The sequence below is a fragment of the Rana temporaria genome, chromosome 3, assembly GCF_905171775.1.
Source record: "Rana temporaria chromosome 3, aRanTem1.1, whole genome shotgun sequence".
Taxonomy (NCBI): Eukaryota; Metazoa; Chordata; class Amphibia; order Anura; family Ranidae; genus Rana; species Rana temporaria.
Genome location: NC_053491.1, coordinates 370,714,590 through 371,002,947, shown reverse-complemented (window position 1 = coordinate 371,002,947; position 288,358 = coordinate 370,714,590). Strand labels below are relative to the sequence as shown.

The window sequence follows — 288,358 nt, the reverse complement described above, 5'->3', positions numbered from 1 at the left end:
TATTTATGGCAAGTAAATTTGTGAGGAGCTCCCTGACTAAAGCCCAGGGTACTACATAAACATTCGTACAAACTTCATATGAAGATTTTCAGTTCATTCAATGAGTTGACAACATTTTTTCTAAAGCACTTAAAAATGTAATTTGCTTTTGATTTTGGAATTAATGTAATTTCATAAATGAGAACCATATACACTATTAAAAATGTGTTTGTTCAAGAAAAAATTTGGCTCCTTCAATTTTCTCATCATTATGGTCAAAAAGAAATGCTGATTTGACCCCAGCGAAGATCAGAAAATTGAATGTTCTTAAAATGAAAGTACTAGTGTATGGCCAGCTTTAGAGTATCATCGTCTAAGGCCGCACCAAGACTGTGGACTTCTTTCTGATTTGCTTGTGTGGTGGCTTCAAACACTTAAACTACATTCACAATTGTGCGTCTTGTCATACAACTTTGGACATCAAAGTTGCATGACAAGTCGTTTGCCATGTTTTCCAGTGATATCCCTTCCTATATGCGTGACTTAAAGTTGCAGCAACTTCAAAATAGTTCATGCACTACTTTGGCTCGTCCGTCATGCAACTTGAGGGCCATAGACTTCTTTACCCTCAGAAGATGCATGAAAGTTGTACCTGAATGTTGTACAATGCAACTTGTGTGCAACAGTTGTCCATTATCACTGGTCCAAGTTACACCCATCCAAAGTTGCATAAAAGCTGAAGGAAATAAGCTGCAGGTCAGATGGAGGTCAGCTGCAGGTCAGAAGCAGGTAAGAATATTAGCTGCAGGTCAGAAAGAAATAAGCTGCAGGTCAGGAATGGATCAGCTGCAGGTCAGAAAGAAATAAGCTGCAGGTCAGGAATGAATCAGCTGCAGGTCAGAAGGAGGCCAGCTTCAGATCAGAAGGAAATAAGCTGCAGGTCAGAAAGAAATAAGCTGCAGGTCAGGAATGGATCAGCTGCAGGTCAGAAAGAAATAAGCTGCAGGTCAGGAATGGATCAGCTGCAGGTCAGAGGGAAGTCAGCTGCAAATCAGAAGGAGGTTATCTGCAGGTCCGAGGAAGGTCAGCAGCAGGTCAGAATCAGGTCAGGTGCAGGTCAAAGAGAGGAAAATGAATTATGGATGATTTCACAAGTGTCTCAGAGATATGTTGAAATTAATCTGCATTTAACCATTGATGCCCCTCCACGCCAGCACCTAGACTGACCAACAATATGTAATTTGAGAACTTAAACTATCCAATCAATACATATCCAATCAGGCAGACCCTAGCATTACATAGTGGTTGGTAATTCTAAAAAAGGTTGTATGATCACATTGTAGTGTGTGTGGTCAGCTATGGTAATAGGATATATGCCTTTGGGTCGTTATAGATGTCGTTGTGTGTATGCCTGTAGATGTTTTTAGAGGTTGGGTACAATTTTCTCTGCCCTTGTGTGGGTCTTATAATCTACGGGTTGGTTTAAGGTGCCCATATACAGCCTTATTTCATGTGATCTGACTGCATGCATGTCATATAAGCGAGTGTTTTTACCCATAGCAGAAGGGGTAGAGGTTTCAGGGGGAAAAAAAAAAAACATCGGTCAGATTAAAAAGTTTCCCCTGATAAAAGATGGACCCACAACTGGCTCTACCTTCTTTCTCTATACCCAGAGGCGGCTCTTTAATTAGACAAATTAGGAGGTCGCCTAAGGCCTCGCATTTACAGGGGCCTCGTGGCCGCCTAACTTATCCAATGCATTACCTAAGTTTTGAGGGACATGGGACCTTAACTCTGCTGTGCTCAGGCAGCATTAACACAGGAGCTGAGCTGCCAGCATCCCTAACAACCAGTGCATATTGGTGACCCCACCCCTTGTGACGTCAATGACCCAACATGCCCTCAGTCAATGACATCACCGGGTGGTCCCCGCCCCTTAGTTATTAAAGAGCAGGATCTGGAGGCCGCCTTGTTAAAGGGGGCTTTTAGATTCCGATAAGCCCCCTGCCCGCAGACCCCAACAACCACCAGCCAGGGTTGAGGGGAAAGGGGCTCTTGTCCTTGAATTATTTTTCCCATCATGGGCGTGAGTGGGGCCCCATGTCAAGTTTTGCCTAAGGTCTCACAAAGCCTAGAGCCCCCTCTGTCTATACCCTGTGGTGGGCATTCATAAGACCTGGCAATACTGTATAGTGCAGAAATCATTGTGTACACACTTCCAATCAATCACTTATGTTTGTGGCAAGCCTTCAACAATCTGATTGGATAAACACTGGCACAATATTTTGATTGGGTCTAACTGCCCTGTAATATCCATGGCTGACCTATGAACTGTATATGTGTCAGCCCAGGCCTGTGAGTGGCCTGATTGTCTAAAAGGAGAGAATATTTTACAATGACAAGTTTGGGTGGAGTAAATAACCCATCACTTTTCTCATAGACCTGCAGATCTTTCCTTCATCAAAATCTGCAATTATCACATGTATGCGACCACATATATCTCCACTAGGTATTTCACACCCAGTCATTGGTCTCCTGGTATGATAAGGATCCCTCTGTAGGATTCCTGCATTTCCCCTTCAACACATGCAATTAACCTATGCTATGCTGGATGAGAGCAATTCAACAGAGTATAATCCTCTTTATGACAGAATTAAAAAAAAAAAACAGCTGGATTCTAGTAGCTCGCTCACTCTTTTATTATATATAGCTGAACTCCATACAGATATCAAAGATGCACATTAATACACCTCTGTATGCATGAATACATCATTACATTTATTATTTAGATACAAGGGGCCAGATTCACAAAAGAGATACGACGGTGTATCTCAGATACACCATCGTATCTCGGATTTTTTCTAGTCCTATCTATGCACCTGATTCATAGAATCAGATACGCATAGATAGGGCTGAGATCCGACAGTGTCACACTGTGTTACACTGTCGGATCTTTTTTTTGATTTAAAAATGGCGCCGGGGGCGTTCCCGCTGATTTACACTGAATAATATGTAAATCAGCGAGATACGCGAAATTCACGAACGTACGCGGACCCGACGCAGTGTTCTTACGTCGTTTCCGTAGCGCGGTACCCGTCGTATACTTACCCCTGCTAAAAGCAGGGGTAAGTATTGTTAAGTATGGCCGTCGTTCCCGCGTCGATTTTGAAATTTCCTACGTCGTTTGCGTACGCCGATTCACGAACACGCGCGTCGCAAGTCCCGCTCTCGTCGCAACCACTGACGTCCTATTGACGTCAGTGGGAGCAATGCACGCCGGGAAATTCCCCGGACGACGCATGCGTATTTAAATCGGCGCGGGAGCGCGCCTGATTTAAATATGACACTCCCCTAGCCGCGGAATTTGAATTCCGCCGGGGGAGTTAGGATCCGCCGTCGCAAGTTTGGAGGTAAGTGTGTTGTGAATTTGACACTTTCCTCACAAACTTGCGAGGGCGGATCTTAAAAAACATAGGTTACACGGATCTAAAGATCCGCTAACCTTTGTGAATCTGGCCCACGCAGTGTAAGTGCCTACATGTGACTTCTTGCAGTCCATGTACAAAAGGACTACAGTGTGAGGGAAAGAAGCAGCATTCAGCGTTAATCAGTTCATGTGCTAACAAGAAGTTTGCTAGTAGTAGAGAGCAGAGTGACAGAGAGATGAGCTCATCACCGCGCTCTTTCTCTTTTCACTGTACAATCAAAGTCTGGCGCAGGTCCAGGATGACCTGGGCTCATGGGATGTGGGTTGTAAGATCCTGGCTATCAGACAGAGGACATCTAGTGGCAAAAATCAAAGTACTGCAGGGTAAACCTCTGGATTGACAGTGAATATTGCAGCACAAGTTGTTTTCTTTATTTAATCTTATTGTTTTTTGGATGTGGTTTTGTTGTAAAGTGATATTAAAGGACATTTTGTTCATAGATCAGATAGTAATAATATAACTTAGATGTATTTGCTTTTTTTGCTTTTATTAATTGCCTCCTCTGAGATTCCATTTGAAACTGGCTTCCGGCTATGCTGCCACATTCTTGTTTTACTGTATTTGTGCCTCCTGTGCTGCCTGGACCTATGGAGTCCTGTAGGAGTCTCCCCTACGTGCACGCTCCTGCTTGGAAATACAACTGTATGTGCAGCCATTCAGAGAACCCTACAAACGGACAGTGTGAGAGGGACACAAAACCGCTCACTAGTGCAAGCCGGGAATGCGCGTTTAATTGCGCACGTTCTCGACCTGCACAGAAATGCGCTGCTCTTTAGCAGATGTGCTGAGGTGCCATTAAGTGCCACCTGAAAGCGGCACTTAGGTGCTGGATTTTTTTTTCTTTTAAGTCTCCTTTCCCTGCATTTATGCTGGTTGGGCAGACACGCAAGTATACATGGGAACCAAATAAGCATGCATACATGTGAAGCAAGCCTATGTGCGCTCTGAAGGGCTGCACACACAGTTGTAGTTCCAAGCAGGAGCGCACACATGGGAATATCAGGTTCCACTGGCAGAAGGAGTTACAAATGTAACGAAATGTAACCGCACGGCTGAGGACAGTTTCAAGAGGAAGTTCAGAGAAGGAAATTTTATAAAAAAAAAAAAAAAAAAGAGCAAATGCATGTAAGTTATGTTATCAGTATCTGATTTATGAAAACAATGCTTATAAAGCAGAACCTCACCCAAAAAGGGAAGTTCCCCTTTTCTGCCTTCTCCCTTCCCTCTCACTTCTGGGCATATTTTTTTTTTGGGGGGGGGGGGGTTAGCGGGCACCTATAGGTAGATTCAGAAAGAGTTAGGCCGGCTTAGATAAGTAGATAAGCCGACCTAACTCAGAATCTACGCCGACCTATGTTTAAGCATATGCGCAAACAGAGATACGCTTAAACATATCTAAGATAGGACGGCTTGCGCCGTCCTATCTTAGATTGCAATATTTCGGATGGCCGCTAGGTGGCGCCTCCATTGCCGTCGGCGTAGAATATGTAAATGAGTTGAAACGCCGATTCACGAACGTACGCCCGGCCGCCGCAGTAAATTTACGCCGTTTCCGTAAGGCATTATCAGGCCTAAAGTTATTCCATCTATTAGGTGGAATAGCAATGTTAAAGTATGGCCGCCGTTCCCGCCACGAGATTCAAAATTTTTATGTCGTTTACACTGGTAGAACAAGATAGTCATACTACTTTGGATCCGACTTTGCCCTGCGTCTTGAAGTCCGACATGCGTCCGACTTCAATGAACAGGGATCCGACTTCAATCCCCGACAATTCCAGACAATGTGTCTGGTATGAATTTTGAGGGCGAACTTCACGCCAAATAAAAAAAAAAACAGCATGGGTTCCCTCTCTAAGGGCATAACAGACCCTTCGGTCTGGTATGGATTTTAAGGGGAAACCCCTACACCGAAAAAACAGCGTGGGGGTTCCGCCAAAATCCATACCAGACCCTTATCCGAGCACGCAACCAGGCCAGTCAGGAAAGGGGATGGGGACGAGCAAGCAACCCCCCTCCTGAACCGTACCAGTCCGCATGCCCTCAACATGGGGGTTGGGTGCTTTGGGGCAGGGAGAACCTGTGCCCCCCCCACCCCAAAGCACCTTGACCCCATGTTGATGAGGACAAGGGCCTCTTCCCAACAACTCTGGCCCCCTTATGACGTCACTGTTCGGGGCATGTTGGGGCGGTGACGTCATACGCCCCATGCCTATATAAGTCGTTGCGCACCGCGCACATGGCACTAAAGTGGGAGAGAGTGTCCTGTCAACATTGGAAAAAGAGAAGATGGAAGAAGACAACGGAGAACTCTGGGCAAGAGCTAGCAAAAGAGCAGGCAAAAGAGCAGAAGAACCCAGCAGAAGACACCGGAAAGCGTGAGAAGAACCGGAGAGCGCGGAGAAGAGGCCGTAGAGGGGAGAAGGCGGAAGAGACCCCCGGAGCTGCCTAATAAATTACTTTAAAAACCTGTGTAGTGTGTTTTTTTATTGACTTTTTTCTCCCAGGTGAATGGGTAGGGGTACAATGTACCCCATACTCATTCACATAGGGTGGGGGCCGGGATCTATTAAAGGGGCTACCAGATTCTGATAAGCCCCCTGCCCGCAGACCCAGACAAGCAACGGCCAGGGTTGTCGGGAAGAAGCCCTTGTCCTTGTCAACATGGGGACAGGGTGCCCTGCTCCAAAGCACCCACCCCCCCATGTTGAGGGCATGCAGTCTGGTACGTTTCAGGAGGCGGGGTGCTCGCTCATCCCCACCCTCTTTCCTGACCGGCCGGCCTGCGTGCTCGGATAAGGGTCTAGTATGGACTGTTATGCCTAGAACATGCTTTCTTTGTGAGTGCATTATCATTTTTATCCATTTAACAAATGCTTTCTGCTTAATATACTACACTATAGGGTTTTGCGCTTTTGTTTTTCCTTTTGTTTTTCAGTGATTCAAGAGATTACCCACACTTGTCGAAGAGCAACACCCTCATAGTTACATCATTGCAGACTAGTCTTTGGGCTATCCATGTTATTTTCTTTTATGCTAGTGCTAGGCAAAGTCACAGACTGGAGTTTATAGATGGCCTTTTAATGGTACTGGTGGGCACCGGCCCAAGTAGGGCTAGGTGCCACGGACTGCCTGAGGTAATGGGACAGTCCAGGAAAGGGTTAAATGTGTCTCTCCCCTTTAGTTCCCCCCCTTCCTCCCTCCCTCCCTCTGGGAGGGTGGGTTTTACAAGGCAGACAGGACCAATTAAACAAGAACGAGGGGGTGGGTTTTGGGGAGCATGTGACCAAGGCTTTAAGGGGGGATTTCCCTCCCACCTTCTTCCTCTTACCTGCAGCAGCCCCCAGCAAGTGAGATTACCTACCTTCCTCGGCTGTGTCATGGCTGAAGATCTGCTGGGTTTGATCCGGGAGCGGGTGCGGTACGATGGAGGCTTCCTGGCTCGCATCACCGCCGACCTGGGGATGCCTGGACCGTCCCCCTCGCCGTGCCCGACTGCGGATGATCAGGTAAGGGGTCGGCGGGCTCCTCGCAGGGCCACCCGACCGCCTGTGAGGCTGAGTCCCAGTCCCCCCAAGGCTTTACAGCGGCGCAGAGGCACCGCTGTACCTGATTTTGGAAAACCGGGTGGAGGGGGCGTGGCCTCCGCCTGAGGGGGCGTGGCCTCCACCCGAGCGCACGCCTCCACCCGAGCCCCGCCCCCTTCCTCTTCTGATCCTCGGTGCCTGCACAAAGTGTGTGCCTGTCCCCCTCCCTGTTTTCCATCATGGGCAATGCTGTGGTGAGTGGTTCCAGCTCCTCGAGTAGTGAGGAGGCTGGCTTAGTTGCTGACCCCCCCTCCACCCCTGCTGCTGCAGTTGTCCCCTCCACTGCAGCTCTTCCTTCCACTGATTTAGCAGTGGATGTGCTGTCCCATCCTGGCCATGTGCTCACAACCCCCCCCCCAGGCACCTTCAGCTGCAGGCCCAGATCCGGACATAGTGCCTCCCTCTCCTCGGCTGAACACCCCCGCTGTCCCCCCCTATCCCCCCCCGTTCCGCGAGTCACAGGAGCGATCGGTCCCGTAGACGGGAGATGCGGTCACACTCCAGATCCTCGTCGCGCAGCTCTGGGCGGCACGGCCGGTACAGCAGAAGCCGTCGCCACAGATCCCCCAGGCGTCACAGCAGGTACTGGCGGAGATCCAGATCCTCCCGGTGGGGGTCACCATCCTCATCTGGTGGTTCCTCCAGGAGCCGATCCAGGGACCGCGAGGGCAGGCTTAGGTCTAGACAGGGTTCATCGAGGCGCTCCAGGCGGCCTTCTCACGCGGACCAGCCGTCCGGCGTGCCAGCATCCTCTGTGGCTCCCGTGGCCACGACGGTTTTGGTAGCTCCCTCTTCAGTTCCGGCTTTCCTTCCGCCCGTTCCCGCATCCGATTCTTCGGTGGTGTCAGCTGCCATACCTCCAGTGGTCCCTCCTCCTCCTCCATCTTCGGCAGTTAACGGTGAGTTTGACTTCGCAGGGGCCTGGGGGGCCGGGGTGGGGCGCATGCTTTGGTACCGGCTTTAAGGGCTTTATTGACGCAGCTGGAGCCCGGCTCCCAGGGGGTGGTTTCGCCTCCTTCGGGTAAACGGCCCCCGTCTCCGCCAAGGGCCGGTGTGCACAAGGAGGCCTTTTTCTGTGGGATTAGCCCGCTAGGGGCGCACGTTAGTGAAGACATCAAACAAAAGATATGGGAGAATAAGTACATAGATATATGGTCTTTGGTTTCAGCTGATCAGCACACCATTGATAGGGAGCGCAAGCCATATACTGACAAGTCATTCGAGCGTAGACCCCGGGTGGCCAGGACGATAGGTAACTGGCTGCAGGCTTTCGCTGTGCTGGGGGGTATTATGGGGGAAAAACACCCCGGACGCTGTTCGGAGCTCTTCGTTTATTTGGACTCAGTATACAATGCCTACAAGTCACATGGCGGCAGCGCCTGGTGGAAATATGACGAAGAGTTCAGAAGGCGCTTGGCGTTACAACCCGAGGTGGGATGGGGCTGCAAAGCGACGGATGTCTGGCTGCGGCTTATGATGGCGCAGAGACAGACTCCCTTTCTTGGCGGGGCCGCTGCCTCCTCAGCAAACCAGCAGGGCGCAGCGGCCACAAAGAGACCCGGAACGTGCTGGCTCTTTAACGAGGGTCATTGCAAGTTCTACGGCTTGTGCAAGTTTAAGCACGAGTGTTCCTCTTGCGGTGGTGCCCACGGAGCAGTTCGCTGCCCCCGCGGAGCAAAACCGGCGCAAAGGGTTGCAGGGCCTGTTGAAGGGAAAGACGCCGGTGAGCGTGGAAGAGATGCTCCCCTGGCTAGACCGTTACCCGTATAGATCCGAGGCAGAATTGTTGCGCATCGGCTTTTTGTATGGTTTTCTTATCCCCTTCATTCCCTCAGATTCACACCAACTGTCTGGCAATTTGATATCGGCTACTCTTTACCCGGATGCTCTGCGGGACAAGGTTAGTAAGGAGGTCAATTTGGGTCGCATTGAGGGTCCATTTTTATCCCCGCGGTTTCCTAATCTGAGGGTTTCTCCCTTGGGAGTGGTACCCAAGAAGGAGAGCGGTAAGTTTTGGTTAATCCACCATTTATCTTATCCCAGGGGTTCATCGGTTAACGACGGCATCTCTAAAGAAGAGGCGTCTGTTTCCTATGTCTCCTTTGATAAGGCTGTATTGTTGGTCCGACGGGCTGGCATAGGTGCCCTGATGGCTAAAACTGACATTGAATCTGCTTTCAGGTTGCTGCCGGTGCACCCGGATTGTTACCACCTTCTGGGTTGCTGTGTGGATGGCCTCTTCTATTATGACACTTGTTTGCCTATGGGCTGTTCCATATTGTGCCACTACTTCGAAATGTTCAGTTCATTTTTGGAATGGGTGGTGCGATGTGCAACGGGTTGTAGATCCATCATTCACTATCTGGATGACTTCCTGATAGTTGCCCCGGCCGAATCCTCTCAGTGTCGTTTTCTACTTGACTCTTTCTGTGCTTTGTTGAGCCGGTTTGGGGTTCCGCTTTCCGCTGAAAAAATGGAGGGCATTGAAATCGATTCCCTCGAGATGGTCTTTAGGTTACCGGCGGACAAGCTCGAGAAGCTATTGGGTTTGATTAACGGGTTTTGCACGGTTGAAAAAAGTTACCAATTGCAGTCGCTGTTGGGCCTCCTCGCCTTTGCATGCCGTATCATGCCAATGGGTCGGGTTTTTTCGCGTCGGCTGTCTCTGGCCACCAGGGGTGCCAAGAGGCCGGAGCATCGCATACGACTGACTTCTTCACTAAGAGCGGACCTGTCAGTGTGGCGGCGTTTTTTGGGCACATACAACGGGCGCACGTGCTTTCTGTCGGACGAAGTAGGCAATCAGGAATTGTCTCTTTTCACCGATGCGGCTGGTTCGGTTGGGTACGGCGCTATTCTCGGGTCAAGTTGGAGCGCAGAGTCGTGGCCTTTAGAGTGGCAGGAGCAGGGTTTATGTCGCAACCTGACTCTCCTTGAGCTTTTTCCCATCGTGGTGGCGGTTGAACTTTGGGGGGAGCAGCTCAGGGACAAGAAGGTCTGCTTCTGGACCGACAATAGCAGTGTAGTGCATTGCATCAATGGTCTGTCTTCCTCTTCGCTGCCGGTTTTGGCCCTGCTCCGTCACCTGGTACTCAGGTGTCTGGAATATAATATCTGGTTCAGGTCTCGTCATGTTCCCGGTGTAGATAACGTTATCGCTGACTTACTGTCTCGTTTTCGTTTCCAGGAGTTTCGGAATCTTTGCCCGGGGGCGGATCAGGACGGTCTGCCTTGCCCGAGATCCCTGTGGACCCTGGTGTCGGGAATTTGATGCCCCTCATTGCTGCTTCGGTGACTCCGGCTACCTGGTCCAATCATGGTAAGGCATGGAATGCCTGGTCGGGGGTGGCGGGTGACAGGGACGTGGCTTCCTGTGGGAGGGTCCGTTTTCAGGTACGGTGGATTGTCTCTTGTGTTTGGAGCTTTCTGGATGTTCCGCTGTGGTGGCTCAACGCCGCATGGGGGGAGTTGGTTTTCACCTAAAGCTTCGCGGTTGACAGGATTGCACAAAACATTTCAGTGTCTTGCAAGCTTTAAAGGGTTGGCGGAAGGTGCACGGGAAAAGGGACGGTAGGCGTCCAATTTCCTTTGCCTTGCTGAATTCTCTTGTCGGGGCAACGTTTACGGTATGTTCCTCTCCTTACGAGGGGCTCCTTTTTCTACGGCGTTTTGCTTGGCTTTTTCGGAGCGTTACGGGTAAGCGAACTGGTGGCGTCCTCGGCTACTGGTCCCGGGGCCTTTTTAGGGATGACGTCCTACTGTCTAACGGGGTGGTACAAGTCCGGGTGAGAAAGTCCAAAACAGACCGGCTTGGGAAAGGTTCTTGGCTACGCCTTGGGGCGGTGGGGGGGACGCTCTGTCCAGTTGCCATGGTAACGGAAGGTGAGTCCTGTTGGGAAAAAGTTTTTGGTGCATGCTTCTGGGGCCCCCCCTTACGCGGACCAGTTCAGTGCGGTTTTCAAACGCTGCCTTGTGGCTGCGGGGTTTTCAGCGAGCGATTTTGGCACACATTCGTTCAGAATTGGCGCGGCTACGGAAGCGGCAAGGGCCGGATTAGCGATGGGTGACATTCAAAGAATTGGTAGGTGGAAGTCGGGGTGCTATGCGGGCTATGTTCGCCCGGAATTGTTGTTATAATGTTTTTTCCCCTTTTTCAGGTCCTAGTGCGCCGGTGGTGCACATTCTGGGCCATTCTTATATCCATCGGGCCGCGCAGAGGGCCATTTGTCGGCCGGGCGGCAGGTCCCTGGGATTTCCGGTGCAGGTTCATTGGAGAGGTATTGGGGGTCTCCCCTGGTCGCGGATACTGATGGAAGCAATTCAAATTGGCGGCGTGTCTCGGACGCCGGTGGTGTTGGTTATCCATGCAGGGGGGAATGACATTCGCTCCCTGCGGGTTCCGGAAATCATTACCCTGATGAGAATGGATTTGGAACGGATGGTTTTTCTTTTTTCAGAAATGATGTTGGTCTGGTCTGAAATTATCCCTCGGGTCACCTGGCAGGAGGATAGGGATGCGGCAGCAATTGAGAGGGCTCGTAGGACAATTAACGCACGCATGTCCCGGTACGTCAGGGCCAGATCAGGGGTAGTGGTGAGGCACAGGCAGCTGGAAGGGGACAACAGGCGGCTCATGGGTCAGGATGGAATCCATCTTAACGATATCGGGCTCAATATCTTTTTGTCTGGTCTTCAGGACGGCATAGAACAGGCCCTTTATATTTTGGGTGGGGGTCGGAGCCCAGTTTGAGGGGCTGTTCTCCTCCTGTGGCGATAATAATAATAAAGGAAAAGGGGGAAGGCTTTTATGCCCGTCGGTTTAGGCCGGCGGCTGGCTGGTTGCTTCCCCCCCCCTTGGTAATTTACCATAAGATGGTATTAAGGTTAAACAGATGTTGTTTATGTTTTAACAAATAAAGCTGTGGCCGACCCCTACGTCCATTCAAGGATAATATGTGTGGAGTTTTTATTTATGGAAAGGGGGGAGACTAGGACATAGATATGGGTAAGTGGTTGGTTCAGGTAGTCTGGTGGGCACCGGCCCAAGTAGGGCTAGGTGCCACGGACTGCCTGAGGTAATGGGACAGTCCAGGAAAGGGTTAAATGTGTCTCTCCCCTTTAGTTCCCCCCCTTCCTCCCTCCCTCCCTCTGGGAGGGTGGGTTTTACAAGGCAGACAGGACCAATTAAACAAGAACGAGGGGGTGGGTTTTGGGGAGCATGTGACCAAGGCTTTAAGGGGGGATTTCCCTCCCACCTTCTTCCTCTTACCTGCAGCAGCCCCCAGCAAGTGAGATTCCCGCCCTCCCTCCCCTGATTTTCCCGTTTTATCCAACAGCTTAGGTGGTTTAAAAACAAAACAAAACAAAGGAAATAAAAGGATATATATTGTTAAAAAAAAAAAAAAAAAATATGGAAATGTGCGAGTAACAAATGTTACGGTGGTGTTATGACGGTGGTTATCCCGTACGGTTTACGTTTTATGGCTTTGGTTTTACAGGCCTTGTTATCGTGTTTAAGTGAGATATTTATTGTTAAGTCACAGCTGGCGGTAATAATAATAAAGGAAAAGGGGGAAGGCTTTTATGCCCGTCGGTTTAGGCCGGCGGCTGGCTGGTTGCTTCCCCCCCCCTTGGTAATTTACCATAAGATGGTATTAAAGGAGTTCTCTGACCTAAAACTTTTAACCCCCGCTGTGCCCGGGCTGTAAAACTATACAAAATAAACTTTCACTTACCTGCCTACGATCCCCCGTTGTTCCGATATCGCCGTCCCGTTCTCCGGTCCCGGTCTCTTCCGCTTCCTGTGTGTCGGTGACTCATAGTGCGCTCAGCCTATCAGCGGCCGCGACGGGACATTGCTGCGGCCGCTGATAGGCTGAGCGCACTATGAGTCACCGACACACAGGAAGCGGAAGAGACCGGGACCGGAGAACGGGACGGCGATATCGGAACAACGGGGGATCGTAGGCAGGTAAGTGAAAGTTTATTTTGTATAGTTTTACAGCCCGGGCACAGCGGGGGTTAAAAGTTTTAGGTCAGATAACTCCTTTAAGGTTAAACAGATGTTGTTTATGTTTTAACAAATAAAGCTGTGGCCGACCCCTACGTCCATTCAAGGATAATATGTGTGGAGTTTTTATTTATGGAAAGGGGGGAGACTAGGACATAGATATGGGTAAGTGGTTGGTTCAGGTAGTCTAGGCGGAGCTTTGTGAAAAAAATTACACCATTGCAGTATACTGTGATGTTCGAAATCTATTCATGCTCACTGGTAAAATTGCTGACAGGTCTATTTTATTATTTGCAATAACTGGAAACATTGTGACATGGCTATACATTTTCAGAAAATATGGGCATTTATTAAAGTCCAACTTCAGGCAAATAAAAAAAAAAGTCTCTTATAGTGAGGCTAGGGGTTAAAGTGGATGTTCATTCTCCAGGCAATCTTCAGTCCTATCCAATCCTCCTCCCCTCCTCTGTAAAAATAGTGCTGTCATGTCTTTTTTTTTTTTTTTTTTTAAAGTGCTTTTTTCCGCCCCTAGGTATTGTGTTCCCTTTGCCTCCTGGGGTATGCATATCACATATCCCAGGAGACACATTGTCATTTATTCAGTAAAGGAGGAGGAGGGCAGGCCTAGCACCATGTCATCGGTAGCCCCCCTGGCTGAATCCAGAAAAGCGGGCGCGTGCGAATGACATCACAGAAAAAAATGGCAGCACAGGACCGAACAGTGGCAAAACAGAAGAGGATCTTGGGGGGACAACGCTGGATCTGCTGGGTGGGTGAGTATCTGAATTGTGCAGAAGATAACCCCCGGTTAGAGTGGTTAAAAAAAAATGGGCGGGGGGAGATATTCACTTTAATTGCTTGTTTATGTCTAGGGAACAATAAATGGAAATATACTTGCTCCTCGCCAGACCAGTCCCCGCAGCTTCTGAACCTCTGCACCTTAGTGGCCTAATGTCCTGACATCATCAAGACCAGAGCAGGGTCCACATCCCTGCTATGGACGTGAGGACACCACAACCGGATTGTACCATAGTGCCATCGGTGGAGGAGGCAGAGAATCAGGTAATTAAAACAGTTTATGCTCTCCCTTGGAAAAAAGGAGCTATTGCACAGCGCCACTACAAGAGAAAACGTTTTTCTGCCAGTTCTGGGTTGGGCTTTGAACTTGAACATGAAATTACCACAGAATGACACAATTCTGTCTTTTGATGCCTGTCCCCTTAGGTCCCCAGTTATCCCTCAACCGAGTTCTGTTCAACTGTGAGCTGTGTAATTCCAGTAGCAACCAGCAGGGGTCTCCCTATAGCTCTCACCTCTACGCTATATCTGCACCAATACTCAACCACCTGAATACACAGTACATCCTCTCCTCTATTCTACATTGTCCTGGCAAATCCTGCCATCCCATGTCCCCTCCTGCTTTGATCTTTCTCTGCTATATATTGTAAATAATTTGGCTCATAGTTGCTTATTTAATTTAGACTTGTGGGGGACGGTTGAGCTGCATTATCAGTGCCCCCACTATTACTCCTGAAGGCCTGTCAAATGCCCCTGGAAAGTGATCCAAACATGGTTCACTTTTCGAAGGTGCACCAGCTTTATACACAAGTCTAAACCTAGCCTAAGTTGTTTCTGGCTGCAGTTTGTTGTTATGCCATTCGGTGTGCTTGTAAACCTGCCCCGTTCAGGAGTTATTTACTTTAGCAGTGATGGTGATGTGATGATTGGGGTATCAAAAAACTGCGCCCGAATGATAACCCACTACTGCGCCAGATGGAAAGAAGTTGAAGCGCCTAGCTGCTGCTTAAATAAATAGTATGTGAAATAAAGGAATATATTTGTACATAAAGTGTCAATATAAAACCACAGCGCTATGAGAATAAATTAATATTCAAATCTAAATATGCAAACACAAGTGTACAATGAGATATCACAATATTAAGTAAATAACTTATAAACTTGTAAACATGCAAAGTAAGTGAAAAAAAGTGTGAGAAAAAGTTCGTGACGCTACAGAATACGTAACGTATTCAAACAAGAAAATTCATGTGACTTCAAGAGTAGTTGATCCACTTTCCAGGACTTCCACCACACCTCAGTGTTCAGTGCTCCAATCCCCCTCACAGTGGACACTCACCACAATCATATGCCTCCCACTCTCGTGTTTGGCTAACGAGCTTGTAATAAGAGTATCTCCAGGGTATCACCAATATATATCCAAATGTTAATTCCGAGAAGTTTCCAAAGTGATAATGCAAAACAAGAGAAAAAATGCACAATAGTGTAAAAACGTAAGACCAGTTTATTAAAACACTCAAATGAACCTTCAAAAGTTGCACTCACAAATCAGAATCACAAAAACAGCTTTGTGTGATAGCAGATCACTGCACACTTCAAACTCCTTAACTGTAGATAATAGTGGTCACGGCGGACCCTCGATTAACCGAATGATCTCACCGCAATCCTTGGCACAGCACACCACCTCAAATGATAACTCCTTCACTCGATAACACAAAAACAGCTGAAAGATGGCTGCAAACACTCCTAGTTGTAACTTGGAACTTCTTTTCTCTCTTTCCTTTTCAAACATGGATTAGGCCACGCCCCGACATGTTTCGACTTCCTGTCTTATTCATGGGTATGGCCAAATCCCCACTTCCCTCTTTTATATATACCTGGGGTTATATAGCAGCGAATCAGAGCAGGGAGTGACGAGACGCCATCCTCTGCTTGTGTGTATCGCTCTATCTGGCAGCGAATACGTCACCGGGTCACGTGCAATGGCGCGTCCAATAGGGTGAAAGCATCGCCGTATCTATGGGCGGGAGCTGTGTATGACGTCTCACTTGTCAGTCCAGCAGCACTGAGCGCAGCCAATCATGCTGCGTATCTCTTGTGACACGTTACCTTGCCGGAAATGATGAGTGAGTGTTGTCTATCGTCAAGGTGCCGCGTTGTCCTAGCAACGGGGGACGCGACCAGCTGGTCACATGCACGTCGCAGCCAATAAACAATTGATCGCAGCAAAAGCCCAAACGGAAGTGCAATGTACATATGGCACATTGGCATATCACACAGCGGTTTACTAATTGTTAAAGAAGGACCTTACTAGCAGATCAGTATTATAATTATTACTTTTTTTGTGTGAGTGTAACAGTAATTTTTCAAAAACTAGGGGGATTTAATCATAAATCAGGGGACGGTCTCTCGAGAGTCCCCATGACCACCAATCCCCAGTTATTACACACTAAAAAAATATATATAAAATACAATCAATATTTAAAATCAAATATAAAAATTAGCACTATAACTTCGATCTGATATACAAATACCACTACTAGCATTATCTTTAATAAACTAATCTAGACTAAATCAATTCATCAAACACAATGTATACATATACTCACTATTATAAGAGTATTGGGTATCATGCATGTGTATAAGTACACAAACTAACTGCATATAGATTAAAAATACTACTTAATTTAATCAAGGAATGAATGGTTAATGGTGACTATTGATCACAAATGATCCAATAATTCATGGGTGGAACATTTCTGACATCACAATAGTGAAACCATTTAAATAAAAAAACATTTGAATAAACATACAAGATGTATGAAAATATAAACTAGATACCTGACCACATACTGACAATTGCAGAGACAAGGGTTTAACTGGTATCATCCATGCTATTTAGCTAATAGTCCTGCATATCAGTAATATGGTACAGTCCAGATACGAACTATACGACACATTGTATATTGAGGTCAGTGTTCACCTATAACATATATCAATAACACAATTATACAATAAGATCGAAAAAGGAAAAGAAAAAATTGGAGAAATTGAATCTGTCAAGAGTTGTTAATAAAACAATTGAGGTCAACCTCTATGTTTAAACCCCTAGGCTGAAGACATCTAAGCAGGTATATCCACTGGGTTTCGCGTTGTGAGAGGTCCCTAATTCTATTTGAACCCCTCCACCCGAAATATACCACATCAATACCACAGAATTGAATCAAAGATGGATCCTGCTTGTGTCTTTTCTTAAAATGCATTGAGACGCTATGATATTCAAAGCCCTTTTTAATGTTCGCCAAATGTTCAGCGATTCGCACCCTAAGCAATCTCTTTGTCCTCCCCACATAAAGTAGACCACATGGACACCATAATAGATACACCACGTAAGAGGAGTTACATGTGCTAAATTCTTTGATCTCAAACGGACTACCATCGCTTCCTCTTACTTGACATATTCCCCTGTTGTGTATCTTGACTGTTCGACAACATATACACCTTCCACAGGGAAAAAAACCTTTCAAGTCAATTTTAATGGAGGGAGTTGGGGGGTCCAGAATTTTCCGGACAACTTTATCTCCGAAATTTGGTGCCTTTCGGTAGATAAACCGAGGATGATCCGGTATTATAGTACCCAAATGTGTGTCTCTGGCTAGGATGTGCCAGTGTTTACGAAAAATCGTTTCAACATCCTTGTATTGGGAATGAAAGCCTGTTAAAAAACCCCATTGATGCTGGTTGTTAGACTCAACAGATGCCCTCTTCTTTAAACATTGTTCCCTCGGTACTTCTGCTACCTCTCTTATGATGTTATTCAATTTAGCTTCATTGTATCCCTTCTGTACAAATCTCTGTTTCAACAAAGTTGCTTGTTCTAAATAGTCTGATTCCTCAGTACAGTTTCTCCTTACTCTTAGGAACTGTCCTTTCGGGATATTGCTTATCCACGCCGGATGATGTCCACTCCGGATCGACAAGTAGCTGTTACGATCGGTTGTTTTGAAATGTACTTTCGTCTTCAATTTCCCATTTAGATGTTCAATGTTGACATCAAGAAAATCTACTGAATTCATACTAATATTGTATTCAAGCTTGATGTTATTCTTATTGTTGTTGAGATCTGTCAGGAACAATCTGAGATCCACCTCCGATCCCTCCCAAATTAGTAAGAGATCGTCGATGAATCTGCGATAGAAGATGAGCTGTTGTCTCTGATTGCAGAAGATATGTCTATCCTCCCACTCCGCCATAAACAGGTTGGCGAGGCTGGGGGCAAACTTAGCCCCCATAGCCACGCCAACCTGTTGCGAGAAGAAAAAGCCATTGAACCAAAAATAGTTGTGCGCCATGCAGAACTCCAGAGCTTGGCCCAAAAATTTCTTTTGGACATGAGGGATGTCATCCCTCCTACTCAATGCCCAGTTTAATGCCAGCGCAGCGTCCTCATGCTGGATTATAGTATAAAGGGACGCTACGTCCGCTGTTACCAATATGATGTTGGACCCAGGGTTGATATTTAATAACTCTAAAGATGTTAATAAATCCGTTGTATCTTTCAGGAACGCCCTAGTATTACGAACACTCGGCTGGAGAAACTTATCTAAGTACTCTCCCAACCTAGCAGTCACAGAGCCAATCCCATTTACAATGGGTCGGGCTGGTGGGACTGTTGGGTGTTTATGAATCTTAGGTAACGTGTATATCACTGGAGTCCTGCATACAGAGGGGGCTAAATAAGCCTTTTCTTTGGCATTAAGAGCCTGCGTGCGGTATCCCCAACAAACTAGAGCATCCAATTGCGATTTGTAGTCCTCAGTAGGGTCTGAACCCAATCTTCTGTAGGTCACAGGGTCGCTTAACAGTGTAGTCAATTGATTCAGATAAAACTCTTTATCCATAACGACCACTCCGCCTCCCTTATCTGCAGGGCGGATGATGATCTCCTTGTTGTTTTCAAGGCTTTTTATTCCTTCTTTTATAAATTCAGGGTTCACTTTCTTCTTTTGCGGTAGTTCATCAATATCCTTCAACACCAAATGCTTGAAGACCTCGATGTAATGATTATTCGGGTTTTGGGGATTAAATAGGGATCTATTTTTTAGGCCGCTATCTATATGTGCTGAGGCGGCAGTACTCTTATAAGATGATTCTGCCGGATGACTCAAGAAGTATTTTTTCATGTTAAGAGTCCTTATAAATTTATGAGTGTCAATGTACAAATTGAACTTGTTCATGACTCTCCTTGGTGCACATTTTAGACCAGTATTAAGTATGTTCAATTCTTTCAAATTCAACTCTACTTTGCTTAAATTAAAGATCCCTGTACTTAGGTTTTCCTCGGTCTTTTCTTTGGATTGCTTTCTCCGTCCGGCCCTACAGCCCCTTCTTCTCTTTGGGGGTAGTCTCCATTCTTGGGGTGAGGATATGGATAACCATTCCTGTCCCCCCCCTTGTTGTGACCATTGTGAGGGGGTCTCTTCGGGGTTACTCCTCTCCCCCTCCCCCTCTGCCCTAAAAAAGGCTGCGGTGGATGATGATAATAATTGGGTGCTGGGTGTGCATACCATTGTTGATATTCTTGTTGAGGATAATACTGACAATGGTTCTGTTCACCCTGTGTGTAATAAGGGCGAGGTGATTGATGACCATGACCATATTGATAATCATCTCTCTCTCGTCTAGGTGCTGCAGGTGATTCGAATTGTGGGCCATACTGTCCACTCCCAGAAGCCTGTGAGTCAGAATTCCGTCTCTGATTAGGCAGTAGATGTTCATTTTTCCTCAGTATGGCTTTACTGGTAGTATGTTTAATCGAATCCTTTTTCTGGCTAACGGTATTTAATTTTTGTGTAGGCTTCACTTCCTCATTACCGTTTTCAGCTCTGGCAGCAATTTGCCAAGCATAAATCTTGTCATTTTTAAAATCCTCGGAGTCTCGGTTATATTTCTTAACCTTTCTCTTCTGTGTCTCCCTATCAGTCTTCTCCAATTTTTTCTTCATGTTCGTATTGAATTCTTTAATCATAGCAGAGTCATTAATTGGTGCTAATTTATCTTGTATGATTTTAATTTTTTCATTGATCAAACTTAATTTTATCTGTTTCCTTTTCAGGACCAGCACCTGTAATTCCATCCCCACTTTGTTAAAGAATTTCTTCCATTCATCCATATATTTAGTCTCATAGAGACCATCCTGGGGAGTCACCTCCCACCTTAAACTCCTAAAAATCAGTCCCTCCTTATTATAGTGCTCGAATGTAAACACATCCCACCAGGCTTTAATTTGTTTTTCTAATAAAATTTCCAGGGTTTTTAAAATCCCTGGATAATCCTCCTCACAGTCTGTCATTTCCTGACTGGTGGAGAAGATCGTGTCAGCACTCAATTGCCTATTCATCAAAAAATTGATAGATTCCATGGCTGCTAGTAGTTAAAAAGTATAGAAAATGTGATGATTGGGGTATCAAAAAACTGCGCCCGAATGATAACCCACTACTGCGCCAGATGGAAAGAAGTTGAAGCGCCTAGCTGCTGCTTAAATAAATAGTATGTGAAATAAAGGAATATATTTGTACATAAAGTGTCAATATAAAACCACAGCGCTATGAGAATAAATTAATATTCAAATCTAAATATGCAAACACAAGTGTACAATGAGATATCACAATATTAAGTAAATAACTTATAAACTTGTAAACATGCAAAGTAAGTGAAAAAAAGTGTGAGAAAAAGTTCGTGACGCTACAGAATACGTAACGTATTCAAACAAGAAAATTCATGTGACTTCAAGAGTAGTTGATCCACTTTCCAGGACTTCCACCACACCTCAGTGTTCAGTGCTCCAATCCCCCTCACAGTGGACACTCACCACAATCATATGCCTCCCACTCTCGTGTTTGGCTAACGAGCTTGTAATAAGAGTATCTCCAGGGTATCACCAATATATATCCAAATGTTAATTCCGAGAAGTTTCCAAAGTGATAATGCAAAACAAGAGAAAAAATGCACAATAGTGTAAAAACGTAAGACCAGTTTATTAAAACACTCAAATGAACCTTCAAAAGTTGCACTCACAAATCAGAATCACAAAAACAGCTTTGTGTGATAGCAGATCACTGCACACTTCAAACTCCTTAACTGTAGATAATAGTGGTCACGGCGGACCCTCGATTAACCGAATGATCTCACCGCAATCCTTGGCACAGCACAAGGATGCGCCAAGGAATCCTTGGCACAGCTCAACCGTCCCGTGGGGGACGGTTGAGCTGCATTATCAGTGCCCCCACTATTACTCCTGAAGGCCTGTCAAATGCCCCTGGAAAGTGATCCAAACATGGTTCACTTTTCGAAGGTGCACCAGCTTTATACACAAGTCTAAACCTAGCCTAAGTTGTTTCTGGCTGCAGTTTGTTGTTATGCCATTCGGTGTGCTTGTAAACCTGCCCCGTTCAGGAGTTATTTACTTTAGCAGTGATGGTGATGTCACCGCAGCATGTGCACTGCACTCTCATTGGATAGCTTGTGTCCATTGCGAGAGCCGTGCCACATCTGAGACTCCCGCATGCATGCTTGGAATATACCGTATTTATCGCGGTATAACGCGCTCCCGCGTATACTGCGCACCCCTAAAGTGGCCCCCAATCCTGTGGAAAAAATGTTTTTTTTGTACTTACAGTTTTGGTGTCTTGCGCGGCGTCCATCGGCGGCCTCGTCGGGTCCGGCGTCCTTCTGCGGCTTCGGGTGTCCTCTTCGGCGGGTCCGGCGTCCGTCTTCGGCAGGTCGGGTGTCCTCTTCGGCGGGTCGGGTGTCCTCTTCGGCGGGTCCGGCGTCCTTCTGCGGCGTCCTCGCGTCCTCCCCGCTCGTTTCCCGCCACGAGTTTGACTACTGCGCCGGCATATACCGAGCGCAGTACACTCGTGTATCTTCGGGCAGGCTCGGCAACTGTCGCGCTGACGTCCTGTACACTCAGGACGTCAGTGCGAGAGGCGCCGAGACTGCCCGAAGATACACGAGTGTACTGCGCTCGGTATATGCTGGCGCAGTATTCAAACACGTGGCGGGAAAGCGGGTATCGGCGTATATCGCGCACCCACGATTTTGCCCTGATTTTCAGGGCAAAATAGTGCGCGGTATACGCCGATAAATACGGTATGTCATTGCAGCTCAACCATCTAAGTGGCTGCAGCCCACAAACCCAACAGGGAGACTGGGTAAAGATGGAAGCCATGTCAGCAATGACAGCGCACTGCTGGGGGGGCTTCTTTTTCAGGTAAGTCTTTCATAATGTGCTAGTATGCAACGCATATTACCACAATATGCTCTTAAAGCGGGGGTTCACCCAAAAAAAAATGTTTTAACATTAGATTTAGGCAAGTTGTTAGAAGCACAATCGGGTGTTTTTTTTTAAATCGTTGCTGTTTTATAGATATATGTTCTCCGCGGCTTCTGGGTATAATCTGCGGGACTGGGCATTCCTAATTGATTGACAAGCTTCCGACCGTCGCATAAAGCGCGTCACGATTTGCCGAAAGAAGCCGAACGTTGGTGTGCAGGCGCCTTTTAGAGCCGACTCGCAGTCCGGCTTCTTTCGGCAACTCGTGATGCGCTGTATGCGACGGTCGGAAGCCTGTCAATCAATTAGGAACGCCCAGTCCCGCAGATTATACCCGGAAGCCGCAGAGAACATATATCTATAAAACGGTGCGTACGGCAACGATTTAAAAAAAAACACCCGATTGTGCTTCTACAACTCGCCTGAATCTAATGTTAAAACATTTTTTTTGGGTGAACCCCCGCTTTAAATTGCAGGGAGAAGTTTTTGTTTTTAATTTTTACGGTTTACTTCTGCTTTAACTGCTTGGGATCCGCGCTATAGTCAAATGACGGCTACAGCACGGATCCGAAAATCCAAGCGGACATCAATTGACGTCCGCCCCTTTGCGCGCTCCAGAGCGCGCAGCGGGGAAACTCCTGTGTTGGCCGTGTCCCTTGGACACAGCCAATTACAGATCGCCGCGAACTGCCAATCAGAGTGGCCGTTTGCGATGCGATCTGTGCGGCTAATGAGAGATGATCTCATATGTAAACATATGAGATCATCTCTCATTGCCGTTTTACACAGAGACAGCGTCCTGTCTCTGGAGAGGAGACCAATCTGTGTCCCTTGTACATAGGAACATAGATCGGTCACCCCCCCCCCCCCAGTCACCCCCCTCCACCTACAGTTAGAACACAATGCAGGGAATACATTTAACCCCTTCCTCACCCCTAGTGTTAACCCCTTCAATGCCAGTCACATGTATACTGTAATTAGTGCATATTTATAGCACTGATCGCAGTATAAATGTGAATGGCGCCAAAAATGTGTCAAATGTGTCCGCCATAACGTCGCAGTCCCAATAAAAATCGCCGCCATTTCTAGTAATAAAATAATAAAAAATAATAATTCTGTCCCCTATTTTGTAGGCGCTATATTTTTTGCGCAAACCAGTCGCTTATTGCGATTTTTTTTTTTTACCAAAAATATGTAGAAGAATACGTATCGGCCTAAACTGAGAAAAAAAATGTGTTTTTGTTTTTTTAAATTGGGATATTTATTATAGCAACAAGTAAAAATATTGTATTTTTTTCAAAATTGTCGCTCTTTTTTGTTTATAGCGCAAAAAATAAAAACCGCACAGGCGATCAAATACCACCAAAAGAAAGCTCTATTTGTGGGGTAAAAAGGACGTTAATTTTGTTTAGGAGCCACGTCGCACGACCGCGCAATTGTTAGTTAAAGCGACGCAGTGTCGAAAGCTGAAATTTCACCTGGGCAGGAGGGGGGTATATGTGCCCAGTAAGCAAGTGGTTAAGGTGGGCCTCCACTCTTATGCCCCATAAACACGATCGGAAATTCCGACAGCAAAAGTCCGATGTGAACTTTTGAACGGAAATTCCGACTGTGTTTGCTCCATCTGATTTTTGCTGTCGGAATTTCCGGCAACAAAAGATTGAGAGCTGGTTCTCAAATTTTCAGATGGAAAAAATTCCTATCGGAAAATCCGATCGTCTGTAGCAATTCCGACGCGCAAAATTCAGACGCATGCTCGGAAACACATCGACGTATGCTCAGAAGCATTGAACTTCATTTTCTCGGCTCGTTGTAGTGTTGTAGATCACCGCGTTCTTGACGGACGAAAGATCAGAGAACTTTTTGTGTGACCGTGTGTATGCAAGCCAAGCTTGATCTGAATTATGTTGGAAAAAACATCCAAGGTTTTTCCGACGGAAAATCTGATTGTGTGTACGTGGCATAAGAGATGAACGTACACCACGTACTTTTGCACTGCAACTTTTTTCTTTTTAACTCTCAGTTCCCTGTGACAATGCACACATTCACAGCAACTTGCATTTTGGAGGGACATGCTGAGCCAATGTCCACAGCCACATGTACAGCGTTTTCCACTACTACTCCCAAGTAGCAGAAGTGGACCCCGCCGTGCACTCTGCTAGGACTCCACATATGCACTCAAACTTAACTCTTGAACCTTCCGTATCTCTGTACAGGATGGGGAACCGCTGTGGTACAATCTGCTGACATTGCTATGGGAGACAGACCGCTGGAGGAAGGAGTGCCAACATCTCCCTCGCTGCTAGAGGCCATGCCACCTATAACAGGTACAGGCTAACAACAGGCTGCATGTTAAACTTCTGTTACTCTTGGCAACTACTTATGTCTTCACACCACTTCACTCCTTGCTGATGTCTTCATACCCTAATATATTTAGACCCACTCTGTAAACTATGTGTGTGCTGGTTATTTATTTGGCAAAAGTGCAGAAATAGACAATTCACAGTCCAGCAGTCAAACCACTATACATTCCTAGTTTACTAACACTACAGGTGAGGTCCTGCCCTGGCATACATGACAAAGGTGCATTTCACAGTCCTTTCGAGGCTCTCTCACATAAGTGTAAATCCTTATGAGGCACATCCCAGCAGTGGTATCTTTGGGGTGAACCCCAGGTTCTGGTAGCTTCAGATTCTGAAAGTGAGAAGTGGCACCTCCATACACACTGACCAAGGCTGTTCTCCTCAGATCTGGACTACTGTCCCTTTTATATATCACAGGACCAGTGGTTTGGACCCAACAAAAAGACCTGCCAAAAAAAGCAAAAGAACAGGGGGAAAGGTCTTAAAGGGGTTGTAAACATTTGTTTTTTATTGTCTGAATAGGTTCCTTTAAGCTAATGCATTGTTGGTTCACTTACCTTTTCCTTCGATTTCCCTTCTAAATGTCTGAATTTCTCACTTCCTGTCCCTCCTCAGTAAGCTTGCCCCCATCATCCAAATCGTTCTGGCTGGGGGTTAGTCAGCGTGGGATGTAGTCCCAAGGGAGGGGGCGAGCACGGTGACTAACCCCCAGCCAGAACTGCTCGGTTGATGGTGGAAAGCTTACTGAGGAGCAGGGCTGGACTGGGACAGAAATTTGGCCCTGGACTTCATCTTGACTGGCCCACTTTGACAGGTCTCTCCCATGGTGGCCACCCAAGACCCCTATCCACCTTCACTAGCCACTAGATGTTCTACTTTATTAGAGTAGAACGGCTGGTAATGGTACTCTTATAGGCAGTACCAGTGGGGAAGCTAGACATTATTTCACCCGGGCCAAAGAATCAGTTTGGTGCCCCCCCTTATGGGACAAGATTAGGCAGAAGTGAGAAACTCCCAGGCCATAGCTGTTGAGTCAGCTGTCTGTTCCCTCCCCCCATGCTACTCTGTCGTCCCCCATGCTCCTCTGTAGTCCCCCCTGCTCCTCTGGTCCTCCCCCTGCTTCTTTGTACCCCCCAGGTGAGCACTGCAGGGAGGGAGAGACAGAGGAGCAGAGGGGCGCGGCAGTCCGCTGTCACTGAAGCCGGCCCACCGGGAAACTCCCTGTAGTCCCAATGGCCAGTCCATCCCTGCTGAGGAGGAACAGGAAGTGAGAAATTCAGACTAAGAAAAAAAACATTTAGAAGGGAAATCGAAGGAAAAGGTAAGTGAACCAACAATGAACTAGCTTAAAGGAACCTATTTAGAAAATAAAAAACAAACCTTTACAACCCCTTTAACTTCTACCCTCCCAGCCTAGACAACAACAAACTAACTGGCTTAAATCACAACCTGCTTACATGCTTATCAGTGTTTTTTATATTTCCCCTGTTCTATAAATACCATTTCTGATATCTGTGCTCCCCAATGTGGTACCTGTGCTGCTCACACAGCATGCCAGTGCAATCACGGATACCCAGTATGGAGGCTGCCAGTAGTGCTCCAGGGCCAAGGCTTTGGCAGAAGTGCTGATATCCTGCAATGCTAGTGTGTCCAGATATGTGGAAATTAAACAGAAAAAAACAGACTCAACCTTAGTGAAAAAAATTTAATTATAAACCCAAGGGACATAAAACAGAAATACAGCAACCTATACACAGCCCAGTGAGCACATATTAAAATTCGAGAACTAACTACCAAACTAGCTATGTACAGAAATGAAGGAGAATCAGATTGAGCAGAGTTTTCGAGTACAAAGTAAAGCTTGTCTACATTTGTGATGGGGGGGGGGTGTTAAAAACACAGTTCAGCAGCATGTTTTCAGTAGGGTGACCACGTGTCCCGGATTGCCCGGGACAGTCCCGCATTTTGCCGGTCTGTCCCGGGCACCTTCATTCCAGCACAATACAGTGTCACGGAATGAAACTGACACTGCCACCCCCCGGGCCAATCTGATGCCCCCAAAAAAGGCCGCCACATCACCGCTTTACTCACTGACAGTACTCGTCCTGGCCCGGGAATGCCTGGAGGAGCACAATCCCGCCCTCTGCTTGTGATTGGAGAAATCATAAATCCCGCCTCTTGTGTCCAATCACTTTGCTGTGATTCGTTATAGCACAAGCTGATTTTTGGGACGGGGGGGTGTCCCTGAATGGTAGTTTGGAAATGTGGTCACCCTAGTTTTCAGCACCCCGTCAACCACTCCTCCTTTAGCTGCAGAGGCAGTGGTGGGGATGTACAGATGCTATAGATGTAGAAAGAATTATACCCTGTCACATTCAACAGGCAGAACCATCTGCCAAACACGATCCAGTCAAGTTAATAGGGCTGTGCTGCCACCGCACTGCATTTAGGGGATTAAAAGAGATGTATTTTTTTTAAATCATACTTACCTAAGTGGATGCGGCATTTAGTCCCCCGCTGACTCTGCATTCACACCTTGGCGTACTTAATCGCGGCGTTTTGTCCCGCGAATTGCGGCGACAAATTGTGGCGTTTTGTACCGTGATTTGCGGCGACAAAAGGCCGCGATTGTGAATGCAGCTTACCCCCAGGTCCACATCTCCTATGCCGAAAGCCGCCTGAAAAAAAGGTCCGGGACTTGTTTTGAGCTTCAGGCGTTTCGGCGTTCAGCAATCGGCGTGGAGATGTGAACCATCTCCATAGAGGGCAATGTAAAATCATCCCTTCAGCGTCTTAGGGGCTGCTGCGGCGTCGCGCTTCAGGCGTATATACGCCTAGGTGTGAACAGAGCCTTAGACTGAGAACTAAATGATCTCTCAGTTCTCCTTGAGCAGAGAGCCGGTAACTGTCAGTTACTCTCTGCTCTGCCCCCCCATCATGCTCATCGAAGTGCTGGGCTGTGGAAGAGGTCAGAGCTGCTGGTTCAGGTTCTTAGAGGCTCGCTAAGGCCCCGTACACACGACCGAACATGTCTGCTGAAACTGGTCCGCGTACCAGTTTCAGCAGACATGTTCGGTCGTCTGTACAGCCGAGCGGACAGGTTTCCAGCGGACATTTGTCCACCCGACCGTTTTCGAGCGTACAAATGTTTCTTAGCATGCTAAGAAACATGTCCGCTGGAATCCTGTCCGTCGGACATGTTCGATCGTCTGTACAGACTTGCCGTACATGTCCGAGCGGCCGCCATCCCTCGCATGCGTCGAATCACTTCGACGCATGCGTGGAAGCATTGAACTTCCAGGGCCGCGCACGTCGCCGCGTCATCGTCGCGGCGATCTCCGGGCGGACATGTTTGCCTTGTGTACGAGGCCTAAGAGGCTGAGCCGGGTGGTGGTCCAGGTATCTGGGTGGTTCCGGCCTATATGGTTGCGATCTTTGCCCAGCCTGGACTGGCAATTTAACGTCAGCCGCCAGTGTGCTTCAGCCCGCTGTCAAACTGCATTCCTGTGATCCGCAGGAGAAGTACAGCCAAATGAGCTTCGGCTTTTACTTCTTTTAAAACAGGCAGTGAGGAGGTGACATGTCCCTCCATACCAAATAGGCCTATAATAGCCAACGTTTACCTACAGTGTACAATGAACTCTGACCCCTGATTGGTTGCTTTTCATTGGCTGCGAGTATCTGTCTTGGTACATTGAGGAGTTTGTTGGATGTCCCAGGTGGGAGCAACAGGTCTCAGACAGTCTCACGTTTCACCTGTTACATTGCTGTGTTTGTTTCCCACTGAGAGTGAAATCTAATCTTCTATTCAGAATAAAGTTTACTATGTGAGATATTGAGAGTGAAAGTTTCCCAATCACTGCATTCTTCAGTTCCAGCAAGCAGAGGTGCAGCGGGGGATGCATTCTGTACACTTTGGCAGATCCCTTCTCTCTGGAACAATGAAAATATTTTGCTAGTGGTTGGAGGTAATTTTATTCACACAACAGACCAAATTGTTCTCCAGAAAACTTTCTTTGGCCTCAGGAACAACCAGCGCGCAGGTCGTTCTGCGGTGCTATGCAGTCCCAAAGGTGAGGAAAACACAAAGATGCTGTCACACCTCTCCTGATCTACCAGAGGAAAAGTCACACATAGTCTTTGTATGCGGCCGTACAGGGAGCCATGGACAACAGGGGCGCCGTGCGGCCATCGCAGCTTGCAGAATGTGAGTCGCAGTCAGTTACTCACATGATCATCACAGGAGTCCGACTCCTATGAGTCACAGCAGCAGGCGCTGCCAGGCCCTCCTGCCCTGGGACTGGGTGAAGAGCAACGCATCGTTTGCGTCACCTGAAAAAAATGGCTGCTGCCGGCCCCGACAGGCACACTGCGCATGCGCCGCCGCTGCACAGGAAAGCCAGAAAACGCTTGGCTATTCTCGGGCAGGCGGCGCATGCGCAGTGGCATCTATGCGCCGGGCGGCGCCATTTTTAAATGCAAAGTCGCACCGTCCACCGGAAGGTAAGTCAGTTTAGGTGACCAGGGGGCAAGGGGTGAAGATGGGGGGCGCCACAGGATTAGCTTGCACAGGGCGCCTGAACACCTAAGGCCGGCCCTGCCTGCACCTACACGCCTATCAAATTAGGACCCGCTGCTGTGTTTGTATAGTTACTGTGTCCCCATAGTGTAACATAAGCTGCCTGCACACAGCTCCATAAGCTGCCTGCACACAGCTCCAGGGGGCTTCAGACATAAAGGAATCACTGATTCACACTGTACAGGCCACAGCACTCATGTTCATAGCTCCCAACTGTCCCTGATTTCGAGGGACTGTCCCTTATTTTGGAGCAATGTCCCTCTTTCCCCCTCATTTTGGTCTGATCTATTTAGTTGTATATAAAATGCACTTTTTATCTTTCAAAAGGTGTTTCCCAGTGCTAAACTTTTCATCAAAATTCTAAATTGCTGCATTTGTTCATTTTAAAAGCTAATATAAATGAATAGTGGTGGTAAAAAAAAGTCCATGTGGATTTAATTATCCTTTTTCTTGGGGGGGTTAATTCTTTTAAGTGGGTGTGGCAGGGGGCGTGTCCTATGCCTACATACGTTTGTTAGTAGGTGTCCCTCATTCCCATCTCAAAATGTTGGGAGGTATGCCCATGTGAATGAGCCCCAAGACCTCATTCACACACACAGACAGGGCCGCCATCAGGGGGGTACAGGCAGTACACCTGTAAGGGGCCCGGAGGTCCCCAGGGCCCCAGATGGCAACCCCACTTTTTTTATTTATTTTTTAATAAAAGCCATTTTTTTTTTTAGGTCCGGAGATCCCCAGGGCCCCGGATGAAAACCCCCTTTTTTATTATATATAAAAAAAAATGTACATATTTTTTTATATATATATATATTATTATTATTATTATTATTATTATTAAAGGGCCCAGAGGTCCCTAGGGCCCCGGATGGCTACACCCCTTTTTTTTAATATTTTTCTTTTTTTTGTAAAGGGCCCCCCCCCCCCCGCTTCTCAATTCGCGGCACCCCCCCCCCCCACTTCTCAATTTTAGGCGGCTGCACCCCGCCCCTCCAGGGGGCCCATGCCTGAAGCTGTGTAAGGGGCACTATAATTCCTGATGGCGGCCCTGCACACAGAGCTTTATTTATTAACTCAATACAGTTTTATCTTTTAGCTTTAGCAGGAATTTTGTAAGTTATGTTGTGTATTTTTAGCAAAAATTCAGATAGGCTGTATGGGGCTCCGTGATTTCTAACAGCAACCCTGGTCATGTGGCTAGCAGTGAAATTCTAGTATGCCCAAAGTGATTGCCCATCGTTTATGCCATTGGAGAGTATCTTCATCCCTGGACATCAGCAGACATTTCTAATCAAGCTGACAGTAGAGAAGCTCGCACTCGCTGCTGAAATGATAAAGGAGAAGTGACTGACACCAAATCAAACTTGAAGTATCTTGTATGTAACGTGTACATAGATTTTAGGGGAGAGTCAACCATAATTCCTTATGGCTGGAGTTGGCGAGCACACTAATGCTGTGTACACATGGTCGTTTTATGTCTTGTAAAAAAATGTTGTTTTTTCTCATGAAAAAAAAACGAAGTTTTTCAAACTTCATTTTAAACAACAACGTTGCCTACACACCATCGTTTTTTCAAAATGCTCTAGCAAAGCGCGGTTACGTTCAGCACGTACGGCGGCACTCTGTTTCATTCAAGCTCGTATCATAACTTGCTTCTGAGCATGCGCGGGTTTAAAAACGTCGTTTTAGCCCACACACGGTCATTTTTTATGACACCAAAAACGATGGGCCAGATTCACAAAAGAGATATGACGGCGTATCTCCTGATATGCCGTCGTATCTCTGAGATACGATTGTTGTATCTATGCGCCTGATTCATAGAATCAGGTTACGCATAGATAGCCCTAAGATCCGACAGGTGTAAGTGACTTACACCGTTGGATCTTAGGCTGCAATTCTAGGCCGGCCGCTAGGTGGCGATTCCATTGCGGTCAGTGTAGAATATGCAAATGACTAGTTTCACGAACGTCCGCTTTGCCCGTTGATGTAAATTTACGTCGTTTCCGTAGAGATGCGTCGCGTAAAACTAAGCATGCCCTCTAGGTGGTCTAAGCAATGTTAAGTATGGCCGTCGTTCCCGCGTCGAATTTTGAAATTATACGTTGTTTGCGTAAGTCGTCCGTGAATGGAGCTGGACGCCATTTACGTTAACGTCGAAATCAATAACGTCCTTGCGACGTCATTTAGCGCAATGCACGTCGGGAAATTTTAGGGACGGAGCATGCGCAGTACGTTCGGCGCGGGAACGCGCCTAATTTAGGCGGGCTTGCGCTGGGCAGATTTACGCTACGCCGCCGCAAGTTTACAGGTAAGTGCTTTGTGAATCAAGCACTTACGCTGTAAACTTGCGGTGGTGTAACGTAAATGGGATACGTTACGCCGCCGCAGCGTAACACAATTGTATGTGAATCTAGCCCGACGTTTTGAAAAACGACATTAAAAATTGTAGCATGTTCGATTTTTTTTTTTCGTTTTTCAGAAGACATAAAACAACGTTTTCCCCACACACGGTCATTTTAAATGACGTTTTGAAAAATTACATTTTTTTTCATCACAAAAAACGACCGTGTGTACGCGGCATAAGGGGCCATCACAAGGAACAACTTGTACCCATCTTAAGTGGCAGAGTGAAGATAATCCCCAGACTCTGATTATCCCCCTCGCTGTGCTCATTTTTTATTGCGTGGTTCTCCAAGATAAGTCAGTTCTGTACACACAGTAATGTCGGTTCTTGTTTTCCAGGACTAGCGGAATCTGCATTTCAAAGAGTCCAGCAAATGAGAGAATCAGCGAGAGATGTGAGGAGTTGGCGAGGTCAGATGGAGCCAGAAATAATCAGAAATGACAAATCAAGGGAGGAAAACAGATGGACGGAGAGGACACAGACGGGAGAGTGAGGGGCTGCAAGACGGATAAAGAGCCAAATCGGATAAAGTGCTGGGAGAGCTGTGCCTGCCCTCAGAAGACCCTCATTCTCACTACACATAGGAATCCCTTCCAGGCTTCCTTCCTATGCAGGCTCATGAAGTTACCTCTGTGCACAAAAGAAAGTAGACACCAAGGAGAAGGGATAAAAAAATACACACAGGAAAAGGTTAACATTTCTTGTTGGGGTGCTCTGGATACTTCCAGAGACTGTATAAGCATGGGGAAGCAAGTTAGGTATTTAAGGATTAAGCCTCCTAAAAATTATGTTTCAGTATTTGGTGAATGCTGGAGAGTAAAACCCCTAGGACTACTTTTACATGGGACAGACTCTGCCAGCAAATCCACCCGCCCAGAACATGATCTCTCTGTTGATCCCTGCTCAGCAGGTGGATAACAGGTTTGTGTCCGCTCTGCTTATGCAGAGCAGACACGGACACAGCCCACTGTTCTCTATGGTGTTGTCGAATGGAAATATGGAAACGGACCGCCTGTCCGTTTCCATCCGACTGTCATCCGATCTGATCCGCCGGACAGATCCCCATCTGTCTGTTTTTGACAGACAGGATTGGATGTTGGCGGGTGTCAGGGAACACAAGTCCGCTGACATCTGTCGCTCCATAGAGATCAATGAATGGTCCGATCAGGTTCACCTGAAAAAATGGCCCATCAATGTGAAAGGGTTCTCACAGTTTCTTCTATCCCTCTATTGGGTCCTGGGTCTGCACACCTGCTGTGCCTTTTATAAGGGACTCCCATCATCCCTGTGGCCAGGGCCGGATTCCAGACAAGGCCAACAAGGCCAGGCCTCGGGGCGGCAGTGGTGCAGGGGCGGCACTGCGGCTGAGAGAAGAGGACACTTTCACTTTCATATCAGGAGTTCCCCCTGTCATGTGGATGGTGAGAGGAGAAAAAACAGAGGGAAGAGGAGGTGAGATAGTTCTTGGCAGCAGCAACCCCCCTCCCAGTTCTTAATGTCATTTTGTCATTTTCGGCAGCAGCAGCCCCCCCCCCCCCCGCTTTTCAGTGTCCTGCCGAAAAAGTCCATTGATGGACCCGGCCTTGGGGCGGCAAAGGGAGTAAATCCGGGCCTGCCTGTGGCTGTGCTGAGTTTCTGGGTCTGCACATCTGCTGTGCCCATTTTGAGAGCAATCCATCATGTCTGCTCTGAGTTCCTCAGTCTGCACATCTGTTGTATCAATGAGGGGCTTCCACCATCTCTGCCCAGTTTCCAGGTCTACTGTGCCCATTATTAGGGGTTCATATGATCCCTGCACTGAGTTTCTGAGTCTGCACACCTGCTGTGTCTATTATAAGGAGCTCCCACCATCCCTGTGCTGAGTTCCTGGGTCTGCACACCTGCTGTGTCTATTATAAGAGGCTCCCACCATTCCTGTGCTGAGTTCCTGGGTCTGCACACCTGCTGTGTCTATTATAAGGAGCTCCCACCATCCCTGTGCTGAGTTCCTGGGTCTGCACACCTGCTGTGTCTATTATAAGAGGCTCCCACCATTCCTGTGCTGAGTTCCTGGGTCTGCACACCTGCTGTGTCTATTATAAGAGGCTCCCACCATTCCTGTGCTGAGTTCCTGGGTCTGCACACCTGCTGTGTCTATTATAAGGAGCTCCCACCATCCCTGTGCTGAGTTCCTGGGTCTGCACACCTGCTGTGTCTATTATAAGAGGCTCCCACCATTCCCACACTGAGTTCCTGGGTCTGCACACTTGATCAGAATTTATTTATTTAGGTAAAACCTTTATTCTATTTAACCATTGGCTTACTGGGCACATAAACCCCCTTCATGCCCAGGCGAAATTTCAGCTTCCGGCACTGCGTCGCTTTAACTGACATTTGCGCGGTCGTGCGACGTGGCTCCCAAACAAAATTTACGTCCGTTTTTATTATTTGCGCTATAAACAAAAAAAGAGCGACAATTTAAATATTTTTTACTTGTTGCTATAATAAATATCACATTTTTTTTTAAAACAAAAACTATTTTTTTTCTCAGTTAAGGCCGATACGTATTTTTCGACGTATTTTTGTACAAAAAAAAAAAAAATCGCAATAAGCGACTGGTTTGAGCAAAAGTTATAGCGCCTACAAAATGGGGAACAGAATTATGATTTTTTTTTTACTAGTAATGGCGGCGATCTGCGATTTTTATTGGGACTGCGATATTGCGACGGACGTATCGGACACTTTTGACACAAATTTGGGACCATTCACATTTATACAGCGATCAGTGCTATAAAAATGCACTAATTACTGTATAAATGTGACTGGCAGGGAAGGGGTTAACACTAGGGGGTGAGGAAGGGGTTAAATGTGTATCCTGGGTGTGTTCTAACAGTGTGGGGGGAGGGGGGTGACTGGGGGAGGTGACTGATGCTGTGTCCCTACGTACAAGGGACACAGATCGGTCTCCTCTCCTCTGACAGCACGTGGAGCTCTGTGTTTACACACAGAGCTCCACGTCCCTGCTGTGTTACCGACGATCGCATGTACCCAGCGGACATCGCGGCCGCCAGGTACACGCATTGGCTCTTCGGCGATGCGCCGGGACAGTGTTTACCCGCTGCGCGCCCCCCCAGTGGCGCGCGCGGGTAATGCACTTTAAATGACGTCCAAAGACGTCCACTTGGCACTTGAGAGCCGCGCTGTTGACGTCTTTTGTCTATAGCGCGGGTCTCAAGTGGTTAAATGACTATTTTTCTGCCAGTGGAGCGCTGACTGGCCTGCTAATTTAGTGAGTGATTTGTGTTGTTGGGACAATAATAGATCTACAATCAGACAAAAGAAGAAGAAAAAAATCATATATAAATCAAGAAATGGGGCAGACTTGATGGGGCACTCGTCTTTTTTTCTGCCATCAGTCACCATTCTATCTTATGAGGGGTTCATATCACCCGGCCATGGATTGTGGAACCTGACCGTGGTAAAGACGGGTCTGTACTACGGACTCTCCAGTCCTCCGGTATGATAAAAGATTGACTTTGCTTTCGCTGTGACTTTGGCTGCATTTGGGAGGTCGTATTTCTTGTGAGATTGGCAGCTTATTTAATAGTCGAGGTACAAAGACGCTTTTCTTCCTAATCAGGCGAGCATGCCTCCTTTTCATCTCCTCCACAACATATTAGCTCCATTTTAAACGAAACCTAATTCTTGCCTCTACTGAGAATTCCACACTGCTGATGACTGACTCACAGTGTTCAAGGTGGTGAGACGTGTGGCTCCGGAGACTTACTGGAAACCTGCATACATGAAGAAATGTTACCTTCTCCCGTACTCAGGTGTACACCGCAGTCATCTGTCAGCAGTGTGTCAGAATGACATCATCAGATGCATGATGTCATTACTGATGCAGCATACTGCCTGTTGTGAAGGGAGATAATCTTATAATTGTCTGTTCATGTTTTCATGTATTATCAATGTATAATATTTCTCTGTGTACAGTGATAATTCTTCTCTCATTGAAAGTCTACAAGTTAGCTTTGACTGACAGAAGACAATGGACTCTCTATTAGGCTGAAGCGTTTTATCTCAGTAGCCATTAAAAGAGACCAACACAACAAAGTCATGTGGTTGTTGTGTAGCCATGCTAACTGCATAACCTCATGGTGAGGGAGCCCCTGTACTCTTTGACCCATTCCTGGCTGGCATTCTTAGCCCTGACCCCCTGGGCTTACTGAGGTACTATGGTATGGTGACCAGACATCCCCAGTTTCCCCTGATTGAGGACACTGTCCCTGGACCAAGTCTGTCCCTGGTTTTGTCCCCAGATTGGATTTAATAGGGGGCAGGGGCAATTTCAAAGAAAGTCAGTGCAGAATTAAAATAAAAAAAATTGAATTACACCCCCCCGCTCCGCCGTGCCTACTAGCATAGGGGGGTTGTATTTTTCCCCATTATCTGTGCCCCTTTCTGATGATCATGTGCTGGTCGGAGCGGAGGGAATATTTCTTCAGTTTTGGGCGCATGCCCATTCAGCTTCGCTCGCATGTTATTCTGCCTTGGCTCAAATCCTGGCCAGCCACCCGTCTATCTCCTTGCCTTCCCTGGCGGAGTGATCCTCCACTCCCCATCCAGTAGTAGCCGGGGCCCGATGAGTAAGACTTGAGAGGCTGTGAGGTGGGCAGCGAAGGGCAGAGAGTCGCTGATAGTTGCCATTACTAGTAAAGAAAAAATATGTCCCCGGATTTAATTTTAAAAATCTGGTCACCTTATACTATGGGCATATACAGGACCGGCCTTAGCTGTTCAGGCGCCCTGTGAAAGCTAATCCTGTGGCGCCCCCCCCCACCCCCTTATCTTCACCCCTTGCCCCCTGGTCACCTAAACATATACAAAGAGGAAACAAATATTTGTAACAAATAATTTTTTTTTAATAACTGTTAATTTAAGTGCATGTGCAAACCCTTTACATTACACAGCACCCTGCACCTCTGGACACCTTTACATTACACATCCCCCTGCATCACTGGACCCCTTTACATTACACAACCCCCACAGCTCTGGACCCCCTGCATGTTAAACAGACCCCCTTCAGTGCAGACCTCCCTCAGTGCAAACCTCCCCCCAGTGCAAACCCCCCTCAGTGCAAACCCTCCTCAGAGCAAACTCCCCTCAGTGCAAACCCCCCCCGTGTAAACCCCCCTCAGTGCAGATCCCCGTGCAAACCCCCCACTCAGTGCAGACCCCCCTCAGTGCAAACCCTCCTCAGTGCAACCCCCCCCAGTGCAGACTCTCCCAGTGCAAACCCCCCTCCTATTCAGTACCTCAGATCAGCGTGTGGCAGCACATGCACAGAAGGTCCCTTCCCCCTCTGTATACATAAACAGAGAGGAGGGGGAGGCGGCTTTACTCGGCTGTGCCTGTGTGACATCAGGCATTCTGTGAGAAGTGCCGAACACCGCTAATAGGGACAGCTCAGCCACGGCCGTGAGAGGAGGGGATGGATGGTGCAGCGATGTCACCCCGCACCCCCCCCCCCCTTTGTATCGCGGTATCTGCCTGTGCCTGGAATCTCCCTGCAGCTCTTATTTGCCCCGGCACTGCCTAAAGTCAGAGAGCGTCGGCGGCACTGTCACTGCTTAAGTCACGGAGGGGGGCCCAGTGTGTAGCACCCAGTTCTGCCCACCCCCCACTTAGTACGCCTCTGACCGCATGGCGCCCCTGTTGCTCATGAAGCCCTGTGCGGCCGCACAGCTCGCACACCCCAAAGGCCAGCCCTGGGCATATATTCCCTGGGTGCTATGACAGAGGCATCCCTCAGGAGGCACCTGGCTTGGCCTGACCAGCATCATTCATTAATGTCTTCCTCAAGTCTTACAACAGAACAAAAATCTCCTGTGCTCTGGTGTTTCGCTAAACATGGAGAGTGTAGTCCACTTGACCGCCAGAAAATTAATCAGAACAAACATTTTTTTTTAGCAGACACCCTAGGGAATAAAATGGCGGCCATTGCAACTTTTTTTCTCGCACGGTATTTGCACAATACATTTTTCAAACGCCTTTTTTGGGGGGAAAAAAAATGGTTTCATGAATTAACAAATAACAAAACAGTAAAGTTAGCCCAATTTTTTGATATAATGTGAAAGATGATGTTACGCCGAGTAAATAGATACCTAACATGTCACGCTTTAAAATTACGAACACTCATGAAATGGTGCCAAACTTTGGTACTTAAAAATCTCCATAGGCGACGCTTTAATGTTTTTTACAGGTTACTATTTTCGAGTTACTAAGGAGGTCTAGTGCTAGAATTGTTGCACACGCTCTAACGCACGCGACGATACCTCAAATGTGGGGTTTGAACGGCGTTTACATATGTGGGCGGGACTTGCATGCGTGTTCGCTTCTGAGCATGAGCTACCGGGGACAAGGGCGTTTTTAAAAAACAAACTTTTTTAATTTTATTTTTATTTTACTTCATTTTTTTTTTTTTTATCACTTTTTTCCTATTACAAGGAATGTAAACATCCCTTGTAATAGGGATCACTGTGACAGGTCCTCTTTATGGAGAGATGTGGGGTCAATCGTTCTCCGGGCCCCCGATGGCATGTGAGAGCCCAGAAGGCGGCGGAAGGGGGGGGGGAGTCCGATCCCGCTGCCTATAAGAACGATCAATCGGTGGAACTGCCGCTTTGATCATTCTTATCGTGCAGAGAATCGGCGGCTGAAGATGGTGATATCTGAATGATGCCTGTAGATGCAGGCATCATTCAGATATCACCGCACAAAGTCGAGAATGTCATATGACGTCCTCGGTTGTTAAGTGGTTAAGACAAAGTTTATAGTCTTACAGCCTTCCAATGGGTGTTCATATGGCTAAAGAGAAAAAGACCTAGTGCATTACCGTATATGAAAATGTTTATTAATTAAAATTGAAAAAACCAATGGTCCTAATCACAAAACAAGCATAGGTATACGCTTTTCTGACAAACAAACTGGCTCTCCTAGCCCCTACAGGTTGGACTTGATGACGAGAGGATCGGACGTCCCTCAAATGGCTGACGCGTTTCTGGGGAGCACCCCTTTCTCCAGAGCCTAGGTGGTCCGTGGTAAGCAACGACCCCCTGCAGTAGTCTTTCCAGCATAGGTTTTTTTTTTTTTCAGAAGATGCTCCCATTGGAGGCTAGGAGAAGAACGAGTCCATACAATGACAGTAATCTCAAATGGTGATAGGACAAGCCTTCAATTACAAACAGATTACAGCAGATCAGAGAGCCAAGTGGAGGAGCAGCCCATACCATTAAGGGTTTTGTCCTCCATCTTATACTCCAGGTATGTAAGTAGCCCATAGTCCAAAAGCTCTCCTTTCTTGATTTGGGAAAAGCTCCCAAAATCTAAATCCTTTGCGCTTATGATTCTTACATGGATTTCCACCAGTCTATTTAAACAGAGCCCTCTACCCAAGGTGCCCCAATCTGGCAGTGGCAGGGCTGGCATTTCCTTGCTATCTATAGTACACCCCACTCTCTACTTTAGGCACCTCTAGCGCTACCTGGGCACCCATCCTGCCTGCTCTAACTACAGGGTTCCCTACCCTAACTAAGGCGGCATCTAGTGGACAATTTTGGGAACTACACCTCTGTGCCCCTACCTCACCCCCCCCCTAAAGTGATACTAAACTAGATTAAGGCTTACCACGGTTTAGGAGATATTTGCAATGTCCCCAAACGAAGGCCTCTTCTGCGCATGCGCCATGAAAGGGCGCGCTGTGTCGTTTCAAGCTGGGGTCATGCCGTGACAGGCAGCTCCCACGGGCATGGGAGTGGGAGTGACGTCACATGACTCTAGCCAGTCACAGAGCCGGAGTTTGTGGCCCTGGAAGGAAGAGGGGTGAAGAATGGATGCGAGGAAGACGGGGACATCTCCGGCTTCTTCTGCAGGTAAGTGTCACATAATGGGCTACTATGCGATGCATAGTAGCCCATTATACATTACGTACAGGTACGTCACCTTTAAGAGCTTAGCCATGGGTTCGCTCACGCGCGCCGCAGTCGCTCCGTGACTGTGGCCGCGGGACCCGCAGACCCGATCGCCGCCGGTGTCCCGCAATCGGTCACAGGAGCTGAAGAACGGCAATGTCAGTGATCGTCTGTTCCCTGATATAGGGAACGACGATCACTGATGTCACAAGTCCAGCCCCGCCCCTCTACAGTTAGAAACACATATGAGGTCACACTTAACCCCTACAGTGCCCCCTATTGGTTAACTATATGACTGGGGCTGCAGGAATTCTCCTCTATGCCCGAAATATACTGTCCATAGGGGTCACTTTATACACACGATTTGGCAAATTCCAAAGATTAGAAGGTATTTTACAGAGGTTACACAGACTATCTCTGACTTAGCTGAAACACCCTCTTACCACGTTGGTGTGCCTGCTGGGGGCGATCGATGCTGAAATGTATCCAGAAGGTATATACTGTATATATCATGGTAACCAGATTACTATATCTTGCTAGGAAGCTGATTGCATGCTTCTGGCTGGCATCCACTGAGCCTACTAGGGTTCAGTGAATCTCCTATGTTAACTCTCTACCCAGGAAGCAGTTGGCTTATCGTCATCGCAATGCAGTTAAAAAATGTAATTTCATTTGGCAGAACTGGTTGGATAATTCTAATCTTGCCCCTCCGCAGTTAGTAATAGATAGGTTACTACTGGAATCTAAACCCACCTAATGTTTCACTGGTTTTCACCCTGTCTTGGGACTTTTCTTATGTCTTATATAAGCGTAGATGAAACAATATTCTGTGCACACATCCACAAACAAGCTCTGGGGTTTGTTTGTTTTTTGGTTGCTTCTTTTATTTTTGTTTTCTGTTCTTACAGAAAAGTGCTTATATGCTTAAAGAGGAAGTAAACCCTATATAAAAAAACAAAAAAAAACCTGAAAGACAAAGGTATAATGAGCTAGTATGCATAGCATAGCATAGCAAGTGCTCATTATGAATTACTTACCTGAGAACGAAGCCCCCGCAGCGGTCCTCGGACACGTCTTCTGTCGCCGCCATGATACCCAGAGTGACTTCCGGGTATTGCTGCTCTGGCGCTGTGACTGGCTGGAGCAGCGATGATGTCACTCTCGTGCCAGCGCGCGGGAGCCGTCACTAATGGCATGATGCTGCTAGTAGCGGCACACTCAGTGCGCCTGCGCGCCATTGTTTACGGCACATGCCTTGTAGACATCAGCGCTGTCTTTCTTGGAAATATCTCCTTAACCGTGTAAAATAAAAAACAAACCTTTACAACCCCTTAAAGCGCCTCTTCTCCGGGGAGAATAAATTTAGTTTGTAAAGGTTGTATCTGGACTATAATCCAGCAGCTCCTGATGGACAGTTCAATAAATGGATCTATATATGTACTATAAACCACTGGCTCTGAATGTACTGTTGAATAAATGGCTGTATATTCTAGCTGTGCCTGGGCTAATGCCGCATACACACCATCACTTTATGTGATGAAAAAAAACGAAATTTTCTGTGAAGTAAAAAACGACATTTTTGAAACTTCAATTTTCAAAGACGAAGTTGCCTACACACCATCGTTTTTTCACAATGCTCTAGCAAAGCGAGGTTACGTTCACCACGTTTTTCCATTGAAGCTTGCTTCATAACTAGCTTCTGGGCATGCGCGGGTGTAAAAACGTTGTTTTTTGCTACACACGGTCAATTTCTGTGAAGTAAAAAACGACGTTTTGAAAAACGACACATAAAATTGAAGCATGCTTCAATTTTTTTTTGTCGTTTTTTACAAGACATAAAACGACGTTTTCCCCCACACACGGTCATTTAAAGTGACGTTTTTAAAAACGTTGTTTTTTCTCATCACATAAAGTGATGGTGTGTACACGGCATAAGAACCAGTGTCCCTAGATGTACAGTTGGCTAAATAGCTCTCCATGTGTACTAAAAACCAGAGGCTCTGGGTGCAGTGACGGTCTGTCCATTAGAGCCGGTTCACACTAGGGCGACACGACTTCCAGCACGACTTTCAGAGGCGACTCCGACACGACTTGAACATGAACCACAGGGCGATCTGGGGCAATTTACAACACAACTTGAAGTCGTCTCCAGGACAGGAGACTTTCCAGTGGCCAATAAAACAACAATCAGCTCTGGGAGAGGGAGGGGGGCAGGAGAGATTTGACTGAGAAATGTATGTTATCTTCCTGGAAAGTCGCTTCAGATAAGACAGTGATCCGACTTCTGAGGCGACTTCCATTGAAATCAATGGGTACAAATCGCCTACAAGTCGGATTGAAGTAGTACAGGAACCTTTTCTGAAGTCGGATTGCCTTGAGTCGTGTGTATTAACACAGCTCCCATTCACTTCCATTGTTTTTCTCTACAGCGCGACTTAGGACGACTTGAGGCGACATGAAGTCGGATTGCAAGTCGCCCAAGTGTGAACCGGCCTAGGGGTGCCGCCCCCTAATTGATGCGCCCGGCCCCTAATCTACATGGGTGCCGCCCCCTAATTGATGCGCCCGGCCCCTAATCTACATGCAGGGTACCGGGCGCATGGATTCTAGTTTTTTTTTTTTTCAGAAGCATGTGATTAGAGCCAGAGGCCAATCAGGAAGAGTGTCCTGAGACCCGATTGCCCGAGAGGAGAAGCGATCGTATTGGCCGTCGGAGAAGGAGGAGGCACAGGAGAAGCCGTCATTGAAGCTGAGCCTGAGGGGGAGACGCAGGAGAAGCTGCCGTGAAGCTGAGGAGGAGGAGATGCAGATGAAGCAGCCGTGAAGCTGAGGAGGAGATGCAGGGTGAAGCCGACAAGGAGGAAATGCTGCCTGTGACCCAAATGGGGTAAGTGCAGGGCTGGTTGGCTGACGATCAAGCGATGGGGGAGGGGGGTGGTGCAACCGACCAGCTACCACTGTCTGGGTGTACATATAAATAGGTGGCTCTATATTTAGGTGTACATCTATTATAAAGCAGCAGCCCTGCACATATAGTTGGTCACTGGTGAGTAGGGAATCATGTTAAAGTGAAAGTAAAGTTCGATCAGTAACTTTTACCTATAGGTAGGCCTATAATAAGGCCTACCTATAGGTAGTGTAAATATCTCCTAAACGGTCATCCTTTAGGAGATATTTACATTACATGCAGCCAGTGACATCACTGGTGCATACGCTCTGAAGGAACGTGTGCCGTTTCTTCAGAGCCCTGTGCCATAATCGGACAGGAGTGATGTCTTTACAGCTGGAGTCCTGGAACCCGGAAGCAAAACGGGTGAAGATGGGAGCCCCTGCGGCGCTGACATCCCTGTGCTGGAAGAGCTTGGTTTTAACCACTTGCTTACTGGGCACATATACCCCCCTCCTGCCCAGGTGAAATTTCAGCTTCCAGCACTGTGTGGCTTTAACTGACAATTGCGCGGTCGTGCGACGTGGCTCCCAAACAAAATTTACGTCCTTTTTTTCCCACAAATAGAGCTTTCTTTTGGTGGTATTTGATGACCTCTGTGGTTTTTATTTTTTGCGCTATAAACAAAAAAAGAGCGACAATTTTGAAAAAAAATATACTATTTTTTACTTGTTGCTATAATAAATAGCCCAATTTAAAAAAAATAAATAAAATGTTCTCAGTCTAGGCCGATATATATTCTACATATTTTTAGTAAAAAATATATATTAAAAAAATCGCAATAATTGAATGGTTTGCGCAAAAGTTATAGCCCCTATATAATAGGGGACAGAATTATTTTTTTTTTTTTTTTTTACTAGTAATGGCGGCGATCTGCAATTTTTATTGGGACTGCGACATTATGGCAGACACATCGGACACTTTTGACACATTTTTGGCACCATTCACATTTATACTGCGATCAGTGCTATAAATATGCACTAATTACTGTATAAATGTGACTGGCATTGAAGGGGTTAACACTAGGGGGTGAGGGAGGGGTTAAATGTGTACCCTGCATAGTGTTCTAACTGTGTGTGGAGGGGGACTGACTGGGGGAGGTGACCGATCTGTGTCCCTATGTACAAGGGACACAGATCGGTCTCCTCTCTCCATGACAGGACATGGATCTGTGTGTTTACACACACAGATGCACGTCCTTCTCTCTGTAACCGACGATCGCGGGCGCCTAGCAGACATCGCGGCCGCCAGGCACGCGCATCGGCATCTCAGTGATGCGGCGGGCGCGCTCCCACGCCCCCCAGTGGCCAGGAGAAGCGGAGGCCGTAAAAAGACGGAGATTTAGTCCCGGAGATTTAGAGCCACCCTGCGGCCGTACAAAGTCGTATGGCCGTCGGGAAGTGGTTAAAGTAAGTTTCACATAATGTGCTAGTATGCAATGCATACTAGCACATTATGACATTACCTTGCAGGGTAAGAAGAAGTAAAAAAAAAGTCCAGCGGTTTACAACCACTTTAAATGCTTCTGATAGTAGAGGAATGAAGAACAACGTTTTTGGGATTTGTGATGAAAGTGACATGTGAACACCTTCTGTTATCATGTGCTCAGTATGAAATAGAACTATTGACTGCAGCTCACATTTCCCAGCAAGAAAAACAATTCCCTGAGAGGTTTGTATTTGCTGTGGAATGATTCATGTGACCCGCTGTATTGCCCTGAGGCACCAGGAGCCCCCACATGGGACGTTGTGATCCAGAGAACAGAATGAGAAAACTAATCACAGGATTTCTCAGAAACAAAAGTCGCTGTGACAGTGAGCGTACGGACGCTGAACGATTGAACCCTCGGTAAATGAATGCCGCTTCATTTTTCCATGAAGCAGAAATGGAAATGTGACATCTAGTGTGAGCTGATATCCAGCATTTCACAAGGCAGACGACAGTCTTTGCCTCCGCATGTCAGTCATCGATCGTGAATCCTGCACAGGCACACAGCAGACAAACTGTACAAGCTGTAGCCTCCTCCGCCATGACCTGAAGCATCTGTAGAGCCCCAATCTGTACATTATTCTCACTTTGGGGGTAAATAGCTCAATAAAGGATGTTGGAGGGAATTCACTAAGGCTGCTGCACCACTTTTTTGGCATTACTGCCTCTGGTAAAGCCCGGTACACACGATTGGAAATTCCAAAAGCAAAAGTCCGATGTGAGCTTTTGAACGGAAATTCCGACCATGTGTCTGCTCCATCGGACTTTTGCTGTCGGAATTTCCGCCAACAAAAGATTGAGATCTGGGGCCAGATTCACAAAAAACTCCGGCGGCGTAACGTATCGTCTTTACGTTACACCGCCGCAAGTTTTCAGCGTAAGTGCCTGATTCTCAAAGCACTTACCTGTAAACTTGTGGCGGTGTATCGTAAAGACGTCCGGTGCAAGCCCGCCTAAATCAAATGGGGCGTGTACCATTTAAATTAGGCGCGCTCCTGCGCCGGACGTACTGCGCATGCTCCGTTTTGAAATTCCCGCCGTGCTTTGCACGAAGTGACGTCATTTTTTAGAACGGCGACGTGCGTAACATACATTCGTATTCCCGGACGTCTTATGCCAAAAAAAAAAAATTTTTAAATTTGACCCGGGAACGACGGCCATACTTTAACATGGCTCGTCTAAAGTTAAGCCATGTTAAAGCAGGCTTAACTTTGCGACGGGAAAAAATTACTAGCGACGACTTAACGAACGCGAAAACCTTCGTGGATCGTCGTAAAACCTCATTTGCATACCCGACGCAGGAAAACGACGCGAACTCCACCCAGCGGCGGCCGAAGTATTGCATCCTAAGATCCGACGGTGTAAGTCATTTACACCTGTCGGCTATCTATGCGGAACTGATTCTATGAATCAGCCGCATAGATACGACAAGAGATACGACGGTGTATCAGGAGATACGCCGTTGTATCTCTTCTGTGAATCTGGCCCCTGGTTCTCAAATTTTCAGACGGAAAAAATTCCTATCTGAAAATCTGATCGTCTGTAGCAATTCCGATGTGCAAAATCCTGACGCATTCTCGGAAACATTGAACTTGTTGTAGTGTTGTACATCGCCGCGTTCTTGATGGTCGAAAGTTCAGAGAGCTTTTGTGTGACTGTGTGTAAAAAAGCCAAGCTTGAGCGGGATTCCGTCAGAAAAACCATCCAAGGTCTTTCCGACGGAAAATCCGATCGTGTGTACGCGGCATTAGTCTGTTTATCCAAATAAATGAGACATCTGCAACACTTCTGTTGGTGGGAGCATCTCATGAACAAAATTCGGGTAGATCTAAAATAGGCCACTGCACCAAATGAAAAATAAAACATCGACAATTTGTATCTTACGAAAGTGGATCTAATTAAGACCAACACAGATTTAGCAAGAGTGTCTCCTGTGCATTCTAAAAGTGATGGCCAAATTCAAGTTCACGTTCTAGACAGGTACTCCATAGAAAAAAATGTATTTCCCACCTTTCCATTATCAACCCCAGAGGCTAGCGCTGCTGTCATTCTACATATCTGTCTTGGGGATGTGGAATAATCGCAAATCGAGTGCGCAGAGCTGGGAACTTTCTGGGAATGTATTTGCTGAATCCAGATCATTTTACTAGGTTTCGGGACCACTAGGTGCTCCCTCTGGCTCAACAATTGAATGGCTGACTGGAGTAGTGACCGTAGCGTCATTAGGCCGATCACCAATGGTTGTTGCGGCAAACTGGCACTGGAGGGGACAGAGCTGGCAGCTTTTTCTTCCTGGTCACTAAAAATGGATGCGTTCAGAAGGGATGGAAATGACAGTTAGACATGTACAGAACAAAATAATTTGTTTTGTTTTGTTTCCTTATTTACATAAGTTTGTTTAGTTAAATTAATATCATTTGTTTTCGGAATTCGTTTATTCAAATTCAGTTTGAATTTTCCGAATTTGGTCGAATATAACCAAATTCTGACACGCAAATGGAATTCGAATCAAATTACATTTGAATTTATTCTATTCAAAATTCAAGTTTTGGAAGATGGTTATATTCTTTCTATATCTATTCTACTGTATTGGTTTTTTTTCTATTTCATTCTATTCTTTTCTAATCTTTTTTTGTTTAATCTCTCTTTATAATTTTTTTTCTTTACATATGACATTTAACATGCCTTGACACTTCCTTTACTATATTGTGGTTTCTCAGATTCCTCACAAAAAAATAAAAAATTCTATTTGAATTTGGGAAGATGGTTATATTCTTTTCTATTCTATTTTTTCTATTCTTTTATTTTCTATTCTATGCTATAATTGTCTATTCTATTTGAATGTATTCTATTTGAATTTCAGAAGATGGGTATATTCTTTCTAATTTATTAATTTCTATTCTATTTGAAATGCAAATTTCAGAAGATGGTTATTATCTTTCTAGTTTATTCTATTTTTGTTATTTTCTTCTATTCTTTAATATTCCAATCTAGTATTTTATTTTATTCTTTATTCTATTCTTTTCTATTCAAATTCTAATTTATTTTAATATAATTTTTATTCTATTTTTTTTTTATTCTTTTATTTTCTATTCTAATTTATTATTTTGTTTTATTTTAGAATTTTGGGAAATAGTTATATTCTTTCTATTCTATTGTTTTTTTTCTATTTTATTATTTTCTATTCTATTCAAAATTAGAATTTCAGAAGATGGTTATATTCTTTCTATTTTGTTATATTCTTTCTATTTTGTTATATTCTATTGTTTTTTCTATTCTATTCTATTCTCATTTATTAAAATTCTAATTTATTATTTTTGAAAATGTTATTCTATTGTTTTTTTCTATTCTATTCCTTTATTTTCTACTCTATTTCTTTTATTTTTCTATTCTATTTTGTTTTTCTTTACTCTATTCTTTTCTATTATATTCATTCTAATTTCTATTATTTTCAATTCTATTCTGTTCTTTTTTTTTTTTTTTTTCCCAACTCAGAGAACACTAACCGGAGACATAATCAATTTGCGTTCATACGCTGTCTCCATCCTGGTTCACATCATGGTAGGAAGTTACTTTTTTTTTTTTTTGCTTTGTTTGTTATGTCAATAAATATTTATAGACATATTTATCTTATTTGGCCTCAGGATGGCAAAGTACAAAAAGTGCAAACATTTTTTACATGGTAATAAAACCAAAGTGCCCGTGCCCAAGTCCGCTAACCCCCCCACCCACCCCCATACCCAAACCCACCCCTTTCTCTCCGAACCTCAGTCTCTTTACATATCCGCTTTTACTAAAATGCGCTTCCTGCCCTATATCATCTGCGCTAGATAACTTATAATTATACATCAGACAGGAGGCTCATATCTTATGCATTATCTTTCTTTAATAATGCCCATAGCAGAAATACAGTAAACATTTATTGTAAAAATTCAAAGGACTAACCTTCCCAGCAGTCCCTGGGCCAGTGTAGCCCCTCCCAGACCGTAGCCTATATAAGGGACTGTCTGAGGTAACCTATTCCTCTTTCTTTCTGCTCATAGCCAGAACTCAGATAAGTACATTACTCTATGTTTATAATTTTTATGTAGGCTTGCTTGTTATTTGGTTATCAGCAGCCTTTTTTTTTTTTATTTGTGTAGATCCTAATGTCACATCGACTTTCCACAGGGTGCTGGGGATCCCCCCCCCCCCTCCCACCCTGGCTTTTATTACAGCTACGGAGGTTTTTCCCTCCTCCGCTATTCCCTTCAACTTCCACCTGTATCTGTATATACCCTCTGATCCCCTCAGACCTTCATCTGTGTGTTGTTCTATCAACCTTCTGTCTTATGAAGCATAACTGATATTTCTAAAAATGATAAACGTTTAGTTTTTGCTGTATGCTTTTCCCACTTTGCTATCTGTACCACCCGTTTTGTAGAGAACGCGGTTTCCTCTGATGTGTACATCTAAGGCCCCATACTCACGACCAAACATGTCTGCTGAAACTGGCCCGCAGGCCAGTTTCAGCAGACATGTTTGGTCGTGTGTGGGCGCGAGCGGGCCGAATTCCAGCAAACATTTGCCCGCCGGGCCTTTTCCCAGCAGACAAATATTCCTGGACTTGTTTTAAAACAGCCCGCTGGAATTCAGCCCGCTCGGACATGTACGGTCGTCAGTACAGACCTACCGTACATGTCCAGGCGCCCGCCGTCCCTCGCATGCGTCGAATGACTTCGACGCATGCGTGGAAGCATTTTAAAGGCGGGCCGCCCACGTCGCCGCGTCATTGTCGCGGCGACACCGCGTCATCGACGCGGCGACACCGCGGACACGCCCCGCGTATTGTTTACGCGCGGACTTCTGTACGATGGTGTGTACAACCATCGTACAGAAGCCCTCTGGCAGACATGTATGGTGAAAACGGTCCGACGGACCGCTTTCACCATACATGTTTGTCCGTGTGTACCCGGCCTTACAGTCATTGGGCTTCTTTATTTGTTTATTTTACAATATACCGCTGCTTTGCTTCTTTTGTTTCCCCCCGGTGCGCTCTGCACACTGCTCGTTTTCTGACTGGAGGTAGGACGGCGCCATTTTAACATCTCGGCGCCTTTTTTCCTACCTCCCTTCTTCTCCTCAGAGCGTCTCATCTCTGAGGGGGGCGTGGCGGTGTGGATCTCCCTGCACCAATCGCGCTATTGTCGCGAATCAACGGCGCCATTGCTGGGGACCCCATCCTCCGTGTGCTAGGCCGTCTCTCCCCATCGCCGCCACGCCAGGGTGCGTGCGGCTGTATGGTTGGAACTCTGTGTAGATCTCACTGATCTATGCGAATCACGTTAGGCCGTAGTCTCGCGAGACTACGGCCCCGAGCCTCACGTCTAGCTCCCCTTGTGGTGGGGAATATCTCCCCTCATCTAACTTCTGTCACTCACACCTAACTGGTGGGGAATTCCTCCCCTCCCCTGCTTCTGTCACTCCTTCACCTTCAGTCACATTAAACATCAGTTCTTGTTCTGGGAATTTATTCCCCTGTAGTCTATTCTACATATAATGAATATATTAATACATGTAAATAAATAATAAATTTAAATAATTATACGAATGAATAAATTATTGACTTATTAAATAAATATAAATAAATCAATGAACATAAATGTCTATAAATAAATAATTTATACAATCTATATGATTGAATAAATAAATAAATAAATATATATAATAAACAAATTTTAAAATATAAACTATTAAACTATACTTTATATATAATTGAATAAATAAATACATATATATATATATATATATATATATATATATATAAATAAACAAATTATAACAATAATTGAATGAATTATAGAAATTACTATACAAGTTATAGTACATAACTTCCGTATCTTCCTGTGCTGCACGGCCGTGCTGTCCGCAGACAGCTGACTCCTCTCCTGTGGCTGGCGACAGATCCTTTACTCCCTACTGGCGCCACTGAAGTGGTGGACGCAGCCCTGGAAGGCCCTACCTACCTCAGTGCTGCACTGGTTCCTGAGCTGGTCGGTAGGTCCGTCCAGACTACCAGGGCATCGGTTGTTCCAACCCACATGCACCCCTATGTCCGGATCTCCCGGCAAGGATATAACGCCCCTGAGTAGGGCATGGCGTCCCGTATGCGCCGTCACATTAATGTGGCCTCCGTCTCCCCGGCAGGGGAAGTAATTAACATGCCCCAGGCAGTACCCTCCCAGGACTGCCGACCCATTGACTCCCCGACAGGGGAAGTACATAACATGCCCCAGGCAGTACCTTCCCAGGACTGCCGACCCACGGACTCCCCGGCAGGGGAAGTAAATAACATGCCCCAGGCAGTACCCTCCCGGGCCTGCCGACCCACTGCCTTCCCAGACTCCAATCGACCCCCGAGCCTCGGGGAGATGCACATGCAGAGGCAGCGATCCGCTAGACGGACTGAGCCAGACTCCTCGTGGACTCTTTCAGAGTCGTCCGGCTAACACCTTTGAGTCTGAGTCATGAAAATGATGATGATAATGATGATGATTATGTGAGCAGTGGGCACATGGCGCTCCATGACGACGCCAACCCTAGGTCCCAGGGTAAAACCTTATTGGACTCTTGTGGAGTACCATTTTTCGATCAGGAGGTGATTGGCCACCCACACTCCGGTGACTGGGCACCTCTACCTGAGGTGATCCAATAGATCGAATGCTGGACCGGAGATCGATCGGTACGCTAACCGGACAAGTTGAGGGTGGAATACTCACCCTTCCATTACCAAATACGGTGGTGCTCACTCCAGAGGTGGATCCCATAATCATTCAGTATTCCAGGAAGGGAATAGAGAGGGCCTTTTGGACCTCACAGTACTGGGTCTTAGATCTCTGGACCTATCACCTAACCCTACGCCTTAGTGAGCAGGCTACCGCCTCTGTAAGCCGGTTGACCTAGCACAATGGGATCACGCTAATTGATGATATCTTTAAGACGGTAGGACAAATGGAGTTATATTACCAGGCGTATACCTGGTTCACCATCCCATTCGGTTTTTCAAACCTAAACACCATCCTAATGGACAACAGGTTGCTAGACCTTGGACCAAACAGCCGATAGTAGAGATGGACCCGCTCTCTTTGAACTTCCTCAACAACATCTTCCCAATCAGGAAGAAGAAAGGCGGTTTTTCGTCCAGTGGGAGCTTGAGAAATCTCACCAACTTACTGCCCTGTGGAACAAGGGTGAGGTTGAACATCTACTTGAACGACCTACTTCTAATGGCTGGTTCCCCTCGCCTAGCATGCGAACACGCCTCCTGGATGGTCGGATCGCTTCGCGATCTGGTACTCCTCATAGATCACGAACACCTATTATCTCCCCATTTCAGGAGATAGAGTTTTTGGGGTTCTTGGTGGACACCAACCGAGCGATCCTTCGGCTACCCATACCCAATTAGCCGCCATCCGCAAAGACATCAGTATCATGCTGGGCAGCAGCGGGTGTCCTTACGCGGACTGACTCGCTTAGTCGGCCTGTTCCCGGTGTCAATCCAGGCCACTCTCCAGCCCCTCTTCACTGTCGAACCCTCCAGAGACTCGAGACTCTACATCTTCGCTAGGGGCTTCGCTATACAAACTAAGTGAAGCCATGGTGGACCTACGGTAGTGGTTACGTCATGCCGTCAAACGGAACGGCGAGACATTTTCAACTCCTCACCGGATTTCGTCATAGGGTCGGATACCAGCCGCCTCGGCTGGGGTGCTCGGTGCAGTCCCTCGTCCTCCGGTAGGACGTGGTCCGCAGAGAACCCTCGGCTGCACATCAACACGTACACCGCTGACGGCCTTTTTTGCCATCGGAAGTCTGTTGCCACGCACGTCCATCTGCTGTGTGCTATTGCGTTCGGACAACGTACCCGCAGTCCGGTACGTCGATCGCTTGGTGGGCCCCTGATCCAGAATCCTAGCGGATCTAGTAAGACTTCGGGCACTTCTGCCTGGAATGCAACATCGTCCCGATTGCGGGATATGCCACAGACTATCCCTATAGGGTGGCAGATTGGATTCTCGTTACCTGACCGATTCCAACGATTGGCGACCGCACCGGTCAGGGTCCCTGATCCTCGCTCACTTCGCGGATCCTTCTCTATGGACCTGTTCGTTCCCCGTATCAACCACCAGTTTCCGCGCTCTTACAACCGGAGGCCGGATCCGGAGGCGCACCATGTGGACGCCCTCCACCAAACGTGGTCACAGGGGACACATTACGCGTTCCCCTGTTCCCGGTGACCCTCAGGGTCCTCCTTCACTTAGCGAGCCGGAGGGCACCAGTCGTGCGGTTCACTCCGTGGTGGCCGACGCAGCCATGGTTTCCCCTCCTTCTGAGGATGACGGTGGAACTCCCCAGGTTGTTTCCTCATTCCCCCCACCTCCTCGCTGGTCCGAACGGGGATCTGCACCCTCTACTCACGAAGCACATCCTACCTCTCCTCACATGGTTAGTATCGGGGTTCCGGTCGCAGACTACGACCTTTCGGGAACAGCTACGGATTCCCTGCCTTGGACTGGGCCCCGGGACTAGATCGGCATCTCGATCTACCTGGGGACTCTGGGTTACTTGGTGTGATCAACAACGGATCGACCCCGTTCAAGCGCCAGGGTCTGTAATAGCCAATTATCTGGCGGACTCTTTGGATCCGTTGGTGTGTCAATTTTTGAAGGCGTTAAGTTTAAATCGCCCAATGTACCAGCACACTTGGGATTTTTCCAAGGTCATGATCATGTTCTCGGGCTGGGGGACGTTGACACTCTGTTTTGAGGTTACTGTCTTTCGAGCTTACTGTCTTCTTGTGTCTGATTTCCATCATCGTGGGTCAGACGTCAAGGCTTTGGACATATCCAGGCGTCATTCCTCGCCTCAGAGACTCAAGTCTTTTTCCGTCGTGCGTTGGACCAGACGGTACTTCGATCGGTTTTCTACCTGTTCTTCCCCGCACATCCACAACTGTATGTGGTCCGCTGTCTACAGACTTATATTTTCTTTGACAGCCTCGCTGCGATCTTCGCAAGTCTTTCAACTCCTCGTTTCCTACGTTAATCCTCTCTTCCCGGTTTCCTCTGTGACTTACTATAGCGGCGGACTGTTGTCAGCGACCGCTTTTCCGCCAATCCCGCTTTGAACAGGAGGTACACATATCTATGTCAGTGTTGTGGATTATTTTGATTGTTATTGGTCATATGCATCGTTATAGCTTTGAACTTGCATAAGATATGAGCCTCCTGTCTGATGTATAATTCGAGATTTTCCTAGCTTGTGACGGAAAAGACAGGAGGCGAGTATCTTCCCTCCCAACCCAACCCTGTCACGAGGTTGTCTCTCTCTCGTTCTAGACTGATGAACCACGCACCCTGCAAGTCGGAGGCTGGTACGCCCCGGGAGTTCGTTTTCACTATCCCCGTTGGGATTGCTGTCCGCTTCGATCCATGGGTTTAGTTCACCGCAGATGGAGGTTCCTACTGCGTTCCAGATCCAGGGTCGGGATGCCGTTGACTGAATCCGTTGGTCCATGTTCCTGAGGACAACTGACCGGTCGGCTCCGAATGGTTTGGGTTTCCTATAGTCCCCGTTGGGATGAAGTTGGTCCGGATGAAGTTGGTCCGTGTTGGCCTTGTCCTTTCGTTTCCTCCAGATTCGGATGTTGTGTTCCGGTCGGAAGGTTCCCGGCAGCCGCGGAGATGTCTAATTGGACTTTCGGTTCCTGTTTACACTAATTCGCATGAAGAAAGAGGAATAGGTTACCTCAGACAGTCCCTTATATAGGCTACGGTCTGGGAGGGGCTACACTGGCCCAGGGACTGCTGGGAAGGTTAGTTCTTTGAATTTTTTAAGTTACAATAAATGTTTACTGTATTTCTGCTATGGGCATTATTAAAGAAAGATAATGCATAAGATACTCGCCTCCTGTCTTCATATAATTATTATTTTCCGTCACAAGCTAGGAAAATCTCGAATTGACCCAGCCCTGCCATTTCCGTTTAACCAGTTGGTAACCGCCCTATAGCCAAAATACGGCTACAGAGCGGTTCCTGTACTCTAGGAGGGCGTCAATGTACGTCCTCCCAGAGACTGCGTTGTGCGCGCCCGAGCGGGCGCGCACACGCGATCGCCGGTGCTCGCCGGGTCTACGGGACCCGCAGCAACAGCACTCGCGGTAAGGAGCCAATGGAAGCGGCTCCTTACCACGTGATCGCGCCGTCCAATGACGGCGCGATCACTTGTAAACAAACCGGCGTCATGTAATGACGCCGGTTCCTCCCTCTCCTCTCTGTACCGTTCGGTACAGTGTGAGAGGAGAGGGAGGGGGGGGGGGGATCGGGCGGCAGCAGCAGCCGCCGCACTGTGGGCTGGATCTGTGACAATTGCAGTCACAGATCCAGCCATCCCTGCGCAATACTCTGCAGTAAAAAAAAAATAATGATGAGTGCAATACTCTGCAATACCCCACCCCATACTCTGCAATACCCCACCCCATACTCTGCAATACCCCACCCCATACTCTGCAATACCCACCCTGGGGGGGTGGGTATTGCAGAGTATGGGGTGGGGTATTGCAGAGTATGGGGTGGGGTATTGCAGAGTATGGGGTGGGGTATTGCAGAGTATTGCACTCATCATTTTTTTTATTTTACTCTGCAATACCCACCCCCCCATACTCTGCAATACCCACCCACCCATACTCTGCAATACCCACCCCCCCATACTCTGCAATACCCACCCATACTCTGCAATACCCCCCCCCATACTCTGCAATACCCCCCCCCATACTCTGCAATACCCCCCCCATACTCTGCAATACCCCCCCCCATACTCTGCAATACCCCCCCCCATACTCTGCAATACCCCCCCCCATACTCTGCAATACCCCCCCATACTCTGCAATACCCCCCCAATACTCCGCAATACCCTCAATACTCCAATACCTTGCAATACGTCGCCTATGGGGATTTTTAAGTAGCAACGTTTGGCGCAATTTCACGAGCGTGTGCAATTTTGAAGGGTGACATGTTGGGTATCTATTTACTCGGCGTAACTTCATCTTTCATATTATGCAAAAACATTGGGCTAACTTTACTGTTTTTTTTTTTTTTTAAGCACAAAACTGTTTTTTTTTTAAAAACACGCGTTCAAAAAATTGCTGCGAAAATACCGTGCAAGATAAAAAGTTGCAACAACCGCCATTGTATTCTCTGGGGTCTTTGAAAAAAAAGCATATATAATGTTTTGGGTTTCTATGTAATTTTTTTAGCAAATAAATGATGATTTTTACATGTAGGAGAGGAATGTCAGAATTGGCCTGGGTGCTCCAGAACGCCTGATGGTGCTCCCTGCATGTTGGGCCTCTCTATGTGGCCACGCTGTGTAAAAGTCGCACACATGTGGTATCGCTATACTCGGGAGGAATAGCAGAATGTGTTTTGGGGTGTAATTTGTAGTATGCATATGCTGTGTGTGAGAAATAACCTGCTAATATGACAGAAACTAGATTTTTTTTTTTTTTTTTACAGAATTTTCAGTCTTTTTTCTTTTATAGCGCAAAAAATAAAAACCGCAGAGGTGATCAAATACCACCAAAAGAAAGCTCTATTTGTGGGAAAAAAAGGACAAAAATTTCAGATGGGTACAATGTTGTATGACTGAGTAATTGTCATTCAAATTGTGAGAGCACCGAAAGCTGAAAATTGGTCTGGTGATTAAGGGGGTTTTCGTGCCCAGTGGTCAAGTGGTTAAATGTCTCTTCACCTTCCTCCACCATAAACTTAAACTGTTCAATATAATAGATGTCATTTATTTTAGCGAGATAATTCTTCATTGTTGGGCTCTCGGGATCTTTCCACCGTTTAGGGATCAGACTCTTTGCTGCATTCAGGATATGGGGGAGCAAGGATCTCATATATTGTTTACTAGACATGTTTGTCCCATGGAACAGACACGCCCACGGGTCAACTGCTATTTTAATTCCTGTAATGTCCTTAATCACTGATACAACTTTATGCCAATATCTATTGATTTTGGGGCACGTCCACCAGAGGTGTGACATGGTTCCAAGTTCCATGCAACCCCTCCAGCAGAATCTGGAAGTCTCCCCTTGAAATCGATGTGCAATATCCGGGGTGATATACCATCGTGATATACATTTAAAATGCATTTCTCTCATCCCACAGTTAGTTGATGTAATGTGCACCATCTTCAAAATTTTCCCCAAATCTTTCTCCGTATCCCCTGTTCCCAACTCCTCATGCCATTTTTTAATGTACGAAGGTAGCCCCTTATTTTTAAATCCCAGCAGTATTTTATGAATCTGTGAGATCCCGCCTCCTCCGTTCGGAGCTAAGCACAGACGCTCTAGTGGGAGCAAATTTCCCTCTAGCCTGATCGGATGAGGAAGGGAGTCCACAAAATGTTTCAATTGTAGATATCTCAGCCAGTTCAACTCAAACATTTCTTTGTGTTCCCCAAGTTCCTGATAAGTACAAATGTTTCCGTTTTTCAGTATATCCCTTCGTTTTATGTCGGTTTTTTTAATCCAACTCCCAGACAAGCTTACTTTCCCCGGTGCAAAATAATTTGTGTCGTATAGTGGTATTAGTAGGGAATTGTATCCCCATTTTTCGTTTTTGTGTACCCTATCCCATATTAACATAGATATCCGTGTAATTGTGTATAAGTGCTCTTTTAACTGTCTAAATTGTGTCGGAATCCAAATCTCCTTCCCTAACCTTGCTTTGTTTAACCACTAGCCGACCGCGCACCGTCATTCTACGGCGGCAGGTCGGCTCTCCTGGGCGAGAGCACGTAGTATAACGTCTGCTCTTTGAGCCGCCACTAGGGGCGCGTGCGCGCGCCCCCCCGCTCGCCCCCGACTCCCGTGTGTGTGCCCGGCGGGCTCGATCGCCGCTGGGCACCCGCGATTGCTCGTTACAGAGCGGGGACCGGGAGCTGTGTGTGTCAGCAGGGGAAATGCTGATCTTCTGTTCATACAATGTATGAACAGAGGATCAGTGTTTCCCCTAGTGAGGCCACCCCCCCCCCCCCCACAGTAAGATAACACACAGGGACATACTTAACACCTTCCCCGCCGCTTCACTGCCAGTGGCATTTTCATAGTAATCCAATGCATTGTTATAGCACTGATCGCTATAAAAATGCCAATGGTCCCAAAAATGTGTCAAAATTGTCCGAAGTGTCCGCCATAATGTCGCAGTACCGAAAAAAAAATCGCTGATCGCTGCCATTACTAGTAAAAAAAATATATTAATAAAAATGCCATAAAAATACCCCCTATTTTGTAAACGCTATAACTTTTGCGCAAACCAATCAATAAACGCTTATTGCGATTTTTTTACGAAAAATATGTAGAAGAAAACGTATCGTCCTAAACTGAGGAAAAAAAAAATTTTTTTATATATTTTTGGGGGATATTTATTACAGCAAAAAGTAAAAAATATAATTTTTTTTCAAAATTGTCGCTCTATTTTTGTTTATAGCGCAAAAAATAAAAACCGCAGAGGTGATCAAATACCACCAAAAGAAAGCTCTATTTGTGGGAAAAAAAGGACACCAATTTTGTTTGGGAGCCACGTCGCACGACCGCGCAATTGTCAGTTAAAGCGGCGCAGTCACGAATCGCAAAAAGTCCTCTGGTCTTTGGGCAGCAATATGGTCCGGGGGTTAAGTGGTTAACCTCTTGACCACCGCCCCATGTCAAAAAGACGTCCTCTTTTTAAAGTTGAATATCTCGATAACGGCAGCAGCTGCTGCCACAACCGAGATATTCATCTTTTCAGGGGGCGGTGGTGTACACGATAACGGCGGTCTCCCCGGTCTCCGCGAGATCGCCGTTATCGGTGGCGGGAGAGGGCCCCTCCCGCCGCTCTCCCGCGCCCTCCGCCGCTTACCGGAGCCGTCGGTAGCGGCGGAGGGGATCGGATGTGTCCGGCAGCTGAGCGGGGACGGGACTGAAGGAGAAATCTCCTTCACCCGTCCTCATAGCTCTGCTGGGCGGAAGTGACGTCAAAACGTCAGTCCCGCCCAGCCTCTTAAAGAAACATTTTTTTTTTTTTGTCATTTGAAAAAATGACATTTTTTTTTTTTTTTTTGCATGTAAGTCTAATTATGAGATCTGAGGTCTTTTTGACCCCAGATCTCATATTTAAGAGGACCTGTCATGCTTTTTTCTATTACAAGGGATGTTTACATTCCTTGTAATAGGAATAAAAGTGATCAATTTTTTTATTTTTTTTATTTCAGTGTAAAAAATTATAAAACTAAATAAAAATAAATAAGAAAACCAAAAAAATTTTTTTTAAAGCGCCCCGTCCCGACGAGCTCGCGCGCAGAAGCAAACGCATACGCAAGTAGCGCCCGCATATGAAAACGGTATTAAAACCACACAAGTGAGGTATCGCCGCGATCGTTAGAGTGAGAGCAATAATTCTAGCCCTAGACCTACTCTGCAACTCAAAAAATGCAACCTGTAGAATTTTTTAAACGTCGCCTATCGAGATTTTTAAGGGTAAAAGTTTGACGCCATGCCACGAGCGGGCGCAATTTTTAAGCGTGACATGTTGGGTATCATTTTACTCGGCGTAACATTATCTTTCACAATATATAAAAAAATTGGGCAAAATGTATTGTTGTCTTATTTTTTAATTAAAAAAAGTGATTTTTATCCAAAAAAAGTGAGCTTGTAAGACCGCTGCGCAAATACGGTGTGACAAAAAGTATTGCAATGACTGCCATTTTATTCCCTAGGATGTCTGCTAAAAAAAATATATATAATGTTTGGGGGTTCTGATTAATTTTCTAGCAAAAAAATTGTGATTTTCACATGAAGGAGAGAAGTGCCAGAATTAACCCGGTGGGCAAGTGGTTAAACTACTTTCCAATTTAACCCACAGTTTTTCTTTATTTTCTCTAACCTATTCAACCACCTGTGTCATGTGAATGGCCATATAGTATGCTTTGATGTCTGGTAACCCCAAACCACCGTGCGCCTTATCTCTGGTTAATATAGACATACTTATACGCGCTTTCTTTTTCTGCCATATAAATCTAATTAATAACTTTTTTATTATTTTAAAATATGATTCTGGTATTGCAATCGGCAGCGTTTGTAACTTATACAGGATCTTGGGCAGCGTTAGCATTTTAAAACTATTTATTCTACCTAATATAGACCTCTGTCTGGAAGCAATTTTTTTTAAATCCATTTTAATATCGTTCAATAGTGGAATAAAATTATGCTGATAAATTGACTCAAGCGATGTTGTTATATTGACCCCTAGATATTTCAATACCGTGTCTCTCCAAATAAATGGGAAGTCTTTTTTATATCTACTTACATCATGTGCTTTCACACTAATATTCAAGATTTCGGATTTTAAGGGATTGATTTTGAAATTAGAGACTTCTCCATAGTCTTTAAGAGTTTTTAAAAGACTAGGGAGAGATGTAGTTGGATTCACTATATATAGTAAAATATCATCAGCATATGCCGCGATTTTGTGTTCCCCATCATCTGTCTGTATCCCTTCAATGTCAGGATTATTTCTAATCCTAGACAGTAAAGGTTCTAGAGACAAGATAAACAATAAGGGTGACAAGGGACAACGTTGTCGGGTCCCGTTAAACATCTCAAACAAGCTGGATACCGTCCCATTTACCTTAACCCTGGCAGTTGGGTGCTTATATAATGCTTTTATCCACCCCAGCATCTTAGGGCCTACCCCATAAATTCTATTCTGTTCTATCCTATTGTATGCCTTTATTTTCTATTCTATTTTGTTCAGGTCAGAAAATCGAATCAAATCAGAAAACTATTTAAATCAAATTTGAAACCGTTTTGAATTTGATTTGAATTCAATTAGAATTCCGTCCGAAACGTAGTTTCGCTATTTAGGATTCATTTAAATTCTTTACTATTTTAATTCGGAAATTCGGATACATCCAAATTTCTGAATATCGAGAAATTAGTCAAAATTTCAATTCGGAACAAAACAAACCGCACATGTCTAATGACAAGCTGGGCTGGACAAGAGGCCTGAAGTCAGGAAAGAAAGGGGAGCTTTGGAATCATGTGATGTCACTGAATTCCATTACCTTTGTATGGTAGCGATTGTCGTATTTTTACTTGCATATGGTAATGACAATTTAGTGCTATGGTATCACTGTTTACTTAGGAGACTACTATACTATAATTTGAACCCCTTCTGGTCTTTGGGTCTGCCCCAAGTTCATGTAGTGCCATGTGCACTACTCTTACGCCCCACAATTTGCCACAGTGTACTACATGCACCGCTGTACCCGTTATTATTCAGATCCTCCCAGACAATATCAGGCTCATGGAGTTCTAAAAGTCTGCATATGTGACATCACTAGGGAGGTGATAATATCATTGTGGATGTGGCCTTCATTGAAAAAGATTAATGTGTCTCAGAGAAACACCCTTGGCTCCTAAATTTACAATATTATGCTAAACTCATTTGAGGCAAGCAAACGGTTTTGTGAACCAGCCATAGCCTAGCCATCTGCTTAGCTGCATTTCACGTCTTCATAAATATTTCTGCAGATTAAATGTCGAGAAAATTATTCTTGAAGTACATCTCCCTCCTGCTCCATCATTGTCTCCATTTGGCCTTGGTAAAGGCAGGCCCCCGAGAGAGCGAAGAGATGACTCTGAGCTCTGTAGATGAAACAGTGCAAAGTTCACCTCCCATATGATATCTTATATATTGTCCCCAGGGGGGCTGTTATTGTCCACAGAGAATAAATTACACAGGCAGTAGCGAGAACCTAGAAGAGTCACTGCGGAATGGAGTTAAGTGATCACACGCTAGAGAATTTACTAAACCTATAAAAAGTTACTTACAAATTTCTATTTTTTAAATTGAACTGGTGCTGCTGTTCCTGATCTCCATATGTTTATACCTACCATCAACTGCCTTTCTACAGCAGCTGGAGCACACAAAGAGCCACCAATGTAATAGGGGTTTACACTGACCACTAATGTAATAGGGGTTTACACTGACCACTAATGTAATAGGGGTTTACACTGACCACTAATGTAATAGGGGTTTACACTGACCACTAATGTAATAGGGGTTTACACTGACCACTAATGTAATAGGGGTTTACACTGACCACTAATGTAATAGGGGTTTACACTGACCACTAATGTAATAGGGGTTTACACTGACCACTAATGTAATAGGGGTTTACACTGACCACTAATGTAATAGGGGTTTACACTAACCACTAATGTAATAGGGGTTTACACTGACCACTAATGTAATAGGGGTTTACACTAACCACTAATATAATAGGGGTTTACACTGACCACTAATGTAATAGGGGTTTACACTAACCACTAATGTAATAGGGGTTTACACTGACCACTAATGTAATAGGGGTTTACGCTGACCACTAATGTAATAAGGGTTTACACTGACCACTAATGTAATAGAAGCGATTTGCTTACCTTTGCAGAACATGCTGATGGTAATAATAATAATAATAATAATAATGGTAGGCTTAATGACCTCAGTTGTAGGCAGGACTTTTAAGCATGCCCCTTTATCTCCCCAGTGGGCAGCATTTAGAATAGGTGATGGTGAATATGACCTCAGGGAGGCATGATATACATATGAATACCACTCCTATTTACATTCCAATGCCAGTATTTACATGTAAACACATGGGGGCAGATCCACAAAGATCTGCCCCGGTGCATCGTATCCGAGATACGCTACGCCGCCGTACCTTACCTGGCTTTGGTTCGAATCCATAAGGATTTTGCGCAGTAAGTTACGGCGGCGTAGTGTATCTCAAGCGACGTAACGGCGCAAAATTCAAGTTGGGCGGGTAGGGGGCGTGTTTCATTTAAGTGAAGCTGCGCATGCGCCGTCCCTAAATTTCCCACCGTGTATTGCGCGAAATGACGTCGCAAGGACGTCATTGTTTTGACTTGGACGTAACTTACGTCCATCCCGCGGGAACGACGGCTATACTTAACATAGCAGATCTAACTATACGCCACGAAATAGCAGCTTTAACTATACGCCGGAAAAAGCCGACTAGAGACGACGTAAAGGAATGCGCCGGCCCCTCGTACGTTCATGGATCGTTGGAAATAGCTAATTTGCATACTCAACGCGGAAAACGAAGGGAACGCCACCCAGCGGACGCCGAAGAATTGCATCTTAGATCCGAAGGCGTACGAAGACGTACGCCTGTCAGATCTAACCCAGATGCCGTCGTATCTTGTTTTGAGGATTCAAAACAACAATACGACGCGGGAAATTTGAAAGTACGCTGTCGTATCAGTAGATACGCCGGCGTACTCTCTCTGTGGATCTGCCCCATGGTCTGCAGGTGAGTCATCTGTACACAACAGTAGTAACAGAACTTCACACTGAAATATCAGAACACAGCACGGGACTAAAACATCAAGGGACAAGAGAATTTAAACTGGGATAGATGGCAGGTATGAGGCAGCTGCTTTGGGCCCCACAACAATGACAGGGCCCAGGGCAGCTTCTCCTTTTGCCCTACCTTAAAAACACCCCTGATTCCACTACCAAGGACACCTTTCTAGTAGTGTGTCATCTCAGAGGGAACACCATTTATTCTCCCTGTCTGATCAGAGCAGTTCTTTAACCATTCACGGTGCTAAGGAAAGCTAAGCCCAAGTAAAACCCATTTCAGAGAGGCAACCAAATGAGGAATTTCTGTCAAACATAGGTAATAGCAGTACAGTGGTGGTGGTGGTGGTGGTGGTGTTTAAGTAACTGACTGGTTCAGTTTAAAGAAGACCTCCAGGTGCTCTGTGTGTCCCTCCCAGTGCCGATCCTGACCTCCCTGGGGCCCTAAGCAGAATGACATGGCACATTAAAAATGAGAAGCGGGGGACGCTGACGACAGTGACATGTCACATTAAAGAAAGTTGAGAAGCGGGGGGAGGGGGTGTTCTGCTGTCGAAAATTACATCTTACATTCAATTGAGAAGCAGGGGGTGCTGACTTCTTACCTCTTCTCCCATGCAGCCAGCGAGTTGAGAAGCGGGGTGAGGGGGCGAAAATTACTTCTCACCAGGCGGAGCCTCTAGTAATTTGGGGGGCCCTAAGCGGCTTGCATAGTGAGCCTATAGAGCGGATCGGCCCTGGTCCCTCTAACAGGTGAGATGGACTTCCCAGGGGTGAGAAGACCAGAAACCAGTGCAAAGAGGTTGAGAAGTCACTTCCTGACACTTCCCAATCATGGCCCTCATTATCCCCCACCATAGACGCCTGAGTAGCTGGCAAATAGTTTACATGAGGCACAAAGTCAAAGACAGAGAAGATGGTGGTCTTACACCAGCTGTGATGAGGTTGGACAGAAAAACTGCAGGATTCAGAAGACAGGCTGGAGTCACAACCACTTCAAGAATTGAAAATTGGGAACAGCACAAAGCTCCAGGAATGACATCATCATCCTTCGACTTCATGTTCCCGAAAAACTAGGGCAAACCATATCCACGCTCCAAACTTCAAATTTTACACCCGCAGCACAGGCAAGGCAGCACTGATTATCAAAACTCTTCTGTCCGCAAAAAAAGTTTAAAACATAGTGAGCAATTATTCACCGACGGTGACAGTGAGAATGTGAACATTTCATGATGAAAAGAACTCCGTCCTTTGTCCAGAAGGAAAAGATTTATAAAAAAGCTTCGCTCAGGATTAATAATTATGGCGGTCATGTAAGAAGGAAGAGGGCACTGTGAAAAGCCTCTTCAATCATTATGGCGCAAGCGATAATCAGATTGAGCCTCTCCTGCCGAACCTCGCTGTAATCTGGAACATTCTGGAGTGCGGAAGAGATTTACATAATGATTATAAGGAGTCTGGGCAAAAACTATCACTTCTGATTTACTGGGCAAGATACTGAACGACAGCAGCAGAAACCATTTCTGTGCACTGTAAATGGCCATCACTGCTGCTGGGTGGAGACCTGCAAAAGAGAACAAATGTTCCTTTGAGTGGAGTACAAGTCATCAATATGTATAAACCTGATGTAATACCTGATCCTGTACACACAAAACTTCCTGTTGCTGCCCATATATACTTAGGCTGCATTCACACCTGAGCGTCGGTCGTTCGGTCGTTTTATTGGGCGTTTTTTTCTGGCGTTTTGTCGCGCGTATTTGCGCATTTGCATACAGCGTCGTGCGACGTTTTTGTACTTCGGCGTTTTTTATTTTAGCCAATAGGAAAAATGATCATCTTTTCATCACGTGTTGCTATGTTGGTAGATTTTTTTAATCTTCTGCATGGGCGACAAGTTCTATTTATTAAAGCGACGAAACGCCCGTAGCAAACGCCCGTTGTCGCGCGATACGCTTAATTCGCACGTTTCCCATTACTTTCTATGGGAAAAAAAAACGCTCAAATACGCCCAAACCGCACGACAAAAAAAGGTCCGGGACTTGTTTGAGCTTCGCGCGACAGGCGTTTGGGCGTTCAGTCACCATAGGGAATAATGTTAATTCTCCCCTCTGGCGTTTGTGAGCAGTGCGCTTCAGGCGTAAAAACGCCTAGGTGTGAATGGGGCCTAACTCTATACATACATGTGTAGCATGGTGGGTAAATACTTAAAGGAACACTAAAGGTTTGTTTTTTATTAGATCAATTGATTGCTGTAAGCTAGAGCATTTAAATATCACTTACCTCGTTTTTCCTTTTGCCCTCCAAAATACAGTAATCCAGGTTTGAAAATGCCATTTCCTGTCTCTCCTCTTCTTGCTTTCCACCAGCATCTGAGCCGTTTTGCATGGTGGAAAGCAGAATGTGCTCACCCCCTCCCTATGACTACAGCCCTGTGTGAAGATGTTCTCTTATCCCTCACAGGCATGGAGGCTAAGCCTAATGTGAACTGTAGTTCCCATTAGGCCGTGATGTAGCAAGAATGAATGCGCACCGCAAACCAGGAAGTCAGTGAGAATAATGATTCAGGAGTGACGGAGGTGAATAAAACAGCTCGATTTCAACAGGTATCAAACTAGTTATAATGCAAAACATTACTTTTTACTTTATCAGCTACTGTCAGACTTTAATTTAAGAGAAAAATATTTTTGTCTTTACCAACCCCTTTAACACTATGGCCTTGCAGCAAAGATGTCTAGACCTCAGTTGGTTCCTGATCTGTAAAAGGTACTGCAGTGTGTAAGTCCTCCTTATGGTTATGCCTGGCACTCTGCTTTCCTCCCACAATCCAATAAACTGTCAGTTTTCAAAAGGGTAGCCAAAGCCACAGATAAGCATGTAGCATCACGGATAAGCATGGACTGTTACTGATGTGCATGGACCATCACAGATGAGCATAGTCCAGGGCCGGGACAAGGTGTGGGCAGGAGGGGCAGCTGCCCCCGGCACTGTGGTGTCACGTGAGGTGGTAGGGGGAGAACTGCAAGGAGATTGGGGAATGGGATTTGTGGGGCAGCAGGGGGTAAGAATTGTACTAGGAGGGAAATTTGGGGGGGATGTGTTAGGAGTGGTGATTTAGGGGGATATGTGGTGGGAGGGTGGATGGTGGAAGAGGATTTGTGCTAGAAGAAGTGGGCAATTGGAGGGTTTGTGCTAGAAGAGGTGATATGGTAGGAGGAGTTGTGCTAGTAGGTATGATTGGGGGTATTTGTGATAGGAGGGGAAATTTGGGGGAGGGGGATTTGTGCTGGAAGGGGGGATTGGGCATAATTTGTGCTAGGAGGGGGGATTTGAGGGGTATAGGATTTTTGCTAGGAGGGGTAATTTTTTGGGGGGAGGGGCATTTGTGCTGGAGGGATTCGGGGAATGGGGTAGGGGGGCAAACATTTGTTCTGGGAGGGGAATTTCAGCAGGGGGCAGTTTGTACTGGAAGGAGGGTGATTTATGCTTAGGGGTAAGCATGCGGATTAGTGCTCAATTTTATTTTGTAGGAGGGATCTTTGCTGACACATAATGCTAATACATCTTGGGGGGGGCACAGTGTGGTATATTCCTCTGGGCTCTGGATGACCTCCTTGTCCCGACACTGGCATTGACTGTTGCAAATTAGTATGAACCACTGCTGATGAACATGGACTGTTGCAGATCAGCATGGACTGCCATGGATGAGAATAGACTGTCACTGGTCAGCATCGGCTATCATGGAAGAGCAGGGACTGTCGTGGGTGAGCATGGACTGTTATGGATGAGAATAGACTGTCACAGGTCAGCATCGGCTATCATGGAAGAGCAGGGACTGTCGTGGGTGAGCATGAACTGTTATGGATGAGCATCGACCATTGCAGATGATCACGGACTGTTATGGATGAGCATCGACCATTGCAGATGATCATGGACTGTTATGAATTAGCATCGACCATTGCAGATGATCATGGACTGTTATGGATGAGCATCGACCATTGCAGATGATCATGGACTGTTATGAATTAGCATCGACCATTGCAGATGATCATGGACTGTTATGGATGAGCATCGACCATTGCAGATGATCATGGACTGTTATGGATGAGCATCGACCATTGCAGATGATCATGGACTGTTATGGATGAGCATCGACCATTGCAGATGATCATGGACTGTTATAGATGAGCATCTACCATTGCAGATGATCATGGACTGTTATGGATGAGCATCGACCATTGCAGATGATCATGGACTGTTATGGATGAGCATCGACCATTGCAGATGATCATGGACTGTTATGGATGAGCATCGACCATTGCAGATGATCATGGACTGTTATGGATGAGCATCGACCATTGCAGATGATCATGGACTGTTATGGATGAGCATCGACCATTGCAGATGATCATGGACTGTTATGGATTAGCATCGACCATTGCAGATGATCATGGACTGTTATGGATGAGCATCGACCATTGCAGATGATCATGGACTGTTATGGATGAGCATCGACCATTGCAGATGATCATGGAATGTTATGGATGAGAATCGACCATTGCAGATGATCATGGACAGTCACAGAAAAGCATGTCAGCTGTAGGCACAATGCGCTACCCACTGAACAGCAAGCACTTACACATGTAAAAAGTTATTTAAAAAATAAATGTAAAAGTTACAAAGCAGAAACTGCTATAAATGTTACTATAACGAATCAAAACGTGTCTTGATTGAAAACATAATGCTGTTTCCCTTCAGGAAGGGATTTAACGTCTCTTTAAGCCACCACAAGTACATCCATATGTTATATACAAACAGCAGATAAAGCCAGTCTAGGCCTGCCGACCCAGTTTCTTCAGTCCAAAGTATTCATATTATAAACCCTGCGGACCCGGTTCCCCCAGTCCTATGTATTCTCATTACATACATCGAGCACTATGACCATATACTGTATGATTCATATTCTCAGCTCTACACAAAGCACTCATTGACTTCAGAGTATAGAATATGAACACAGGAGGAGCTCACCATCCCAGGATGTGATTCATTACCAGCCTTTATGTATAATGAGCCACTCCACTCCACTGATAGGACACCCGCACACCCATTAACCCCCCACTCCTATAACTACTGCCTTCTTTAGTGGGAAAGATCTGTCAGGCTCAGTCACTTCACAGATTTATTACAGAGGAGTGGCCTCACCCTTGTCTACATATACCTTATATTACACAGGAGTGACATCACCACTCTACAGATATAGGTTATATTATACAGGAGTGACATCACTTCTCTCCACATATACATTTTTTTTAAAAATATAATTCTTTATTCAATATTTTTCAGTTATAACAAAACATATAAACAATATAATACAGTAGCAAGAAAGGGAATCAACCTATATTAAAGCGGGAGTTCACCCAATTTTTTTTTCCCCTTAGCTTCATGCTCGTTTTTTCTAGGGGAATCGGCTATTTGTTTTAAAATATGAGCCGTACTTACCGTTTTCGAGATGCATCTTCTCCGTCGGCTTCCGGGTATGGGTCTTCGGGAGCGGGCGTTCCTTCTTGATTGACAGTCTACCGAGAGGCTTCCGACGGTCGCATCCATCGCGTCACTCGTAGCCGAAAGAAGCCGAACGTCGGTGCGGCTCTATACTGCGCCTGCGCACCGACGTTCGGCTTCTTTCGGAAAATCGTGACGCGATGGATGCGACCGTCGGAAGCCTCTCGGAAGACTGTCAATCAAGAAGGAACGCCCAGTCCCGCAGCCCATACCCGGAAGCGGCGGAGAAGATGCATCTCGTAAACGGTAAGTACAGGTCATATTTTAAAACAAATAGCCGATTCCCCTAGACAAAATGAGCATACATCTAAGGGGAAAATGTGTTCTCCATGGGTGAACCCCCGCTTTAAAGTAGAGAACAAATACACATATAATATTTTACAGGAGTGATATTGCCATTCTCAAGATATAAGTATTATGTTACAGGAGTGACATCACCACTCTTTAGATATGATATTAGAGGAGTGACATCACTGATCTCCAGATATAAGATATTTTTATAAAGATGTGACATCGCCGCTCTCCAGATATGTAATATCATACAGGAGTGACATCACCATTCTCCAGATATATTTAGAATTATACAAAAGGGACAGATATATGTTATATTTTACAGGAGTGATGTCACCTCTCCAGATTTAAGTTTTATCATACAAGAGTGACATCACTGCTCTCCAGATATATTATATCATCAGGAGTGATATCATCGCTCTCAAATAATAAGTTGAATTATGTAAAAGTGACATCACCACTCTCCAGATATGTTATATCATACAGACAGAACATCACTGCTCTCCAAATATAAGTTATATTATACAGGCGTGACATCACCACTCTCCAGATATAAGTTATATTATACAAAAATTATATCACCACTCTCCAGATATGTTATAACATAGAAATTACTTCATCATTCTAAATATATGTTATATTTTACAACAGTGACATTGACGCTTTTCAGATTTAGGTTATGGTATACAGGAGTGACATCACCACTCTCCAGATTTGTTATATCACAAAGAAGTGAGATCATCATTCTCCAGATATAAGTTATAATATACAGGAGTGACATCACCTCTCTCCAGATATAAGTTATATTATATAGAAGTGACATCACCTCTCTCCAGATATAAGTTATATTATACAGGAGTGACATCACCTCTCTCCAGATATAAGTTATATTATACAGGAGTGACATCACCACTCTCTCCAGATTTAAGTTATATTATACAGGAGTGACACCCCCTCTCTCCAGATATAAGTTATATTATACAGGAGTGACATCACCTCTTTCCAGATATAAGTTATAATATACAGGAGTGACATCACCTCTCTCTCCAGATATAAGTTGTAACGGTCACCACCGTTTACGACCTTCCATCACATCCAAGACAGCTTATCGACACTCCAACCAACAGGACCCGATCCATCCCATTTCCCGAATAAGAGACACAGCTCTGTGCTTTCTGGTTTCAAAATGAAGACAACTTTAATGGTTCACTCTCAGCTTTTATACAGTTTTCAAGGTACATGAACAATCAAACTCTCCACCCACACCCTGGGGGGCTTCAATACACCTTCAGATGGCTAATTGCTAAACATTCTAGACATCTCAGCGCCGGGCTATAATTATCATGACCTAATCACTGCACATTCCTTCATTAACAGAACTCAAACAAAACACCATCACACAATGATCTCTTCTCAATCCACATTCCTAGACAGACGTTCTGTCTCCGCATACAGCTCGGCAAGTTCCATTACACACCTTATATCAATAGAATTCACACAAAGCAGCATCACACAATGAGAGGTCTTTCAGAAGCAGACTCAACTAGCATGTCACTAACCAGGGCTAATCATAGAAATGAGTCACTATTGACTGGTTGGGTCACAATTAACCAACAACTTGCAATATCTCAAGATCCTGCAATATGAACTATCAGTGATGTCCCCTGTCCTGTAATTTAGGATACAATTTCTCAGTCACCCTATAACCCTATCGGGCATAAGGTGACCCTAGACATAAGACTCCTTGGTGACGCCGGTACAGGAGTACCCCTCATCCTTACAAAGTCTATGTTTGTCCCGGGTCATTCCGTTACATAAGTTATATTACACAGGAGTGACATCACCTCTCTCCAGATATAAGTTACATTATACAGGAGTGATATCACCTCTCTCCAGATATAAGTTACATTATACAGGAGTGATATCACCGCTCTCCAGATATAAGTTATATTATACAGACGTGACATCACCGCTCTCCAGATATATGTTATATTATGCAGAAGTGACATCATTCCTCTCTAGATATATTCTATTATACAGGAGTGACATCACCGCTCTCCCAGATAGTATAATGTATGTGTTGTTTATTGGATTGATAAGTGAATTGTATGGCACACTTGCTGATTTCTTGGTCGCTCTTAATATTTTAGTCATGCCGCTTGAAATGTTTTGCATTTCTCAGAGAGGACGGAGATAACACCGGACGTCGTGGAATGATCTAGATGAGCAGAAGATGGAAAAAAATCATTTTAGCTGCACACAGAGCTGTAAACAAAGAGTGAGGAAGCGATAAAGATGCAGAGAGTTAGATAATCCACAAACATGGGATTCCTCTATAACAAGTCCAGACTCGGATTCTGCGGACCTCGCGGCATGCATTTATAATGGGGATGAATACAAAGTATCTAATCCTGCAATGGATATTTGTTATCTCAGAATGAGATCACAGACATGATTGCAGCCTGATTCTATATTGCGTATACTTATATAGTGTTTGTAGATCATATATTGAGTGATGACTGGTATTTCTGGAAAATGATTGTTATGTCTGGGGATCGTAGTTTGATGCCGCGTACACACGATCGTTTTTCGCCATGAAAAAAAACAACGTTTTTAAAAACGTCATTTAAAATGATCATGTGTGGGCTTCACATCGTTTTTCGGCTTCTGAATGTCGTTTTTCGTGTTGTTAAAAATGATCGTGTGTGGGCTAAAATGACGTTTTAAACCCGCGCATGCCCAGAAGCAAGTTATGAGACGGGAGCGCTCGTTCTGGTAAAACTACCGTTCGTAATGGAGTAAGCACATTCATCACGCTGTAACAGACAGAAAAGCGCAAATCGTGTTTTACTAACACGGAATCACCTAAAGCAGCCTAAAGGCGAATAGAACTTCCCCTTTATAGTGCCGTCGTACGTGTTGTATGTCACCGCGCTTTGTTCATCATTTTTCAAAGACGATGGAGTGTGGGCAACATCGTTTTTAATGATGAAGTAGGAAAAACTTTGTTTTTTGGACATGTTTTTTACACACGGCTCTCCCCGTTCTTCAGTTCCGGGGACCGATCGCGGGACCCCAGCGGCGATCGGGTCCGTGGGTCCCATGGTCCCGGTCGGGTCCGCGACCCACGGCTGGATAGATGTACAGGCCGTGCAGGTACGTCCACCTGCCCAGCCGTGCCATTCTGTGGACGTATATATAAAGTGGGCGGTCCTTAAGTGGTTAAGGGTGTGTGGCAGGGGGTGTGTCCTATGCCTTTATACGTTTGTTAGTAGGTGTCTCTCATTCCCATCTCTAAATGTTGGGAGGTATGCTTTAGGGAGCTTCTGCTAATGTGTTATGGTGGGCATTGCTTCTAAGCATGCATGTTTGTACTTTGGAGTTTTGTCCGACGAACTTGTGTACACACGACCGGATAATCCGACAACACACATTTGTTGGCAGACAATTTTAAAGCATGCTATCCCACATTTGTCAGTGGAAAATCCGACAACAATTGTCCGATGGAGCATACAAACGGTCAGATTTTCCGACAACAGCCTGTCATCACACAATTCCTGTTGGATAATCCAATCGTGTGTACGAGGCTTAAAGGAGTTGTAAAGGAAATTTTTTTTTTTCCTGAAATGACTGTTTACAGGGTATAGAGACATAATAGTTAACTGATTCCTTTTAAAAACGATTAAAAATAGAAAAAAATCAATCATATAATGTACCTGCAGTTTCTCGTTTTTGCATGTTGTTTCCTGCCTCTGCTGTACAGAGCCACAGAGCCAATTCAGGGCAGTGATGGTTTGGAAAACGAAACTGATTGGTGCCGAGGGGTTTTAGACACACATGGGGAGATTCAGATAGAGATACGACGGCGTATCTCTGAGATCCGACGGTCGGATCTATGCGGCAGGTTCCGCATAGATCTCCCTAAGATGTCGGATCTTAGGCTGCAATTCCCCGCCGGCCGCTTGGTGGCGCCTTGTTTTTTTACGCGACGAATATGCAAATGCCGATTTCCGCCGATTCAGAAACGAACGCCCGCCCGTCGCTTTTTTTTACGTCACTTTCGTTCGGCTTTTTCTGGCGTATAGTTACCCCTGCTATGTGAGGCGTATCCTATGTTAAGTATGGCCGTCGTTCCTGCGCCGAGTTTTGAATTTTTACGTCGTTTGCGTACGTCGATTCAGAAAAGCGCTGGACGCAAGTTACGCTCACGCCGAAACCAATGACGTCCTAGCGACGTCATTGGGAGCAATGCACGCCGGGAAAATTCACGGACGGCGCATGTGCAGTTAAATCGGCGCGGGGACGCGCCTGATTTAAATACTACACTCCCCCTAGCCGCGGAATTTGAATTCCGCCGTGGGATTTACGATACGCCGCCGCAAGTTTTGAGGTAACTGCTTTCTGAATACAGCACTAGCCTCTCAAACTTGCGCCGGCGGATCGTAAATCAGATAGATTACGCGGATCTAAAGATCCGCTAATCTATCTGAATCTACCCCACAGTAATCACACCTCCTTGATTAGTGACCACAGAGAGAAAGCTCCCAGCACTGTGGTTATCAGGAAACAGACAACCAGGAAGTGTGGAGATCAGAGAAGAATTACAGCAACTTGAGAGAAAAAATGAACAATGAGGACATGAAAACAGCACTGCATTAAGGTAAAGGAAGCTATTAAGATAAAAAAATAATTCCTTTACAAACCTTATAATATAGTTACTGTGTCCAGGTTTACTGCGCAGATCTCTGTAATTGATTAAATATTGATCATTCCTGCACTCTGAGAACACCCAATTCTGCCTATTCAGCCTTATTAATTCTGTAGCTTTCTTTAAAAGAATCCTTGGTGATCTTGCCATGAAGGTCCTTGTTCAGCCGCTGCCTGTTATAGGGTGATAACACGCCAGATGAGCTCCTGCATTGTCACCCTGTGGCATGAACTTCTGATGGAGACTACAACTGGCTGTTGGCACACATTACACAGGCAGGGTCCACTGTTGTCACCATTAGGAAACCCTCCTTGAGAAATGCTTTGCAGCCATTGCGGGAGTACATGTAGTCAGGAAGTGGCTGCAAAATGAGTTTAGGAGATCGGCAGCACTAAGATCGAATAAAGGAGGGAAAAAGGTGAAAACAGGGATGTATTAACTCCTTGATGTATATGGTAGTATGTAGTGCTGCGTTTAGAAATCACAGGGCCCTGTACTAAGGTGACCAGATTTTAAAAATTAAATCAGCGACTCTCTACCCCCCCCCCCGCCTCACAGCCTGTCAAGTCTTATGCCGCGTACACACGATCATTTTTCGGCATGAAAAAAAAATCAATGTTTTTCGGCATGTAGAAAAAACTATGTTTTTCCAACTTCATCATTAAAACGACATTGCCCACACACCGTAGTTTTTTAAAAAATGCTCTAGCAAAGCGCGGTGACGTACAACACGTACAACGGCACTATAAAGGGGAAGTTCCATGCGGATGACGCCACCCTTGGGGCTGCTTTAGCTGATTTTGTGTTAGTAAAAGTCGATTTTTTTGTTTGTAAAAGACGATTTGCGCTTTTCTGTCTGTTACAGCGTGATGAATGTGCTTACTCCATTATGAACGGTAGTTTTACCAGAAGGTGCGCTATCGTCTCATAACTTGCTTCTGAGCATGCGCAGGTTTTTAACGTCGTTTTAGCCCACACATGATCATTTTTTACAACCCAAAAAACGACATAATTTAAAATGTTGTTAAAAAATGCAGCATGTTCGAAAAAACTTTTTGTCGTTTTTCAGAACCCGAAAAATGTTGGGAAGCCCACACACGATCATTTTAAATTAAATTTAAAGAAGTGACTGAGATCATAGATTTATCAGTCCCTTTCTCTGCAGCCTCAGCTGCACAGATGGATGAATAGGAAGTGCTCTGAGGCTTCCTTCTCATTCACAAACTGAAGTATAGTAAACACAGTTTACTATGCTTCAGATATAAATGGACACATGAATGATTGGTACCGATCGCTCACTGTGTTCATTCAGAAAAGGAAGGGGCCAGTAAATGACATATTTACCAGCGCCTTGCTCTGCTCTTCATCCTGAAACATCCCTCTGTGTGCCCGCAGCAGCTGCCGGCATGAGAGGAGGGAAGCCAGCAGCGCTGCAGGGGAAAGGGGCACACAGGGGGGCCCGGACAGCAGATAGAAGGGGCGCATTTGCTAGAACCACTCTCCATGCAGTGCAGCCGGAGAGAGGGAAAGGAGGAGAAGCTAGCAGTGCTGCAAGGGGAGACATAAGAGGATCAGTGTCTGTAATAAGAAATTAAAGCTGGCCCTCCTACTCAGCAGTTATCTGGGTCCCCCTTTTGAACTGATGGGGCAGCTGGCTGTATTGCCTTATCATTGGCCCTGGCAGTATGACAGTGGGGTTAATGCCATGCTGTCACATATATAGCCGTGTATAGCTAGTGCAGCATAACTGTTTTGTGCTGGGAGCTTGCTCACTTTGTGACAGTGCGGTCAATGACAGCTCCCATTCAGTGTTTATCATCAGAAGCTGGTAGGATGGGCTCCTGATCATGTGATCACTGTGACACCCAGTTAAAATGATCACATAATTAGGAAGCCTATGTAATGCCCCTGACATGAATTATTAAAGGAACAAGCTGCTGCGCTCTGTAAGCGGTTAAACCTGAATCCCAGGTATGGTTTTGTTGCATAGTCACATGATGGAAAAATGAAACAGTCACAGATCCAGATGACAAAATGAAAAAAAAAATATATATATATATATATATATATATAGATATAGATATAGATATATATATATATGTCACACCTGCCTGATCCTCATAGAAGCTGGAACTTCCAGGTCCTATTCCAAGAGGCTGCCTTGTGAACACAGGAGGTGGCACACTTGGCAAAGGTGCCATCCAGAGAACATTTTGTAGCATTGTCATAATGAATGCAAAGTATTTTGATTGGACATGGTGGAGATTGTGACTTCACCACCTCTCCACCTTATCCAAGCTGTACACATTATGGCAGCTGTAGGGCAGAACAGGGGGGCTGCTCAGTGACCACCAGCAGCCAATCACAAATCACCTTATACACAGCACACTGCAGAGGCCTCCTCTGTGTCTCTATATTAGACTCTGACAGGAAATCTCTTACATGGAATATACAGTATACAGCATGCCACACATGCTGAACTCCTGTCAAAGGATTTGTATCCCTCCAGTACTTACATTTGCACAGACAGTGATAGGTCAGGAATGGAACAGCCACACACTGATAAATACATCTCTCTGCTCTCTCCTACTGTCAGCACATCTGCTCAGTTCATAGAACCGTCCCCTCTTCCAGTCAAGCTGTACAGGGCATAACAGGAGGCTAATACAGGGAGAAAGTCAGCTGCTTACACACGCTGCACCTAGAATACATTTCAGGACATTCTTTACATCAGTATGAAGTTTGGCTTTGGATTGGTATTAATCCCAAAACATAACACATCGGGCAGCACAGTGGCTAAGTGGTTAGCACTTCTCCCAAGCAGCACTACGGTTGTTGGTTTGAATCTCAACCACGGCACTACCATGTTCTCCCTGTGACTGCATGAGTTTCTTCCCACACTCCAAAGACATGCTGGTGGGTTAATTGGATCCTGTCTAAATTGGCCCAGTATATATGTGTATATATGAATGTGAGTTAAAGTGATTGTAAAGGTTCATTTAAAAAAAAAAAAAAAAAAACAAGGGTTTTGCACAGAGCAGCCTCCATCCTCTTCTTCTGGGGTTCTACCAGCGGCGCTCCTGGCTCCTTCTCTTCATTGAGTGCCACCATGGAAAGCCACTTTCCCTGGGGGCACCCGTGCGGGCACGCTCACGAGTCTCGCTGCTGCGTAGTCCATTGACACAGACAGCAGGACTTGGCCCCTGCCACCCCGCTCCCGTGTCACTGGATCTGATTGACAGCAGCGGGAGCCAATTGCTCTTGCTGCTATGAATATATCCAATGTGGACGGAGACAGCGGCTGGAGTCCATGGGTCATGCACATCACTGGAACAGACGGGCTCAGGTAAGAAAAGGGGGGGCTCTGGGGGCAGCTACAGCACAGACAGTTGCACAGAAAAAAAACTGACATCTCCGGTCGGGAGCTGCTGTACTAACCATGCAACACTCCGATCAGCGCTCTCTTCCATTGGCTGATTTTCCAGCACGAAAGTCCGACAGAAAGCTGGCTTCTGTTGGACAGACCAAGTTACACATGGGCAGAATGTCGGCCAGTATTTTTTGTACCAGCAAATTTCTCCCGACATTCTGCCCTTGTGTCCGGGGCTTTAGGGACCTTACACTGTAAGCTCCTTGAAGGCAGGGACTGACGTGAATGTACAATATATACCGGTACGTACAACTCTGCATAAATTGACAGTGCTATATAAGTATCTGAAATAAATATACAGGGCCAGATTCACATAGCCCGGGCGCAGCGTAACGTAACTGGTTTAAGTTACACCGCCGCAATTTTTCCAAGTTAGTGCCCGATCCACAAAGCACTTACCTGGAAATTTGCGGCGGTGTATCCTAAACCCGTCCGGCGCAAGGCGTGCCCAATCGAATGGGGCGAGTCCCATTTAAATTAGGCGCGCTCCTGCGCCGGACCTACTGCGCATGCTCCGTTTCCTAACTCCCGCCGTGCTTTGCGCGCCGTGATGTCATTATTTTGAACGGCGACGCGCGTAGCGTACTTCCGTATTCCCGGACGGCTTACGCAAACGACGTTGATTTTTATATTTCGACGCGGGAACGACGGCCATACTTTAGACAGCAATACACTTGCTGACTAAAGTTAAGGCACCAAAAAAAGAGTGTAACTTTGCGACAGGAAACTATACTAGCGGCGACGTAGCGAACGCGAAAAACCGTTGTGGATCGGCCGTAACTCCTAATTTGCATACCCGACGCTGGTTTACGACGCAAACCCCCCCCAGCGGCGGCCACGGTATTGCATCCTAAGATCCGACAGTGTAAAACTATTACACCTGTCGGATCTTATGGAAATCTATGCATAACTGATTCTATGAATCAGTCGCATAGATAGAAACAGAGATACGACGGCGTATCAGCAGATACGCCGTCGTATCCCTTTTGTGAATCTGGCCCACAGTGCCCTGAAAAAGTATTCATACTCCTTGACATTTTCCACATTTTGTCATGTTACAATCAAAAATGGAAATGTATTTTATTGGAATTCTATGTAATAGACCAACATAAAGTGGCACATAATTGTGAAGTGGAAGGAAAATGATAAATTGTTTCCAAATAAATATGTGATTTGTATTGAGCTTCCTTTTCTCTGATACCCCTAACTAAAATCTAGTGGAAGCAATTGCCTTCAGAACAATATGTAAATAGAGTCCACCTGTGTGTAATTTAATCTCAGTATAAATTCAGCTGTTTTGTGAAGCCCTCAGAGGTTTGTTAGATAACCTTAGTGAATAAACCGCCTCATGAAGGCCAAGGAACACACCAGACAGGTCAGGGATAAGGTTGTGGAGAAGTTTAAAGCAGGGTTAGGTTATAAGAAAATATCCCAAGCTTTTGAACATCTCCCGGAACACTGTTCAATCCATCATCTGAAAATGGAAAGAGTATGGCACAGCTGCAAACCTACAGGACATGGCCGTCCACCTAAACTGACAGGCCGGGCAAGGAGAGCATTATTCAGAGAAGCAGCCAAGAGGCCCATGGTAACTCTGGAGGAGCTGCAAAGATCCACATCTCAGGTGGGAGAATCTGTCCACAGGACAACTATTAGTTGTGTACTCCACAAATCTGACCTTTATGGAAGAGTGGCAAGAAGAAAGCCATTGTTGAAAGAAAGCCATAAGAAGTCCTATTTGCAGTTTGTGAGAAGCCATGTGGGGGACACAGCAAACATGTGGTAGGAGGTGCTCTGGTCAGATGAGACCAAAATTGTACTTTTTGGCCTAAAATCAAAAAGCTATGTGTGGCGGGAAACTAACACTGCACATCACCCTGAACACACCATCCCCACCGTGAAACATGGTGGTGGCAGCATGTTGTGGGGATGTTTTCTTCAGCAGGGACAAGAAAGCTGGTCAGAGTTGATGGGAAGATGGATGGAGCCAAATACAGGGCATAGAAAACCTGTTATGCCGCGTACACATGACCTTTTTTAATGGTCTAGAACAAACAAAGTTTTTTTCAACCCGATTATTGTTAAGCCGAATGACGGCTACAGCGCGGACCTGAATTGCTAGGAGGCCGTCAATAGACGTCCTCCGGTGCTCGAGCGGCTTGTGTGCCCCCTGCAGGACGCGCGCGGCTCGCTCTGTGATCAGCGAGTCTATGAGACTCGCAGGATCACAGATCGCGACCCCTTACTACGCGATCAGCTGTCAGCCAATAACATCTGATCATAAGGAAAAAAAAAGAAGATCACCGGCAGGTGACAGAGGGACATCGGTCCCGATCAGGGAGAGCTGCCCAGCTCATCTGTGCCCATGTGTGCCACCTGTCAGTGCCACCTACCAGTGCACAACAGTGCCCACCAGCGCCACCTACCAGTACCCACAGTGCCACCTATCAGTGCCCACAGTGCCACCTAGCAAAGTCACTAAGCAGTGCCTTATCAACAGTGCTGCCCATCATTGTCACCTACCAGTGCACATCATTGTCACCTATCAGTGCCACCTATTAGCGCCATCTATCTGTGCCCATCAGTGCCATCTATCTGTGCCCATCAGTAACACCTATCAGTGCCACCTATCGCTGCCGCCTTATCTGTGCCCATCAGTACCGCCTTATCTGTCCCCATCAGTGCTGCCTTATCAGTGCCCAGCAGTGCAGCCTATCCGTTCCGCCTTAGCAGCGCATATCAAGGAAGGAGAAAAATTACCTGTTTGCTAAATTTTATAACAAAATATAAAACATGATTGTTTTTTTTTTACATTTTCCATCTTTTTTGTTTGTTTAGCAAAAAGATAAAACCGCAGAGGTGATCAAATTCCACCAAAAGAAAGCTCTATTTGTGTGAAAAAAATGTCATTCGGGTACAGCGTTGTATGACTGCGCAATTGTCATTCATTTTTTTTCAAGTTTTTTATTTAATTGAAGTGCATCAGCGCTGAAAATTGGTCTGGGCAGGAGGGGGGTTTAAGTGCTCGGTAAGCAAGTGGTTAAATTCCTATAACACAAGCCAAATCACCTTCTTATTTCTTCCGTCATGATTTGATAGGTAGGGGGATCCACCTTTTGTCCTGTGACAACAGAACAGAACAAAAAAAGAAAAATGACTGCTGCACACCCTTAAGAGTTATTACTACGTTTTATTAAATATCAGAAAATAGAGCATAAAAGGCATTAAAAACACACAGGTAACCAATAATGGTATAGTACCCTAGAAGTGACCTGAGAATACACTCACAAAAGCGAGACGGCAAAAATCAGTGACAAATTGACGAAGTTCCTAGTTCTAAAGGAACGAAACATGTAAACTCTTGGGGTACAGGGACCCCCCGATGCACATTTTGAACCTCAGTGCTTTTCTTTCTTTTGGAGCTCGGTAACATGGTTACCTTGAGCCATTAAGCAGCTTAAGAAAAAGTATCACATGGAGACATGAACAGTGCAATCTGAACATAACTTGCACGCTCAAATTGGAGAGACTGACCCCATGGAGACCTAATACATTCTTTATTCTCAACTTTGGAGATTGGTATTTGCCTAACATCATTGAAGACACTGTATAATCGCAGTTTTATACTGGACATTACTATATCATTCACCTATCATTACTGCACTGATGAGGAGTGCTTCAGGCTCTGTGTGCTACACATGGATGGATGGCTCGGCTGCAAATCTCTCTGGCAGCACGTGAGTACAGATTTGATGTGGTAGCTACGACTCTGAGCTACACATAACAGCCCAACAGTGAGTACAACTTCAACCGTTTATTTTCTGTGGAATGCTGATCAATTATCTGCTCACCAACAGTGTATATATCAACACATCCAATATTCATGTAAGCCTAATTGCCACTAGCAGTTCAACAAGATTTCAATATCTGATGGACATATCTACTTGATATATTAGAATGGACACTACCCATAAGTAATGGGAACCCGTCAATTAATTGTGGCTACATTGTTGCAAAGTCCTCTCAAGTGCAGCATAGGTGAACTCTGATACTTAATGATCACTACTACAGTGTCTCAAATATATATTTTTGTTGAATGCCTCCTTATCAGTTACTATCTGATGGAAATTGAATAACTGTTTACGCCAGACGCGGCGACCCATCTGAAGAGCAGAGACATATATATATATATACCACTTTTTTTCTCCAGCCTAGTAGAATTGTCTGCGGTCCCTGGGACTATATCTCTCTCATCTGATTTATCACTTGCCATTTATCTCCAATTGAGCAGTATTACTATACCACTATATAGTGGATCCCTCTCATGTCCCCATTTTTGAGCTTTTCTTTTTTGCAACTTTTCCCACTTAGACGGTGGTACTTTCACCTGTAGTTACAGGGAACCACCGCATGGTGTGGAAATCTTTAGGATTATTGATAGCAGTGGGGGTTTTATATGTGCTTGGGGTGGGGGGTCTCTTTGTGTTGTGTGGAGGGTGAATGGGTGAGTTATGGACTTAGATCTCCTTATTGGATGATCAAGCTCCAGTTTTCAATTTGTCACTGATTTTTGCCGTCTCGTTTTTGTGAGTGTATTCTCAGGTCACTTCTAGGGTACTATACCATTATTGGTTACCTGTGTGTTTTTAATGCCTTTTATGCTCTATTTTCTGATATTTAATAAAACGTAGTAATAACTCTTAAGGGTGTGCAGCAGTCATTTTTCTCTTTTTTTGTTTGTTTTTTTTTCTCTCTTGGTACATTATATTTTTGATTGCACCCCCCGACAATATCGGCGAGTACTACATATTTGATAAATAGGTGGGATTCCCATATCCTTCTCTCCTTTGTTTATGACAACAGAACAGGAGGGGGCAGAGGACACAGACAGTAATAATATAATAATAAGGGATCTCACCCTCCTCTGTCCACTGAGAAATGTCCCCAATGAACATCACTTCTGGTCCTGACAGGAAGTAAGGGAAATCTCCATGATAGGGGCAGAGGACACACACAGTAATAATATAATAATAAGGGATTTCACCCTCCTCTGTCCACTGAGAAATGTCCCCAATGAACATCACTTCTGGTCCTGACAGGAAGTAAGGGAAATCTCCATGATGGGGGCAGAGGTGTCAATAAACAGACTTCCTTCCCCACTCTGTCTCTCCAAACTACAAATAAAGTTGTAACCTGAGTTCTTCCTTACCACCCAATGTTCCCTACTGTCTGCTGGACACAGCTTAGCAGAGAAAGGTAGAGTTCCCCTTCAGCCTCTGGGCGGGGCTGACGCTCCTGTCACGCCCTCCATGGGATGATCCATCCACCTATTGCCAAGGTGGAGACTGCGGAGCGTAGAGGGAAGTGCGGATCACGTGACCCATGTCCAGCCTGTCTGTTCACTCAGGTGTTGATGGGCGGGGTTCCTTTTTTCTGACTCTGGCAGTGGGCGGGTATTGCACCTCCAGGGGTGGGCGGGATCTGGGTCCTGCGCGCTTCCGCTTGTCGGCGGCGGCGGTGATTGGAGAGCGGAGACGCGCAGTGCCGGGGTCGCGCGCTCCCGGGTGACAGACATGGCGGCGGATGGCAGCCCGGACTGGGTCAGCGCTCTGCCCTGGGCGTGGGGCTACGGCATCACCGAAGAAGGACGGGTCTTCTTCATCAAGTAATTCTCCGTTATTAACGTCCGTTCTTCTCACCGCTGTCCCCGTCTGTCCCTCTCAGAGCGAGACACTGCACTGCGGGGCTTCCCGGCTGGGTCCCTCAGAGATCCCCCCCACCGCACACTGCATACGGCCTGTCACTGCATGTCCCCCCCCCCCCCCCCATACACTGCACACCTCTACCCAACACACAGCCTACTGTCACCTGTGTCCATCTCCCATCAGCCTGCACGATGTCACCTGTGTGTCCCCCCCCCCCCCCCATACATTGCATATGGTCACCTGTGTGTCCCCCCCATACATTGCATATGGCCACCTGTGTCCCGCCCCCATACACTGCACACTGTCACCTCTGCCTGCCCAACACAGCCTACGGTCACCTGGGTCCATCATAGCAGCACACTGTCACCTGGCGCCCCCCAAGCACTGCCACTCAACCAACCCCCCCCACACACACACACTGTTGTCACTACCCCCCCACACTGTCACCCCTGCCCCCCTACATGGGACACTGTCACCTATGTCCTCTCATCAGTCTGCACACTGTCACCTGTGTGTTCCCCCCCAATTTACTGTCACCTGTGTTTCCCCCCCCAGTTTACTGTCACCTGTGTGTCCCCCCCCCCAAAAAATATACTGTCACCTGTGTGTTCCCCCCCCCCCAAAATATACTGTCACCTGTGTGTTCCCCCCCAAAATATACTGTCACCTGTGTGTCCCCCCCCAAATATACTGTCACCTGTGTGTTCCCCCAAAATATACTGTCACCTGTGTGTTCCCCCAAAATATACTGTCACCTGTGTGTCCCCCCCCAAATATACTGTCACCTGTGTGTTCCCCCAAAATATACTGTCACCTGTGTGTTCCCCCCCCCCCAATTTACTGTCACCTGTGTGTTCCCCAAAATATACTGTCACCTGTGTGTTCCCCCCCCAATTTACTGTCACATGTGTGTCCCCCCCCAATTTACTGTCACCTGTGCGCTCCCCCAAAATATACTGTCACCTGTGCGCTCCCCCAAAATATACTGTCACCTGTGCGTTCCCCAAAATATACTGTCACCTGTGCGCTCCCCCCCCCAAAAAAAATACTGTCACCTGTGCGCTCTCCCCCCCCCCCCCACAAAATACACTGTCACCTGTGCTCCTCCCCCCAATACACTGTCACCTGTGCTCCTCCCCCCCAATACACTGTCACCTGTGCTCCTCCCCCCCATACACTGTCACCTGGGCTCCCCCCCCCCGAATACACTGTCACCCGTGTCCATCTCCCATAAGCTGCCCACTGTCACCTGCCCCCCCCAATGCACTGTCACTCAACCAACCCCCCCAATACACTGCACACTGTCGCCTCTGCTCCCCCCAATACACTGCACGCTGTCACCTGTGCTCCTGCCCCCCCCCCCATACGCTGTCACCTGTGCTCCTGCCCCCCCCCCATACGCTGTCACCTGTGCTCCTGCCCCCCCCATACGCTGTCACCTGTGCTCCTGCCCCCCCCCATACGCTGTCGCCTGTGCTCCTGCCCCCCCCCATACGCTGTCACCTGTGCTCCTGCCCCCCCCCCCCATACGCTGTCACCTGTGCTCCTGCCCCCCCCATACGCTGTCACCTGTGCTCCTGCCCCCCCCCCATACGCTGTCACCTGTGCTCCTGCCCCCCCCATACGCTGTCACCTGTGCTCCTGCCCCCCCCCCATACGCTGTCACCTGTGCTCCTGCCCCCCCCCCCCAAACGCTGTCACCTGTGCTCCTGCCCCCCCCCCCATACGCAGTCACCTGTGCTCCTGCCCCCCCCCCCATACGCAGTCACCTGTGCTCCTGCCCCCCCCCCATACGCTGTCACCTGTGCTCCTGCCCCCCCCCCCATACGCTGTCACCTGTGCTCCTGCCCCCCCCATACGCTGTCACCTGTGCTCCTGCCCCCCCCATACGCTGTCACCTGTGCTCCTGCCCCCCCCATACGCTGTCACCTGTGCTCCTGCCCCCCCCCCATACGCTGTCACCTGTGCTCCTGCCCCCCCCCCCATACGCTGTCACCTGTGCTCCTGCCCCCCCCCCCCATACGCTGTCACCTGTGCTCCTGCCCCCCCCCCCATACGCTGTCACCTGTGCTCCTGCCCCCCCCCCCCCCATACGCTGTCACCTGTGCTCCTGCCCCCCCCCCCCCCATACGCTGTCACCTGTGCTCCTGCCCCCCCCCCCATACGCTGTCACCTGTGCTCCTGCCCCCCCCCCCCCATACGCTGTCACCTGTTCTCCTGCCCCCCCCCCATACGCTGTCACCTGTTCTCCTGCCCCCCCCCCATACGCTGTCACCTGTGCTCCTGCCCCCGCCATACGCTGTCACCTGTGCTCCTGCCCCCCCATACGCTGTCACCTGTGCTCCTGCCCCCGCCATACGCTGTCACCTGTGCTCCTGCCCCCCCCTTCATACGCTGTCACCTGTGCTCCTGCCCCCCCTTCATACGCTGTCACCTGTGCTCCTGCCCCCCCATACGCTGTCACCTGTGCTCCTGCCCCCCCCCCCATACGCTGTCACCTGTGCTCCTGCCCATTCATAAGCTGAAGCAGGAGGAGCTGGAGAGCATGCAGGGGAACAGAACGGATTGGGACCCGGAGGAGGACACTGAGAGCCAGGGAGGATGCAGGGGAACCCAGAGGAGGACAAGGGGGTGATGGGTGCAGTGGTGGGGGCAGTTACAAGCACTGATCTCTCTGACAGCCGTGGCAGGGAGAGGAGGAGAAGCGGCTGTCGGAAAAGCTATACAGGGAGATCAGTGCTTGTAACTCCGCCCCCCCCCCCCGCACTGATCATCCCTGAGGCTGCCCAAGTATCGAGCCAAGCATTGGCGCGTTTGCACGAGAGCAAATACTCGTTACTGATACTAGTATCGGTGCATCCCTATTGTCACCTGTGCCCCCCCCCCTCAATCACCCTGTGCATTGCAAATTCTCCCCCAAACTCCTGCAAACTCCACCCCCACCCCAATATACTGCCACCTGTATATCTGTCCACCCCATACAGTCCACACTGTCTCCTTTGTCCACCCCATACGCCACACACGGTCACCTCTGTCCCATTCATTCATTATACTATCTCCTGTACCCCCCTTCCCCAATACACTGCACATTGTCATCTACACTGTGCACTGTCACCTGCCCCCTTTCCCGTACTGAACACAAACACTTGTGTCCCTCTCCCATCACCCTGTACAGTGCCACCTGTCCCCCTAATACTCCACACACGGTCACCTGTGTCACCCCCAGACCCCCCCCCCCCCCCGTTTCTTCTTTCTTATTGACACTTCACGCTGTCATTTGTGTGTCTTTCTACCACCACTCACACTTTGTCACATATGTCACCCAGTTCCCTGTCTTTCACATGTCATCCGTATGTGTCTTTTCTCACATCTTCTTTCTCTCATCTGCAGTGAGGAGGCCCAGAGCACTACCTGGCTGCACCCTGTCACTGGAGAGACCACCCTGACTGGACACCGCCGCACCCCAGGTGAGTCTCTATACTGTGTGTAGTGTCATACATACTGTCTGTATATATCCTGCGCTGTGTATAGGGCCCTCATCCATTGGTCACAGGTCGTGTATCCTCAAGAGATGAGGATCTTATTTTGTTCATGTGGACTGTTAAGAACTGAATAGTTGGCTTTTCCATTGCATGAGAATCATTCTGCTGGAGTTCTTGGGGGTGCACTGTGCACTCTGGACTGTCAGGATTGCACATTAAAATTTCCTGGAAATGTGCCGTCAGTTGTTCACAATGGAACCAGAAAGTGGCAGCTTATCATGGGACTCCAGGGACTGGAACATAATTACCTCTAGACTGATGAAATAAATATAACTGCACTCCGGGGACTGGAGAAATACAGCACACCTACCTACCTCTGGATTGGCAGAATTATTTTACCGGACTGGAGGAGCTTGGAAAGACAACATGCCTACCTCTGGATTGGCAGAATTATTTTACCGGACTGGAGGAGCTTGGAAAGACAACATGCCTACCTCTGGATTGGCAGAATTATTTTACCGGACTGGAGGAGCTTGGAAAGACAACATGCCTACCTCTGGACTCCAGGGACTGCAGAAATACTGCACACCTACCTCTTGGATTTATAGCATAATTCCACTGGACTGACACAATTCTTTTACCTAGATTCCAGTTATTGGGGATATACAGCACACCTATTTCTGGACTGACAAAATAAATGTAACGACTTCAGGGACTGAGGAAGTACAACGTGCCTACCTCCTGGATTGGCAGAATGATTTAACTGGACTCCAGGGGCTTGGATCTACCTCTGAACTGGCAAAATACATTTTAACTGGGATCCAAGGACTTGGGAGTCACAGTGTACTGAACTGGCAATGTTGTTTTTGGACTCCAGGACATGACCCTGCACTGCAGTTAGGAGTACCTGGCATGAAACCAGACAGGATTCTACCACAATGCATAAACCACCAGATATGAGGAATCAGGCAATGCATTTTCAACAAGTGCTAGTTGGGAACTTGACAGCTTAATTTATACTAAATACAAGCGACAGAGCACTCTACACCATCCCCCACTGGGCACCAGGGGCTGCGCATTGTTGCCAGCCCACTGGGAGCCAGCAACTAGGCAGTGTACCCTCCAGGGGGCATCAGGGGCTGTGTAGCATGCCTTCCACTGGGAATCGGGGACAAGGCAGTGTACCCATTTCTGGGCACCAGAAAGCAGGCGGCATATTATCCATGGGGGGTTACCACAGACCAGTCGGTATACCCTCCACTGGGCACAGAGGGCTGAACAGTGTACCCTCTATAGGGCACTGGGGACCGGGCTGCGTACTCTCCACAAAACACCAGGGACCAGACAGCATAGCCTCCTTGGGGCACTAGTGATAGACAGCAACAAGGACCAGGTAGTATACCCTCCACTAGTCACCAGGGATTGTTCAGCATAGCCCCTAACTGGGCTCCGTGGACTGGGAAGCATATCCTTTACTGGGCACAGGCAGAGTATACTCCACGAAGCAGTGTAGCCTCCATGGAGCGGGCAGCATAGCCTCCCCTAGGACTGGGCATTTATTTTTATTACCCATTGAGAGTTTGGGCAAGTGGGAGCTCAGTGGTTCTTTAACCATAGATGATGGAACATGTAACACCAGACTGTATATGTACTTTGTACTATCTTATGCATGTTTAACACATAAGTCAAGTGTTTTTTTTTCATGTTCATATTTGATATAGGAGTATTAATAAATCAGAATCTTGGGGCCTGAGTACACAGGGATAGGTCATGGTGTGTTTTCTGGATGAGAGGGTACCAGGGTCAGAGTACCTGGGGTAGGTTATGAAGCCTGCTCAGTATGGGTTCTGGGGTTGGAGTACACAGTGTAGGGGTTTCAGCATCGGCGTATAAAGGGTTGTTGTGCGGGGAAGCTGGGGTTGGAGTACTAGGGGTAGGTCATGGTGTGTGATCATTGTTGGGAGTGCTGGGGTTGGAGTACTAGGGGTAGGTCATGGTGTGTGATCATTGTTGGGAGTGCTGGGGTTGGAGTACTCGGGGTAGGTCATGGTGTGTGATCATTGTTGGGAGTGCTGGGGTTGGAGTACTCGGGGTAGGTCATGGTGTGTGATCATTGTTGGGAGTGCTGGGGTTGGAGTACTCGGGGTAGGTCATGGTGTGTGATCATTGTTGGGAGTGCTGGGGTTGGAGTACTAGGGGTAGGTCATGGTGTGTGATCATTGTTGGGAGTGCTGGGGTTGGAGTACTCGGGGTAGGTCATGGTGTGTGTGATCATTGTTGGGAGTGCTGGGGTTGGAGTACTCGGGGTAGGTCATGGTGTGTGATCATTGTTGGGAGTGCTGGGGTTGGAGTACTCGGGGTAGGTCATGGTGTGTGATCATTGTTGGGAGTGCTGGGGTTGGAGTACTAGGGGTAGGTCATGGTGTGTGATCATTGTTGGGAGTGCTGGGGTTGGAGTACTCGGGGTAGGTCATGGTGTGTGATCATTGTTTGGAGTGCTGGGGTTGGAGTACTAGGGGTAGGTCATGGTGTGTGATCATTGTTGGGAGTGCTGGGGTTGGAGTACTAGGGGTAGGTCATGGTGTGTGATCATTGTTTGGAGTGCTGGGGTTGGAGTACTCGGGGTAGGTCATGGTGTGTGATCATTGTTGGGAGTGCTGGGGTTGGAGTACTAGGGGTAGGTCATGGTGTGTGATCATTGTTGGGAGTGCTGGGGTTGGAGTACTTAGGGCAGGTCATGGTGTGTGATCATTGTTGGGAGTGCTGGGGTTGGAGTACTCGGGGTAGGTCATGGTGTGTGATCATTGTTTGGAGTGCTGGGGTTGGAGTACTAGGGGTAGGTCATGGTGTGTGATCATTGTTGGGAGTGCTGGGGTTGGAGTACTCGGGGTAGGTCATGGTGTGTGATCATTGTTGGGAGTGCTGGGGTTGGAGTACTAGGGGTAGGTCATGGTGTGTGATCATTGTTGGGAGTGCTGGGGTTGGAGTACTTAGGGCAGGTCATGGTGTGTGATCATTGTTGGGAGTGCTGGGGTTGGAGTACTCGGGGTAGGTCATGGTGTGTGATCATTGTTGGGAGTGCTGGGGTTGGAGTACTAGGGGTAGGTCATGGTGTGTGATCATTGTTGGGAGTGCTGGGGTTGGAGTACTTAGGGCAGGTCATGGTGTGTGATCATTGTTGGGAGTGCTGGGGTTGGAGTACTCGGGGTAGGTCATGGTGTGTGATCATTGTTTGGAGTGCTGGGGTTGGAGTACTAGGGGTAGGTCATGGTGTGTGATCATTGTTGGGAGTGCTGGGGTTGGAGTACTTAGGGCAGGTCATGGGATGTGCTTAGTGTAGGGGTGCTAGGGTTTGAATACACAGTGAAGATCATATTGTGTGATTAATGTAGGGGTGCCAGGGTCGCAGTATGCAGGGTAGGTCCTGATTTGTGCTCAGTGAGGGGGGTCAGATTACAGTGTAGGTCATGGTGGGTGGTCAGTACACAGGGTAGATCTTGGTATTTTATTTTTGGTGTTGGATACACTTTTTAAAAGATACGCTTGTTGTCTGGCATATTTATTTCGAGTTTCAGAATATTGATATATTGACTGTAGGATGTAGGGACTTGCAGAGATCCACACAGATGTCGTATGAATACTCTGCGTGTGTCAGCAGGTAGAGGAATGCTAGAGAAATAGAAAGGAGGTTTTCCTCCCCGAACTGGAGATTATAAAGAATACTCTGAGATAATTCGGGAGAATTTGTGTCATTTGAAGTACTGCAGTGACCGAGCTTCGCCCCAGCAAACACAGATAATAGTGTAAATATTTACAGTGCGTTCAGGGAGCTGTGCCTTTAATGTGGACCATGTATGGAAGCGCAGGCGGTGTGAGGTGCTTGGCGCTGGCGGGTGGCCAACCACTGATTGATGATGAGTTAGGAGGTGACACCCTGCCCTCACATTATACTGTCACTGCCTGATCATATGTCCTGCCAGTCTCAGAATCTCAGTGTATCCAAACTGTCTGCAGCGAGTCGTATTTGGCCCCCATTCCGCTCCCTAATAACTCTTTGGACAGCGCTCAGTGTAGACGCAGATGGCTCGTCTGATGTGTGCCGCCTGTGTTTACTGCTTATCTTCTCTGTAAATATGGCGGCATAGGGGAGTCTGCGTGATGTGCGCACTCTGGCGCCCAGCTGGGTGAATTGCCATATATATTGGCTGCATTACCTTTTTTATATACATAATGTTTCGGTAAGGTTTGTAATTCAACAGTTTTACACTTTGCTGTGTTTTTGCTTCGCTGCCTTTTTCAGATTTCCAGTTGCTATGGGTGTGCAGCCCAATCTTATATGTGCACATCAGAATTTCCTTTCACACACCCCAAAACTGATTGGAGTAGCCAGACATGTACATTAGGAGCACAGTGCAGCTCATAGGGACCTCAGAAGGGGGCAGTATATACAGGGAAGCCCGGCCCCCTGTCTTCCTGTCGGATGAATCAAGAAAAGTTGTTCTGTAAAATGTGAAAAAATGAGATATGAAAGAGGACATGTCCTGTGTGTCTATGACACAGGGGATGCAGCCAGGCCTGTGTAGTGGTGATCATATATTTACACTGTAGGAGATTTTAAACTATAATTAGTGCTTGATATGATGAAAGGCTGCTGTGTTGATTGCAGTAATTTCCCAACATGCTGGGCAGTGTCTGCAGTCATTTACTGATTGAAGTCTTAAATAGGGAGTGGGAGCAATTCTCCTATCCACTGTATGACCACCCTACAATGTGCCTTTCCTAGACTGGAGGGTTCCTGCTCTTTGTTATGCCTGTGTGCCCCTTCTTTATATAAACTTGTCATTTGTTTTCTCTTGCAGATTTGCCCACAGGATGGGAGGAGGCTTACACCTTCGAAGGGGCCCGATACTACATCAAGTAAGTGATGATGGCTGCTGAAATATTTCTGTAAAGGGTCCCTGTCCTCAGTCTTCTGTACTGGCGGAACAAGTTATTGTCGCATATATGAAGAAAGTTCACTGCTGCCAGACAGGTTTTTTGTGTTTGTGGTACAAATAGTAAATTGTGCTGGGCTGGAAGGTCCCGTCTTCATCAGGGCAGGGCTTGTGTTTGCAGATTTAGGATGGCTTTGCTCATTCAGATGCTTTGATGTCCCCAATCTGTGATGTCCCTATGGAGGTTATTTACGAAAGGCAAATCCACTTTGTTCTACAAGTGCAAAGTGCACTTGGAAGTGCAGTCGCTGTAGATCCAAGGGGGACATGCAAGGAAAATAAAAAACAGCATTTTAGCTTGCACATGATTGGATGATACAATCAGCAGAGCTTTTCCTCATTTCAGGTCTACCCCTCAGTTTTACAGCGTCTGCACTTCCAAGTGCACTTGTAGTGCAAAGTGTATTTGCCTTTCGTAAATAACCCCCTATGTGTAGAGATATAAATCACAGAAAGGTCCCTCTGCTCCACATATGAGCCAGTCGGATCCTTTTTGTTTCCACCCTTACTGGGAAATAATGTGGGATCCGGAAGTCGTGGGCATCAGACCAATCCCTTTTCAGGATATCATATCAGTGAGGCGTTGCAGAGAATTGTGATGCTATTGCAGTTGTGGCAACCAAAAGGAGCAGATCAGTCTAAAGTAAAACGTAATTGGTTGCTGTGTGCTACTATACTTGTGTATCTCTTTTATTTACATATGTATTGTGTTGTCTGTCACTAGTTGACCTAGTGTCCGTTTTATTTGGTGTTAATCGTTGGCATAATGGTGTTGAGGTTAAAGGGGTTGTAAAGGTTTTTTTTTTTTCCTAAATAGGTACTTTTTAAGCTAGTGCATTGTTGGTTCACTTACTTTTTCCTTCGAATTCTCTTCTAAATGTTTTTTTTCTTTGTCTGAATTTCTCACTTCCTGTTCCTCCTCAGTAAGCTTGACCCCATCATCCGAGTTGTTCTGGCTGGGGGTTAGTCAGCGTGCTTGCCCCCTCCCTTGGGACTACATCCCTGCGGCGAGACGCTGCAAACACAATGGGCCAGATTCACAAAGAGATACAACGGTGTATCTCCTGATACACTGTCGTATCTGAGTTGTGCCGGCCGTATCTATGCGACTGATTCATAGAATCAGTTACGCATAGATATGCCTAAGATCCGACAGGTGTAACTGTGTTACACCGTCGGATCTTAGGCTGCAATTCCAGGCCGGCCGCTAGGTGGCGTTTCGGTTTATTTACGCGACGAATATGCAAATGAGGAGATACGCCGATTCAGAAACGAACGACCGCCCAGCGTTTTTTTCTTTTTTACGTCGTTTGCCTTCGGCTTTTTCCGGCGTATAGTTACCCCTGGGTCTAATGAGGCGCAGCCAATGTTAAGTATGGCCGTCGTTCCCGCGCCGAGTATTGAATTTTTACGTCGTTTGCGTCGATTCACAAAAGAGCTGGACGCAAGTTACGCTCACGCCGAAACCAATGACGTCCTAGCGACGTCATTTGGACCAATGCACGCTGGGAAATTTAGCCGGCGGCGCATGCGCAGTTCATTTGACGCGGGGACGCGCCTGATTTAAATACTACACTCCCCCTAGCCGCGAAATTTGAATTCCGCCGGGGGATTTACGATACGCCGCCGCAAGTTTTGAGGTAAGTGCTTTATGAATTACCCACTTGCCTCAAAAACTTGCGGCGGCGGATCTTAAATCAGATAGGTTAGGCAGATCTAAAGATCTGCTAACCTATGTGAATCTGGCCCAATGTCTCCCCGCAGGAATGTAGTCCCAAGGGAGGGGGTGAGCACGCTGACTAACCCCCAGCCAGAACGGCTCAGATGACGGGGGCAAGCTTACTGAGGAGAAACAGGAAGTGAGAAATTCAGACAAAGAAAATCATTTAGAAGGGAAATTGAAGGAAAAGGTAAGTAAACCAACAATGCATTAGCTTAAAGGCACCTATTTAGAAAAAAAAAACAAAACTTTACAACCCCTTTTAAAGTGCCAGTCCACCGAAAGTGGTATCTGTTACTGGTAGAATTTTTGTGGTCAAGATATATAAGAAACTGATGGGTAGAGCATCCACCATCCTCTCAAATATCCGTTTTGGGCAGAGGGACCCTTAACAAGTTTGTCAGTGCTTACCTTTCCAGTGGTATTGCTCCTTATATACAGGGCTCCCTAGTATTGATGAGATTGTGTGATTGATTGGCATGGTCTGCGGCTTTCGCTGCACTTAAAGTGGTATGCATGTTGAGAGGAGCAGTTTTTTTTTTTTTGCAAATCTTGAATATTCAGAACAGGAAGTAGCAGGATTTTATCCTCAGCCTGCCGTACCATCTACAATAAGTAATTTTCTTTGTCAATGCATAATTGGTATTAGACCGGATGGTGGATTGTATAGGGTCCAGAACTGCAGTGATTTGTCACCAATCTTCAGTCATGTACAAGTGGATTGGGACTGCTGTTCATATGATACATGCATTGAAATGCTGCGCATTCAATGATGGAACTGCCACCCTGTGTTTTGTTATTTGAACATCGGTTGATGACCTGAATTCCAGGTACATTATGTATATTTTTGCATAGTAACATTGGTCTGTCTTAGACCTATGTAAGTATGCATATTCCATATCTGGCTGATCACTGTGAAATCTACCACTACTACAGTAATCTATCCTATTTGTTCTGTGCTGTTCTGCAGCTTCCCTGCTGTAAACACAGGGGGTGCTCATACAGGCACCATTCTGAGAACTCCTTGTATTTTCTGAATGAATCAGAGAGCACTTTGCATTGATTGAGGAATGGGACCCAGAAGATGAGGAGGATCCACTGTATGGGTATCCATGGGAATAATGCAAAAATATCCTTACCTGGAATTTGGCTTTAAAAGTTGGTGGTATTGCATCCACTTAATGATTGCGAGTGTAAGGTATGCTCGCCATTTGGTGGTATGCGATGTACCCAATGGTTAGGGGTTATATAACATGCTTGCTGATTGATGGTACTTGATGCAATCCTTGATTCCATTGGATCTGTAGATATATAAATGTTTTCCTCCATTTCGATAAGGTTAAATGTGATGTCTATGAAGTGGCCTCTTATTTTGACATTGTATTCTGTATTGCCTGTCACACTCCTTGTGGGAATCTGCTCTTTGCATTGTACCAACATCCCTGGTTTCCATTTCATGATATAAACACAGAAACTGTCAGAAATTGCCTGACTTTTCCGCTCAAACTAGTTCCCCAGTATATCTGTGAATAATTTCTGATGAGTTGTCTGTATGATTATCATTGTTTGGGTGCTCCAATATTTGCATTTTGGCTTTGTATTTGGAGAGAAAGAGGTGTTGGGGTACTGTGATTAATTACTTAATTGAAGGAATCATATCTGTATATACAGGCACCTTAAACGAGGGAAAACGCCATTCTTTGCAGACAAATCTGTACATGGCGACACAACGCGCTTATTGTGACCATAGCAGACACTAAAGGACTTTTTCCTGGGCTAGATACACATCGGGGATTACCTTTATTAAAGATCCCGGTTTTGCTAGACTCTTACCTGCTGAGCTTTCATTGGCTCACACCGCACCTTTGGGCCTGGACGCCGCTGTTCACTATCTCAACCATAGTATTCGGTTTTTGATCCTTTATAATCAGGGTTGGACTGATGCTCAGATGCAACTCCACTTTCATACTTTATACTCATGAGATTTTGCATATGAGACCATTCGAATTGAGCTAAAAAGAACTGTGACCACACTGCTCCCTATCTGTGACCCCTGATGACGGCTAAACGCCAGAAATGCGTCAGGTACTAGGGAAACACCTTTTTAGGAGAGTCTTGATTGTCATTGTCTTATATGTGCTGTTTTGTATTGTATATTTGTCATACACATGCACACTTTTTTTTGTTTTTGATGCATGTTTTTTACGTTAGTACACATTACAATTTTTCATTAAAACATCTTTTACATACATCATTTTTTGGCCTATTAAAATCGCACTCCAGGGAGTAACTTTTCTTGTTCATTATTTTAGGAATGCGGTCAATACATTGATTTCATTGAGATGGTGACCACCTCCTCTTTTTCCTGTATATGGAGAAATGTCAGGGATACTGGAATGAATGAGGGTTATGTATCTGAAGAGGGAGAGGTGTTCCAGGTACTGGAATGATTGAGGGATTTGTAGTTGAAAAAGGAGAGGTCCTTCAGGTCAGGGAATCGAGAAGGAATTTGTATTCTTGAAAAGGAAGAGGTGTCATGGGTCTTGGAATGAATGAGGGATTTGTTTCTAGAGAGGAAGAGGTCTCACAGGTACTGGAATGAATGATGGATCTGTATCTGGAAAGTAAGAGGTGCCGCAAGTACTGGAATGAATGAATGAATGTATTTGTATCTGAAGAGGGAGAGGTCTCATGGGTACTGGAATGAATGATGGATTTGTATCGGACGTGGGAGAGGTCTCATGGGTACTGGAATGAATGATGGATTTGTATCTGATGTGGGAGAGGTCTCATGGGTACTGGAATGAATGATGGATTTGTATCTGACGTTGGAGAGGTCTCATGGGTACTGGAATGAATGATGGATTTGTATCTGATGTGGGAGAGGTCTCATGGGTACTGGAATGAAGGAATGGATTTGTATCTGACGTGGGAGAGGTCTCATGGGTACTAGAATGAAGGAATGGATTTGTATCTGACGTGTGAGAGGTCTCATGGGTACTGGAATGAATGATGGATTTGTATCTGATGTGGGCGAGGTCTTATGGGTACTGGAATGAATGATGGATTTGTATCTGATGTGGGAGAGGTCTCATGGGTACTGGAATGAATGATGGATTTGTATCTGACGTGGGAGAGGTCTCATGGGTACTGGAATGAATGATGGATTTGTATCTGACGTGGGAGAGGTCTCATGGGTACTGGAATGAAGGAATGGATTTGTATCTGACGTGTGAGAGGTCTCGTGGGTACTGGAATGAAGGAATGGATTTGTATCTTATGTGGGAGAGGTCTCATGGGTACTGGAATGAATGATGGATTTGTATCTGACGTGGGAGAGGTCTCATGGGTACTGGAATGAATGATGGATTTGTATCTGATGTGGGAGAGGTCTCATGGGTACTGGAATGAATGATGGATTTGTATCTGACGTGGGAGAGGTGTCATGGGTACTGGAATGAATGATGGATTTGTATCTGACGTGGGAGAGGTCTCATGGGTACTGGAATGAATGATGGATTTGTATCTGACGTGGGAGAGGTCTCATGGGTACTGGAATGAAGGAATGGATTTGTATCTGACGTGGGAGAGGTCTCATGGGTACTGGAATGAATGATGGATTTGTATCTGACGTGGGAGAGGTCTCATGGGTACTGGAATGAATGATGGATTTGTATCTGATGTGGGAGAGGTCTCATGGGTACTGGAATGAATGATGGATTTGTATCTGATGTGGGAGAGGTCTCATGGGTACTGGAATGAATGATGGATTTGTATCGGACGTGGGAGAGGTCTCATAGGTACTGGAATGAATGATGGATTTGTATCGGACGTGGGAGAGGTCTCATGGGTACTGGAATGAATGATGGATTTGTATCTGATGTGGGCGAGGTCTCATGGGTACTGGAATGAAGGAATGGATTTGTATCTGACGTGTGAGAGGTCTCGTGGGTACTGGAATGAAGGAATGGATTTGTATCTTATGTGGGAGAGGTCTCATGGGTACTGGAATGAATGATGGATTTGTATCTGACGTGGGAGAGGTCTCATGGGTACTGGAATGAATGATGGATTTGTATCTGATGTGGGAGAGGTCTCATGGGTACTGGAATGAATGATGGATTTGTATCTGACGTGGGAGAGGTCTCATGGGTACTGGAATGAATGATGGATTTGTATCTGACGTGGGAGAGGTCTCATGGGTACTGGAATGAATGATGGATTTGTATCTGATGTGGGAGAGGTCTCATGGGTAATGGAATGAATGATGGATTTGTATCTGATGTGGGAGAGGTCTCATGGGTACTGGAATGAATGATGGATTTGTATCGAACGTGGGAGAGGTCTCATGGGTACTGGAATGAATGATGGATTTGTATCGGACGTGGGAGAGGTCTCATGGGTACTGGAATGAATGATGGATTTGTATCTGATGTGGGCGAGGTCTCATGGGTACTGGAATGAATGATGGATTTGTATCTGATGTGGGAGAGGTGTCATGGGTACTGGAATGAATGATGGATTTGTATCTGATGTGGGAGGTCTCATGGGTACTGGAATGAATGATGGATTTGTATCTGACGTGGGAGAGGTCTCATGGGTACTGGAATGAAGGAATGGATTTGTATCTGACGTGGGAGAGGTCTCATGGGTACTGGAATGAATGATGGGTTTGTATCTGACGTGGGAGAGGTCTCATGGGTACTGGAATGAAGGAATGGATTTGTATCTGACGTGGGAGAGGTCTCATGGGTACTAGAATGAAGGAATGGATTTGTATCTGACGTGGGAGAGGTCTCATGGGTACTGGAATGAAGGAATGGATTTGTATCTGACGTGGGAGAGGTCTCATGGGTACTGGGATGAATGATGGATTTGTATCTGACGTGTGAGAGGTCTCATGGGTACTGGAATGAAGGAATGGATTTGTATCTGACGTGGGAGAGGTCTCATGGGTACTGGGATGAATGATGGATTTGTATCTGACGTGGGAGAGGTCTCATGGGTACTGGAATGAAGGAATGGATTTGTATCTGACGTGGGAGAGGTCTCATGGGTACTGGAATGAAGGAATGGATTTGTATCTGACGTGGGAGAGGTCTCATGGGTACTGGAATGAATGATGGATTTGTATCTGATGTGGGAGAGGTCTCATGGGTACTGGAATGAAGGAATGGATTTGTATCTGACGTGTGAGAGGTCTCGTGGGTACTGGAATGAAGGAATGGATTTGTATCTTATGTGGGAGAGGTCTCATGGGTACTGGAATGAATGATGGATTTGTATCTGACGTGGGAGAGGTCTCATGGGTACTGGAATGAATGATGGATTTGTATCTGACGTGGGAGAGGTCTCATGGGTACTGGAATGAATGATGGATTTGTATCTGATGTGGGAGAGGTCTCATGGGTACTGGAATGAATGATGGATTTGTATCTGATGTGGGAGAGGTCTCATGGGTACTGGAATGAATGATGGATTTGTATCGGACGTGGGAGAGGTCTCATAGGTACTGGAATGAATGATGGATTTGTATCTGATGTGGGAGAGGTCTCATGGGTACTGGAATGAATGATGGATTTGTATCTGACGTGGGAGAGGTCTCATGGGTACTGGAATGAATGATGGATTTGTATCTGATGTGGGAGAGGTCTCATGGGTACTGGAATGAATGATGGATTTGTATCTGATGTGGGAGAGGTCTCATGGGTACTGGAATGAATGATGGATTTGTATCGGACGTGGGAGAGGTCTCATAGGTACTGGAATGAATGATGGATTTGTATCGGACGTGGGAGAGGTCTCATGGGTACTGGAATGAATGATGGATTTGTATCTGATGTGGGCGAGGTCTCATGGGTACTGGAATGAAGGAATGGATTTGTATCTGACGTGTGAGAGGTCTCGTGGGTACTGGAATGAAGGAATGGATTTGTATCTTATGTGGGAGAGGTCTCATGGGTACTGGAATGAATGATGGATTTGTATCTGACGTGGGAGAGGTCTCATGGGTACTGGAATGAATGATGGATTTGTATCTGATGTGGGAGAGGTCTCATGGGTACTGGAATGAATGATGGATTTGTATCTGACGTGGGAGAGGTCTCATGGGTACTGGAATGAATGATGGATTTGTATCTGACGTGGGAGAGGTCTCATGGGTACTGGAATGAATGATGGATTTGTATCTGATGTGGGAGAGGTCTCATGGGTACTGGAATGAATGATGGATTTGTATCTGATGTGGGAGAGGTCTCATGGGTACTGGAATGAATGATGGATTTGTATCGGACGTGGGAGAGGTCTCATGGGTACTGGAATGAATGATGGATTTGTATCGGACGTGGGAGAGGTCTCATGGGTACTGGAATGAATGATGGATTTGTATCTGATGTGGGCGAGGTCTCATGGGTACTGGAATGAATGATGGATTTGTATCTGATGTGGGAGAGGTGTCATGGGTACTGGAATGAATGATGGATTTGTATCTGATGTGGGAGGTCTCATGGGTACTGGAATGAATGATGGATTTGTATCTGACGTGGGAGAGGTCTCATGGGTACTGGAATGAAGGAATGGATTTGTATCTGACGTGGGAGAGGTCTCATGGGTACTGGAATGAATGATGGGTTTGTATCTGACGTGGGAGAGGTCTCATGGGTACTGGAATGAAGGAATGGATTTGTATCTGACGTGGGAGAGGTCTCATGGGTACTAGAATGAAGGAATGGATTTGTATCTGACGTGGGAGAGGTCTCATGGGTACTGGAATGAAGGAATGGATTTGTATCTGACGTGGGAGAGGTCTCATGGGTACTGGGATGAATGATGGATTTGTATCTGACGTGTGAGAGGTCTCATGGGTACTGGAATGAAGGAATGGATTTGTATCTGACGTGGGAGAGGTCTCATGGGTACTGGAATGAATGATGGATTTGTATCCTGAAAGGATCAGTTGCTGTGGTATTGGAATTAGTAAGGGATTGTACCTGGAGAGTGAGGGATGCTGGGGGTGGAGTTCTCATTTTAAGGGGGAGAGGTGTTGGGGTACTGGAGTTATTTAGGAATATGTAGCTGGGGAGGTGTCAGGGATGCTGGCAGGGTGGATGAGGGATGATTATTGAACGTGTATCACTAATGATCCCCCCCCTCAGGTGTGTTGATAGAGCTCCATTCAGCTGGTTTGTCTGGTTTCTCCTGCCTTGCAGCACACGGCGGCATCCCCGAGGTCAGTGGGTGAATTCATAGATCCTGGGAAGGAAATGCCTGACTCATGACATGTATTTTTATTGAGAAATCTCCTCAGGTCTCCACATGTTTTGAGAAAGTATGACACTGGGAGACTTGCAGGGAGAATGTGCCATGGAGGGGAGCTGTGATCCGGGCCTGAATAAGGCTGATCCAGGTGAGAGCCCTGCCATCCTTGGCTGTGCCCTCACTGTAACATAATAGACTATGGTGCTTTGTCTCAGTCTTATGTCTGTCACGTTTTATCATGTGCCCCCAGGGAGATGGGCATTGTATATCTCTATCCCACGTCCACTCATGTCCTGTCATCACCCCTGGGAGATGCTCACATGGCTCTGATCAGTTTATACATCTTTTATAGCTGAACATCCGGCCCCCACTCAGTTCCCACCGTCCAGCACATTGCATGCCAAGAGCTGACATCCCCCAGAAAATGTAATGCTGGCTGTAATGTGCAGTGTATGAAGTGCGTATTTTGTGTAGTGTGTATTTTTGCGTGCGTTGTACAGCACTGTGCAAAATTTTTAGGCAGCGGTGAACAAAATGCTGTAAATTCATAATGCTTAAAAAAAAAATAGAAGTGAAATTAAAATAGGAGTGTTGGTCAAACTGGAAATGAAACAAACAGAAGAGAAACTTGATGTGACCACCCTTTGCATTCAAAACGGCATCAATTCTTCTAGGTACACTTGCACACAGTTTTTGACGTAACTCAGCAAGTAGGTTGTTCCAAATGTCTTGGAGAACTAAGCACACATCTTCTCTAGATGTAAGGGGGCAGATTCAGAAAGAGATATGACGGTGTATCTCCTGATACGCCGTCGTATCGCTGAGTTCTGCCGGTCGTATCTATGCGCCTGATTCATAGAATCAGGTTTCGCATAGATCTCCCTAAGATCCGACAGGTGTAAGCGAGGAATATGCAATTGAGGAGTTGCGCCGAATCAGAAACGAGCGCGACCGCCCGGCTCTTTTTTTTTTTTACGTCGTTTGCGTAAGTCGTTCGCGAATACGGATAGACGTAATTTACGTTCACGTCGAAACCAATGACATCCTAGCGACGTCATTTAGAGCAATGCACGCTGTGAAATTTTACGGACGGCGCATGTGCATTACGTTCGTCGCGGGGACGCGCCTGATTTAAATTCTACACGCCCCCTACCCGCGGAATTTGAATTCCGCCGGGGGATTTACGATACGCAATGAATAAAGCACTTGCCTCAAAAACTTGCGGCAGCGTAACGTAAATCAGATAGGTTACGCGGATCTAAAGATCCGCTCACCTATCTGAATCTAGCCCAAGCTGTCTCAATTCCTTCTGCCTTATCACGTAGTCAGACACAGACCAGAGCTCTGTGGGGCCAAACGATCACTTCCAGGACTTGTTTTTCTTTAGTTCCTAATGACAATGGATATATGTTTGGGGTTGTTGTCATGCTGCAGAAATGATTTGGGGCCAATCACCCACCCGCCTCCTTGATAGTATGGCACGATGGATAAGTATCTGCCTGTATTTCTCAACACCGAGGGACACCATTGAACCTGACCAAATTTCCAATTCTGTTTGCAGAAAATCAGCTCCACACTTGCAAGGAACCTCCACCATGCTTCACTGGAGCCTGCAGACACGTATTATTGTCGCCTTAGTTTGACGCCTTAGTCCAGTGCACCTGATGCCATTTTTCTGCACCCCAGTTCCTACGTTTTCATGCCTAGTTGAGTCGCTTAGCCTTGTTTCCATGTTGGAGGTATGGCTTATTGGCTGCAACTCTTCCATGAAGACCACTTCAGGCCTGACTCCTCTGGAGAGTAGACGGGTGTACCTGGGTTCCACTGGTTTCCACCAGTTCTGTGCTGGGTTCAGACACTTCCACCACATGTGCACAGAAGTCTTGGCTGCAGCACACGGCTCTGAAGGAATGGCATGGGTATGGCGTTTCTTCAGAGTACATGTGCCAGTGATGCCACCGGCTGCTGTTCACTAGTATATCTCCTAACGGTGCATGTTTTAGGTGATCTTCATTTTACCTGTAGGTAAAAATAAAAGTTTACTACCACTTTAAGTACAATATGATTGGTTTGTCTGTGTTTTACCCTTTCCTGGTTATAGAATAAAGCCAGTTAAATGGGGGCAGGGGTCTTCCTTAAAGTTTTTTTCTGGTATTCAGGGATTTGGAGGGGGTGAACATCATGCTAACAAAGTGAAGAAGTGTATGTAGAATTCAGGAGATGGTCAGTCCCATTCACTTATTTTGACCTGGAGAAGTTTGGTTGGCAGACATGTCCTGGCTTGGATAAGTTGGGTGATGTCAGTTGGCTCTCCCTGTACCTATATTGTGCTCCCCTATGTATGATAATTACTGGATGTTATGTGTGATGTTTATGGGAACACTAACCTTGCCGATCCTGCACAGAAAGTCACAGGCTCTTCTTACAGCTTATATGCCTCTTCTCTAATCATCATCTTGCAGCATCACCGGTTGCTATGGAGACCAGCATTGCTCATACTTCTTACAAATGATCCTCCTATCGGTGGGGAGCAACACTGTGACGAGGGACCCAGCAACATATACTTGTGTGCTATGAGCACTGCGATATGTGTTTTTCTTAACACAGGAGAGCGCAACTCGCTGCATTGGGGTCGTCTGATCACTATAATATTAGCCATACAGTATATCTATATATAATTTTCATCTGTATAATCTGTCTTTCCTGCTGTGGCCAGTATTGGGCCTTCTCTGTATTTTTTGTTGTGTAACATCATTGTTCTGAAACTTGTTTGACAATGGGACGGTATAGACTGATGTGAGCTGTGCTTCATGTGATTGTTGGTGGAGATTTCACTGTGCACATACTGCTAATGCCTGTTTGGGGATTAAAGATTTCAGAGAACAGGCAGCTGTTCGGGTCTGGTATTAATTTTAAGGGGGACCCAACGCCCAAAAGACAAAAAGTATGCGCCCTTCTGTCTTAACCATTCCAAGCCACATGCTCTCAACATAGAAGGGGTACCTTGCCAGGGCTCCCTGCCCCAGCAAAGCACCTTGTCCACATGTTGATCAAGGCAAGGGCCTTTTCCTCTCAACCCTGGCCGAATGATTGTGAGGGCTTGTGGTCGGGGGGGTTAATTGCAAGTCCCCTTAAACAATAGGATGTACCCTAGATACCTGCTTCCCTTATGTGAATAACAAAACAAAGGGTTCTAGGGAAGAGGCCCTAGTGGGCGCGTGTGTGTGATATAGATATAGAGATATATATACCGGTATATAAAAATATATTTTGACAGCTGGGAATTCCTGGCTGACAACTGAAAGCGCCACTGGTTGTTAGGATGTCAGCAGTTGCCAGCTCCCTAAGGCTGCATTCACACCTGAGCGTAGGTCGTTTGGTCGTTTTTTCCGGCGTTTTGTCGTGCGTATTCATGCTTATTTGCGCGTTTGCATACAGCGTCGTCCGACGTTTTTGTACTTCAACGTTTTTTTATTTTAGCCAATAGGAAAAATTATCATCTTTTCATCACTTGTTGCTATGTTGGTAGATTTTTTTTATCTTCTGCCTGGGTGAAATGTTCTATTGATTAAAGTGACAAAACGCCCATAGAAAACGCTCGTTGTCGCGCTAGTCTCTTGAATCGAGCGTTTCCATTACTTTCTATGGGAAATAGAAACGCTCAAAAACGTCCGATTAGCGCGACAAAAAAGGGTCCGGAACTTGTTTGAGCTTCAGGCATTCGGCGTCATAGGGAATAATGTATTTTTTCCCCTCTAGCGTTTTTGAGCATCGCGCTTCAGGCGACAAAACGCTCAGGTGTGAATGCAGCCTTACAACCTGCATCTACAATGCCTTGAAAACGTATTCATACCCCTTGAAATGTTTCACATTTTGTCCTGTTGCATCCAAAGACATAAATGTGTTATATTGGGATTTTGTGTGATAGACCAACACAAAGTAGCACATAATTGTAAAGTGGAAGGCAAATTATAAATGGTTTTAATTTTTATTTTACAAATAAATATGTGAAAAGTGTGGCGTGCATTTGTATTCACCCCCCTTTACTCTGATACCCCCAACTAAAATCTAGTGGAAACAATTGCCTTCAGGGGTCCTCTAATTAGTAAATAGAGTCCACCTGTGTGTACTCTGGATTTAGCTTCTAATCAATTTGTCAAGAAGAAGATAGTCAGGCTGGAGTAGATGTTGCTGGAGGGGGGGTACTTGTGTATGAAATGCAAGGGAGGATGCTGGGTGTGTGATGTGTATATTCCGGCTGCACCTCTGTGTGTGGAGGGAGGGGGGCTGATAATTTTAATAATCTGGAGACGTTTGATGTCCCTTTTTTCAAAAAGGTTTATGAGCTTCCAGCCACCGACGAGTGCTAAAAGTGACATCCCCACACCTCATTCATAATTATACGATGGATGTGATGGGCGCAGCTTGCAGACTGATCACCAGCAATGGTGGGGCTGCAATATAGCAGGGGTTCAACTACAGCTGAGTGTGTATGAATCTGACTATGAACGAAAAGATCATAATAATGCTAGCTGAACACTAGAAGGAATATTTCACATCACTTCCAACCAATACACACATATAGTGCAGCACAATTAAATCATGATAATAACTTATAAAAAATTCAAGAGTACAGTCCCATAATATTTAAAAGTCCATACGGTGCCTTAAGTCAGGGTTTGACAAATTTGCTTGGAATCTAGGAGCCAGCTAAAAAAAAAGTCAGGAGCCAGAAAATGCGCCTCGTCCCGCGTGCAGAAGCGAACACATACGTGAGTAGCGCCCGCATATGTAAACGGTATTCAAACCACACATGTGAGGTATCGCCGCGATTGGTAGAGCGAGAGCAATAATTCTAGCCCTAGACCTCCTCTGTAACTCAAAACATGCAACCTGTAGATTTTTTTAAACGTCGCCTATGGAGATTTTAAAGGGTAAAAGTTTGTCGGCATTCCACGAGCAGACGCAATTTTAAAGCGTGACATGTTGGGTATCAATTTACTCGGCGTAACATTATCTTTCACAATATAAAAAAAATTGGGATAACTTTACTGCTGTCTTATTTTTTAATTAAAAAAAGTGTATTTTTTTCCCAAAAAAGTGTGCTTGTAAGACCGCTGCGCAAATATGGCGTGACAGAAAGTATTGCAACGATCACCATTTTATTCTCTAGGGCAGTGATGGCGAACCCTGGCACCCCAGATGTTTTGGAACTACATTTCCCATGATGCTCTTGCACTAAGCAGTGTAGTTGAGCATCATGGGAAATGTAGTTCTAAAACATCTGGGGTGCCAGGGTTCGCCATCACTGCTCTAGGGTGTTAGAATCAAAAATATATATAATGTTTGGGGGTTCTAATGTGAGAGAAGGAGATGGCAGTGAAAAATTACACAGAATTGCTGTTTAACGTGTAATGCCAACGGCCACCACCAGATGGCACCAGCTCACAGAAGGGAGAGCTTGGGACTTCGCAAAGCCGCGGCCTCGATTACCGGCCGTCGCGGGCCCGCCGCGATTGCCCAGCGGGGGAGGTGGGGGTGCACGGTGACACAGGATCCTGTGCCTCCGTGCGCCCCCACATCCCCCGCCACGCGATCGCGGTGGCCGGTAATTGAGGCCTTGTAGGCCGCAAAGCCGCGGCCTCAATTACCGGCGGTCACGGGCGCCAGGTCACAATTTCCTGGCGCCCAGATATTGTTGACCCTTGCCTCAAGTATTCATACCCCACTTTGTGTCACGTTGTGTTGGTCTATCACATAAAATCCCAATAAAATACATTTATCTTTTTGGTTGTGACATGACAAAATGTGGAAAATTTCCAGGGTTTTGAATCCTTTTTCAAGGCACTGTATATAGTAAATCGAATTACTCTTATAAGCAGTGAAATTAAATGATGTCCCTCATTCACCTTGTGTGACAGCCTCCACCTCTGACCGTAAAATTGTCTTTGCCCACTTGTTACCTTGAGGGGTGACGTGACTTATGCAATGTCGGAAGTGTGCGCTGTGTCGGTATGGTGTCTTTGGTTTCCATGACATTGGACGGCTTTATCTCTCACTGGGTGACTCGCTAACTCTGACGAAGTCCCGTTGGACGTAACGTGTATGGGAGGTGGAGGCACGCATGTGACATCACCTGCTGCTATACTGGCTCATGCGAGATCGGCATGATCAGTTTGTTACAGGCACATTAACGTAAGTAGATATTTTGTGAGTGTGTAACTTTATTTTCAATTTTATTTTATTTTTTCACATCGTTTCATCTCACGTACCGGAGTCCACCTCTCGTTATACAGAACCTGTGGTGGGTTCAGTACATTTGACTATCCTGTTAAATCAGAGGTGAGCGGCCAATTTTACTGTCAGTGGTGGGGGCTATCACCCAAGGTGAATGAGAAACCTCTTTTCACTGCTTATAAAATTCTATTTACTATATTAGGACTTTTAAATATTACAGGACTCTATTCTTGGTTTTATTTTTATAAATTCTTATTCTGATTGAATTGCTCTGCACTATATGATTGTATACTGTATATGGGCCAGGCAAGGCAAGCTTCATTCTGGGAGGATGTACCCGTAGCCTCAGCAGCAGTGTTCCAGATTGCTGCCACACTAGTTCCCGCTGCCACACTAGTTCCCACTGTCACCAGACCAGTACAGCCAACATCAGTGTTCCTGATCCACGACACACCAGTGCAGTGTTAAACAACCTCTGCCTGCCACCTTTAATAACTGTTTATTGACCACGTTTCTGCCTGCTGCCTGGACAGATCCCTTGAATATTTTGCTGTCCATGTCTCTGCTTGCCGCCTGACTTGACCCATATACACGTCCAGCTGACTATGTTCCTGTGAGACACTAGTTTCAGCCAATCTCTGTGGACACCTGCACTTCTGGAACCACAGGAAGGCTAGTGTCACAGTTGTGTGGCCGTGGTTTACATGGGAGAAGGAGCCCAGCCTTTTGAATGGACTGCCATGTCCTGCAACACATAGGGAAAAAAAGTCCCTTCACTTATTTTGAAATCGCAATCCGCACAGGAACTGAGGTTCCAAAGTACATATGTGATTTCCGGTGTGTGCTTCGTTTAGGATTAATGGCACCCGTCCATGGGTCCTGTATTTTTCTATGTGGGTGGTTGCGGCTGCCGGTATTTGTGCGGGTGCCTCAGCAGCACCACCCACACAGGTGTGAACTTAGCCGGGCTCTTTTGTTTTTTCTTTCTTCAGCCTCCTGCACTTTCTGACTAGTGAGCAGCCACATACCAGTAGGCTAGGCTTTCTTGGCTTATAGGAACGGTCACTGCTATAGTTATTGCTACCCTAAGCTCCTCGCCACTCATATAGAGGCGACCATTACAGTACATTTGGTTTCGGCACAATTGGTTGATTTGTGTGATACACAAGATATAAAGTCCGGAACACAATCGGTGCAGACGTTAAAAGTCTCGCACATGTGGTATCCCCATACTCGGGAGGACTAGTGGAATGTGTTTTGGGTTGTAATTCAAAGTATGTCCATACTGTGTGTAAGAAATATTTTATTAATTTTGACAGCTTTGTGTAAAAAAAAGTTTTAATTTGTTAACATTTTCTTCCAAACTTCCCAAAAAATTCTGGCAATAATTTATTATTTTTTGTGGTGTTTCCACTGTCCTGGTTCTCAAGGGCCTCCAGAAATGTGCTAGGTAGTGACTATAGCCTGAATGTGCTCCTTGGATTTTGGGCCCCTTCATGTGGCTAGGCTGTGAAAGTTTCACACGTTCTTTTTGCCATACTTGGGGCAAGTAACAGAATGGGTTTTGGGGTGTAATTCCAAGGATGATTGTGATATGTGTTAGAATTTTTTGTTTTTAATTGACAATTTTGTGTGAAAATATATATATATATATATATATATATATATATATATATATATATATATATATATATATATATATATATATATATATATATATATATATAATAATTTTTTTTGTCTTTCATTTTATATAGCATAAAGGGAAAATTTGTTTTTTATCAAAAAATTATAAAAAATATAATTTTGGTTCAGTGCTACATGCCTGAGTCAATTTAAATCATGATTGAAATCACTAGTAAAAAGGCAATTGTCATCTCTGTCCTGCAGCAGCTCCTCCTCTGGCCCGCTGTTGACTCACCGACAGTCCCATTCACTTTAATGGAACGTCTCGTGATGGGGCAGTGACACAACAAGGTGAGGGACATGGCGGCAGCAGATGAGTGGATGCCCGCTAACGGGCACTGCCACGATGTATCTGAAATGACAGGTGCTCATTAAATGTAAGGACTTATTCTTGCTGGTAGTTAGAATCTTTAATATTTGTAAAGAAAATTCCTATTTAGAATAATAAGCCGTCGGGCTAGTAAAACGGCGATATCGGAACCAATTCAATCATACAGTTTGTAGTTTACAGAGATTTGCAAAACAATGGGATAAAGGAATATTTCTGAAATTTTGTTTTACTTACTGTGACATTGTGTGAATGCATCAATACAGCTTGCAGAGCTTGGATTCATTGTGTGAGTTTACCAAAAATTTAAATATTTCAGAATATACTACATAAGTAAGCTCCATTTCATGCTGAATAAACAAAATTAATAATGTTTCTTAAATAGAAAACTATCTTCAGATATTTTTTTTTTTAACTCCAAAAGCATTGTATTAAAATACATTTGATAAAAATCCAAAAAAATCTTTTTTTTTATTTTTTTTAATTGATTTATATCCACCTTGGTTACCATACTCTACACTGCTTTAACCATTTTCCGACCACCAGCAGTGCATTTACTGTTGGAAGGTGGCTCCCCTAGGCACCGCAACTCACCTGTACCTCAGGGTGAACGTCCTGGTTTAGAGGCGTGGCACCCTGGCTGATCTGTGCTGTTAATGGGTACGGCACAAGTTCATCAGCAGGTTACAGCCAATGATTTTGGCTGAATAACTGCTGATCGGCTGTGACCAATCACGGAACAGAGAAATGTGTTTGTAAACATGCCACACAGATTCTGGCTGGATTTCTCCCTGATTTCAGTTACCCTTTAGAGCTGAAAGTAGGGAGAGACCAAGCCAGATCTGTAAGGCCCCTTTCAAACTGGGGCATCGCTTTACCGCCGGATTTGTGGCGGTATTCGGCTGCTAGCGGTGCGGTTTTACCCCCTGCTAGTGGCCGAAAAAGGGTTAATACTTCCGGCAATGCGCCTCTGCAGAGGCGCATTGCTGGCGGTATAGCCACGTTTTCCCATTGTTTTCAATGGGAAGGAGTGGTGGAGGAGTGGTAAACAACCGCTCCTTCACCGCTCTGAAGATGCAGCTAGCAGGACTTTTGGAGCGGTCCTGCTAGCGCACTGCTCCAGTGTGAAAGCCCCGAGGGCTTTCACACTGGAGAAACGGCAGCCGCTGTTTCAGGTCAGCTTGCAGGTGCTATTTTTTAGAGCAATAGCACCTGCAAACCTCCCCAGTGTGAAAAGGGTCTTGGTAAAAGCAGCACACATACTTGTTTGCCACACAGTTAACCCCTTGATTGCCCTCCTGATCGTTCCTGTCACCCAGCCAGTGCCATTAGTAAAGTGCACAGTATTATCGCTGTATTGGTGTCGCTAACGACGTCCTTGTCAGTGTCCCTCCCAGCCGGTGTCAGTTATCTCCAGATTGGCCACCACACTGTCACAGTCGCACTATAAAAAGCTGATCACTGCCATTTCTAGTATAGTGTCTATACAGATCAGTAACTTGATCACGGTCAGAACTATACCAGTGTCCCTAAAAATGCAGTTGTATTGAATGTTTTATAATCGTAGAAAAAATTGTATTGATTGTTTTATAATCGTAGAAAATATTGTCAGTCTTTTTTTTTTCTTTTACAGTAAAACCTTGGATTGCAAGCATAATTCGTTCCAGAAACATGCTTCTAATCCAAAGCACTTGTATATCAAAGCATTTTTTTTTTACAGGGTATAAAATAGAAGAGAGGCACCGCTAAGTGTAGGAATAAGTTGCTAAATGTTGTACCTTCATTAAATGTAACCATATTGCTACACTTAGAGGCTCCTCTCTTCTTTTTTATACTCAGTTGTGACATGACACTACTTATATCAAGACATCGCTTGTATATTAAGGCAAAATTTATTAAAACATTTTGCTTGTCTTGCAAAACGCTCTCAAACCAAGTTACTCTCAAAAGCCAGTGGTGATCAAATACCATCAAACAAAAGCTCTGCCTGTGTTGTGTAAAATAAATTTTATATAAATTTTGTTTGGGTACAGTGTTGCATGACCGAGCAATTGCCAGTTAAATTAGCGCATGGTCTAGCCATTAAGGGGGTAAAAGCTTCCGGAGGTCAAGTGGTTAATAATGCTATGTGTGTTTCTGGACTGCAGCTGTACTCTTTACTGAAAGATCTGCTCACACATTCACAGATTTTGTAATCTCTTGGTACCCGCGGCTGTCAGAATATACGGATCAGTGGATGCAGGCAATTGCCTGCAGACGCTGAGTGATGGAAAAATTTCCAGCATGTCCCATCAGGGGAGCCCACACAAAGCATATGGCCAGCTTAACTGACATGTTGGTGGTTATTGCCATGTCAATTAACTGTCAATTAACGTGCTGAAGTGCTCATCTTGTAAGCAGATTTTGAAGTATTCCACACTGTGCCCAGGGGGCATTCTAAGTGGTCTGCAGCTGGGCATAAAGTCCTGTGTGGACTGAGGCATTGTTTACTTGCCGCTGGTGCATTTTTTTACCCCCCACTGGCCACATTCCAGCCCCATGAAAGTGTAAAGGACAGAAAACTATCGTATTTGCCGGCGTATAAGACGACCCCCTAATTTTCCAGCAAAAATTTTGGTTTTGGGATTTACTCGCTGTATACGACTACCCCCTTCCTACTAGTCTGTCTGGAAGCTGAGGGGTAGCCAGAACAACCGCTGACAGGTACAACCACTGACAGAAACAGGCTTTTTTCAAATCTCACTGTGCCATTGCATTACATGCCTCACTGTGCCATTGCATTACATGCCTCACTGTGCCATTGCATTACATGCCTCACTGTGCCATTGCATTACATGCCTCACTGTGCCATTGCATTACATGCCTCACTGTGCCATTGCATTACATGCCTCACTGTGCCATTGCATTACATGCCTCACTGTGCCATTGCATTACATGCCTCACTGTGCCATTGCATTACATGCCTCACTGTGCCATTGCATTACATGCCTCACTGTGCCATTGCATTGCATGCCTCACTGTGCCATTGCATTGCATGCCTCACTGTGCCATGACATTGCATGCCTCACTGTGCCATGACATTGCATGCCTCACTGTGCCATGACATGCCTCGACGATCTCCCCACCTTATCCTGTATGCAGAGTCAGTCAGACTGCGGGTGTCCATTATTCAAAAGCCGCGCCTCCTCCTCGCGCTGTTCCGTGACAGGTGATACCCTCATTTTCCCAGCAGAGCCTCTTTTCAGTGTTCCGCCTATCACTGATGTCCTCTCGTCCGAGGATGAGAAGGCATCCGTGATAGGCGGAACACTGAACAGAGACTCTGCTGGGAAAATGAGTGTTCCGCCTTAACGGAACAGCACGAGGCGCGGCTTTTGAATAATGGACACCTGCAGTCTGACTGAGACAGGTACCGGCGTATAAGACGACCCCCGAGTTTTGAGGCATTTTTTGTCAATTTGAGGTGCGAAAGGTCGTCTTATACACTGGAAAATACGGTAGACCTTTGTTTGGAGACCCCTGATCGAGTGAAAAGCGATTTGAAATCCAGTTTTCAGTGCTTGCGCCTTGAAAACACACCGTGGAATCCCCAGAAGGGTCCATCTGAAACGATCTTCCATTGATAGTAGATCGGAAAGCTCTTTGTAGTGACTTTGCCTGCTCGTCTCCTGGGATTTGTCTAGCTCGCATCTCCACATGGGGAACCTCAGCTGGCGGTGGTGTATGCCGGTTCCCTATAGGGGGCGATAGGCCAAAATGCCGCCTGTGATAGTGCTAGAAATCTGATGTAATTTTATATTCGCACATCAAAGTCTCCTCGTTGTGTCTCTTTCTACTGAGGTGGAGGAAAGTTTTGCTGGCACTAGTTAACTTTGTAGAAAGTTTATTTTTGGTAATTGTCGGCTGAGTGGTGAGGACAGAAGCTTCTCCACATTGATCAGGTAAAGCAGCTCATTTAGTAGAATAGGTTTTGTTCCTCGGTGGCGGTATTAGCGCAGATCTCATTGTATTAGTGTTTGCTGTGCTGTAATGAGACTTCTAATGCAGCCAGACTATTAATGTGATGGAGATGTTGGAGGACGGTGGTGAAGGACGATTCCTCTCTCGTCTCTTTGCATGGCTCGGATCGCACCCACTCCACAAACCTGTGTCTCTCTTCTCTGGATATGCTCAGTTGTGTAATATCTTGTGGAAGCTACCATCTTGGATTGCAGTAAGATATGTGTAACGTTCAGTCATTGATAATGGCAGAGATTCAGCACAGGTGCCTTTTTTTTTTTTTTATATGCTTAGACAGTTTATGACATCAGAGCAGCAGTGGTGCAAAAAGAGGACAGGACTTGAAAGAAAGTAAGACGCCTCTTTTTATTTGAGAGGAAAGTTGAGATTTGCATATAAGGCCACCGTTGCCTTTGCCTTTGTGATTTGACACCTGAACTGTCGTGAGTTTTGCTACAAAAAGAACAGCACTACTTGCATGCGTGCCATTTTACTTAAAATAATTTCTCTTACTGACATCTTTACATGAAAGCGCTCCCCGCCAAACACTGATTCTATGTAAGAAAAAAAATAGCCCATTCCTATTCTACTCATTCTCACTGCTCAGATATGAATTGTGGTGCAATAAATGGCCTCACCTCTCGGCAAGTGCCTCAGCAGTTCTCTACCAGGAAACAAAAGTTGTTTTTTCTAATGCAGTGGAAGCTTTCTTTGCTTGATTCCTGAATGAGCCGTATTGTCATTATGGGGGAGAGTTACTAAAAACTGGTGCAGCTGTGCATAGTAACCAATCAGGTTTTATTGTCCAAGACCTATTTGAAAAAAAGCTGTTATTAGCCGCAATGTCACGGTCACAATAAAAATCGCAGACCGCCGCCATTACTAGAAAAAAAAAAAAAATGCCATAATTCTATTCCCTATTTTGTAGATGCTAGAACTTTTGTGCAGACCGATCAAATACGCTTATTGCGATTATTATTATTATTTTTTTATAATAAAAGATATTGTGTGTTTTCCAAAATTGTCGCTCTTTTGTTTATAGCGCAAAAAATAAAAACCGCAGAGGTGATCAAATACCACCAAAAGAAAACTCTATTTGTGGGAAAAAAAGGGCGTCAATTTTGTTTGGGAGCCACGTCGCATGACCGCGCAATTGTCATTCAAAGTGCAACAGCGCTGAAAACTAAAAATTGGTCTGGGCAGGAAGGGGATGAAAAATGACCTGTATGAAAGTGGTTAAAGTAATTGTAAAGCCCATTATTTTTTTTTTGTTTAGGTAAAAATAACAAACATGTCATACTTGCCTACCCTGTGCAGTGAATTTGCACAGAGCAGCCCGATCCTCCTCTTTCTTGGGTCCCTCTTAGGCGCTCATGGCCCCTACCTCCTGTTAAAGCGGGGGTTCACCCTGGAAAAAAAAAATTCTTGATCTACCATACAAACGAGCATACTAGCGTCAGCTACAAGCATACTTTAGCTGATGCTAGTTTGGATGGTCCAAAGTGTTTTTTTGGGTGAACCTCCGCTTTAAGTGCCCCCACAGAAAACAGTTTGCTATGGGGGCACCTGAACCGAGTCACAGCTGCTCCCTGTGTCCATTTAGACACGGAGCTGCGACTCGTCTCGCCCCCTTGATCTTCTCATTGGCTTTTACTGACTTTGAAAGCAGCGGAAGCCAATGGCGCCGCACTCCTGTCTGAGGCAATGAAGAAGAGTCCCGGGCAGTTGAGACATTGTTACAACATCGCTGGATCTAGAGGGGGCTCAGGTAAGTATTATGGGGCTGCTGCACACAGAAGGCTTTTTATCTTAATGCATAGAATGCTTAGGAAGAGAGTTTGTGCTCGTATAAGGGTCTGGTATGGATTTGCTGTTTTTTTTTTTTTTTACGTGGAGTTTCCCTTTTAAGATCCTCAGAGCACAAGTTAAATGCCAAAGTCGGACCAGTTAAGACGATGATCCGACTTTGATCCGACTTCAATGATCTTCAATGGGCTGAAGTAGGATCAAAGTAGTGCAGGAACTTTTTTCAAAGGCGGACCAGTTTCTCTCATAGGGAAATATTGATTTGCATACGTCATGCGCTCCCAATGTTGGAACGTTTGTCTTACAAGTGTGAACCCAAACTTAATCTCTCTTGCCACATTCAAATTATGCGATTTGTTCTTGAATTGCTGCTGTGATTCTATTCAGGTGCATTTAATACCAAAGTGGTGTAAGCTGCACCTGTAGGGCTCACAATAACATGATTATCTGTAAAGTGACCCCAGACTCAAATCATTAAACTCGCTGTATACACAACCCAAACCAGCTAGGTGACAAGTATAATAGAATCAGGAGTGGGCAGAGCTGGCACCAGTACTGACCGTCCCCCCTGTGATTGTCTTTGATTGTGCAATGTTTGGGCAGGGCGATATGATGGAGATTTGTTTACCATGCTGGATAGCTGAGCCTTTGATTGGTGATAAACAATCGGGGCCTTTTCACACTCACAGCAGAACTTCACTCTCTCAATCAACATTGACTATTTCTAATCCTTATACTGCTAGCAGTAGTAAATGGCTAGAAAAGTTCTGTATTAAATTCTTTCTTAGCCCTGGTTCACATTGATGCTACATTACTTGAAGTAGTGCAGTTTCAAAGTAGCAAGGTCAGCGCGATTTCAGGTGCTACTTGATAGACATCTAAGTCTGAAGCCAGACAGATGTCTATCAAGTCGCACCTTAAATTGACAAAGTAGTGCAGGACCAACTTTTACAAATCGGTGTGGCACCGCAAAATCTGTGTCGCACCAATTGGAACAGTGCCATTGCTGCCAATAGACTGCGACTTGTCACTGCGATTTGATCTCTCAAATCGAATGACAAATCGCTCCAGTGTGAACCTAGGCTTAAAGGAGAAGTTCAGGATTCATAAAAAAAAGAAAATCATACTCGCCCAGGTGGATGCAGCATCGGTCCCTGGCCAGCTCTAAGACAGAGAACTGAGCAATCAAACACCTCTGATCGATTTCACAACGCTCGGTCTTCATACTGCACAGTCACCAGCTCACTGCTCTGCCCCTCCTGCGCTCACTGGAACACTGGACTGGGTGGGAGTGATTCGTTTCCCAGCAGGTTGCTCAGAGGCTGAGCCAGCTGCAGGTCCGGCATCTTGGTGGATCCTGACCCTATAATATGGATCTTTTCAGAGCCTGCACAGGGCTTTTTGATGTAATTCGACAGCGGACTTTAGCCTGATTTTGGTTAAAAATGGGTCACAGGAGTGCAGAACGAAATGCACTTCTGTGATCCATAGGAGAAATAAAGCCAGAAAAGATTTGGCTATGCTTCTCATCTTTAATGATTTTTGTGTCAATTATGCCATACATCCCAGGAGTCTTCAGGAGGAGAGGAGAATTTTTCTCGACTAAGCACACCCTCCTGCCAGCATGCCTAAGCAAAGGGCAGAGGGATTCCAGGAAGTAAATGCTACATGAATTATCTTCCCTTACTTAGGATGGCCATTGCCAAACATGCTAGGGGGTGTTTTTCAGAGTGATTTCTCAGCGAAATAAAGCATGATGAAGGGTGGATGGGAGAGGGTTTGCTTTGAATATAAAAAATGAATTGGAGTTTTTTGGTTTGTGCCGATCAAATGCAGTGTAGTTTGATTTCAGATCACAACAATTGCATATAAATGTGTTATGCATGTGTCAAGTCATGCATCTGTTTGACCTGTCAGTGTAGATTGATGTGATGATATGGATGGGAGTGTTGGGCAGAACGGTGATTGGAGAGGTCTGGTTATTTTGGATGGCTGTCATCCAGTTTTAGATTGAGATGGAGATCGTGTTGTATGGCTGTGACCAGTGATGGATGGAGGTGTTGGACAGAGTCTCGATGGGTTTTATTGGATGTCTTTGATCCGTAATAGATGAAGATACCAGGGAGAGCGGTGCTGGATTGTTGGATGTCTTTGATTATTGATGGATGAAGATGCTGGTCAGAGTGATGGAAAGTTGGTTGTTAAATTGGATGTCACCGATCAGTAATGAATGGAGGTGCTCGGCCCAGTGGTGGTGGGTCAGTGGTTATATTCGATGTCTCTGATCGGAGATTGATAGGGGTGTTGGTTCAGGCAGGCAGAAGCTGTTCTCTCCCTTTATAAATACATGTTTATCAGATCACACCTCACTTGCTGCTAGTATTAATTATCCCATCTATAATTACCATTGTGTCAAGCTAAAGAAAGCGACGTGCAGCGCTTTGCAGTTCTCGCTCCCACCCTCAGTCAGGAATGACCTTGTAAACCTCTTTGATTGTACTGTTGTGTCCACGCCGGCCGGGGTGTTTACTATGCATCATCCTGTTCTGGGCTGGAGGGACAGCCCGTATTATTATATTGTTGCCACTTAATTCATGTTCTAAGAATCGGTGCCAACATATCTCATGCCCTCCCTGGAGACATCTGGAGGCGGCTGAACCTGCACATTGTTCTGTCTTTGGGTGAAAGTCTTAAAGGAGCAAAGAAAATAAGTTTTGGTTGTTAACAAAAGCTAAAATACAAGGAACATGCCACTGACCGGGAACATGCACTGCGCAAGAAGAGAAATCGATTTTTCTGTGTTGCAGGATGATGCTCCCTGCAGGGAATAGTACAGATGACATAGATGTATCTAGAAACCAGCATTTAGCATGTGCATGCCAAAATAACATGGCGACCTTGTTTATCACTAGTCCAGCTTGTACTTGCACAATGCATGCTGGTGTTTTTACTGCGAAGTGTTAAATATTCCACAGGTTGCATGCCAGTCTAAGCCCTGATATAGGCAGGACAATGAAATCTGTAAGCCAGATAATAGGATCCTATGATACATGAGATAGCGGGTCCCCCTCCTTCCTGGATTTTGGGAGCAGAGAGCAAGCGGGTGAAATCTAAACATTCCCAGTAATGGAGGCACTCGGCATTAAATCCTGCTCTGCTGACACTGCAACCTTATTTAGCATTTTCTGGCCCAGCCGGGAACTTGGCACACATTACCGCTGTAACAAGTCTGTGTGAGAGACACTGCACACCAACTAATAACTAGGATAAATAGGGTCCCAGTGTACCCAGCGGCAACCTCTATGACTTTCACTACAAGTACAAAGATCTAATATCCTGGTGTACCCACCAGAGGCCTCTCTATAACATTCACTAAAAACGCACAGATCTCGCGTCCCAGTGTACCAGCGGCTCCTCTGTATTCCGTGTATATGTACATTTTACACGGCACCCAACTTTTTCGGAAATTGGGGTTGTACAGATGGGCCTTTGGAAAGTACAATAAGATCTAATATCCTGGTTTACTGATAATATACAGATAGAACATCTTATTGTACTTTCTAAAGGCCCATCTGTACAAACCCCAAATTCCGAAAAATTAGGCCGCTGTGTAAAATATACATAAACACAGGATGCAATTATTTGCAAATCTATATAAAGCGGTGTTCCACCAAAAAATAGAACTTTTTTTTTTTTTTTTTTTTGAACTAAGAATTTTGCCCTGTTGATCAGCATACCTTTATTGCCTCCTGATTAGATAATTGAAAAGCACCCACCCCCTATCTCTGTCAGTATAAATGTAAGCATCCTTTTGGGGGAAGCATTAGCAGGGGCCTCATAGCGTCTGGGGCTCTTTCTTCAAGTGGAAGCACTTCTGGCTCTGCACTTCAGCGATTGTACAAGGCGGGAGAACTATTAAATGCCTTGCCTTTTATAATACAGGTATAACAATACCTTTTTTTTTTTTTTTTTTTTTTTTTTTTGGAGGTTTTACTTTTCCTCCCCTTTCTAAAATGCACTGTCTACCACTGCTTCTGACAGCTGTGTCTTCTATCCTTAAACTGTCTTCCCTTCTTCACCCCTCTTCTCCACCCCACACCTTGTATATATCACCCTCACTTCTGTCCTCTTCTTATTCCTGCACTCACCAACTGCTAATTCTAAAACCAAATGCCCAATGCCCCAAATCGCTGGGGCATGTCCCCTCATATAAATCGCATTCCCACATTACCTCCCTCACCCTTCTACTTCTCCTATCCTCTGGTGATGTCTCCCCAAACCCTGGCCCTCCATCTAACTGTGCTCAACGCACCCATTACCCTACACCCTCTGGATGCAGTCGCAGTCCACACAATCTAGTTCCCATTTCCCTTCTTCCCAAGACCAGACTCCCTTTCTCTTGCGCCCTTTGGAATGCTCGCTCCGTCTGTAATAAACTCACCCCCCTCCATGATCTCTTTATCGCTAACTCATTTAATCTACTCGCCGTTACTGAAACATGGCTTCATGAATGCGACACTGCGTCTTCTGCTGCTCTATCCCACGGTGGTCTTCTTTGGACTCACTCCCCCAGACCCAGTGGACGCAAAGGAGGGGGTGTTGGAATCCTATTGGCCCCACATAGCACCTTTCAGGTGCTTCAGCCACCTCCCTCTATGTCACTCTCCTCATTTGAGGTGCATTGCATTCGTCTCTTATCCCCAGTTTCTCTAAGGATAGCTGTCATCTACCGCCCCCCCCGGTCCAGTATCCTCCTTTCTTGATGACTTCTCTGCCTGGCTACCCTACTTTCTCTCTTCTGAAATCCCCACAATTATTCTTGGCGACTTCAACATCCCTACTAATGCTAACACTCCTGCAACTTCCAAACTTCGCAGTCTAACCTCCTCCTTTGACGTGAAGCAATGGATACATGCTCCTACTCACTCTGAAGGCAATACTCTTGACCTTGTCTCTTCCTACCTATGCACTCTGTGCAACCTCTCCAATTATCCTTACCCCCCTCTCTGATCACTACCTTATTAATTTTACTCTCACTCTCCTCCACCTCCTCTCCCCCCAAATGCCTAACCGTTACTCGTAGAAACCTTCACCATATCAACCCTTCTCTTCTATACTCTGCGACTGACCACCTCTATGACAAAATTGCACCCTTGTCCTGCACCCACCTAGCCACTTCAGTCTACAACACTTCACTTCTAGCATCACTGGACAGACTGGCCCCTCTCACTACATGCAGAATAAGGCCACGTCCCCTTCAACCCTGGCAAACAGGTGATACTAGAAGTCTGAAAAAACATAGCCATGCTCTCGAGCGCCTGTGGCGCAAGACTAAGTCCCAGGAAGACTTCGCCCAGTATAAATCTGCCCTCCAAATATACAATTCCAGCCTCTTCACTGCCAAGCAGACCTATTTTATCACCCTTATTAAAAACGTATCATCCCGTCCCCGTCAACTCTTCTCTACCTTCAACTCTCTCCTTTGTCCTCCATTGCCTCCGCCCACTAACTCACTCACCGCCCAGGAGATCGCCAATCGCTTCAAGCGGAAGATCGATACAATTCGCGACGAGATCTCTACTGTTCAGATACCCTCCGTGCCTCATGCCTACAGGTACACTCATTACTTCCCTCTTTCAACCCCACCACTATAGACGAGGTCGCTAAATTACTTGCTAACGTCCATCTTACCACCTGTGCTCTGGATCCTGTTGCCTCGCAAATGCTAAGTTCACCCTCTGGCTCGATTCTACACTCTCTAACCCACGTCTTCAATCCCTCCCTCTCTTCTGGCATCTTCCCTAACTCGTTGAAACATGCACGAGTCAGCCCCATACTTAAAAAAGCCCTCACTGGACCCATCCAATCTTGACAACCTACGCCCCATCTCCTTGCTCCCCTTTTTATCCAAACTCCTTGAACGTCCAGTCTTCAACCAACTGAGCGCCCACCTTGCTCTTAATAACCTCCATGATCCCCTTCGGTCTGGATTTCGTCCTCAACATTCCACAGAAACTGCTCTCCTTAAAAAAAACTAACACGCGATATACTAACGGCCACGACTAAGGGACACTATTCGGTGCTCCTACTCCTGGACCTCTCTGCCGCCTTCGACCACCCACTCCTCCACAAAAAACTCCACAATTTTGGTCTCCGTGACTGGACTCTTCGCTGGTTCTCTACCTACTTATCCAACCGCACCTCTCTACTTCCTCCTCTCCTCTTCCATTCTCTGTTGGGGTCCCCCAAGGTTCTGTTCTTGGACCTCTCCTATTTTCTATATCTACACCTCCTCCCTGGGTCAGCTGATTGCCTCCCACGGCTTCCAATACCATCTTTACGCTGATGGCACTCCAATCTATTTCTCGACCCCTCAACTCACTTCTTCATTCTCCTCACGTATCACTAACTTACTATCAGATATATCAGTTTGGATGTCGCACCACTTCCTCAAACTCAATCTATCCAAAACGGAACTTATAATTTTTCCTCCCCCACGTGCCTCTTCCCCTGATCTCTCTGTCAAAATTAATGGCACAACTATCAGCCCATCCCCACATGTCAAGGTCCTAGGAGTAGTCCTGAACTCTCCTTTAAGCCTCACGTTCAATCACTGTCCAAATATTGCCTCCTCAACCTTCGCAACATCTCCAAAATACGCCCCTTTCTAACCAATGACACCACAAAACTCTTAATTCACTCCCTGGTCATCTCTTGCCTCGATTACTGCAACTCCCTCCTCATTGGCTTACCTCTGCATACTCTATCCCCCCCTTCAGTCCATCATGAATGCTGCTGCCAGACTAATCCACCTTACCAACCGTTCTGTCTCTGCTACTCCTCTCTGTCAATCCCTCCACTGGCTTCCGCTCATCCAACAAATTAAATTCAAAATACTAACAATTACCTACAAAGCCATCCACAACTCTGCCCCCAGCTACATCACTGACCTAGTTTCTAAATACCAACCTGTACGTTCTCTTCGTTCTTCTCAAGACCTCCTACTCTCTAGCTCTTATCACCTGCTCCCATGCTCGTCTCCAGGACTTTTCTAGAGCCTCTCCAAGCCTATGGAACTCCTTACCCCAATCTATCCATCTATCTCCTTCTCTATCAGCTTTTAGAGGATCCCTGAAAACCCTCCTCTTCAGAGAAGCCTACCCTTCCCACACATAACTGTATTTTCATTTGAGTCCTTCTGATCATCCCCCACAGCTAACTACCCTGTGTTCCACTTGACCCTCCCTTCCAGATTGTAAGCTCTAACGAGCAGGGCACTCTGATCCCTCCTGTATTGATTTGTATTGTGACTGTACTGTCTTCCCTGATGTAAAGCGCTGCGCAAACTGTTGGCGCTATATAAATCCTGTATAATAATAACTTGCGCTTTTCGGAACCCTCCGGTGTCACATTTGGCACCTTTCAGGGGAGGGAGGGGGGGGGAGCAGATACCTATCTAATACAGGTATTTTGCTCCCATTTCCGGGCATAGATAGCCGAGCCACCAGTGGCTATCTACACCACTTCCAGCGCCTCCTCCGTCTGTTCCGCTGTCTTCTGGGAGACTCTCAGGTCCTAGAAGACAGCAGGTACCGGTGGGATTGCGCAGCACAAGTCGCATGCGCAGTAGGGAACCAGGCTGTGAAGCCGCAAGGCACCGAGAGCTGAGGGACAGATCGGCTTCGGGTGCCGACATCGTGGGCGTCCTAGACAGGTAAGTGTCCTTATTTTAAAAGTCAACAGCTGCAGTATTTGTAGCTGCTGACTTAAAAAAAAAAAAGTGGGAACTCCGTTTTAAAGCCATATTTATTCACAACAGAATTTGGAAAACATAACAAATGTTTAAAACAGGGTTTGACAAATTTGCTTGGAATCTAGGAGCCAGCTAAAAAAGTTAGGAGCCAGAAAACGCACCCCGTCCTGACGAGCTTGCGCGCAGAAGCGAACACATACGTGGGCAGCGCCCGCATATGTAAACGGTGTTCAAACCACACATGTGAGGTATCGCCGCGATTGGTAGAGCAAGAGCAATAATTCTAGCCCTAGACCTCCTCTAACTCAAAACATGCAACCTGTAGATGTTTTTAAACGTCGCCTATGAAGATTTTAAAGGGTAAAAGTTTGTCGGCATTCCACGAGCGGACGCAATTTTGAAGCGTGACATGTTGGGTATGAATTTACTCGGCGTAACATTATCTTTCATAATATTAAAAAAAATGGGGATAACTTTACTGTTGTCTTATTTTTTAATTAAAAAAAAGTGTATTTTTTTTCCCCAAAAAAGTGCGCTTGTAAGACCGCTGCACAAATACGGTGTGACAAAGTATTGCGATCGCCAGTTTTTATTCTCTAGGGCAGGGGTGTCAAACTGGCGGCCCTCCAGCTGGTCCGAAACTACAAGTCCCATCATGCCTCTGCCTGTGGGAGTCATGCTTGTAACTGTTAGCCTTGCAATGCCTCATGGGACTTGTAGTTTTGCAACAGCTGGAGGGCCGCCAGTTTGACACCCCTGCTCTAGGGTGTTAGGATAAAAAATATATATAATGTTTGGGGGTTCTAATTGAAGGGAAGAAGATGGCAGTGAAAATAGTGAAAAATTACATTAGAATTGCTGTTTAACTTGTAATGCTTAACTTGTAATACCAACTGTGATGCATTTGCCTATATGTCTCAGTCTAATTCTCCCTGCTTGCCCTGTGTGATTCTGTCCTCGGCTACCAGGTTATTGACGTGCTAATGTCCCCTCACTATTTCTAAAGGTTAATTGATCTATTGTGTTGTGTGAAGGAGATCTGTGTTTAAGTGGCTTGTGTTAATTATTCTGATTGCTCCATTGTGGTATCTCTCTATATGCGGGGTCGAGCGGTCTAGTTAATGTATTTAGTACAACTAGTAATCAGCGTCCTTGATGTCATTGTCTAAAGAAAATGTGTTTTCAGCATCGGCTCCGTCGTGTCTGCCTAATCATCTGTATGGAAGCCCCAGTGTGAGGGGGGGGGCGGAGATTTGCCATTGTAACAGTTTTGGAAATGACATATAAGCTGTGTGATATAACATTAAAGTCTGTCTTGTTCTAGCAGTAAGCCTGGACTAATGTGTGGCTTAATGGGCGATCTCAGGAATATTCCTCCTAGTGGAATATTGGGTGATGTTCTTATGGAAGAAGGGAATCTTTGACGGGGATATCATACCGATACCGTCACACCAACGGCCACCACCAGATGGCGCCAGCTCACACAAGAAAGAGCTGGGGACCTCACAAGGCCGCAAAGCCGCGGCCTCAATTACCGGACATCACGGGCCCCCGTGATCGAGAGGCGGGGGCCTCACCTAAAACATCCTGCCTGCAGCTATCCTGGGAAAAGGCCGCGAGCGGCAGATGCCGCTCACGGCCTTTTCCCAGGATCGCAGCGAGCTGCAGGCAGGATGTTTTAGGCAAGGCTGCGGCTTCGGCCTAGTCTGCGGAGCGCCGGTCCTATGGAACAAAATTATTATTTTTTTTTTGCCCACCTTCCAAGCCAAGTCGCCAGGACGCTATTTCTATTCGCAATGGCGACCGGGATTTGTCGAGCCCTGGTTTAAAGTAAGTAAAATTTTAAGAAAAAAAAATTGGTAATTTTGAAATTGATAGTACAGGTCTCAAAAGTTGGGACAGGGCCGTGTTTACCACGGTGTAGCATCCACTCTTCTTTTAACCACTTGCTGACCTCCGCACGCACTTATACATTGACAGAATTGCACTCCTGGGCACTCCCCTTTAAGGAAGCGGCATTGTGGATGCGCGTGCCCGACCGATAGCTGCAGGCATACCCGCGATTGACTCACGGTGAGGAAGAATGGGGAGATGCTGATGTAAACAAGCATCTCCCCGCTCTGCCTAGTGACAATGACACTAATCACCGCTTCTTGTAATCGGAAGTGGTAATCACTGTCTTGTCACACACAGCCCATCCCCCCTACAGTAAGAATCACTCCCTAGGGCACACTTAACCCCTACAGCGCCACCTAGTGGTTAACCCCTTCACTGCCAGTGTACTTTTCAGTTATCGGTGCATTTTTATAGCTCTGATCGCTGTAAAAATGACAAGGGTCCCAAAAATTTGTCCGTCATAATGTCGTAGTCTTGATAAAAAACGCTGAATGCTGCCATTACTAATAAAAAAAAATTGTTAATAAAAATGCTATAAAACTATCCCCTATTTTGTAGACGTTATAACTTTTGCGCAAACCGATCAATTAACGCTTATTGCGATTTTTTTTTTTCTTTTTTGAGACATGTTGCTGCCATCAATTTCAAAATTACCTTCAGTTTAAACATTTTGATATACTTCAGGCAGCTACCAGCCCCCCTGTTTTACTTACCTGAGCTGCGGAATTCACTCGGCTGTGACGCGCTCTCCCTCTCTCCACAGGGTTCTGGCTCTTGATTGGATAGATTGATAACAGCGCAGCCATTGGCTCCCGCTGCTGTCAATCAAATCCAATGACGCGGGCGCCAGAGGGTCGGCCCGAGTCATACATTTGGCAGTTATGGAGAGCGCTTCTCTTAGAGGGTTATCTAATGTGCGAAGGAGCTGTGAGAGCCACCATTAAGAAAAAAAAACCTCAAAGCTTTACAATCATTTTAAGCCTTGTACACACCACTTAGTTTTTTATTTCAACACGCTGGTTTAAAGGACAAAAAAAGGCTCAGGTCGGAGCCGCTGTACTAACAATGGGGGAGACCCAATCATGCCCCCCACCCTTCTTCCCCTTTTTCCAGCCACCTAGGACCTACAATGCTTTTTTTCTTTCCTTTTTTTGATGTTTGAGGAACTCCCTGAAAACCAATAACTGACAGGGCCTTGTATGGAATTTGAGTGTGTGTGTGTTTTGTTGTTTACCATGGGGTCACTGGTTGTTAGGATGCCAGCGGGTGCTGACTACCTGACAATCAGTAGGATAATACCACTGCTAAATGTTTCGCTTCACTCGACAGGTGGAGGTAGCTGCTCACCATACCAGACCATACCAGTCTTAGCTCACCCCGTCTAGGCCACACCTCCATCATGTTTTGCCCCGCCCAGGGTGAAATGCATTGGGGGCGTGGAATAGATGGCACGAGCGAGGCTGCTAATACCCACTTGTACGGTCTGGTATGGTGTGCGACTATTAGAAATGCTTTCTTTACCTTTTTATAATGTGCTGTGAGTCAGGACGAACTTGGTTCCAGCCGGAGGCCTTCAGCGGCCATAATCCATAGAATAGGACTACAGTAGCTTGAGCGGAGCCCCTAAGCTGCATTCAAGATTTTCCATAGGCTGCACATAGTGTGGAAGTCACCCTCATATTATGTCCTCTCATGGTCGAATGTTCTTGGCCCTCTCATGATCGAATGTTCTTGGCCCTCTCATGATCGAATGTTCTTGGCCCTCTCATGATCGAATGTTCTTGGCCCTCTCATGATCGAATGTTCTTGGCCCTCTCATGATCGAATGTTCTTGGCCCTCTCATGATCGAATGTTCTTGGCCCTCTCATGATCGAATGTTCTTGGCCCTCTCGTGGTCGAATGTTCTTGGCCCTCTCATGGTCAAATTTTCTTAAGCCATTTTTCTCTTAGGATGAAAGGTTAGGAGTTGTTGCATTTATAAATCGGCTCCAAAGTATGTGGGAAGCAGGACTTGGATGCTTCACCAGCACACATGACTCATGTAAGTACTGTATGTAGTAGCTAATAGGATGTTTCATTCCAAATATTACAACTTAAATGGTGATCATAAGCAGCCTATTGCATGGCATCATGCAGATTGGTGTCAGCCCTGGATTTGGCCCCTTCCCGGTCAGCTTTGGCATGACTCTTATTTGTTGTGAGACTCTTGATAACCCCAAACTGTTTCCTGTCTGATGTATAAAACTGGTTTGTTGGGTTTCCAGAGGTCCAGAGTCTATTCCTTGCCACTAGGCTTGGCCTAATCTTACGTGTTAAAGGAGACATGTCTTCTGTTGCAGATGTCGTTCTTCCTTACTCATTTATTGTGTGACTTTCCCATATGGAATGTGTCGGTGCTAGGGAAACAGGAATACTGGCAATTAAACATTCCGAGCGACGTGCACAAAGGTGAGGATGGCATATGTCTAATGCCAGCCAGTTAGTGCCACACTGAGAGAATTGACTGCACTTCCTTGGCTGTATAACACAGTCTCGGTGACTTGACTGGATTCCTGGGGAATGGGAAGGGGGGTTGTGGTTTTGTGGTGGTTGGTCCTTTGGATGCTGTAGGTGAACCCTCCTTGGCTCAGCATGAGTTGGAGGATGTGTGGTTGAATTATGGGAGCCCCTGGTGGATTCTGGAGATTTCAGGAAAAGGGAGGGTTCCATAAATTGTTGCCTAGTAGAGGTGCACAATTAATCGTTAAAAATTGTGATCTTGATTCAACCCCCACACAATCTTAATCCAGCATTTCCACGATCCCATGTAACAAGTGCAGAGCAGTTCACTGCTCAAAAAAAAAGCAGCAGGCAATTTTTTTTTTAACAGCATTGCTCAGAGAGAGAAAAAGAAACATTGCATCTTTCTGTTCATTTACCAGATGAAAGGAATGAACTTTGGTCTGCAAATGAGGTCAGTTTAACTACTTATAAACAAAAGCATCGTACACATGATCGGATTTTCCAACGGGAATTGTGTGACAACCTGTTGGCAGAAAATCTGACCGTTTTGTATGCGCTATCAGACAATTGTCAGATTTTCCGCAGACAAATGTTGGATGGCAGGCTTTAAAAATTTTCGTGGACAGCGGTCTGTTGTCGGATTTTTTGATAGTGTGTGTACACGAGTCCGTCAGAGAAAAGTCCAAAGTACAAACACACATGCTCAGAATCAATGCTCACCATAACACAACATTAGAAGGTGGTGCCAAACGGCGTAGTACGTAACTACGTTCGTGTTTGTTGGCCGTCAATTGCATGCCGTTTGTATGCAAGACAAGTTCCTGGCCAACGCCCTTCGGACAAAAATCAGACTCTGTCTGTGGAAAATGCGATCGTGTGTGCGAGGCTTTAGTCTTTTCCTGACACTTGTTGCTTATAAGTTAAAATCTGTGGGAAAAAAAAGTGTAGGTGCCTGCACTATGGTGTGTACAATAAATAACCAGATAAATAAATATAAAACAATGAGCTGCCGCTAACATGTAAGGTGAAAAAAACCCTAATGATACAAATGTATTTTACTCAGCACTGCTCCAAAATCTGCAAATACATAAATATATAAACAATAATAATTTATAAAAAAAAAAAAACTTGCTGTGCAAACACACTTTAATTATTGTTTATTTATGTATTCGCATATTTTGGAGCAGCTGAGTATAATAATTTTGTGTTCAGTTAAAATTCGGTATCTTATCCTAGAAAATTACTTGGTACCCCCAAATATATAATAATAAAATATATATATATATGTGTGTGTGTGTGTATGTGTATGTATGTTTATATATATATATATATATATATATATATATATATATATATATATATATATATATATATATATATATATATATATATATATATATATATATATATATAAAAAATATTTTTTATAGATGTGCAGATGTACATTTTAGCACGCACTGATTTTTTTTTTTTTCAGCCATGTTGACCTGAAAATGCATACATGTTGCATTTAAAAGCAACGCTGTCAACACGGCTTTATAGTGTGATTAGAAGTCGGACACAGAAAACATTTGTTTTTTTATCAGTCTCTGTGTTGATCTACATTTTACAAGTGCACTAAAAGGCAGATCAATGCACTAGTGGGAATTGGCCTTTGCTTTTATGGTGTACAGAATGAGAAATGAGACTCCTGTGTAGTGACAGAGGAGAAGTTCCCAGGAGGCGGTATGTGAACTATATTGATCAGTCAGGGTGGAGGAGCCCAGCCACTCACCTAGGAAGCAGAATGACTAAATGCTACACTGAAGGCGTCTTTATTACAGAGATGTTTGCAGCTGAAGTTGTGTAGATTTCCACCATCCTTGAAAAAGTAGCTCTTCTGAGTCACCATGGTGTGTGCGCGTGCGTGCGTGCGTGTGTGTGTGCGCGCGTGCATTGTCTGGTTCTGACATGGCTTCTGATGTCAGAGAAAATGTGTTTCCTCTAGCAGCCAATCAGATTGCAGTCATCCTTTTTTATCTTGTACAGGTCAGGTATTCTGGTCAATAAATGTTTGCAGTACACAGAGGCTCTGATCACAGCCGGCGTTCTGTTTGTATTGGATAATGTTGTAGCTGCAGTCATTGCATCCTCCATGAATATAAAGTCAGTGTTCTCCGAAATTGTCCTTCATGATGGTGGTCGGCATGATCGCCACAGATGGAAATATTTTATCCTTTCACTGGAAGAGTTTTCAATCAGCATTATGTACAAACCTACAAGAAGTACATTTACTTTGGCATAAACATACGTACCCACCCACCAAAATATGATGATCATGATCAGAGGGGTAGCTTGAAGATTGTTGGCCCCCGATGCAGAAGTTGTCCTGCCCCCCCACTACCATTTCCCGTCCTGGGCTGTTCTCACCTTGTGCTCCCCTCCATGCAGGAAATGGCTCACAGCTTCTCCCCAGCCAATGAGAACAGAAAGGTGTGGACTGTGAAAGGCAAAGTGGGAGCCCAGTACCAGAGTGTTGCTGTGGGGCCCTAGGGCAAATCGGAGCTGGATTTTGTGGAGGATATGATAATGACAGGGAGGCTGGAGGGGCCCCCTCGAGCTTGGGGCGGGGTTGCGATTGTGACCCCTGCAACCCCTAATGCTACCCCCATGATCACGCTATATATAAAGTGGCTGAAGTAATGTGGTCCATTTGACAGACCTGACAAATCAGGATAGGGATCTTTATTTTTGTCAGAGTTCAATGAGATTTGAGAGTTGCAACGAGAAATACAGGCATCTGATGCACCCAGTATTGCAAGTATTGGATGCTGAAGATTCCAGTGGTGACTTAACCCAACATAGGCGCTAATGTCATTTTACTATTATAAATATAATTTTTCAAAGCTGGTTTTATTTATGTGTGCCTTCATCATGAGTGTCTGGAGCCCGTTGTGAGTGCCCAGAGCCCATTGTGGGTGCGCAGAGCCCATTCCTAGTATCCGGAGCCCCAATGTGACTGTACTGAAGTCATCGCAATCTCTCGCAATTTTTATCATATCTGCTGGTCTCTGCTTTGTGCTAGGAAATGGCTCCACCTGCAGGACAGTCTGTGGCATGACCCTTTTATAGAATTGTTATTTAGCACTTTGGATAATCTTTACTGTTTTCTCTGTCAAAAATGGAATAAATGTTCTGGTTATGTAGAAATCCTGAAATGTCCTTCATCACTCTGACCCTTTTCCAGCACTGTATCTGCCTGTCAAGTCTCTTTAGCATAGGACACTCTTGTTGTGTCACTGCACTGCCACCGTTTCTTTTGATCTTTAGAAATTGATAAGACCATTAGAATAGGAGAAATTTTCTGATGTCAGATTCTGAAGAATATTTTTTTGGAATAAAACCAGGACATTAGATTGAAACATTAGAGAGAATATAATTTACTGTACGAAGTCTCTGTCTGCTCTTTTGGATGTCTCATTGGTCTTTGTGCCTGGTACACATGATGGGATTATCAGACGAATGATTGTCTGTTTTTTTTATGCATGCTAGTCTCATATCGAAAATGAAAAGTTTAGTAAAGTAACAAATTCTCACGTATGAGGCCAGAGGAAGCCCACATTTTTTTTTTTTTTCATAGGACTTGTAATCCCTGGGTTAGCTCTGATCGATCGCACTATATCACCTCCTTAGTCGTCATAATGTAACAATGAGAATTCTTTATTAATCTGTACTTACTAACTGGATACCATGTAACTGTACTTCATTGATGATTGAGCATTGTTTCCTCCAATAATGCTGCATATGCATTTGTGTATTTATATGTAAACAATAAAAATAATATAATAATAATAATAATAATAATAAGACACATTTTAGTACGACAGAATAAAAATACGGACGTGTTGGTGTGTATTTGTATTGTATTTTTTCAATGACAACTGTACTGATTAACCACTTTGCTGGTCAAAGACTAGGCTACTTTTTGCGATTCGGCACTGCGTCGCTTTAACAATTGCGTGGTCGTGCGACGTGGCTCCCAAACAAAATCGACGTCCTTTTTTCCCCCCACAAATATAGCTTTCTTTTGGTGTTATTGGAGCACCTCTGCGTTTTTTTTATTTTTTGCGCTATAAACAAAAATAGAGCGACAATTTTGAAAAAAATGCTATATTTTTTACTTTTTGCTATAATAAATACCCCCAAAATATTATATATATATATATATATATATATATATATTTTGGGGGTATTTATTAAATATATATATATATATATATATATATATATATATATATATATATATATATATATATATATATATATATATATATATATATATATATATATATATATATATATATATATATATATTATTAAAAAAAAAAAAAAAAAAAATTCCTCCGTTTAGGCCGATACGTATTCTTCTACATATATTTGGTGAACAAAATCACAATAAGCGTATATTGATTGGTTTGCGCAAAAGTTATAGGGCCAGATTTACGTAGGCACATCTTTGTGCGGGCGTAGCGCATCTCATATGCGCTACGCCGACGTAACTCTGAGAGGCAAGAGCAGTATTCACAAAGCACTCGCTCCCTATGTTGCGCCAGCGTAACGTAAATTGTCTGGCGTAAGCCCGCCTAATTCAAAGTAGGAAGGAAGTGGGCGTGATCCATTTAAATGAAGCTTGACCCCATGCAAATGATGGGCCAAACGAACGGCGCATGCAATGCCCCGTGGACGCATCCCAGTGCGCATGCTCACAATCACGTTGAAAATACTCCATAAGATACGTCGAATCACTGCCTACGACGTGACGTAACCTATGCCCAGCCCTATTCACGTACAACTACGTAAACAACGTAAAATATGACGGCTGGTCCATACCTTAACATGACTTACCCCTGCTTTATGATGGATAACTTTACGCCGGACGTAAGCCTTACGTAAACCGCGTATATGAATGTGCCGGGCGCAAGTACGTTCGTGAATCTGCGTATCTCCCTCATTTGCATATTCAATTTGTAAATCGATGGAAGCCCCCTTGCGGCCAGCGTAAATATGCGCCCATGATACAACGGCGTAGGAAACTTACGTCGGTCGGAAGAAGCCTATTTTCAGGCGTATCTAGTTCTGTGGGCACGGCGCACAGATACGACGCCGCACATTTACACTTACGCGGCGTATCTCGTGATACGTCAGCGTAAGTGCTACGTGAATCCGGACCATAGTGTCTACAAAATAGGGGGATAGAATTATGGCATTTTTATTTATTATTTTTATTTTTTTACTAGTAATGGCGGCGATCTGCGAATTTTATCGTGACTGTGACTTTATGGCGGATACTTTTGACACATTTTTGGGACCATTGTCATTTTTACTGCTATAAAAATGCACTGATTACTGTGAAAATGACACTGGCAGTGGAGGGGTTAACCACTAGGTGGCGCTGAAGGGGTTAAGTGTGCCTAGGGATGTGTTCTAACTGTAGGGAGGATGGGCTGTGTGTGACACAAATACAGGAAGCTGTGTACACTGTCCTGTCACTAGGAAGACTGGGAAAATGCTTGTTTACATAAGCATTTCCCCCATTCTTCCTCACCGTGACACGATCGCGGACACGGACATCAAGTCCGTGGGACCCGCGGTCGGAGTCACCGAGCTCCCGCCGGGCGCACGTCCACAATGCTGGCTTTCTAAAGGATATATATATACGTCCTTCTGCCTGTCTGTGCCATGCTGTCGACGTATATATTTGTCGGCAAGCAGTTAAACGTAAATCATACGATCTTGTATTGTACGAGAAATTTTCATACTTCTCCCATCGGATAATTTTGCATGAATTGTCATGATCGGCCCTCGTAAGCTGTGTACTAACAATGGGATTATCATACATTCACTTCAAAAGTGGTATTTTCTGTATGGTTTTCCTATCGTGTGTACGTGCCATTAAGCTCACCCCACATGTTTGCGTCTGATTGTGCAACCTCCTTTAGGTCTACTTACAACTATGTAGCGCAAATGCCTGTCTGATTGGATACAAATTGCATAGATGAGGTTGGTCCTCATAGTACATTGTTTTGGTGAATCTGATTGTATGCTCAGGTTGTAGTGTATGGTGACCCATTAAATCAGAAAGTTCTCTATCTGGAATCTGATGTAACAGACTGTTTTGATTACAGATAATTTTACATATTGGGTCTAATGTTTTTCAATTGCACGTGCTTGTTATGTACCGTATGTGACCCTGTTTGAAGTCTAATCTATCCATGTTCTGTGGGCCAGGCCCTTGCACTACATAATTGTTGGTAGCTCTAAAGGAGCTTGTATAATCAAGTTGTAACGTGCTTTAGAGAATGATGAGATTGCGCTGGAAAGTTCGGACACTTCTTACAGCAGACGTGATGACAGTTGAGGTTTGTCGTAAATAAGCAGCTGCGGTGCTGACTTCCTTCCGATTACCTGGGAGGTTTAAATCCAGGCCACGCCTCTTCTGGAACATCCCGCCTCTTGGTACAACAAATGTAGGCACCTCCCAGTTCCAGATAGTTTTCAAAAAGTGGGACCAATGATCATTCAGTGTTTTGGTATACGAGGCCTCAAATTGGGCCTCTGATGCCACCAAAGGCCTGCATATCATATTGATTATATGTAATGATGCAAAAGACTGAAGATTTACTAGAGAAGATGGTCAGAGACTTTGTTCTATGAATGGTTGGAGATTAGAGTCATGCAGTAGGAGGAAGTCAGAGACTGAGGGAAATGTCACATGAAACTCCTAGTGATCACAGCCCTAATACAGACCAAACCTTCTGTTGCAGACTGCTGGGTTCCAAAGCTGCGCTGCAAACACCGCAAGTTGGGTACCAGGAATTTAGAGCATTGAGCAATTGCTGTCTAAAAGATGTCTGCGAATGATCAGAAGTAAATAATCACCTTGAAATAATAAAATTGTTTGTCAGTAAAGAAATGTTTATCAGAACTTTTTGAAACATCAGCCTCGGCACCATTGATTCATGGCTGTGCCCCAGTTCTGGCCTGTGTGCTGATCGGTTGCCCGTTCTTGTGGCTCTTGGGGTGATGAGACATGATAGAAACTTGTGAATGAATGAATGAATGAATGGTGCTTTACCTGGTGGCATCTCCATTGGAGGCACTCTGGAAGACATCAGATGGTCTCTCTGACCTACATTCTCTCTCCGCTGTCACACTTTATGAACTCGATTATGTGCCAACAACTCATTGATTTTACTGCAATTCCTCACCCAAGCAACGACTCGAGACGGTGCGTCTGACATGTGATGCCTTGCTCTGCCCAGCAGATGGCGATCTGTGCCTGCTTTCCACATTGGGCATTTGTAGAGCTGCAGTGATAGCCCTTCAGTGGTCGAGACTGATTGTAAGTCTCTAGGAATACTACTCCTTATCAAACATGTACAACAATCTGATTTCACTGTGTTGTGCTGCTATATAAGCTACCAGTGATGTAGGCTGCTTGTTGTGTGTAGCTTTCTAAATATATATATATATATATATATATATATATATATATATATATATATATATATATATATATATATATATATATATATAGCTTAGTCCGCGTCACCCAAATGACTGACACCCCCACCTTTCTTTTTCGCTGTGGATGTATGTCAGCTTAGTGTATACCATATCCCCAGCAATGCCCCCCCCCCCATCCCTTGCACCGATGATTAATTATTAAGCAGCATTTATATAGTTCCAACAGTTTGTAAAGCACTTTACAAAACAAAGGGAGACCATATGTGTATATCAGCCTATCCTACGTTTTTCCCTCCTGCCCCCCCCCCCCCACCCATCCCCAGTCTAGTGTGTCAGGTTATCACACCACCCTCTTCTGTTGTATATCGGCTTCTCCCATATCCCCCCGACCCCCATGTCGTATGTTGGCTAATGTCCCCTACCACCACCCCCCCCCCTTGTTAAAGTATGTTGGCTTTACCCAGGGGTGGACTGACAACTCATGGGACCCCAGGCAATAGGAGATTATGGGGCCCCCAGGCAATAGATTATGGGGACACACGCACGCTATACGCACACACACGTGTGTGCGCGCACACACACACACACACACACACTATACACACACACACACACTATACACACACACACACTATACACACACACACACTATACACACACACACACTATACACACACACTATACACACACACACACACACACTATACACACACACACACTATACACACAGAATACATACACACTGAAAATGTACTGGTGAGGCGGGGCAACGATAATCTTTTATTTATAAACAGATTTTTACATACTGTCCCTGGTTTTACGGAGGCTGGCAATGCTGATGTGGCCCTCTAGTGGCATGGGGCCCTCGGGCAGTGCCCGAATGGTCAGTCCACCCCTGGCTTTACCCCAGCAATGTCCCCCTCAGCTTATCCCATGTGTCCACTTCCCACTATATCAGTGTACAGGTATGCCCCAAGAAACCTGCAATTACCATGACCATCCCTCAAATAATAGGGAAACACTAATGTCACTCACAGACCTAGCAATAAAATATAAATCTTGAACACAGGGAGGTAGCTTTGTTGCAACAAAGCACTATGACAAATAGAGCTGTATTGAAAAAATGAAGACTTATTAGTTGTCATAGGTAAACCGTCTCTCTTCCCTGTATAATTGTTCTTGTGAGGTGATGCACAGATTAGTGGAAATCGGTGCAAAAGTACAACTGTTTCCCATAGCAACCAATTTAGAATATCTGCAATTGTGTCTAAATAAGATGTGTGTGTGTGTGTGTGTATGTGTGTGAGAGACACGTTGATGGACAGTCACTTGTAAGGGTTGAAATTTGGTCAGTTCCTGGTGAAGCAGCTGAATTTCAGTACATCCATGGCCAGCTTTGATGGACACTGTAAGACACTATTACAGTGTTTTTCCCCCTGTATTAAAGTGGTATTAAACCTAAAAATATAATATACAATTTTGCTCATAAGTTTACATACCCTGGCAGAATTTTTGATTTCTTGGCTATTTTTCAGATAATATGAAAACACAAAAATATTTTTTACTCATGGTTAGTGTTTGGCTGAAGCCATTTATTAACCAACTGTGTTTACGGTTTTTAAATCCTAATCACAACAGAAACCCAAATGACACTGATCAAAAGTTTACATACCCCAGTTCTTAATACCATGTATTGCCTCCTTTAACATCAATGACAGCTTGAAGTCTTTTGTAGTATTTGTGGATGAGGCTCTTTATCCTCTCAGATGGTGAAGTTGCCCATTCCTGTTGGCAAAAAGCCTCCAGTTCCTGTAAATTCTTGGGCTGTCTTGCATGAACTGCACATTTCAGATCTCCCCAGAGTGGCTCAATGATATTGAGGTCGAGACTGAGATGGTCACTTTATTCTGCTGTAGCCAATGACGGGTTGACTTGGCCTTGTGTTTTGGATCATTGGCATGTTGGAATGTCCAAGTACGTCCCATGCGGAGCTTCCTGGCTGATAAATGCAACGGTTCCTCCAGTATTTTTTGATAACATACTGCATTCATCTTGCCATCAATTTTGGCCAAATTTCCTGCGTCTTTGTAGCTCACACATCCCCATAACATCAGCGATCCACCTCCGTGTTTCACAGTAGGAATGGTGTACCTTTCATTATAGGCCTTGTTGACTCCTCTCCAAATGTAGGGTTTATGTTTGTGGCCAAAAAGCTACATTTTGGTCTCATCACTCCAAATGACTTTGTGCCCGAAGGTTTGAGGCTCGTCTCTGTTTGGTGTATTGTAAGTGGGATACTTTGTGGCATGTGCGTAGTAATGGCTTTCTTCTGGTGACTGGACCATGCAGCCCATCTTTCTTAAAGTGCCTCCTTATTGTGCATCTTGAAACGGCCATACCACATGTTTTCAGAGAGTCCAGTATTTCATCTGAAGTTTTTTATTTTTTTTTTGCATCCCGAACAATTTTTTCCTGAAATTTTAGTTGGACTACCTGACTGGTTTGGTTTCAACAGAACCCCTCATTTTCCACTTCTTGATTAGAGTTTGAACACTGTTGATTGGTATTCTCAATTCCTTGGATATCTTTTTATATCCCTTTCCTGTTTTATACAGTTCAACTACCTTTTTACTGCAGATCCTTTTGATATTCTTTTGCTTTCCCGATGACTCAGAATCCAGAAACGTCGGTGCAGCACTGGATGAAAGATGCAAGGGTCTGTCAGGAGTCCAGAAACTCATTGACCTTTTATACACGCACACTAATTACAAGCAAACAGATCACAGGTGAGGATGGTTACCTTAAATAGCCATTCAAACCCCTTTGTGACCACTTCTGTGCATATCATTAGGCCAAAATCACCAGGGTTAACCAGGGTATGTTAACTTTGATCAGGGTAATTCTGTTGTCATTATGATCAGGTTTTCTGTTGTCATTATGATTTAAAAAGAGTAAACACAGATGATTGATAATAAATGGCTTCAGCTAAACACTAACCGTGAGTGAAAGAAATATTTTTGTGTTATCATTCATATTCTCTGAAAGATGGCCAAGAAATCATAAATTCTGCCAGGGTATGTAAACTTATGAGCACAGCTGATGTGGCTGCATCAGCTCCCCCCCCCCCCCCCTCTGTTTTCACCAGGGGATCTGGCCGGTAACACACCCTCCTGTAATATGTGGGATACAACTCTGAAGAAATGAGCACAGGAGGCACAGCAGACGGCATCATTGTAAGTCTGTGGAGGAGGCTAGTGTTAAATGTATCAGCAGGCTTGTGCTCAAAGTTGACTTGCGGGTTCATTCATCTTATTCTGTGCAATGCTCTCTACAAATTGTGAGTAGGCTTGCCAGGATCCAGCCAGCTGCAGGCTTATCTTTCGCTGTCGAGGACATGGTCTCCTTCCAGCCTTGGTGGCATCGTAAATTCTGTTCTCGAAACTTAAAACTGGTCTATATGCAGGATTAAAAAGAATCCACATGTGTTAAATAAAAGCATACAGGTTTTGATCTGTTTGTGAACATGCTTACTGTGCTGCTGCTTTTTTATTGGTTGTCTGGTCATAAGGCTTGTACACATGGGCCGAATATCAGCTAGTTAACCACTTAAGCCCCGGACCAATATGCTGGCTAAAGACCCAAGGGGTTTTTACAGTTCGGGACTGCGTCGCTTTAACAGACAATTGCGCGGTCGTGCGACGTGGCTCCCAAACAAAATTGGCGTCCTTTTTTCCCCACAAATAGAACTTTCTTTTGGTGGTATTTGATCACCTCCGGTTTTTATTTTTTGCGCTATAAACAAAAATAGAGCGACAATTTTTAAAAAAATTCAATATTTTTTACTTTTTGCTGTAATAAATATCCCCCAAAAACATATATAAAAATTTTTTTTTTCCTCAGTTTAGGCCGATACGTATTCTACCTATTTTTGGTAAAAAAATATCGCAATAATCGTTTATCGGTTGGTTTGCGCAAAATTTATAGCGTTTACAAAATAGGGGATAGTTTTTTTGCATTTTTATTTTTTTAATTTTTTTTACCAGTAATGGCGGCGATCAGCGATTTTTTTTTTTTTTTTGTGACTGCGACATTATGGCGGACACTTCGGACAATTTTGACACATTTTTGGGACCATTGTAATTTTCACAGCAAAAAATGCATTTAAATTGCATTCTTTATTGTGAAAATGACAGTTGCAGTTTGGGAGTTAACCACAGGGGGCGCTGTAACATTTAGGGATCACCTAGTGTGTGTTTACTAGTGTAGGGGGGTGTGGCTGTAGGACTGACACCATCGATCGAGTCTTCCCTATAAAAGGGATCACTCGATCGATGCGCCGCCACAGTGAAGCACGGGGAAGCCGTGTTTACACACGGCTCTCCCCGTTCTTCAGCTCCGGGGAGCGATCGCGACGGAGCGGCTAAAAACAAATAGCTGCGCCGTCGTCCCGGATCGCTCCCCGAGCAGACCCGACCTCCGCATGTACCGGGGGGGGGGGTCCCGATCGGACCCCCCACCCACGTCTAGCAGAGGACGTACAGGTACGTGGATGTGCCTGTCCGTGCCATTCTGCTGACGTAAATGTACATGAGGAGGCCGGGAAGTGGTTAAACTGAAATCGGCCAACATTCAGCCTGTGTACAGCAGCCTGTCTGACTCAAGCCGGTTTAACGACTGGCTGTTATCGAATGGGCATGCTGAAAAACCAGCATCTGTTCAATGCTTGCAGCCAATGGTGAGCGCTGGTCAGTGTGTTTTGGCAGGGGGGCAGTCCCCCTGTTAAAACACAATAGCTCAGCGAGGAGATCGCTGCACCGATGTCACTTAGCATGGCGATCTCTGTTTTTTTTTTTTTTTTTCGTTCAGCCCGTTGTGTTGAACAAAAAACAACTCACATGTGCACCTAGCAATAGACTGGAGTTGACCCTAGACAAGGCTGTGTTATTGCGAAACACAGAGGCACAGGGCCTGAATGTGGTGTCTGGCAGGTGTACCTGGATCACAAGGCTGCGGGAACAACAATCCTTTAGCCCTTATGAGTTTAAATAGCTATATAGTTATTTGCATGGAGTTGTATAGAGTTCTGCCTTAAACTGTTCCCACTGCTCTCTCCTCCTCTCACTTCCGGATGTCGTTGCTCTCTAAATAACTTCTGATTATCTGCTAGAGCTTTTTCTTCACAGTTCCTGATTGTTGTGTTCATTTCATATGATGCCGCCATGGCAACCAATTCACTGCGAAATGGCAAAGTTTACACGTCTCTCCTGTGAGAGAGCAGAGCTTGGTAGTCTGTGTACATTTCTCCATCTCCCGATATGTTGCCAGCGATTCCTCCATCAGGTCCTAGTTTCCTGAAATATCACCAGTAATTCCATGATTGTCCAGTCTTGTCTCCCTGCTATCTCACAAATGATCCCTTTATCAGATCACAGCATCCTAAAATATTTCACCAACAATTCCTCCATCCGGTCCTGTCTCCATGAATCTCGCCAGCTTAGGTGAGAGAACCTGTCCACAGGACAACTATAATTCGTGCACAAGAGTGGCAAGGATAAAGCCATTATTGAAAAAAGCCATAAGTAGGGAAATATTCAAAGCCTTCGACTTTTGTGGGTTTACCTGTAGGCCCGATATGCGCTCAAATTTTGGGAGGGAGGCCAAAAGGTTAGGGAGCAATAATTAAGGGCCAGGTTAGGAAGACTAGAACATAATCCGCAAATAGGCTTAGTTTGTGTTTTATAGCTGCCGAGTTCCAAGCCGTGTATGTTAGGGTTACAGCGAATGGGAAGGGCCAGAGGGGTAGGGAGTAGGGAAAGAGGGCAACCTTGGCGGGTACCTCGCTCAATCAGGATGAAGTCAGAAATCGGAGTATGTGACGTAAGCCTTGGGGTTCTGGTATAAGGCTGAGATCCAGCGTAGACAGTGGCTACCCAAACCCCCATCGCTGTAGAATAGAGGGGAGGTAGGGCCAAGAGAGCATATCAAACGCTTTGCGTATATTTGTGAGATAAAGCAGGTTGGGATGCAGTAGGTTTGGGCAAAATGGGCTAGGAGTGTTGCTCTACAGATGTTGTCTTCTGCTTGGTGGGAGGGAATAAAACCAGTTTGAGCCCTATGTATGAGAGAGCCTAGAATCGGGTTAAGGCGGGTGGAGAGGACTTTGGCCAGTAGCTTTGTATCAAGATTGAGAATAAAGATTGGTCTGCAGTTGGACCATGCAGTGTCTGTCTTCTGTGTTGGGTTTAGGGATTCCGTGCGAAAGGAGCAGCCACTTGGTAAGGAATTTAAGGCCTCTGTTAGGAGAGCGATAAGATGAGACAAAAATTTCTCGTAGTATGTCGTCAAAAAAACACCCGGGCCTGGACGTTGTGAAAATGCATTTCACACACAAAGTTCTTAAACCGCCAGGATCCTCCGAATAAGCATTTTGTATGCTTTGAGGCTCCTTATCTTCATACCAGTCTACATTGTATCTGTATGAATAAAGTGAACTGCCTGGACCTTAACCTCTTAACCTTGGGCAGTCCACACATGACGCTGGGAGGAACCCATTTTGGATAAAATGACAGGGCAGGATCCAACACATTCGTTTTGCACTAGACCGCATGGACTACACATCAGATCACAGCGAGTTAGGTTACCCCTTTTTTTTTTTGCACTTGATGTCTTCAATTTTGTTTGATTTTTCACACTGCTTACGGTCCCTATGTCCCTGCATTCCCATTTTTACTTTATTCTACTGTGGTATTTTTTCAGCAACATACAATTATCACACTTTGTCCTCCTTTTTTTGCCTTCATAGCTGACACTATAGTCACTTGTTACTTGGCACTACTATGGATGGTCACTTATGCATATTTATATTTCTTACAGTTATTGGCTGCCATTTATTGTGGGTGTCAGCATGAATTTGGGCACATGGATATACACTTCTTTAGCACCAGACCTGCCTTCCAATTTTCCCCATGGTCAATATGGTGTCCTGCCACAGCACCCGGGACAGATGTCTTTTGACAACCCTTTCTCCCTAGCGCTGCTCCCTCACATACAGGACTCAAAATTTCAAGTCCTGAGTTACTAGCCAGGCCTCAAGGGTTACTCGCCTCCAATTGCCCCACCCAACCCCTACCATGCCCCACCCTCATAAATTATCTCATGATTAAATGTTTTATGCAGAATTAAGTTATACAAAATAAACACACAACTTTATCTGTGTCCCCATTGCAGCTATGTGTCCCCATTGCAGCTATGTGTCCCCATTGCAGCTATGTGTCCGCCAGGTCCGCCCCTGTGTCCGCCAGGTCCGCCCCTGTGTCCGCCAGGTCCGCCCCTGTGTCCGCCAGGTCCGCCCCTGTGTCCGCCAGGTCAGCCCCTGTGTCCGCCAGGTCAGCCCCGCGCGCAGGGAACTGCTTTGTCCGGGCACTTTGATAGACAGATCACCCATCCAATCCTGGGACGGGTGATCTGTCTATCAAAGTGCACGGGGAGGGGGCTGTATATGACGGCGTGCGGCGGGGAACACAGCTATTGAAATGAAAGCTGTTCCCTGCGCGCTGATCCACCAGGCGGCAGCGTCTCTCCTCTCCTTCTCTACTATCGCTCCGAGTCCAACCAACCCAGGCTTCCGGCGGTGCTCGCCCCCCCCGCCCACAGGCAGACCACACGCCAGCCCTCAAAATCCACTCGTAAAATGCGAGCAGGCGAGTGGATTTTACCCTAGATATAGATTATGCAACTTCTCCTGAGAAAGCAAACATTGATTCGTGAAACGCGTCGAGTTTATCGGATGCAGTTTGTTAATCAATAAACCTTTAATCATGTGGAATACATTATGATATTATATGAGTAATGTGCCTCAATTAAAGTCCCCAGGGCGAATGCAGCAATACTGTATGATATTGGGATGAAGGTACACCACTATCATGGTGATTTCGAATCACATTCTTTATAATTGCGTGGACAGAAAAGGAGTCGCATGGGACTGAATTTGAGGTGACTGATCACCATGTACACTGATTCAGATAGTGATCATACACTGAATATTGGAAGATGAGATTTGCTGTGGTGATTGGTTTGCTGATAAAAAAATATAAAGCAGCCTCTATGATTCTACCCTACATAAGGGCAAATATGTCAGAGGAGGATTCTGTCTCCATCTGAATGCCAACACTCTTGGAACAGAAAAGCTGCTTTGAAAAATTGCCAGGGGCGGTTCTTTCCACCGATGGTGTACTGCTAGGGGTAGAGACCCTCCTGTTGGTCCTGAGCATCTGCTCCTCGTTTTGCCATGGGGTAGAGCAGGGGTGCCCAACCTTTTAAAGAGCGAGGGCCACTTAAGCGACTTGGTAACCGGTCGCGGGCCACAATGAGTGGAGCTGGTGGATGGCAGCCAACTCGGCTCTATAGAGCCCACTCACTCAGCTCTTCTTTTTTTTTTTTTTTTTTTTTTTTAGCTGATCGGATTGGAGGTAGGCGTTTGTAAAAGTCCATTTACATCTGCCACTCCTTAGAGGGGAACGAAGGGTCCGATTGGGTCGTACTGACTGTGTGAAAGGGGCCTACTACTTTCACACTGATGCACGGTTGTTTACCCACACCGTGAGTGCAGCACAGTTCTTCTGTGGCTCTCCTGCAGGTTAGCTGCACTTTGCCATAGACTTCTATTATATCCTGTAGGTGTGGTGCACACCAAACTTTCAGATAATAGAAGTCTATGGCTTAGTGCAGGTAATTCACAGGTGTACTGCTCTGCACCTGCAGGTCAGGTTAAAAGCAGCCCAGTAACCACTGCAGAACAGATAATAAACTTGCCTTTTAATAACGATATTCTATTGTATTCCATCCCAGAGCAGGAGGTCGTGGGCCACATCGGAGGGCTCCACTGGCCACTGGTTGGACACCCCTGGGGTAGAGCCTTGATCTCATCCAGGCATTATTTGTATGGAACCTGTTCCCCCTAATAAAACCACGTAACGGTGCATCACTCTTCTGTTTTTGAACACTTTCTGTATCTGTGCTAGACGCATGCCGGGGATTAAAAGGTAGCTTGCAGCGTAGCATAGAAAAAGGCTACCTATAAGCTTTCAGTAGTTTGGGGCAATTGGTTGCTGTTGGCGTTCTCCTCCTTTTTTTTTTTTTTTTCTATTAACACTACTGATTTGTGATCTCATTTGATGCAAGGATGTAAGATACACTGCTCAAAAAAATTAAAGGAACACTTTTGAATCAGAACTCCTGGGATATTGATCTGGTCAGTTAAGTAGCAGAGGGGGAGGGGTGTATACAGAGGGGGTTGTTAATCAGTTTCAGTTGCTTTGCTGTTAATTGAAATGAACAACAGGTGCACTAGATGGGCAACAATGAGACGACCTCCAAAACAGGAATGGTTTTTCAGGTTGAGGTGTCTGACATTTTTTTCCTACTCATCTTCCCTGACTGGTTTTCACTAGTTTTGCATTTGGCTAGGGTCAGTGTCACTACTGGTAGCACAAGGCGATACTTGGACCCTATAAAGGTTGCACAGGCAGTCCAACTCTCCAGGATGGCACATCAATACGTGTCATTGCCAGAAGGTTTGCCGTATCTCCCAGCACAGTCTCAAGAGCATGGAGGAGATTCCATGAGACAGGCAGTTACTCTAGGAGAGCTAGACAGAGCCATAGAAGGTCCTTAACCCATCAGCAGGACCGGTATCTGCTCCTTTGTCTAAGGAGGAACAGGATGAGCACTGCCAGAGCCCTACAAAATGACCTCCAGCAGGCCACTGGTTTGAATCTCTTTGACCAAACAATCAGAAACAGACTTCATGGGGGTGGCCTGAGGGCCCGACGTCCTCTAGTGTGCTCTGTGCTCACTGCTGGACACTGTGGAGCTTGATTGGCATTTTCCAATGAACACCCAGAATTGGCAGTTTCGCCACTGGTGCCCCATGCTTTTCACAGATGAGAGCAGGTTCACCCTGAGCATATGTGACAGACATGAAAGGGTCTGGAGAAGCCGTGGAGAACTTTATGCTGCCTGTAACATCGTTCAGCATGACCGGTTTGGTGGTAGGTCAGTGATGGTCTGGGGAGGCATATCCATGGAGGGACGCACAGACCTCTACAGGCTACACAATGGCACCCTGACTGCCATTAGGTATCGGGATGAAATCCTTAGACCCATTGTCAGACCCTACGCTGGTACAGTGGGTCCTGGGTTCCTCCTGGTGCACGACAATGCCCAGCCTCATGTGGCGAGAGCATGCAGCCCGTTCCTGGAGGATGAAGAAATTGATACCATTGAATGGCCCCCACGCTCACCTGACCTAAATCCAAAAGAACACCTCTGGGACATTGTTTCGGTCCATCTGGTGCCGCCGGGTTGCACCTCAGTCTGTTCAGGAGCTCAGTGATGCTCTGGTCCAGATCTGGGAGGAAATGCCCCAGGACACCATCCGTCGTCTCATTAGGAGCATGCCCTGATGTTGTCAGGCATGCATACAAGCACTTGGGGGGCCATACAAACTACTGAGGACCATTTTGAGTTGTTGCAATGAAATTTCAGCAAAATGGACTAGCTTGCTGTATAATTTTTTCACTTTGATTTTCGGGGTGTCTTTAAATTCAGCTCTCTGTAGGTGGATAATTTTCCATCAAATGATGTGCCATCCTTTCATTCCGAACACATTACCCAGTCCATATCAGTATAGATATCCAGCATGAGATTTTTGCCTGTTGAGATCTGATATGTTTTCAAAGTGTTCCTTTAATTTTTTTTGAGCAGTGTATTTAACCTGTTCTGGCTTTCTGTGATTCCTCCATGACAGACTCTTCCATTGCTGGCTTTCTGGATCCCAGGTAAATCTGGTTATACTTGTGCTACGCCTAGCTATGGATTTCAGTGCTCTATCTCGATGTTAACCAGCTGATAGCTAGGACCCAAGTATGATCAGCAGACAGGAGATGTTGTGAGTTCTAGTCACATGCTGAGCTGTTGATGGTGGCACTGAGCATGCTCAGATTGCAACCTCTTTTCCGAAGATCGCAGCTCTCACACAGCTCATCCTTCATTCAGCTGAGGCACAGCAGAGTGGCAGGTCACCACTGACATGTCCCCGTGCCTTGCGCCTCTCACCCTCCACCAGGTAGGCGAGTGTCTCTTGTGTATTACATGTATACATGCTGCTTGTGTCACCTGCACAATACATCCTCAGCATGCAGATTAACCCCATGTGTTTTTCCCAGATTCTGGCACTCCTACCAGTACAGCTGTCCTGTGCTACCCATGCTCTCTGTCTGTAGATGCACTGAGAGAATTGCAATGAGTTTTTCTGTGAATAGTGGCAAGGCCTGCACAATGCTGTGAGCGACTGCTGTGCTCTCGCCTCCCTGCACAGAACAGCTCGGCAGCTGATGGATTCCAGTCCGTTTTGATAGAATCCGGTCCTCAGAACCAGGGCTATCATCTGATATGTGCTTTGTATAAGGAAATGTATTGCTGGCTTGCTGCTGTTCCCTGTGATGGGGATCTATGGGATGTTTCTGGTCCTTATCATCCATTAGAGATGCATTGCAATATGGGCATTGTGTGTGTATGTATAATATATTTAGTTTTCTGCTGATATGCCTGATGGTTCAGGTTCTGCTCATCCATATGGTTTGGGGGCCGGACAGAGAGGTTCTGACCATCCAGTGAAACCAGCTGTGATCTGTGCTGTATTGTTACTCTGACTTTGAGAACTCTGATAATCCATCAATACACTGTGGTAACCATGACACATTCATGAATGGGAAAATTCTTGCATTTGTAGAATTGCTGTGATAACCCAGAACTCTCACCTCCCCATTTTTTTTTACTTTCTGCCCCCTTTTAATCTTTTTTTCCCATATCAGTCTTTTGCTTCTATAGTTCCTATTTCTACCTCCCTATCCACCCACTACCCCTTTCTACCCTGTCTTTTTCTCCCCTCCTACCCTCTCTGTCTCTCTATAGAACCGTATCTGGCTTAGAGGGGTACAGCTACCTATATCTGTATATATAGAAGCTCAACGGCCGCCTGCTGGTAGCTGTATTGATGGAATTGGCAGAGTTGCCGATAGTTGGGCGAGTGTTCCTCCTACACATCTCTCTCCCATATGTCAGCAGATTATCACAGAACTCCACTCTAAATGTACAATCCTTTCTATTTATATTTCATTCAGCATACTCTACTCTGTTCTGACCTTTGGGGGAAAATACACATGGGGGGCATCCAGCATGTTACCCTGTGTGAATTCATTGGTAAACTGTATGATCACTGGCTGTCTGTGGCGTGACTTCAATGATCAGATTAGAACAGATTGTGAGGTGCCAGGAGGAGCTCAGGGCAGGAGATCTGGGTAGGTGAGGGCACACTAGGGCTTTTCAGGGGCTTGAACTTCCTGAGATCCAGATGGTTTATCCTTCTGACACATAAAGGTTGGGAACTCCCCTACATGTCTCACACCCCCTCCCTATGGATTCTCTGTGTACCCTATATTATTACACCTTCCTATGGTGAAGCGAGTTATGAAATTGAATAAGATCTTTCCCTTTTGTAGATTGCCGACTGAAAGATAAAACCTGATTTGTCACAAAAAAAGCAGCATTATTACCGATTTACCATTGTCAATACATGAGTATAAGGGTCTCTAAAGACTCTGCCTCTGGGGAACCTACCTGACTATTAGAGAAGGTGGTCTCTGGCCAATCTCACTTACTGCGCTGCCACCTTTTGTGGTGCCAATTACCTGATTTATTGCTGTAGAACAGGGGTGTCCAGTCTTTTGACCTTCCTGGACCACATTGGAAGAGGAGGAATGTCTTGGGCCACTCATAAAATACACTAACAATAAGGATAGCTGATGAGCAGAAAGTCAGGCAGATCACACATTAACTGTCACTGATATAGATAATTTACCTATCTGAGGAATAAAACTTAAAGTGGAGCTCCGCTAAAATAAAAAAAATATTAAAAGCCAGCAGCTACAAATACTGCAGCTGCTGACTTTTAATATTAGGACACTTACCTGTCCTGGAGTCCTGCACCATCCGCAGCAGAAGACGAGCAATCGCTCGTCACTCTGCTGCCATCCTCGGTGAGGGAATCAGGAAGTGAATCGCTCCGGCTTTACTACCCGGTTCCCTACGGGCATGCGTGAGTCGGGCTACACCTGGCGATTGGCTCCCGCTGTGTACTGGGAGCCGAGTGTTCCCAGAACACAACGGGGGGGGGGGGGGGGGGGAGGTGACGTCATGCCCACAGTCTGCCCGAGACTGTGTGGCCGGGAGTAGGTGCAAATACCTGTCTTTAGACAGGTATCTGCACCCCCCTCCCCCTGAAAGGTGTCAAATGTGACACCGGAGGGGGGAGGGTTCCGATCAGCGGAAGTTCCACTTTAGGGTGGAGCTCTGCTTTAATAAAAAAAATGAAAATAAAATTCTTATAAAAGTAAGAGAGGTCAACATAAAACTAGTGCAATATTTGACGCAGTTTTTCATAAATGAACACATCAATATCGATTGATGGAGTAGCAATTCTGAAGGTGCTCATCAGATATTTTGGTTCTAATTTTGCCCTTTATGTGCTTCATCCTTGCAAATGGTTTCTCACAAATATAGGTGCTGCTGAAAACTGATGACATGAATAGGGCTGCAACTAACGATTATTTTCATAATCGATTAGTTGGCCGATTATTGTTTCGATTAATCGGATAATAGCCTTAAAAAAATAAATACATTTTTTTTTAAATTTTTATGGGCCAATTTGTTGTTGGGCAGATTACAAAACCCAAATTGCCGCAAAAACACATCACATGCTTTTCTGCAGCTTCTCCATTGAAGTATATTGAACCAAAAAAAACTAAATCGCACAGTTTTGCATTAAAAAGTCCTTGCCCTTTCCAAATACGCAGCAGCTGAAAAAAAAAAATCTTGGATGTGAACGTGTCCCATAGGAAAACATGTAAATGAACTGTAGTGTTTGTTTCTGTAAAAAGCACCAAAAAAAAAAAACAGGTGTGACCCCGGCCTGAGATGTTTAGTAACATAATGGGGGTTAAAGAAACAAAAATAAGTACAAAAAGAGCAAATAATCGCTTCTGTAAGGGGTTCATTTCTTTTTTTTTACTGTGGGACAGTGAAAGTAATATTTACAGTAGCGATTTGCTTTTTTGTACCATAAAGGGCTAATTTAAGTTTTTTTTAACCCCATTATGTTACTGGCCGATTAATCGATTATGAAAATTGTAATCGATTAATTTTATAATCGATTAGTTGGGCGGCCCTACACAAGAATAAGGCGTGACTGTGTAGAGTGCGAGATTTATCTTTGGAGAGATAAAACGTATAAAGTCCAGTAAAGAGACAATGTTAAATATTTTTTCGGTTGCAATTTTTCCGCTGAAAGTAAACGCATCTTTACAAATATTTTTTTTAAACTTTTTTTAAGTTCATGATTTTGTGTTGGGCTGCATTCATAGCCATCTGGGGGCACAGGTTTGACACCCTTGGTGTAGAAGGTAACCTGGATCTTTTTTTGTGACATTGGTCGTCTGTTTACTACTTTTAAGTTCCACATTTTTTTTTTTATGTGGGCATCGGTGTAATTGGGTCCGTTTTTATCTACACTGCCTTTAGCGCACAATTTTTCTGTTTGGTCAGCTTATCCGCAGTGATCCGCCATATTGGTTTGGTGTGCAGTAAATTGTGGTGTTCTGCAAAGATTGTAGGATGTACGGAGCCCCATATGTCCTCTGTAGGATCTCCCACACATCAAGCCTGATGGCAGATGCTGTTTATCTCTTCTTGCCGGATTTGTGTTGCGGGTACCCATTAACCCTCTGTATGCTGAGCCTTGTCCTAGATTAGAGAACGGAGTCTGTTGTCTGACAACTAATAATCTTCCAGGTATCTCTGAAAATAAAATATTGCATTGGCTTTGTAGGAGACGTCACTATTTCTCCTGTCTCCTTTTTCTAAGGATTTGTATGTTGATCAATGCTGTACCGAGAGCAAATTTGAAGTAACTCGGAGCATCCAATCGCCTCTTCTCTTCTGTCAAACAGTGAGAATGATTGGTTGGTGTGTTTGTGAGCCCATATTCGGGTTGATTTACTTACAGCAAATAAGACTGTGCACTTTACAAAGTGCAGTTGCACTCTGGAAGTGTAGTTGCTCCAGAGCTTAGTAAATGTGCAGAAGTTCTGCTGACTGACTTCCACCATTCAATCCTGTGCAAGCAAAAATGCTGTTTTTTTTTCCTTGCACGTGTTTGGGTGTTCTTTGCAAAGTGAAGCTTTTACCTAATTTACCAAGCTTTGGAGCAACTGTACTTGCAGAGTTCAACTGCTCTTTAGCCGAGGGCTTTCACACTGGAGCGGTGCGCTAGCAGGACGGTAAAAAAAAGTCCTGCTAGCCGCATCTTTGGAGCGGTGTGTATACCGCTCCTTCACCGCTGCTGCCCATTGAAAACAATGGTACAGCGCAGCTATACTGCCCACAATGCGCTGGTTCAGCAGTTTTAACCCTTTCACGCCTGCTTGCGGGGGTTAAATGCTCCCCGCTAGTGGCCGAAAATGCGCCACAAATCCACCCATAGCGTTGGCGGTAAAATTGGCGGCATTTTACTGCCGATGATATGAGCGGTTCAGTGCGAAAGGGCTCTTATTGTAGATAAAATCTGACATATTTGTTTTGTCAGTGGACTCACTGCTGGTATCTGTATATATACAATGTTTTCTATAATTTTTCTATAATTTCCTGCGCCCCTCAGTACACCTTTTCCAAGCCCTCCTGCCTTGATTCCATTCCTCTTGCCCCTTCTGTAGTTGTGTGCTTCTCATGCTTTATTCTCATAATTTGCCATTCTCTCCCTTGCTTTATTCCTGTATATTCCTGTCCCTCTGACCCAGGAGCCTTCTTGCCTTATTTGAATCAATTCCGCCCTCCTTTCTTATTCCCATAATTCCCAGTTTGTCTCCTGAAAGGTACCCACCAGGAATCTTTATGACGAAGGTTGGCAGTGTGGTGGTGTCACTGCTGGTGATCTTGATTTATGGATGGATAGTCCTCTCTAGTTGGACGTCGTCGTGTTATAGCTGTGTAATTGTGTAATAGTCCTGTATAGTAAAGATCTCTTACTGGAACTAAGCTCTAGACCTGCAGTACCTATCCCTGGTGTAGAAATGGGTGAGACGCAATTAGAAAGTAATTAAAATCTGTTCTCCTTTCTTCTGAGTGAGCATAGCATGAAGCCTGAGCCATCCAATTTATGTGCAGAAATGGCTAGAAAGGTTATTGTCGGCTCCCATTGTGACACCAAACAGTACCTACCACATATAAGATCAATATGGATTCCTCTGGTACACAGTGACCGATATTGTGACAATAACGCATAACTATAAACTTGTACTCTGGCACACAGCTGCCATTTGATACTGCTGATGGATTTTTCTTTTTTAATATAGCAAAAGAAATATCCAAATAAAGCCAGTGACATATGGATGGTGTTATATTGGCTCTTCCAGACTGGGCACAAAAACATGGACTGTGTTATACTTTTTCCTCCAAACACAGGCCAGACATGTATGATGTTATACTGGTTTCATTGGACGGACATAAACACATGGATGGTGTTCTACTGAATTTCAGACCAGAACGATGCATGCATTACACTAGCTGCCCCAGACACATGGGCGTATTATCCTGGCTGTTGTACACGGACACATGGGTGGTATTATACTGGCTCTTCTAAACCAGACATATAGTAGGTATTTTATTTGTTCTTTCAGACCAGACACATGGACAGAAATAACATGGCTGTTCCAGGCCAAAAACTGACACAAGGATGGTTTCATAGTGGGTCTTCCAGGTCAGACACATGGATGTCAATATGTGGACTCTTCCAGACAGGACCAGACACGTGGTTGATGGTATACTGGCTCTATCAGTCTGACCCATGGACCGTATTATACTGTCCCTTCCAGACACACAGACCGTATTATGCTGGCCCTTCCAGACACACAGACCGTATTATACTGGCCCTTCCAGACACACAGACCGTATTATACTGGCCCTTCCAGACACACAGACCGTATTATACTGGCCCTTCCAGACACACAGACCGTATTATACTGGCCCTTCCAGACACACAGACTGTATTATAGTGGCCCTTCCAGACACGCAGACTGTATTGTACTGGCCCTTCCAGACACGCAGACCGTATTAAATTGGCCCTTCCAGACACACAGACCGTATTATATTTGCCCTTCCAGGCCAGACACATAGATCGTATTATATTTGCTCTTTTGGACGGGGCATATGTTTTGTATTATACTTTCTTTTCCATACCAGACACATACACGTGGATGGTATTATATTGGTACTGGCAGGTAAGACACACAAACTGTATTATAGTGGCTGTTCCAGAAGGAACACGTGGACTGCATTATAATGATCCTACCAGACTGGACGAGGACGCATGGGGACAATAATTATACTACTCGCTCCTCTAAACCGGACACATGAACGTCATTAAACTTGCTCTTCCAGACCAACACAGAAACAAGGATGGTATACTAGTTCTTCCAGACCAGAGGCATTGATCGTATTATCCTGGCTTTTCCAGACTGAAAACAGCCGCATGGACTGGTATTATATCAGACCGGATCACCATAGACACATGAACGGTATTATACTGCCACCCCTAGACTTGACAAATGGATGGTATTATACTGGCTCTATCAGACCAATACAGACACATGAACGGTATTTTACTGGCTCCCCCAGTCTGGACATATGCATTGTTTAATACTGGCTCTTTCAGGTCAGGCACGGACGCATGGATGGCATTATTCTGCGTCTTCCAGGCCGGGCACAGACACCTGGTTGGTAATATACTGGCTGTATCAGACTGACACAAACAAATGAATGCTATTATACAGTTTTTTCCAGACACAGTCCCATATAGAAGGTATTATACTGAATGTTCCTGACAACACGAACACATGAGCAGTATTATACTGGTTGTTTCAGGCCGGACACGGACAGTAATATTATACTACCGTGTTTCCCCGAAAATAAGACCAGGTCTTATATTAATTCTGTCTAAAAAAAACACACTAGGGCTTATTTTTAGGGGATGTCTTATTTATTTATGGTATGTACAAAAAGGTTTCTCCCCCTGTCTGCTCTGGAGTCAGCATTGTGAAATGCTGTAATCCCAAAAATAATTCTTTGTTTAGACCTTATAAAATTATGTAATCCGTTCTGTAAAAAGATAATATGTGCAGTGTGTCTCCTTGTGCAACATTATTGTGGAAAATACCTTTTCTTTATCGTACATCACGGGACACAGAGCGGCATTCATTACTATATGGGTTATATGGAGTACCTTCAGGTGTAGACACTGGCAATCTCAAACAGGAAATGCCCCTCCCTATATAACCCCCTCCCATAGGAGGAGTACCTCAGTTTTTCCGCCAGTGTCTTAGGTGTTAGTCATGGTTTAGCTTGCCTCCACATCCTTGGGATTAGGTGAGCTAACCGGTTCTGTCCAAAAAAGCCTCAGCGCTAAAGTGGTCAGTAACCGGACCCCAAACCCTTGGGGTATAGCCCATAATGCTTTTCTTTTTAGAGAGCTGGACCCTGGGCCCAGAACTTAGAAACCTTTGGGTGCCTAATGTTTCTGTTGCCAGAGTGCTATATGGGCCCAGGACAGTGGATCCTTCATAGGAACCCAGGGCCTGAAGGTCTAGACATCCCCACCGAGATGGGGGAAGATTGGGCCTCTTGCTTGGCAAAGTCCTGCGGCATGGAGCAGGTAAGTGAGGGGAAAACTTGCGGAACTTGGTTCTTAGCAGGTTTTTTCTGGGGGGTCACAGGGGACATGCCTAAAGTTATGCACTGCATCTGGCAAACTAGTCGCATATCATAAAGATAGGATGGCTCTATATGTATTATTCCCCATAAGATGTGACCTCCCTTGTAGTGTTGGAAAAGCATTGAGTGGGGCCTGTGTGATATAAAAGTATATGTGTGTGTCAGAGAGCTGTGCTTACCTGCAAGCCTCCAGGCGATGCTCCATTCAGTCTTCCTCCTCACGGCCTGCAAAGCAGGCAAAACGCTGACCTCCTCATGGTTCCAGGCTGCAGGCTGCAGTTTGCTGGAGCAGAGAGGTCCCTTCCTCCCAACCCCACCCCCCCCCTGTCGGGAGGGGCATTTCCTGTTTGAGATTGCTGGGGGGGGAAGGGCGGGTCAGTGGCTTAAGGAAGGGGCGGCCCTTCCTTGTTTGTTCCATATAGCTCATTCAATACTTTGGAACTGAGGAGGAAAGACCAGAACGGCAAGCACGGGGCGCCGAGGACACACAGTGGCCAGAAAGAATATTGCAGTCTTCAGAAAGACTGTTTTCAAGCCTAGGAATAGGCTGTTTCTTTTCCATCTCATAGTTTTTCTTGCAATACTACTCAGGGGGACAGAATGTTTTTTCTTTCCTAGATTTGAAAAAAAAAAAAAAAAAAAAAAAAGTGTCATCTAGGGGAGAGGAAGCATTTTTTATCCCCCAAACAGGTGTTTGGGCATTTAACTATTTATAAGTCCCAGGTACCAATAAGTAGCAGGTGTACCTCGGTATTGTACCATGGCATCAAAAAACAAGGGTACAAGAGGTGGGGATTCCCCCAGAGAGTCTGAGGTCTCGGACAAAGCTATGCCGCTGCTTTCCCCACAGGGAGCCTTGGGGCCATCGGGATCTGGGGCTGGAGCTGACGCGGGTCAGTCCAACCCTAAGATGGTCACGGAGGAGGTATTACTCACCTCTTTAAAAGAGATGCAGAAAAGCATGGGTAAAATGATAGCCGCAGCTATGCGGGGCAGTAAGCGGAATAGATCTCCGTCGCCCGAGCGCGGACCCTCAAAAGAGGAGGTCCTTTCCTCAGGGGAATTGGACGACCTCTTGGACAAGGACCAAGTAGGTTCAGGGATCGAAGATCCGGATACAGAGGAGTCTGGGGCAGTCTCCCTGAGGGAGAGCTGGTGGATTCAAGGATTGTCGGACTTGGTCCATAGGGCATTCAACTTGCCAGTACCAGATCTCCAGGTATCGACGGTTTCAGCTTTGGGCTCACTGAGGGCGCCTCAAAGCAATGCTGTGTTTCCGATCCATCCTCTATTAGAGGGAGTTTTGTTCCAAGATTGGAACAAGCCAGATAAGATCTTCTTACCACCTAAGAAGTTCTCTGTCCTATATCCTATGGAAGAAAAATTTTCCAAAAGATGGGCTACTCCTGCAGTGGACGCAGCCATCTCATGTGTTAACAAATCGTTAACATGCCCTGTAGAAAACATACAGGTGTTCAAGGATCCAGTTGATAAGCGCTTGGAAGCACTACTTAAGAACTCCTTCACTACTGCAGGGGCAGTAGTACAGCCAGCTGTGGCTGCGATTGGGGTCGCTCAAGCATTATCGGATCAATTTAAGCAGATGCTTAAACTTATTCCTGCCCAGCAGGCAGAAGAATTTTCGGATGTCCCTAAGGCCATATGTTTTACGGTAGACGCAATCAAGGATTCTATCCAGCAAGCGTCACGTTTATCGTTATCCCTTATCCATATGAGAAGACTCTCATGGTTAAAAAGCTGGGAGGCTGAGCCCCCATGCAAGAAGCTCCTGGTAGGGTTCCCCTTCCATGGAGGACGACTCTTCGGAGAAGACCTAGATAAATACATTCAGACCATTTCAAACGGCAAGAGTACTCTCTTGCCAACTAAGAAGAAGGTTCAGGGGCCTGCGTTTAAACGACTGTATTCCCCTGGGCAGGGGCCCTCTAATGCCAAGCAGTATCGACGGCCTCCTGCAAAAGCAAACTTCGGCTTCAACAGCAAATCACAAGGACAGGCTGTTAGAGGCAAAAGGCAGTGGTTTCGCAAACCAGCAAAACCAGCCCCCAAGCCAACCTTATGAAGGGGCGCCCCCACCCACGAAGGTGGGGGGAAGGCTGCGACTCTTTTCAGAGATTTGGGAAGCCAGCATTCCCGACGAGTGGGTACGGTCTTCCGTGGCCACAGGCTACAAATTAGATTTCCTAAGGTTTCCTCCTCCTCATTTCCAGGAGTCGAGGATTCCAAACGATCCGCCTCGGATTCCGGCCAGTCCTGGAACAGGGGCTGGGTTTCTACTCCAACCTATTCATCATCCCAAAATCCAATGGAGATGTCAGGCCAATTTTGGACCTAAAGATGGTAAATGCATACAGTGAGGAAAATAAGTATTTGAACACCCTGCTATTTTGCAAGTTCTCCCACTTGGAAATCATGGAGGGGGTCTGAAATTGTTATCGTAGGTGCATGTCCACTGTGAGAGACATAATCAAAAAAAAAATCCAGAAATCACCATGTATGATTTTTTTAACTATTTATTTGTATGATACAGCTGCAAATAAGTATTTGAACACCTGAGAAAATCAATGTTAATATTTGGTACAGTAGCCTTTGTTTGCAATTACAGAGGTCAAACGTTTCTTGTAGTTTTTCACCAGCTTTGCACACACTGGAGGAGGGATTTTGGTCCACTCCTCCACACAGATCTTCTCTAGATCAGTCAGGTTTCTGGGCTGTCGCTGAGAAACACGGAGTTTGAGCTCCCTCCAAAGATTCTCTATTGGGTTTAGGTCTGGAGACTGGCTAGGCCACGCCAGAACCTTGGTATGCTTCTTACAGAGCCACTCCTTGGTTATCCTGGCTGTGTGCTTCGGGTCATTGTCATGTTGGAAGACCCAGCCTCGACCCATCTTCAAAGCTCTAACTGAGGGAAGGAGGTTGTTGCCCAAAATCTCGCAATACATGGCCCCAGTCATTCTCTCCTTAATACAGTGCAGTCGCCCTGTCCCATGTGCAGAAAAACACCCCCAAAGCATGATGCTACCACCCCCATGCTTCACAGTAGGGATGGTGTTCTTGGGATGGTACTCATCATTCTTCTTCCTCCAAACTTGGTTAGTGGAATTATGACCAAAAAGTTCTATTTTGGTCTCATCTGACCACATGACTTTCTCCCATGACTCCTCTGGATCATCCAAATGGTCATTGGCAAACTTAAGACGGGCCTTGACATGTGCTGGTTTAAGCAGGGGAACCTTCCGTGCCATGCATGATTTCAAACCATGACGTCTTAGTGTATTACCAACAGTAACCTTGGAAACGGTGGTCCCAGCTCTTTTCAGGTCATTGACCAGCTCCTCCCGTGTAGTCCTGGACTGATTTCTCACCTTTCTTAGGATCATTGAGACCCCACAAGGTGAGATTTTGCATGGAGCCCCAGTCCGAGGGAGATTGACAGTCATGTTTAGCTTCTTCCATTTTCTAATGATTGCTCCAACAGTGGACCTTTTTTCACCAAGCTGCTTGGCAATTTCCCCGTAGCCCTTTCCAGCCTTGTGGAGGTGTACAATTTTGTCTCTAGTGTCTTTGGACAGCTCTTTGGTCTTGGCCATGTTAGTAGTTCGATTCTTACTGATTGTATGGGGTGGACAGGTGTCTTTATGCAGCTAATGACCTCAAACAGGTGCATCTAATTTAGGATAATAAATGGAGTGGAGGTGGACATTTTAAAGGCAGACTAACAGGTCTTTGAGGGTCAGAATTCTAGCTGATAGACAGGTGTTCAAATACTTATTTGCAGCTGTATCATACAAATAAATAGTTAAAAAATCATAAATTGTGATTTCTGGAATTTTTTTTTTTTGATTATGTCTCTCACAGTGGACATGCACCTACGATGCCAATTTCAGACCCCTCCATGATTTCCAAGTGGGAGAACTTGCAAAATAGCAGGGTGTTCAAATACTTATTTTCCTCACTGTATCTAAAGATCCGCTCATTTCGGATGGAATCCGTGCGGTCAGCAGCTGCCACACTCCAGAAGGACGACTTCATGGCGTCCATAGACATAAAGGATGCCTACCTTCATGTTCCAATTTATCAGCCACATCAAAGATATCTACGCTTCATGGTGGCTTCGCGTCACTTCCAATTCGTGGCGCTTCCCTTCGGGTTGGCTACGGCCCCCCGGGTGTTCACGAAGGTCCTAGCTCCGATCCTAGCCAAGCTAAGGATCCAAGGGGTCACGATCCTAGCATACCTGGACGACCTCCTAGTCATAGACCACTCGTCTCCCGGCTTGGAGCGAGCAGTGGCCCTCACGGTCCAATACCTCGAGAGGTTCGGCTGGGTCCTAAATCGAGAAAAGTCAGCTTTCCAGCCCACAAGGCAGTTGGAATATCTCGGCATGAGATTAGACACAGAACAACAAGGAGTGTTCCTACCTCTGAGGAAGGTAAAAGCCATCAAGGAATTAATCCTACTGGTTCTAAGCAAGAAAGAACCGACTATTCGCCTATGTATGAGGTTACTAGGCAAGATGGTGGCCACGTTCAAGGCGGTACCATACGCCCAGAGCCACACTCGCATCCTACAGGCAGCCATCCTGTCAGCATGGAGCAGAAGGCCACAGGCCTTGGATATCCCGTTGCCGCTCTTATCAAGAGTCCGACAAAGTCTGTGTTGGTGGTTAGACCCTCAGAATCTACTGAAGGGGAAGTCTTTCAGCCCAGTGGCTTGGAAGATAGTGACCACAGACGCCAGCCTGACGGGCTGGGGAGCAATTTTGGATGGTTGCACTCGCCAAGGTACTTGGGCAAAGCCAGAGAAGCAGTTGCCCATCAACATCTTGGAGCTCAGAGCTGCTCGACTAGCCCTCAGGGCTTGGACGTCAAAATTGCAGGGGTTCCCGGTGAGAATTCAATCAGACAATGCCACGGCCGTGGCATACATAAATCACCAAGGGGGAACCAGGAGTCAAGCCGCTCAGAGAGAGGTGAGCTTGATTCTCCTATGGGCAGAGGCGCATGTGCCCTGCATATCGGCAATATTCATTCCAGGAGTGGACAACTTTCAGGCGGACTTCTTAAGCCGCCAGACTCTATGGCCGGGGGAATGGTCTCTGCATCCACAAGTCTTTCAAGCACTCTGCCAAAGATGGGGAGTGCCGGACGTGGATATCATGGCATCGAGACTCAACAAGAAACTAGACAGGTTCATATCCCGCTCAAGGGATCCGATGGCCTGCGGAACCGATGCGTTGGTTTGCCCTTGGCATCAGTTCAAACTTCTTTATGCTTTTCCCCCGCTCCAGTTACTACCCCGCCTGCTGCGCAGGATCCGGGTGGAACACATACCAGTCATCCTGGTAGCTCCAGCATGGCCCAGAAGGGCATGGTACTCACTCATCCTAAAGATGGTAGTGGGAGACCCTTGGACTCTTCCTCTACGGCCAGACCTGCTATCGCAAGGTCCGATCCTCCACCCTGCCTTACGGCATCTAAATTTGACGGCCTGGAAGCTGAATCCCTGATTCTCAGGGGTAGAGGTCTGTCTCAGAAAGTAGTCTCTACCCTAATCAGAGCCAGGAAACCGGTCTCTAGGGTGATTTATTACAGGGTCTGGAAGGCCTATGTAGGCTGGTGTGAGTCCAAGCGATGGCTTTCTCGCAAATTTACCATCGATAGAGTATTAAGTTTTCTCCAGCTAGGAGTGGATAAAGGATTGGCATTAAGCACAATCAAAGGACAGATTTCTGCTCTGTCAGTGTGGTTTCAGCGGCCGCTGGCCACCCACTCGCTGGTTAAGACCTTCCTTCAAGGGGTCTTACGTATTAGACCTTTAGTTAAATCCCCGCTTTGTCCGTGGGATTTAAATCTTGTTCTGTCAAGTTTACAGAAACAACCGTTTGAGCCGTTGGCTGAAATTCCTTTGGTTCTACTGACAAGGAAGTTAGTATTTTTGGTTGCCATAGTTTCCGCAAGAAGAGTTTCGGAGCTAGCGGCCTTATCCTGTAAGGAACCATATCTTGTTTTTCATAAGGACAGGGTCGTTCTCCGCCCTCATCCTTCCTTCCTACCGAAGGTCATATCCAGTTTTCATTTGAACCAGGATTTGGTATTACCATCCTTCTTCCCTAAACCTACTTCCAGAAAGGAAGGGTTGCTGCATACCTTGGATATTGTCAGGGCCATGAAGGCCTATCTTAAAGCTACAAAGAAGATCCGGAAAACAGATGTGCTGTTCATTCTACCGGATGGGCCCAAGAAGGGGCAGGCAGCTGCAAAGTCCACCATTTCTAGGTGGATTAAGCAATTAATCACTCAGGCCTACGGCTTGAAAGGGTTGCCTCCTCCAGTATCATTAAAGGCTCATTCTACTAGAGCCATGGGCGCCTCCTGGGCAGCACACCACCAGATCTCTATGGCTCAAGTTTGCAAGGCGGCAACCTGGTCTTCTGTCCACACGTTTACAAAATTCTACAAGTTGGACGTAAGAAGGAATACTGATACTGCCTTCGGGCAGGCAGTGCTGCAGGCTGCAGTTTGAGACCCTCGGATTCCGGGGGCTCCTCTTTTTTGAGTTAAATTTAAAATTATTTTTCTCAACTAAGTTGGATTTATTATGATTTGAGTATATCTCTAAATTAAATCCTTTTGTCTTGGAGATGTTCTCCCTCCCCTCATTGTAAGCATTGCTTTGGGACATCCCATATAGTAATGAATGCCGCTCTGTGTCCCGTGATGTACGATAAAGAAAAAGAGATTTTTAATACAGCTTACCTGTAAAATCTTTTTCTTGGAGTACATCACGGGACACAGAGCTCCCACCCCTCTTTTTTGAGGACCATTTTGGGAGGCATACTGCTTGCTACAAAACTGAGGTACTCCTCCTATGGGAGGGGGTTATATAGGGAGGGGCATTTCCTGTTTGAGATTGCCAGTGTCTACACCTGAAGGTACTCCATATAACCCATATAGTAATGAATGCCGCTCTGTGTCCCGTGATGTACTCCAAGAAAAAGATTTTACAGGTAAGCTGTATTAAAATCTCTTTATTTACTGTGCCGCTTACGTGACCCGCTGGAGCTCAAATACTGCAGAGGGAGGGACCAAAATCCCTAATGACGTCAGCCCCACTCTGAGTACTGCAGTGGGTAGGGGCTTAATAAAGTTTTATTGAAAAAAAAAACAGCTGACATCAGCCGGGAGGAGAGGAGCAGAGGAGCAGAGATTCGTCAGGTCACGCGAGCGCCCAGCAGTGCTGTAAATAAGGTATTTTCCACAATAAAGTTGCAAAAGGGAGACACACTGCACATTATATAATCTTTTTACAGAACAGATTACATGTTTTTACAAGAACTTTAACTAGGGCTTATTTTTGGGGTAGGGCTTATATTGCAGCCATCCCAGAAACTCACGCTAGGTCTTATTTTCGGGGTAGGGCTTATTTTCGGAGAAACAGGGTAGCTCTTTTAGACTGGACATGGACAGTAATGGCTTTTCTAGACTAAACACACGGATGGCATTGTACTTGTTCTTCCAGACCTGACACAGAAACATAGGTGGTATTATACTAGTTGGGCCAGGCACGGGGATGGTATTATATTGGCTGTTTAAGACTGAACGCTGATATGTGGATGGTATTATACTGGCTCCTCCATACTGAAATTGGACACATAGTAGGTATTATACTGGCTTTTCCAGACAAGACACATGGATGGTATACTAGACACAGACACATTGTAGGTATTATACTGGCACTTCCAGACCAGACACATGGATGGTATACTAGACACAGACACATTGTAGGTATTATACTGGCACTTCCAGACTGGACACGTGGGGGTTGATTTACTAAAACTGGAAAGTGCGAAATCTGGTGCAGCTTTGCATAAAAACCAATCGGCTTTAGGTAATTTTGTCAAAGCTGAATTGAACAAGTAAGACGGGAATTAGCTACCTTGCAGAGCTGCACTAAATTTTGCACTCTCCGGTTTTAGTAAATCAACCCCCATGGTGTTATAATAGTTTCTCCAGGACAGACATATGAACAGTATTATGCTCGCATATACAGGCATGGTAAAGACAGAAACATGGTATTTTACTGGTTCTTCCAGGCCGTACATGGACACATGTATGGTATTATAATGGCTCCTCGGACCAGACACATGGGTGGTATTATACTTACTCTTCCAGACCAGACCGTATTCTACTGGCTCGACCAGACCGGACATATGGATGTTGTTATACTGGCTGTCCCAGACTGGACAGGGACATATGGGATGGCATTATACTGGTGTTTACTGACTGAATATGAAATGCTGAGTGACATTTAACTAATGTGCCAGATGCTTTGTCTAAATCAGTGGTCTCCACACTGCGGCACATGGGCCGGATACAGCCCTTTGCTTGAATTTATTCAGCCCTTGGGGCACTATTCCTCATACTGACATCAATTATGAGGCATCATTCCTTCCACTGACATCAACAATGGGGCATAATTCCTCCCTTTAACACCCAAAGATGGAACATTATTCTTGCCACAGATCTAAGTAATGGAACACTATTCCTCCCACTGATGCCAACGATGGGGCATGATTCCCTCCATGACACCAACGACAGGGAACAATTCCTTCCACAGACACTAATGATGGGGTAAAATGAATACAATTCCCACTGATTGTCAAGCCAGAGGCATTGTTTACTCCCACTCATGCCGAGACATTTTCTAGTCCCACTTGCATCAGTCTGGTCCCGCCATAGTCTGAAGGATGCGCTCAGCCTATCAGCGGCCGCGACGGGACATTGCTGCGGCCGCTGATAGGCTGAGCGCACTGTGAGTCACCGACCCGCAGGAAGTGGAACAGACCGGGACCGGAGAACGGGACGGCGATATCGGAACAACGAGGGATCGTAGGCAGGTAAGTGAAAGTTTATTTTGTATAGTTTTACAGCCCTGGCACAGCGGGGGTTAAAAGTTTTAGCTTAGAGAACTCCTTTAATAGCCACATTGCACACAAAGAAATAAACTGCACACAAGTGGTGGCAATTATGATGGAGTTCATACCCAGCACAGATTGTTGTCGGGTACAGTATGAGTTGTCACAAACAATTTCTCACGACTTTATTTCATTATCATTATACTACCACGTTTTCTGCTGTGGCCTGCTGACCTTGTTATGTCATCTGTTACTTTTTCTTGTCCTCTTTATCTGTGATAGATAATTTTCAGTGGTGTTTTAATTAGTTTATTACACTAAACGAGAATATGGCTGCAGGACGCCCAGCGGCAGAGTGACGACTGAAGCTAATTCCAGTGGACTGTGTGGTTTATCCGGTCATGTGTGCAGAGGTGACCTACATTCTTCTATTTGCTCTGTAATTGGTAAAAGATGATTTATTCATGGTATCCCTCAAGCAAAGAGCCTATTGGCTGTCATGTGGAGCGATTGTGCGGCCATGTTGTGCCCCTCTTGCCAGAAGACTGGAAAGTGCTGCACATTCGCTGTTGGTAACATATTTTTCTTGGGTGCTAGATTTTACACCTGAGGCCTGATACCCTGCTGTAAGGTGAGCACTAGGCACTGGCAGCATCATTGTTCAGCAGTCAGTGTATGATGACATCGGGTGGCCACAATTCCCACCAGACTGTCTTCATTCCACCGGTCCTGTACATTCCAGTATCTCTGCTAACGCAGAATGCTTGCCTTCTCAATGGATCATACAATCCCATATACCCAATTCTATACTCGCAATTGATCCAGAGGAAGGCAAAAAACCCCAGCAGAGCATGATCCAATTTGCTACAGCAAGGGAAAAAATTCCTTCCCGAACCCCCCCCCCCCCCTAGAGGCAATTGGATTTTCCCCGGATCAACCTATAAATGTTAGTACTCAGTTATATTATGTACATTTGGGAAATAATCCGGACCTTTCTTAAAGCAATATACTGAGCTGGCCAGAACCACCTCTGGAGGGAGTCTGTTCCACATTTTCACAGCTCTTACTGTGAAGAAACCTTTCCGTATTTGGAGATGAAATCTTTTTTCCTCTAGACGTAAAGAGTGCCCCCTTGTCCTCAGTGTTGACCGTAAAGTAAATAACTCAACACCAAGTTCACTATATGGACCCCTTATATACAGTGGGGCAAAAAAGTATTTAGTCAGCCACCAATTGTGCAAGTTCTCCCACTTAAAAAGATGAGAGGCCTGTAATTATCATCATAGGTATACCTCAACTACGAGAGACAAAATGTGGAAACAAATCCAGACAATCACATTGTATGATTTGTAAAGAATTTATTTGCAAAATATGGTGGAAAATAAGTATTTGGTCACCTACAAACAAGCAAGATTTCTGGCTCTCACAGACCTGTATCTTCTTCTTTAACCACTTAAGGACCGCCGCCTGTAAATATACGTTGGCACAATGGCACGGCTGGGCAGATGGACGTACTGGCACGTCCTGTACATCTACCCAGCCGTAGGGCGCGCCCGCGACCCGGTCCGAAGCTCCGGGACCCCGAGGACTCGATCGCCGCTGGGGTCCCGCGATCGGTCCCCAGGACTGAAGAACGGGGAGAGCCGCGTGTAAACACGGCTTCCCCTTGCTTCACTGTGGCGGCTGCATCGATCGTGTCATCCCCTTTATAGGGAGACACAATTGATGATGTCACTCCTACAGCCACACCCCCCTACAAATGTAAACACACACTAGGTGATACATAACTCCTTCAGCGCCCCCTGTGGTTAACTCCCAAACTGCAACTGTCATTTCCACAATAAACAATGCATTTCAAATGCATTTTTTGCTGTGAAAATGACAATGGTCCCAAAAATGTGTCAAAATTGTCCGATATGTCCGCCATAATGTCGCACTCACGAATAAAATCGCTAATCGCCGCCATTAGTAGTAAAAAAATTAAAATAATTAATAAAAATGCAATAAATTTATCCCCTATTTTGTAAACGCTAAAACTGAGGAAAATATTTTTTTTTTATATATTTTTGGGGGATATTTATTATAGCAAAAAGTAAAAAATATTGCATTTTTTTCATAGCACAAAAAATAAAAACCGCAGAGGTGATCAAATACCACCAAAAGGAAGCTCTATTTGTGGGGGAAAAAAGGACACTAATTTTGTTTGGGAGCCACGTCACACGACCGCGCAATTGTCAGTTAAAGCGACGCAGTGCCGAATCGCAAAAAGGGGCCTGGTCCTTTACCTGCATTTTGGTCTGGGGCTTAAGTGGTTAAGAGGCTCCTCTGTCCTCCACTCATTACCTGTATTAATGGCACCTTTGAACTTGTTATCTGTATAAAAGACACCTGTCCACAAGCTCAAACAGTCACACTCCAAACTCCACTATGGTGAAGACTAAGGATGAGCTCTGGCTTGTTCGCATAGAACACGTGCAGAGCCCGCCAGGAAGTGTGCACAGCGCTGTGCTAATCACAGCCAGGGAGACATTGTCCCCATGCTTGGCTGCAGGGATCGTGAAATGTCTCCCTGGCTGTTATTAGCGCAGCGCCGTGCACACTTCCTGGCGGGCTCTGCACGTGTTCTATGCGAATACGCCAGAGCTCATCCTTAGTGAAGACCAAAGAGCTGTCGAAGGACACCAGGAACAAAATTGTAGACCTGCACCAGGCTGGGAAGACTGAATCTGCAGTAGGCAAGCAGCTTGGTGTGAAGAAATCCACTGTGGGAGCTATAATTAGAAAATGGAAGACATACAAGACCACTGATTATCTCCCTCCATCTGAGGCTCCACGCAAGATCTCGCCCTGTGGGATTAAAATGATCACAAGAACGGTGAGCAAAAATCCCAGAACCACACAGACCTAGTGAATGACCTGCAGAGAGCTGGGACAAACGTAACAAAGGCTACAATCCGTAACACACTACGCTACCAGGGACTCAGATCCTGCAGTGATAGACGTGTCCGCCGCTTAAGCCAGTACATGTCCGGGCCCCTCTGAGGTTTGCTAGAGAGCATTTGGATGATCCAGAAGAGGATTGGGAGAATGTCATGTGGTCAGATGAAACCAAAGTAGAACTGTTTGGAAGAAACACAACTCATCGTGTTTGGAGGAGAGAGAATGCCGAGTTTCAAGCAAAGAACACCATACTTACTGTGAAGCATGGGGGTGGCAACATCATGCTTTGAGGCTGTTTCTCTGCAAAGGGAACAGGACGACATATCTGTGTACATGAAAGAATGAATGGGGGCATGTATCGTGAGATTTTGAGTGCAAACCTCAGCCCATCAGCAAGGGCATTGAAGATGAAACGTGGCTGGGTCTTTCAGCATGACAATGATCCCAAACACACCGCCCGGGCAATGAAGGAGGGGCTTCGTAAGAAGCATTTCAAGGTCCTGGAGTGGCCTAGCCAGTCTCCAGATCTCAACCCCATAGAAAACCTTTGGAGTGAGCTGAAAGTCTGTGTTGCCCAGCGACTGCCCCAAAACATCACTGCTCTAGAGGAGATCTGCATGGAGGAATGGGCCAACATACCAGCAACAGTGTGTGACAACCTTGTGAAGACTTATAGAAAACATTTGACCTCTGTCATTGCCAACAAAGGATATATAACAAAATATTGAGATGAACTTTTGATACTGACCAAACACTTATTTCCCACCATAATTTGCAAATAAATTCTTTCCAAATCGGACAATGTGATTGTCTGGATTTGTTTCCACATTTTGTCTCTCATAGTTGAGGTATACCTATGATGACAATTACAGGCCTCTCTCATCTTTTTAAGTGGGAGAACTTTTTTGCCCCGCTGTATTTGTACATGTTGATCATATCCCCCCTAATTCTCCTCTTCTCAAGAGAGAATAAATTCAGTTCTTCTAATCTTTCCTCTCAGCTGAGCTCCTCCATGCCTCCTATCAGTTTGGTGGCTCTTCTTTGCACTTTCTCCAGTTCCCCAATATCCTTTTTGAGAACTGCAGCCCAAAACTGAACTGCATATTCCAGATGAGGTCTTACTAATAATTTGAACAGGTGCAAAATGATATCTTTCTCTGGAGTCCATACCTCTCTTAAAGGGGTTGTAAAGGTTCGTTTTTTTATTTTCTAAATCGGTTCCTTTAAGCTAGTGCCTTGTTGGTTCACTTACCTTTTCCTTCCATTTCCCTTCTAAATGTTTTTTTTCTTTGTTTCATTTGTCTGATTTTCTCACTTTCTGTTCCTCCTTAGTAAGGTGTTCAGTAAGGCAGGGGTCAACAATATCCGAGCGCCAGGTTGCATTGGCGACAAGAAATTGTGACCTGGCGCCCGCCGGTAATTGAGGGCGCGGCCTCAATTGCCGCGATTGCGAGGTGGGGGTGCACGGAGGCACTGAATCCTGTGTCTTCGTGCGCCCCCACCTCCCCCGCCGCACAATCGCGGCGGGTCCGCGACGGCCGGTAATTGAGGCCGCGGCTTTGCTGCCTTGTGAAGTCCCAAGCTCTTCGGAAGCTTCTGTGAGCTGGTTCCATCTGGTGGTGGCCGTTGGAATTACATTGGCATTGCAGCAATTCTGTGTGTAATTTTTCACTATTTTCACTGCCATCTCCTTCCCTCTAATTAGAATCCCCAAATATTTTATATATATTTTTTATTCTAACACCCTAGAGAATAAAATGGCGATCGTTGCAATACTTTCTGTCACGGCGTATTTGCGCAGCCGTCTTACAAGCGCACTTTTTTGGGAAAAAAATACACTTTTTTAAATTAAAAAATAAGACAACAGTAAAGTTATCCCAATTTTTTTTTATATTGTGAAAGATAATGTTACGCCGAGTAAATTGATATCCAACATGTCACGCTTCAAAATTGCGTCCGCTCGTGGAATGCCAATAAGCTTTTACCCTTTAAAATCTCCATAGGCGACGTTAAAAAAAAAAATCTACAGGTTGCATGTTTTGAGTTACAGAGGAGGTCTAGAATTATTGCTCTCGCTCCAACAATCGCGGCGATACCTCACGTGTGGTTTGAATACCGTTTATATATGCTGGCGAACTCACGTATGTGTTCGCTCTAGTGCGCAAGCTCGTTGGGACGGGGCGCATTTTCTGGCTCCTAACTTTTTTAGCTGGCTCCTAGATTCCAAGCTAATTTGTCAAACCTTGCAGTAAGGTGTTCAGTAAGCTGCTCTAAATGACTTTCCACCGCTCGGATGATGGTGGAAAGCTTACTGAGGATTACCGTTATAGCAGGTCTGCAAAGTAACACTGGCGTATAGACATATGTCGCAAGCTTAAAAATCATTCAACTCCTTTTTTTCTTTTCATTCACCTTTTAAAAAAGAGTCATTTGCATTGTTGGTAAAAAAAAGTTCTGTAACAAACTGACCTCACATGAAAACTGATGTGTGTATTTGGAATTAATGTTATGAAAAGATATCTATATTGGGGCTTTACAATGGAGGCTTCAACAATATATATATATATATATATATATATATATGTGTGTGTGTGTGTGTGTGTGTATATATATATATATATATATATATATATATATATATATATATATATATACTATGTGTATATATCTGTAGACTCTTTATATACTCAGTTCTGTATACTGTTGTGTGTATGGAGGTCTCTGTAGATTGGAGGGGAGATTCCCTGTGACGTCTCTCCTGTGTCCTATTACTCCTCTCCCTCTCCTCCTTCCCCGAGCACACAAGGAGCTGACTGCAGAGGGATCAGATGGTGCCTGGACCAGCCAGTGTTCTCACTTTCCTTCTCTGTGTCCCTAGGGTGATTGGATCAGTGAGTATTTCCTCTGCTCTTCTCTGTATATTCATGGAGAGTGATTGGATCACGGAGTATTCTCACTACTATTTCATGTATTTGTCTGTATTTGGATCAGTGGCTATTTTCAAAACGTTTTACTTGTATGTGTCTGAAGAGTGATTGTACCAGTGAGTAATACTACTATTGCTAATCCCCCCCCCCCCCCCCCCCCTGCGTGTGTCCAGAAAGTGGAGAAAGAATTGGATCAGTGAATATTCTCACTACCCCTCCCTGTGTGTGTCTGTAGGGCAGTGTTTCTCAATTCCAGTCCTCAAGGTGCAACAACAGGTCATGTTTTCAGGCGTTGCATTATATTGCACAGGTAATATGGTCAGTTTCACTGCCTTAGTAATTGCCATTTCATCTGAAGGAAATCCTGAAAACACATCCTGTCAGTGCACCCACGAGGACTGGAATTGAGAAACACTGCTGTAGGGTGATTGGATCACTGAGTATTCGCTATTAAAAGGCAGATAGACTTGGCAATGTATTCTTCCAGCACCGTTTTGGTCTGATTCTGCTCTTTTTGCCCCAATCTTTTTGTAACTGAACCCTCCACAGACAGATTCTTCTGGAATTGCAGAGTTGGTTGGTTGCATTTGTCTCAACCCTGATTGTGGTTGGGAGATGTGGGTTTAATGACTCCATTCAGCTGAAGGATTTTAACAGGTCACTCCCATCTGATCCTGGGTGGGGGTGTATTGGTGATCGTCCTGGGTGGGGTGTATTGGTGATCGTCCTGGGTGGGGGTGTATTGGTGATCGTCCTGGGTGGGGGTGTATTGGTGATCGTCCTGGGTGGGGGTGTATTGGTGATCGTCCTGGGTGGGGGTGTATTGGTGATCGTCCTGGGTGGGGTGTATTGGTGATCGTCCTGGGTGGGGTGTATTGGTGATCGTCCTGGGTGGGGTGTATTGGTGATCGTCCTGGGAGGGGTGTATTGGTGATCATCCTGGGTCTGGTGTATTGGTGATCGTCCTGGGTGGGGTGTATTGGTGATCGTCCTGGGTGGGGTGTATTGGTGATCGTCCTGGGTGGGGTGTATTGGTGATCATCCTGGGTCTGGTGTATTGGTGATCGTCCTGGGTGGGGTGTATTGGTAATCATCCTGGGTGGGGTGTATTGGTGATAATCCTGGGTCTGGTGTATTGGTAATCGTCCTGGGTGGGGTGTATTGGTGATTGTCCTGGTTGGGGTGTATTGGTGATCATCCTGGTTGGGGTGTATTGGTGATCATCCTGGGTGGGGTGTATTGGTGATCGTCCTGGGTGGGGTGTATTGGTGATCGTCCTGGGTGGGGTGTATTGGTGATCGTCCTGGGTGGGGTGTATTTGTGATCGTCCTGGGTGGGGGGTGTATTGGTGATCGTCCTGGGTGGGGGGTGTATTGGTGATCGTCCTGGGTGGGGGGTGTATTGGTGATCGTCCTGGGTGGGGGGTGTATTGGTGATCGTCCTGGGTGGGGGGTGTATTGGTGATCGTCCTGGGTGGGGGGTGTATTGGTGATCGTCCTGGGTGGGGGGTGAATTGGTGATCGTCCTGGGTCTGGTGTATTGGTGATCGTCCTGGGTGGGGTGTATTGGTGATCGTCCTGGGTGGGGTGTATTGGTGATCGTCCTGGGTGGGGGGTGTATTGGTGATCGTCCTGGGTGGGGGGTGTATTGGTGATCGTCCTGGGTGGGGTGTATTGGTGATCGTCCTGGGTGGGGTGTATTGTTGATCGTCCTGGGTGGGGGGTATTGGTGATCGTCCTGGGTGGGGGGTGTATTGGTGATCGTCCTGGGTGGGGTGTATTGGTGATCGTCCTGGGTGGGGTGTATTGGTGATCGTCCTGGGTGGGGTGTATTGGTGATCGTCCTGGGTGGGGGGTGTATTGGTGATCGTCCTGGGTGGGGTGTATTGGTGATCGTCCTGGGTGGGGTGTATCGGTGATCAACCTGGGTGGGGTCGGGTGTATTGGTGATCACCCGTCCTGTGTGGGGTGTGTTGATGATCCCCTTTGAATTTTAATAAGTGTGAATCCGCAGGCATAGCTGTATACAAATAATTCTTTATAAATCCTTAATTTTGCATTGATCCAGGATGAGAGTGATGGTAAAATGGTTGTGTACAGTTTGTGCATCTGAAGCCCCAGATTTACCCCGTCCATTGTGGGAGGATGAAAGGGAGACAATTCTGCACTGACACTTCCTCTAGAATCTCCAATGACACTTTTGTAGAAAGGTGTATGATGAAGCATTTGCCCTGTGTGTGGTTTTCATGTGATGTGGTTGACATGTGCAGTCTTGTGATGGAGCACGCGCTCTCTTTTATCACAAGTCATGGTTATGAAAGGTGATTTGTTTCATTTGAATTGTCGTCTTCTGTGTGTGTATATGTCATTACCCAAAGCAGAATGGTGATTCATAATTGTCAGGTATTGGTGATTTTGTTATAAAGTTCAATACAAAACAAAACTATACAATACCAAACAGTTACACAATTTAAAATGTTACATTTGTAACTGACGGTTTGTGTGTGAATAGGTCTGATTTCTAAAAGGACAGTGATCTTATAAGGTATTTACTGTCTGTTTAGAATATAGCGGTCTTTGTATACCCAACATAATTCTGAACGGTCTCTAGAAGCTGATATTTTCCTTTTGTCCGAGTCTGTTTTTGTTGGGTTGTTTATGCTGCTTTATTTGTTGGGTTGTTTATGCTGCTTTATTTGTTGGGTTGTTTATGCTGCTTTATTTATTATCAGTCATCATATTGCTATATCTCCATGCAGATTTGTGGCACAAAATGGCTGTTGTGTCGAATCCTATATTTACTGTGTGTGGTGTACAGATGGCTCATATTGATTGCATTGAAATTTTAGAATTGTTTGTCCTCCAGGGGAATACACTTTCCATCAGACACAGCCAGACAGGGAGGGAGAGTTAAAGTGGATGTAAACCCCATTCATGAAATCTGACCTGGGCACATATATCTGTAGTGTTTACTTATCTCTCCAAAGCCCCAAGTCCCATGTCTTTCTCTTTCTACTGCTCTGTTCCTCTGTTATCAGCATAACTTCTGACAAGTTCTCTGGCGCAGGAGATAAAAGCAGCTGGGAATTTGTGTCGGGGAGGGAACTTATAGACCAGCAGAGAGCTTGTCTATTCACAGCACAGCTCTACAAGTTTCTTCATTCCTCTGCCTATGTGGTGTGTGTGTGTGTGTCTTTCCTCCAATCAGTTCTTGGTGTATGAGTGTATGCCCACTGCTGAAACGGGAAGAAAAAAATGTAACGTGATGTGCACTTTCTAAAAATTATAGAAAGCTGAAGACCGCAGATTTACAGCATCTCATAAAAGTATGTACACCCCTCACATTTTTGTAAATATTTTATTATCTTTTCATGTGACAACACTGAAGAAGAAATGAGACACTTTGCTACAATGTAAAGTAGTGAGTGTACAACTTGTATAAGGGTGTCAATTTGCTGTCCCCTCAAAGTAACTCAACACACAGCCATTATTGTCTAAACCGCTGGCAACAAAAGTGAGTACACCCCTAAGTGAAAATGTCCAATTTGGGCCCAATTGGCCATTTTCCCTCCCAGTTTCATGTGACTTGTTGATGTTACAAGGTCTCAGGTGTGAATGGGAAGCAAATGTGTTAAATTTGGTGTTATCGCTCTCACTCTCTCCTACTGGTCACTGGAAGTTCAACATGGCACCTCATGGCAAATAACTCTCTGAGCATCTGAAAAAATGAATTGTTGCTCTAAATAAAGATGGCCTAGGCTATAAGAAGATTGCCAAGACCCTGAAAATGAGCTGCAGCATGGTGGCCATGACCATACAGCGGTTTAACGGGACAGATTCCCCTCAGAACAGGCCTCGCCATGGTCGACCAAAGAAGTTGAGTGCACGTGCTCAGTGTCCTATCCAGAGGTTGTATTTAGGAAATAGACGTATGCGTGCTGCCAGCAATGCTGGAGAGGTTTGAACGGGCAGGGGGGTCAGCCTGTCGGTGCCAAGGCCATATGCCGCACGCTGAATCAAATTGGTCTGCATGGCTGTCAGGAGAAAACCTCTTCTAAAGATGATGCACAAGAAAGCCTGCAAACAGTTTGCTGTAGCCAAGCAGACTAAGGATTACTGGAATCATGTCCTGTGGTCTGATGAGACCAAGATAAACTTATTTGGTTCAGATGATGTCAAGCGTGTGAGGTGGAAAACCAGGTGAGGAGTACAAAGACAAGTGTGTCTTCCCTACAGTCAAGCATGGTGGTAGGAGTGTCATGGTCTGGGGCTGCATGAGTGCTGTCAGCACTGGGGGGCTACAGTTCATTGAGGGAACCATGAATGGCAACATGTACTGTGACATACTGAAGCAGAGCATGATCCCCCCCTTCAGAGACTTGACTGCAGGGCAGTATTCCAACATAATGACCCCAACACACACCTCCAAGGCAACCACTGCCTTGCTAAAGAAGCTGAGGGTAATGGTGATGAACTAGCCAACCATGTCTCCAGACTTAAACTCTATTGAGCATCTGTGGGGCATCCTCAAATGGAATGTGGAGGAGCGCAAGGTCTCTAACATCCACCAGCTCTGTGATGTTGTCATGGAGGAGTGGAAGAGGAATCCAGTGGAATTCTGTGAAGCTCTGGTGAACTCCATGCCCAAGAGGGTTAAGGCAGTGCTGGAAAATAATGGTGGCCACAAAAAATATTGACACTTTGGGCCCAATTTGGAAATTTTCACTTAGGGATGTACTTACTTTTGTTGCCAGCGGATTAGACATTAATGGCTGTGTGTGTTATTTTGCGGGGACAGCAAATTTACACTGTTATACAAGCTGTACACTCACTACTTTGTAGCAAAGTGTCTCATTTCTTATTCAGTGTTCAATAGCCACTCAGGACCTTTTGGGAGCCAAAAGACTTAAAGGTAATTACACATTGTAAAAAAAAAACATTTTTGCTTTTTCAACAGAAGTCTCAATGTCGTACATTTGTACATATACTTCCCTCTCTTCATACTTGTATATTAATGCAAACAATCCAGATGTCTACAGGGTAACAAAGCACCTTTCATGTGTACCAATCACAGCAGATCATGAAGATGGCCATAGCTCTATGCTTTTATAACTAGTGAGGGAGATATGTTTGGGAGGAGCATTGGCACAGCAGTGCACAGTCTTGATGTATAGAATTCCTCCATTACCATAGTGGATTCTTATTTAAAGGAGAAGCAGGGTCAAATCTTTTTTTTTTTTTAACCTGGTGATCCTGTTGGTAATACACTTTCTGCCTTGGGGTGAAAATGCTGGCTGCCACCCCAGGACAGGACCACAGGCCCCCCATGTGAGTATAGTATATGATGCTGTGTGTAACCTGTGATCAGTATAGTACATGACAAGTGTACTAGAATATATACGGTTTGTGAGCTGTGCTGAGCATACTATATGGTGCTGTACTGAGTATAGTAGATGATGCGGTGTGTGTGCCGAGTATAGTACATTCTGAGTATATAGTATATGATGCTGTGTGTGAGCTGTGCTGAGTATACACTATAGTTAGTAGATGATGCTGTATATGAGCTGTGCTGAGTATAGTACATTCTGCTGATGTGATTTGGATTGCGATCGTCCCCGTCTCTCTGGAAGATCCAAAGATTTGTTGAGCGGTTTTGTTGGCTCGTGATGATGAGAAGAATGTTGAACACATAACAAGCTTGTCAGATGTGCGCCTCTCCCGAGACTTGCCATTGAACAATAATCGAGTCTGATTGTCCTAATTCCCTGTGTATGAAAACATTTAGACAGACTCGTGAATGATTCATGACTCTTCTGGAATATCCAGCTTTGGTGGTGGCATTCCCTCTTCGCTCCTGATTTAAAATTGTTTGTTGTATGCAGTGTGATGAGCAGTCTCCACCAAAAACACTAAATATTATGTGTGGCTGTCATTCATGGGTAGAGCTCAGAAACCAGCCAAACCAGTTTTAGAAGCTGACTGTGATAGGACAGTTCTGGATAAAACATAAATGTTGGTAATAGTGGAGCCATAACAGCTGCTTCCCTTTTGTCGTGTGTTGGGCAGAAGTGCTGACAATTTATATTATGTTTCAATCCTCTGTAACTCCAAAGGCCTGCTTGTGGCACCAGTGTTTGTGTGTGGACAGGAGGACTAAACCAGCCAGCACAGACTGTGTGATCTCACCCAATACAACCCCACCAAAATTCAGCCATGATACACCGTTCAGTAGCTGGAGGTACCAGGGCCTCAGTACAGGGATACTTACGGCTCCTCAGGTAAACATATTCTAACTTTGTTACAAAAGCTGTGGCTCTGTGCTAGCTAAAGCCTTGTTTGTTTTATTTAGAATGAGCAAAATGGCAGTGGGCTGAGGAGGGCGTAGCAGTGGGCCGAGGGGGGCGTAGCAGTGGGCCGAGGGGGGCGTAGCAGTGGGCCGGGGAGGGCGTAGCAGTGGGCCGGGGAGGGCGTAGCAGTGGGCCGGGGAGGGCGTAGCAGTGGGCCGGGGAGGGCGTAGCAGTGGGCCGGGGAGGGCGTAGCAGTGGGCCGGGGAGGGCGTAGCAGTGGGCCGGGGAGGGCGTAGCTGTGGGCCGAGGAGGGCGTAGCTGAAGGGGGTGTAGCTGTGGGCCGAGGGGGGCGTAGCTGTGGGCCGAGGGGGGCGTAGCTGTGGGCCGAGGAGGGCGTAGCTGTGGGCCGAGGAGGGCGTAGCTGTGGGCCGAGGAGGGCGTAGCTGAAGGGGGCATAGCTGTGGGCCAAGAATGGCGTAGCTGTGGGCCGAGGAGGCCATAGCTGAAGGGGGGCATAGCTGTGGGCCGAGGAGGGCGTAGCTGAGGGGGGTGTAGCTGTGGGCTGAGGGGGGTGTAGCTGTGGGCCGAGGGGGGGGGTAGCTGAAGGGGGCATAGCTGTGGGCCGAAGAGGGCGTAGCTGAGGGGGGTGTAGCTGTGGGCTGAGGTGGGTGTAGCTGTGGGCTGAGGGGGGTGTAGCTGTGGGCCGAGGGGGGCGTAGCTGAAGGGGGTGTAGCTGTGGGCTGAGGGGGGGCGTAGCTGAGGGTGGTATAGCTGTGGGCTGAACGGAGAAGAATTTGGTGGTATAAAACCAAAGGTTTGGTAGAATATCGCAGAGATCTGTCCGCAGCCTGGAATTTATCCATAAATCTGTTTAAACATTTCTGGTCAGCTTTTCTAGCACTTCATTCCCCTCAAAGAAAACCAAGTTTTCCAGATGACATTACAGATCACATTCCGTGTGGAGAGCGCGCTGGCTGTCTGATAATCTCATTAGTTCCTGGAATGAAGATCAGTCCTGATAACAATAGCCAGGTCTTCTTGGTGCATCCGGGTGATTATAAAGCTTTGTCTTTGCACATTACTGCTGAGACGCTGGATGAATTGCACAGATGAAGTTGTATTTTCTAGAAGTAAGTATCTCGCTTTGTAATATGGATGGAAGGAGGCGACTTGCCTGCCCTCCTGCTTTATAGGATAACAATGAGTGACAGTTCTCGGATGGTGGCCCTGGGGCCACATAAAGTCCTCAAGCTGCTTTGGTGACCTCAGAATCAAGAGGAAAATGTTTATAATAAAAATATTTTGTCACTTCTCCTGATCATCTCCATGAGGGTGTGTACTGCGGATGCTGTCTGGAGGCTCCTACAGAACCCATTGCTGCATCTAACAAGAGGTCCCAGAGGAACTCCATGGAGATGAGATCTCTGCCCATTAGCAGAATTAGGATTTAGAGGCACCAGGTGCCACATCTGAGAGCATCAGGATCTATTTGGTTGCCCAGCACAGGTTTAGAGCAGTGATCCTTTAATTAGATAGCATTTGTAGTTGGTGTTGCTTCTGTTGTCCAGCCAATCAATAACCTGTAAGTGTTGGCTATGTAACTAGCGATTCAGCCACACAGATATCCAACATGGAGGTAAAGTTTCCCCTAAATGAACAAGTAACATTGTAAGTACCCCCTTAGATAGTTTGTCCCAATCATTTAACTGCCATTTTTGCTGAACAGCTTGATCTGTTAAAGTTACAAAAAATAACAAAATTAATGGTCGGATCATTAGGTGAACATTTAAGGGAAAAAGCCTAAAAAGAAAAACGGATACAGCCATCAAATTTAAAGGATAAATTCACCTGTTAAAATTAAGAAGAAGATTTGGACAGCCGCACTACAGAAAAAAACTTTTCGGTTGCCCTTATTTGTAAAAAATTTTTAAAACACTACAAATCGCAGCAAAATTAGGGATAAATGCAGCTGACGCGTTTCGCACTGTTGGCTAGTGCTTAGTCATAGCTTCACCTGTTCCATCTGTTTTAAGGGTGGAAGATGAAACATGTTCCCACTGCTGCAGCCACTCCCTGCTGCCTTCTGTCCCTGTGATAGCAGTATAGGGAGAAGCTCCCCATACCAGCTGTCACTTTTTGAAAACGGTGCGATTGTGCAGGGTTCCGCCCACACAGCCGCATCATTCATACACAAAGGTCTGTGTATGAACGGGACTGACAGTCTACAGGAGACCTGAATGGCATCAGCCATTTAAAGTGGGTCTAAAGCTCACAATACTTACCTCGCCTTCAGCGTACTGAGGTCCGTTGCTGGTTATCTTCTACCCGGATTCTTCGAGTGCCAGGCTGTGGCCATCTTCATTGGCCAATGTGAGATGGCGATACTATGCATGCGTGGAGTTCAGTCCTTCCGGCACACAGGATCTGTGCTGGAATATGCAGCCCAGTGTACATTTTAAGCAAGACTACAGGCAGGTAGGTTTATTTTATGGCAGAAGAGACTTTGAATGTCACTTCTGCAATAAAGCGTCTGCTTGTAGTTTTTATCTTGGAGTTCTGCTTTAAGAATTGGTAAGCCGCATTACAATAGGTTTTTGCAACCTGCTCTCTCCTCTATCAGCATGCTTGTGCTGTTTCATCCCCTCACATTCCCACTCTCCTGTACTGAGACTGTAAGATACTGATACCTGGTTATATTCGGGTATATACATCATTAATTTGCGTCTCTATCTGCCTGGAGCTCAGCTTTAAAGCGGTAGTTCACCCAATTAGTTTTTTTTTTTCTCTTTTCCCCTTAGATGCATGCTCGTTTTGTCTAGGGGAATCGGCTAGTTGTTTTAAAATATGATCCGTACTTACCGTTTACGAGATGCATCTTCTCCGTCGCTTCCGGGTATGGGTCTTCGGGAGCGGGCGTTCCTTCTTGATTGACAGTCTTCCCAGAGGCTTCCGACGGTCGCATCCATCGCGTCACTCGTAGCCGAAAGTCGGTGCGGCTCTATACTGCGCCTGCGCACCGACGTTCGGCTTCTTTCGGAAAATCGTGACGCGATGGATGCGACCGTCGGAAGCCTCTCGGAAGACTGTCAATCAAGAAGGAACGCCCAGTCCCGCAGCCCATACCCGGAAGCGGCGGAGAAGATGCATCTCGTAAACGGTAAGTACGGATCATATTTTAAAACAACTAGCCGATTCCCCTAGACAAAACGAGCATTAATCTAAGGGGAAAATGTGCTCTCTGAGGGTGAACCTCCGCTTTAATAACAGTCTGGTCAATATTCCTATGGCACACGTTCCTGGCAAGTATGGCTCAAAATGGTGGGTGCTGCAGCGATTACCAGTTGGGTCCTGGAAACATCAAGCAAGTGTACATATTCGCCAGCACACCATGGATGGACGACTTCCGTCCAAAGCGATCACATCACAGGGATAAGTGCGAAAGCACTTGAGATTGCCAGAAATACTTATCAGCATGCTGGTGATTTTATTCTCCTGAGGAGCATCTTATCTGTTTTGGAGGAATTCTCTCATTGTAGATTCAGTTTGTTGATGGTTGCTTCAACTTCATTGTTCACTGCTCTACTATTTGCTCTTATAAAACATTTGATTTACAAGCATAAGGCTCCATGTATTTCAGTGGAAGCAGTTCAAATCTATACGACTTAAAGTAGGTTCCTGCACTTCTTTGATGCGACTTGAGTGCCTTAGACTGCACTGTAAAATCTCAAAAGTCGCACCTTAATGTTATCAATGCGAACATTGTGCAACAGTCAAAGCCAAAGTTGCATCAAAGTCCCAACTATCCAAAGTTGCATCAAAGTCCCAATGGAAATCACTTGACTTTCTAGTCGCACAAGTGGGAATGAAATCTTAATCTGAGTTCTCTTCAGAGAGCCCCTCCTTGTTGTTGCCTGATATACCGTGTTTCCCCGAAAAGAAGACCGGGTCTTATATTAATTTTGGCAACAAAATACAAAGTAGGGCCTATTTTCGGGGTAGGTCTTATCATGTAATGTGATGTCTTCTCTCCCCCCTTCCCTCCCTGCCTGTCAGAAATCCCCAGTGTGAACTTGTATACTATGAATACTGTAATAGAGTGGATTATAGGATTTTACAAGCATTTTAAACTAGGGCTTATTTTAGGGGTAGGGCTTATATTGCAGCTGTCGTGGAAAATAACGCTAGGTCTTATTTTTGGGGTAGGTCTTATTTTTGGGGAAACACGGTAGGCCAGCATGGTTTTGAGAAGCTATAAGCCACATAAGAATCTTTTGGGAACTGGCAGTAGAACTGACAAGCACACTAATGCCGCTGCCACTCACCCTATGCAATAAAACATTTGGTCTGATTGGAGGAAATGGTAAATCTTTCAGTCATCATGGTATCGTTGCGATCTGTGTGGCCGGCCAGGAGATGAGTTGCAGGTTGTAGACATAACAGCTGACATTCTTTTTCTGGTCCTCTCCACCCTACACATACCTGGAATTTCTTCTTTGCGCTGCTTCACTTGAAATCTATACATTACATGAAAGAAGATTGCGGAGTTATGTTATTCAGAGATGCTTATCTCTTGAGGAATTTAGAAAGGGGACTTGGAAAGGTCTGGTGTTCTCATGATGGAACAGAAATGGGTCAGGACGTGGGATAAGTGGCGCTTTGTTCTTTAGGAATTGGAGCAATGAATTATGGTGAATGTATTGGTGACTTGGCTCAATGAGGCTCTTGTGTTTGTGTCTCAGTCACTTCTTTGTCCAGTAAACAGAACTCTTCTGATGTGAAGTCACTTAACAGATGAATATTTTCCATCTTTCCCTTCGTTCTTCAGTTTGTCTGTTCTAAGGAGTGGAATGTGTATGCCAGCTATTTTCAGGCACCATCCAGAGTTCGGGTCAGTGTTGGCGGCCATAGCTGTGTTACCAGCCGCCTTCATAGTTCCCCACATATGGCTCTTTTCCCTCTGTGTTCACTGTGTTCCTGGTGTGGATTCTGTATTGTATCGGATGTTTCACAGCTCTTGTCGCCTCCTAGAGAGTTACATTTGGGACATTGTCAGGTATAGATTACAATAACAATCTCTGCATACACAGCCATTATCTGTGGGTTCTTAACTCACCGTGGTACCTTGGTTCACAAACTTAAAGGGGTTGTAAGGTTTTTTTTTTTTTTTTTTTATCACTCGGCCCCTACCCCCCCCCTCCCCCCGACACGCCGCATCATTGGATGTGCTTGACAGCGTGAGCCAATGGCTGCGCTGCTATTCTATCTAATCTAGCCAATCAACGGCCAGACTCCGTGGAGAAGAGAACAGGCTAAGGTAAGTAAAACGGGGCGGGGAGCTGGGAGGGCCATCATTGCCAGGTGTTTTTTCACCTTAATGCATAGGATGCATTAAGGTAAAAAAAACTGAACCTTTACACAACCCCTTTACTTCGTGAAACGACTCTGGTTGCGCACCAAATTGGTTGTGAACTGAGGCAAATTTTCCCATAGGGTTCAATGTAAATCCAGTTAATCTGTTCTGAACTTTTACTTACAGTCTTTTACGTTAAGTTGACCTCTTTCATGTGAACATCTAGATAGGAAAAAAAACACTATACGTCCTCTTTAATGCTTGTTTGAAACAATTCCAAACCCCAATTTAAATGACTAATCTAGGGGCCAGAAAACGGCACACTGCCTCCAGGAAAAGATCATCTGAGGGCGACAAAGTTGGAGAATTTTTATATGAACTATTTTTCCATGATTCCCAATCAAGTGAGCCCACCCTCATGGTAGTCAGGGCACAGAAACTCCTATCTGAGTGGACAAGTCCTCCTAAGACCTCTCATCTTGCGCTGCTCTTCTCAATATGAATGTGTCAGAGCAGGGAAGATGGCCGCAGCTCGTGTTCGTGAACCAAAGCAAATTTTTGTGACCTTCAGTTTGTGAACCGAGTTGTTTGTGAACAGAAGTGTTGGTGAACTGGGGTCTCATTGTATTTCCAATTGCAGACACCCAATAAGATTACCTTATGTGTCCCCATTTCTTTTTTTTTCCAGATTGTCTAAATCAGTGATCCTCAAACTACGGCCCTCCAGCTGTTGCGGAACTACACATCCCATGAGGCATTGTTAAACTCTGACATTCACAGACATGACTAGGCATTATGGGAATTGTAGTTCCTGAACCAACTGGAGGGCCATAGTTTGAAGACTCATGGTCTAAATCATTGACTTAGTGGTTTGCTTCCTGGCCATTACATTACTACTGTTTTTAGTAGTAGCACATAATGGGGAGGGTTTAGGAACTCGCCACTCCAAGAAGTGTGAAATTCTGCATGATCTTCAGTTGAAAGTTTCTGTTCACTTAACCCCGGTACACACAGTTTTATCGTTCAACCCAGCGGGCTTAACGAAAAAAAACAAGGAGCTTGCTGTACTATGTGATGTTAGTACAGCGATCTCGCCACAGTCCACCTGTCAAAACGCATCGGTCAGTGTTCGCAGTCATTGGCCGCTAGCACCTATTGGCTGCTGGTTTTCCAGCATGCCCATTCAAGAGAAGCTGGACAGGCTGCTGTACACACTGGGCGAATGTTGGGTGGTTTCTGTTGAACCAGGCGATACCGGCTGATATTTGGCCTGTGTGTACCAGCCTTAAGGCTCCATGGACACCTAGCAATTTGGAAACCAAATTGATCTGAAGTCACGGTAAAACGTTCAACACACGTTCCTATAAGCACCGCAAAGGTGGTGCAATGTTGCACAGCAAAACTGACTTAACAAAATCAGAAAGCTGCATGGGCGTCCTGTCGCCTAGAAAGCTGCATGGGCGTCCTGTCGCCTAGAAAGGTGCATGGGCGTCCTGTCGCCTAGAAAGGTGCATGGGCGTCCTGTCGCCTAGAAAGGTGCATGGGCGTCCTGTCGCCTAGAAAGGTGCATGGGCGTCCTGTCGCCTAGAAAGGTGCATGGGCGTCCTGTCGCCTAGAAAGGTGCATGGGCGTCCTGTCGCCTAGAAAGGTGCATGGGCGTCCTGTCGCCTAGAAAGGTGCATGGGCGTCCTGTCGCCTAGAAAGGTGCATGGGCGTCCTGTCGCCTAGAAAGGTGCATGGGCGTCCTGTCGCCTAGAAAGGTGCATGGGCGTCCTGTCGCCTAGAAAGGTGCATGGGCGTCCTGTCGCCTAGAAAGGTGCATGGGCGTCCTGTCGCCTAGAAAGGTGCATGGGCGTCCTGTCGCCTAGAAAGGTGCATGGGCGTCCTGTCGCCTAGAAAGGTGCATGGGCGTCCTGTCGCCTAGAAAGGTGCATGGGCGTCCTGTCGCCTAGAAAGGTGCATGGGCGTCCTGTCGCCTAGAAAGGTGCATGGGCGTCCTGTCGCCTAGAAAGGTGCATGGGCGTCCTGTCGCCTAGAAAGGTGCATGGGCGTCCTGTCGCCTAGAAAGGGGCATGGGCGTCCTGTCGCCTAGAAAGGTGCATGGGCGTCCTGTCGCCTAGAAAGGTGCATGGGCGTCCTGTCGCCTAGAAAGGGGCATGGGGCGTCCTGTCGCCTAGAAAGGGGCATGGGGCGTCCTGTCGCCTAGAAAGGGGCATGGGGCGTCCTGTCGCCTAGAAAGGGGCATGGGGCGTCCTGTCGCCTAGAAAGGGGCATGGGGCGTCCTGTCGCCTAGAGAGGGTGCATGGGCGTCCTGCCGCCTAGAAGGGTGCATGGGCGTCCTGCCGCCTAGAAGGGTGCATGGGCGTCCTGCCGCCTAGAAGGGTGCATGGGCGTCCTGCCGCCTAGAAAGGTGCATGGGCGTCTTTTGTGCAACAGACGTGCATAGACTGGCCCATTTAAATGAGTTGGCTGTCTTATGCATGACTAACGTAAATGCATTTAAATTTCTCTAAAAAAAAAAAAAAAATAAAGGAAATGCGCTTTCCAGCTACGTGAGATGTGAAACGGGGCTTTAAAAATAGATCTGTAGCTCAGGATTGGTTTGCACTCCATGTCATCTTTTGCAGAAAAGATAGTTTGATTTTAGGGACAAAGTCAATTTTACATGTTTGGGTTGAACATTCCCATTCCTAGGGTTATTAAACAAAGGTATTCACCGTAGCCACTGGCCAGGAAAAATCTTTTCTTGTCTGGTGATGGTGGATGGTACCACAATTCAGAGGTTAGTTGTTGTTATTGTGAACTTTTTTATATTGTAAAGTACGGTAGATTGGCTGCCATACTTCTTATTCCATCACTAAACATCCGCCAGAAGTTTGTTCTCATTATCAAGTTGTTACTAATATAAAGTTTGCATTTCCTTCTTGTCAGACATGTTTACTGTGAAAACGGAGTGCTCTTAGCATTATGTAAAGTTGATTTTGAAGAGCAAGAAGTAAGTGTTTATTAAGGAGCCTCAAACTGCACAAGACCGGAGAAGTACATTAATTCCAATTAAAATCGGTGCATCATGGCGTAGAGAGACCTTTGTGGTGTGTAATTGCAGTGGAAGGGTTCTTCACGGTGTTAATTAGCCTTCATTCCATCATTTTACTTCTCATTTACATGACTTGATAAAAAACCTCATTGATATATGAGCAGTTTGTGCTCTTCGGTCATCAACGGTAGGTGAAGTGTGTACAATGTCGTTATAGATTTGTTTCCGTATATGTTTATAGCTCTATGATATTTGAACTGAGGGCAGCGATGGCGCCATTTATGTAACCCATCAGCTTTACCAAAAGTGGCGGCAAACATTAGTGACCCAGAGCAATCCTATTTCTGCAGTCGGGTTTGCTGTGCATTCCATTGGTGTATTCGATGTGCATGGCTTCCTTCTGGTACCACCCTCTCAAGAATTCTACACCAATCAAAAGACAAGAATTCACACCTGACATTTCATGAGTTCCAAATTGATTTGACTGGTTGCTGCAATCATTGATGAGGTTTGTCACTCACAGGAACAACATAATACAACACAGCGTTCCCTGGTTTTATGCAGCAGTGCAGAAAAAATCACCCTCGGTTCATCTCTATAACCCCTCATCTCTTCTCCATGACCCCTTCTAATCTTGATAACCTTCCTCCTCGTCTCCATGACTCGTACACCTCCCGAAAACCCATCATCTCTCCAAAACTTCACTCCCCATCTTCATAACCTGGTTTTCTGTAGCCCATAGGGGGAAATTTTACAAGCCTGCCAGAGGCAGCGTTGTCTACTCACTACAGGAAGTTATGAGCTTACAGGATTTCTGGCAGGCCATCAATACATTTATTTTTTTTGGAGCTTCCAGCATTTATAAGAGACAAAACGTGTTGCAAAGATGTCCTTGTATGACTGGATGAAAAATGGCCCTCGTATGACAGGTCATGGTCCTTTTATGAAAGGATGAGACAGTCCTTGAGTCACCCCCACCCATTGTGACCGTAAGGAGCGCTGAATGTCTAGTTTGATCTACTGTTGTGCCAGCACATCTGATGGAACTTTCTAATGTTGGTGAGCCTCCCTAGAATTTGCAGCTGGTACCAATTTAACCAGCATTGTGCATAAAGTCTGCCAAACCATAAACATACTACCAGCCCACCTCATTCCTGGTCTGCTCTACGCCTATCCAAGGCCTGTCATTATATGTGTACATGAATATTATGTGTAACCAAGGATCCGGCAACTGTGGAAAAAAATACTCCCTGAAGGTGGAAGAGTCCAAAGACCTCAAGTATGGCTAGGATCACACTAGAGGTGCACCGAAATTAACGTTTTGGTGTCGAAGCCAAAAATGCCAGTTTTTCAAAATATATAATTGTATTCAACTTTATCATGGATTTGGAGCAAGAAAATCGCATGACTTCACACTGGTATGTTGCGCCTATGTTTTAGTGGTCAAAATCTTGCTTGCTGCATATTTGGTCAGTTAAAATAAAACACACCTCCCCATTGAAACGCAGCAATAATGCACCCGTGTAATGTTTCTAATTTGATTTTTGTATCACAAGACCTATGGAAACACACTAAATGCACAGTAAAATCGTGGTTTAAAATCACAGCAGAAGCACAAAAACTATTTTCGGCTGATATATTTCAGCGCATCTCTGTCTAGCGTGAATTGTATGTATGTTTTCATCCCAAATAAAAAGCATTTGTTCTGGTGTGTTTTTAATGCGGTTCTGATGCCAATTTGCAAGGTGATTTCAGTGCTGGCCAATACATAGTAGATGAAGGGTGCCAACTCCTGTAGTAGGAGAGCAATCTGTGTTGAAATCCTGTACACAACTGAACAAATGTGCAGAAGCGTTCCCATACAGTTCGCACCTGAACCGCTCTGCAATGCCGAAGTGAGGATCTGTTCTTGTTTTTAGTGGGATGTGCTTGTAGATATTAGTGTTAAATCACTATGTAGCTGGTTTATTTAAAGATATGATGGCAGAAAGCGGACCCCCCCCCCCCCCGAGGGGGCTGTATAGGTTTTTGCTGGTAAAGAGTTATGGCTTGGTGCCAGTGGTGACCCTGTGCCCAGTTGTGGGTTGATATGTGCTGTGTCTCCATAGCTGGTTCCTGGCACACCCAGCACACATTATTCAGGTCACAGTTTACCACCCCGGGGCCACCGGCATTCTCCCTCCTCTGCCTTCTCAGGAACATGTGTAATGGGAACATCCATGCCATCTGCGGTGAATTGTGTGCGGCGCGTGAGATAAATTCCTGCAGACAGATTGATCTCATAATTCCTTTCTGAGATAGGATAACAACGAGCAGTTTAGTTTGGGAAAAAAGATTTAAGAATTTATTATGAGCTTTGGAGATTTGTGTGGAGCTTGTAGAAGTGAAATAGGATTTAATGATGATCTAATAAGCAGCGTTGTCGTAATTCTGCCGCAGTACAGAGCCCTAAACACTGATCGCCAGCTATGGGTGTGAATATCTTTGTGAAAGGCTTTTGCTGTGTGTTGGGTGATGGTCTTGTCCTGGAAGATGTGAAAGTTGGTACAGTGCTGAGTACACTGATGTCTTTATATAAATGCTCTGTATATCTCATACCAGGAAAGGACTGACGAGACAGACGGTGACATTGCGAAATTGCTAAATGTAGATCAGGGGTGCCCAACCAGTGGCCCAGGGGCCCGCGGAGCCCTCTGATGTGGCCCGCGATTTCCTGCTCTGGAATGGCTGGTCGGCAAGCCCAGATTGCAGGTTGCCGACCTGCCATAAGAGAACATCCGTGTTGTAAATGAAGCCGGCGGTAGAGGAAGGAAGTGACTTTTACAGAAAGTGCACCACACTTGCAGGATATAATAGACATCTATGGCAAAGTGCAGCTAACCGGCGGGAAAACCACAGGTACGCTGTGCCGCAATAGAATGCAAACCATCAGTGTAAAAGCAGCCTTAGGCCCCTTTCACACGATCGGTCTGACCCAATCTGACCCTCTATTCACCTCTATGGAGCGGCAGATGTAAACAGAATTTTGTTTACACCTGCCTACCTCCAATCCCATCTGCTAAAAAAAGTGGATCTGTCCCCTTCCATCTGATTGGATCAGAAGGCCCATAGAGAAGTTTGGTCTGTGCCCGTGTCTGCTTTGCATGTGCAGATAGCACACAGACCTGTCATCTGCCCACTCCGCTTATTGTGGCCCGCGACTGGTTACTTAGTCACTTAAGTGGCCCTCGGCCTTCAAAAGGTTGGGCACCCCTAATGTAGATTGAGGTTGTCTTGTCATGGCTGTCTGGTCACTTGTCCCCTTACCTGGGTTCTGCTCTCCATGCCCCTTGCTTGGGAAGGGGGGGACCAAATGCTCTGTATATTTGAGGTGGAAAACATGGCAACCATATACAACATTGGAGCCTGTCTGCAGCATTTTCACTTCTCTGTGCTAATTGAGATTTAATTGTAAAAATAAGTATAGAACAGATGTACATAATTTTTATACATTTTGTATCTAAAATTCAGATTTTTCCATTTTAAAGTCAGATTTTCACTCCTTGCATTGTTTTTTTGTGTATACATTGAAGAGCGGAGCTCTTACAGGTGGAGAGTGGATATTGATCTGTCGGTTAAAATGATTTGTCTAAAGTGTGGGCTTTCAGAAGTTCTACATCTCTGCCACGTGATAAATAACAAAAAATGTTCACATCCTTCTAAAGTTTTGTGGTTTGACCCCCTTTTATGACGCACTGTGTAAATGTCACTCGATGTACGGAAAGTTGACGTCACATCCCTGGTCCTGAGGCGTTTTGTACTTGATCCGTAGTGACTTTCCCAATAAACGCTTTTGTTGGTACTTTCCAATATTAAACGCAGTTTGGTGTTCTCAATAATATATTCTCAATATTAAATGCAGTTTGATATTCTCTGTGTGTGATACACACAGTATCTCACAAAAGTGAGTACACCCCTCACATATTTGTAAATATTTTATTATATCTTTTCATGTGACAACACAAGAAATGACACTTTGCTACAATGTAAAGTAGGGAGTGTACAGCTTGTATAACGGTGTACATTTGCTGTCCCCTTAAAATAACTCAACACACAGCCATTAATGTCTAAACTGCTGGCAACAAAAGTGAGTACACCCCTTAGTGAAAATGTCCAAATTGGGCCCAAAGTGTCAATATTTTGTATGGTCACCATTGTTTTCCAGCACTGCCTTAACTCTCTTGGGCATGGAGTTCACCAGAGCTTCTCAGGTTGCCACTGGAGTCCTCATCCACTCCTCCATGATGACATCAGAGCTGGTGAATGTTAGAGACCTTGCGCTCCTCCTGTGGATGCCCCACAGATGCTCAATATGGTTTAGGTCTGAAGACCTGCTTGGAGCATGGAGGTGGACTGGAGGAGGCTATGGGGGACTGTGGGGGGTGATCGGTGCAGTGGTGGGGGGAGATACAAGCACCGATTTCCGTGTATGAATTTTAATAAGACCCCTTTCACACTGGGTCGCTTTGCAGGCACTTTAACACTAAAAATAGCACCTGCAAAGCGACCTGAAACAGCCGCTGCTATTTCTCCAGTGCGAAAGTCCCGAGGGCTTTCACACTGGAGCGGTGCGCTAGCAGGACGGCAACAAAAAGTCCTGCTAGCAGCATCTTTGGAGCGGTGTGTGTATACTGCTCCTGCCCATTGAAATCAATAGGCATCGTGGCTATACTGCCAGCAAAGCGCCTCCGCAGTGGTTTTAACCCTTTCTCGGTCACTAGCGAGGTAAAAGCACCCCGCTAGCGGCTGAATAGCACCACGAAATTGACGGTAAAGCACTGCTAAAATAGCAGCACTTTACAGCCGATGCCACCCCCGCCCCAGTGTGAAAGAGGCCTTAAGCAGTTGAAGTCCATGGGTGAGAATGGAGGATAAGCGGCTGTCGGCTGCTTTATTCAAATCTATACAAGGAGATCTGTGCTTGTAAGTCTCCCCCAGTGGTGCACCAATCTTCCCTGACTGTCCAGGTATCGGATTAAGCATCTGAGCATTTGCCCAAGCAAATGTACTCGGGCAAATGCTTGGTATCGGCACTGATACTAGTATTGGTATCCGTGCAAACCTACTTTGTACTCCTCACCTGGTTGCTGCCTCACATGCTTGGCACCATCTGTTAAACAGCTGTATGGTCTTGGCCACTGTGCTGTAGCTCAGTTTCAGGGTCTTGGCAATCTTCTTATTGCCTAGGGCATCTTTATGTAGAGCAACAATTTTTATTTTATTTTTTCAGATCCTCAGAGTTCTTATCCATGAGGTGCCATGTTGAACTTCCAGGGAACAGCATGAGAGAATAAAAGCCATAACCCCAAATTTAACACACCTGCTCCCCATTTGCATCTGAGACCTTGTAACACTAACAAGTCACATGGCACCGGGGAGGGAAAATGGCTAACTGGGCCCAATCTGGATATTTTCACTTGGGGGTGTACTCAATTTTGTTGCCAGCGGTATAGACATTAATGGCTGTGTGTGGAGTTATTTTGCAGGGACAGCAAATTTACACTGTTATACAAGCTGTACACTCACTACACAACATTGTAGCAAAGTGTCATTTCTTCAGTGTTGTCCCATGAAAAGGTATAATAAAATATTTACAAAAATGTGAGGGGTGTACTCACTCTTGTGAGATACTGTGTGCGTGTGTATATGTATATATGTGCGTGTGTGTGTGTGTGTGTGTGTGTATGTATATATATATATATATATGTGTGTGTGTATATATATATATATATATATATATATATATATATATATATATATATATATATATATATATATATATATATATATATATATATATATATTCAGATTTCTTATTTTACAAATTGATCATTTAGTATTCTATGATTCACATTAATTTATTGTTGAGGCATTGTGTTATTAATGCAATAATTTATGTTCTTTGCCATAGGAGGAGTCAGAAATCACACCTTACAGCAGAGGATGATCTCTGAACCCTTCTAGAATAGTCTCTAATGTTCTGGTTGTAAACTCAATGCAGAAGATTTGTCATGTATCAGAACATCCTGTAATAGTTTCTTTATGTTTTGCAGCCACAATGAGAGGAAAGTGACATGTAAGCACCCAGTAACGGGGCTGCCCTCCCAGGACAATTGCATCTTCGTGGTCAACGACCAGTGAGTATCATTGTAACAACATTAACATGACTAATCCTGATCCATTGTAACAAAATTCTTGTGCACAGTCAGATGCAATGTAACAACATTCCTGTAAACCGGGTGTCAGCAACCTGTAGATGATGGACAGGTGACTGGTAAGTCGGGGTCTGCCCTTGCTGTCCCGCCATTTCAGAGCATCAAACAGGGACTACTTGTAAAGTTGGAGCTGTAGTTGGGAGCAAGAGCCGCATAAGCCAATGCCGCGTCTGTGGTGTTGGCTCCTGTCCCATGCGGAGTGATACCAACTGCACTCCACCCTCTTATCCTGGCTAGAGGTCTCCAGAGTTGTGCCAGCAGCAGGAAAGAAAAGATCTTCAGGTCAGTGTGAAGAAATATACAGGGCATAATAGTATAGGGCTGCTTTCACACTGATGCACTGTGGTTTACCTACACGGTGGGTGCAGTGCACCTACAACTTTAATGTGGGTTTTGCTGCAATTAGCCATAGACTTCTATTATATCCTACAGGTTTGTTGCACTTTCAGAAAGTGCACCACACCTGCAGGATATATTAGAAGTTTTTGGCAAAGTGCAGCTTACCAAGGAAAGTTGAAGGTGCACTCCCAGTGCAGGTAAACTACAGAACATTTGTGTAAAAGTAGCCTTATAGTGGTAAAACCTCATAGTTGACATGTTTTTTTTTTTATCACCTCTGCCCCCATTGCACCTTTAGCTGCAGTGGCCAGAGGTGTACACATGTCGCAGCAGGAGTTATATGCCCTATCATGGTTGGTGGGTGTAGCGCCTGCAAAGCATGACCCATTAAAATGAATGAGATGAGGCCACTTTTCAAGTGTCCTGCAACCTTGTGCAGTGCAGCAAATAAGGGGTTAAAGCAGGCAGCATTGTGTCGCTTTTTCACCACCTTCTTTAACCCTTGGACCCCGCAGAAGCAGGCAGTTGCGAGCTCTTGGAAATGGACCCCATTTACTTGAATAGGAATGTACCATTCACAAGTGCAGTAGGCACTGCTGCTCCTCTGAAAAGCAATGTTGCCTCCTTACCACCCGATTGCAACACGGTAGTACGATAAGTAGAGGTTTAAAGGTGACACTATTCTGTTTGATATTTGACTTCTCCCATGTTGTTCTGGTAGATCCCCTTTACAGTAAACCATCTCAACACATTGTTGCAACATTCCTGTGATCAGTCCTGATACATTGTAACCGCTTTCCTGTGTCCAATCACAATACATTGTAAAAAAACTTCTGCTGACCAGTCCTGATACATTGTAACAGCATTCCTGTGATTTGGGTTGGTACTCCTGACACGCTGTAACATTGCCATTCCCTCATCTGATGTGTACAGAAGAAACAATTTTTATACAATTCTAGATCCAATCTGAAAGCTAAAGTATGCTAATAAGAACCCGGAGACTGTCTTCATTGATGACAATGGAAAAGGTTCAGAATATGGTGTCACCAGCTGTTAAATATGTGTTGGTTCCTGGGATGTCCCATTAGGGGTAGAGTAATATAGAAGTGTACTTTTCACATAGTAGCATCAATAGATGTCAGATTTCCAGTATTTAGACTGACATTTAGGCTACATCTCCCAGCACAGCCCGTCCCTCTGGGCTCAGAAGATTTTCAAGGTGTCCATCATGTTGACTATTTTTATGTGTAAAACATCTTAGATAATCTTGTGACTCTTCATTTACAATTCCCTTCTTTTATGTGATTACACTGACTTCTCCTCTGAGGTTGTTCTCATTTCTATAGTTTATTCTTCCTTTCTGTCGTTTGTAGGTCTCCCTCTACCATGACCTCTCAGGAAACAAAGGACCGAGCTGTCAGCGTAACCAGTGACACTTCCAACTGCAACGCTCCGACCACCACAGGCAACCCTGCCAGCCCAATCAGTCGGGTAAGTGTTTGCTGAATGATGGTGGAAGGTTCAGGAGACATCCTGACTAACTGCTTCCATACATGAAATTCCAATGTATGCTAGGACGTGAAGTGTACACCGATATGTACAGCACATTGGGGTTTCATTGTAATGGTGAATGAGGCTTTGTACTGAATAAGTCATTGATTGCTACCTGTGCTGAGAGGAATCTACAGGCCAGGTGACCCGTTGATCAGTGAGAGTATGGTGACAGCACCTGGCGGTATAGGATCTGGAGGTCAGGTAATCATTATGTATGTGGTGAAGGCACCTTGCGCTATTGGCATCTGAAAGTCATGTGATCAGTATGTACATGGTGACAGCATCTGATGGTACAGGATCTGGGTGTCATGTGATTAGTATGTACAAGGCGATGGCACCTGGCGGTAAAGGATCTGGAGGTCAGGTGATAGGTATTCACATGATGAAGGCGGTATTAGGACCTGGAGGTGCCGTGATCAGTCCGTACATGGTGACAGCACCTGGCGGTCTCGGATCTGGAGGTCAGGTCAGTCTTTACACCTTCCAGTATAGCAGATGGAGGTAAGATGATCAGTATGTGCACATGGTGACAACACCTAATGGTATTGGACCGGAAGGTCAGGTGATCAGTGTGTACACGGCGATTGCATTTAGTGGAATAATAGATGAATGAATGTTAGGTGATCAGTCTATACATAGTAAGGACACCTGTACAGTATCAGATCTGGAGGGCTGGTGGTTAGTATTTACTTGCTGATGGCATCTGGCAGTATCTGATCTGGAGGTCATGTAGCCAGTATTTGTGATGAGAGCACCTGGCGATGTGTCTCGCACAGGGTTAAAGCCTACTTTATTCCGGGTATTATGCACTATGTATTGGAGTTCTGTTATTCTATCGCCCACCTCTATTCTGCCTGTGCTGCAGATTATTCCTTTATAGAGAACAGAGAGACGTATAATTAAAGCTGGTCTCCTACCACCTGATATTGTCTATATCCCACCTCCTCATTTCTTCTCGCCTCATTATATGAAGAGCTGAACATACAGTGCATTGTTGGGGTGTTGCTGCCTGACTTTTTTTTTTTTTTTTTTATGTCATTTTTTTTTACATAATAATTTTTATGTTATTTGCTGTTTGTAGTTCCCCACATATAGAGGTTTGCAAATTTACTTGCGCTCACACACAACATGAGATGCGATTCATAAAACATTCTCGCACTGGTTAAGATTATTTCTAGCGTATTACATTGACATCTAAAAATCTTATAGCCTCCCTGAGGGTCCATGAAAACAACTGTCAAGAAAACCTCAAATAAGCTTTAACATCTTTAATTTTAAAGATTACTTTTAGTCATTACAGTGGGGAAAAATAATTATTCGATCACCTGCAGATTTTGTGCATTTAACCTTACAAATAAATGAAGGGTCTATAATTATCATAGGTGTATTTTAAATGATGGTGACAGCGACCTGTCTCCTCTAGTCAGTCCCATTGCCACAAATTAAGAAAAGATTTACAGGGAACACACTTAACCCCTTGATCGATCCCTAGTGTTAACCCCTTCCCTGCCAGTGACGTTTCAACAGTAATCAGTGCATTTTATAGCACTCGTCACTGTATAAATGTCAATGGTCTCAAAAAAATGTCCGATCCGTCCACCGCCATGTTGCAGTCCTGGAAAAAAAAAGCAGAATGCCGCCATTACTAGTAAAAAGAAAAAATAATAAAAATGCCATAAATCTACCTCCTATTTTGTAAACGCTGTAACTTGTGCACATAAATATACCAAAAATTTGCAGAAGAATATATATCGCCCTAAACCATGAAGAAATTGTTCTTTTTGGGATATTTATTATAGCAAAAAGTAAAAAATATTTTTTTTCTTTCAAAATTGTCATCCTTTTTTTGTTTATAGCGCAAAAAATAAAAACCGCAGAGGTGATCAAATACCACCAAAAGAAAGCTCTATTTGTGGGGAAATAAAGACTACAATGTTTGGGTACAACGTTACACGACCACATAATTGTCAGTTAAAGTCACACAGTGCTGTATCGTAAAAAAAAAAAAGGCCTGGCCATTAAGGGGGGGGGGGGGTATCTTCCGGTCTGTAAGTGGTTAAGGTCATGAAGGTGGCCTAGCCAAATACCAGACCTTATTCTTGTAGAACATTTTTAGAGGGAACTGAAACTTTGAGTTGCCAAGTGACAGCCAAGAAACCTTAAAGCGGAGTTCCAACTACATAGAGCATTTTTTTAAAGTAATATCTTTCATTAGGCAATCATACTGTATATCTATGTTCGCTTACTGTATAACAATCCGCCTCCGATCTCCCGAGTTTTTGTAGAAAGCTCCTTTTAAAAATTGTTCTCCAACTTTCTCATTTTGCTTGTGGGCATGTGAAGCCCACAAGCACTTCCTGGATACTGATGACGATCTGCGCCCATCAAGCACCGCCTGTCCCCCCCATTCTCGCGCATGCGCATTGTAACCTCACCGCAGCGCCGTCCTCCTTTCTAAATCCCGCAATAACTCGCAGCAGGCCTCCCCAATGACACAAGCTCCCAGGAGACAGTGCGGGTAAAGGAAATGACTAAATGGCCACAGAATACCCGCCTATATCCACAGAATAGACAGACAGGAAACAGAGACACATCAAGATTACACAATTATTATAAACATTTTTAATAAAATAAAAAACCTTTGTTTGTAACTTTATTCATTGCTGCAGTTTGATTTAGGATAATGTTTTAGAATAGGGTGGAGCTCCGTTTTAAGGATTTAGAGTAGATCTGTAAAGAAGAGTGGACCAAAATCCCTCCTGAGATGTGTGAAAACCTGGTAACCTGGTAACCAACTACAAGAAGCTTATTCTGTGCTTGCCTACAAGGGTTTCTTTGCCAAGTACCAAGTCACGTTTTGCTTGGGGATGAAATACTTATTTTACTCACTGAAATTTACAGAGCGAGTTATGTTGAGTTATTTTAAGGGGACAGCACATTTACACTGTTTTACAAGCTGTACGCTCACTACTTTACATTGTAGTGTAGTGTTGTCACATGAAAAGATATGATAAAATAGTTACAAAAATGTGAGGGGTGCACTCACTTTTGTGAGATACTGTATTATGTCAGTATATTATATTAATTCAAATTCTCCCTGGGGATCATGCCATGAAGATCCTTGTTCAGGTTCTTATGTGGTGACAACACTCTGTCCCTGGGGTTTAGGAATCTTGTAGTAAATCTGTTGCATGGTGTGTTTCACTTCTTCTATTTAGTGTTGCCTTGCTGTGCCAAAAGATTTGATTATCCTCCCCATTTTGTAAATTTAGATTGGAAAGCTGTCTCATCCCCAGTAATCTGTTGCACTTGATTGCCCTGAATTCCAGGCATCGAGGGTTGCAAATATTTGTATTTATATAGCACCAACAATTTAAATGGCCGTCTACTTATATTGTGCATTCACATCAGTGTCTCCCCTCAAGGAGCTTATAATGTCAGGTTCCTAAAGACCGCCATACAGGGATCAAAATGTAGCCAGTTCAGCAGGGACCAGCTGAATTTTGATCCATGTATGGGCAGGGATATTGTACAGAAGTTGATCGACTTCTGCACAATCGCTCTGTTGAATTTTTTTCCCCTTCTCTATTAGCTCTGCAGGCTATATCCTGCACCACTGATCAGTGTATTCTGACTGCAGGGAAGTCTTTCTTCTGTCAGAATACAATGAATACAATTGGTCAGCTTTTTCATATAACTAGCTGGTTGAAAAACTGAATCATTTGTAGACTGCTTAATTCGCATGTATGCATACATACACATACTCGGGTCAGTTTGTATGTATTTGGGAGTGGGAGGAAACAAGTGTACTCGGAGGTAACCAACGCCAGCACACCGAGAACGTGCAAACTCAATGCAGGTAGTCTCATGGTAGGGATTCTAACCATTGACTAGCTACTGTTCTATAAATATATTGTAAACCTGGTCCAGAGATTTTATTGAACAGGGAGGCAGCCTGATTTGTGTCCTAATTGTATTTCCTATTGTTTGATAAATGCCCCCTTTTGTGCCTAGTAAAGAATCTTTCTTCTTCCATCTGAAAAAAAAGTAAGTATGTTAAGATTGTGTCTAGTGATGAATGATGTGTCTTTTCTTCCAGTCTTCTAGATCTTCTGGAAAACTCCACAATTTTGGGAAACGATCAAATTCTATAAAGAGGAACCCAAATGCTCCGGTGACAATGCGTGGCTGGCTCTACAAGAAGGTATCAACACAGTCTCTTTAAGATTAACTGCTGGGGTGGGGTGATGTATGATGGTGTCAATGGGAGACGCAGCTTTTAGTGCCATAACTGTGTTAACTGTCAGAGGACACCATTGTCCTGCATACAGTGACTGTTCTTATTTACTGGCTGAGCACCCTATTGTTCTGCATACAGTGGCTGTTCATATTCTCAACTGTCAAAGCATCACCTTGTCCCGTGCGTTCTCTGTTCATAATAGTAACTGGAAGAGCACCCAGTTGTCCTACATTAAAGTGTTTGTGAATTCATATATACAAAGCAACCCCAGCCCCTCTATTATAGTTAGGCATTGCACACTTCATTAGTGTTTTATAAAAAACCAAGGCTTGTAAATACAGATTTAGAGCGTTCTTCAGGCCGGTTACGTGACCCGCGGCCGCTGTACAGCTCTGATACATGGATACTACAGGAAGGGCCGAGATCTCCCTCTGACGTCAGCTGGGAAGGTCACGTGGCCGCTCAGCCCCTCCTACAGTAGCCCTGGAAACCGGCAGAGTCATGTGACCGGCCTAAAGATTGTGATCGGTATTTACAAGTCTTGTTTTAAAGACTAATGCAGTGTGCTATGCCTAACTATAATAGTGGGGCTGCCAGTCACCATATATAAAACAAAGCACTGTGCTGTTTAATCTGCTTTTAATTTTTTAATTTTTTTTTTGGGCTAACAAACACTTTAACGGTATTCTTATTAACTGGCAGAACACCAGCTCCCTTCTACTATACTGCACCGACTCCACCCCAACTACTTACTCCCTTACCTCCACATTAGAGCTGAGGGTCACCCCAATATTTAAATCCACTGCGAGGAAATTCTCCACCATTTCCCACACCTGTATACTGAGCCTGCCTTCTGAACTAGAGGTGCTGAGAGCTGGAGTGTCAAGAGGTGGAGTCAGAGCAGGAGTTGCTGTTTGCAGGCAGCAAGGTACCATGGGATATATAGTCCTTAGAAATTGAAAGTAAACTGCAGAGGAGTTGCTGCAAAGCATGCAGGGAATCCAAGTTGTAGAAAAATTGATGTCCAGTAGACCGGCAGAAATCACAACATGAGAGGACATTTTTCAAGTAAACTTGTATAGGATTGTCAAAAATAACTTATTTGTATTGCTATTATAAAGCCGATGTTCTAAAATGAAAGTGTATGCTGTACCCATAGATTCTCTTTAGGCTGGGTTCACACCTATGTGGATTGGATACGGATTTTCCCGCATCCAATTTGCATGACAGGAGATTGTGACCGGCTCTCTATGGAGAGGGTTCACATATCTCCGTTGCGGCTGCAGAGTGGCCTACACAGGAATGCTGTGCGTCTTTTAGCTCAGTTTCAGGCTCGAATTCAGGCAAAAATTATTCTCTGAATCGTCCCTGAAACTGAAAACAGGGACGCACCAGACCCCTGCCAGCCTAATAGGGTAACCCCACATTCAGATTTTAGGTATCCTTTTACATCAAACATTTCAGTTTTGGTGGGATACTCCCAAAAGGTTTATCATGTCTAAAGGAATTCAGACTGTCATATTCCTCATTAGAACCCTGCAAGTCCAGCAGCTGATCACTGATGAAAAAATTATCGTGGTTCACATTCACTTTGCACGTGCGCACAAACGGCTTTTCCTTTAGAATAACAAGTTAGGAATCTGTTAAAATCCTTGAAATGTTCACAATGTAAACAAAGTTCATTAAAATCCCTGCAATGTACATAGATCACCCAGAGGGGAATGTTGTGTTTTTTTTGTTTGTTTTTTTTCTCAACAAAAGTGGAGCTAGATTTAAAATTTGTCAAAAATCCTATTGAAGCCGTACTTGGTTGCAGATTGAATCTTTCATAATGAAAATTCCAGTTTGCATTGCAGATTGAAAAATGTGTCTTTTAAAAAAACATTTTTACTACATTTCTCAAATTCCAAAACTGAATTAAAATTGGAAACAAAGGCTGGCATAATGATCCGTGGTTTTGTATTTTCAATCAAGCACAGACCAAAGTTGTAGACAAGAGTAAACTAAAGCAAACGCCAAAGTTCTGAGCTAATAGATTGATGAGTCAAATTGGATAAAGAATTGATGAGAAATATGAGCGTATCACTGGTCATGGTGAGGGAAGTGCTTTGCTTGCAGATTCCATTAAGTCAAACCTATTTCAGGCAGGAAGAGAGCGCAGGTAGGGCCATGGCAGGGATACATTGATAGGCCAGTTAAAAGAAACACCAGGAATCTGTAAAGCTGTGACATTGAATATGGAGTGAAATGGTGTCACACTTCTTCCCTGTTCAGTGTGGCAGAGTTGTGTGATGAATCGCATGACTGGCTGAAAAGCACTGCAAGCATTTTGGTAGATGAAACCATTAAGATGTATTTCACTGTCTGGCTAGACTGCAGGGATCCTCAAACTACGGCCCTTCAGCTGTTGTAGAACTGCACATCCCATGAGACATTGTAACACACTGACATTCACAGACATGACTAGGCATGATGGAAATTGTAGTTCCTGAACAACTGGAGAGCCGTAGTTTGAACACCCATGGTCTAGAGAACTACAGCTAAGATATTCTAAGCCTTTTCTGCACTTATCATAGAAGCCTGCAGCCCCTCTGCTAGATTACAATGGCTCCTGAACTCTTAGTTTAGGAGAAGCCAGGCTGTGTGCATCCACCTGTCATGGCATACTTGGCGCTGTGCAGTGTTTGAAGCATCTCCCTTACTTGATATTGTGAGTTATTTCTCACCTGCTGGGCAACACATCAGGATTGATACAATATACAGCAGGAAGTAAAACCCCTCCATACATCGGTCTCCATGTACAGTCACTGAAGTCTTCACTTGGCACCGTGGGAGTTAATGTGGCAATGTCATTAACATGTAGCGATAGTGTTCGATAAACACCTTCTGCTATGTGTTACAAAAAGCCGTCAGTGAACTGCACGTGGTGCTAATTAAAGTGAAGTAGTGGAAGCGTCACCTTGTGCCATCTGCAGAGGATGCGTCAGCATTGTGTCTTTGTTAACTCTTGAAAGGTCTGTGGAGATGACATAATTTCCATGCCTGCTTTAATCCTCAATGGTCCAGCCTCATGACTGCTCTATGACAAAGTGTATTAAAGGGGAAGTCCAGCCCAAACTTTGCTTTCCCTCATTTAGCTTGTGTTTGGAAGGTCAGGATTCCTGCCTTGGTGTTATTCCCTGACTTCATGTCCTGGTGACAAAACAGGAGGGCAAGGGGGGATAGTCGGAGGACATTGGTTCTGCCAACTGTCGCTGGGGAGTTTTCCTCTCATCTTCTAATCGTTGATCAGACAAAAGGTCTCCTTCACCATTACATACTTAAAGTATGATTTTAACCCCTGACAGTTCTATACACTTGAGTATCAGAGGTGGGCCTCTTCTGGTATGCTTCCTTGCCTATTAATTATGATAATTACCGTACGTTACAAAGTTCTTATGTTAATGGAGTGATTGTGTATATTTTCAGGCGAATTCTGGGATGAAATTGTGGAAGAAGCGCTGGTTCGTCTTGTCGGACTTGTGTCTGTTTTATTACCGAGGTGAGTGCTGACATATCAACTTTCATTAGTTATGTATCTCCGAGGTTAGGGCAGACTTATTCGTCTAGTATCTCTGAGGTGAGTGCGGACATGTCAGCTCTCATCCATCTTCTATTTCTGAGGTGAGTGTGGCCGTATCATTTCTCATCTGTCATGTAGTACAGAGGTGAGTGCGGACAAATTGTCTCTCCTCTGTCTTGTGGTGCTGAGGTGACTGTGGACATATCTGCTTTCGTCCTTCTTAAATTTCTGAGGTGAGTGCTGAGATATCAGCTCTCATCCATCTTGTATTTCTGAGGTGATTGCGGACATATCGGCTTTCATCCGTCTTGTATCTCTGAGATGTGTACAGACGTATCGTCTTTTATTTCTCCTGAATCTCTAAGGTGAGTGCAGACATATAGGGTCTCATCTGTCTTGTATCCTTGATGTAAGCATGTACATAGTATTTATTTTGTAGTGCTGAGGTAAGTGCAGGCATATTGGCTTTCATCCGTCTTGTAGTGCTGAGGTAAGTGTGGACCTATATATTTTCATCAGACTTGTATCTCTGAGGTGAGTGCAGACTTACCGGCTTTCGCCCATCTTATGGTGCTGAGGTGAGTGCGGATATTTCAGCTTTCATTAGTCTTGTAGTGCAGAGATGAGTACAGATGTATAAGTTCTTGGCAGTCTTGTATCTCCAAGGTGCGTGCGGACATATCGGCTCATCAGTTTTGTATCTCCGAAGTGAATGCGGACATATAGACTTTCATCTGTCTTGTATATCTGAGATGAGTGCAGACATATCGACCCTCATCGGTTTTGTATCTCTGAGGTGAATGCGGGCGTGTCGACTTTCCATCTGTGTTGTATCTCTGAGGCGAGTTCAGACAATACCGGCTTTCATCCGTCTTGTAGTTCTGAGGTCTGTAACGGCAAGTTAACTACTGAGCCCTGCACACATTTCTCAGTAGTACAGAGAGCGCAGTGGCTCAGTGAAATTATAAATTGGGAGAATTTCATGACTTTCTTACTGAGAAAGATTACATGTAAAGAATGTGTGTAGGGCGCAGAGGCATTGAATGCTGATGAACAACCCCCATCAGTATTTTGCATTTTTATGAGCCTATTAATGTTCTTTTTCTTTATGGATATTTGTCAGATCTTTGACAGATTTTACCAATATTATCCCAACTATGGCCAGACATAGTGTTCCAGTGACAGATCAAAGTGTGATATTGAGGTGAACGGTCTCCTTCATTGTGCTGGATGGGACACAATTGGCAACTCCAACAAGTTATTCAAAAACTTTGAGTATAGCCTCAGTTAGATTAAATAAATATAAAAATATAAAAATGTGCCATCATCCAGATTACTTGAATGCAGAAGATGGACCAAGTGAATATAGGGTGTGAGGGCTGCTGATGCCGTCTAACCCTTAATCACTGGTCAAGGGAGTGTTGACAAGGATTTTTCTAGGCACTGATAACGCAACAAAGTAATAACATAAAGGGATTTTTATTAACACAAAAGGAACTATACATGTTAAAAACATTTGGGCCAAACCCCACAATTGAAAACGGCATTCTTAATAACGATAACCGTCATGTGTCTGTTGAAGTGGAGCAGGCCAAAACCTTGACCGGTTTCGCGGAATTACAGCTTCTTCAGGAGGATCTGTATAATATATAATATACAATCGGCAAAAACAAGCAAAATTATACAACAATACAGTAGAATAAAATTACAATATTTTAACATATGAAAGAGCAGTCAATTATCAAAAAAGTGTCAAATGCTCATCTAAAAATGGTTTGTGGACCAGGCATGGGCTTCTTCTTCTTTTGATAATTGACTGCTCTTTCATATGTTAAAATGTTGTAATTTTATTCTACTGTATTGTTGTATAATTTTGCTTGTTTTTGTCAATTGTATATTATCTATTATACAGATCCTCCTGAATAAGGGGTAATTCCGCGAAACCGGTCAAGGTTTTGGCCTGCTCCACTTTAACAGACACATGACGGCTTTCATTATTAAGAATGCTGTTTTCTATTGTGGGGTTTGGCCCAAATGTCTTTAACATTGTATAGTTCCTTTTATGTAAATAAATATCCCTTTATGTTATTACTTTGTTGCGTTATCAGTGCCTAGAAAAATCCTAGTCAACACTCCCTTGACCAGTGATTATTTAAGGGTTAGGCGGCATCAGCAGCCCTCACCCTATATTCACTTGGTCCATCTTCTGCCAGTAAATCCATCTGGTGTGTGTGTGTGTGTGTGTGTGTGTGTTGGATATATAATCCTTAGTCCTCTATTTTGTGTAGGGTTATACTTGGTGGCACTCATTCTGTGAGCTTAAACCTGGTGGTCCCCAGTCCCTTCTGGGGTTACACATGATGATCCCCTGTTCTGTGTGATTTATAACTGTTCTGTGCAGTTATACCTGGGAGTCTCCCATTCAGTGCGGTTATTCCTGGGGGTCTTCCAGTCGGTGCAATTTTATACCCGGTGGTCTTTATTTTTGTGGATATACTTGGTGGACACTGGTCCCCCATTTTTGTGCCATTATACCTGGTGCTCCCCTGTCTCCCATTCTGTGCAGTTATGTCTGGTGGCTTCTGGTCCCCTATTCTGTGCCATTATACTTAGTAAGAGATGCAAAGTTCTGTCACCTCTGAAATCATCACTTTGTATTCCACACACGTCCTCCATCGCTGGCTCTGTATGTTTGCTGTAATTCAGTAGATTGCGTTCTGCTCACAGCAGGGTGGACACTGATCCCCCGCCGCACACAAGTGTTTATCATTACTCTGGCAGAGATAAAGCTTTATGGCAGACGGAGTTTTCTTTTTCTAAATTGTCCTGAACTTTGTATTGCTAGTGAGGTGGGGGTCAGGTGACTTGGCGCATAGAGAGCTGACACTCCAGAGCAGTAATTGAATGTCAGCCTCTGTTCTTGCCTCAGGTTATCGTGCTCCATCAGAGGCCGAAGTCCCTCTTGGCCTCTGCAAAGTAAATGTTGACCAAAAAATACGTCATTGTCTCCTTCCAGTGGATGCACTGCACAGGCTGTGATGGTTTTATGTCAGAAAATGTATTCTACGTGTCAGGAAATTAGAAATCTTGTCATGTCTGCAGCAGATTCTGATGACTTGGAAGTAAGGCAGCTTCTCTGTATGATCTGTGTGCTGGAAAAGTGGACTCTGCAACTTCACTGTGCCTTCAGTGTTTTTGCATTTGCAGCTTATTCTCTTACAGATATTTCCTATACAGCCAGCTACTGAAACACTAGAATTTGCTGACTGCTGGTTTTCTGTGCTTCTTTACTTTTTATGATGTAAAGAGACTGTAATTTGGTTTCCTGTCATTCAAAAATGATACACGGCTGAATGGCTGAGAGGGATAAACACCTTCCCTACCTCCAGTTCATACTGCTCTGTGTGGAGTATCAATTAGAGAGATACAGCTCTGAGGGCTCTGCAGACACTGTGCCATGGAAGTTTTCTATATGAAAGCTGAATTGCAGAATGATAGACTGTTAGAGATAAATGCCATTAGGGCTCTTTCACACGGAGCGGACCGTTTCAGGGTCCGCTCCGTGTGTCTCCGTCAGCTCAGCGGGGGTCCCCGCTCAGCTGTCGGCGGATAGGGCGGTCCCCGCACACAGTGCAGGGACCGCCCTGTCTCTGCTCCGCTCTGCCCTATGGGGAACCTGATGCAGACGGACCGTCTGTCCGTCTGCATCAGTTCCGCTCTGCCGAACGGAAGAAAAATAGGGTTTCTTCCGTTCGGAAAAGCGGATCCCGACTGACGCGGACGCTAGCGGATGCTCCATCCGCTAACGGACGCGTTCCCATAGGGATTCATTACAAGTCCGTTAACGGACTTGTAATGAGCGGACGAACGGTCCGCTAGTGTGAAAGGACCCTTACAGTCACCTCTACCAAACATCGATTTGACACTTGTGCTCTCTACAGACACCTCAGACTTTACTGGCGCCACATTGTAACCCCTATTCACCATTTTTCTGCTCATTTCCCTTTGCCTGATGCGCAGAATCCCATTCTTTCTAATTGTGCCTGTTCACACCTGTATGCTCAGTTTCTCTATGGCATACACTCAGAAAAAAAAACATGAGTTTTTTTTTTTTTTTTTTTTTTAGCTTATTCAGGCGTTTTGTGATTTCATAGACTTCAATAGAAATGCCTGGAATTGCATGAAATGCACTTTTTCATGTGTTTTTACGCTTAAAGAATTCCTCTTCTCTAAGACACACGATCGGAATTTCCGATGGAAAAAGTCAGACGGACTTTTTCTATCGGAAATTCCGACTGTGTGTATGCCCCATCAGAGTTTTTCTATCAGGTATTCCGAGGAATTCCATCGCAGTTTAGATAGAGAACATGTTCTCTTTTACGGTTATGGAATTCCGATGTGTGTTTGGCGAGGTAAAAGCCCAAACGTGTGTACGGGGCATTAAAGAACTGCTCTCATCCCCTTTCCCAGCCCATGAAACAAACTCCTGAAGCTTGATACACGTTCAAAAATACTTCAAAACCACCAGGAATACAATCTTAAAGGGGTTGTAAAGGTACATTTTTTTTCCTCTAAATGGCTTTCCTTTACCTTACCCCTCCCTTGGACTACAGGAGAGTCGAGACACACTCTACGTTGCAGATAAAGGATCTGTGTGTTAGTGGGCGTCCTGACTCTCCTGTAGTCCAAGGGAGGGGGCGAGCACGACACTCCACACCAGGGAGAAAGCCTTGCATTACTGTGTGGAGTTACAGACAGAAGAACAGGAAGTGAAGATTTCTCAGAAGAAATAAGGACATTTAAAAGCAAAATGGAAGGATGAGGTAAGTGAAAGAGGACTGGACTAAGGTAAAGGAAGCTATTTAGGGAAAACAAATTGTACCTTTACAACCCCTTTAAGTGCAAATGAATACTTGCCTCATTAAGACCCTTTACAAAAGGTCATAGAACACTACATTTAAAGAGAAAAGGGGATTAAAAAATAAGTGTTCAAAAAATAAACCAAACCATTTAATCTGAAAATACCGGTCTGATTAATACTTTTCCTTCATTGTACCCGAGTTAGACCTTAACCAGGGAACAACTAGACTGCTAGCTGCTGGGGCCTGAAAGTCACACAAGGAGTTGGGAACCAGGGCACTATAGTCTCCCTCTTATGGTTGTTTGAGGTCTTGTAGGTAACTTGTGCGTCAGTGACCTGCTTATCCCTATACAGACTGTTCTACACAGGTATGAAAATTATGCTAGAAACTCTGATACATTCCTATCTTAGTCTCCATAATGCTATTATTTCATTCCTATTCTCTATTCCAGTAACTTATTTAATCCAGTCTTATCATTTGGCAGACGAGAAGGAAGAGGGCGTCCTGGGGAGTATTCTACTTCCAAGTTTCAAGATATCTGTGGTTATCCCAGAGGACCATATAAACCGGTCATATGCCTTCAAGGTAAGAACACGGGCAGATTTCATCACAGATAAACCAGCCAACATTCCTCACATTATTCTTCTCTGGTAATAGGAGTTTTTAATTGGCAACTGCCTTTCATTCATGCCCAGTGTTATTTCTCCCCCCCCCCCCTGGAAATAAAGTTCATGGTTTCATGTTTTTGTGGTCCGACTATAAATTAGTTTTATTATTCCAGGCAGCACACCCCAACATGCGGACGTACTACTTCTGCTCTGACACCAGCAAGGAGATGGAGCTGTGGATGAGGGCGATGATTGGGGCGGCACTTGTACACTCGGAGCCCGCCAAACGGTATAATGCTGTCTTTCCTGATGTGGCGGGAGGGGGGGGGGGGGTTGTGTGTGGGCAGAATACCTTCTTGTATTGTCCTGTGGTTTAACGCATCATTGTAATGCATATTCACTGCAGGATTTCTAAGAAACAATTATTTTAATGGGGTATATCCACATTAGCAAGCGTTAAAAACCACTGCTGTTGCAGTATGAGCAATACATATCGTGAAGCTCCAGAGGAATAAACCAAAGCGCACAAAAATGCGAGTGTCATGCAGCTTTGTGAGTTTTTGACACACTTTAATGCATCTCTTAGCATTACGGGAATGCCTGCCAGACAGGAAATGCAAAACAGGTTTGTGTTTTGTGTTATGGAAAGAGAAGAAAATGCAAAAAGAATGTATTAAACTCACTCAAAAACCAACTGAACCTTGTGTGTGTGTGTGTGTGTATGTATATATATTCTTGGTGCTTTACAAAAAAAAAGGGTGTGCAAAGTCTTAACATTTGTTTTCTTTAGAAATGATTGAAAAGCCTGTCCCATTCCAGGATGCTACAGAGGAGGACACTTTTCTCTATGGGGAGCAGAGGTTTCTGATGCCCCCTTACAAGTCAGACCTAAAGGGGACAGGCTTTTCTATTCAGGCTGTGGAAGCTTTCTAAGGTAAACTGTAGGATGTTTGCATGAGCTTTTAGAGTGTGTATGAGTGCTTTTTGCTGCAGATGTGCTCATTACCGCAGGACATGTCGCCGTGATTGGAACCCAAAGCTGCAATTTTCCTCCTGCAGTCTTCTGGTAAATTATACACATAGTCAGGACATTCTGCTTGTTGGAGTACTGGCCACATTTGAGGAGTCAGCAGATATATTCCATGAAACATCACACAAAGTGACCACAAGAATCTTCTACAGATCTATGGCAAATGCAGAAATGGTAGTTGAGGTTTGTAGTCTATCTTTAGCTTTCCACATGAGGGAAATAACGAGTAAAAATTCTGAAACGTGATGCTTTTTGTAGTTATGCATAATCCTATAACCACGTAAGCCCCGGAAGATTTTACAGCCTTCATGACCAAGCCATTTTTTGCTAGTTAGCTTTGCGCTACTTTACCTGGTAATTGCGTGGTCATGCAATGCTGTACCCAAACAAAATTTGTATCATTTTTTTTCACACAAATAGAGCTTTCTTTTGGTACTATTCGATCACCACTGTGTTTATTTTTTGCTGTTTAAATATAGCAAATCCCCAACATTTTGAAAAAAATACAATATTTTTTACTTTCTGCTCCAAAAATATATCCAATAAAAATCAAATGTATTCATAAATATTGGCCAAGATGCATTTTGCTATATGGCTTTGATAACAAAAAAAACATCAATAAGTGTATATTGATTGGTTTGCGTGAAAGTTATAGTGTCTACAAACTATGGTGTGTGTGTGTATATATACTGGAATTTTTTTTATACTACTAATGTCGGTGATCAGCGAATTATAAAGGCACGGGGGGGATTGAACTGACTGACTGCCACTGACGTCACCAGTGGCGCGATTAAGCCGCCTACACACGACTGTTTTTCGTGTTTGTAAAAAATGACGTTTTTCAGGCTCTAGAAAAAATGCTCTAGCAAAGCGTGTGATGTACAACACCTACGACGCCACTATAAAGGGGAAGTTCCATGCGGATGACGCCACCCTTTGGGCTGCTTTAGCTGATTTTGTGTTGGTAAAAGACGATTCGCGCTTTTCTGTCTGTTACAGCGTGATGAATGTGCTTACCCCATTACAAATGGTAGTTTTACCAGAACGAGCGCTCCCGTCTCATAACTTGCTTCTGAGCATGCGCAGATTTTTCACGTCGTTAGAGCCCACACACGACCATTTTTTTACAACCCGAAAAATTTCAACGTTAAAAACGTTGTTAAAAAATATGTTCGAATTTTTTTTTGCCCGTTTTCCAGAACCCGAAAAATGCTCTGAAGCCCCCCCACACACAATCGTTTTTAATGACATTAAAAAAAACTTAAATTTTTACAACCCGAAAAACGATCGTATGTACGCGCATTACAATAATCGGTGATAATTTCATACACTGTCACTGTACTAATGACCCTGGCTGTGAAGAGGTTAATATCTAGGGTGATTAAGGTGTTAAATGTGTGCCTAATAATGTGTAATGTGTGCTGATTTTTACTACATGGCTCTCTTATCTTTGCTTTGCTGAGATAAGAAACAAATAGATTGTTCCCTCTGTACAGAGCCCTGTGTTGATTGTCAACACAGGGCTCTGGGCTGTGATAGCGCACAGCCAATCAGAAAGTCCTGGCCGTGACTTATTGGCCAGGACTTGCTGGTATCACAGTGAGTGTTGGTGGGGGGGACGCATGTGTGTGCATTAGACCCAGAAGCAAGCAGCGACATACGCCCACTGTCAGCAATAGAACCCACCTTGGGGAATCGGGGTAGGTAGCATCAGCAGCAGGACGCAGAATGGAGACTTCGGGGGTTAGCAGTGTTGTCTGCAGAATATACAAAGGAGCCTAATAATTGCTGAAACTAAAAATAGTTAAGCCATGTCAAAACAGAGGCTATGACTCGAGATAAAATATCCATCTTTGAGAATATATGGATTTAACGGGTGACGCTGCATTCATGATATGCGTTTATTATCATGTACTATCCCGGGGGCCCCTACTACCTCTCATTTCTTTCTTCCCTATTTTTTCTCCTACCTAAGATTACTTTTTGTTTTATCTTCTTTCTTAAGGGTAGGCAGTGTTGCTTGCAAGACACAGACGTGAGAGGGTAAACCATGTCTCTTGCTGTACACCGCTACACGGAAGCTGCGCTGATCATAGCTTGTAGAGTTACAACATAGAAAGTGTCAATGATGAAAGTGAAGGGTAGCAAAAAAGTGGAAAGTGACAGATCAATGGAAAAGGGGGAAGTTCCTTCTTAGCTTTCTTTCATAGTAAAAATGGATTATGCCCGTTTTTGGGTGCATATGTCATCGGCAAAACTTAATGAATAATCAGGAAAGAGCCTTCAAATCTTGCCAATGTTATCTGTACATTATATTTTGCTGGTTTTCTCATGTATTGAAATATGGAGAAAATTAAGAGACAGATTGCCCAGAGCAGATTTATAATTGGGATATAACTGTAAAAAATCAGTATTTCCCTGGCGAGAACATCAAAAACTGCTTTCTGACCTTTATTAACTGCGTGTTGGGGTAAGAAGTTTGTCTTGCAGTCATGGAATATATCTGCAAATTGTAGAGGGGGTGGAGGAAGTATTATTATTAAATTTGTTATATTAATTAGAAGATGCAGCAGTTGATTATCTTGTCTTTACCTCTTTTGTTTAGGGAGAATGCAGTAAAACAAGAGCACATGGCCACCCAGGAAATGAACCACGTGGCCAATCACAGGCTGTTAATTCGGCCCGAGACTAATAATAATCAGCGAAATAAAGAAATTACTAGCAAAGTGGAGGAGAAAACTACTTGGGAGGCAGATAAATATGGCTTCCAGAAAGAGGGACAAGATCGACCTCTAACTAAAATCAACAGTGTGAAAATTCAGTCCTGTATTTCCGACTATGACATTCTGGCAACAAGCACAGGGCACTACAAGAGTGTTTACATAAATGGACCTGACAACCGAGTCCTAGACAGTCAAGGCCATATCACGGAGACCGATTCCCACCAGAACCACAGACCATACTTGTCTCATGGGGAGCCCGACAAGATAATCCAGAGGACCAGCTCCATGCAACAGCTGGAGCAATGGATACGGACCCAAAGAGAGAGAGGCCCTGAGGATGACCCCACTGGGTGAGAGACTTATTACAGCATTGTATTTACATGTCACTACCTTAAACAAAAAAACCTTCTTTACAGTACAGTCGGCAGAACATTTCTCAGCTGTTGAAAAGGGGAGGAAAGATAGGGATTTTGACAGTGCAGTTAGTATTACAGTATTGATGAGAAAGAAATCGCCTTAAATCAATAATATAAAATACAAATTTATTTTATTAAATACAAATTTATAAAAATAATGGTCCAATATGAATAACACAATATGGTGGTCACCAAATAGCAGAATTATGATTATGCCAGAAAGATAGCTATTTGGTGACCACCATATTGTGTTATCCATAGTGGACCATTGTTTTTATGAATTTGTATTTTTTTTATATTATTGAATTAAGGCGATTTCTTTCTCATCAATACTGTAATACTAACTGCACCGTCAAAATCCCTATCTTTCCTCCCCTTTTCAACGTTCTAATACTTTTGTTCGGGATGTGGTGCCTATATATTTGGGTGTTTTCATGGGTGTTTGGACGACTTTAAAACAATTAGAATTTCTCAGCTGTGTAAGGAGGCTTAGTGAGCTGGGGGTGGAGTTTGTGGGACGGAGGGGAGGGTTTGAGGTCAGCAGAAGGCAGGGCAACAGCACTACACTGATCTTCCCAGTGAAGGGCTGTGCGGGGAAGGGTTGGCAGGTACGCCAGGTATTTCACACAAAGGAAGCACTTAAAGAAAACCGGATTCATTTTCATACAAATACATAATACAACAGACCTGTATTAGAAATATGAAACGTTGGCATAACATACTTTAAACTCCAGTCTTATCTTCTGCCATCAGAAAATTGTCCTGTTGGTGCAGTCTTGATTCCGACCTTATTCAATGATTGTACATTTTGTGTTTATTTAGAGTCTTGTCATATCAAACATTGCCCAGAAATATGCCGAGTTATCGGGCTCAGGTAGTTCCACGCTATCCGGAAGGCTATAAGACATTGCCACGCAATCTGAAGACGCGTCCAGACAGTGTGTGTAGCACAGCCGGGATGGGATATGACCGAACAATGGTTCCTGGAAGCGCCACAGGAGATGAGAAGCGGAGGTCCATCCGAGATGATACAATGTGGCAACTGTATGAATGGCAGCAGAGACAATTTTATAATAAGCAGACAACTCTAAGGAGGCACTCTTCTCTGACCAGCCCAAAAACAATGGTTCATATCTCCGACCAGACCCTGCACTCCATTCCCCTGTCCCCGTCTCATGGCTCCATCTCTGGTTATCACACATATTCTCCACACCGGGCCTACAGGTCAGAGGTATCTTCACCAGTTCAGCGTGGAGATCTGACAATGGAACGCAGACCCAAAGCGCAAACCAGCAAGGTAATCATTTTGTACTAATCTTACTCATATAATTATATGTATAATAGGTTGCCTCCATAGTGTAATTATATACATTTTTGTTATTAAGTGATAAGAGTTGTTTTACAGTATTTAGGAAATTTGATTTGTTTAAAACAAGTGTTTCCGTTATGTCTTTTATTTGGAGAGCAGAAACGGGACCATAACATCCTGAACAAGGCAATGTGTGACAGAACAGGACAAAGTAAAAAATATGTTCTTAATTGAACAGTACAGGAGAGGTCACAGGACTTTGTATTCATAGACCATGGATTATATTTTGCTACCTTCTGGTGGCGGAAATTCTTTTTTTTGCCAGCGTCCAATCACCTGAACAAACCCATATATCTCTGGGTCCTGCAACAGCCACTCACACGTGTAAAGTTATCTGCAACGTGACCTCTTTGTTGGTATTTCCACCATGAGCCTGGACCTGGATTTTTAAAGGCCAAGTTCACATTTGGAACATGTTCCACCTGTTTTAAGGCAGCCTCTCCCCTCACTTCCCCCCTTCCTGTGACAGCGAATGGGGGCTCTTCTCCCCACACCCGCTGTCAGAATTTGAAAACAGCTCAGCAGTGAAGGGCTCCACCCACATGGCCACATCATTCAGTCACTTTTTCCTGTAAATGAATGCGTATAAGTTCCGCTAGCTATTGCAGCTGATGGCTTGTAGTTCTCAATGAACTGTGAGGGTGCTGGTTAGCATCCTTGTAGTTTATTGATCTTCCTACTGTCAGGTAACTGCCTGCCCATTTAATCTATGGGCAGACGGCTATAGTGAGAGTCTGCAGGAGCTTGAGATTGCACCCTGATCTGCTGATCTTGGGTGCAATGCTCGACAGGCTCCTTAGATTTAAAAAAAAATATGCAATTTTTTTTTTTTTTAACCTGCAAAACAAAATATGCATTTATTATTATTTTCAAAAGGTGAACTTATCCTTTAATAGGCCAGTGTTGTGGATAAGGGAAGGCATGTGGTAACATTGGTTCCTGGCGTTTGTTAACACTATTCACAAGGGAAAGCATAATAAGCAGGTTAGTGGGCAGAGTATTCTATTTATTGTGGGTACTGCCTGCCATTTTGAGTGATTTTAACACTTTTTTTCCACCTCATCGGTGCCCATCAGTGCCCTGTAATTGAAGAAGAAAACGTACTTATTTACCAAAAAAATAACAGGAAAAAATTAAAACTTTTTTTTTTTCTGTCTTTTTTTAGTTGTTGCGCAAACAAGCAATATGATTTCCTAGTATTAAGGTTATGAATCCACCATACTTCACGTCTCAAAAAATGAGAAAGTGTCAAGGTTACCAAAATGTGTTTTCTAATTTTTTGGTGTTAAAAAGGTTAAAAAAAAAACCTAGGAGTAGGAGATATATATCGTGTTCTACTCAAATGTGAAGTGTGGTGGATTCATACCCTTAACGTGAATGTAAACCCGATTCATGAAATTTGAGCTGGTCACATATATCTGCAGTGTTTTTATCTCTCTTCAAAGCCCTGAGTCCCCATGGCTTTCTCCTGCTAAGTTCCTTAGTTAATCAGCATGGTAACTTCTGACAAGTTCTCCAATAAACCAGCCTGAATTTTGTGTCAGGGTGGGTGCTATAAATTAGCAGAAAGCTCCTCTACTTGCAGGACAGCTCTGAAAGTCTCTGCCTATGTGGAGGGGGTGTGTGCCTTTCCTCCCATTAGCTGTCTCCCAGTGTAATCCAACACTAAACTACTACTGCTGAATAGGGATGAGCCGAACACCACCCCGGTTCTGTTCTCAGTAGAACATGCGAACAGGCAAAAAATTTGTTCGAACACGTGAACACTGTTAAAAATCTATGGGACACGAACATGAAAAATCAAAAGTGCTCATTTTAAAGGCTAATATGCAAGTTATTGTCATAAAGTGTTTGGGGACCCGGGTCCTACCCCAGGAGACATGTATCAATGCAAAAAGAGATTTAAAAATGGCAGTTATTTTGGGAGCAGTGATTTTAATAATGCTTAAAGTGAAACAATAAAAGTGGAATATTCCTTTAAATTTCGTACCTGGGGGGTGTCTATAGTATGCCTGTAAAGTAGCGAATGTTTCCCATGCTTAGAAAAGTCTCTGCACAAAATGTCATTTCTAAAGGAGAAAAAAATATTTAAAAACTGATCGTGGCTATAATGAATTGCCAGGTCCCAACAAAATTGCTAATTTTAAAGGCTTATATGCAAGTAATTGCCATAAAAAGTGTTTGGGGACCCGGGTCCTGCCCCAGGGGACATGTATCAATGCAAAAAAGTTTTACAAAAATTCAGTTTTTTTCGGGAGCAGTGATTTTAATAATGCGTAAAGTGAAATATTCCTTTAAATTTCGTACCTGAGGGGTGTCTATAGTATGCCTGTAAAGTAGCGCATATTTCCCATGCTTAGAAAAGTCCCTGCAAAAAATTACATTTCTAAAGGGGAAAAAAGTCATCTAAAACTACTCATGGCTATAATGAATTGTCGGGTCCCGGCAATACAGATAAGTCATTGAACCAAATTTTTTTTTTAAAAAGCGTGGACCCTTCCGGTCTGGTATGGATTTTAAGGGGAACCCCGCATTGATGTCCCCTGGGGCAGGACCCAGGCCCCCAAACACTTTTTATGACGACTTGCATATTAGCCTTTAAAATTAGCACTTTTGATTTTTCATGTTGGTGTCCCATAGACTTAAACGGTGATCGCGTGTTCGAACAAATTTTTGCCTGTTCGCATGTTCCGCTGCGAACCGAATCAGGGGGTGTTTGGTTCATCCCTACTGCTGAATGAGGAAGTGCAAATTATATTAGGATGTGCACGTTCTAAGTAGATATAAAGCTGAACACAGCAGATATACATTTTAAACTTATGTAGGAAGATTTGTTTAATCTCTTTGTATCATCTGAGGCTGTTAACTTCACTAGGGTTTACATCCACTTTAATGCTGGTAACCCATATGGCTTGAATGATGGGATGGATATAAATCTTTTTTTTACATGAACATCTGAGATTTTTTTTAATGTTAATTGCATATTGTTTGTATGATACTAATGATATGGTTCAGGTGCTTAAAGGAGTTCCACACATTTTTTGTTTTTTTAAAGTCATCAGCCCGAAGTCTCGGTTCTCTCACCCGCTTCTCCTCTGCGCTGGCATCACTCATGTGGTCACCTGGCTGTGACAGCTTGCGCCAGTCACGCTGAGCTGTCCTAAATGGCCGAGCAATCTTCTGGGACCTGTGATGTGTCTCAGAAGATAACAGGGAGGGAGGGGGAGAGGAGAAGTCGCCTAGGCGGTGCAGGCAGAAGTGGGAGCTGGGAACCTGACAAAACTTGGTACCCACTCCTCCCCTCCCCCCCCAAAAAAATGACATGCCAAATGTGGCATGTCGGGGGGTTAGAACTCCTTAAAGCGGGTGGAACTCCGCTTTGCTGTTCCCTTTTTTTTTTTTTTTTTTTTTTTTGTGTGCTGTGTTTTCTCCGTGTGACCCTATTTGACTTGATCGTTCTTAATTAAGATGTAACTACTCCTCTGTCTGAAGTTCTGCTATGTACTTATAAATATTAACTTTTACATCAATTTGATTTTGCTTTGATGAAGGCTTCACAGCTGAAACGCATCAGTATATACTCTGTACCTGTATCCATAAAGTATGTTTATTAAAGAGTGCACAGAGTTGCCAGCCTTTCCTGATTAAGATTATTCATCTGTGGGAATTGAACACCCTGGCTAGAGCACCAGATTCCAGTCCACGGACTTAGATATTCAGCAGTAGAGCTAGGGTATCATCTTTGCTTTTTACCAAGGTCTGGAGGTGGCCCTAGCAAGAGTTCTTGCCAGTGTCCAATCACTAGAAGGTAACCGCATATAACCTATGATCCATAAATACAAGTCCGGTGTCCTGTGCTGTACTCCCAAGATAATGATTTTAAGTTTTCTCTATTAAAATCAAAGTTACTCTTGGTGTATGGCGGAGTCAATTTCTGGCAAACTTGTTGGGGGGGGGGGGAGGTCTAAATGTATCGCTAATAGCACATATTTTAAAAATATGTGAGAGTTAATATTTCACAACTGAAATCCTAATACTGATTTTTATAGATGGAATGGCTAGAAGGGTCCCTCATTGTGAAAGGGCCCAATAAAAAGCACCATAGGATTGACCCTTATCTCTACTCTATTATTTAGTTTATGATATTTGAGTGGGTTTAGACAGGCTGAATGAAGAATTCTATCTTTAAATTGAAACATTCATCTACCTATAGTGACTTTTGGGTATGTATCTTTATTTTATTCCAGTCTGATTTTTTATGTACAAATAACTGTTGATCCTTCCAGTACATAGCAGCACATATTGCTGCTGTGGTCCATTTGCATCCCTCTGCTCCCAGTTGGAGCTACAGGATACCAGGCCGACACATGGTGTGCCTTTAGCTCCATAGTCAGCCTGGTTGACAAACTCACGACCCAGTCTTGCTTAACGGAGGTTCCTAGATGGTGCCTCACTGTCAGAACCTAAAGCCTGTCGTAGCGTGGGTCGCACACTGGACTGCAATACACATGTGCGTGCAGTAAAAGCTGGAGATGGACAGCCTATGTGGTCACATGGCATTTTATAGAAGAATGTTTAAGTTGCCTGGTGTGACTTCTAATACGTAGATTCACATAAGCTTTTATTATAATATTGGTGAATAAGGAGTAGATTGTGGACCTGATAGAAACTGAAAAATCATTGTTGAATTGGGTTTTCTAAAAATGATAGTTTTGCTTAAGTGAAAGAGGAGGAGGAAAGAGGAGACAAAGTCAGAATACACAGGCTGCATGCAGTCATTGTACAGGTTCTGTTGCCTGCCATGTGTCTCCTGGTGTCTTTCTGAAGCCGCCACACAAATCTTTTCTAATATTTAGTTACCTGTGTTGTAGCATGCTGGATGGTGGAGACTGAAAAATGGGGGCAAATGAGTAAAACATACGAAGCTTGATCAATGCACTGAATGCTTTTGTATTTGTAACATCATAATCTTTTCATCTCAGAATATAGATCCTATTCTTTTTTGAACACTGTATATTCTCCTGAAAATGACATGTAACTTTGCTCCATTTCCTGCTTCTGAATCTCTTGGATTTGTTCTCTGCGGAGTTGGCAGTCACTTTGACAAGGAAATATTGTGTTTTTACAGCTGGGCCTCGTTCCTGACAGAAGGTCAGTGCCAGCGGGATTGGCTCTTCAACCCGTATCACCGCAGGGTCTGCAAGGCAAAACTGTGAGTGGTGTATTTATCTGTAATAACAGCATTCAGTCCGTGTTCTGTGCACAACCTTCCACAGTCCTCTAACAAAATATTCACCCCCTGCTGACAATGCCACCAATCATCTCTCTTTATCTGCCGTATGATGAGAATCCGATTGCAGAGTTTTCTAATTATTAGTGTGACTGCTGGATGAATGACAGAGCAAAACGTAATGAGGATTGCCTAGTCTATTTTTATGTGAATAATGATCATCTTATTGTAAAAATTCCTGTCACCATTAACGTTTTAAATATGTGGCTCCTGTGTATAGAGTTTAGCTTCATCTGTATGTGGGGGGAGTCATAGCTGTGTTCTGCTTATTGACGCTGCATAGTAATTTTGTATTCTCATTATACTATCAGTTTGCTGGGACTGGGTACAGATTATAATCTAAATCTGGCCATACATGGATCGAAATTCATCCGGTTTAGCAGGGACCAGCAGAATTTTGATCCATGTATGGGCAAGGAGGTTGTACAGAAGTCGATAGTCTGATCAACTTTTGTAGAGCCGCCTTGTCGTATTTTCCTCGCTCCTTCATTGCCATCGGCTATAGCTGGCAGCACTGATCAGTGTATTTTGACAATAAGTGTCTGCCGTCAGAATACAGTAGCTCAGCTGGGAGGATTCTTCCATCCACATCGAGTGTGTGGATGGGGGAATGGAGTCCATTTTATTTTCATTCAACCCGCTTGGGGGGGAAAAAAATAATCTTTGGGCTGCTTAGGGGTGGTTTATCTTATAATTTCAGTGTCTTATTTCTCAAAGTTCTATACACTGTTGGAGAATCTACTAATTTGTATATGACAAGGACACATGGAAAATGTGAGTCAATTCATAATTTAATTTCAGATAGAGAAGTTATTCAAACTGTTCACTAAGAACTGTGTTTATAATTGGTATGCCGATCACCCCCCCAAATAGTGCTGTATTTGTATACAATAATCTAACAATACAGGACATAGGCTGGATATTCATAGTTCCTGGGTTATAGCCTGAAAGAAGCCGAACGTCGGTGCGCATGCGCCATATAGAGCCGCACCGACGTTCGGCTTCTTTCGGCATCTCGTCACGCGATGTATGCGTCGGTCGGATGCCTGTCCATCAATTAGGAACGCCCACCGCCAGCATCGTACCCGGAAGTGGCGGTGGGAACGAATATAACAAACGGTATGTACGGACTTTTTTTTTTAATAAAACCGGCCGATTCTAATCGTAATTTATTTGGGAAAAGCAATGTTAAAATTTTATTTTTAGGGGAACCACCGCTTTAAGTGATTGGATAATGGCAAAGCTTTGCTAGACACGCCCCCCCCCCTTCAGTATATCCCTATAATGCTGCCACACTGTAAAACCTCAGTATTTTGTTTGTGTTCTAAGGTGATGAATCTCTTCTCTCTTAGAAAAATAATTTCCTTAACTAGTTTATTATTTTACTTTGGATTCTTCATTTGGCTTCTGACTGTCATTGAATTCAACAATTTGAAGCAGTGCATCCAAATTGATGTTTTATTAAAGTGGATGTAAACCCTCACATATACCCAGTGAATCGAACAGCCTCAAGTGATGCACAGGGATGAAACAAATCTCTCTACATAAGTTTTACATGTATATCTGCTGTCTTTAGCTTTATATACTGTTAAAGTTCAGATAGTGTTAAGAGATTTTCTCTTCCTGTTCAACACTTCAGTAAAGCCTGGGCATGCAGCCAAGACAGCTGATTGGAGGAAAGGCACACAACCCCTCTACTCATAGTTTGAGACTTTCAGAGCTAATCATTAAATAGTTCAGGGCTCTGCTAATCTATTTATAGCATCCTCCCCAACAAAAAACTCTGCTGCTTTTATTGTATGTGATGGAGAACTAGTCAGGAGTTATCAGGCTGATAACAGAAGAACGGAGCAGGAGACAGCTAAGGGACATAGTGATTTAAAGAGAGATAACAAAGCGCTGCAGATATATGCCCAGCTCAAATTTCTTGTCTTGTTGTCAGGGCCTCACAAAGGACATTCTGCTTCAGTATCCTCTATTGCCAGGTGGATAAGACAACTTCACTCAATCGCTTACACTGTAAATAATAAGACTCCTCCAGCACTCTTGCATGCTTACTTCACCAGATCGATTGGTGTTTCCTGGGTATTTTGACATCAAGCCTTTGTTGCTCAGCTTTGCAAGACCACCAGCTGACCTTCAGTTCATACCTTCTCCAAGTGGAAGTCCAAGCCTTTCTGCAGATGCAGCTTTCGACATCAACGTTCTTGCAGCAGCTCACTGAGTTGAGGCCATTGACCCATGTAATTGGTGGCCTTTTGATACAGTTCTGTGTGGCTTGTTGCTCACCCTCCTTAATCATTACTTGAGGGTGTCCCAGGGTCTATGGAATATCAATGCTGTGTCCAGTATGGTACGATAAGAGGAATTTTGATTTACTTGTAAATTCCATATCTTGATGGAACACATGCCACCATTCCCTCTGTTCTTGTGTTACTATGCAATGCTTGGTAACAAAAAACTGAGGCCTCACGGAATGTGGTAGGGTTATAGGAGTATGCCCTGAGGACGTGTCCAGCAACGCTTATGTCACTGTCTAAAAACCTAAAGGTACTAACCTATAACCCAGGGTCTATGAATACCCAGCCTGTACTATACTCCCAATATATGGAATTTACAGATAAGTCAAAATTCCTTGTTTCAATTATACAATTAGTGTGGCCACTTCTTATCACGTCCACATTTTGCAGTCGGTTATAGGCAAGTCTGATATGACCGCTCAAGGAGTCAATGTATAACAGAGATCATTAGATGCCACAGTCTGCAGTCCACTGAACGCTGCAGCCTGCAATATGAAGCGTTTATAAAATGCAGGCTGATTTCTGTGGAGCCTGCAATGCTCTAGGGAGTTCTTTCTACGTAAAACTGCAGATTCATTCATAATTTATTGGAATAAACAATGCTTTCCTTGCTTCAGAGTCTCGAAGCAAGTAGAGCTTGTGTTATTTTGTCATGCAAATGCTCTACTGCATAAATATGACACTGCTTCTAACCACTGAATGGTTGCAGTAAGGCTATTCCAATGCTTTATAAATGGGGCTCAAAGTGATTCTTATGATTGGTCATAACTTCATAGCTTACAAGCCTCTAGTTCGTTCAGGGCTGGACATATACTTTAGGCCAGGTAGCCAGTCTGTGGTAGCGGATAGTGTTTTTGAGCCTTTTGTATTACTCTCAGCATAGTCTCCTCAACTGATAGTGGGAAGACTGACTTCTGAATATTAAAGGAATTGCCTAAGCATTCTTAGGGTGGATGGTGTGTCATGTTTGTCTTTAAAGTATTCGGAAATCCAAGAAAATTCCTTACTAAGCTAAAATCCTATCGTCCACCGCAAAAGCCTGTGTCCCAGTTCCATAAGAAGTACTGGATGCCCAAGTCCTCAGAATCTGCAGGCAAGTCCACTTCACAGTGAAGGGGCACCCACACTTGTGCAGGTGGGCAAAAGTCTGTTGGCCTTCGCGTGTCCGTCTGGAATCGGGAGTCTAAAGCCTCATACACACGATCAGACTTCCATTGGACAAACCTGTGGATTTTTGTCAGCAAATCTGATTACAGTAAGGACAGAAATGACCAGTCAGCTAATCTAAGCCTGCTGAGACGGTTTCTTTTAATATTCAGAAAACAGCCCATCAGTTGAGGAGCCTAAGCTGAAAGCATTACAAAAGGCTCAAAAACATTAATGGTCAACGACCACAGACTGGCTAACTTGCTCCAAGTATATGCCCAGCCTTGAACTAACAAGAGACTGGTAAGAAAATAATTTTACAGGTAAACCAAAAATAGAATTTCCAGCTGCTGCATTGTTTTCCCTAGGATATATTCACTGAGCGAATGGTTAGGCCTACACAGCCCAAGACGCACCCGATTATAGCAGGTGAAATTCCAATCAGAGCTGTGTATGACCACTCCTTTTTTTACAATGTTGTATGTACCAATCAGTTTTTTCCTGTGTGAATAAATCGGAAAAGCCTGATTGGCTGCCAGAGCAACCCAGGGTATTTTTACATTTTAAAGCGGACCAATGGATATTTTGTCATGTGAATTAGGGGAATCCTTCAGAGACCATATCTGTCATTACTTACTGTTTGCGGGCCAGGCTAAGAAAGGGGAGGAGATAACTGAGAACTTCACCTTAAGCGTTCACATAAATGGGGGTGTCCATGTCTGACCCAGCGATTTTTGCATCCCCATAAGGCTGCTTTCACACTGGGGCTACGGGTCAGTTAGCGGAGCTTTACCGTTGTTTTATTGCCGCTATCGGGGAGCTTTTAACCCCTGCCAGTGGCCGAAGAAGGGGTTAAACCTGCCCATGTCGTGGCGCTTTCGGAAACACTGCCAATTCATTCCAATGGGCAGGGGCAATGTGGGAGGGCTGTATACAGTGCTTCTACACCGTCCCAAAGATGCTGCTTGCATGACTTGTTTCCCATCCCGCAAGTGCACCGCCCCAGTGTGAAAGCACTTGGTGGAGAATCCCTTGTTGGCAAGAAGAGAGGGTAAGACGTTTCTTGTAGTTAGGGACCAGGTTTGCACACATCTCGGGAGGAATTTTGGTCCATTTCCAGCTCTCTGCTGCAACATTGTCGGTATCCAGTGACGGGTGATCTCTCCAGTCCAGCGATGAGAAGATCGTCCGGGATCCAGAGCGCAGCATCGTCGACCGCCTGTCTCCACCGGAGACAGCCAGTCGAATGACGCTGCTGAAGCTAGTGACATTTCTTATATTGGTGAGGCGGGACCACCCGTCGCATGACCCTGCCCCCTCTGACGCAAGGGGTGGCCCCGCCTCACCTATATAAGAAATGTCACCATCTTCAGCAGCGTCATTCGCCGGTGCTGTCTCCGGTGTAGACAGGCGGCCGGCAATGCTGCGCTCTGGATCCCGTATGATCTTCTCATCGCTGGACCGGAGAGGAGATCACCCGTCGCTGGATACCAACAACGTTGGGAAGCGGGGAGCGGGGACCAAGAGTGGATTACCACCGCTGGATTTTTTTTTTCTTTTTAATAAAATACTTTTTTCCAACTATTTACACTTCCTTCGTGAAATGGTAGGGGTACAATGTACCCCATTACCAATTCACATGGGGGGGCCCAGGATCTGGGGGTCCCCTTTGTTAAAGGGGTCTTCCAGATTCTGATAAGCCCCCCGCCCCGAAGACCCCCACAATCACCAGGCAAGGGTTGTGGGGATGAGGCCCTTGTCCCCATCAACATGGGCACATCGCCCCCATGTTGAGGGCATGTGGCCTGTTACGGTTAAGGAAGGGGGGGGCGCTCTCTGTCCCCCCCCTCTTTTCTGCGGCTGGCCAGGTTACGTGCTCGGATAAGGGGTCTGGTGTGGATTTGTAGGGGAACTCTATTTGGGGTGGAGTTCTGGAATGGATATTTGGGGGGGAGGTCTGGAATGGATATTTGGGGGGAACCCCACGTAATTTTCTTTTTAATTGACGGTGGGGTTCCCCTTAATATCCATACCAGACCTGAAGGGCCTGGTAATTGAATTTGGGGGGACCCCACGCTTTTTTTTTTTATATGAATGAATTCTCTCTGAATTGCCGGGAGCCGACAATTCATTATAGCTGCAAGTCAGTTTTAAATGACTTTTTTCTTTCAGAAGGCAGTTCCAAGTACGGTAAACATGCGCTATTTCACATGCTTACTTTACACCCCCCCTAGGTACGAAACTTAAAGGAATATTTCACTTTTATTGTTTCACTTTAAGCTTTATTAAATTCACTGCTCCTGCAAAAAAAAAAGTTTTAAAAACTGCATTTTCATTGATACATGTCCCCTGGGGCAGGACCCAGGTCCCCGAACACTTTTTAGGACAATAACTTGCATATTGGCCTTTAAAATTAGCACTTTAGATTTCTCCCATAGATTTAACAGGGTGTTCCGCGGCTTTTCGAATTTGCCGCGAACACCCCAAATTGTGCGTTGTTCGCCGAACAGGCAATGTTCGAGTCGAACATGAGTTCGACTCGAACTCGAAGCTCATCCCTAATCCTGTGAAAAGTGAAGTGAAAGATATAACCCCAACATGTCATAAAAAATCAGAAGCACTGAGTTTTAAAAAGCATCACCTCCTTTATGTCTGTATTTTGTTGAGGGAAATCTGCTGCCCCTCTGCCAAAAAGTTGTCCATGGGAAGAAGGTTTACCTTCCAACATGACAATGACCCAAAGCACACAGCAAAAATTACCACACAGTGGTTGAAGGAGAAAAAGGTGAATGTCCTTGCATGGCCTAGTCATGGGCCAGACTTAAACCACATTGAAAAACCTGTAGTCCACAAACGGTCACCATGAAATTTAACTGAACTTGAGAAGTTCTGCAAAGAATAGTGGGGAAATATTGCAAAGTCTAGATGTGTAAAGTTAGAGACATATCCCAACAGACTGAAGGCTGTAATTAATGCAAAAGTTGGTCCAACAAAATACTGACATAAGGGGGGTGATCTTTTTTCCAACTCTGCGATTTGTTTTTTTGTTTTGTACTCATTCACCCCCCCCTTCCTTATTTTTTTTTGCCGTGGTTTTCCCCTTTTAAATCTATACCTGACCCAAAGTTTTGCCACTCTACAGGCACATTAAGGGGACCCCCCAGACACTACATTTAAAGGAATTTTTCTTTTTTATTGTTGCACTTTAAGCATAATTAAAATCACTGCTCCTGAAAAAACGATTGTTTCTTTTATTGATTTCTGTCCACAAGGGCAGTACCCAGACTCCTTTAATCGCCAATTACTTGCATATAAGCCTTTAAAATTGGCACTTTTTTTTTTTATTCTTCGGCTCTTCTAGACTTCAGTGGGGTTCGCTGTTCAGGTTAGAACATTTCACTTGTTCAGGAGTTCTACTGCAAAGTAAAGGGGGGTGTATGGCCCACCCCCACTGAATCTGTACTTGGCGGAAGATGTAATTACCAGTCATGTTTATAAGAGCCCAGCTTTGCACAAAGACATATCGTATGTGATCTGCCATTGGTTCCTGTAACATTTGTTTATTTTCCGGCTTTTCCCCTCACTCTCCAGCCAGAGGAGCTGACGCTCTTGCTCATCAAACTACGGAGGCAACAGGCAGAACTGAGCAGTATCCGGGAACATACACTGACACAGTTGCTGCACCTAAAGCAGGCGTGTGGCCCCCAGGTCAGCTGCATGTATCACCCACCCATCATACATGTACTGTGACACGTGTTCTCCTCTCTGTGATTGCTGATGTAATCACCCCCACATCATCCTGCATGTCCCATTCTATCACATGGTGAAAGGTCTGAGTTCTGGGGTCATCTGTGTCGGTGATGGACGTGTTCTTTGTGTCTTGTGTTTTGTGTCTAGTGTCATCTTTTGTGTCTGAAGGTGGGATGGAGAAGGTTGTGTGGTGATACTTTTTAGGGCTGATTCATTAAAACAGAACTCCAGGCAGGCACAAAAGGCATTAGTTAATCCTGCTCTGATACAACATTTAATTTTTTTTTTTTCTTAATTACAGGCAGTGTCTGAATATGACTTGGTATCAGCCTCTTGCAGTCCGTATATAGTAGAGCTTAGACCAGGACCAAACAGGTTTACTGCAATGCTCATGGGCTAGCAGGGGACATGCTGATGGGAGTAATGAGCAGAGAAATTAGCTTGTCAGTTTGCTGCTTCTCCTTTCACTGGACATTCAAAGGGTGGGCAAAAATGGTTTACTGCCCTGCCAGACAGGGCTTTGATGTGTTAGAGCTGTGGCTGTTAAAAGAGCTTCATTTATATTCACTTAATTGTGTATTTAGTTTTTTGCCTGGAGCTTTGCTTTAAAACTGGAGAAAAGAAAATTAATTAGCAAACACACAGCATTTATCACTATGGGTAACAACTCCACTTCTCTGCTCATATTTTTCTTTCTAGTGTTAGTGCGTTAGCGTGTATATTTTTTGGGGATGAGGTTGTGCTGTATTCTGGTGGATGTGTGTGTGTGTGTGTGTGTGTGTGTGTGTGTATCAAGAATGAGACTGTGCTGCAATCTGACTCAGAGTGTATGTGTACAAGGGTTCAAACTGTGCATTAATCTGGCTTTGGAGTGTGCATATACTAGGGTTATGCTCTGTTTAGGGCAGCTCTTGAGTGTGTATGGATCAGGGATGAGGCTGTGCTTTGTTCAGGTGGGCCAGGGTGCGGTGTGAGGTTTTGTTATGTTCTGGCTGTGGAGTGTGTATGTACCAGGGCAATAAACCCGTTGTCATCTGGCCCTCACATGCATACATTTTAGCTGTACAGGACACAGGACTTTTAGATATGCCTTGGGTTGGGCTCAGATGAGCAGGGGGGTTCAGTGTTGGGCCCAGATGAGCAGCAGGTTTCAGTGTTGGGTCCAGATGAGCAGCAGGTTTCAGTGTTGGGTCCAGATGAGCAGGGGGGTTCAGTGTTGACCCAGATGAGGATAGGGTGGTGGAGCAGATGTGCAGGGAGGTACAGTGGTGGGGCAGATGAGAAAAGGGAACACATTGATGGGGCAGATGAGCAGGGGTGTTACGGTGGTGGGACAGAAGAGCAAGGGGGTACAGTGATGGGGAAGATTTGCAGGAAGGGATGAGAAGGGGGTTTAGCAGTGGGACAGAAAAGAAGGGGGTTACAGTGATGGGGCAGGTAAGCATGGGGGGGTTCAGTGTTGGGGCAGAGGAGAAAGAAGGTCCATTGGTGGGACAGATTAGGGGGGGGTTCAGTGTTGGGACAGATAAACAGGGGGGGGGGTACAGTGGTGGAACAGATGAGCAGGGGGGGGGTACAGTGGTGGAACAGATGAGCAGGGGGGGTACAGTGGTGGGACAGATTTTCAGGGGAGACAGTGATCTGAGTTGTGAAGTTGCATGAATTGGGGCTGATCTGAGGTGTGGATTTGCAGGAATTGGGGCTGACTTGAGTGAGGCATGAGAGTGCAGGATGGTAATTTCTCACTACTAAAGTAGTTCACAGCATTTACTTTATAAAAAATCATTTTCGTGATTGAGAGTGTGAAGTTGAATTTTGTTTTTGTTATAAAATCGAAATTTTTCGACACACTGTGATCAAAAAGTTGCCTACCCCTGATATAGTATGTATGTAGGAGGGTTATATTTATCTATAACAATGTGGGGGGTCGTTGTTTTATGATATGTAAACATTAAGATTGAATTGCTAATGTAAAATAGGCCATTTACCATGGCTATACGTAAACTGAATCCTCCAAGAAAAACTTGTCTGGAAATCACCCTTCCCCCTCCCTGATGAAGGCATGAGACCAATGACGCAACACATAGGGTGGAGCTGGGTGATATCAGATGCAAATCCTGGAAGTACGTCGCTGGTAAAAAAATTACTGTAGTGCACCAGGTGCCAAAGCTGTGGGCAGAAGGAAATATCCAGCCTCCTTAAAGGAGAACACGCTACATATGAAATTGGTGGAGCAGAGTAATTGAGAGTGGAAGTGACCTTGAGCCTATCCTTTTTTTTTTTTTTCCATTCGGGGTGACTTGTGGTAGATCTATATTTGCAATATGGGTCTATAGGTTCAATGGTCAAGGTGAGTACTACCCTCTCTTCCAAATCACAGAAAAACGTATGATGCATTATTTTTAATGGCACCACAAATGCCATGCGATTCTGTTGCGATTGTCACAGCATATATACACATTATGTGTGCATTATACAAGGATTGGCCTAACCCTTAAAGGAATTCAACTTCTAATCTTTTTGCTGAGAATTATCCTAAGAGGAAATTCCAGTAGCAGACCATGCCATTTTAGTCCTCTATGCACACATTCATTAAAGTTCCCATTTTAAGAATTCTGTGGAGATGTATTTTGAAGCCCTCCTAAAGGCTTCATTTGTTTTTTCGGGTCCAGCCCTGCAATTGCTTCCATGTCTACTTCCTAGACTATTGCCAATTGGGCCCCATTAACACCTGAGCATAGCGTTTTTAGGCAGAAAGTCACGCAATTTTACCACGATTTTGCAGTGTTTTTTTGCCGCGATTTTGTACAGGTCAAAAGGTCACCAATGTAAAAAGCAGAAAAACGCCCCCAAAAAAACGCCCCAATCTGCCTGTAGTCGTTCCGCCCCCACCCCCACAGCAGCTGAAAGACGGCGAAGGCGATGAGAAGCTAGCTTTCAGCTGCTTCAGGGGATCGGTTCCAGTAGATGCTGCAGCTGACATCCCTCCTGTACATGTTCCCCTTCCTTTAGCTTGTCAGCGGAACAGCGTACAAAGTTGTTCCTTCCCCACCCTGCTCAGTATATGTGGGAGGAGCAGTCTGGGGCAAGGAAGGGACGTGATCAATCATGTCTGCCCATGATTGATGGGTTGCTGACCCCTGCTCTAGAATGTCTCTGATCTCTGTGCACTTGTGCAGGATTGTATGGATAAAAGCTTGGATTGAAGCTGCTTTCAAAGAGGTTCTCTTTACCCATGTCTTTTGGCTATGAACACCTATACCACCATTTGAGCTCTCCTCTACAGCCACACGAGTAATTACAAAAAGTGCTTGCCCCACTTTATGCTCTTCTGTAAATGCACTGCATTCATCAGTCACAATGATGTTGGCCAATGCCAAAGACCATTCAGTTCCTTCGAACCTTTAGCTGGTTAATTGGCTTTCCAAATTCTGCACTTCAGTCCTCATACCAACTGGTACCCGGGTCTAGTCTTAAACATAGCCCAAGCCATACTCTTCCTTCCTTCCTTCAGACAAGATTCCCTCCCGAAGGTCTCACGCGCAGACCCTTAGATCTAAGATTCCACTCTCGGTTCACTTTTGCATGTGGGTTCTGTGTTGAATGGTCGCTTCCTTTGAGACAGTCCACTTTTCCCAGTTTTGCTCCAGGACTCAACTACTCATTCTCCTGTTGTGAAACAAACATTTCCACTCTCTGGACTGTCCTACGTAGCTATTCCATCAAACAAAGCTGTCCCTAGCATGGTTGATCTCTAACCCTATTGTTGGGGAAGCCATTCCTTCTGCTTTGGAAGGTGGTGGTGGCTTCTTAATTGCTCAGGGGACCTGGTCCCCAACAGACTTGACTCCCCATCAGCATTCTGAAACCAAGCCATTAAATTGTCTGTACATGTCTATGTTGGAACCTACATTTGCAAGTCCACCCAGTGAGGGTAGTCAGACCATGCCAGAGTAATTACATATATTAACTATTGAGAAGGGCACCAGAAATCAATCTACTCTGAGAGAAACCAGTATGATCCCCCTTCTTGGGATTTAAACCTTGTTCTCACTGTACTCTAGAGACTCCCCTTCCTTTTAAGCCAATTAGAGATATCCCTTTGGGAGACTCCAAATGTAAGAGTGTCTCTTTCTGAGATGGGAGACTTTTCTGGTATTGCACACGGACAAGGTTGTCTTTGAGACCGAGACCTTCCTTTCTACCCAAGGTGATCTCACTTACATTTCAAAGAGGATACTGGCCTTCTCTGCATCCTAAACAAGCCAAGGAAATTTTCTTACACTGCCTAGACCTTTTTGGGGCCTACCTGGCAGCCACGGCTTCTATTCACCAGTCCCTTTTTTGTTCACTTTTCTGTCTCTCAAAAAGGACATCCTGTCTCTTGCATTATCTTGGCCACATCAGACAACTTATTTCCGGGCCCTTAAGGTTTTCTCCTTTCCCTATCAGAGATCATCCCATCAAGTCTGTTGTGCCTTGGGCTTTCCAGCATCAAGCATCTGTATTGCATATTTCAAAGTCCGCCACCTGCTTCTCTATTTCCATGTATTCTACAGTAGGTTTTACCATGTGGATGTTTAGACCTCAGCTGATGCAAACTTTGGCTGCAAGGTGCTTCAAGCTGTCATCCGAGTGTGTGTTGAGGTTTCTTACCCTAGTATTTGTTTTTTGTGAAACCCCTTGGCAGTTCTGTTTTTGCTAATGTGTTGCCCACCCATCAGTTTATTGCTTGGAGATGTCCCATAGGTTATGAATACAAGTCCTGTACTGTACAATTAAGATAACATTTTGGTTTACCTGTAAATTCCTTATCTCAGAGTATAGTCCAGGACACAGGTACCCCCCCCCCCCCCCCCTGTCTCTGGATGTCACTTCTTATTGCTTGTTAAGGCAGGCCATACACAGTGTTCCTGCTGAACCAGCCGACATTCGAATAGTGCATGGCCGGCCTACAAAACTGCAATTTTACAGTCGGAGGAAAGGTGGGTTATATGTATGTAGGGATTATTTTCATAATCGATTAATTGGCCGATTATTGTTTCGATTAATCGGATAATAGCCATAAAAAAAAAAAAAATTGTATTTAAAAAAAATTTGGGGCCAATTTGTTGTTGGGCAGATTACAAAACACAAATTGCCGCAAAAAACACATTACATGCTTTTCTGCAGCTTCTCCATTGAAGTATATTGAACCAAAAAAAACAAAATACCACCGTTTTGCGTTAAGTCCTTTCCAAATACACAGCAGCTGAAAGAAAATCATGGATGTGAACGTGTCCCATTGGAAAACATGTAAATGAACTGTAGTGCGTTTCTGCAAAAAGACCCCAGGCCTGAGATGTTTAGTAACATAATGGGGTTAAAGAAACAAAAATAAGTACAAAAATTAGCAAATAATCGCTACTGTAAGGGGGTTCCTTTTTTTTTTTTTTTTACTGTGGGACAGTAAAAGTAATATTTACAGTAGCGATTAGCTTTTTTGTACTATAAAGGGCTAATTTTAGTTTTTTTAACCCCATTATGTTACTGGCCGATTAATCGATTATAAAAATTGTAATCGATTAATTGTCGATTAATCGATTAGTTGTTTCGGCTCTATATGTACGTGCCCCTAGGGCGGCTCTATCAAAGGTTTTGCCAGTGTCCAATCATCTAAAGTTAGAAGACGTATAGCCCTTAGTCTTTGGGTAACAAGTCCTGTGTTCTGTATTGTACTCCAAGGAATTTATGGGCAAGTCAAAATTCCCTTTTTACCAGGGATGTTATGCTTTGTTCTGGCTCCAGTGTGTGTGTGTATGTACCAGGAATGTGGTTGTGCTGTGTTCTGGCTATGGAAAGTGTATGTACCGGGGATGTTACTGTGTGTGGAGTATATTTGTACCAGGGATGATGAGCTCCAGAGTGTGTATGTACCATGCATGAGCATGTACTGTGTTCTGACGGGGGGGAGACAGAACTCCATTAATCTTCAGAAGTTTTCATGTTCTATGTCCTCTCTTTATTCTTTAATGCGGCTGATAGAACGAGATTCTCTCACATCATCTTCAAAGGAACCTCATCTACGTGGATCACCAGGTGGGATTTGGAAGTTTTTCTGTATATTTGCTGGAGTTAATATTACATTCTGTGACCCAGAACTGAACCGCAATGCTGCCTGAGCAGAATTCTCAAACTTTCTCCAAGATACAAATGAGTGTCTAGAAGGGAAGATTAGACTTATAATTTTTTTTAATTTAGCGTGTGTTCTGTAACGTTTTATTGTTACGAGGGGAGACGTTGGGAGTGTATACAAAGACAGTGATCAAATCTGAATTAACGCTGAACTCTAGGTAAAAAAACTTTGAGTTACAGTATGTGTGTGTGTGTGTGTGTGTGTATACATATACTTGCATACACGGTATCTGACAAAAGTGAGTACACCCCTCACATTTTTGTAAATATTTTATTATATCTCTTAATTTGTATGAATTTACTGTCCCCTCAAAATGAGTACATCCTTAAGTGAAAATGTCCAAACTGGCCCAAAGTGTTAATATTTTGTGTGGCCGCCATTATTTTCCTTAACCCTCTTGGGCATGGAGTTCAGACTTCACAGGTTGCCACTGGAGTCCTCTTTCACTCCTCCATGACGACATCACGGAGCTGGTGGATGTTAGAGACCTTGCGCTCCTCCACCTTCAATTTGAGGATGCCCCAAAGATGCTTAATAGGGTTTAGGTCTGAAGACATGCTTGGCCAGTCTATCACCTTTACCCTCAGCTTCTTTAGCAAGGCAGTGGTCGTCTTTGAGGTGTGTTTGGGGTCGATATATTGTTGGAATACTGTCCTGCGGCTCAGACGCCAAAAGCGGAGGGAGGATCATGCTCTGCTTCAGTATGTCACAGTACATGTTGGCATTCATGGTTCTCTCAATAAACTGTAACTCCCCAGTGCAGGCAGCACTCATGCAGCTCCAGACCATGACACTCCAATCACCATGCTTAACTGTAGGCAAGTCGAACTTGTCTTTTTACTCCTCACCAGGTTGCTGCCACACACGCTTAAAACCATCTGAACCAAATAAGTTTATCTTGGTCTCATCAGACCACAGGACATGGTTCCAGTAATCCATGTAATCGGTCTGCTTGTCTTCAGCAAATTGTTTGCAGGCTTTCTTGTGCATCATCTTTAGAAGAGGCTTCCTTCTAGGAGGACAGCCATGCAGACCAATTTCATGCAGCACTGACAGACTGATCCCCCACCCCTTCAACCTCTGCAACAATGCTGGCAGCACTCGTATGTGTCTTTCCCAAAGAAAACTTCTGGATAGGACTCTGAGCATGTGCACTCAACTTCTTGGTCAACAATCTTCGTATAGCCTAGGCCATTTTTATGTAGAGCAAAAAAAAAATGTTTCAGATCCTCAGAGTTCTTTGCCATGAGGCGCCATGTTGAACTTCCAGTGACCAGTATGAGAGAGTGGGATCAATAACACCAAATGTAACACTCCTGCGCCTCATTCACACCTGAGACCTTGTAACACTAACAAGTCACATGACGCCAGGGAGGGAAAATGGCCAATTGGGTCTAATTTGGAAAATTTTTCTTAGGGGTGTACTCACTTTTGCAAGCGATTTAGACATGGCTGTGTGTTGTCATTTTAAGGGGGACAGCAAATTTACACTGTTATACAAGATGTTCACTCACTACTTTACATTGTAGCAAAGTGTAATTCCTTCAGTGCCATCACATGAATAGATATAATACAATATTTGCAAAAATGTGAGGGGTGTACTCTTGTGACATACTGTGTATATATATATATATATATATATATATATCGGGGTGTGTGTGTGTGTGTGTGTGTGTATGTATAGGTATAGGTGTGTGTGTGTGTTTGTATACTTCTTATATACTTTTTTTTCTCATCAAAAAGGCTAGAAATTAGCTTTGTGTGCATTAAGGTTGGGTTCACATTGGTGTGACACAACACTAGTACTACTTTGGATCAGACATTGCCCTGCGATTTGAAGTCAGAGATGCGTCCGACTTCAATGAACAGGGATCCAACTTGAATTCCCGCCAATACCAGGCGCTGTGATTGGTATGAATCTTGAGGAGGAACTCCACGCCAAATTTAAAAAAAAACGGCATGGGTTCACCCTCCAAGAGCATACTAGACCCTTGGGTCTGGTATGGATTTTAAGGGAAACCCTTGGGTCCCCCCAAAATCCATACCAGACCCTTATCCAAGCACGCAGGAAAAGGGGTGGGGACGAGCGAGCGCCCCTTCAATAGAAGTCAATCAAACAATCAACTTTTGTTGAACAGCACATTGATCAAACGGGGCTCATTTTATTACAGGAAGCTTCTGTAACAAGTTCCACACTGAAAAACTGCACAGATCTGTAAAAATACACCAAAATTCAAGCTAGAATACACATACCTCTGGAATTTAGACAATATTTTCTTATCCCAGAGTTCAGCTTTAGCTTCAGTAAAATTAACTTTTTGTTTTACGCTCAGGAATTCAAATATTTCTATGTAAAAGGGTGAATGTACATGATTATTTTAAGGTATAATCTTATGCAAGCTGTTTTACCTTTTCTAGTTTTCTCTGCTTTTCAACCCTGCCTTTCTATCTTCCTTTTCTTGGTTTCAGTTGGTCTCTAAATCAACACAGATCTGCTCTATACAGATGGCACAGCTGAGCTCAATTTTTTAACAAAAATGAGAAGCTGTATCTGAACACCGAACTCCATAAAAAAAGTAGAAAAAAAAACTAAGTACATCACTTTTTTAAGAAAAAAAACTGTGGTAGGGCATTCATATAACAATGGGTTGGGGCCCCTTTTACACGGGGCGGGCTCCGATTAGATCAGCAGGGGATTGGTCTGCTGATCCACTGCTGATTTAAGCAGAGCGGGTGGATGACGGTTACGTATCCGCCCAGTTTGTGCAGAGCAGACAGAGCCGCTTTGGTCTATGGACTGGCAGGTATAAATGGACTCCATTATCTGTTTACACCAGACTGCCCTCCGATTCGATCTGCCTAGACGAAGGTTGATGGATCCCCTTCTGTTTTTTTTTGTTTGTTTGTTTTTTTAGCAGACCTGATTTGGATTAGAGGCAGGTGGGTGTAAACGGACACATTTACACCCGACCAGTCCAATAGAATAAACCTGATTGTATCCTTCATATGAATGGGTCTTTAAAGCGGGAGTTCACCCAAAAACTAAATTTTTAACATTGGATTGAGGCTCGTTTTGTCAAGGGGAATCGGGTGTTTTCTTTAAAAATCTAAGCAGTACTTACCGTTTTAGAGAGAGATCTTCTCCGCCGCTTCCGGGTATGGGCTGCGGGACTGGGCGTTCCTATTTGATTTACAGGCTTCCGACGGTCGCATACAGCGCGTCACGATTTTCCGAAAGTAGCCGAACGTCGGTGCGCAGGCGCCGTATAGAGCCGCACCGACGTTCGGCTTCTTTCGGCTACTCGTGACGCGATGTATGCGACCGTCGGAAGCCTGTCAATCAAATGGGAACGCCCAGTCCCGAAGACCATACCCTGAAGCGGCGGAGAAGATCTATCTCTAAAACGGTAAGTACTGCTTTGATTTTAAAAAAAACACCGATTCCCCTTCACAAAACGAGCCTCAATCTAATGTTAAAAATTTGAACTCCCGCTTTAAAGTCATCTGTTAAAAATAAGATACTGCTGCACATTCAATGGCTTCTCCCTGATCTTCTGAGTTTTTTACTTTTTTAAAGGTTGTGAAATGTGTGTTTGAGTTCTGGGTGGAGTACACTGCAATGAGAATGGGTTGGCATAATCCTCTTTCACAGGGGATTAGCTAAAACTCTCTGGGCTCCAGAGCAAAATAGGCACCTAAAAACTCTCAATGGTAGCTACTCCAACTGCTGCTGCTCTTGCTACTCCATTCCTGGAAGTCTCTTCACCCCTTGTGATTTATTTTCTATTGTTTTTTTTTATTACCTGTATGTGTATAATGACCATTTGCACACGCGGTAGACAGTGGGCATAGCTGATCCTGACAGTGAAGATAGCAGATCTAGGCAGTTGGCAGCACAGCCCAGTTTGGTCATGGAAGTCTCATCACTTTTCTATATATCCTCTCTGTTATCTCACTGTTCATTAAACTGTGCTCCTCCATGTCTGACATAGATGAAAGACAATGACCCGTTAATCAGCATGGTTCACACCATGATTGAGAACTCTGCGCTTAGACCACAACTGTACCAGCAAGTAAGCCTGTGGACCTTGTTGTCATGTGTACTTCCTTCCCCCAGTAACATCATATGCTGTAACCACCTACCTGATGAAATCATAGGCTGAACCCACCTCCTTTGTTACATCATATGCCAAACCCACTTCCCTGGTGAAATCATATGCTAAACCCATCTCCCTAATTGCATCATATGCTGAACCTGCAGTACACATTTCTGGTGACATTGCTGACTCCCCCTCCCTTGTCAGGACATATACTTTAATGCCACTTTCTGAGTTCATATATTTGACTCCACCTCTTCTGACATTACATGCTGTAACATCATGTGCCGACCTTTACTGCTTCAGTGCCATAGTCTGCTGAACCTGCCTCTTTGGTGAAATGTTATACCAACTCCCTCTCCCTAGTGACGACGCATATCAAGTTCTCCCCTTGCAACTCATCATATATCAACTGCCTTCATTTACCAAATCCACCCATCTTTGACTTATGGCTTCTTACATTGATTTGTTTTCCCTTGTGACCTCCTATACCAGGGATATGGAATTAGTGGAGTCTCCGGTTGTTGCAGAACTCCAAGTCCCTTGATGCATAGCAATACTCTGACAGCCACAAGCACAACACCCAGAGGCATAGGCCATGATGGGACTTGTAGTTTTGCAACAGCTGGTGGTCCGCTACTTGCATATCCTTTCTTTTCCCTAGTGACATCATGCACAGACTTGGATATCTGACAGACTCTCCTTCCAGCAATGATTCAGTTTGCTAGTTGCTTTGTATTCCCTGTTTTTGCTCACACCTCCCAGTAGTTTCATAAACCGATTTGCCATTTCCAGTGACGTCATCTGCTGTGTCTGGTTGTGTGGCGAGCTCTCCATTATCATTTTGGCTCTCTTGTTTGGAAAGCACGTTTCTGCTGGCAACCTGGCTGTTGGTGTTGGAATGGCTTTTGTCTGTGTCCTGCTATCACAGAGTATTGTACACTGAGCTCACACCCAGTTCTCATCTATAGTACCAGTATGTGACTGGCCACTGGAGGTATTGTGGGGAGGGATGGCAACTTCAGGCCTTCCTGCAATGTCTACACTGAGGCCTCAGTCTGGTGCAGTCAGGGTGCTACAAGCCATCCTAAATATGTACCTTAGCTACTCCCTGGATATTCATAGAGCCGAATTCTGTAAAATTCAGGAGTTTCATCAGCTCTTCTCCGGCAAGTCTTCACTGACGAGAAAAAATCTCACGTCTGTTCAAATTAGTCAGGATTGGTGCTGGGTGTCTGGGACTTTTCCAGTACTATGGCTTCTGAATGTATCTGATGCCTTTCTGTTTCACTGTTTAGTAATTGTTCTTCCTCAAAAGAGACAATACCATAGCTTCCAGTCTTGGGGGACACCACGTGAAAGGAGTCATGACTGAATGCGGGAAGGGATGTCACCAGCTATGAAGAGAAGTACAGTAAAACCTTGGTTTGAGAGTAACAAGCTAAATTTTTAAAAACATTTTGACTTGATATACAAGCGATGTCTTGATATAAGAGTAGCGTCATGTCACAACTGAGTATAAAAAAGAAGAGAGGCGCCTCTAAGTGTAGCAATATGGTTACTTTAATGAAGGTACAACATTTAGAAACTCACATGGTTGATGATTAAAACAGGCACATCTAAGTACTGTATGCAGGCATCTGGGGTAAAGCTGGCCACAAAGACCATCCTCCGCACCACCATTGATGTCATTCCTTCCACGAGCGGTTCAAGCCTCGCTTTCAGATCGCTCTACTGCAGGGCAGTCTTCCGATTGCAGACTGATATCGGTGGATGACGGTCTATGTGGATTGCTTTACCCCAGATCCCTGCATACTTAGATGTGCCTCTTTTAATCATCAACCATGTGAGTTGCTAAATGTTGTGCCTTCATTAAATGTAACCATATTGATACACTTAGAGGCGCCTCTCTTCTTTTATACTCTGTAGCTCCTGCTGGATTTTGCTTCTGATCCCCTTGTGGAGGCTTCCATTTGTGGATGGACATTTTATGGTTACACAACTTATCACATTGCTATAATCTTTTTTTTTTTTTTTTATATGGACTGTGATGGTATTAGAATGATATCCCCGTCAAAGTCTTCCCTTCTCCCCATAAAGAAAATCACCCCAATATTCCATGAGGAGGGATATTCCTGGAATCGCCCAATAAGCCACACATGGGTCACGCTTACTGCTGGAACAAGACAGACTTTAATGGTTTCTTCTCAGCTTTATATACAGTACCAGGCATTAAAGCAACCATGAGATCTCCACCCCCCTAATCACACACTAAGGCTAATTACTACAACATTCTAGACAGGTCGGCACCGGCCTATAATTATCATGTCTAATCACTGCACATTCCTTAATTAATGGCATCAAACAAACCACCTTCACACACTGAGTTTCCTAGGCAGACGTTTCGTCACCGCATGCCGCTTGACACCTATTCACACCTCTGAGCATCAAAGGTTTTAGACAGTGTTCTCACACAATTAAAGGCCTTTCAAAAGCTAGCCTTATTTAACATATTAACAGTCTTCACAGAGAGATGAGTCACACATGAAATCACCTTTTCATCTAACACACAGCATTAAACTAGCAGGGAGAGAATTAGACTGAAGCATATTTGATATTTGCATAAAAGTCCGTCACATGGACTATAAACTGAAGGCCTTGTATATAAATGGTTGTGGAACGAATCATTTGAGTTTCCATTATTTCTTATGGGGAAATTTTGCTTTGATAAACAAGTGCTTTGGCTTACAAGCATGCTTCCATAATGAAATATGCTCGCAGTCCAAGGTTTACTGTAGTTATAAAGGACAATAAGTTATCTCTTGAGACAGGTTAAATTCTTTACACTGATGAGCAGTCAAATCGCCATAGTCTTCACTATTTTCTGATTTCTCTTTGTGACAGTTGAATCATGCAGATTGCTTTCTGTCACAAGGGCATTCGCATAATTTTCCAAATGTAGCCAAGCTGGAGTCCAGAAAAATTTACAACTTTCTGATTTTGGGACATAGTAAAAGAAAAAAAAATGCAGGCACCCAGGCTATACATTATCTAGTTTCCCACCAAGTCCTGTTTTTGGCCCAGTTTACACCCAGAACCTAATTGGGCACATTCAGAAGATCTACCATGGTACTGGTTATCCTGACTGCCTGTCAAAGCAGTGTATGTGGGCTCTGCATGGAAAGTCAATACTGAGTGTATTGCCCACACCTTCACCTCTGCACTGTCATGTGTCCATCCCCTGTACATTGCATGGGAAGCCTCAATCTCTGTGTGTATCTATAATATTTGCTCTGCTCTTCTCTTTTCCAACTCAGATAATTTGCTGTATTATTGGAGATGATTGTGCCATATATTTTGCCGTGTAAATGGGGTTTCTTTGTAGCACATATTAATAAAATGTATCATTTTACTGTACTCGTCTTATGAGTTTGCATTTGTGTTGACAGAACTGGGGCACATTCTCCAGAATCCCATGATGCACCAGTAACCCTGTAATAGCTAGCGTTCTAGGTTGCAAGAGTTTCATTTGATGTATATATTTATCCATTTTGCGTGTTGCAATAATCACTCACTTCTTTTGTGAAGTTAAACGGTCTCCCGCTGTCTAGTGACCGACCGTCTTGTGGATTATTAAACAACTGAGCGAGCATGACACATTGTGCTGACCCCAGTAATTTGTGTGTGGTGGTAGTTTTATTCCTGGTGAAATGAATATGTTTATCTAAATGCCGTTTTAGTGTGTTGGATCCATGTAGGGTGTATTTGTCTGCTGGAAGGCTGGCTGAACACAGCGGGGGTGATTTTATTGCTCTTCTTTCAGCATATTTCACCACTAAATTTGTCCCAAAAGAATTTTGACAGTTTGGGGTAGAAAATTAAATTCTGCAGGGATAAAAACATTAATTTACAAAAAAGATAATTTTCTTGGTTTTCGCCATTAAATTTTTTTTAAAGGGAAATTTGGGATTTAGGGTGGGATAAAGCTGAACTCAGGCAGCAGGTAAATACGCAAATGAAATGCATAAATTTTATGGGACCTATTTTACAGTTCCTGCCAAAAATGTTGCATTGCTGTTCATCCAGTCCTGATGCCGCGTACACACGATCATTTTTCGGCATGAAAAAAAAAAAGGTGGTTTTCAGCATGTCCAAAAAACGAAGTCTTTCCAACTTCATCATTCAAAACGACATTGCCCACACACCATCGTTTTTAAAAAATTATGAAAAAAGCGCGGTGACGTACAACACGTACGACGGCACTCTAAAGGGCAAGTTCTATTCGCCTTTGGGCTGCTTTAGCTGATTCCGTGTTAGTAAAAGACGATTTGCGCTTTTCTGTCTGTTACAGCGTGATGAATGTGCTTACTCCATTATGAACGGTAGTTTTACCTGAACGAGCGCTCCCGTCTCATAACTTGCTTCTGAGCATGCGTGGGTTTAAAACGTAGTTTTAGCCCACACACGATCATTTTTTACAGCCCGAGAAACTTAATTTTTTAAAACAACGTTAAAAAATGCAGAATGTTCAAATTTTTTTTGACGTTTTTCAGAAGCCGAAAAACAATGTGAAGCCCGCACACGATAATTTTTAATGACTTTTTTTTAAAAACTTTGTTTTTTTTTCATGCCGAAAAATGATCGTGTGTACGCGGCATGAGATTTCCATATATCTGCCACAGAGCACAGCTCTATCTGCCAGGGAAGGAGACTTGATTTTTCTCTGCTGCAGTTCAGTAACACTTAGGCCCCATACACACGAGAGGATTTATCCGCAGATACGGTCCAGCGGAGCGTTTCCACGGATAAATCCTCTCAAAGATTTCCGCTGATTTCGATGGGATGGAGTGTACACACCATCGCATTGAAATCCGCGCGGAAATCCTCTGCCGATGACGTGTCGCGCCGTCGCCGCGATTATGACGCGGCGACGGGCGCGACGCTGTCATATAAGGAATTCCACGCATGCGTCAAATCATTACGACGCGTGCGGGGAATCCCTTTGGACGGATGGATCCGGTAAGTCTGTACAGACGAGCGGATCCATCCGTTGGAATGGATTCCAGCAGATGGATATGTTGTGCAGCACAGCAAATATCCGATCTGCTGGAATCCATCCCAGAGGAGATTTCTCCGCGGAAACAGATCCGCTGGCGTGTACACACCATAGGATCTATCCGCAGAAACCCATTTGCTGGGATTTATCTGCGGATGGATTCTATCGTGTGTACGGGGCCTTATGCCGCATACACACGATCGGAATTTCCGATGGAAAAAGTCAGACAGACATTTTCCATCAGTTATTCCTATAGTGTGTGTAGCCCCATCAAAGTTTTTTCATTGAAGTTTAGATATAGAACCGGTTCTATTTTTCTCCAATGGAATTCCGTCAGAATTCCAATGTGATTTGGCCGGGAAAAAGCCAGATCGTGTGTATGCGGCATTATAGGTCTCTTCCAACTCCTCCAGCCTGTGACTGGACAGTGCTTGCTTCTTAATAATGCATGATCTTTGCAGCACAATTTATTGGCTCCTGGTGCTGCCCTTTCCCCTCCCAGTCTGAGCTCTGCTGTACAGGGAGTGAAAGACTTATGCCTGTTCAGGTACCAGTTAAATTTAAAAGACAATGCCTAATGTGATAACACATCTGCATGGATTCGTTTTTGTTTTTTTTTCGATCTACAGCTTTAAATAATCTGCAACATTTTCTACACAACATCATAAATCACAAAATGTGTGATAAATTGATTAAATCAATCTAAAAAATTTAGTTGGGGAAAACCGTTTTATAAATGTGGGGATTACTGGTAACCCATTTTTAATGGGAGAAGAGCAATGATGACTATTGTATATTGGCCTCAGTGTGTTTCTTAATTGCAAATGATTCCAGATGTTTCACCTTGGGAGTAAAATTTCCCAATTCATTGTGTTTGTGGCATTATTAAAGCACGCTCACTCAAGGGCTACCTTGTCATCGTTGGGTTCTTTATGTTGGTGATGGGCCGGGGATATTGTGGATTCTGTACACTTTTTTTAAGCATATAAAGGCCAGAATGATATCTCATCTCCGCTTTGCTCTCCATCCTGCTGATGTGTTTGTGTATTGGCGGTACAAGCTGTTGTCGCATTGTCATTGTGACCTTCCAGGAAAATGTTTTGCAGTTTAGGATATGGGGGTACAGCTACATGGGACATTTGTATCACTTAATAGCATGAGATTACCCTTGTTATGGCAAAAGCCTTATTGAACACATCCAGGTATGGATGTCAATTTAGCAAATAAAGAGACATTAATCTCATTCTACAAAGAATCCAGATTGTCTGTGTAGCTTGACTCTGTAGTTTTCTCCAAGTCTTACAATTTGTTGTGTCCTTGCAGATGACTCAGGACGAGTGCCGGCCTTCAGCTTATAAACACCGATCCGAGGAGGCCGACGTGGATGTAAGTACTGGCGCTTATCTCCTGCCCATACATATAGTATGTCACAGTGGTAATGGATTACTATGCAGGATAAAGGCCAAAGCTTAATTTTCCCATTTATTTATCGTAAACCACGGGACACAGAGCCTTTATCTTTACATAATGAGTTGAGGGTCACCAGCGGTGATTGGACACTGGCACAACCAATTGAAGACCGTTCCCCTCCATTTAACCTTTCCCATCATGTAAACATCTTTTTTGCCAGTGTCTAAAAGGTGTTGGACGCGCGAGGATGTGCTAAGGATAGCTCTGCTAAAGAAGACCCTCTGGGGGAGAGGGAGCTATGATTTGGGATCCATCCAAGACGCTAATAGTTACGCTGAAACTGGATGGGATCCAGGCCTCAGGGACGAGCGTCGCCTGTAATGTCTCTCTTTGGAGGACTGGGCTCTGGGGTCGAGCACTTTCACTACAGCAGCTAAAAGTCCTGGTTAGAGTCTTTTACAAGGCCCAGGGGAGAGGTATCCGTTAAATAGGAACCCATATATATCCCTGAAGGTTGGCACACAAAACCTGCTTAGATGGGTGAAGATTGGTGCTGTCTGAATTTTTTCAGCAGAAAAAACCTGCGGCGGGGATAAAGGTAAGAGAAAAGGAATCCTAATAACACGTTTAAAGGGGTTTTAAAGGTACATTTTCCCCTACATAGCTTCCTTTACCTTAGTGCAATCCTCCTTCACTTACCTCATCCTTCGATTTTGCTTTTAAATGTCCTTATTTCTTCTGAGCAATCCTCACTTCCTGTTCTTCTCTCTGTAACTACACACAGTAATACGAGGCTTTCTCCCTGGTGTGGAGAAAGCCTCTTGAGGGGGGAGGGGGCGAGCAGGAGTGTCAGGACTCCCACGAACACACAGCTCCTTTCTCTATCTGCAAAGTAGAGAGTGTCCTGACACTCCTGCCCGTCCCCTCAAGAGGCTTTCTCCACACCAGGGAGAAAGCCTCGCATTACTGTGTGTAGTTAGACAGAAGAACAGGAAGTGAGGATTTCTCTGAAGAAATAAGGACATTTAAAAGCAAAATCGAAGGATGAGGTAAGTGAAGGAGGACTGCACTAAGGTAAAGGAAGCTATTTGGGGATTTTTTTTTTTTTTTTTACCTTTACAACCCCTTTAAGGATCCTTTTCAAACTATGAGTAGGGTGTCTTCTCTTCTTTGGCCACTAGAGGAAGTAAAGAGCTGAGTTTCACTCACCTCACTCTGTAAGAATGTCAGATCCGTAGGACAAGGCACATTCCTTCCGCTGCAGTGTTCTGCATAAACACTGCCACAGTTCCTCTCCTCCTAAATGCTGAGTACCAGCATGGAATAAGCAGGGGGAGACTCTCGCTGATCCCTCTCAGCCGCCATAATGCCCTAGGTCGCGGGCGCGCTTTATCGGCGCAGGGTCGGAGGAAGAGGATCTGAGCGGGTGTGTGCACATGGATTCAAAAGATGGCGTTCAAACAGGAGCCATTAGCGCCATTAGACCCTGGCAGCTCTTCCCTTGGGGACGCAGCATCAGAAGAGGCACGTAAGCTCTAGGTGGTTGGTAGAGCACTACCAAGAGAGACACCCACTCTATGGCATGAAACTGTGTGTTTAAGTTGCATATTTTATGTATATTGCTAAACTGAGCACAGTAATATATGCTGTTGGTACCTTGGCTTGTTGCTTGGTAATATTTCTTCCCTTAGAAAGAATTCAGGGACTAAGAGGAACAAGAAAGCACCGCCGCCTGAGACAGAAGGCTCTAGCCGTACCTGCTCAGTACATTCCTCCTCTGTAAATCTTGATATACCAATACAGGTGGAGCCATTGCCACTATCAGGAGTAACCATTTCCCCAGTGGCACCTGGGCCTGCATATGTCACTGAGGACACTTTTATCGCAGCCATGGAAAAATTAGAAGGGAAGATCGCTACGCTAATCGCAAAATCCTCGCAAGGGGACAAAAAGCGGAGCAGATCTCCTTTTGCGGTTTTAGATCCTCTTTCAGAAAGATCTGAAGAGGAGGATGAGGTAACACCTACAGAGGACAGGGATGAGGAGTCGGACGCATCAGGGATTTCAGAGGAACCCTTTTCTGCTTCCCAGATGCTAAGATCACAGGTACAATGTTATGCTGAAACAGTGCTTACTGCATTCAGGCTGCCCTCTTCGGAGTTAACTGAATCACCTCTCTCCTCCCTGGGCTCATTAAAATCACTGCAGGGTGCATGCTCTTTTCCAGTTCATCCTTTATTAAAGAAGATAATCTACGCAGACTGGTTACATCCAGACAAGCATTTCTCACCTCCAAAGAAGTTTTATATTTTTTATACTATGGAGGAAGAGTTTTCCAAGAAGCGAAGTCTGCCGTCGGTAGACACAGCCATTTCTTGTGTAAATAAGAACCTGACTTGTCCAGTGGATAACATACAGGTGTTTAAAGACCCTTCGGAAAATAAATTGGAGTCTTATTGGAGTCCTCCTTCCTCCTGGCTGGGTCAGTCGCCCGACCTGTAGCAGCAGTAGGCATGTGTTAGGTCCTCAAGGACCAGGTAAAACAGGGGCTGAAGGAGCTGCCTCACTCTCACTCACTCAAATTGTGGGAAAATTTGCCTAAAGCCTTATGTTTTACAATTGATGCTATGAGAGATTTGATTCTGCAAACATCGCGTCTCACACTCCAACTGGTGCATATGCGCAGAATTTTTTGGCTAAAGCATTGGTCTGCAGAGGCACCATGCAAAAAGCTTTTGGCTAGATTCCCCTTCCATGGCGAACGCCTCTTTGGGGAAGACTTGGAAAAATATATCCAAAAGATATCGAGTGGGAAAACCACTCTATTAACAGAGAAGAAGAGAAACAAGAGACCTTGTTTTAAACGTTCTCTCTCCCCGGCTCCTGGTAAATCTACCTCCAGCCAGTGGCGACGACATTTTCAGCCAGCCACAAAGACTAAAGAAGACCAGGCTCAGAAGAATAACAAGTAGTGTGGTTCATGCCTCTGCATGAGGAGGCGCCCCCGCTCGGCCGAGTGGGGGGACGGCTTTGTCAGTTTTCAGCGGCATGGCAAACCGAAATCCAGGACAGATGGGTAGTATCCCTAGGGTACAAGCTGGAATTTCATCTATTCGCCTTTGCATAAGGCTATTGGGGAAGATGGTAGCCTCCTTCGAGGCCGTCCCTTATGCCAAGTCTCACTCAAGACTACTTCAAAACCGTATTCCAACAGCCTGGAACAAGAAGATCCAAGCGCTGGATTTACCCATGCGCCTGTCTCCACAGGTGCGCCAAAGCTTCAGTTGGTGGTTAAAGACCAGAAGCTTGAGGAAAGGAAGATCCTTTCCCCCAGTCACCTGAAAGGTGGTGTCTACGAATGCCAGCCTAATAGGCTGGGGTGCAGTATTGGAGCAAGCTTCAGCCCAGGAAAACCTGGGCCAAAACCGATAGAAGCCTGCCTATAAACATACTGGAAATTCGGGCAGTATACTTAGCCCTCAAAAACTGGACAAGCAGGTTATAGGGCCACCCAGTAAGGATTCAATCCGACAATGCTACTGCAGTAGCTTACATCAATCACCAAGGAGGCACCCGCAGTCAGGGCGCTCAGAAGTAGGTGAATCGGATTTTGACTTGGGCAGAAGAACATATTCCCTGTCTCTCGACAATTGTTATTCCTGGGGTAGAAAACTGGCAAGCGGACTATCTGAGTCGCCAGCAGCTGTCACCAGGAGAGTGGTCTCTCCACCCCGAGATCTTTTAGGCTATATGCCAGAGATGGGGGACCTGGATATAGACCTGTTGGCTTCCAGATTCAACAGGAAGTTGGACAACTTTGTGTCCAGGATGAGATCCTCTGGCCTACGGATCGGATGCTCTGGTGGTCCAGTGGAATCAGTTTTCACTGACCTATGCATTTTCTCTGATCGCTCTCTTACAAAGGCTACTCTGCAGGATCAAGAAGGAAAGAATTCCTGTAATCTTAGTGCAGGGATCCTCAAACTACGGCCCTCCAGCTGTTGTAGAACTACACATCCCATGAGGTATTGTAACACACTGACATTCACAGGCATGATGGGACTTGTAGTTCCTGAACACCTGGAGGGCCATAGTTTGAAGACCCCTGTCTTAGTGGCTCCAAATCGGCCCAGAAGACCTTGGTACGCCGAGATCATATAGATGGCGGTAGGAACACTTTGGAAGCTTCCACTTCGTTGCGACCTACTGTCGCAAGGTTCAGTGTTCCATTTTTCCTTACAAACTCTAAGTTTGACGGTTTGGCTGCTGAGACCCACATTCTGAGGAAATGGGGGATCTCAGGTCCAGTGCTTTCGCCAATTATTAATGCCAGAAAGCCAGCTTCCAGACTTTTTTACTACAGAGTCTGGAAAGCATATGTTTCATTGTGTGAAACCAACAAATGGAATCCTCAGAGATATGACATAAATAGAATTCTTGCCTTTTGCCAGCTAGGAGTGGATATGAAATTAGCCCTTAGTACCATTAAGGGTCAAATATCATCTCTATCAGTCTTCTTTCAAAGACCACTGGCATCTCATTCCACAGTGCAGGCCTTCATTCAGGGGGTACTGCGGATCAATCCGCCAGTCAAGTTTCCCTTGTGCCCATGTGTTGCAGAAGCAACCCTTTGAACCTATTTGCCACATTCCGTTGATTCTTTTAAGCAGGAAGTTGGCCTTTTTGATTGCTATCTCTTCGGCTAGAAGAGTATCTGAATTAGCAGCTCTTTCCTGTAAAGAGCCTTCTTTAGTTTGTCATAAAGACAAAATTCTACTTCGACCCCATCCTGCCTTTTTACCTAAGGTGGTGTCGTCTTTTCATTTAAATCAGGACATTGTCCTGCCTTCCTTTTTTCCGGATCCGCAGACAGCTGAGGAAAAAGTATTGCACTCTAGATCTCGTGAGAGCAGTAAAAGCGTATCTGCAGGCAACCGCTCAGATACGTAAAATGGATGTTTCGTTTATTTTGCCAGATGGTCCCAAGAAGGGACAAGCGGCATCAAGATCCACTATCTCCAGGTGAATTTGACAAACAGCTTACCTGTAAAATCCTTTTCGTGCAGTACACCACGGGACACAGAGATCCCCCCTTCTTATGGGAACCTTATTGCTTGCTACAAAACTGAGGTGCTTCCCTAATGGGAGGGATTATATGGAGGGGAACGGTCTTCAATTGGTTGTGCCAGTGTCCAATCACCGCTGGTGACCCTTAACCCATTATGTAAAGATAAAGGCTCTGTGTCCAGTGGTGTACTCCAAGGAAAGGATTTTACAGGTAAGCTGTTTTAAAAATCCAGTTTTTTCTCATATTATGAATACTTATGTAGTGCAGGGAAAAGGGAGTAGCCACTCCAGGTGGGAACCCAGATGAATATCCTCCGTTGCAGATAACACAGGTGCAGGCAATGCACTTAGCAAAGCAGGAACACAAATTGTCTCTGGACAGCCGCACTCTGAACAAATTGCAGACTTTATTAAAAGAAGGACAGCACTACAAGTCACAGAAAAATAAAAACCCGACCACTGACGCGTTTCACACTGAAACTAGTACTTAGTCATAGCTCGAGCTATGACTAAGCACTAGTTTCAGTGCGAAACGCGTCAGGGTCGAGTTTTTATTTTATTTTGCTGTGACTTGTAGTGCTGTCCTTTTAATAAAGGCTACAATTTGTTCAGAATGCGGCTGTCCAGAAACAATTTTTGTTCCTACTTATGTAGTGCACTCATATATCCACATGTATGTGCCGAGTGTATTCTGATTTATATTTTATTTGTATTTTTTTTTTCGTTTCGCTCCCAGAATTGACTACATTTTTGGCAGGAAATTAAATATAAAAAATTGTATCATTATCCTACACAAAGTAGCACACATTGCTTCCAGTTTTAGCCCTATCTTTTAATCTAGGTAGTTTAATATTGATTTTCTTAGTTCCATACAAGATGTACATGACCATGTGAAACGTAGATGTGTCACTCAACTTAGAAAATCCAAGTATAAGATATAACGCAAGCATGTCAGAAAAAAAACAGAATAACTGTGTTGAAAAAGGATCACACCCCTCCTAAAAATGACTTGTAAACTCAATCAGGTGTAGCTAATTACATTCCCAATGGCACACAAAGCTATTTGACTTTCAAGTATGATCCGCTGTAGTAATTTTGATTGGCTCAGCATGAAAAGAGCTTTCCTGGAGCATGGGTGGCAATGCAGTCAAAAGGTCTCTGGAATAACGAGTCAGGATATTAATACAAAAAAAATTCAAAGGCTTCATAAATGCCTAGAAGCACAGAGAGGTCTTCTGCGAGTCGGCTCTATATGGCGCCTGCGCACCGACGTTCGGCTTCTTTCGGCTACTCGTGACGCTTTGTATGCGCCGGTCGGAAGCATGTCAATCAATTAGGAATGCCCAGTCCCGCAGATTATACCCGGAAGCTGCAGTGAACATTATATATATATATATATATATATATATATATATATATATATATATATATATATATATATATATATATATATATATATATATATATATATTTAAAAAAAAACAACCCAATGTCATTATCACAACTCGCCTGAATGTTTTTAAACCCCATTGAAAATCTGTGGAATGACTTGAAGACTGCAGTCCACAAACAGTCACCATCCAATTTAACTGAACTCGAGCATTTCTGCAAAGAAGAGTGTGCAAAGTTAGTATAGACATATTCCAACAGACTAAAGGCTGCAATTAATGCAAAAGGTGGTTCAACAAAATACTGACACAAGGGGTGATCCTTTTTCTAACTCCAGTGATTCTGTTTTTGAATATTTAAAAAAAAAAAAAAAATTCTGCCGTGTTGGTATTATATCTTTGACATGGAAGTTGCACAGAATAAATACAGGTGGATAAAAAAAAAAACTGGGTTGTTTTTCTGTACCCATTGTACACCTAAAAAATAAATTTGAATCGTATAGTACATGATACAAGTAAAGTAATTGTAGACCCTGGGTTATAAGCTGACTCCTTCAGGTGATAGGACACCTCTCCTTTACCCTACAACACTCCATGAGTCCTTCATTTTGTGCTAGTGTCCTAAGGTGATGGACCGGTTTTGCTTTATAGAGAAATCACTCTTGGCGTAACCACATTTAAAAAGTTATTTATTTATATTAAGTTTGAATTCTTCAATCAGTGTACTGCCTTGAAGTGTTACTAAACCCACAACCGTAAAAACGGTGTGTATATGCAGTAAAGCATGCTTGCTATACTCACTGTGAAACCTAAGGGGTTAATCCTCTACATTGTGTATAAAGGCTCTTTGATCCTTCCTCCGCTGATCCTCCCGTTCTTCCACAGTCCTCAATAGAACAGAGCATTAGGCATATGGCTGCACATGCTCAGTTTGGTGTGTATTGCTAGAGAGTTGTGTTTTTTTTTTTTTTTTTTCTTTTCTTGGGAGGGTGCATGTGATCAGCGCAGGGTAAATCGGCACAAGCTTAACCAGACACTGATGGAAGTCACAAGACTCCTATATACTGCTAATAAGAAATGGTATTTAGCAGTTTATGTTTACTAAAATAACTGCATTTCCATGTTCTGTGTATGACCAGATATAGTGAATGCAGGGTCCTGGGTTTAGTAACACTTTAGGTAGAAGCGTTGCATTTGTATTGGCGCATCCTCGGAAGCTGGACCCAACGCTGTGGGGTTGGCTGTTATTGTTGCTTCAGGCATTGGATTCTGGGTGGGCGCTCACCTTGGTACTTCATGCAATGCATGTTGTGCTTCCAAGTACACCATTGTGAGATGGATAAGAAATCTGATTGCTAAAGCTCACACTGTCATGGAGAAATCTCCTCCTGGGCTTTTGTTTGCCCATTATACCAGATTGATGGGCGATTCCTGGGCATTTTGACATCAGGACGCCCAGCTGCATAGTCCTTGTTGTTCGGCATAATAGCACAGTTCTGTTTGCCTAATTGCTGCCCTTCCTCCTCATGCATTGCTTAGGGATGTCTCAGGGTCTATGAATACCTTGCCTGTATCCTGAACTGTACGATTAAGATAAGAGGATCTGTAACTTACCTGTAAATTCTATATCTTGGAGCACAGTCCAAGATACATACGACCCTCCCTTTTATCCTGGGTTACTCTGCATTGCTTGCTCTATAACTGAGGACTCACGGAATGAGGTGGGGTCCAGGGAAAGCACCCAGTGGGCATGTCCTCAAAAGCTGTCCAGTCACCTGATTGAGTCTATAACTCGGGGTCGTTGAATATTTTGCCCATGTCCCGTACTGTACTCCAAGATATAGAATTTACAGGTAAGTCAAAATGCCTTGTTTTTGCTTTTACATAAAATGCATCCAAAAAATACCTGTAGATAAGATTTGGGCTTCCTCTTAACATTTTATTGACAGTGTCTCTGTTGCTCAGTGTACATAGTCCTATTGTCTGCTGTGAGTCCCCTACATTTCTGCTGTATTTATAGTTGTCTCCCCCTTTCAGTCCAAGCTGAGCCGACTATGCGAGCAGGATAAAGTGGTCCAGGCTCTGGAACAGAAGCTGCAGCAGTTGCATAAAGAGAAGGTAAGATTGCCATCTACTGGTCACGACCAGTGTTTCTAGCTTATGAAAAGAGAAAGTGCTGCGCTGTCTTAATAATGACAAGTGATGTCCATAATAAATTACTCTTTCCCTCTCTGCTATCACAAATCACTATAAATCATGTACTCAAATATTTAAAAACTATAAAGATAACCAATATATAAAAGTGCCTTAGTGACAAAACGTATATCAATTAAGTGACACTGTGCACCGATATACTACAATATTTGACCTCCTATCATCATATATAGTAGTGACAGTCCTTTTTTAAGTCCTCAAAATACTATATTTAAGTGTTCCAGTGCACTAAAGTGCTCCATGCAAGTGCAGACACGCGTAAAATATATGAAATCTACTCCAAAACACATTGATTAAAGGGGTTGGAAAGGTTCATTTTTATTTTCCAAATAGGTACCGTTAAGCTAGTGCATTGTTGGTTCACTTAACTTTTCCTTCGATTTCCCTTCTAAATGTTTTTTTCTTTGTCTGAATTTCTCACTTCCTGTTTCCCCTCTATAAGCTTGCCCCCATCATCCAAACCGTTCTGGCTGGGGGTTAGTCAGCGTGCTCGCCCCCTACCTTGGAACTACATCCCTGGAGGGAGACAATGTGAACACAGCATCTCCCCGCAGGAATGGAAGGGACAAGCATGCTGACTAACCCCCAGCCAGAATGGCTCGGATTATGGGGGCAAGCTTATAGAGGGGAAACAGGAAGTGAGAAATTCAGACAGAGGAAAAACATTTAGAAGGGAAAGTGAAGGAAAAGGTAAGTGAACCAACAATGCACAAGGTTAAAGGAACCTATTTAGAAAATAAATAACAAACTTTTACAACCCCTCTAAATCCATAAAAGTGGTGGTGATATTAGGTGTGTTCTTGTGTCCACTCAGGTGCTCCCCCTTCAGTAAATGCGTTCACCTTGAAGCGTGTGAACTTGCAATCAAGCTTGGTCAAAACATGCATATGAACCTCCTCTGGGTTCAGTGTCTGTAATGGCATCCTGGGCTGATTGCTAGCATATTTTCAACATACATATATAACAAAGGAAACTGGATAGTGTAATATCGTTTAAACTACTTTTTTATTAATGAACAATAATCCCTTAAAGCGGTTGTAAACCCAAAAATAGATTTAAAAAATAAATAAAAACCTGCAAGACAAAGCCATAATGAGCTAGTATGACTAGCATACTAGCTTATTATGCATTACTTACCTTAGATCGAAGTCCCCGAAGCAGTCCTCGTCTCCCCCTCTGGCCGCAGACATCTCTCCAGAAGGCTACTTCTGGGTATTGCCGCTCCGGCGCTCTAATTGGCCGGATGACGTCACTCCGCACATGCGCGTGGGAGCGGTCAAAGCCGGCATTATCCATTGATAAAACCGACCTTCTCAGTGCGCCTGTGCCGTTGTCTATGGCGCGCATGCGGCAAATATCTCCTAAACCGTGTAGGTTTAGGAGATATTGCAAACACCTACAGGTAAGCCTTAATCTAGGCCTACCTGTAGGTAAAACATGTCAGAGAGGGTTTATAACCACTTTAAATAGGGTACTCACAATTCATGGGTTCTTGAGCGCACCACTCTTTAGAGACCCAAAAAAAAGCTGTGACCGCTGAATTGGTGTGTCCTCTCCGTGCTGAGACGTATTTTCTGTCTCCTGCACCATCCTGTCCCCTCCCCAATGCGTGTCGATACTGGGAGTATTGCGTATCTTCCTCAGGGGTAATTGTGACAATAATTGTTTTTTATTGTTTAGAGTGTTTATAGCATTCTGGTATCGTGCAGCGGTTTTATGTTGTTGTCCTCCTAGTACACCCTGGAACAAGCTCTGCTGTCCGCCAGCCAGGAGATTGAGATGAACACCGACAATCCAGCAGCTGTTCAGAATGTGGTGATACAAAGAGACGAGCTTCAGAATGGGCTGCTCAGTACATGTCGGGAAGTGTCCCGGGCCACCACGGTAAGGATTACATTCCTCCACCACCAGCGGTCACCATTTTGACACCACATTTTTTTTTTATGTCTTGCACAATCTACTACATTGTATCCCTTTTCATAATTCAGGTCTCAGTCTGTGGTGTATCCTGGGATCCATTCACATGTCTGTTTCCCTATGCCTAAGATTTTAACACCTGTTTTTCGTTTCTTAGCTATTGATTTTTCTTGTTTGCTGCATTTTGTTCAGATTTTTAAACATATGAGAATTACTGAAATATCTGAAGAACGCTTGCAATGCAGAACAGACCGTCTTAATACAGAAACGTCTGCATGTTTCACTTTCATCACAAATCTAGAAAATAAGGGGTTAATTGTTTTAGTAAAATTGGTGGAGCTATACAAACTTGTTTTTGACCCTGGAGACTTTGTCAATCCAGAATGACTGACTGGTTCACAGCATAAATGCAACCTAATATACGGTCCTAGAATGAGGAAAACAACCCTTGACCATGGCAGTCTTCTATTTCACTACTGCCGCCATTTTGTTAAGATTGTGCTCAGTCGCACGCTGTGCGGAGATTTTCCAGCTTGTTGGGCAACAAATAGCCAGCATACTGAGATGCATCATTACTGGGCTCAGTTAACTCTGCAATTAAACCTTTATACACGGAAATAGTATCATGTTTAAAGGAAAATTAAAATATGGTAGCTTTCTTTAGGCTCCATGCACTGGCTTAAAAATCGCTGCTACTACAGGAGTTTTGTGTTTTGCCTGTAGAAGCAGCTCATCGTTATCCTATTGTGGGGGGGTTAGCTCGGCAGCGGGGGGGTGTGACCCCCTGAATGAGTTCACTACACAAAAGTAGGCACAGCAAGCAGCATTGCAGGTGAAAAAAACAAAGGTGTGGTTTATTTACACTATATTCAATAAACAAACGTCAGCAAAAGAAACATGACAATAAATCCTTGCCAACTTGGCCACTTCCTACACATCCTGGTTCCCTATCTATCAACTAGGTGCTGCCCTCCAGCACCTATCTCTCTGTTTTAGAGGTTTGCCACATGGGACAGATATCAAGCTCCCCAGTCTACACAGACACAGAACTGGTTCCAGGATGGAGCAACTCCCTAAGCAGGCTGGGAAATTCCCCCAAAAGTGGAGTTATCCTTTAAGTTTCACCCTATATGTGACAGATTTTGTCCCTTCTCCTGTCTGGGCTGGAGCAACATTTGCCCTTTGAGCACCCTTAAAAGGGCAAGTCTTGGCATTAGTTTGTTTTTTTCATGACTATAACTTCATCAAGATGGGAACTGGTGGCCTTATGCTTTAAATAAAACTTCCTTGTTCCTCATAAAAGCAAGGTGGTTTGATGGCATTGTTCCTCCTTTCTCCATAAGGGTAGTTTCCTCCTTTCAAATGAATCTTCTCTTTGCCTGCACCAAAACACCCCAAGGAGATCTCTCTACATTGTTTAGATGTAATACCTGCAGTTGCGAATTTATCTCTCTGCAACTGCTTACATCCAAACCACAGACTTTCTTCTTGTCCTGCCTGCTGTCTCTTGCAGGGGCCGTTCTGCATCTTAACAATAGGAATCCTTCTTTTCTTTTTAAGACTTACTGAACCTATTCAGTGCTTTTTGGACTTTTCAACACCAGGCATCTGTTTCACAAATTTGCAAGGCCACTACCTTGTCCTCTGTTAACACATTTGTGAACTTTTACCAGGTGGGTATCCAGGCCTCTGCTTACTCTAACTATGGTCATAAGGTGCTTCAAGCCACTCTTTGAGTTGGCAAACAGTTTTCCTTGATTTGGATCTATTGGCTTTGGATGCTGTGTTGCCCAACCCTAAACTTTATTCCATGGTCAATACTAAGAGACCATGTCCTGTGCTATATGTCTGTAAAAATCTTCTTTGCGAACAATACATAGGATACCCCCTTTCCTCTGTCTTGGCATTTCCCATCAGATTGCTTGCGGAAAAAAAACTGGTGATTGCTTTGAACAGGGGGGTTATATGGGCTGTCTAACAACTTTGCCAGTGTCCTCATCTGGCAGCGTCTAACCTATGGTCAAGACTTAAAGGAGCTTGGTCTTATATTGTAATCCAAGAAAAGGATTTTAAAGTCAAAGTAAAAAATACTTCTATTGCAATCTACAATGCTACCACCATACTGATATACAGTATCTCATAAAAGTGAGTACACCCCTCACATTTTTGTGAATATTTTATTATATATTTTCATGTGACAACACTGAAGAAATTACACTTTGCAACAATGTAAAGTAGTGAGTGTACAGCTTGTATAACAGTGTAAATTTGCTGTCCCCTCAAAATAACTCAACACACTGCCAATAATGTCTAAACCGCTGGAAACAAAAGTGAGTACACCCCTAACTGAAAATGGCCAAATTGGGCCCAATTAGCCATTTTCCCTCCCTGGTGCCATGTGACTCGTTGGTGTTAAAAGGTCTCAGGTGTGAATATGGAGCAGGTGTGTTAAATTTAGTGTTATCGCTCTCACTCTCTCATACTGGTTACTGGAAGTTCAACATGGCACCTCACGGCAAAGAATTCTCAGAGGATCTGAAAAAGAATTATTGCTCTACATAAATATGGCACAGGCCAGTGACGGTGAACATTGGCACCCCAGATGTCTTGGAACTACATTTTCCATGATGCTCAACTATACCGCAGAGTGCATGAGCATCATGGGGAAATGTAGTTCCAAAACATCTGCGGTGACAAGGTTTGCCATCCCTGGCCTAGGCTATAAGAAGGTTGCCAAGACCCTGAAACTGAGCTGCAGCATTGTGGCCAAGACCATACAGCGGTTTAACAGGACAGGTTCCACTCAGAACAGGCCTCACCTTGGTCGACCAAAGAAGTTGGGTGCACATGCTCAGCATCATATCCAGATCTTGTCTTTGTGAAATGGACGTATGAGTGCTGCCAGCATTGCTACAGAAGTTGAAGGGGTGGGGGGTCAGCCTGCTGTCAGTGCTCAGACCATACGCTGTGTGCTGCATCAAATTGGTCTGCGTGGCTGTCCCACAAGGAAGTCTCTTCTAAAAATGATGCACAAGAAAGCCTGCACACAGTTTGCTGAAGACAAGCAGACTAAGGACATGGATTACTGGAATCATGTTCTGTGGTCTGATGAGACCAAGATAAACTTATTTGGTTCAGATGGTGTCAAGCGTGTGTGGTGGCAGACAGGTGACGAGTACAAAGACAAGTGTGTCTTGCCTACAGTCAAGCATGGTGGTGGAAGTGTCATGGTCTGGGGCTGCATGAGTGCTGCCGGCAGTGGGGAGCTACAGTTTGAGGGAACCATGAATACCAACATGTACTGTGACATACTGAAGCAGAACATGATCCCATCCCTTCAGAGACTGGGCCACAGGCAGTATTCCAACATAACAACCCCAAACACACCTCCAAGACGACCACTGCCTTACTAAAGAAGCTGAGGGTAAAAATGATGGACTGGCCAAGCATGTCTCCAGTTCTAAACCCTATTGAGCATCTGTGGGGCATCATCACATGGAAGGTGGAGGAGCACAAGGTCTCTAACATCCACCAGCTCTGTGATGTCATCATGGAGGAATGGAAGAGGACTCCAGTGACAACATGTGAAGCTCTGGTGAACTCCATGCCCAAGAGCGTTAATGCAGTACTGGAAAATAATGGTGGCCACACAAAATATTGACATTTTGGGCCCAATTTGTACCTTTTCACTTAGGGGTGTACTGACTTTTGTTGCCAGCGGTTTAGACATGAATGGCTGTGTGTTTTTATTTTGAGGGGACAGCACATTTAAACTGTTGTACAAGCTGTACACTCACTACTTTACATTGTAGCAAAGTGTAATTTTTTCAGTGTTGTCACATGAAAAGATATAATAAAATATTTACAAAATAGTGAGGGGTGTACTAACTTTTGTGAGATACTATACATTCTGCAATACTACTATAATTAATACTTCTTCCCCATTTTTCACGGTCTCAATCAGTCTCTACAGAAATGTGTGCAGACATTTGGTGAATGTAGAAGTTCCTCTGAGCACATTTTCTGTCCATACCATTGTGCCGTGTTACTTTCAGGCTAGTAACCTAATGGTGGAGAAATCTTAGATTGGTTGTGTTTTGTGCAGGAGCTGGAACGAGCTTGGAGAGATTATGACAAGTTAGAGCGAGAAGTCACCACTGCCAGAAACCAGCTGAGGGAACGATTGGAACGTCTCGGGGAGGTCCAGGTACAGTTCTATATTGGCCATTAGAGGTGTTGCATGTCCTGGTCCCTATGGGGGTCCAGGTACAGCCCTATGTTACTCAGTAGATGTCATATGTCTGGGTTTCTGGGGGGAGAGTTCCAGGTTTAGTTTTATTAATGATTAGAGGTGTCGCATATCCTGGTCCAAAGAAAGGTTCAAGAATAGTCCTATATTAGACCATTACCCATTAGACGTGTTGAATGTTCTGGGCCCCAGAGAAATGTTCAGGTATGGTTCCATATTACCCATTACAGTTCTATATTACCCATTAGGGGTTGTCATGAGTCCCGATCCCTAGAGAGAATTCCAGTCTCTATTGCCTATTAGATGGGTCACATGACCTGCACTCTAGGAAAGAGGACAAGGTACAATCTATTTTATCCATTAGAGTTTTTACTTGTTCCATGCCCTAGGAGGAGTTCCAGGTACAGTCCTATATTGCCCATTAGAGCAGTGGTAGTCAACTTGAAAATCATGTGATGCCTTGGGTTCAGCCCCAACAGTTCCTGAGGGCTGCACAATAGCGGAACAATTTTGCATTTAATTGTCCATAAATGTTGGTCCATCTGCATTTTTTTTTTAAGCTTATTAAGATTTGGAGTACAAATAACCTCGGCATTTGTGTCAGTGACTTGAAAGATGACCCCCAATTTTGGTGTCAGTGGATGCAATAAAAAACCACCAACACTGGTGCCAGTGAAAGCAATACTATCCCCCACCGTTGGGGTCAGTGGATGCAATAATAATCCCCAGCATTGGTGTCAGTAAGCACAATAATAACTTCCATGCAGTGGATGCAATCATAACCCCAAACATTGGTGTCGACAAATGCAATCATAACCCCAAACATTGGTGTCGGTGAATGCAATAATAACCCCAAACATTGGTGCTGGTGGACGCTATAATAACCCTCAGGAATTGGCGTCAGTAGACGCAATAATAACACCCAGTAATTGCTGCCAGTGAAACTTAAAGCAGAGTTCCACCCAAAAGTGGAACTTCCGCTTAATCCACTCCTCGCCCCCTTACATGCCACATTTGGCATGTCATTTTTTTGGGGGAGGGAGTGGGGGCTTCAGGAGGAGTGGGACTTTCTGTCCCACTTCCTCCTTCCGCCGAGGCGCTGCAAAGGCGAATTCTCTAATCGCCTTTTGGCAGCCCCTCCCTGTAGGCAATCGCCTGGGACACGTGACAGGTCCCAGGCAATCGCCTGTCCAATCAAATGGTGCAGCGCCGCTCGCGCATGCGCAGTGGGTGCCTGTCCGTGAACCTGAAAACTGTCACGGCCAGGTGCCCACAGTTGCAGTGGAGGCGACGGCGGTGAAGGGGGGACCGAAACTAGGCTTCCAGCGGCACGTCACTGGACTGGGGAACAGGTAAGTGTATGTTTATTAAAAGCCAGCAGCTACACTTTTTGTAGCTGCTGACTTTTAATAAACCTAAAAAGAAAGCCTGGAACACCCCTTTAACCCCCCATTCCCCCCTCCCTTGCATTGACGTGTATGATGTAAATTTAACCCAGACCACCACCCCTTGACCCTCTCCGAATAGTTGGGCACTGGCAGTGAAAATTAACCTCCACATTCCCCCCTACATTAGTGATTGCTTTCTTATCACTTACTCCTCATAACTCTCTATTTATGACATGTAATTGGTTTGAACAGACAGAGACGGCTGGCATTCAGAGGGCACAAATGCAGAAAGAGATCTGGAGGATCCAAGACGTGATGGAGGGACTGAGCAAACATAAGCAGCAAAGATCAGCAGGTGGGTAATGTCTGTCCGTTTACATATTTTGTGTGAGGTCCATGAAGTCTTCATACATTACAGGCAGGGAACGTGTCTCTTCTCTCTAGATTGCTGGACAGGAGGCATATCCATTGTGTGGAAGAGAACTGATCTTTATATTTGTTCTTTTGCAGGTGCTTCTGACTCTAACTTATTTTCTTCAGGGAAGAGCACCAGTGAGGTAGGTGGCACATGGCTTGGGTGCTGTTTTGTGTAGAAAGCTGAAGTCTGAACAAGGAAAGGAATTTGGGGTAGTCTCATCGGCTCAGTGTTTAATGGTGTAGCCGTCAGCTGTTAATTAGTAAGGATGAGCTCCGGCGTGTTCGCATTGAACACGTGCGGAGCCCGCCAGGAAGTCGGCACCCGCGCTGCGCTAATCACAGCCAGGGAGACATTTCCCGATGCTCGGCTGCAGAGATCGGGAAATGTCTCCCTGGCTGTGATTAGCGCAGCGCGGGTGCCGACTTTCTGGCGGGCTCCGCACGTGTTCAATGCGAACACGCCGGAGCTCATCCTTATTAATGAGAGCTGTGCTGCAGCACTAGTCCTAAACCTAAATCAAGCAGCTCCTTAGTGGTTGATCCTTCTCCAGCACAGTCTATAAGAGATAGTTTTAGCTTCAGCATTTCTGTGTTTAAAGGGAGTGTTGAGACATCAGTAGCATGTCTGTGAGCTGCTACATTAAATAGGACAGACCAGATTAGTTCCGTTATGGTTAACATTGAAACAACCAATCTTTGCAATAATGACCTTTCTTTCTCCTCAATTAGAGAAACAGGAAGTCTTTAACCTTCAGGTTATACTGCCACTTATCAGAGGATTTGATACTGGCAAACAAAACTGTAGGCCAGCCCATGATAACCCTTCCCTCCACCAGCATGTGTTTTGCTACTGTCCTAGGAAATGGACACTTATTCTGTAGCCCTGCTGTGTTAAAGATTAACACATTTTTTGCTAGCACTTTTTTATTTCCTTTTTCTAAAATCAAAACTCTTTTATACTTTGCTGCTAGAGCTTATGCTATTTAATCACAGCTACATCGCTTTGAAAAAGTATTCATTCACCTTTTAGAATTTTCCACATTTTGTCATGTTCCAACCGAAAAGTAAATGTATTTTATTGGGATTTTATGTGATAGAAAAACACACAGTGGAACCTAATTGTGAAGTGGAAGGAAAATGATAAATGGTATTCAATTTGTTTTACAAATAAATATCTGAAAACAAATACATTTGTTAATAGCCCTCTACTTTTATACCCCCTGGCTAAAATCTAGTGGAACCAACTGCATCATGAAGGCCAAGGAACACACCAGACAGGTCAGGGATAAAGCTGTGGAGAAGGTTAAAACAGGGTTAGGTTATAAAATAATATTCCAAGCTTTGAACATCTCGCGGAGCACTGTTCAATCCATTATCCGAAAATGGAAGGAGTATGGCACAGCTGCATATCTCCCAAGACATGGCCGTCCACCTAAACTGACAGGCCATACAAGGAGAGCAATAATCAGAGAAGCAGCCAGGAGGCCCATGGCAACTCTGGAAGAAGAGGGGGGAAGTTAGGGACTTTAAATGAGGTGCATATGAGGTGCACCTCCATCCCTGATTCAAGAAAATAATACAGGAGTTTGGGACTTTGAGTGAGACTGTAGGCATGGTGCAGGTGTTAAAGGGGTACATATTTTATTAATCATAAAAGCATGACACATCTCCAAACAGAAATCATATGAGAGAAACAACATTCTAATAAATGCTGTTCCTTAAATTTACACACACATAAAATATGGGCATGCACAATATAGGCAACAAGGGTACATCAGTGTATAGCCAGGCGTCACATAGTGGTCTGTGTGGATAAATTAATACATACAATGAGTTTACATATGTGTAGATGTCATAAGGCAACAAGCACTGAAAAAAAATATAAGAGATATAAAACCAGTAAGAACATGAATAAATAGTAATATTGTCAACTGAGTTGATGCGGTTGGGTCATGTATCTGCCCGACGCATTTCGTGTATAATGACACTCATAAGGGGCTGATGCTCAGGACATCTACAAGATCTATAATATAGAGTATGATTACTTGATCTGGTAATTGGTCAGAAAAAATTAATGATGGGACATAGGAGCCCACCTTGGGTACTTACATGGAATCTGGTCAGTGGGAAAGGAAAGATCCACAGCTAAGGTGGGAAACTAAAAAATGTAGAAGTAGTGCTGCGCTGTGCATAAATAGATGATAAAGTGCAAATGTGCTTATGTGACAGGTACACTTGAAAGGCAATAAATGAATGGTCAAAATAGCAACAATAAAATATAAATAATCAGCTGCGACAGTATAAACAATGGACTGATAAGGTGTCCAAATACTGTGAAAAGTGTACCACAAAATAGATGTGAGAATCAACTCATAAAATCTTTAAAATGGCATCATCATGTGACATGTGCAACCATAAATAAATATATTCACACTAAAATTCTTAATGTATTTAAAAAAAAATGAATAAAATAAAAAACGTAGTGCAGATAATGTCTATAAGGTGCAAGCTGGATGGCTGGCTGTGTGCACAGTGATCAGGGTGAAGGTGCTGGTGCTAGTAGTCAATCTCTGGTATGGAGTGCTACCGATAAGTGGTTGCTGGTTCTCCGTGCAACTTGGGGTATAGGTGTCCCCTTACCTTACCGCTGTAAGGTAACGGCATATGATGGTGGCTCCTGACGTCTCGGGCTCCGCTGGTATGTATCTTTACTTTGGCATCAAAGTCCCCTTTAAGTGTCCCTGGTGTATCTGTATCAGATAACCTCACATTGGGGCATGGGGGGATGTAAAGAGGGATGCTCGATAGTGTAGTATTTAAAACATTTATTGGAATCAGCAGCAATAATACAAACAGGTACTCACAATGTGAAGTATCAGACTGGCATATCAAAAACCAGTTGCGAACTCGTCCAATATCGCTTCTGGTGCCCTGCGTTCCCGCACATGCTCGTTACAGTCACGTAACGTGATGAAGTTACGTGACTGTAACGAACACGTGCCGGTACCTTCAGTGCTTGCTGCAGTACCCCACCTTTTAGACTTGGCCAGCGCGGGAATATCTTTTTATTACTTTATCAGGTGGGAAACTGTCCACAGGACAACTATTGGTCGCGCACTCCACAAATCTGGCCTTTATGGAAGAGTGGCAAGAAGATAGCCATTGTTGAATGAAAGCCATTTGAAGTCCTGTTTGCAGTTTGCGAGAAGCCAAGTGGGGGACACAGCAAACATGTGGAAAAAGGTGCTTTGGTCAGATGAGACCAAAATTTTACTTTTATGGCCTAAAAGCAAAACGCTATGTGTGGCAGAATACTAACACTACACATCGCCCTGATCACACCATCCCCACCGTGAAGCATGGTGGTGGCAGCATCATGTTGTGAGGATGCTTTTCTTTAGCAGGGCCAGGGAAGCTGGTCAGAGATGATGGGAAGGTGGATGGAGCCAAATACAGGGCAATCTTGGAAGAAAACCTGTTAGTCTGTAAAAGACTTAAAACTGGGACGGAACTTCACCTTCCAGCAGGACAACGACCCTAAACATACAGCGAGAGCTACAATGGAATGGTTTAGATCAAAGCATATTCATGTGTTGGAATGGCCCAGTCAAATTCCAGACCTAAATCAAATTTAAAATCTGTGGCAAAACTTGAAAATCACAGACTTTTTCCATCCAATCTGACCGAACTCTCTAGATGTGCAAAGCTGGTAGAGACCTACACAAAAAGACTGTAGTTGCAACGACAGGTGGTTCTACCAAGTATTGAATTGGGGGCAGAATCCAAATGTATGCCAGACTTTTCAGATATTTTTTATTTTTTTTTAATTTGAAAACCATTTATCATTTTCCTTCCCCTTCACAATTATGTGCCACTTTGTGTTGATCTATCGCATAAAATCCCAATAAAATACATTTACGTTTTTGGTTGCAACATGGCAAAATGTGGAAAATATCAAGGCATATGAACACTTTTTCAAGGCACTGTATAAAGTGTGGTCAGGATAGCCTGGAAGTGGCCGATGTGAGTTCCACATTAGCTGTCTTTCAAATTCCCTTCTGGTAATGTAAATGTGAAGAGTTTTCTGGGTCCATACCCTATGACATTGCCTCAGTACTTGTTTTTTCCTCTGAAGACTCAGCAAGTAAGCCAGTCAGGCAGAGCATGGGGGAGCTACTTCGCCAACATGGGTCAATGGGCGCTTATACTTCCAGTCCTTGTTGATTTTTTGCCATTGAAGGGGTAATGCTGAGGGAATGAGCATTATTCTCATTCACTGGGTGGTTGTCATGCGTATTTCACATTCTTTCCCACTGCCAGGAGGTCGCAACATGTCTGATTCTAGACTGGGAGATGGCTGTTCCATGATTTTGGTTGCCCCCCAGATGACTTTTCATTAACTCTGGGGCCACCTGCATCAAACCTCCTGATGGTACCAATGCCTGAAGCCTGAAATCGCATTGCCCTCTGCTTGTAGAGCCTGTTCTGTCCTCAGAATCCTCTTCAGCTCCATCAGGTCTTTACCATGTCAATCAAGAATTTATGGCCCAAATCACACATTTATTCGTTGACTTTGTTCGCAGAGGCCTCAAGCATTCTCCCAGTCTTACACATACTTTATCTGAGTTGCCTGCAGCCTTAGCAGCTTTTATGCTATCAGCTACAGAGTGTGATTCTGAGTCACTGCAGGGCTTGACTGATTCCCATTAGCATTTACAAGCCATTGCTATTATTCCCAAATTAAAATAGACCATTGTGGCTCTTATTGATGCAGTGTGCATCACTTCAAAATGGAGGAATGACCATTTGTCTTCTACCAATGCTGTCTCCAGCTTTGAGTCGCTTAAAGCTTTTAAGGCTACAAATACTTTTCCCTCTTAACGCGCCTTTTCCACGGTTTCCGTATGGAGATTGAAAACTATTTCTCGGTGGGGACTGGAAAGTTATTCACTTTGTCAAGCACTTAATAGCCTTGTTTATGTTTTGAGGATTTTGTACAAACTTGGTGTGTTCCTACTATGGATCTGTCAGTTTCAGACACTATACCAGTGAAGGATGCACCTATCCTCCAGGACCCAGCCGATAAGCTCTTCCAAGCCCTTTCTAGAGCTCTGTTCTTGCTGGCTGTCCCTGCCCTTTATGTAATCCTGGCTGCGATTTTACTTTGTCAGACCATGCCTGATTGATCAAAATTTCTTACAAGAGAACTAACCACTGATGCAGTTGAGCCCTTGCTTACTGAACATGTGGAGAAGTTGGCTGTAGTGTTAAACTTCAGCTGTGACGGTTTCGATGGAAGGATATTTATTTTCCTGTGTGTGTGTAATCTCATGTGTTGGGCACATAGGCAGTGCTAGACTGTAGAACCTTCGTGCAAGATGTGTTTGGCATGCGTGGTCTTTGAGGGATGTCTCTTCAGACCAGCTCTTGATAATATTATCAAAGATGCTACTTGTGACGAGCATTCATCTTCCTCGGTGGATGAAACCGAAGAAACAGACTGTAAAGTCTTCTCCCTCTCTGACTGTTGAGCAGCATCCCTTTCCTTTCATTTCTCCAGTCTCTTGACCTCCATATATCGAGAACTTTCCCTACTTTTCACAGGGACATTTGTTATTTGTTAATCTTTGCAACGCTTGGACAGCTGGCATCTCAGATGCCGGGGGCAGGAGGTGTTATCCCAGGACTACAAACTGAAATTTTGCCGCCTGCCCCTTTTCCTTTCTTATTTTTTCACCTCCAATCTTCCACAGGTTATCGGGTCTCCATTGCGACTTCTTGGATATTCTGGATCAAGACGACGCTGCCCCAGCTCTGAATGTCTTCATTCTAGCCCAGAATATCCGCATTCAATCCATCAAATCTGTCATTGCCTCCCTTCACTAGGAAGATTTTCTGGCTTTAGTGTATATCGATAATCGATATATATCAACCTCTGATGTAATTTATGATTAAAAGAACGTCGACTGATACGTACACCCGCTACTATGCATGTGCGATCGCTATTTTGCCATTTACAAGGGTTTTGTTTGGATTTATGTATCTATCTGCCTGCATTTTACTAATCTGATGTAAGTGTACCTTTTTATTAAATTTGAAGCTGATACAGTATCACACTATGTGGAGTCTTTTGTTCCATGTATACTTCAGCTAGCTGATTCATTGATGGTTTTTGGCACTACTTCCTGGTTTGTTTAGAGCTTTCTGGTATACCAATTAAGGACACCTGAGAGAGCACCTGGGCTTTTTCTTCAATGGATCAGAGATCCAGTCAAGCGCTGGATGACTTCCCCTGAGTAAGAGGGGTCGCAGGCTTTTTGGTAAGCCTCCATTTTTACTTTTGGTGATGGGTGTCACACAACTGGTTGAGAGATCGTCATTTCAACACTGTTTTGCAATGGACTTTACACATGGACTTTAGCACCATATGATTTTTTGCAGAGATCTGCATCTTTTTTATATATTGTACTGATATTTATGCTTGAAAGTCATCTGTAGCTGAATGTTAGGTTTTGCACAATTGGTGGCATTTATTGCACTTTAATTAGTACATGTTTTATTTTAGATTTTTGCATATTTCTTTTTTATGCAGTATTTTGCTATTGATTTCCTATATTATTCATACACTATTGATTGCACTGAATGCACTTTATTAATCATTGCACCTGTTATATGCATTATGTTATATATTGCAAGTATATTTTTAGCACTGCACTCTTTATCTACATGTATATCGATAATGTTTACCTTCATGTCCTCATCTTCCCAGCTCATCAGTGATTCCTAAGCTTTACTTTGGGGCCCCTACACTATCAGTTTGTGGCCCAGCCCATCAACCCTTTGTCTGTACCTTAGGTATTTTTCAAGGTGCTCATTCCAGTGTTGGCTCTGCTGCACACTTTTTGGCTCCACCACGTGGCTTTGACTGCCCAGACTTTATAGTGGTTGAAGTGGATCCTGAACCTTCAGATACTGTTGCTGGAAACTACACGTGGTTTGGAGTATCTGGGTCGAGTCCTAGACACAGCTCAGGCTAGAGTGTTTCTTCCACAGGAGAACCTTTAGTCGCCTACAGCTCCAGTACTTTGTAAGTTTGAGACACTTGTGACAATTATGTATAGGAGGTAACTTGCCACTTAGGCGTCTTGCATGGGTCAACACTCCGCTTTAGTCCTACAGACACTCAGCAAGAATTATGCAAGCAGGGATGGGGGAGGGGAGATTTTCAGAGATCCTTGAGTTTCTTGGTGGATGCCTTGAAAGACTCAAGGCAGCTTTCCCAGATAGGCATAGTGTCTGTCCAGGAGAAAGGATCCCCTGGTTCAAGTGTTCGGCGGACCTTCTCTGTAAGAGGCAAATCAAGAGGCTGCCCTTTTGAGGGTCAGAACTTGTTTGGCCAGTATTTGTATGCCTTCATCCAGAAGGTGACGATGGATTAAAGTATACTTTTGTCCCTAATGGAAAGCAGTACAGGTGATCATACAGGCGACGGGTCATAAACCGGTGCCACCTTCAGAATACAGGAAGAGTTCCTTTCATAAGCAGCTAGCCTCAGGTTCTAGACAAAGCCTATGTCCCAGTTCCATGAGAAGGTGGTGGACCCCAAGGTCTCTTGATCTGGAGGCACATGCTCTTCACAGTGAAGGGGTGCCACCATTTGCACAGGTTGGGAGACATCTATCAGTCTTTGTGACCACCTGGACTCAGGAAGACACAAACTACTAGGTCTGCAGTGTGGTGTCCAGAGATTTCAAGCAAGAGTGTTGCTGCTTTCCCTATCTCCACTTAATGTGCTCAAAGGTATTTTTGAAGCCACAGAAAAGGCATTTTTAGCACAGATCTAGGAAGGCTGCTGTCCCAGGGGGAAGGAGGGGATTGCCATACAACCTGTCCACAGCCCCTAGGGTGTTTACCAAGGTGTTGGCTTCAGTTTTGGGGTTGTTGAGGATTTGGATTAATCTAAATTTGTGGGGTACCTGGAGTCCTGGACAACCTGTTTCTCGGGGGAGCATTCAGCTCAGCCGCTGACATCAAATGTCGAACAGACAGTACAAGTCCTAGAAAGGTTTGGTTGGGTGCTGAACCTTCAAATGTCATCTCTAGTTCTGACACAACATCTAGATTATTAAGGCCTAGTCCTAAACATTGCACAGGCAAAAGCACTGCTTCTGCAGAAGACATGTCTTTTCACTTGCAGGTGGAGTCCCTGAGGGCATCAAAAAGCTGTCCACTATGCCCAGTTTCACTCCAGTGCTCTTCAACTCTGTATCCTGTTGGTACGGAACAAACATCAGGAGTCCTTGGATATGCTAATGCATTTGACTCCAGTTAGTTGTCCTGGAACATTGGGCAAATGGGCTGGCTTTTACACTGGTCTGCCTACCTTCAGGGTTTCTTCATCATGGTGCAGTCAGGCAATGCCACAGCCGTGGAGTGCATCAACTATCAACTAAGTCACCCTACTAAGGAGGAAGTGGACCTGAACTTGTTTTGGGCAGAACTTCACATACTGGCACAGCTTTGAAATTTGGCAGGTGGAATTTCTCGGCCATCGGCAGCTGAAACTAGGAACATGAGCCCATCATCCAGGGACGTTTGCACAGTTTTGTCTGTGGTGGGTGGACACCAGATGTGGATCTCTTGCTGTCTCTATTCAAAAACAAACTGTACATTGTTTTATCCTGGTCCAGGGATCCTCAGGAGTTTGCGGTGTCCATACATTATGCCTTAGCTCTATTTCACTTTCTTTTTCTGCCTGTTTAAAGGATAAAGGGCATTACTGTATTTCTGTCCATGGGACAAAAAGCCTTGTAGTGGGGTTCCCCATTCTGTTTTAAGGTTTTGGGCCTGTTGGCCTTGTTGCTCTGTTGCCCACTCCTCATGTTCATTGCCTTGGGACATCCTGAGTAGTCATGAATATGAAGTGTCCTGTGATGTATGGATGATAAAAAAAAATAGGATTTTTTTGTTTAGCTGTAAAATCCTTTTGTAGGAGTACATCACAGGACACAGGGATCCCTCCGCTCTTTGTTCCTCATTGCTTGCTACAAAACTGAGACTTTGCTGAACTAGGAGGGGTTATTCTTGGGCAGGGAATTCCTGCCTTATTTGGCCAGTGTCCATTCACCTGAAGGTAGCAACATAACCAAAGTAGTCATAAATTCAAAGTGCCCTGTGTTTTGTGAGTTACTCAAAAAAAAAAAAAAGGTAAAGGGTTTTACAGGTAAACCAAAAATGCAAATTTACAAAGCTGAGCACTTTATTTTAATGTTTTGAGAATGCTGTAATGTATAGGGATGTTTTTGGTAAAACTCATTAAGACCCCTTTCACACTGGGTCGTTTTGCAGGTGCTATTGCGCTAAAAATAGTTCCTGCAAACCAACCTGAAACAGCCGCTGCTGTCTCTCCAGTGTAAAAGCCCCAAGCCCCAAGGGCGATGCGGTGCGCTAGCAGGACGATAAAAAAAGTCCTGCTAGCAGCATCTTTGGAGCGGTGAAGGATACGTGTGTATACCGCTCCCCCACCGATCCTGCCCATTGAAATAACTGGGGCACTGCGGCTATACCGCCGTCAAAGCGCCTCTGCAGAGGCACTTTGCGGTGGTTTTTAACTCTTTCTCGGCCGCTAGTGGTGGGTAAAACCATGCACGGCGAAATTGGCAGTAAAGCGCCGCTAAAAATAGCGGCGCTTTTCCCCGGACACCACCCCAGTGTAAAAAGGGCCTAAGAGAGGTTTGGGAATATGAAAAAATATATATTTATACTCGCCTAGGAGGATGCAGCATAAATCCGATGCAGCATCTTTCCCACGACCCCTCTACATAGAGAACTGAGAGAGCAAAGACCGCTGATCACTCATTTCTCAGTCTTCAGTGAGCAGAGAGCCGGTGACTGCCAGTCTCTGGCTGTCTGCAATACACCTCCAGCGCTCACTGCAGTGCTGGGCTGTGGATGGGTGGGAGCAGCTGGCTTAGGCTCTCAGCGGCTCACTAAGCCAGCTGCCAGTCCAGGCATCTGGGTGTATCCCGACACTAAAGTCTGAATCTCTCCAGGGTCTGCACCAGCTGAGTGACTTTAGCCAACAAATGGATTTAGTCATGTGGGACGAGTGTTACTGGCGCAAATGGAAAAAACAAATTTGTTCTATGTTGGATGGTTTCCTGCAATCAAGGAAATGTGCAAGTCACTCTATGGTGACTCGCCCAAAGTGTAATTGTTATAGTATATGGATTGTGCTACCCTGGTGGGTGACCTACAACCACCTGATCATGTGCAATAGTTACGGTTATCAACACCTATAAATATCACCTTGTGCTATTCCTCCACAAGTTTTTCTATTAAATGACAATCCACCATGGATCTATATGAAATATTTTTTTTAAAACACATAAATATACCATGCACGTGTTAATGTGTCTAAATAGTGCTGTTTACATTTTAAAAAAACGTGCACTCCCCTGCCACGGGTTCACAAAGAATATCGTGTCACCAATCCACAAAGAAATATATATATATAATGACAAAATAAATATATATATATATATATATATATATATATATATATATATATATATATATATAATAACTAAAAAATATAGCGTGGGGAAGAATTCCTATATGAATCCTCTTTCCTTTAATATAAGAGTCCCAATGTGATAGCCAGGTGCTCCTAGGCAATAATATTCCTCCTATGGGGGTGTTCAAAAACAACGTGATTTCACCACTTTCGTGATTATCCCATCACCCTTTAAAAATGGCCACTCACCAGATCCTACTCAAAAAAATGCCTTTGGTTCATTCCTATTGTGCATCACCACAGCTGCCAAGTGTCTTGGATATAATAGTATGGTCTCTTTTTCTCTATAAAAACTCACAGAAAAAGAGTGCCCCTCATAGTGTAGTAGGTAAAAAATGTATTTGTTTAAAATACAACGCATATATTGCACTCACGTTTTGTTGTGCCTGTATGCCGGCACCAAGCTTCTCCAGCCATGTATGCAAACATGTAAAGGAAAAAGCATTCCTCTCTCGTGTTCCCCCAAGCCTTTTTTTTCGATCAGCGTGTTGTCCTATGGGTATCAGCAGCCTCTACGCATTTCGCAAGTATGTTGCGTCATCCTGCTTTTTTTTGAGTAGGATCTGGTGAGTGGCCATTTTTAACGGTGATGGGATAATCACGGAAGTGGTGAAATCACGTTGTTTTTGAACACCCCATAGGAGGAATATTATTGCCTAGGAGCACCTGGCTATCACATTGGGACTCTTATATTAAAGGGAAGAGGATTCATATAGGAATTCTCCCCCACACTATATTTTTTTTGTTTTATATATAGATAGATAGATAGATATAGATATATTTATTCATTTGTGGATTGGTGACACGATATTCTTTGTGAACCCGTGGCAGGGGAGTGCACGTTTTTTTAAATGTAAACAGCACTATTAAGACACATTAACACGTGCATGGTATATTTATGTGTTGTTTTTTTTTTTTTTTTTTTTTTATGTTTTCATATAGATCCATGGTGGATTGTCATTTAATAGTAAAAACTTGTGGAGGAATAGCACAAGGTGCTATTTATAGGTGTTGATAACCGTAACTATTGCACATGATCAGGTGGTTGTAGGTCACCCACCAGGGTAGTGCAATCCATATACTAGAACAATGGGATTTAGTCCTCTGCCAGCTGAATACGGGTCACAGGAGTGCAGAACGAAGTGCACTCCTGTGATCTCCAGAAGAAGTAGAGCCAAAAAAGCTTTGGCCCTACTTCTCATTTTTAAATGTAAAATTATTAAAATGTAAATCAGTTTAAAAGTTAAAAATATCCTTTCTCTGTTTTGCTTCCTAGGTTCCAAAAAATACACCAGATCCTCTGAATTACATTCACAATTACTGTGCGAATGACTGACACAAAAAAAATGCACAAATTTTAGAGATCACTAAGGGTTTGTTCACACTAAGTGTGGTGGGACTGTGTTGGTAGCTTTTTCAGTGCAGTCCCTCCACAAGACAAGGCAAAAATGCCTTTTCTTAATAGTAACCAGTGCACACCACTGCTTTGTGTGCAGTCTTTATTTCAATTTACTGGTCTGGCCTGTCCACAATGCACACTAGCCACTGCATTGCTACTCAGAGGCTGGTGTGAATGGGACCCTAACTGAGAAACGTTTTAAATGATTTTTCCCTATTTAAAACTTGTATAACAAAAAAGAAATACCCAAACCTGTTACCAAATAAAATCTCTAGGTGTCTAGGATGTAAATATATGGGGGGGAGGGGGGTTGGGGCTCTGGGACTGGAGCGGTTGACAGTGATATTGATGAAGTGATGAAAAACTAGTAGATGGCAGAGCTATTAATCGTCAGAAATATCTTGTGTAGTTAAGGAATATGTTGTTGGTCTGATACTGACAGATTTGATGTCATACTGGAAGGGATAGATGTGTGCTTTTCCTGTACTTCTCAATAAACTGCCTGTTCTACAATCTCCAGGAAGAGGAGCTTGTCCCACCACGTCCTCCGCTCCCTCGGTCCTATGACTTTACCGATCCAGCTCCTATTCTTCCCCCTATACCCAGTGATAGCAGCTCGTCCTTGCTGTGTTACAGCCGGGGCCCAGTCCAACTCCCTGATGACAAGACCTCTCATCATATCCAGGTTAATCAAAGAAATGGATCCTATTGTGTAAGGAACTGAACTGCCACCATTTCTCTGTCATATCCATCCATTGTCATGCTTGTCCCCCATTTATGCAGTTCTGTAAACTTCCAAATATATGTGTCCATTTCCTCAATGAATCTTTTTCTATAATGCAGGTAATAAACGTATCTCTCAGCTACTCGTGATTTCCATATTATTGGTTGATGTTTTGCTGATTTCTTATCAGTTTGAGGTGAAGCCTGAATGAATGAAATCTGTCATTTTGGTTCTCTGTGTTCGTTTGTGTTTCCATTTTATATGCGGTCCGGGACTTTGCTTGTATTTCCTCCAAATATTGACTATTCATTCGAAAATGCATTATATGGTTGAGAATCTAAACCCCTCTAAATACAACGTTTTGATGTGGTTAGATAGTCACGAAAGCCTGGTACATTGTTTGAATAATTATTACATTGTCAAAGGATGAGCTGAGAGGGTAACACTTATGTTGGGAAATTTTGTATATAAAATATAGGACTTGTGTCCCTGTTGTGTTTTCCTTGCTGTGGTGGTTATATTCCTAGATAATCTTTCCACGTATTTTAATATATGTAAGGACTTGGGCAGACCATGCATTCTGTACATTTCTTTCTTTTAACCCTGGGCTGAAGGAAAGAAAATTGCTCAGTTTCCCCAATCAGTGTTGATGGGGGGGAATCCCCCTGCAAAGCTATTGTGTTCTGAAGGGAGGGCGTGGGGAGCCGCACCTGCCAGGAGAACACAGTGATTGTTGCTAGTGACTATAGTTGCTAACAATAATTGCACTCTAGAAATACAACATGCTGGTTATCTCCACCTCAATCGATGGGTACAATCAGCCTGCCCATACATGGATCGAATCTCGGACTGTCCCTGCTAAACCAGCCGAGATTCAAACCATTTGTGGCCAGCTTTAGATTTTTTATTCCCCCCCCCCCCCCCCCATAGGCTGAATGAATGCAATCTGTGTATGGCCAGCTTTACAGTAAACCTAGAACGTGTAACCCATGAAGATGTCTTGCAGATTATTTTTCGTGAACATTATCATTTTCATCATCGTGATTCAGCCTCCATATTGCTATGTGATGGCCTATTTGGCGGTGTCTTCTGTAGTAAAGCCGAACTAAGCTAATATAACCGTTACTGGTTTCTTGCAGGGCCCGGATTACAGACTGTACAAGAGTGAACCTGAGCTGACCACAGTGGCTGAAGTGGATGAGTCAAATGGTGATGACAAGACGGATCTAACTCTGGACATGGAAGGTACAACTAACAAAGGTATGTGATGAAAACGCTTGTAGTCTGATGTACAGTAGTATACTTTTTTGCTCTTGCAATCGCTGTATCCTGAACTGCGTCCTGAAGAAGCCTAATGGCGAAACACGTTGATGCACTCGGCTCTTATCACATAATATGCACTTCATATGTATGATTTTTAACAATTGTTATGTCCTTTTCTATATCATGTATGTGTCTTTTTTATATTAATATTATTTCTATATATCTCTATTGTTTACTGTGCCGTTAAAGTCCGAATAGGGTTCACCTTTGGGTTCCCCCCCCCCCCTTTTTTTTTTACAATATTATTATTATTTATGAATTTTGGCAATGTGAGTGCCGCTTCTTTATTATTCCTTATGTACTGTATATTGCACAGAGAAAATGTAGAACAGGGCATTGTCATACTGAGTATAGAGATCTTGTATAGTTGCACAATAAAACATTATTTGTGACAGTAATGATAACTTGTTGCTACATTTAGGTTCACACTTTCCAGTCGGTGTTGTTCCTCCAAGAACAAAGTCTCCTCCACTTGAATCCACTACAATAGCATCTTATGTCACCTTACGGAAGAGTAGGAAACCAGAGGCAAAATTGGTAAGTGAACTTCATTATGTTTGGTTATGGCCTTACCGTGCATTCCCCAGTGGAGAGGTCTCTGGATCCCGTCCCCTGGACTTCAAGTCAGTTATTCCACCAATGGCTCATGTTGGTGATACTAAACCTACCACTTTACACAGATGCAGTGGGCAACCTTTTGAGAATCGGGGTTACCTAAAGATAAATATGATGCTTTGTTGTCGTGACATGAGCCATTATTACTGTTGTCCTTTTATACTATTTTCTGTACTGATACCCCTAGGTTTTACACTCTCATTTTTTTTACTGAAGTTACTAATCCCTTAGCTTCAACTGCTCCACCATACAGTAGTCCAAACTACTACGACCAACTAGCCTTTGTCTCTGAACTCCTTTACCTTGTCCTTCCTACAGTTTACTCTTGTAATCCAGACAAAGCTGGAAAACTAACCAGAGACTAGTCCCTGGTCAAAACATGCCCCTTTCTCATTCCCTCTAGTATTAGTTTGTTCCCCCCTATATTGTTTTTTTTATCTACTTTTTTTTCTGTTCTGCAGGACAGACCACGTAGTGCCGTGGAACATCTTTGTGTTATGGAAAATCCCCGACCCCGAATGACACTGGAGGAACAGCTGGAGAGGATGCGCAGACATCAGGCTGCTTGTCTGAAAGAAAAGAAAAAAGGATTTGCCTTTCTAGGGTCCACTGAGCCCTCTCCATCACAGAGTCCCGCCTTCTCCAGGGAAAACTCTATAAAACTGACCCAGGTACTGAATGTAATTGCATAAAGAAAAGGGAAATTGTGTCTACTGGACAAACATCCAATCTACAGTATCTGACAAAAGTGAGTACACCCCTTAGATTTTTGTAAGTATTTTATTATATCTTTTCATGTGACAATACTTAAAAAATTACATTTTGCTACTATGTAAAGTAGTGAGTGTACAGCTTGTAAAACCGTGTAAATTTGCTGTCCCCTCAAAATAACTCAACACACAGCCATTAATGTCTAAACCGCTGGCAACAAAAGTGAGTACATCCCTAAGTGAAAATGTCCAAATAGGGCCCAAAGTGTCAATATTTTGTGTGGCCACCATTATTTTCCAGCACTGCCTTAACCCTCTTTGGCACAGAGTTCATCAGAGCTTCACAGGTTGCCACTGGAGTCCTCTTCCTCTCCTTCATGACAAAATCACAGAGCTTGTGGATGTTGGAGACCTTGCCCTCCTCCACATTCCGTTTTGAGGATGCTCAATAGAGTTTTGGTCTGGAGACATGCTTGGCCATTCCATCACCTTTACTCAGCTTCTTTGCCAAGGCAGTGGTCATCTTGGAGATGTGTTTGGGGTCGTTATGTTGGAATATTGCCCTGCGCCCCAGTCTCCAAAGGGCGGGCATAATGCTCTGCTTCAGTATGTGTTACATACTGAAGCAGAGCATGATCCCCGCCCTTTGGAGACTGGTGAAGTACATGTTAGTACATGTTAGTTGGCATTCGTGGTTCCCTCAAGCTGTAGCTCCCCAGTGCCGACAGCACTCGTGCAACCCCAGACCATGACACTCCTACCACCATGCTTCACTTGTCTTTGTACTCCTTACCTGGTTGCCACCACACACGCTTGACACCATCTGAACCAAATAAGTTTATCTTGGTCTCATCAGACCACAGGACATTGTTCCAATAATCCATGTCCTCAGTCTGCTTGTCTTCAGCAAACATTTTGTGGGCTTTCTTTTGCATCATCTTTAGAAGAGGCTTCTTTCTAGGACGGTAGCCATGCAGACCAATTTGATGCAGTATGTGGCGTATGGTCTGAGCACTGACAGGCTGACCCCCCCCCCACCCCTTCAACCTCTGCAGCAATGCTGGCAGCAAATAATCTATTTCCCAAAAACAACCTCTGGATATAACGCTGAGCACGTGCACTTGACTTTCTTGGTTAACCATGGCGTGGCCTGTTCTGTGTGCAACCTGTTATGTTAAACATATGTATGGTCTTGGCCACCGTGCTGCAGCTCAGTTTCAGGGTTTTGGCAATCTTCTTATAGCCTAGGCCATCTTTTTATGTAAAGCAACAATTCTTTTTTTCAGATCCTCAGAGAGTTCTTTGCCATGAGGTGCCATGTTGAACTTCCGGTGACCAGTATGAGAGTGTGAGAGCGTTAACACCAAATTTCACACACCTGCTCCCCATTTACACCTGAGACCTTGTAACACTAACGAGTCACATGACACTGGGGAGGAAAAATTGCTAATTGGGCACAATTTTGACATTTTCACTTAGGGGGGTGAACTCACTTTTGTTGCCAGCGGATTAGACATTAATGGCTTTATTTTGAGGGGACAGCAGATTTACACTGTTATGCAAGCTGTACATTCATGACATTGTAGCAAAGTGTCATTTCTTTAGTGTTGTCACATGAAAAGATATAATAAAATATTTACAAAAATATGAGGGTTTACTCTTGTGAGATACTGTATGTCCTATGAAATGGCTGTTTAATTGGAACTATAAATCGTGCACTCCATCGTTCTGTGCAGCATTCTAAAAAAAATAGATCTCTGCCCAAATACACTGAATGATTATCTATGTGTAGGTGCGGAGAAAAGAGGAGAACACAGTTAGTGAAACGAAGGATAAAGAGGAAGCTGAGCGAGAGAACAGCACACAATCACTACATCCAGAAGTCATTGAAGCAGCAACTGGAGCTGAAGAGCCTCGTGTAATCAGTGATAAGGAGGTGGGTGGAGTTGGGGAGCCTCCTGTAATGGGTGAGAAGGAGATGGGTGGAGATTAGGAGCCTCCTGTAATCAGTGATAAGGAGGTTATTTAAGCTGAGGAACCTCCTGTTATCGATGAAAAGGAGGTGAGTGGATCAAATGGCTTTCTACATATATAAGGATGTGAGTTAAGCTTAGGCGCCACCTGTGCTCAGTGATTAGGAGGTTGGACTAAGGAGCCTTGTGACCAGTAGGGTGGGTGAAACTGAAAAACTTTTTATGATCAGTGAGAAGGAAGTGGGTGGAACTGAGGACCCTTCTTTGATCATTGAGGAGGTGGGTGGAGCTGAAAAGTCTTTTGTGATCAGTGAGAAATATGTGGGTGGAATTGAGGAGCCTTCTGTGATGGTAAGGTGGGTGAAGCTGAGGAACCCTGTGAACAGTGATAAGAAGTTGGATGGAGCTGAGGAGTCCTCTGTGATCAGTACGTGGAGCTGTCTCTGCCGGGAGAACACAATGGTTATTACCAGTGGCTTTATTGCTTGGTGTACTCAAGTCGATCGATGGATTGACTTGGGTACAATCAGCCTGCCCATAGATTAATCGAATCTCAGCCAGTCCCTGCTGAACTGGCCTGCATTGATCAGTGATGATAATGTGGGTGGAGGTGAATAGCCTTCTGTGATCAGGTATGATGTAGGGTGACCATACATTCCCCGGTTTCCGGGGACAGTCCCCGGATTGAGGACACTGTCCCCGGACCAAGTCTGTCCCCAGATTGGATTTGAACAGGGGCTGGGGCAATTTCAAAGACAGTCAGTGCAGAATAAAAAAAAAAATCTGAATTGCACCCCCTCGCTCCTGCTAGCTTAGGGGGGTGTATTTTTTTCCATTATCTATGCCCCTTTCTGATGATCATGTGCTGGTCGGAGCGGAGGGAATGTTTCTTCAGTTTCGGGTGCATGCCCATTCAGCTCCGCTCGCATGTTCTTCTGCCTTGGTTCATGTCCCGGCCAGCCGCCTGTCTGCTTATCTCCTTGCCTTCCCTGGCAGAGTGATCTTCCTCGCTCCCCACCCAGTAGTAGCCATGGGCCCGGAGAGTAAGACTTGACAGGCTGTGAGGTGGGAGGCAGGGGCGATGGGCAGAGAGTCGCTGATTGCCGCCATTACTAGTTAAAATATATGTCCCCGGATTTCATTTAAAAAAATCTGGTCACCTTCGTATAAGGAGGTGGGTGGAATTTGGGGAGCCTTCTGTGAACAGTGAGAAGGCATTAGGTGATGATCAGAATTCTTCTGTGATCATTGAGAAAGAGTTGGGTGGCGCTGAGAAGTCCATGTTAACAGTAATTTGGATGTGAGTGGAGATTAAGAGCTTCCTGTAAATAGTGATAAGGAGATGGATGGAGCTTAATAGCCTTCTGTTATCGATGGGAAGGAGAGGAATGGGAGCTAAATAGCTTTCTGTAATAGGCTATAAGGATATGAGTGGAGCTGAGGAGCTTCTTGTGAGTAAGTGTCAAGTAGGTATGTGGAGCTGAGGAGCCTTTGGTGATCAGTAAAAAGCAGATGGATGGACTCTCTGTAAAAAGTGATAACTAGGCAGGTGGCGCCAAGGAGCCTAATGTGATTGGTAAGAAGAAGGTGGGTGGAGCTCAATAGCCTTTTGTAATCAGTGAGAATGAATTGGGTAGAATTTTTAGTATCCTTCTGTGGTGAGAGGGTGAGCAGAGCTAACAAGCCTTCTGTGAGCAGTGATAAGTTGGTGGGTGGAGCCTTGTGAGAATAAACAGTTGGGTGTAACACAATGATCTGTGATTAATAAAGATTCCAACCTTGGTATAAGTGATGATTCTCTGTGATATTTATTACATATAATTGATATTCCTCCTGTGCTTCTCCATCCACAGCCTTTACATTCCCCCACTGCTTCCTCTCTATCTGATGCCAAAGATGAAGTGACAGAAGAAACAGCCACTGCAGGTCTGGTACCCGAGCCCCAGGAACAATGGTTAGTGAGACCTGATCTTCAGTGCAGCACTTCCACTGACCAGTCTCCATGAAAAACTGTGTGTATGTACGGCAATGTGCAAAAGTTTTAGGCAGGTGTGATGGAATGCTGTACAGTAAGAATACTTTCAAAATGTATTTATTTTTTGATCAATTTGAAAAATGAGTGAACAGAAGGAAAATCAAATCAATATTTGGTACAGTTATCCCTTGGCGTCAAAACAGTATCAATTTTTATAGGTATATTTGCGCACAGTTTTTGAAGGAACTCGGCAGGTGGGTTGTTCCAGACATCTTGGAGAACTAACCACAGTTCTTCTGTGGATATAGGCTGCCTCAAATCCTCCTGTCTCTTCATGTAATCCCAGGCAGACTCGATGATGATGAGATCAGGGCTCTGTGGGGGCCACGCTGTAGCTTTCAGGACTCCTTGTTTTTCTTTACACTGAAGACACTTCATAATGACATTGGCTGGATGTTTAGGTGGTTGTCCTGCTACAGAATACATTTGGAGCCAATCGCATGCCTCCCTGATTGTATGACATGATGGATACGCATCTGCCTGTGTTTCTGAGCATTGAGGACACCATTGTTTCGGCAATGTTGAGCGTAGACACAGTGATTGGCCAAAACAAAATAATGCTGCAGATAAGACACATCATGCTTACTACCCTTCGAAATTGGAAGATGTCCACAGTGCCACCAGCAATGAAGTGGCAGAAACCAGTGTGATCCAGGTAGTCCCATCTACTGGCCAGAGAATTCTGGTCAGAAGTGGTCTTCATCGAAGAATTGCAGCCAAAAAGCTATACCTCCAATGTGGAAATAGGGCTAAGTAGCTCAACTATGCATGAAAACATAGGAACTGTGGTGCAGAAAATGACAGCGGGTACTCTGGACCGATGAGTAATTTTTTTTTAAATATTTGGCTGTAGTAGGAAGCAGTTTGTTCACTGAAGGGCTGAAGAGCGGTACAATATTGAGTGTCTGCAGGCAACGGTGAAGCATGGTGGAGGTTCATTGCACGTTTGGGGCTGCATTTCTGATAATGGAGATTTGGGCAGGATCAATGGTGTTCTCAATGTTGAGAAATACAGGTAGATAATTATCCATCGTGCCATACCATCAGGGAGGCATGTAATTGGCCCCAAAAAAAAATTGGAGCATGACGACAACCCCAAACATACAGCCAATGACATTAAAGTGGTTGTTAACCCACTTTCCTATATTTCCACGATCCCTGCGGTCTCCTCATACAGTGCCCCCCTGCCCCAGTGTTTCATTTAAAAAAAATCCTCCTTTACCATATTCTACAGCGGCTCCCGGCACTCATGTAACCAGCTGTGCCTCCCCTCTTCCTGTCTTGCAGAAGCAGCGGGCGGGGCCCAGGTTTTCCCGCTGACATGTCAGCGGCATGCAGGGAGGAGAGGAGACACAGCCATTGACTGCTGGGAGCTGCCATCGGGTACAGTGAAGACAGATTTTTTTTTAATAATACACAGACAGTGGGGCTCAGTATGAGGACACAGAACAGATAGTAAATATACATTATAGGTTATTCCTTCAGCGGGACAGGAGACAGACGCAGGAGAGCAGGCTATGGCTGATGCAGGCATGCAAATAGACCCAAAGTCAGGGGCTCAGCAGCCATGATTATCTTGGTTTGTTTGCAGAGGGGAGGATATAGCCAGGCAGGATCAGCCAGGTATTATAGGGTGCCCAATTACAAAGCACAAGCACTGTGCTGTATAAAATGCTTTAAAGTAGGGGTCTCAAACTGGCGGCCCTCCAGCTGTTGCGGAACTACAAGTCCCATCGTGCCTCTGCCTGTGGGAGTCATGCTTGTAACGGTCAGCCTTGCAATGCCTCATGGGCCGCCAGTTTGAGACCTCTGCTTTAAAGGATCAGGATCCATATATTTTTTGGGGGGGTTAACAAACGCTTTAAGTACTATCTTCAGCATAAACAGGAACAAGGAGTCCTGGAAGTGATGGTTTGGCCCACACAGAGCCCTGATCTCAACATCACTGATTCTGTCTGTGATTACATAGAGACAGAAGGGTTTAAGGCAGCTTACATCCACAGAAGAACTGTTTTTAGGTTATTCCAAATTTTTTGGAGAACTATCTGCTGAGTCCCTTCAAAAACTGTGTACAAGTGTACCTAGAAGAATTATTGCTTTTTTGAAGGCAAAGGGTGACCCAATTGTGATTTTATTTGGATTTCTCTTTTTTTTCATTTACTTTACAATTTTTTAATTCATAACAAATATACTATTAACACTTCTATTTCAGAAAAGCATTGTTAATTTACAAAAAAAATTCACACCTGCCTAAAACTTTTGCACAATACTGTATGTACAGTGTGTGTGTGTGTGTGTGTGTGTGTGTGTGTGTGTGTGTGTGTAAGTAAATAGGCCGCAGGACATTATGGGCTTTGTAGATTTCATCAGCTGGATGGTGATTGATGGCCTTTTCCAGTCCATATATCAAAGCAAAATAGATGTAGACCTCTCTTTCCACCAGTCCGTATATCTGAGCAGAACAGATGTAGACCCCTCCCACCTCTCTCCAGATCTGTAACGTGTTATGTGCGGTCCCTCCAGTTTACAGGTTGTGACATCTGTCCTGACGTATACAGAGAGTGAGGAGAAGCCAAGGGACCAGGAGCACAGCGGGATTCTCTTTGCCTATGAGTTTTCGGCTGACGCCCTGAGAAGACATACATCCCTAGAGGGTGAGATGTGAGCATGGGGTTGTCTGAAGTCTAAGTCCTCGGGTGTTTGTGCTTGGCCGGGTCCTGTGACGCTCACACTGTTTTCTAATCACTGCATTACCCAGAGTAGAATACTACATCTTTATGTACTTATAATACTTAAAGCAGAACTAAACCCATTGATTTTACTGTTTTCCAAGACGCATTCAAGGCATGCCAGGAATGATAACTGTTACACTTGCTTGTGCTCTCAGCCGGACTGTCAAGCCATCAAATGGTTGGTGTCATAACTGATCACATGTGCAGCACCATGGCAACTGCAGATCAAACAGAGGCCAAGATGGAAGATTCCTTGGCTGTAAAGAATAGGAGGGTTCAGTTCCACTTTAACAAATGAAATGCGAGTATCCCAGTTTCCCTGCACAAGTTTAGCCTGTAAAACAAAAGCAGATGCTGCCCCTAGATGGTAGAGAAGCAAAATGCGTTGAGTAATGTTCTCTTTCTGTTTGTGTTTTCTAGCTGGGAATCTGACGACTCTTCCAGAGCCACCAACACTACCGATGACAGCAAAGCAGCCACAGCTGAGCGAAGGATCCCACTTCATGTGTGTTTAGCGGTGGGATGATTCAAGTTACAAGCATGTAAGAAGACCGGTCATTATATAATGTTACTGCATTGTTCTTCCTGTGCATGCATGCATATGTTGAAGGCTAAGTTTACATTTTTTTCCTAATCTCCGGCTCCCCTATGTACCGATATAACATTAATGTACTTTTTCAGAAATAAAAAAAAGCTTTTCATTTGTCCTACCTAGCCCTTACCTCAGTGTCCGTGCTTGTTGTAAAAAAAATCCTTCATTGTATGACCCTTAAGATGAGAAAACTGTTAAGACACAGGAAATCTGTTCATCAGCTGACCTCATTAACACACGCCCTGCATCTGCCCTCCCCCTTCCAGGAGATTGCTCCCACCCACCTTTGCAGGTGCCAATTTTTTCAATGCAGTCAATGATCACCATTCTCATTAAATACACAGCCAGTGATCAATTTTCTTTTTTCTGTCATACCTCTATCTTGCAAAGATTGCTCAGCTCCTTCACACTCTGCCAAATGAACAATCAGATAACCACCTAGGTGGATCCCTGTAGTGGTGAAAATGGGAGAAGTATGTCCTGGGTTCTGTAAAGCTCCCTATACAGTCAGATTGTACAGTCTCCTTTAGATCTACCATCAACTATGTAGTGCAAGGGCCTGCCTGATTGGATACAGAGTGATTGGATAGATGGTGGGTCCTCCTATTCTATCGTTTTGCTAAATCTAAAGGAGATTGTACAGTGATTGCACAACCAGATTATATAGTTTATGGCCACCTTTATACACCTAAAATTAAGTAGTTGCGCTTTTGGTGGCATTAATTGTTAAGGGCACACCAAATGCAAAAGCAAACACGCATTTTTCCACATGAAAAACGTAAAACGCACAGTAAATTGTGCAACACGCCAAAATGTCCCACATGCTACTTTTCCACGTGTAGCGCAGCCCATTGAAATCAACAGGGTGCCCTATGGGTGTCACAGGATTAAACAAGCCAAAAAACACGTGCTTCCACTATGCTAAATGTGAATAGGACCTGAAAGTGAAATTGGTGTTTTTACACAAGGTCAGTAAGGCTCCATTCACATCTATGCATTTCTGAATGCATTTCAAACTGCGTTTGCAGTGCATTTATGAAACCCACAGCAAAGCATGCATTTTCTGTGCAGTTTTCCATGCATTTGGCAACACACAGATATGAATGGAGCCTCACTGTTCCTTGTATACACACAAATTTCACTTTTCACATCTAGCATAGTGGGAGAACGCATTTTTTGGCGCGTTTTTCCCATGACACACATAGGACTACACGTGGCAAAGTAGGTTATGGGACATTTTGCCGTGTTGCACTTCTTTTACTGTGTTTTGCTGCATTTGTCACTTATTTTTTTACTTTTCAAAATGTGTTCGCTTTTGTGTTTGGTGTGTCGGTAACAATTAATGGCACCGAAAAGTGCAACTTGTTAATTTGTATGTGTATAAACGTGGCCATACTCTGTACAATCTCCTTTGGATTTACCATTACTATATAACCAGATGACATTTGTTGCTCATTAATTAAAATCTGTTTTTGTTAGATAATTACTTAGAATCCCAAAACATTATATTTTTTTTTAACGTAGACCCTAGAGAATAAAATGCTGGTCGTTGCAATATTTTGTCACACTGTATTTGCTCAGCGGTCTTTCAAACGCAATTTGTTTGGGAAAAGATGCACTTTAATTAATTAAAAAAACAAAATTGTGCACGCTCGTGGAATGTTGACAAACTACAGTACTTGGAATTCCCCATTAGGCGACGCTTTAAATTTTGTGTGGTTGAACACTGTGGTTGAACAGTGTATACATATGCGACCACGATTTACCTATGTGATCGCTTCTGCACGCTTACAGACAGCTCTGGTAAATCCAGAAAACACCGGGAAGCGGCAGGAGTGGGAAAGCACCTCTCCCACTGCCTATAAAAGTGATCTTGTGGCAAACTCGCCGCTGAGATGACTTTTATATGAAAGCTGACCGCTAGCTCTAAATAAAGATACTTTCACACTGGAGTGGTGCGCTGTCAGGATGAAAAAAAAGTACTAAAAGCAGCATCTTGAAGGAGCGGTGTATACACCCTTTTAACCCCCTTTTTCGGACGCTAACCGGGGTTAAAAGCATCATGCTAGCGGCCGAAGAGAGCTGCAAAAACGACAGTAAAGCGCCGCTATTTTTTTACGAGCGTGCACAATTTTATAGCATGACACATTCTGTATCCATTTACTCTGCATAACATCAACTTTCACATTATACAAAAAATTAGGTTTACTTTACTGTTTTGTTTTTTTTAAAGCTGAGTTCCAACCACAATTAGCATTTTTTAAATGTATGTCCTTTCATCCTGCGTTTTTATAATATAAATCCGGTCACTTACTATTTTACAGTCCGCCGCCGATCCGCATAGATATTCAAAAAACATAGTTTATAAAACTATGTCTACACCGTTGTCATTTTGCTTGTGGACATTGTGAAGCCTACAAGCACTTACTTCCTGCAAGTCTTGGATGGGGAGTGATAATTGGACAGCGCAATGCATCCTGGGAAATGATGACACACATTTCCCAGGAGCATTAGAGGGAGATGATGTCAGAATCATAGGTGATTTCAAAGGCAGATTTCGTGGGACCGCATAGCAACAGGCATTTCCAGATGAGTAAAAAAAATTATTTTATTTTTTTAGGTCTAATGAGCACAATAATGAAAAAAAACATTTGGGATGGAAACTCCACTTTAATTCATTAAAGTGCATCTTTTCCCAAACAAGTTGCTTTCACACTGGGGTGGGCGTCGGCGGTAAAGTGCCCTTAACGTCAAAGTAATCCTATGTATATTTACAGTTAGGCGGTTGGCAAGTGGATAATAGGAGGCCTCATCTATTCAATCACTTTGTATTCAATCAGGCAGGCTTTTGCACTGCATAGTTGATGATAGATCTAAAGGAGATTGTACAATTGGATCATATAGCGTATAGTGAACTTTACAGAACCCGGGACATAATTCTCCTGTTTTCAATGCTACAGCTCTGATTCACGTAGGCTGTTATCTGATCACTCGGCTTCTGCACACTCTGCCAAATAAACTCTGATCATGGTGATGACAGATTGCATTGGAAAAACCTGCACCTGCAGAGGTGGGTGGAACGATCTCCTGGAAGGTTGAGGGCAGATGCAGGGTGCGTAATGAGGTCAGCTAATGACTCCTTCCTATGTCCTAACAGTTTTCACGTCCTAAGGTCCATCCAAGAAGTAATGACCTATTTTTTTTTATTTATTTTTTTAATACAACAATCGCCGACACTGAGGTATGGGCTGTGTAGGATAAATGAAAACCTTTTTTAGTTCTGCAAAAGTAGTACGTTATTGCTATATTGGTACATAGGAAAGCTGGAATTTAAGAGGGGGTGAGAAAACTTGGCCTTTTAAGCTTGTATTTAGCACGGCCCCCCTCCGCCCCAGCAAATGACTGAGTTAGGTGTTACCAGTTAAGGGCAGACTGTCAAATGACACAAGGCCACAACTAAACCCAGAACATCAGGAGATCTGCAGAAAACCGAGCAACATGGTACAGAGTAGGGTTGTACCAATACCACTTTTTTGATACAGAGTACAAGTACCGATACTTTTTTCAAGTAATCTCTGATACCGATTTTTTTTTTTTAATGTCCTGTGACAGTGGCAATATTTCTTTTTTTACAGTGCTTTTTTCAGATTCCCCAGTCCCTTTCTCTGCAGCCTCAGTTAAAATGAATGGAGAGAAGCTACTCGCCATTCCATAAACTGAAGCATCGTAAACACAGGTTACTATGCTCAGTTATGTGAATGGACAGAGTCAGTGATCACTGACTCTGTTCATTCGGAAAAGGTAGGAGCCGGATTCAGCGGCTCCTACCTCCGCTCTCCATCCTGACAAATTGAGGGGTGCAGGAGGACATTGAGGGGGGAGCAGCAGCACAAAGGGGGACACAGAGCACAGGGGGGGAGAGCAGCACAAAGGGGGACACAGAGCACGGAGGGGGAGAGCATCACAGAGGGGGACATACGGCACGGAGGGGAAGAGCAGCACAGAGGAGGATACAGGGACAGTCAGCGGTGATCGGTTGATCGTGAGCGGCTTTGGGGGGGGAGTTACAAGCACTAATCACCGCTGTATAACTTTAAAGCAGCTGAAAAGGGGGCAAATCGGGGCTTGCAACTTCCCTGCCGAACTGATCACCCTGACTGCCCAGGTATCGGGTGAAGCATCGGAGCATTTCCCCGAGTACCCGGGAAAATGCTCGGTATCGGTACCGATACTGGTATCGGGACATCCCTAGTACAGAGGTATGATCTATGCTGAGATTAATCATTCCATTCAGTTCTAGTGAAAAGAAAGTTGGAGTTTAGCTTTAAATATTGTGACAACAGTTTGTGGATATGTCCCTGCAATCTAGGTCTTCTCATCCAGCATTTGTACCTAACTCCACAAATTGGCACAAATTTCCACAGACTCTCCAAAATCTTATGGAAAGTGTGATGGTCAGGAGTTCACAAACTTTTGACCATATAGTGTAATTTAGATGCATCATGAACAGCCTTCGTAAGTACATAAATGGGAAGATATCGCATCAAGAATTCTGCCGGTAGGTTCCTTTTTATTTTGCTTATACACCTGGTTGCAGCACGCTGATAAGAACATGGCCAATGTAAAGTATTAGTTTTGGACAAGTCCGTTAATTGTGCAAATTAATGCCCAAGCATAGATGAGCCCAAATGTTCTTTGTAATGTTCAATCTCACGCTGTTTTTTATCTTTCAGTCCAGATGCTGCGATTGCGGAGGACGTTGTGCGAATTTTTACTGTACAGTTTTTAACCAAAATTGGAATGGCGCTGCCGTGTGACTTTAGATTCCCGCTTGCTGCTACTTTGTTTTCTTGCACATGAAGGTTTAAGAGCCAAAATGTGAGACTTTCCTGCTGGGTGACGGAGGAGGTTTCCTTTCATCATGAACACTTATCTGCTCTGCTTCTGTTCATCGGCACATGTCCGCCTTTCATCTTCTCCACCAGACTTATATTATAAGAGACTACAGTATATAATTTTACACTTAATTTGTAAAAATCTCTATATATTTATATTTAATATGTGCCATTTTCTGATCTTTGAGTTTACATCATTCATACCGCTGTGTTTGCAGTCACTGCCACTTCATGGGATCTGCAATTCTTCCAGGAGGGAATCTGTGCAGCAATAAAAAGGCTCTTCTACTGGTACAGAGTGTAAAAATGTAATTATTATCATTATACAATCCACCACACATGATGTAAGTAGGTCCAAATACCAATGTTCATAGCTCATTCCTTTTATAACATGCCAAATAAATGTTGATGTTGTTTAATACCTGCCTATAGAATTATTTTCAACATGTATGTGACATGTATCAAAAATGATTATTCATACTTCTGCTTCAAATATTTGTGTGGAATTTATTTCCAGAATTCCTGGGATGTGATGATTATGATCTTTATCGTCTTTTTGTAATTTTCTTTATCGTACATCACGGGACACAGAGCGGCATATTCATTACTATGTGGGTTATATGGAGTACCTTCAGGTGATGGACACTGGCAATCTCAAACAGGAAATGCCCCTCCCTATATAACCCCCTCCCATAGGAGGAGTACCTCAGTTTTTACGCCAGTGTCTTAGGTGTTGGTCATGGTTTAGCTTGCCTCCACATCCTTGGGATTAGGTGGGCTAACCGGTTCTGTCCAAAGGCCTCAGCGCTAAAGTGGTCAGTAACCGGACCCCAAACCATGGGGTATAGCCCATAATGCTTTCTTTTTAGAGAGCTGGACCCTGGGCCCAGAACTTAGAAACCTTTGGGGGCCTAATGTTTCTGTTGCCAGAGTGCTATATGGGCCCAGGACAGTGGATCCTTCATAGGAACCCAGGGCCTGAAGGTCAATGCCCCACGGAGATGGGGGAAGATTGGGCCTCTTGCTGTGCAAAGTCCTGCGGCATGGAGCAGGTAAGTGAGGGGAAACTTGCGGAACTTGGTTCTTAGCAGGTTTTTCTGGGGGGTTCACAGGGGACATGCCTAAAGTTATGCGCTGTATCTGGCAAATTAAGTCACATGTCTTAAAGATAGGATGGCTTTATGTGTATTCCCCATAAAAGGTGACCTCCCTGGTAGTATTGTAAACATTGAGAAAGAGGCCTGTGTGTGTGTGTGTAAAGAGAGCTGTGCTTACCTGCAAAGCCTCCAGGCGATTGCTGCCACGGTTCTTCCTCCTAGCCTGGAGACAGGACAAACTGCCTCCTTGTGTGGTCTCCTTCCCCCAACCCCCCCCCCCCCCCCCCCCGCCGGCGGGCGCGCGCGTCCCCGTGATATGGGCGCAATTTCGCGCCGTTAGCTGAGGGGGGAAGGGCGGGCCAGCATGTTAAAGGAAGGGGCGGCCCTTCCATTTTGTTCCCAGCTCAGTGTATGCTGGAACTGAGAGAGGAAGAGACCAGAGCGGCAGCACGGGGCGCCGAGGACACACAGTGGCCAAAACAGATATTACAGTCTTCAATAAGACTGTCCTGGAGCCTAGAGTTAGGCTGTTCTTTTCTATCTCAGCAGTTTTTTGGCAATACTACTAAGGGGGACAGAATGTTTTTTCTTTCTTGGGTTTGAAAAAAAAAAAGAAAAAAAAAAAAACCATTAAAGGGAAAGAAGGCATTTTTTATCCCCCAAACAGGTTTTTGGGCAATAACTATTTATAGTTCCAAACACCGATAAGTTAGCAGGCGTACCTCGGTATTGTACCATGGCATCTGGGTCAGAGAGTACAAGAGGTGGGGATTCCCCCAGAGAGTCTGAGGTCTCGGACAAAGTTATGCCGCTGCTTTCCCGAGAGGGAGCCTTGGTGGGACCATCGGGATCTGGGGCTGGAGCTGGCACGGGTCAGTCCAACCCTAGGGTGGTCACGGACGAGGTATTGTCCACCTCTTTAAAAGAGATGGAAAAAAGAATGGAAAAGATGATAGCCAAGGCTATGCGGGGCAGAAAACGGAATAGATCTCCGTCGCCCGAGCGTGGACCCTCAGAGGAGGAGGTCCTTTCCGCAGGGGAATTGGACGACCTCTTGGACAAGGACCAAGCAGGTTCGGGGATCGAGGATCCGGATACAGGGGAGTCTGGGGCAGCCTCCCAAGGGGAGAGCTGGTGGGTTCAAGCCTTAACGGACTTGGTCCATAGTGCATTCAACTTGCCAGTACCAGATCTCCAAGTATCGACTGTTTCAGCTTTGGGCTCACTAAAGGCGCCTCAAAACAACGCAGTTTTTCCGATCCATCCTCTGCTAGAGGAAGTTATGTTCCAAGATTGGACCAAGCCAGATAGAATCTTTTTACCACCTAAAAGATTCTCTGCCTTATATCCTATGGAAGATAAATTTTCCAAGAGATGGGCAACCCCAGCGGTGGACGCAGCCATCTCATGTGTTAACAAATCTTTAACATGCCCTGTAGAAAACATACAGGTGTTCAAGGATCCGGTTGATAAACGCTTGGAAGCACTACTTAAAAGCTCCTTCACTACTGCAGGGGCAGTAGTGCAGCCAGCTGTGGCTGCGATTGGGGTTGCACAAGCATTATCGGATCAAACTAAGCAGATGCTTAAACTTATTCCTGCCCAGCAGGCAGAAGAATTTTCTGATGTCCCTAGGGCCATACGCTTTACGGTAGATGCGATTAAGGATTCTATCCAGCAAGCGTCACGTTTATCGTTATCCCTTATCCATATGAGAAGACTCTTATGGTTAAAGAGCTGGGAGGCCGAGCCCCCATGCAAGAAGCTCCTGGTAGGGTTCCCCTTCCATGGAGGACGACTCTTCGGAGAAGACCTGGATAAATACATTCAGACCATTTCAAGCGGCAAAAGTACTCTTTTGCCAACCAAGAAAAAGTTTCAGGGGCCTGCGTTTAAACGACAGCACTCCCCTGGGCAGGGGCCCTCTAATGCCAAACAGTATCGACGGCCTCCTGCAAGATCCAACTTTAACTTCAACAACAAATCGCAGGGACAGGCCGCTAGAGGCAAGAAGCAGTGGTTTCGCAAACCAGCAAAACCAGCCCCCAAGCCGACCTTATGAAGGGGCGCCCCCACCCACGAGGGTGGGGGGAAGGCTGCGTCTCTTTTCAGAGGTTTGGGAAGCCAGCATTCCCGACAAATGGGTACGGTCTTCCGTGGCTACGGGCTACAAATTAGACTTCCTAAAGTTTCCTCCTCCTCATTTCCAGGAGTCAAGGGTTCCAAACGATCCGGAGAAGGGAGCCGCATTAATGACGGCATTGAATCATCTACTCTCCCAGGAAGTAATAGTAGAGGTACCAGTCCTAGAACAAGGGCTGGGTTTCTACTCCAACCTATTCATCATCCCAAAGTCCAACGGAGATGTCAGGCCAATTTTGGACCTAAAGATGGTAAATGCATACCTAAAGGTCCGCTCATTTCGGATGGAATCCGTGTGGTCAGCAGCTGCCACACTCCAAAAGGACGACTTCATGGCATCCATAGACATAAAGGATGCCTACCTTCATGTTCCAATTTATCAGCCACATCAAAGATATCTACGCTTTATGGTGGCTTCGCGTCATTTCCAATTCGTGGCGCTTCCCTTTGGGTTGGCTACGGCCCCCCGGGTGTTCACGAAGGTCCTAGCTCCAATCCTAGCCAATCTAAGGATCCAAGGGGTCACGATCCTAGCGTACCTGGACGACCTCCTAGTCATAGATCACTCGTCTCCTGGCTTGGAACGAGCAGTGGCCCTCACGGTCCAGTACCTCGAGAGGTTCGGCTGGGTCCTAAATCGAGAAAAGTCAGCATTCCAGCCCACAAGGCAGTTGGAATATCTCGGCATGAGGTTAGACACAGAACAACAAAGGGTGTTTCTACCTCTGATAAAGGTCAAAGCCATCAAGGAATTAATCCTACTGGTTCTAAGCAAGAAAGAACCGACTATTCGCCTATGTATGCGGTTACTAGGCAAGATGGTGGCCACATTCGAGGCGGTACCGTACGCCCAGAGCCACACTCGCATCCTGCAGGCAGCCATCCTGTCAGCATGGAGCAGGAGGCCACAGGCCTTGGATATCCCTTTGCCGCTCTCATCAAGAGTCCGACAAAGTCTGTGTTGGTGGTTAGACCCTCAGAATCTAGTGAAGGGGAAGTCTTTCAGCCCAGTGGCTTGGAAGATAGTAACCACAGACTCCAGCCTGACGGGCTGGGGAGCAATTTTGGATGGTTGCACTCGCCAGGGTACTTGGGCAAAGCCAGAGAGGCAGTTGCCCATCAACATCTTGGAGCTCAGAGCTGCTCGACTAGCCCTCAGGGCTTGGACGTCCAAATTGCAAGGGTTCCCGGTGAGAATTCAATCAGACAATGCCACGGCCGTGGCATACATAAATCACCAAGGGGGAACCAAGAGTCAAGCCACTCAGAGAGAGGTGAGCTTGATTCTCCTGTGGGCAGAGGCTCATGTGCCCTGCATATCGGCAATATTTATTCCAGGAGTGGACAACCTTCAGGCGGACTTCTTAAGTCGCCAGACTCTGTTGCCGGGGGAATGGTCTCTACATCCACAAATCTTTCAAACACTCTGCCAAAGATGGGGAGTGCCGGACGTGGATGTCATGGCATCGAGACTCAACAAGAAGCTAGACAGGTTCATATCCCGCTCAAGGGATCCGATGGCCTGCGGAACCGATGCGCTGGTTTGCCCTTGGCATCAGTTCAAACTTCTTTATGTATTTCCCCCGCTCCAGTTACTACCCCGCCTGCTGCGCAGGATCAGGGTGGAGCACATACCAGTCATCCTGGTACCTCCAGCATGGCCCAGAAGGGCATGGTATTCACTAATCCTGAAGATGGTAGTGGGAGACCCTTGGACTCTTCCTCTACGGCCAGACCTGCTATCGCAAGGTCCGATCCTCCACCCTGCCTTACGGCATCTAAATTTGACGGCCTGGAAGCTGAATCCCTGATTCTCAGGGGTAGAGGTCTGTCTCAGAAAGTAATCTCTACCCTAATCAGAGCCAGGAAACCGGTCTCTAGGGTGATTTATTACAGGGTCTGGAAGGCCTATGTAGGCTGGTGTGAGTCCAAGCGATGGCTTTCTCGCAAGTTTACCATCGATAGAGTAATACGTTTTCTCCAGCTAGGAGTGGATAAAGGACTGGCATTAAGCACAATCAAGGGACAGATTTCAGCTTTGTCAGTGTGGTTTCAGCGGCCGCTGGCCACCCACTCGCTAGTTAAGACCTTCCTTCAAGGGGTCTTACGTATTAATCCTCCAGTTAAATCCCCGCTTTGTCCGTGGGATTTAAATCTTGTTCTGTCAAGTTTACAGAAACAACCTTTTGAGCCGTTGGCTGAAATTCCTTTGGTTTTACTGACAAGGAAGTTAGTATTTTTGGTCGCCATAGTTTCCGCCAGAAGAGTATCGGAACTGGCAGCCTTATCCTGTAAGGAACCATATCTTATTTTACATAAGGACAAGGTCGTTCTCCGCCCTCATCCTTCCTTCCTACCAAAGGTTATATCCAGTTTTCATCTAAACCAGGATTTGGTATTACCATCCTTCTTTCCTAAACCTACTTCCAGAAAGGAAGGGTTACTGCATACCTTGGATATTGTCAGGGCCATGAAGGCCTATCTTAAAGCTACAGAGAAGATCCGGAAAACAGATGTGTTGTTCATTTTACCGGATGGGCCCAAGAAGGGGCAGGCAGCTGCAAAATCCACCATCTCAAGGTGGATTAAACAGTTAATCACTCAGGCCTACGGCTTGAAGGGGTTGCCTCCTCCGTTATCATTAAAGGCTCATTCTACTAGGGCCATGGGCGCCTCCTGGGCAGCACACCACCAGATCTCTATGGCTCAAGTTTGCAAGGCGGCAACCTGGTCTTCTGTACACACGTTTACAAAATTCTACCAGTTGGACGTAAGAAGGAATACTGATACAGCCTTTGGGCAGGCAGTGCTGCAGGCTGCAGTTTGAGACCCTCGGATTCCGGGGGCTCCCTTTTGAGTTAAATTTAAAATTTAAAATTATTTTTTCTCAACTAAGTTGGATTTATTATGATTTGAGTATATCTCTAAATTAAATCCTTTTGTCTTTGGAAGATGTTCTCCCCCCCCTCATTGTAAGCATTTCTTTGGGACATCCCACATAGTAATGAATATGCCGCTCTGTGTCCCGTGATGTACGATAAAGAAAAAGAGATTTTTAATACAGCTTACCTGTAAAATCTTTTTCTTGGAGTACATCACGGGACACAGAGCTCCCA

At 44.7% G+C, this 288,358-nt stretch overlaps 1 protein-coding gene and 1 long non-coding RNA gene across 19 annotated transcripts; both read left to right on the top strand.

Moving 5' to 3' along the window:
• The first annotated feature begins 81,902 nt into the window (after window positions 1-81,902).
• On the top strand, window positions 81,903-282,424 carry PLEKHA5 (pleckstrin homology domain containing A5). Of its 15 annotated transcripts, none has more exons than XM_040345466.1 (30): window positions 81,904-82,044; window positions 85,475-85,551; window positions 90,426-90,483; window positions 187,701-187,784; window positions 189,575-189,692; window positions 193,855-193,959; window positions 197,464-197,536; window positions 202,904-203,004; window positions 203,201-203,316; window positions 206,663-207,130; window positions 208,019-208,493; window positions 213,694-213,777; window positions 220,893-221,009; window positions 227,076-227,129; window positions 231,219-231,299; window positions 237,703-237,765; window positions 246,282-246,362; window positions 248,193-248,342; window positions 252,481-252,582; window positions 254,265-254,367; window positions 254,523-254,569; window positions 266,925-267,089; window positions 268,268-268,388; window positions 268,873-268,988; window positions 269,528-269,737; window positions 271,569-271,712; window positions 273,603-273,703; window positions 276,308-276,438; window positions 276,937-277,058; window positions 281,842-282,424. In XM_040345466.1, exons 1-29 carry the CDS (start codon window positions 81,953-81,955, stop codon window positions 277,029-277,031), a joined length of 3,732 nt encoding a protein of 1,243 aa, XP_040201400.1. In that variant the 5' UTR covers window positions 81,904-81,952; the 3' UTR covers window positions 277,032-277,058; window positions 281,842-282,424. The 15 variants fall into 15 exon arrangements, with proteins under 15 accessions (XP_040201403.1, XP_040201400.1, XP_040201399.1 ...); XM_040345465.1 differs by having other exon boundaries at window positions 266,925-267,116; XM_040345469.1 differs by lacking the exon at window positions 276,308-276,438 and having other exon boundaries at window positions 81,903-82,044; window positions 266,925-267,116.
• On the top strand, window positions 93,406-99,100 carry LOC120932787. 4 transcript variants are annotated; one of them, XR_005748033.1, is made up of 4 exons: window positions 93,406-96,523; window positions 96,872-97,437; window positions 97,790-98,732; window positions 98,831-99,100. It is a non-coding gene; the product is annotated as an uncharacterized LOC120932787 (long non-coding RNA). The 4 variants fall into 4 exon arrangements; XR_005748031.1 differs by having other exon boundaries at window positions 98,781-99,100; XR_005748032.1 differs by having other exon boundaries at window positions 96,462-96,473; window positions 96,822-97,437; window positions 98,781-99,100.
• Window positions 282,425-288,358: the final 5,934 nt, after the last annotated feature.

Bases quoted from the DNA above. Each gene is read 5' to 3' on its own strand.
- PLEKHA5 (XM_040345465.1), top strand. From the start codon at position 81,953: ATGGCGGCGGATGGCAGCCCGGACTGGGTCAGCGCTCTGCCCTGGGCG. The intron at 203,005-203,200 runs GTAAGAACACGG...TTATTATTCCAG, and splicing joins ACCGGTCATATGCCTTCAAG to GCAGCACACCCCAACATGCG. The intron at 267,117-268,267 runs GTAAGGAACTGA...GGTTTCTTGCAG, and splicing joins AAAGAAATGGATCCTATTGT to GGCCCGGATTACAGACTGTA.